This window comes from Desmodus rotundus, chromosome 7, assembly GCF_022682495.2.
Source record: "Desmodus rotundus isolate HL8 chromosome 7, HLdesRot8A.1, whole genome shotgun sequence".
Lineage (NCBI taxonomy): Eukaryota > Metazoa > Chordata > Mammalia > Chiroptera > Phyllostomidae > Desmodus > Desmodus rotundus.
In genome coordinates, this window is record NC_071393.1 from 1889732 (window position 1) to 2117875 (window position 228144).

At 57.0% G+C, this 228144-nt stretch overlaps 1 protein-coding gene and 1 long non-coding RNA gene across 3 annotated transcripts in view; one reads left to right on the top strand and one right to left on the bottom strand.

The window, feature by feature from the left end:
- LOC128781450 (uncharacterized) overlaps positions 1–4095 on the top strand; it is a 6060-nt gene extending 1965 nt beyond the window's left edge. For both annotated transcript variants that reach the window (XR_008427428.2, XR_008427427.2), the window contains exon 3: positions 204–4095. This is a non-coding gene — a long non-coding RNA (uncharacterized lncRNA). The remainder of the gene's footprint in view (positions 1–203) is intronic.
- A 29673-nt stretch (positions 4096–33768) lies between these two features.
- TMEM132B (transmembrane protein 132B) lies at positions 33769–211352 on the bottom strand. Its single transcript, XM_053928846.1, has 9 exons — positions 210953–211352; positions 117040–117931; positions 105435–105581; positions 61015–61201; positions 45121–45264; positions 38881–39086; positions 37278–37548; positions 35505–35696; positions 33769–35045 (listed from the first exon to the last, which is right to left on the bottom strand). The coding sequence occupies exons 1-9, from the start codon at positions 211017–211019 to the stop codon at positions 33897–33899; spliced, it is 3255 nt and encodes a 1084-aa protein (XP_053784821.1). The 5' UTR covers positions 211020–211352; the 3' UTR covers positions 33769–33896.
- Between the last annotated feature and the right edge of the window lie 16792 nt (positions 211353–228144).

Sequence of the window (228144 nt, forward strand, 5' to 3'; positions counted from 1 at the left end):
TTGCAATAATATACACATATTTCCATAAACATGGCGCTTGCAGTTTGCGGCGGCCCCGACGTCTGTGGCCTCCACTCCACCTCCCCCAGGGTGATGGGGTAAGTGGCGGGACTTTTGAGGGGTCACAAAGGCAGAGCCCTTGCGAATCGGATTGCTCTCTCTATAAGAGAGGCTCCAGAAAGATCTCTGGCCTTTTCCACCAGGTGAGGATGCAGCAGGAAGGCCCTGGCTGTGACCCGGAAGCTGCCCCCATGAGCACATGGCAGCATGGCACCCTGACCTTGGACTTCCAGCCTCCAGACGTCACCTGGATCCTGTTGTAGACACCACAGCCTAAATGCCACTGTTTCCAGCTGTTGATGAGTGACCGGTCGTGGACCTGGGAGAGCCAGATGGCATGATGGAGCAGGAGGGGGAGGGTCCAAGGACAGGCAGCGGCCCCAGGGCCTTGCTCCCCGGCCGACCCTGGCAAACTCAGAAGCTGCTTTAGAATCAGGGTGCAGATTTCACAGTGGGCTGGAAATAAGGTTAAGTAGCCGCTTACTTTTGCTCCCACAGCAGCAGGAGAAACCATGGATGACAAAGTGTGGTGCTCGGCGTCCTGTGTGACGACCGGCGTGGCTGCGTGCCGCTCGCAAACAGCAGCACCTCAGAGACTCGCGCTAGATCTGGGCCGACTTCCTCTCCCCTGCTGATCGCCCACGTGGCTTTTGCTCACGGAGCCCGTCTCTGTTCCCGGATTCCAGGGACCAGGCGTCAGGGTAGAGGTGCCACCAACAGTCGTCGGCTCTGGGGGGAGTCTTCGCCGAGTCCAGTCACAGGCCTGTCAGCCGAGACTTGAACTTGGACCTTCCCAGGGCTGGGCTGTCCCGTCTCCTCTTTGGTGTCCCGGGGTGTCTGGAGATGCTGCGGGAGGCAAAGAAAGGTCACTTCCCTCTGATCCCAAGTCAACCCAGAGACAAACAGTGAGCCAGACATTTGTCTTCCGCAAAGTGACAGCATCGTGGCAAGGCCATGTCGACCTGTCACGGTGTGTATTCTTTAATTAATCGCCGACCGTGTAAATGTCAGAATACCACACACAAACATGGCACCTCCTTCTTCCTTTCAAACAGGGAGCATGCATCAACCTGGGGCTGTATTCGGGCACGGAGACGTGTCCCTTTTGGCAGGTCACACGTCCGTCTGGTCACTCAGTCCCCCCGTGACTGCTCCCGTCACTTAATCTGCCTCTCCAGCTGATGTTAGAGTGAGGTGTGCGACTTTGGAAACCAGGTTATTGGCACAAATAGTGATTCAATCGCCTCTGTAGTTCACGCCACAAAGGGGAATGTAAGGAGGGTGTAGTTTGTAACAAGGACATCTTACCTGGGCTCAGGTGCAGCCCTGGAGGCTTCACCCAAGGCAGGTGGCAGGTGGCATGTTGGGGAGGGGCCACCGAGCCCCCCTGACGGAAGTCATTTCACGCTCCATTGAGAACGCCTCACTTTAATCTGGCAAACACGTCCGTCCTCGGGGCTGCTCTGCCGCAGGCACTCTGTGGCGGGTGCAGACAGGACCTTGTGTTACCGTGAGGATCTTAAAGCTGTTGAAAAATAGTCCCGTGGTGAAGAAGGACGTAAATCCTGATGTTTTTACTTAAAGCAGGAGGCTGAGCTGCCACGGCATTCAGGTGTTGAAATGCTACAAGGCACAGTCCCCACATCTGACACCGTCGCTTCCCTGATGTCCAACCAGCGACACTGTTTTTAAAGAGATTGACACCTATCCCGGGGGTGGGACTCACACCCATCACCCCACCCCCACGGCCTTAAGCTCCCAGGAATTCAACAATGGCTGACTGAGTGGGGACACACCTAACTCTCTCAAGCAGAGAAAGTGCCCACAGCTTCCAGAGGACGTGTCCCCAGGATGGGGTCCCACACGCAAGGACGGACCTGCCTCTCCTTTCATTCTGTCTCCACCCAGCGAGTCCCGGGACATCTGTGCACCAGCCTCATCTTCAATCGCTGTCCCACCCATACCAGGGGACGGGAGCCTTCTGCGAGGGGAGCCTTCTCCCCGAAACCCCCACGAGGAAAAGCAACGCCCCCCCCCCCGTCTTCCCAAAGCCACATGTGATCGGACACGTCACACGGTGGGTCGCCCAGCTTCCCGCGGGGGCCACGCACTTTGCTGCATTATCTCCTTGTCCTTGTCCCAGAAAGAGCGGCAGCGCCCTGGACCAGGTGTCTGTCGTCCGTGGCGCTGTGTGGGCCCGCAGACCCGGATGCCACGCTGGTCCTGGGGGTGGGTTTCTCCGAGCGCTTCGCTGGGAGAAGCCAGTCTTCCCGGGTCTCTAGGTGGAGGTCTCTGTGGAAATTGGGGCTGGCTGTGGTGCGGAAGTCGCTGCAGACCCTTCTCACATGGCCACCCAGGTGGCAGCTGAGCTGAACACGCCCATCCTCCCAGATGTGAGCAGGTGGGGCCCCATAGTCCGCTCCCCCACCGCAGGGGGACAGGCATACTGGGCATCGAGTCCTGGGGGCCGAGCGCCCCACGTCCTGGAGACCAGCCTGAGAGAAGCAGGCAGCGCAAGCCCAGCAGGACGCCTGCCTGAGGCCCCCACAGCTTGTCCTCAACCACCCAGGCTGCTGCTGCGCCTGCCGGGACTGACACTGGTCTGGCAGCGTGGGGAGCGGCCTGCACAACCTCAGCGGGAGAACAGGAGACCAGGGCTCTGCTGTCGGGAAGCACCGTCGTCTCCTCTCGGATCCGGAGGCCAGAGGCTTTCACGCCCGATGCACAGAATGTCCCCATGCGGCAGGCGGAGCTGTGCGGGCCTGACTCCATCGCGAGCGAGCGGCCAGGTTGTCACCAGCTGGGGCCTCACCCAGGCCCAGCTCCCGCCCAGGGCAGATGCTAGTACACTAATTAGTACACTGATTAGTACACTGATTAACACACACGTTAATGAACGTGGTGGCCCTGGGTGAGCTGACTGCGCCCAGGAGGGAGCACAGCGCCTTCTTCCAAACCAAGCTCCCGGGGGCCTGGAGCCATGGGTTCCGGGCCTCCCCATGGCGTGCCGGTGTCCTCTGTCGTCGGCCAGGGCCTCTGCCTTGGCGCCGCGGCCTTGAGGCCTCACCGTGGGTCGCCCAGGAGCTGGTTCAGTCAGACGTGTCTCCAGCCGTGGCCGGAAGACCCTGTCCCCAGAGCATTTCGCCCGAGTTCACTGTCCAGTGTGGCCGAGGGAGCCACGGGGGTGTTGCTGAAGCGGCCGGAGATGGAAGGGGCGTGTGCACACGTGTGCACGTGTGTGCGCGCACATGAGTGTGTGCACTCAAGTGTGCACCCATGTGCCTCCTACAGAATTCCTCTTCGGGGGGTTACCAGCAGCAACAGGTCTTCACCTGCATCCCGGGAGTCGGGACACCCCTCTTTCTCCCGAAAAGGAGGGAGGGTTTGCTGCTTCTCCCAAAGCTGCCATCTGGGCCAGTGTCCCCAGGACTGGAATGCGGGCATCCTCTCCACCCGCACCGCGGCGCTGCTGATTTGTGGGAGGAAAAACTCCGGGAAGCAGAGGGGCCGTGCGCAGCCCTCAGGCACCCCCTGAGCGCCTCAGCCGGTGGTCCGGGAAAGGAGGCCGCCATGCATGTGTGCTTCTGGCCCGGGGCCCCAGCAGCTCCAAACCAACCTGCCCACTCGCTTGGGGTCCTTTAGAAGGCGTCCACGTTTCAGCTCTCCTCTTGCCCACCGTCCGTTTCCCTGAACCCCTGCAAAGGTGGGAGGCACTGGCCAGAGCGGACTGTGTCTGTGGACTCGGCTGGCTCGGCAGCTCTGAACCTCAGCCCTCCTGTGGGCCCAAGGAACGGAGCACCTGGAGGCTGACCTGGCTTTTCCCGTTGCTAGCACAGGGCTCGGGGCCTTCCCTTCTTTCCAAACCCTGAGCGGCCCCGAGAGCTCAGCGTTTCCCTGGTTCTTTGCTTCGACTCGGGCGTCCACTCATGCCTGCGTTCTCTGCCCATTGCAGTGATCCCCCATGACCTTGCCCCAGTGCCAGGCCCGTGCCGGTGCCTGAGGGGGTCTGACCGTGGGTGGGTGGCCCAGTCCTCACCCAGGGCGCGGGAGGCTGCGTGCGTCACGTCTCACGTCCCGGGGCATTTCAGCGAGGACAAAACCACTCTGAGACCTGCTGTGCCCAAGCGGTTAACTGTTGATTTATGTGCCAAGATAAAGCCGGGCACAGCTCTAACATGGCAGAACTTCAAGTGCTAATTTTCTAATGACAAGAGTTCACAATATCAAAAAGGAAAGCGAAAGAACGTAAAGAGATGATTCTTTGGGAAATAAAAATGATCAGTGAGCAGACGAAAGGCATCCAGCTTCACCGATGCCAGAGATTTACCAACCACGTGGTGCCCACCACCCAGATCTCGTGTAAAACGTGTAGAAGACGACCTCGGCCAGACCTGAAATGGGGACTGAGAGACACTCACTTGTGTTGATGCTGACAAAGTTTTGCAGACTTTGGGGGGGAGGGGGGGGAGCGGGTGTCACATCCGCAAAAATGCATCCGGAACCTCCATGAAATACATAAACATCGATGCGTCTTCTCACGTCTCGCTGTTTGTTTACCCTGCGCAGCCGACCGCAGATGGCTAGCAACGCGTCAGTTCAAATCTGCTCGCTCGCACGGAGTTTGTCATCACGGCAAGTCGGGGACAATCTGTGTCTGGCAGCGCAGGATCGGTCGTGGCGTGATGCGCAGGCTGGAACCCAGGAGGGAAGCACGGGAGCTGACGGTGTCCGAGGGGCCCCGCATGCTCACGCGCGGTAACAGTGGGATCAGCTGCCAATATTTATTAGGATGATTGATCTCCCACATAAAGTTCTGGAATGCTGGTTTCTCCTCAAAGGGAAGAGGAGGTCTGGAATGCTGTGTCCCAGCATGAAATGACCAAAAAAAGGGGGGGCAGGAGACCCCTGGGCTGTGTCTCTGCAGGAAGAGCCCCTATAGATGGGTCACGCCCCTTCCAGGCCTGTGGTCACCCCGCACCCCTTGCAGAGCCTCGCGGTGAACCCCAGTCCTGTCGGAATCCTGGAAGTACTCGCGTCGATCACACCAGAATTCAGTCACCCACTGTGATCAGAGCCTCCGTGGAAGGGGCGACGGGTCCTCCATCACACCACGCGACGGAAGTGTTCCAAGTCACCGTGCCAAGGATCCCTTTTGTTTGTGTCCCCGTGGTAGAGGTGTGTGCTGTGTGACAAGTTATCACAAGCAGCGTGGACGGAAACGACGCGCTGATTACCTCTCCAAGGGCCGGGAGTCCGGTGCAGGACCGGGAGTCCGGGCTCAGGACCCTACAAGGCCAAGGTCAGCGTCAGCACTGGGAGGGCGAGGGGCTATGCAGCCCACTTGGTGGTCGAGTTGCAGACGAGGGACTAACCACCCAGGTTTGGAAGACACGGCCTCAGTGGGCACACGGCTGGCACTCACCCAGAACAGAATAAAAACCGCTCTTTTCTCCGATTCCCTCTCATTTTGATCATACTCTGGGATGACAAATTGGAGCAGACTTTTAATAAACGCTCCCCGTGGGTGCCTCTGCTAATTACCTGTCACGCTTGGGACGGTGGAGAAGCAAATCGGTTTTTTATGATCTACAAAGGCACGTATTCGCCGTGGTGCCACATCTTTATCATGAGATGCATTTTCATATTAATTGGGGAAAAACGAGCTCTGAGAACGCATGAGCTCAGGTGGGCGCAGTGCGGGCCGGTGGTCAGTGACTCACCGTTAAACTCAGGGACCACAGCGGTGAGGCAGCCAGACCCTTCTCTAAAGGAACTGAGAGTGAAGAGTTACAGAAACGAGTCCCCCTGGTCCTCGGCCTTCTCTGGGATGGGGCGAGAGGGGCGCCTCGTGCAGAGAGGGTCACGGGGAGGGACCGATGGGCGAGGGGAATTCGGGCCGTGCTCCAGAACCAGCCCGGCGCCTGCGCAGCTGACTGTTGGGGCCAGATCCTGCCACGCGCACCCCCGAGCTGCACCTTCACCATGCAGCAATAGCTTCTCAGACAAAGGGGACGATAAACTAATAACACGCCTAGGGCACACCTGCCTGTCCGGCGCTGTGCAGGGGACTTTCTTTTTGCATTATCGCAGCCTGTCCCCACCACGGGAGTACGCCGTGGGCTGTCAGTCAGCGGCACGCTGGAGGTTAGAAATGACTGGCAGGCAGGGGACGCACAATAAGGAGACCACGCACAGCGGTGGTGGGGGTGTTGAAGGAGCAGCCGGGGCGGGCGGGAGGACAGGAAGCAGCCCCTGGCAGGTGTCAGGAAGAGTCTGGAGAGCTTTCAGGTCGAACAGGTGGGGATTTGGGGACAGGGACGCCCAGTGAGGACACAGAAGCTCCACGTCGCCCCCCACCCCGACCTTGTCCTCTGCATCTCTTCCCCCCACTGCTCCTGAGTTGTACGCTTTTCACGCTAAACTGGTGATCTAGCCAATTAGTCCAAGAGGGCTGGTGGGAACCTCAGCTCTGTGCCAGCTGGTCAGAAGCCCAGGTGACCACCTGGACTTGCCCTCGGCATCGGAAGGGGAGGCCAGCCTTGCAGGGCGGAGCCTTCCCCAGGGGGACAGCGTCGGGACTGGGCTGAGGGGTGGGGCGGCCCGCTGGAGTCGGACAGCTGCCCGGTGGCATTGGAAACACATGCACACGTTGGAACCAGGACCTCACCTTCGGTTGGCAGCAGAGTCGGAGGAAGGCGACCACCACCCCTCATGGAGCAAAGGTGTTCAATTCACTCCTAGTACCAAAATAAAATATAAAAACCACACACCGCTTAGCCACGCCTTGAAACCCCCAGCGTCTTGCAGTCCTGATCAGCGACTTCGAGAATGTTGACTAGGACCTACTGTGTGCCGCGAAGAATTGGGCGAAGCTCCTCGGGAGGCAGAGGTGAGAGATTAGCTCTTCCTCCAGCAGCTCAGGGTCCAGACGCAGCCCAGGGAGCTCACCCGGTACCGGGCAGAGGGGTGCGCAGCAGAGTCCAAAGGGTAAGTACGTGTGAGAAAGGAGACAGCGGAAACAGGGCTGACTTGTAACCGCCACGGCTGAGTCTCCACTCGCTGCTTCTGCAGCGTCTCCTGGACCTCACTCAGAAAACGAAGCAGGACACCTGCATAGCAGCCTGGTATACGGCCCTGGCCGGGGCCTTTGAACTTGGGGGCGTGTCTAAGGGACGACACCGGCTGGCGTTGCTCCTAAGTCTGTAATTGACCTCAGCCCCACGCGGAGCGAGGCTTCCCTCGGTTATGGGAACACGGCCCCCTTCGGCCCGTGGAAACACCTTGAGGCGCAGGAGATGGTCGGAATGGCCCTGAACAAAAACACTCATGTAGCTTCCTGACCAAAACACACGAGAGGTTCTTCTAAAAAGAATGCACAGGGACACAAATGATTTCATTGTGGGATCGGGACCAACACCTTTAATAATTTCACCCATGGGCAGTATTTGGGGCACAGATTCAGCCTGGAGTAATTATACCTTTAAGTACCAGCGTCCCCGCCAAAAACTCACATCCCGTGGCCCAGGGGTCAGTGGTCACAACCGTGTTGCTGAACCCCGTGAGCCACTTCTTCCCTCCCTGTGTCCTCACAGGCAGTGAGCCTGCGCATTTCTTTGTCTACTTGAAAGTGGGTTTGGGAAGCTGGTCTGGATGCAAGGTTCTCCCCTCATAACCAGTCATGGTCTCCCACCACTTTTCAGAAACAGGGAAAGTAGCGCTGTCAATCATATCACCGGTTTCAGGAGACGCCCACTGTCACAGCTCGAATGTGGGCACGTCTCGGGCCGCAGATGCGTCGTTTGTACTGGGATGTTTTCAACGGAGCTGCGATGATTCACTGTTGAATGGCGCAGAGAAGTTTCATTGTTACCAAATGTCGAAGCTCAATGAGGTTATTCAAATGACGACAGTATCAGTTGCCATAGCAACAAACACCTCAATCCCTACAGTCTGATTTATCATCCTTCAGGTGCTGACATCTTTTACAGCTCTTCCAAGCTCGGGCACTATGCCTGGGCAGCATTTAGCTGCGAGACACTGGAGACCAGGCAGCCGCCAGCTCGGTCTGGTGTCGGTCTGGTGTCGAACCTCCTGGAGTGAACAGCATACACTGTTTCTTTTAGACCACCCAGGAGTGAAAAGGCCGGGGCGTGTGCGCCCTCACAGCCCCGTGCAGGGCGTGCCTGGAAAACCGCCCCTTGGCCAGCTCCCCTCCCTCCCACCCCACTGTGAGCTCCGGACACGTGAGGAGCCTGTTAGCGGCTCCTGGGGGGTCATTTTTGCCAAATAGATGTCATTTCAAAATCGCCAGTTGCTACCACAACCTAAGAGCGAATAAGCCATGGTTACATCACACCTGTAACATCTTCACTCAGCACGTGAAAGCCCAGAGCGGGGGATTCCCCGTCGGCCCCTGAGCGGCCGAATCCAAGGCCCAGGCCTGGTGTTCCGCCCTTCACAGGTGGGGCACGCGAAGTAATCATCGTGGTATCACTTTCCATCACACCTGTCAACCTGCTACCCCAGCTGACACGCCACCTTCAGAAGCACCCTGCCGTCCATTAACACTGAATTATTCATACTAACAGCTGCCGCCCCCGAGTGCCCCAGGTGCTGCTTCCTGGAGAGAGTGTGGAGACAGGTCCTCCAGCCTCAGCTCGGGACTTAGGTGCCTTAGAAGGCGCGCTCCGAGCAGGCAGGGGTTTTACACACGGCCGTGATCCCGCGGCCCCCAAACGCCGGCACGCGTCAGAATCTCCTGGGAACTGTCGTAGCAGAGGCTGCCGGTCCCGCTCCAGAGTTTCCCGTGCCCCGGGACTGGGGTGGTGCCTGGGATCTGCATTTCTAGCACGTCACCTGGAGGTGACGTTGACGCTGGGAGCCCCACTCCAAGGAACACTGCTCAGAAAATTATTGGCACATAGTAGGTGCTCCGCAAGTATTTGTGGATCAAACATGCGTGCCAGCCGCACGGTGTCTCTTGCTTGTCGATGCTCCCAGGACACCCTGACGGCCTTACAGCCCCCGAACCTGGCAGGTGTTAGAAGCGGACCCCCATGGATCCCCGTGGAGCCCCCAGGGACCCCTCAGCTACGCCTGCCCAAGCACGGCTTCCTGGGTGTAGACGGGCCGAGTCCCCTGCTGGGTGTGTCTAAGTCCTCAGCCCTCAGTGTCCTTCCCAGCCAAACTGCACTGCCTCTTCCAGCTTGGTTTTCTTGCTCTGCCCAGAAGTCCTCTTTCAAAATACCCCCAGGCCCACTGATGGCTCTGTCGGAGCAGGTCCCCAACCTCTGCGCCGCTGGGAGCCACCATCGCAGGAGAGCAGAGAAGAGTTTCTCCTCGCCCCCGAAGCCGCTGCCTGGGCCGCTTGCCTCTGCCTGTGAGGTTGCTGTTCTGTGACCCTGGGCCCCTCGGAAGGCAGCGCAGCAATCCAGCTGTGCAATGATGGAGCGAGAAGGCCCGCTTGCAGACCACGCCTGGGGACTAACGCACCAGCTCCCGCACAGCTGAACAACGGGTCTTAATGTCCCCATTAGCAGACACGCAGCCTATCGGAAACACTCATCTGGAAGGGAATTGGCTGTTCTGCTCTGTGTCCTTATTTCTGACATATGTCTTTGCCAGATAAGCCATCCAGGTACCTCGTCACAAATGTTTCCACATTCAGTAATGTATTACCGGTCTAAATGCCGCTTTATCGTCTTTAAAATTAAAACATTTTCCCAACTGCAGACAGAAAACTATTAATAATTTAGCATACAAATCAGGTAGTGCAGGGATGGTAACAATAAAAATTATTACTGCCCTGGCTGGTGTGGCTCAGTGGATTGAGCGCCGGCCTGAGATTCAAAGGGTCGCCGGTTCGATTCCCAGTCAGGGCACATGCCTGGGTTGCAGGCCAGGTCCCCAGGAAGGGGCGCCCGAGAGGCAACCACACATGGATGTTTCTCTGCCTCCATTCCCCTCTCTCTAAAAATTATATTTTTTAAGTACTATGTATCATCTACGAAAATGGACGCATTTCCTGAACACACATTTTTTCACAAAGTAGTTTCTCTGATCATTTAAGATGGAGTGGAGGAGAGTCACGCGGAGGCTGGACTCAGAACGCCCTTCGCTGCTCCTTCTGTCTGTTACGCATCGTCCCTCACACTTTCTCCTGTCTTGTAATTTTGCTGTTTAGAAAAAGAAAAAGCTCAGTAATTGGGCTCAGTAACACAAAGCTTTTTCCCTCAATCCCACCACTTTTACACCCTGGAACCCGCAGCATAGCCAGAGCTATGGGCGGGAAGACGATCGAGTAGGAAATTCCCCAGGCCCAAGGGGCACTTTTTAGCGTGCCCTCCCGCACTCATTGCTCACCGAACGAACGCACAAAGGTTCCCGGGACCCGGACAGACAGACAGCGGAGCTGTGTTTCCGCAGCAGAGGTGTGAACGAACACCGTCGCCAGCAGACGTTCCGGACTTAAGTCTCAGGGTGAGCAGGCAGCAATCTTCGAATCGTGGGTCAGACTCCTGCGCAGGCCTCTGGGAGCCAAGCTCTCCTGCTCGCTCGCAAAGCTCCGGCCCGGAGATGAGGTCCCCCTCGGTGCAGAGGAAAGCCTCGAACCCCACTGTTGGCCAGCAAACAGCGCCCTTGGCGTTGAGCGCCTCCGCCTTCCACGCAGCAGCAGCAGCAGCAGGGCATCCTTCTTGCCTTAGAGACATTGGGGTGTGGAGTGGGGGGCGGCCCTTGTCCAAGGCCCAGGGGACCACGGTGAATGGGGGGAGCCCCTATTCCCGCTTTGCCCCGCCCCTCCTACCTGGCCGACACCTTTATTCCTACCTGAGAGGCCCGGGCCCCACGGGGGCGGCTTTCTGGGTCCATGTGGACACACGCCTGGAGTCCTGGGTTCTCACAGGAGAGAAAAGCAAGTTCTTGTTCCAGGCAACCCCGTTGCGAGCCACCTCGCCCTCCCCTGTCTTGACAGCGGAGCTGAGCAGAAGGTGCTTTCAGAGCATGCACACGAGGGACGTGTCTGGACCTCCCCAGGTTCAGGGCCCAGGGTTGTCCGGTGGGTGAGCGATGAGACAAAACCCCACCTGTATGAACCTTGACACCTCCTGATGCTCGTTGACGCTGGTTAGGACGTGGATTTCGGGGAAGGAAATGGGTAACAACAGCAGCAAATTGGGGTGGCTGTGAGGGTTTGTTTCTTCACACTGACAGGGGTCCCTCCTGAAAATCCCCATTTAAGGGGCCAGTTAGAGCAAGGGTGGGAGGCGGTCCCATACAATGACGCCGGGACCTTGGTGGTCATGTCAGCTCGCCCTTCACAAAATGAACCGGACCCCTCTCTCCCGTCCAGAAATGAATGTCTCTCTACCGAGTCAGGAATGGCCTAAAATAACAAATAAAATGGAGAACATCCAGAACACCATTCGCTGGGGGCGGGGAGGGGGACGCACCATAGAGTGTTCAATCTTGGACCCTCCGCCTCAAAGAAAAGTAGGAATAATTACTCAGCAAACTGTTTTTAGCACTGAAAGGAAAACGCCCACTTGGACAGCAACACATCCATGCTTCGCGTAAACAAAGCTGTTCGTGGTTTGTGTCTGAGTGGAAGTCCATGCAAGGGTCCATGTCAGTCAGCAAAGCCTCGCATCTGTGACATAGACGCGGGGATTCCAGCTGACTTCAGTGTGGCACCTGGGGGCCCCTTCTGTGAATAGCCTGAGAGCTGTTCTGCTAATTCGGGTGCAGGAGGGAGTGCTCCTTGTCATGGAACTCACAGACACATCCGAAATTTAAAGTGGGAGTGTACGTGAGGGGGAAGTTATATGCTGTTGCCCAGAATGCCGTCTGCATTTTACAGCATTTGGGGCTCATAAATTCTTTATAACCAGCAGTGCTGAGAAATGTTAGAGGCTTTTAAAATATTATTGGTCAATGTCGGAGCTGTCATAAATCCGCCTGGACTTTGGAGACAAGCCCAGCAGCTAATTTTGCCCCGCTCCCTGCAGATGACCCGTAATGCATGGTTATCGCCGCACTGGACTACAACAAGGTATTAAATCCTGTGAAGTGCACGTTGGCTTGAATAAAAAATGATTTCCCTTTAATTGTAAGTGTTGCTTAAGCTAATTTCACCGAGCCATTCAGCAGATTGCCTCTGCATCTGCAGCAACACTCGTAACACGGAGAAGACTGAACGTCGCACCGCGGGACAAAGAGCAGAGTTAGAGAAGTCACCAGACTGCGAGCCAGAAACACGGAGAGCTGGGAGGGGGGCTGATGTTGCGTGTTCCAGCAAAATGTATGTGTGTGTGTGTGTGTACACTATGTTATTATATGTTATATAGTATATAATTATTCTATGTTAATATATAAGTGTATGGTTATTAGATCATGTTATTATAGAATTGATATATGATGTGTAATTATTATATATTGCATATTATTACATATTATTATTATTGTAACACATACAATTGTATATATTGTAAATATAATTATATGATTATATATGTGATTATATAACTCATTAGCGCCCTGGCTGAGTGGCTCCGTGGGTTGGAGCATTGTCCCACCCACCAGAAGGTTTCAAGTCCAATTTCCGGTCCGATTCCCAATGCCTGGGTTGCAGGTTCAATCCCCGGTCAGGGCGCTTATGGGAGGCAACGGATCAATGTTTCCCTCTCTCTCCCCCCCACTTCCTTTCTTTCTCAAATCAATAAACACATAACTGCAGGTGAGGTTTAAAGAAAAAAAAACCTGTTCGTGAAGACTTTAAGCTGGGTCTCCAGACGGGTGTATTGGAAGCTCTGGGTGTGACTTGGGGGGAAATGGGGCACGAGGGTTCCTCTGCCCTCCTTGGCTGTGCTCTCCCTGCCAGGTGCAGAGCGGGCTGCCGCACAGACACAGCAGTGCCGGCGGAGGCCACACACGCGGCGCCACCAGGGGGCGCTGCACTTGAAGGTCAAGGGCTACAATTTGAGTGTTTTCCTGTCATTTCTGCAATGGAAGCCGCAGAGAACGGAAGAAGGGTTGGACAGCAAGACCAGCGTCCCCTTTAGGAGGAGGGTCATCTCGTTTGCGGGGGTACATTTTGTTCCCTGACTGAGATCTACCCATCTAGTCCCAAACAGAAAATGTTTTGTTTCAAAAACACCTGAAGCCACAGTGCTAAGTTTTTGTCGCATTTTCCATGTTTGGAAGCTATCGACCAATTTAGACAAGTCACTCTTCAGAATCAGGGGATAAAATCCTTCAAACAGTGTAAAAGTCACACCACCATTCCCAGGCAAATTTCCAACAGGCTCCTCTTCAGCCCGGCTGAATCTGTACTCTTGAAACGCGTTCTAGAAAATATTTTATTTATTTTAGAAATGGTCATCATTGCTGTGTTTGCCTGATTATCGACCCAGAATCACAATCGGACGAATGAACGTTGACCTTGACCCTACCCATCCCGCTCCGAGACCCTTCCCGCTCGCTGACGCCCTTCGTGTGCCTACAGCAACTCAGTCACACCCGCAGCAGCTCATCTACAAGGTCGGGGCCCATCCGAAGGCCGCCCCCCCAAAAAAAAGCCCAGTTAATTTCTTTTGGCTTTTTTTTTTTAAGAGAAATGCCAACGCAAGTTGGCAGAAACTGGAGTCTTGATTGTAAATGTTGACATTTTTCTAAATAAACATTGTCAACACATGCAAAGACACTAGGAGTAACGGGACTAGTCACGAGACAGCCGCGGCACTTACAAAAAGGTTAATTTACAGCAGGCGCAGGGTTATGGTGGGGTCACGGGAGGCGTCAGCTTCCACTCCCTTAATGGCCTGCTGTCATCTTCCCGTCCTTCAGCCGAACTCTCCCGTGGTGTCATGGCTTCCTCGCCTACGATGCTGACCTTCACCATGAAAGTAATTTTCCCAGCAACAATGGAGAGCAAAGAATTACCCCTGCATTACGCGCACTAGGGCAAATCCAGGCCAGTCCAGGGCACAGAGCAGAGCAACCTTCTCTGGAGCAGAAAGGGGAAGTTGGGCGGAGCTGTTGTGAACGAGCCATTGGAGGAAGCTGGGCATTCACGGCCTAGTGCCTTTTCATTGGCTGGGCTGTGCCGGCCTCTCATTGGCCGGGCTGTTGCCAGGGGAGGGGAAAATCTTCCTCCCTTCTGCTGGGTGAATGGAAGGGCACTCCAGCCTGGGTTGAGGGCTCCTTTATCACTAATATTCACAAAAATGCTGAAAGTCTTCCCCTGCGGCCCCTGTGGGGTGAGAGCAGAGGCCAGATGGTCCTGAGGCCCCACAGGCCCTCATCCTGTGGAAAGCCCACCTGGATCGATGAGGCGTTGGGGTGACCAGCCTGGCTCTGGAGTCAGGGGCCTGAGGTTCGCTCTGACTCTGACCCTCGACTGCACCAGGTAAAAGTCATCTGTAGGGAATTCCGGCTTCCTCGGGAACCACGTGGAGGAGATGACAGCCCAGCCCCGGGGCCCCCGGATTGCGGGGGAACAGGTGACTGCGGGGTGTCACTAGCACCACAGCCGTCTCCTAAGTGGACCTGCAGTGAGCAGCCGCTCGCGTTACTATAAACGGTGGTGTGAGAAGTTTTCACACAGTGAGAGTTACTACGAGAGACAGCTTTTACCTGCGCGTCGGAGTTTCTGCAGGTGAAGGGCTGCTTTTGTCCCCCGCAGCCCCCCACCCCCCACCTCGGCCTGGCACTGCGCTGCTCAGGGCGGCCGGGCTAGCAGCCCTGGAAACTGGGATCGGAAAGCAAAATATCCCAGCACACCCTCCGGCGTTTCATCTCTAAAAATAGTTACACGGCAAAATATCTTATAATCATCTAATCCAAACATGTACGAAAATGTAAGTATCTTCCCACCCCAAACTGAATTCATGCAGTAGTTACGACTGACTGCAGAATTGGAAAATTATTACTTTGTTATCGAATGTAATGCTTCTGTCTTCTCCTCCTTGCTCTCTCTCACGCTCAGGTCTTGCCACACACCTGTCACAGCCGTGGGCTGGGACAGGATTCCCGGGGTCACTGAGAGACGCCAGGAGCCGCCAACGTGGGGTTTCCAGGCACTAATAGTAAGGACCCCCAAATGCACTCATTCCCAGAGGCCACGTGACTTCAGCCGCCACAGGGGTGTTGGGGAGCAGCCTGGGGTGCGCGAGAACTGGGCAGCTGAAGGGGAATGTATCGTATCGCAGAATCTCAGATGTGCAAAAGAACCATTCCCGGGGCTTCTAGCAATGACGCCCCACCTCCGGGGGAGTCACTGCTCAGTGGCGGATGGCGCACATTGTCTAGACCTGGGTCTCTGCAGCCCATGGGGGGCAGGGGGGAGGGTTAGTTTGCTGCTTGTGCAAGATGAATGGGGGTGGGTAAGGACCATGGAGAGGTCACTGGGGTGCCACCGTGGTAGCCCAGTTCCAGGTGAATCTTCTGGTATCAGAGAAGCACCAGGTGCCAGAGAGAGTCGGGAGCTGAGTTCAAAGAGAGTGTCTGGGACCAGGGAAGCCAGTGACAGACCAGATGGCTGTGACTCGGTGGTGTTTCCAGACTCAGGGAGGCTATAGGGGACACACTGTGATGCCCAGGATGAAGGAAACTGCCCGCCCGGGATAGGGACGCATCTGAGAGATGCAGGTCGCACCGGCCCCCTGCACGTGAAGTGGGTGCAGGAGAAACAGGAGAGGAAGCCCTTGAAGACAACCGGGTAGCCGCCCGTGTGCCGGGAGGGCAGTTGGCAGATACTTTTTCAAACGTGAGCCCATTACTTTGTAGCCGCTGTTGTTTGAAGTCCGGGCAGGGTGCCCAGGGGATTGCTTCCGGAATGGGGAGGAACAGTGGTCATAGCCTGGCCCTTTTGTTCATCAGAAAGCCTCCCTAATGAGCAGCACCCGCACTCAGCTAACGAGCGGAAGAAACTCGAGGGCTGCACGGCTGGCTGAGCCCAGCAGCCGTCCCTCTGCGCCTAGGTCCTCGCTTGTCACAGAGAACACCCCAGCTGCCAACACCGGAAGGTTGGAAAGTAAAAGCTAAACTGGGGTGTTCGATGGAAAAGAAGTCTCCGGCTCCCGCTCACAGTTGGCACAGGCACACCAGCTTCCAGCGCACCCCGCGGTGAGCGGCACTTAATTAGATGTCAATCATTCTCACAGGGGAGCTAATCGGGCTGCAGGGGCGTGTTCTCCTGCAGCCGAGTGCCGCCAGCGTGATAACCAACCAGCAGAGAAGAGGTGAAATTCCTCAGGTGTGTGCAAGACCGGTGGTTGGTCGCCTTCCCGTCATGGAAACAAGGCTCACTGCCGGGAGAGGACAGTGCGAATTGCAAAGTGGGCTACGGAACAGGCAGGCAGTCCTGGGGGGCCCGTCCGCGCCTCCCCGTCTCTCTTCCTGACCGCCGCCCTGTGGGGGTCGGTAGAGTTCCTCTGTGTTCATTGGACAGCCTTGGAGTGAACCCTGAAATGAGGCCCAATGGCATGTGCTGCCTGCACATCGGGGGGGAAGCCCGGAGGGCCTCCGGGAGACGGGCTGCGAGGCCGCTCTGCCCCTGACGTTGCTGCTGCCGTCAGCACAGCAAGACACACACATGCACGCACATGCACACACCGGTGCATATGCATCTACACACAGCACACGTGTGTGCATACATGTGCACACATATATGTGTGCGCGCACATGGAAACACAACACTTGCGTGCTTACACGTGCTTGCACGCCACAGGCATTCTGTAGTCCTTGTGCCTGGCAGGACTGACCATGCGTGTGCTGGTATTCACCCACTCCCAAACACGCTTCTGTTTGGGTCTCATGCACTGCTGGGCGCTGGGGGCGACACCGTGCACAGGACAGACCAGGCGCAGGTCCTCGGGAACACGCAGCCCAGAAGATACAAGCTCCTCTCCTCCCTGATGGACTTGGAGCACAGGCATCGATCGGGCCAGCCCTCCCGGTACAACACGGCTGGACCGCAGGCAGGGCGGGGGCTGCCGGCTCCGTTGCCGCGTGTGGCACCGAGGCCCAGCGAGCCGGGGCAGCATGGGGCTGAGCTTCACGAAGTCCCGAGTCTGGATGAGTCTGGAGTTCCAGGCCCGACCACCCGCAGGGCAGACCAGGCAGACACGGCCGTTTGGACACATGGCCTCAGGGTCGCCCAGGCCAGCCCCAGAAAGACAGAGTCAGGCAGCAATAGAAACACGTCACCGCCCTGTGGAGGCAGCTGTACCGTTCTCCGCCACCGCCCCCCCCCGCCCGAGGGTTTCCAGTGACCCCTTCCCTCCCTCCCGCAAAGCTGGTCTGGGCTCCAGAAGTGTCTGGCCAGTCCCTACAGGCGACAAATATGTTGGGTCATTCTCTTCTGTGCCTGCATCTCCTCACTGTCCCCCCTTCAGAAGGGGGTCACAGGCCGACATGTAAGACAGCCAACTAAACTTGGATTTCACATAAATGATACCTTGTTAAGAAAAGTACGTCTCAAATATTGCTTTGGTTACACTTTTATGAAAATTATTGATTATTTACACGAGATTTACAATTATTGATTCTTTATCTGACATTTACGTTTCGCACGCAGCCCTGCGTTTGAGGAGGTTGGGAAACCTACCAGCCTCCTCGCCAGCCCCCCTCCCCCTCCTTCTACGAGGGGAGTGTGCGGCACCCGCACACTCATTTCCCTTTTACACACTGACGAAATAATGACGTGCAGGGGGAGATTTTCAGTAATTTCTTACCACATTCATTACTTGCACCTCCAGTCCCAAAGGGGGTAAAAAGGAAACAGTACAGTTAATGCTTACTCCAAATGCCCAGTGCAAAATCATACTCATTTCCTTTAATAAATGCCGCTCTCGAAACCTGGAATTTATGAGGCGGTAATATATTTTTCAAAAGCCCTGATATCCCTATGCAGGGTTTGACATTTCCCGTCTCCAGGAACGAAATTTGGATGGAAGAAGACAAAAGGCAGGCGCCTTTTGTGAGAGGGGAGTGGGAGGCGTTTAGTAGACGTGCTTACAAGGCCTGCCCTGCATTTTCAAAAGGACAAGATTTGGGGGGAACGAGGGGACATTTGGGGGATTTCAGTGCCTTCAGTACCTTAACAGTTTTAAAAGATTTCTAAAGTTGCAAGATTACATTGAACCAAAGAAATAATCAGATTCCTAGCAGGCAAAACTGTTGTGAGACGGCCTTCCCCTTGGGGGTGGCAATACAGCCCGGCGTGAGGAACCAGGCTCATTTCCATCATAACAGCAAGAGCATGAAAGCAAATTATTTTCCTGCTAAAATGAGTAAAATTACAAATTCTTCCTCCCGACTTTCCCCCTACAACGTGGAAGGAAAAAAGCAGCGTCCTGGGTGGATGGAGGGCACGCCAGCCCTTGTACCGGCTCCTTCTCCTAACTCCACCCCGGTCCCGTCTGCAGCGGCCAATCACCAGGGAGAGGCCACCAGCCCTGCTGAGGGGTGGTGCTTAAGGGGCTGTGAGCAGCACGTCACAGCCGCAAAGGACTTCGGGGCAGGGGAAGGCAGCCAGCAAAGACAAGAGCGAGCTAGAGGAAGAGAGCTCGCGGCCCTCTTTTGTGGAAGGCTTTGGCCCCCTCGTCTGGCCACATGGCAAACCCTGAGGAAGTGCCCAAGCTGACTGCAACATGGGTTCCGGTGGGAAGTGTCTTCCGGTTAGGGGGCGAGCAGCCTGCACGACCCTCTGAGCCAGCTCTGGCAGGAGACACCCCCGAGTACACCATCCCTTCCTCTCATCAGCCCCCTCTTAGGTGGCTTCTCTGGGCTTCATGCAAGTTCAAGTTCACCATGAGATAAAAACATGTGACCCAATGATCTGCACCCACTTTGACAAACCCAATCACAAAATGTTTCAAATGCTGCAACGTCGGTGTCCCAGTGACTGAAAAGGAACCTCACGGGAACTGGAGAGCTAGTGGTGCTTCTCGGAGAAGCCAACCATCATCTGGACGGAACGGCGCTCCGTTGCACAGGCGGCGTTTGGGACACGGCGTCCCGAAACACCAGAACTTTAGAGATGATGATGATGACTGGGAATTGTTCAAGTGGAAGGCCGAGCCCCCTGCTCCTTCCCACACTGTAGGGCCCCATGGAGACATAAAAACAGCCACACAGCAGTTTGGCTTCCAGCTTTTCACGGCTTGTTTAGAGTCATACGTGGAAGCGTTGTCTCAGAGGAGACCGAGAGCACGTAACGGAGGGAAAGCTCCACCCGCTGGCTGCACGAGAGCCGATCTGAGTGACAGGAAGTCAGGGGCAAGGGAGGGCGACTGTACGGGGAACACAGGTCAAGCCAGGAGGACGGCAGAGTAAGGCCCTCAAGAACCACCTTCAGACAGGACACAAGTCGGGCTTCTTTTATGTCAGGGGAGAGGGGAAGCCGGGGGTGACTAGTGACCGCGGACCTCGGGACCCAGCCAGCGCCCAGGAGGGCGGTTGGTCCCAAAGCAAATCTCCTTCACTGCCGATGGACAAACTCCCGTCGCTGTGGCCCCAGCCGCGAGGCTCCTAGGAATCTGTCCATAAACGACGGATTTTTGTGCGAGGCTTCCCCCTCTCCTTGGGGACGGGGTTCTGAGCAGAGAGGTGGTTCCAGTAAACCCCGGGCGACAGGTCCGGGTCGGTCAGTGATCAGCGCGACCACACGGAGGACAGAGCAGAAGTCATGGGGCCTGGACAGATCCGGCAAGAGGCGGTCGGAACAACTGACGATATTGTTGTTACAAAAAAGTGTGCGCAGGGGCCCTCTTTACAATGGTCTGACGTCAGCCACTACATGGATGATGTTAAAGAAAGCCAGCCATAGCCCTGGCCGGTGTGGCTCAGTGGACTGAGTGCCCGCCTGCAAACCAAAGGGTCGCTGGTTCGATTCCCAGTCAGCGCGCATGCCTGGGTTGTAGGCCAGGTCCCCAGTAGGGGGCGTGAGAGAGGCAACTAGTAGAATGTTCCTCTCCCTCTTTTTCTCCACACCTTCCCCTTTCTAAAAATAAGTAAATATATTTAAGAAAGAAGGTCAGCCAGCAGAGCCAGGCTTAGCCAGATGGGACGGTGGAGAGGAGGGACAGAAAGGCACGAGGGACAACAGCGAGCGTGGGTCTCAGACAACAGGAGGAGCCCCCACCATGCCCGGCCCTCCCGCTCCAGGAGGGAATCACGAGACCCCCCAGGAGCCATAAGCATCACAGTGCGGAAGGCAGAGAACGAGGTTGAGAGAAACTGCTCCAATGAACCCAGATTCCTCTGGACCAGCAGCCTGTCTGCCCCGGACACTCGAGCTGCGGAAAATGTAACTGTCCCATTATTTGCTAAAGCCAATTTGAAGGGATTTTCTGTTACTTGCAAATGTAAGAGGCCAAACGGATACATTTCATAAACTCAGGAGCACGCATTGCTAATCAGATGGTATTATTTATAAAATAAAATGCTCCGTTAGGCTTAGCTCTTTCTCCCGGGGTGTTTTGTAACTAAATAACCATCTTTGAAATGTTGGGGGAAAAGGAAATTAAGTAATTTTAGCTGGAGAGTGAATTACACAGACCAGTGGACTTTGATAAACAAGTCTGTGTTCTAAACCGATATTCTAGCAACCACATTTCTAAAACAGTGTGGATTGGATTGCTCGGGCCTCGTTTGGGACCCAGCGATAAAATGGCCCCAAACAGCTGGACCCCGGGAGGCAAGGACCTAGCTCCCACCTCCCTCCGAAAATGGGGCTTTACGAGGGTTCGGGGATCCATAAGAGCCGCATTCGAGAAGCTTCCAGAGCTCCCCTCTCCTGGGAAAGGGTTAGGGTTGGGAGATGCTCACGTGCCATTGGCCAGAACACAGTCTGGAGACGCTGAAAATGTCACTGAGCTCAGTGTCCGGGGGGCAAAGGCACCGTCCGGTACCCAGACAGCCCGCCACTCCCACGGCCCAGCACCAATCCCTGGGCCCCTGAAGGAGAAGATGCAGTCAGTGCTCAGCCCGGCCTGGCTCGTGGTTTCCTGAGTGTTAGCTGTTTTTCTACCAGGTGTGCGCATTTGAACCTGAACGTATTTGCAAGCTCTCGGCACAAGGTCAGATGCACAATAAGCATTTGTTGTTTGTTGGGTTTTTTTTTTCATTATTTCGGAAAATGTGTACAGGAGCCCCTTTCTGCAAAGCCAGGGAGCCTGGAGCGGCATGAAAACCTTCCGCCTGGACAGGAAAATGCCTGTAAAATTGCTTCATGTCATTTTTCTGCAGACAAATGGGTAAGAAAATGCACCGCATGCAAAGGCGGCCGTCCTTGGCGCGGCGTCTTCTGCACGCACAAAGGAACTCGGAGACCAGGCCTCCTTTCTCCAACAAAGCCCTCAGCCTTCCCGTGGGATTAGGCTGAATGTGCCCCAGTTTGTGGAGGAAAAAGAGAAGAATTCAATCCAAGTGCTAAGGGTGGGGGGCGGGGGGGCCAGAACACCCCTTCCTCCAGCTCGCAGAGAGGAGAAAGCTTCGAAACCGGCTGGGACTGCCCAGAGCGACCGGCAGGAACAGATTTTTAAAAAAACACACATTTTGATTCACCGGCTTTGATCCCACGCCTTTATCACAGCAAACGGTGACCATTAGATCAGGCTGCCTCGCGCACCTTCGGGAAAAGGAGCTACAGCGCTTTCAACCCACTCGGGCTGGCTGCGCTTGCACGGATTAAAAGCCTTTTAATAACACCTGCTGAGCAGCGTCCCTCCCCCCACGCAGAGCAGGAACAAACCATCGCAGGACCGTTACTCACAGCCTGGACCAGAAAGAGAACCGCCGGCTGCAGGGACATGAAGTCAGAAGGGGCCACAGGGGACAGACTCCCTGAGGGGCAGGCGGGGCCCTTGGGTTCCGACGGCACCAGAAGTGCAGGTGTTTATTGGGGTCTCAGGACCAGCAGAGGCATGTTTGTGTGCCAGCTCATGCAGGGACAGGTCGCTTTCCCCCTGGTGCTGAGGAGCACCGGCAGGTGGCTCAGCGGGAGGAAGCCAGGGATGGAGAGAGGAATGAAGGTTCCCTCGGCGGTGCGCACACAGGTGGCAGCAGAGACCCTGCCTACAAGTGAAACAGGGTCCCTCCCGCCACAGTGCCCTCAAGCCTCCCTGTCTCAGGGACGCCCCAGGACACCTGAGTGGATGTTGCCCTGTGGCCCTGGGTCCGTCTGCTGCCCGGTCTCTGACCCAGCGCTGGGAGCCCGCTGGGAGCACAGCCCTTCCCCAGCAGAATTAATCTCATCATCTTTCAGCGATTCTGCCTTTAAAATAACTTAATGAAACTCCCCACAGGGACAGGGACATGGAGCCAGGGCACGGGGGGACAGCTGGTGAGAGCTGGAAGCACGGAGAAGACACAGGGAAGGCCAGAGTGCAGCCCAAAGCAGAGAGCGGGGTTGCCCGGGCCTCTGACCCTGTCGGAGTTACCCAGGGTTACCCCAAAGCCAGTGGCCAGAGGGGCAGGATTGGCAGCCAGTAGGGACCAGCCCGTGGTGGAAAGCTAGAGTGGGACAGGCGGCCATGGGTCTGAGACCAAGGGGCCAGTGAGCGGGCCAATAGGACGAAATGGGAAGGGTCATCCTTTGTCACCTCCATAGGCTGCTGACAGTGGACCCCTGAGACCCGCTTCCTTCCCCTCCAACCAGCACCCCCGCCCCGCAGGGCGACCGGTCCCCCCGCTGGGGTCTGTGTGTGGACAGGCACCAGGAGGCTACATCACCACCAAATGCCACGGTGGCACTTGCCATCGATCACTGTCACCATTCCAGTCATTCCTGAAGACAAGCTGAAGTATGCAAGGTCGTGAATCAGCATGCATGGATCTGTGTCCCGAAATCTAGAATTATAATGACAGAGGAGCCACGAGCTGATATATTTACGTCAGTGATATGTGATTTGTCTTCAAATGATGTGTTTAGAGTTCAAGAAAAACGCTGACTTGCACAAATCAGTGTGAGCTGGTGTGCAGGGGGGGTGGGTTTCCAACGGGATGACCCTGGAATCAGTGGCACCTGGGGAGGGCGGAGCACCAAGGCAGGGCAGGGAGCTGGGCGGGGCCAAGGCCTGCGGAGCAGAGTCTGGGCCTAGGAGGGCCGTGTGGCCGACGTACTAACCCCACCTCTCCCGGCTCCACAGAACCCCACGGATGCCCCCAGGCGCAGGCAGGACCTCTTTGGTCTCAGAAGGCCCCCCGCCCCCCCGACAGTGTGTTGGCAAGAAAGCGCCTTTTCTGTAGCCAGAGGGGCACGGCTCAGGCCCACCTCTCCGTCCAGACAACCTCTCCTGAGGTGTTTTTAGATCTAAGACCCGAGTTTTCCAGCAGAAGGGGAAGGACGGACCCCAGGAAAGTACCACGCGACGAGCGCCCACTTGTGCAAGCAAGTCCCAACTTCCTGTTTTACGAATATTCATTCATTTTCTCCTTTTCAAAGGAAACTGTTGAGAGCCCGGAAGAGAAAAACATCAAACCTCTTCAATCCTAACACAGAGTCTATGTTCATTAAAAAGTTTAAAGGATGAGAAGTGTGAAAGAGAAATACAATGTTATTGCTGTCGAATCTGCATGGAGGATAATTTAAATCAACACCGCTCGCTAGCTCGACCCATTTACATAAATAGTAACGAATTGTACAGGTCCGACCCCTGTAAATGTGGGCCTGAGGGTTTATCACTGTTTTGTTTGGTTTTTGTTTTGAGTTTGCGACGACCCTGTTCATCACTTGTATTTATAGTGTTAACTTGGGCACTTCTTCTTTCTCACCAGTTACTTTCTATTAAATTTCCAGCTGGCCTCGTTCCCACGACCACGCCTTAGAAGGTGAGCGCCCAGGAATGTGGGACTCGTGGGATCCTCACAGGCAGGCCAGCCACACTGACAGAAAACCACAGAGAGGGTTTTTTACGTGGCGTGTCAAGAAAAATGGAACCAGCTCTCAGGCTTTGTGGTAGCAGAGCCAATAGCCCGTCTTGTTCTCATGGGGCGCTGACCCAAGGTCACTTTAGCATCACAAAGAAACGGAGGTGCTAGCTGTGAAGTTCCAAGCCCCACGCTCAGTGTCTGAACGGTGTTTTCTGGGGCTGGGGTGTCCCTCCCCAAAGCTCTCACCACACACAACGCACAGCCCTGTGTAGGTCTCTCAAGGCTGGTACTCACCGGAGCACACCGCCTCGTCTGTTCCAGGGGAGTCCCGATGCTGTTCCCTGCCTCTGCGAGCCGGTGCCGGTGCCAGCGCCAGTGCCGAGGTGGGTCCTCACGGCGTTGCTGGTGGAAATGGTGTCCTCACAGTATCACGAGCGGCATGTGAGGAGCCACCCACGGGAGGCTGCGGGGCGGTGCTGAGATCTCCTGAACCTGGGACAAACAGGAAGGGCTGCCCCCGGTTCCGCTGCGGGGCCTCCTGTCTGTCTGCCCCACTGGGGGACAAGCCCAGGGTCGAGGACTCCGTGCCATTGGCTCAGTCCCTGTCACAGCTCAGTCCCGCCCGGCCTGTTCCCCATCCGGCCGGCAATGTCTCTGTTCCCGGCTGGGCCCAGGCTCATGCTTGGAGCCTGTGCTGGGAGCCCACGTGGCTTCTGGGCCCGCGTGGCTGCCACAGGGAGAGAACGCGCGCGCACCCGTGCACGTACACGTGTCAGAGAGCATGCGCACTTGCCTTTGCTGGCTCTGATTATTGCGTCTCAGGCTTGGGAAGCACCAGGAGCTCTTTCAAACGAACCAACCAATTCCCCAATCCTCCACCGGCTTGCACCGGCCCCTCCCCCTAACCAGTCCATTTCCTAGACCTTCGGGGTTCCGTGTCCCTCGTCCAGTCCAATCCTTTCCCAGGCACATGTGCTGGCCCCCCAAGACTCCCCACCTACGGATCTGTCCCTCTCCCAGTGGTCTGGGGTGGGGGGAGCGGACCAATGGGGGCGGGAGCAGCTGTACATCCTGGTGAAGCAGACTCGCGCCCCCTAGTGGACGGTTCGCACCCTTGGCTCCCCCCCGCGCCCGCGCCCTGCAGAGAACTTCCCCTTGTTTGTACTCCTTCCTTGGCGATCCTGGGGTAGGCGAGTGACAGACACTTCCTGCCCCTCCAGGAACTGGGTCCCTGGGCCGGAGGATGTGGAAGGCCCTGGGAGCACGTGAAGCTCCCGACCTAATTAAGCTCAGCCAGTTGTGCCCCCTTCTCTTTTATGAGTATCGAGCCACCTGCACTAACAACGACCCACTCGTGAGAGTGGACAGACACCTCTCACACTTTTACCCACAGCTCCGAGCTCTGACCTGGATTTCTGGGGTGCACAGCCTCCATGGAAAAGACAGCCAGCCCCGCACGTGGGATTTAGCTGCAGGGTGCCGCAGTCCAGCCAGCTTTGTCCTTGCTGTGTGAGAAGTGCGGCCGCCCTCACACCCGCCTCGGTCAGGTGTTTGCAAGGAAGCTGCCCCTTGTCAGCCCAGTCGCTGGCCCCGCAAAGAGCTCCCAGCCCCGGTCGCCAGCTGGGAATTCACACAATCGCTCGTCAGCTCAGAAACACCCACCCTTCCTCAGACCCAGGCCGGCATCCAGCCGCAGACACTGTCCGAGTGGACCCCCAGCCCCAGCCGAGTCTGCCCTGGCCAACACCCTGTCGGGGTGCCGTCCATCTGGGCCCCACCCCCCACCCCATTCCAGCAGACTGTGCGAGCCCATCGCTCCAGCTGAGAGGAGTTAGGGAGGTTCAGTGGGCCTGGTCTCAGGCACCTACAGCGGACATGTCAAAATGGATGGAAAATGATGTCGGGCCAACCCCACCGGGCCGTTTCTCAGCTGAACATCCAAGATCACCACCCTCACCCCCAGGGACGGTCCAGATGCGCTTCCCCCAGCAACAGGGAGTTAAAAATGGCCCCTCCTCCTCCCAGTGGCCATCGGCAGGCTCAGGCCACCAGGCATCTGGAGGAGGGGCCGCGCGGCTCATCCCGGAGAAGCTCCGCAGTCAGATAAATAGTAAGTGCACATCATTCACATGACGTTGTAATTCATTCACAACGTGCCCCCCGCTTCCCGAGACAACGACCTGGGTGGGCGTTTCCTCCCCCGGAGGGCGATGTCACGCTGAGTGGGCCATGTAAACGCCCAGGGGCAGGGAGATTGATGAGGGCCAGACGGGGGGTTGACTCTGTGGTTTCAGCACCAGACACAACATTGAAACCCCCTTTCACCCCAGAGCCTCCCCGGGCCCCTGTTGGGGAGCAAGGGGTGGTTTGCATAAGCTTCCAGCTGCTCGGGGAGGCGCTGGGCTCCCGGAGTCGAGTGGGAGGTTTTCCTTCGTTAGCTTGGAAACGACCCCGGGCCAGCCTCCAGCTGGCGCATTCCAGGTGTGGCACAGGGGTGATGCTGAATTGTCCGCTGCTCTTGGCCCTGCCTGGCAGGGGTCATCTCCTGGGCCTCGGGCCCCAGGGGTCAGAGGGTGGAGCTCTGCCCCGGAACTCTGGCCATGCTCCATGCTGGGACAGCAGCTTGGCCTGTGACATAAGGTGACGATGCCGTCCTGCTGCCCAAGCGCAAGGGCATGAGGCGGGTGCAGGAGCGTGGGCGAGCCGCTGAGAGCAAAAGCAGCACGTCCAGAACGAGGAACAAGGACGCAGCAGCGACTTCCTTCCGTAGAAAGTGAGTCACCCGCAGGCAGACAAATCTGTGTCTCCGATACAATGTAAACATCACGTCACCAACAACTGATGCGGGTGGCACTCCATGCTGCGCGAGGCGGTACCTGTCACTCCGTGAGCCACTGCACTCCGAGGCCAGGTGCGCCGTGTGCCGAGCCGGGGCGCCTGCGCACCCCACCTCTGCCTGCGTCCTGACACCCTGGGGGAATGGCTGTGGTTTCTGTTTTGAGAATTAGTGGGTGACGCATTGCGAACTTCCTGCTTTTTTCCCAGAGGAGAATAGACTTGAGCATTTGTTAAAGCTAATAGTGTTTTGGCTTGTTTGTTTGTTTGTTTGTTTCTTCCCTTACTGTTTCTGGCCTATTTGGTGTCTCGAGTTTGGATGAGTGTCTCACCGCAAGGATGAGTGACTGACGGCGGCCGGCTGGCTGAAGGAGGCGTCCGAAACCCGGCTGCTCGGACAGCAGCCTCGGGCGTCCTCCGCAAACTGCCTGCCCGTTTCCACATAGGAGCCTCGCCGGGCGAGGCCTGCACCATAGAGATAATACATAAACACAGGTGGGCCCGTTGCTCTTAAGATGTTCATTTTCCCTGCCCTCAACCCCAACATCGAATAAAAAAGAAAAGGCACAAAATAAGTCTACAAATTACTTTCATTCAAGATGCTATTTCCCCACTGACTGGGGGCAGCGGAGAGAGAAAGTAAAGAGAGTCATTTACTCACCGCCGCTCCTTCGGGCTGTGCTGGGAACAGCAGGCGCAGAAACCTTTTGGTGGAGGCTCGGGTTTAAAAGCCACTGCAGCCGATTCCTGGGTGCCGTGCACACCTGTTCCCCCAAGTCCCCGGGCCTCCCCTCAGGGCCAGTTCCCGGGGCGTCCGGTGGTTGGAGAGAGAGCTCCTGTGGCGATTCTTCTACTGCTGGCGGGCCCCACGGATCTCCATTCCACGCGCTTTAGGGAAGGTCTCAGTCCCCCGGGAGTGCATCTTCCTTGTGGGGTTTTCTGTGGAGTCTTCTCCCACGTTGAACCTTAATTTTTGACCGCAGCACAAAATGTTCGCTTTCAGACTGCGTCTCCGACGGCAGAGACGCCAGCTCGGTTTGGGGAGTTGAACTGGATGCTGAGAGCTTTGTCCATTTGGTTTTCTTCCAGTGGCTTCTGTGTTTCCTAACTTCTCCCCGCCCTTGACTGAGCGGCATCGGGCAGTTCCTGCAAAGCAGCGTGGACGTGATGGGTCAGGGGTCTCCTGTTTCTCACTCCCTCCATGTATGGACAATACCCAGTTGCCACTCGCCATGTGACTTCTTGGACAGTGGCGCATCCTCCCTGCCCCGCAGGTCTCCCTGGGAGACTCTTAGGGCCCGTTCTGTACACTGTTTTCTGTTCGACCACAACCTTCTCTTATCCGCCCCCCCGGCTCCCTGGGAACCCAGGCACCTTCCTGATGGCCAGCACTTTACCCAAACCATCCCCTGGTGACATGGGAAGCGGTCATCTCTCATTTAAGAGGGTCTGTAGTTCTTTGGGGGGCTTCGCTCACCTGAGACTGAGGGCGTCTATGTGTGAGGGTGTCCGCTCTCCTGGCACGGGAGCCACAGAGAGTCACAACGAGCGGTCCAGCGGGCTGTGTCCGTCCTCTGGGGAGGACCGCCCCACCCTCAGCAGGACGGACTGTTCAGTGAGTGTCTCCAACGCACTCAAAGCCACAGCTTCCACCGAAGGGAACCTCAGATGCCCCCGAGCTGTGCCATCAAGCTGTGCTTGCCGTGGATGTTACATTTTAACATGCACAAAACCCTCTGGGTTCCCATTCTCCCCTCCTGAACATAATTTGCGTGTTTGGTCTGAAAGCGATCAGCAGCCTGGCCCCCGGCTCCCCAGGAGACCGGACCCGTGCTGGGTTCAAATCCTCAGACAGCTCTGCCCAGGGCCACGTTCAGACCCCAATCCCGGTGATGGTGCGTTGACTCCAGGCCACCAAGTGGTGGGCTTTAAACGAGTGACTTGTGCGGTGTGTGGGTTACATCTCAGTGCAGCCGTTACACGCAAACACCCAACCATGAGGAGCAGCCCTGACCGGTGCAGCTCAGTGGGTGGGGCGCTGTGCCACCAGGCTGCTGGTTCCCAGCTCCCAGTTCCCGGGCAGGGCACGCAACTGGCTTGCAGGTTTGGCTCCTGGGCAGGGCACGAACAAGAGGCGACTGGTTGATGTTTCTCTCTCACATCTACATTTCTCTCCCTTTCTCCTTCACTTCCCCTCTCTAAAAATAACAAAATCTTTTCAAAAGATGAGGAACGGCAGCTGCTGTCCGGTTTCCCGTGAGAAGGTCGCCTTAGTGTCGGGGCCACAGGAGGCAGGACGGCCCTTTACAAAGCACCTACCTCGTCACCTCGCTAGGTTTCCCGGGCCGAGCGGCCCCCACCGCTTGCCTCCTACTGCTCCTCTAGTTCGGCTGGTTCGGATCCCAGAGCACTGCCACCCGGCACCTGTGTTCACCCACAGCAGGGGGTGGGGTGGGGGGCGTGCGGGGAAGCGGCTGCTCTGAGATGGCACAGCATCCCTGTCCCCAGCTGCCCCGCCTCGCTCCCTGTATTTCCCTGAAACACCGACGGGGCTTCCCAAAGAGGACGTGCACTTCTGATGGCACTGAGAGAAGGCTCCGCACCAGCAGCCTCCAAGGGCGCGACGCCATCCACCAGGGTTTTAATCCGCTTTTGACAAACGTAAGCAAATAGTAAATTAATGAAGGATCCATTGATTAAAATGGGAAAAACAAACAAAATTAAAGATGTGACAGCCCTCCCCCAGACGGGGCCTACACGGCTAGGGGAGGGTGCCCGGGCCCCTCGGGGGCTGCTCCCCCGATGTTCAATGTCTCTGCCGAGCCCGCGTCCCCACCCGCTCCCTCCAGTGACATGACAGGGCCTGGTGAGAGGCCAGGCTGCAGTGGGACACATGGTGACGTGGCAAGTGTTGCCCTTTTCATCCTAAAAGCAAGGGTGGCATTTGCCCGGAGGCCCACAGCATCCGAGGTGCCCCGCCACCCAGAGGGCCGGCGGCGTCCAGGCCTGACCCTCCTCAGCTCCTGGCCCGACACAGACACACGGGTGGGCCGCCGCCGAGGAAGGACCAGCAGGGAGACAGAGTCGGGGCCCACCGCGCCCCTCAAGCCAGAGCTGGGCCAGGCCCGGCCTGACCCTGGGTGGGGAGGTGGCCTCACCGGCCTTCTCCTGAGCCATCAGGGGGCAGTACCCCAGCGCTGGGGGGCCCCACGCCACTCACGGTCAAGTCCCCCAGATGCCCAAGGGAACATGCAGGTGAAACAATGAAACAAGCGAAGGTTTAAATGTTTATTTCCAGGTTAAAAAGGACACGCTACCCTGTGGTTAGAATATACTTTTATGCTGGAAAATGAAGTCACTTTATTTCTGAAATATTTCCAGGAAAAACAAAAAGAAAAGAAAAAGGGGGGAAAAATCCAAAAGTAATGACGAGTGAGAATAAAATGTTCTGGCAGGCTCCACGTACAGTCCCGGGGCGAGCCACGCCCTGCCAGCCCGCCCGCCCCGCCCAGGTCAGCAAGCCTCGCGGCACCGTCCCGGTTCTCCCACCACCATCGTTCCGGACGCAGAATGGAGGGTCTGTACACTGAACAGCTACGGGTTTCATGCTTTTATTTTAAAAAGTGTGTTTGTCCTGACGCACCGCTCAGTGTCCTGGTGTATTGCCTACATCACATACAAAAATAGCTGCTATCCGAGTGTTGGCATAACTTTGCCAACACGGTCCCTCTGCATGATGGGCGGCACAGTTATGTCACGCGTGTGAGTTTCCGACGGGGGGGGGGGGACAGCTGCCAGGGCTTGACCCATATGATGTCGAAGACGCAGACGGTGATGGGGAATGGGGACCACTTCTGAGATGAATCAAGCCGGAAGCCCAGCCAGTGGGGCCCAGGACACAGGGGAGCAGAGGAGCCCACTCGCTGTGGCCGCTGACGACGGACAGAGGCTGGACCGTGGCCCCGCCCACTGACATGAAGATGCCACACTGGAACAGTGGACGAGACTGCTGATCGAAACACACGAGACACTGTCTACAGATGTGGCCGCGGGGACGGACGTTGGCCCACTTTCCCTGCGTCCCTGTGGACGGCAGAAACTCCGCCCCGAGTGCGAGGGCCATTACCGCCTGGGAACGCAGGCTGGCCAGGGCGTGAGTCACGACAGCCATGGGCTTCCCAATTTGGGGCGCATGCAGATTTCTGAGGTTTGCTAAGGGACATTCTTTCAAGGGAAGGTTCCAGAAGAAACTTCCGGTGTCTCTTCTTCTTGCTTTCTCTCCCACACCACAGTCCTGTGCTGTCCCAGGGCTGATGGAGCACCTGCCCCCCCCAACCATGACTCAGCATTGGCAGCCTGGTGGCCCCCCCGACAGTGTGCTGGAGTCTGCCCTGGGGGGGGCCGCAGCATCTCATGGGCATGGAAGGGACTCTGCCAACGGTGTTTTTCCTTCACGTCATCAACTCTGATCATGTGGGTTCCTCAGGTGTGAAAACCTGTGAATTCCAGGTAAACGGATGGCCCCAGGACACTGTATTTCATGTCGCTCCCCCATCTTTGCTTAAGTATTTTGGGGTACCATTTTCCTATTCGTTTCAAATTGAGCAGCTGGAAAACAAGCAGATGTGACCCATGGTTCCCGGTCAAGGGCTAGAGCAGAAAGAACTTCAGCGAAACTCTGTGGAGGTGAACGGCGCCCACGCCTGCTGACAGTCACTGCTGTCACCCTCTCCAAACGCCGTGTTCTGTGGCTCCTCACTGTCCACGCGCCCACACGTGGGTGCACGTATGTCTGTGGACAGATATGTCTGTGAGCGTCCTGTGGTGACGGCACACATCCTCTGAGATCTTGCACTTGACCTTTAGTTTGTACTGTCTGAGTTTCAACACAAACCGAGAAGGAGACTGTACAGAGCCTGTGTCACCCCAGGTGGCTCTCATGGACCCACAGAGGACACCTCCCGGTGACTGTCTGCTCCCAGCTCTGCTGCAGAACCACTAGCAGCTCCGACCTCCCCAGCTTGCCCCCTGGGCCACGGCCGGCCCTCTGAGCTACAGAGGGCTCCACTCCCGACACCCCAGCCCTGGACACGAAGCCCCCACTGCTCCTGGAGTGTTGAACGTGCCCCGGAGAGAAAACTGAAACTGCCCCCCGTTGAGCGGCACTCTGGAGGTTTCCACGGGTGTGGGGCCTTCCCTCCGGCCCCGCCCACCCAGCCCCGAGGAGCAGCTCCTCCAGCACTGTGTCAGCCGTCCCTTCACAAACAGCCAGAGCTTGGGTCCCCAGCTTCAGCTCCTCACCCCATTTAACACGAGATCACCGGCCCCAGGAATGCAGGCGTCACCGGCCACGTCTGCACCTGGTGGGTTCCATGGGCCAGACACAGGCAGGACCTGGGGGCTGCCACGTCACGGCTGCACGAGGCTGGGCGGTCACCTTCCCGTGCACGAGTCTCCGAGGGAGCAATCCATCGCCTCTCCGCTGACGGGCCAGTCACCAGCCGGCTAGGGTCTGGGACCTGCTCCGGTGACCTCCTGCAGGTGGGTGCTCACCACCGAGGGCCTCTCCAATGCCATTTCTCTGGGAAGCAAATGGCCGGGGGAAGCTTGGAATGAGGCTTCCAGGTCCAGCGCCCAGGCACCACCCCCACCGCCATAAATAAAGTTGTTGTCATGGTCTCCCAAGTTCAAAGTCTCGGTCTGCTTCACACAATTCACACTGCTCTTTGAAAACCATTTGTATTTTAGAATTCGGCAGGAACAATGCCTCTCTCTCTCTCTCTCTCTCTCTCTCTCTCTCTCTCTCTCTCTCTCTCTCTCGTCCCTTTGATTTTCCAATAGCTCTGCATTTTCATCAGGCTGCTCTGGGGCTGAGACAGCCGCCTATTTTTATGGATTTCGGGCTGAAAATCCCTCGCTTTTCTCCATCAGGCCACACCCCGCGTGGGTGTCATCGCTGCCAGAGTCGTGGCGGGGAGATTTGGGGTTTCTTTTTTTTGGGGGGGGGTGATTGTAGGGGTGGATCTGTACATATTGCTAAGTTAAAAACATCACTATTTTAAAAAATCGGCTACTGCTCTGGCAAGACGGGAACCTAGTCGGAAGCTATTTCCTGTGCAGTCTCCTCTCGGGGCATATCCCTTTTACATTTACTTCAGTTTGGATAATAAGCTGAGGTGACCAAAAAGCACGAGTATAAATACAGCTGTTTGGAGACCTTTTGCCCCAGAAACGCATTCCAGGTGCCCCCACCAATCTCCCACACGCGGAAGATGAAACAACTGGAGAAATGGCCCCCTCGCGGCCTATCCAGTTCCAGCAAAACCCCATGTCCCCGACGGACACAAGAGAGTCCGACCACAGAAAGGAGGGAAGACGAGTGAGGGGAAGCTTCTGGAATGTCGCCCCCGAAGGGCGAAGCGTGTGAACTGGAGAGAACCGGACTTCCTGCGTGGACACCCGGGAAAGGACGTGGCGGATCTCGTGTCCGCCCCACGGGGAAGAACATGGCGTGACTAATGCATGGACATCAAACAGCTCAGAGAGAAGAAGGACACGGCTTGTCCTCCTGTTTCCAAAAGGGCTGCAGAGGCGGAAGGAAGCGGGGCAAGCGTATAAAAAACCAATGAGCAGCATCGTCCCGAAGGGCGGCTACATTCAGCATTTTCGTGTATGTCCGGTCTCAGGCCAAGGGCGGGAAGTGCCCGCTGTGCTTCAGAAGGTCGAGGAATAGAAAAATCAACACCGAGTCTTTCCCCACTCCGCACGGCCGTGCATCTCGAGACCACTGAGAGCGTCCGTGGGGTCGGTCAGTCCCGCTGGGACGGAGCTGGGACCGGGCCGCAGACCGCACGGGTGTTAGCGTGCGCCCAGGGCCCACGCAGGGCTGCTGTGGAGACGTTCCCGGCTTAGCCAGCCAGCCAGCCAGCACGCCGGCTCTCCGGGCCCCTGAGCCAGCCAAGGACAGGGCTCCCCACCACCACCACCACCACCACCACCACCACCACCCCCCGCCGGCCTCCACGACCTCAGTGCTGTTACGTCACCACCTATTGCTAAGCAACCTCCCCACCCCACCGCTGCGAAAACAGAAGGCATAAAGGTGAATACGAGCGTGAGACAGCCGCTCACAGCTGGTCCTGCAGCCGCCCCATGTAGTCTCGGAAGTCCTGGGAGCCGCCCAGCCCCACGTCCTGGCACACCCACTTGATGCTGTCGTCGCTGTCGAACAGGATGGAGTTGGTGTAGGGGCCGCCGTCCTCCGGCAGGATGGTGGTGTAGGAAGTGAACTTGACCCTCTTCCTCTTGGGGCCCGAGGGCGTGCCGGGTTCGTTCTGCATTTCCTTCTCGAAGACGTAGTCCGCGGGTCCGAGCAGGTGGCTGTGGAAAGTCTTCTGGGAACCGCCACTGAGGAGGAAGTTCCGCTCCTCGAACGGCAGCCCCCGGTCGATCACGGTCGTGCACTCCTCCGAGGGCAGCGTGACGTCCACGGGGTTCTCCAGGAGCTCCACCTCGTTCCCCAGCCAGACCCAGTCGTGGGAGTGGGGGATGGGCCCGTGCTCGCTCACAGCGAGCCGTTTGTGCCTGTACTTCCAGGCGAAGGCCACGCAGTTGGACAGGAAGACCAGGATGGCCAGGCAGAAGACGCCCAGCAGCGCGTACATGCCGATCTCCAGGTCGCTCAGCCCCCGGGAGGCCACGGTCAGGTCCCTGGAGTGCTTGGGCTCCCGGGACTTCCCTCGGGTGGGGAAGCTCGTGAAGGCGTCCGGACCGCCACTCCTGAGGAGCCCCTTGTCCTTCCTTTCCACGAGGGACGGTGAGGCTGCGCTGCTATTGGTTCTTTCCTCCGGGCCAACAGCGGCCCCGCGTGGCAGCCATTCCTGCGCCGCCCTCTCCTGGTGGCCCTCACGCTCTATGGCGTTGCTGAGGGGGTCCGTGTAGTCCCGACTTACGCCCTCAATGTCATTGGTGCCTGCTTGGTGTCGGCCGATGTGTGGGTCAAACCTGACCCTGACATGTCCTTTACCCGTGGCAAGAACGCTCTTCCTCTTGGTCTTCTGACAAGGCTCACTGATCATCATTTCCAGCTTGATCAAGGGCCCCTGCCCCTCACCCTCCGCGGCCACCACCGGCCACTTGGGCTGAAGGTTCGCCTGGACAGACACCACCATTTCGTCCAGCGAGGAGACCGACAGGGAAAAGTCCTCGGGGTCGTAAATGTCTAAGGGCGTCACCGAGCCGTCGCTGAACAGAATCCAAGAGCTGACGATGGCTTCCTAAGAGAAATGAAACCAAAGTGGTGCGTTACAATCAGGTTCTTCACACTTGCCGACACACCTATGATTTCCTGCCTAAAATCCCTCAAACACACGCGGGAAGACAAACTTCTACGTCTTACCACTTTGAACGGCCCCCCGCCTGCCCGGAACCGACCCACTGACGTGAGAGATAAAGACTTCACTTCAATGAATGCGCAGAAGTGCGTGTTAACCTACTGCGCGCCACACAGCAGAGTCTGACTTCGACCTTCTGAAAACCGGGCAATTGAAAGACGAGGCAATTTATCTGAATCAACTCCAGGGGCAACTACCAGCCCTTGGCCGCACACGGCGTCGCTGTGAGCCTCCTTTCCTGGGACGCCCACACTGAGGGAGCAAGAGACACGCGCCAGCCAGAAGGGCCCGGGGAAGAGGCCTCGCGATGCTCACAAATGACGTGTGACCGTCTCAAGGTACCTGCTGCGGGGCTTGGAGGACATCCTGGGCAGTCACCGTGGAGACGATGGCTCTCCTGTCCGCCCTGTGAGGCTGCAGGGAGAGAGACAAGCCGGCCACGAGCTGCACACCCAGGTCAGCGATGGTGACACGGTCCTCCAGCACGGTCACCGTCTTCTCAGCCAGGATGGAGTCCGAGAGAGGCGACAGGACCTTCAAAGGAAGCAAGAAAGCTGCAGGCTCTGCCCCACACACCACTTTAAACGCCGAAGGACCCTCCCGGTCCTCTGCTCCCTGAGGGGGCTTAGCGCCCCATCTGCGTCCGCTTTCCTCCCTGTGACTCACACCACGATAACAGCAGCGTGTTTTCCAAGAAGAGCTGGACGGAATGTGCAGGCAATACCTACACGCTGCCCACCTGGTGCCACCCACCCAAGAGGGGCATTGTCCTGACCGCTAACACTGGGGTTGGGGGGTGGGGGAATGGCAGAATTGAAGTGAAATGGTGAAGGACGCAGGGCTCGGCCATCTCCTGTACATCTTGCTTCTCCTGGTGCTTGGCTGCTCCCTGCGGGGAACGACGGCGGTGTGGGAGAGGGAATCTTAACGTGGGGGAAGGCCTCCCTCCTCCTTCCCCACCTCGTCTGGAACCGGGGTGACGAACCGACCGGGCAAACTGCCCAGCAGGCAGAGCTCAGGCACCGTTGCCCGCAGCGGTGGGTGGCCCGCCTCATCCCTCACGCCTGGGATGAGGAATTGCTCTCGGGGTCACATTATATTTGCACGGCACAGGCGGCCTGCACACCAGAGCACTGCCCCGGGGTCTCCAGGCGGGTCCGGTGCAGGCACAGGAGCCCGGGAATGCAGAGGGCTCCCCCCCGGCTGCAGGCAGACGCCGGAGATGCTCACAGTGTCGGGAGGACTTGGTGGGGCGTAGCTGGCGGAGCAGGGGCCAGGTGAGGAGGGCACAGGTGACCCCGAGGAGCGGAGAGACACTCTGGGCTGACAGGCAAGCAGGAAGCAGGCCCCTGAACCCTACACCAGAGGAGGGCCCTCTGCCTGCAACCAGAGCTGGGGAGGGACCCTTCCCTGAAGCCCCCACTGGTTGGGCCAGCCCCATGGGTGGGGCCTCGTGGCCCCGAGCTCAGAGCCCAGGATCCCTGTCACCAGCGGTGTTTGAAGCTGCTGACCTCCTGGTGACTTGTTTACACAGCAATCAAAAAGTGATACAAAATGTAACATGTATAATTCAGCTTGTCGAAAGTTACCTTGGGTGACACCTAAAATGACTTAGCTATGACCGGTAACGTTTTAAATTGTTATCGAAACTATGTGGCACCATCTCTGCCTAATTACCCTATCAACGCTGGCTAAAAGATAGTTTTACAATTGCTGTAGTAAAGTAGACAGCACTTAGCTGTAGCTGTTTAAAATATTTTTAATGCAAGTACACGCTTTTTAAAAATGTTTTTGCCTACTAGTCAAGGTGCAACGTGGCTAGACGGCTGAGCCCGGGGTTAGAACAGAAGTGGCTCTCAGGGCCACGCCCTCCTCCAGCCACACTGAGAAAGTGGGTTAGCTTGGGGAAGAGGCCACTCATGCTGTGCGTGTGATTTAGCTTGGGTCAAAGAGCTTCGGTATTTTCCCTAAATCTCTCTAAAATGAAAAAATGGATTTGGGTTTTGGTGATTAACAGCAGGGTCTCAGCAGATGCAGCCTGCGACTCCCAGAGCCCCGGCCCACACTGGCCCCGAGCACCCACACTGAAAGCGGAGGGGCCCCAGCAAGCGGTACCTGGACGGCAGTGATGCCCGGCTCCCGGCCCACCAGGGTCCTGCCGGCCTCTAGCTGAGCGACTCTCGGCTCCTCCACCGTCACGAACTCCGCCACGAGGTCGGTGATGTCCAGCTGCCAGTCCGGGCCCAGCAGGTAGCTGGGCGGGCCTGCGCCGGGCGCCTCGGCCACGAACTGCGCCAGCACACGCACCGCGGCGCGCTGGTACTGCAGGGCGCACCCGCGGCCCCGCCGCTCCTCATCCTCCTCGTCCTCGCTCTCCCGTGTGGGCCTGGGCACAGACAAACCACAGGTGCGTCACCTTCCCCTCGGGGAGGCGGGCCGCACACCTGGAACCTCGGGTCCCTGACGGCAGGGGACCAGATTGCGCTTCCTCCCGCCAGGGCCACGCAGGCACCGTCCACATTCATCTGTCTGTGCCCGCGCTCGTCCTGCGTGCTCCACATGGAAGCTGGGGAGGAGCGGCGTCCCTGCTCCCCCCCACATAGAGGGGAAGGCTTCTCTCTGCCCCGTGTTCTGAAAACCTGTAATAATCAAAACTGCCCCCAGTCAGGAATGACGCAGGCCTTTGGTCAGCGCGGGGCACTGGAGTCCTGGGTGGGAAGTTCAGGGACCTGTTTCCACTCTTCCCCGTTGGCCGTGGGCTTCACCCCAGACAGGCCCAGTCTCCTCACCTGCAAGTGGAAAAAAGGCCGGCTGCCCCTTCCCTCCCGAAGGTGTGCCTGAGACTCAGGTAAGTCAAGGTAGGAAGACTTCCCTCACCCTTCCTCTCTGGCTCTGCGATTCCAGAACCTTCCCCTCAAGACACCGGTCCCTTGTCCTTGTGTGAGAGGACCTTGCTGGGTGGCTGCTGGCCAGCCTGGGGCCACCTGTGGGTGGGGGTTTGTGCCCGGAGAGGAAGGGGCAGCCGCTCACAGGCTCGGAGTTAGTTAGACCTACTGTGCGCTGCCCTGGCTGCACGTGCCCAGATGGCGATGAGAGGTGACCCAGGGCAGCACACACGATGGACCAGCCACACATTAATTAGATTTTTTCAGTCCCCACAGAAGCCCGAGGAGTGAGGGCGCTTTGTTATCCTGGCCTCTGCGTGGGGAGACCGAGGCAGAGAGGAGAGGCAACTCGGTCACACAGCTGGTCACTGGGAGGCCCAGGCCCCTGTCCCGGGTTCAGAGCTGACTCCTCTGAGAGTCACAGCGGCTCAGAAACGGGTCCCTGCTCCCAATGGGGAAGCCAGGGCACCAGGTGGCTCACCCGCGGCCCGGCCAGCTGGTAGTAAGCAGACCTGGAGCAAGCCCTGCCGGGGTTAAGAGAATGTCTGAGAACCATGGCAGAAGCCACCAGAAAACACGTCCGCGGTGCCGTGACACAGCGATTTGCGTCCCCCAATGTGAGGGTGACTGTCCTCACAGCGTGATTTTGGGGACGGAGAGACATAGCATTAAAAACACTGAATGACCACTGAAAAATGGCCCCCATTTTATTTTCCAACCCTCCGACTCTGCCGCCGGGAACAGCTCTGGGGGGCCCATGTGTCTCCCACCAACGTCGGCCCAGGACCCCAGGCCCAGATCCTCACTGGCAGCCACCCTCCCCAGTGCCTCACCTTCTGTTGGGGGCCACGGGGACCCGCCAGCCTTTGACCTGGCTCAGCTCCGTGTCTGACACCTCGATCTGCAGGGGCAGCCGGGGCGCCCACACAGTGACCTCCAGCTGGGCGGTGAAGTGCTGGTGGGTGAAGCTCACGGTCGTGCCCACCCTGCCCTTCATCTCCTTGCCGTTCACGAACACGGAGTCGCAGCGGTTGGAAACCTTGGGGGAGGGGCGGGAACCGAGAGAGACGCATCAGCAGGAACTGCGGTGGGCAGCGGAGGTCTGGGTGCGAGCCCGGGAGCCCAGCCGGCCCCCAGCGACCGAGGAGCCGCCCAGACACCCGCAAGGGTGGGATCGGAGCAAAAGGTAATTTGTGGGCCCCAGTCAGTGACAAACACGGATGAGGGCGCCCCGGAAAGACCACTTCGGGTTACGAAATACTGACAAGTAAGACCGTGAACGTAATTTAATGGCATTACATAAGCTCCGTTGCCTCTTTTTGTGTTTTTTTCATTACCTGATACTTTTTTATGTACCCAAACCGCCACTAATCAAACCCCAGGTGCGACATATTTCACTCAGCACCGTATTTGAAGCAGCATAAAGGAACCATATATTACTAAAACACTCACCCACTCTCTTTATTCAAGCCATAAAAAGGATCTTATTTGGAAAAACCAAGAGAGTTTTGCATTAGATTAAAATCCTGGTAGGAAAACACTCACAAAACGCACTAAGACGTGGACATAATTACTTTTGCCCTGTTACACTCTAATGTTGCAGAATAAAAGTGAGGAGGTTGCGTTTTGTGCCTGCCTCCAGCTCAGCACGTGGGCCGGGGGAGTTTGGGGGGACAGGGAGGGGGCACCCTTTTAATGCGCACGCATCAGCCAGTCACTTGTTAGGCAATCCCCTCCTCCATTCGCTTCACATCTTCCAAACAGGCGACTCCAATATGGACGACTTTCTCTCCGGCACTGTCAGGAAAATGTCCCGTGTGTATCTCGCGTGAGGGGGCTGCAGGGGGTGAGGGGGGGACCAAGGGTCACTTAACGTGAGGGAGAGTCCAAGTCAGCAGTCAGTTCCCTGGAGAACCAAACTGCAAGGGGTGCGCACACTCGCCCCACAGGTGACGAACCCAAGGCCAGGGGGGCAGACACACCACACTGGGAGCCCCGCTGGGCTGCTGGCCAGACTCCCCCAGCCCTCAGAGCACCGCCAGATCGTAAGTATTAAATGAGGTGGTCCGCAAAAATCATTCCTCATAATGCCCTGAGACAACGCGTTTCATCCCGGCAGCACAGCTGACCAGCACGACCACGGCGAACAGACCCGCCCGGCCCCGGACCTCACCCACCAGAACCGGCCCTGGCGGGCAGAGTGGCCCGAGCGAGTGCTAAGCCTACGCAGGTTTTCCCAGAGTTCTCAGCTTGAACTGAACAACCCGTCAGCCCCACGCCAATGCCTGCCACTCGGCTACTGGGGTCCCAGAGGAAATTAGTTGGCTGTCCTCCGGGGCCTTAAGACTCAAAGCAACCAAACAAAATCAAACTTCCTGAGTGACCGATGTCAGTCGCCGAAATAACACCCCGTTCTGATACCACACGCCGCCCCGGACCGAACGCCCGGTGTGTCTCCGGAAGGCAGAAGAGGCGGAAACAGGCCTGGGCTAGAGACAACGCCACCGCGACGGCAACAGAAAAACTGAACACGGGCAGGCCGTGCGGATGGACTTAGCGCAGGCGGCGGCGGTCGGAGCGAAGCCTTTTTCAGAAGGAAAAAGGAAACGGGGCGAAGATTCCCAGGCCCAGAGCTGGAGATGAGTGCAGAGTCCACTTCCCTGCAGGGTGGGCAGAGCAGGTGGACAGGTGTGAGCACGCAAACCAGTGGGTCCCGATGCTGTTATTAACGTTCATTAGTTACGGCGCTATTTTCCATACGAACAGCTGCGAACCTACGGTTGCCTCGCCCTGCCGCCCTGCACTTGTGGCCTCTCTCCCCCGACTGCAGGAGGGCGCGGGGAGGGAGGAAGTGTCACACACACCGCAGGTCACAGTTTACAAAGCATCACTGGATCCGACATCCCAGCTGCACCCAGCCTGCTGGGCCCTGGCTTTGCCCTTCCACCAGCAGGAGCTGTCAGCCCCGACCACGCTCAGCAAGCTGGCTTTCCACCAGCACAGATGAGCGCCCCCAAACCCCGCCCCCGACGGGCCTGCCCCAGCTCGGGAGGCCCAGACCAGGACCCCCTGTAATGCTGCAGTGTGCAGCATTCGCGTGTGAATGAGGCCTTCGGCCCCTCCCTCCACGTGGGGGGTTTGGGAGCACCGCCAGCAGTTGTCAGCTTCCAGCAGTTGTCAGCTTCCGGAACGCTCGGGGCTCTTGGGGTTCATCGCCATGCCCCAGATGGGAGCGGGGTCGTTCACCTGGTGAGAGCCCCCCGACGTCCGGCCACCTACTCCAGCTCTGACACGGCCCCGAGCCCCTGTGTTCTGTGGGAGACTGTGATCCGAGCCACCCAGCCTCTGAGAGACCGTCTCCCACAGTTTCTCTGTCTCAGCTTTCGGCTGAAGCAGAGTTTGTATCTCCACCCACTGCCAAGGTCGGCGTGACCTTCTCAAAGTCAGCATCGGCCCCTGACAGGCAAAGTGCTGGTGAGCTGCTCAGGCTCCATCCCCTCCCTCCCCTCCCCTGGGAGACGCCTCTCCCCCTGCCCACCAGGGCCTCGCACGGGTGCCCCTCTCTGGACACCTAAAACGTACAGCGTGCGGTCGTCACTGGAGGGCGAGCACCTTCATCTCCGGATGGTCCTAAAATAAGTCAGTTTGCAGGCAGTCACAGCGTGACGGGGGAAAGCAACGTCACATTTCCTTCCCCTTTGGAGTGGAGAAACACGCAGCGTGAACGCACACACCTAAATTTCCACATAAAAACAAAAACCGGAGGAGGCCAGAATGCTGTTATCTCCCAACCTATCAAACGTGGAGAGTTTCAAGATGTTTCAAACCTTTTTCTTCCAGGAGAAAGAGCCAGGTAGCAACAGGCAACAACAGTCAGCGGAAGAGAGGGCAAAAGCACAGGACGACCCCGACAGACGCACAGAGAACCCGACCCCCTCACGCTCAACCCTCTGCAGCCCGGGAACAGGAGGGAAATTCCTCCACGTGACCAAAGGCAAGTCCAGAAGGAAGGAAAAACACCGCCGACTTGAGACTTCACGGAGAACAGTGAAAGCCGTCTCCCAGGATCAGAGACAGACGGAGAGGCCCGTTCTCACTAATTCTACCCACCAAGGCCTGCCGAGGCAGCAAGGCAAGAGGGTGAAATCAGACACGTGGAGACTGAAAAAGGGGCGGTAAGCAAAGACGCTTTGGGGGTGACTGATCTTGTACGTAGCAAGTCCTAGGGAATCCACTAAGAACTTAATACAGTAACCCCGACCGTGGACCTGAGGGGGCCTGGACAGACCCTGCCGTCATGGACACGCATGTCGACACACACAGGACACAGAATGCTGGGTCCCTGATACACGTGTCTACACGGGCGCTTGAAACACAGGGGTGAGGGCCCCTGGGGTGCAGACGGCAGGGGGCAGAGGGGGGGACATCTGAGCAGAGTCCAGAGATTGGCTGGGATTTCTCGGGGTGCAGGAGTGGGGAGGTGGGAAAGGCCGAGAAAGGAGGAAGGCGATGTTGGAGAAGGGAAGAAGCCAAGCCCAGGGGACCCTCTGGGCCCGCTTCACCTGAAGTCCTCAGGTACGAGTGCATACACCCCTGTCTCGTGGTAAGACAGTTGGATTTGCGTTTCTACTACTCTCAGCCAAAAGAAAAAACTCACCAATCCAGGATTTCGCCGCAGGCCTGCCGGGTGCTGCCGCCACCGCCCTGCCCCCCCCCCCCCCCCCAGGAAGAATGACGTCCAAGGACAGGATGGACCCACCTCCCACGTCACCTTCTCTAGAAATCCCCCCCTGCAGAGCAGTGGGTGTCGCAGTGTTTTACGGGTGCCGTGCAGTCACCCAGGCAAGGCGGCCCCGTCGAAGCCGCCGGTGGCCGGCGCAGCAGATGTCAGGCCCTGTTCAGACTACGGCTCAGAAAGGAGCAGGAAACTGGTTTTTCCTGACATCACATCCACTGCCCTCTCTTCTCCCTCACAGGCCAGGCTGGGAAACAAGGTCCTTCCCGGGGCCACAGCAGATGTGCACGCGTCAGCGCCCTTTTCGGAGGCCGCTAGCAGCTCCTCATTGCAAGTCCAGCTGGTTCCGGGAGCCTGGAAACTCAATTAGTGCAGCCAAGAGTCGGAGGGCGCCTTTGTCAAGATCGGCTCGAGCTCCTGCTTACTCCTCTCCGAGCACAAACGTGTCCCTCCCCTGCTGACGACGGGTGATCGGCTTCCGAGGCTCTGCAGACCGCGACTCATTAGCAAGCAGCGGAGTTACAGACATGTGACTCCAGGCCCGTCCCTCAGCCAGAAAGAGAGACATTCAGGGTTTGAATCCTAATTACAACATCGAAACTGCATTTCTCTCTCTTATGCTGAAGGCCTTGAAAGAAACTCAGCAAAGAAAAAAAAATACGTAGACTGGACAGCATCCAGCCCCCCAAAAGATGCCCACGTGCTAGTGCCCAGCGCCTCCAACAGTTTCCCTTCTGCGGGGTAGTGGGTTGAATTGCGGCCCCAAGATGAGACGCCCGGCCTCTGGCCCCGGTGCCTGGGAACGCGACCTCGTCTGGAGGCAGAGTCTCTCGAGTGTGCGGAAGGTAAGGGATTTGAGATGAGGTCACTCTGACTGAGGGTGGCCCTACATCCAGTGACAGTATCCTTGTAAGATAAGGAGGACACGCAGAGACACACGGATGAGACCGTGTGGAGATGCGGCAAAGATCAGAGGGGCGTGGCCACCAGCCGAGGACCACCTGGAGCCACCAGAAGCTGGAGGCGGCAGGAAGGGTCCCCCCTCGAGCTTCAGAGGGGGTGTGGCATGTGCCAGCACCCCGATGGCAGGCGTCTGGCCTCCAGACTGGGGGCGAATGAATGAATGTTGTTTTAAGCCACTGAGCACGCGGTAACTTATGGCTGAGGCGCCTCAAGGGAACCATCACCTGCACAGATGTCATGGGGATGAGGGTCTGGGGACAAAGGGGTTGCCCTGAGTTAGCTGCCCAATGGCCTCCCACAGCTACAAGGTCCTCACTGGAAGAAGGCAGAGGGGTCCGTGTCTCCAAGACGCCTGTGATGACGGACCAGGATGAGAGGGTGGGGGGAGGGAGACGCTGGCAGCAAGGTTGGAGGAGGGGCCCCTGGAATGTGGGAGTGTCCCCACAGAGTGTCCCCGGGGCCTCCAGAGGGTGCATGGCCCGGCCACCCACGCCAGATTCCTGCCACCAGGTCTGCCTGGCGATGGCTGTGCTCCTTCAGGCCAAGCCTGTGGCGACGGCGACAGCAGCCAGAGGAAGCACATGCCTTCCAGGCGACGGGCAGAAAGAAAACCTTCCGGGAACTCAGACAAAGTCTGTGAGCAACAGGTTCCCTGACGGGAAAGCCGCAGCTACTTTGCTCCCAGCTCCTAAGATGCCCCACCCCGTGCCCTATGCGACCTCAGGCAATGACAGTCTGGGACTCACAGAGGGGCCACCAGAGGCTCCGGAGCCAGCCTGCCACAGGGCAGGGTTTCGGGGGGACCCTGTGCCCCACCCTCTCTGCCGGAGTGAGCTCTTTCCTTCTGTGGAAACTTAGGACACCATCACCTGTCTTCAAGGCTTGTTGTGAAGACAGAGTCAGTGTCTCTAGCGTCCTCATTAGGGCAGTGCCTGTCACTTAAGAAGTTTCCAATACATGTTAACTCTCATCAGCTGCGCTGCGAGCCCCTGAGGACCGAGCTTGCATGGAGACCACCCTGGTGGCAGCCACGGCTCCTCCCACGGCACCCTGCACACGTGGCTGATGACCTCATGTACTGACTACCTCCTATTGTTCCACAACGCTGGTGAGGACAGTGTGTGGGAGGCTAAAATGAGGGGAACGCTGTCCTGTGAGCAAAGGGAGGGAACGAAAGTCATTTCCGCTACAGACTAAGGCGGTGGGGAGCGGGCACCCCCGGGGCTGTGCGCTCAGTCACCCACTCCTAACTGAGGTCGCCCCAGCTCCAGCCCCTCGGGGCCTGGGAGGCTGCTCAGTCAGCACCAGAGCCAGGGACAGAAGAAGGGTCCCCAGGTGGACCGAACACTCGGGGGCCGGGATAAAGCTGCTGTACCTTAACGACATCTTCATCCGCCGATGTGCACTCCACGGGCTCCAAGACGTCCACCACGGAGCCGTCCTCCTGGACGGCCACCACCTTGACAGGGACTGAGACCGCCTTCCCGGTGAGCACAGCTGTGTTCAGGATCTCTGTGTCCTGCACAGGAGAGAAGGGGCGTGGGTCAGCGACGGGCATGTGAGCGGCGGTAGGGGGTGCCTGACCGGCATCTCACTCTGCCACACATGGGCCCGTCTCCCACACAGCACGAGAGCTCTGTCACACCATGGCCCGCGGTCACCAGGCCGGTGGTGGCCTGTTTTCGGGGCTTATTAATAACACAGCGCACAGGGTCTTCGTGCCTGCTCTCAGCGAAGCAAGGTAAGAGCACGGGCCTCGGAGAACGGGCCACAGCACCCCTGCCCCGTGAGCTGACTGCCAGCACCCTCTGCCCTCCAAACCTCCAAGGACCCCCGAGATGCCCTCACCAGCCCGGGGGTTGTGAGACGATGACATCAGGGCAGTCCATCTCTTCCCTCGATTGCCCCTCAGCGTTCTGCAGGTGATGTCTCCATAATTATCTCCAACCTGCCCATTGTCGCCACCACCTGCTCACCGAGGGAAGAGTCCTCTGACTTAGACCACTGAAGCTGCCCAGGTCCGAAACAGGCTGGGACTCTGATTCAGGAGCAGCGTGTGGATCTGCAGCCACGGGAAACCCGAGGCCAGTGAGGTAACCCAACGAAGGTGTGTGGGCTTCTCGTATAACCAGGAGCCTGAAGGAGTCCAGTCCAGGCACTTAGTGAGGTCAGGGCTGTGTCTCTGCAGCCCTCAGGGTTGCAAAATGGCACCCATCACACCAGCCATCTCTCCCACTGTCCAAGCAGTGGGGAGGCTGAGGGGGCGGGAGCACAGCCGCTGCACCTGCTTCTTTTCACCGACTGTCCAAAGCTCATGTGATGGCCGCGCCTCCTGCAAAGCAGGCTGAGAACATGGCTCCTGTAATAGAGCTGGCCGTGGAGTAGGGGGGTGTAAATACTTTTTCTAGTCCATTACCAGCATCCAGCACAAGTCACTTCTCCCTGCGCCAGGGTCCCTGGTCTAGACTAGGGGTTCCTGTGAGTACTTGCTGTGTGTGGACCCCATGAGTGTAACAGATCCACCCGCGTGCAAAGTGTAGAGCAGAATCAGGACGCAGGGAAGGACAAGAGTGGGTGAGCACAGCCATTATGGTGGAGGTTCCACACACTGGCTGGGGAGTGAGTTAAAGAACTGCCACGTGGTGCCGTGGTGCCCTCGGAGGAGAAGCCGTGCCTGTGCCTGGCTGAAGAGGGAGAGTCACCTACAGAAGCTGGCAGACAACTGGGCAGCCCGGCTCAACAGTGAGCGCCACCAAACACTCCACGTTGGCCCCCCCGGAACTGACCAAGATAACAATAATTTCAAGTGACCCTTTCACAGTTCAGTCCCTCGTCCCAGCTCAAGTGCTGAGCGAGCACGGCCTTCAGCTTTGTAATCAGCCCTCACTCTCCACCCCAGGCCTGAGAAAGGGTGAGACATAGAGTCAACTAATAATAATGATAACAAGAATAATGAGAAAGAGCCCTGGCTGGTGTGGCTCAGTGGATTGAGTGCAGGCCTGCAAACCGTAAGGGTCGCTGGTTCGATTCCCAGTCAGGGCACTTGCCTGGGTTGCAGGCCAGGTCCCCAGTAGGGGGCGCAAGAGGCAACCACACATTGACGTTTCTCTCCCTCTTTCTCCTTCCCTTCCCCTCTCTCTAAAAATAAATAAATAAAATCTTTTAAAAAATAATGAGAAGGAGAGGAGGGAGAGGAAGAGTTCTAAGTACTTTATTTGTATTAATAATTAATTGCTCATTCACTTTTATCTAAAACTCTCCCAAGGTAGCTACTAGTATTATTCCCAGTTTATAGATTATTTGTTTCCCATTGATATTAAACTTGAAAATAATAGATATTATCAATAGAAAACATCAGCTTTATAATGTATCTTTGAAAACAATGCCAACCCAATATAAAAAGATTTTTTAAACTTTTTTTAAAAATATGTCCTTTCCTCAGGGAGATGAACCCCAAAGAACAGAACGACAGTGCACGTCGTGAGCACCCCATTCTTGCCGGGGGTGAAACATGCACGCCTGTGCGCCAGAGGTGAGGGGAGGGGGCAGAAAGCACTGTGGAGGCTGGGGCGCGGGCTCCCCCGACAACGGCGGGTGTGGAAACGATCAGAGTACGCGCAGCCAACAGGCGTCGCCTCATGATCCCAGGCCAACTCGCCAAGTTCAGCTTGTACGCAGGTGCAAAACCCCTGTGTGAGCGCTTTCTGACCATTGGCGGGCAGGCGTTAAATCCACCGGTGAGCTCCTGGGGACGTAGAACGCCATCCTTCTTGCCTCTTTTTAATGACATCATTTTCCCTTGGCTGCCGTCCCACTCTGCTACCAGCAAATGGTGCTGAGCCCAGGCCACCAAACCAGGCTTTACAGCTGGTGCCCAAAGGTGCCCAACAAGGTATCCCAGCCCCATGTCCACAGTGACCAACTCAAGCAAAGCCCAGACAGAGGGAACTGGAGACAGGAACAGGAGAAAGACAGATTCCTGCGGAAGTTTTCTGGGTTCCTAAATCCAGCTACATCTGCGTCTGTCATCTTTGGAAACATGGGTATATAAAATACACGGTTTTACTTAAGCCAGTTTCAATTTGGTTTTTTCGTCACTTGCCACCGGAAGTCTTAACTAATATGCATGAGATCAGGCAAACTGCTAGACTCCAGGGAAAGAGAAAAGCCCAAAGTAAACATCAATCTCTACCCTGTGGAAGTTCACAGCCTTCAAAGAAGATACTACGAGAACTTTACCAAATCGAGTTTCAAGACAGGTGACTTCACTTTCCATAAGAACAAATCACAAGTGATCCAAACTTGTGCTTCTATTTCAAATACCTTTTTAACCATCCCTCCACGTGCGGCTTGCAACAGGGGTGTTTGCAACTGTTTCCACGTGTGGCTGGGATGTTTGCAACTATGTTTCCACGTGTGGCTGGGATGTTTGCAACTATGTTTCCATGTGTGGCTGGGTATTTGCAACCATATTTTCTAGTGTCCATCCACAGCCTCTCAAAATCCCCAAAGGCAATTTCTACCTGCCTCTGGCACAGCAAAAAAGCAATTTATCACATTAAATATTAAATATTGCATGTGAACCATCCCCTGGTACCAGAGACCTGCTAAAAATTCACCGCCTGTCAACACACAGGCCTGGTCATTCTGCCCCCGTCTGTGCCAGCTCTGGGTTTTGTCTTGAAGGCGTATTTACATTTCTCTGTGGCGATGAGATGAGTCCCCCCGATGTGGGGCACAGAGTGGCATCGTGGACACCGGCAGGGTGAGGACATCCAAAATCCTCTTCCCCATAAAAGCGTGGACAAAACTGGCACAAAAAAAGTCAACAGAGACTTTTGCAGAATTCTGGAAATCAAACAAAGGCTTGTGTAAGCAAGAGAGCCTTTACTCAAGAAAAATGGCTCAATCTTTGCAAAGACAGAGAACTCTGTGGCGGTTCAACGTGCCTTACTCCTAGCCCGACTGCCCAGCTCCGCTGTAGCTTTGAAAAATGACAGCCCACATGCACAGGACAAACCAGCAGCCCGGCGGCCCTCGGAGAGGGCACATCAGGTCTGGAGGTCTTTCAAAAACGCGTCCCCAAAGGACTGCCATTACGTGACTTGTCTGGCAGTTCCTCAAAGACCCCAGGCTCAAGGTTGCTAGTACGGACCCTATTCTGAGCTCACCCCATGTGGAAAGTTGTTTCCCTGGAGGTATTTGTTAACATTACTTATCCCATGACCCACAATTCCACTGTGTGTAGGTGTCTTCCAGAGAAGGGACAGCACACGTCCACACGACCACTTCTATGGCATCGTTATTCGTAACAGCCGAGGTGGAAAAGCCCAAAAGTCCATCAGCTGATGGATGAATAAATGAAATGTGGGTGTGGCCCTACAACGAAATATTCTTCAACCACCAGAAGTAATGACATCCTGACACCTGTCACAACGTGAAGGAACCTCAAAAACCCGATGCTGAGTCGAAGACGCCAGTCACAAAAGGGTGCATATTGTATGATTCCATTTCTAGGCAACGTCCAGAGCGGGCAAGCCCACAGAGACCGGAAGCAGACCAGGGGTTGGGAGGGGCTGGAGGGGAGGGGAAGGCAGAGAGAGACTGGTACGCTCACAGTACAAAACACTGTGCAACAGCTAACACTATAAATTGGACGTACATAATGGTTCACAGGCAAGAGCTCCTTACCTGTAAAAGCAGGAAGTTTTTCAAAGAATTTATTTTATTGTTTTAAAGAGTTTGTTTATTTATCTTTAGAGAGAGGGGAAGGGAAGGAGAGAGAGGGAGAGAAACATCAGTGTGTGGTTGCCTCTTGCGCACCCCCTGCTGGGGACCTGGCCTGCAACCCCGGCATGTGCCTTGACTGGGAATCGAACCAGCAACCCTTTGGTTCACAGGTCAGCACTCAATCACACCAGCCAGGACTCAAAGAATTATAAGGATGACGCCAGACAAATAAGAGAGGTCCTCTTTGGGGACACCTCATTTGGTTGCATTTCACTGTCCCCTCGAACTTGGGTGTGGCCATGTGACGTGATTTGGCCAATGAAATGTGAGCGCAACGATGTGCTCGCCTCCAACCAGAAGCTCTAAGATCACAAGACCCCAGACTCTCCCTTGCGCTGCCCCAGTGACCGAGGCTGCTGCGTGGGTCCCACGCGTCATCCCGGGCCCCGGAGGCAGGCTACAGCAGGCACAAAGCCCCCCGCCCGCCTGCGTCGGAGATGCAGGGCGAGCACGAAGAAGCCTCCGTGGTTTTAAACTATTAAAAGCTACTTAAGCCGTTAAAAGGAGTTGCGTGTAACTTTTCCACATATTATTTTGATTGTGTGTCTCAGGCTAAAGATAAAAATATCTGGAAACATACTGAATTCTAGTTACATTTGCCTTCCATGGCAGTATGGGGTTAGCAAGCCCAAAAATACTCTGGTTAATTCTAGGTTTGGGCAAATAATGCATGCTGAGTGAGAGCGCCAGGCTCCTGACTGCCAGAGCGGCGAGGCTCCACGCGGAGAGGGCTGCAGGCTCCAGGGTCTGACTCGGAACTGCAGACACCACCATGCACACGGGGGAGGGGTGGGCACGTGTTTACCTGTGTGTGCCGGTGGCCGTGGCTGTGGGTATGTGTGGTGCCGTCCCTAGTTCCAGTCGCTCAGAGGGCAAGACACAAACAAGGATGCCGCAAGCACTCGGCGCAGCTACAGCCAGGTGTGAGTCTAAACCCCAGCCCCCCGGGCAAGGGCACAGCTCCTGGGGGAGACGGCACAGGCCAGGACAAGGAGCCCACAATGTACCGTGAGCCAGAAGGCGACATGCTCGGGAAAATGTCACAAGGCCCCAGGAGCCAGGTTGAAGCAGCCGCCACTAGCCAACCTGGGCCAACTGAACGGCTCTGTAAGCAGTTGGTGCAGCTGCTGTAACAATGTATCACGTACAGACAGTGCTACTTTGTACACGGCTTGTGTATTACTCATGATACCCGTTCGGCATATTATATATGTAATAAGCTTCTGAGTCCACACTTATAGAAGCAAACAGGGGAGACAGCAAACTTCATCCTCAGAGAGAACCCAAGGAATAAAAGTAAACAGAACGATGAAGTTAAGTGCGGGCATGGATTCCTGCGATTGTTTCCGTTCTCACTGCTGATGTTTCACGTGATAACGTACTGAGAGGAAAACACTGGTTTTGTGAGCTTCTCACTTCCCTATACAGTTGCAATCTACAGTAAGAGTTTTAATGTTCCCGCATGACTTTCTGAAGTTCACAAAGCAAACCAATTTTCCCCGTCAATTGCTGACATAGCCTTGGTTTCCACGTGCACGGGTGGAATGGTCCCACGCCACCATGCAAAGCGAGGGCGACCTGCAGTTAAAACAAAGCAACGTGACTAAGTTGCATTTTGATACTGTTGCTGCCCAAAGCTTTGGCAAAAGGCCCAGGTTCTCTGTTCAAAAATGAAGAGCAGTGAATACATATTATAGAGATGTTCACAACACAGCAGACCCAGTTGAGACTCTGTTCCTGACGTAACCAGAAAGACTGAGAGGATTCCAAGGAAATCATTCTCTCTCCCTAATGCAGTTTATTTCACACGCTGTCCCGCCCTCCTACGCAAACTCACCATTCCACTGGCGCGTGTCTCCTCCACCCAGGGGACCCTCGGGATCCGTGGGTTCCTCCTACAGGCCACCTGTCCCATCCCATCATCCCACCTCCCCCGCCCTCTGGTCCTCGTCACCCTCCGAGCCTCCCGCAGGCCCCCACGGACCTGCTCACGCCCCCATCAGAGGCTCTCCTGGCACCCGGCACCCCAGACTGGCCCGTCTGGGGACTTGCCACACCTGTGACAGCCTGCTCCAGCATGCCCTAGGTTGTTCCACGTCTGACGCCCCTGTTGGAATGTAGGGACGAGGCTCCTTGTCCCTTGCCCCTGCCATCGCACCCCACGGGCGGGACCCTGTGGCAGGGAACCATAGGCAGTCATTACACATTTGTTAATGTCGTCGAATGAATTTACTTCTCTGGAATACTGCGGGAAATAACGCATCCCCCCAAAACAATCAGTGCGGAAAAGCTTCTGTGAGTCCAAATTAGAAAACGGGGCCTCTCCCACCGCTGAGAAGACCGTCAATACTTCGGTTTTGTGCGGACGAGGCACTTGCCGGCCATCTGCTATACCGACCGTCCTGCTGAGCTCTCAGTCTGCAGTGTCTGGGTATGAACCTCGTTGCAGGGGGTGGCACAGGCTGACGACCTTACTCACAGTCCCCAGGGGCTCAGCCGGGGGTGGGGCACATGCGGGGAGCACAGCCGGGCGCCCTGCTGCAGCCGCCTGGCTGGTCGCACGCCCCTCCCCTGACCTCCACCGCAGGGTGAGCTGCCATACCCCAAGCACGTGACATCCCGAGGGGCATGGTCTGCTGACGCCCAGAGACTCTCGCACCACTGGAAGGGATTCCAGGTGGCATCTTAAGATACAACAAAGTTAGTAAGATAATTAAATAAAATAAGGCAATGAGGCCACTGTCCAGAAGTTTATTCGCACCATAAAGTTAAAACACTGTCCACAAAGCAGGCACAGGGACTCTCAGAGAAAAAGAAGAGTGACCTTCTAAGAATGGCCCAGAAGGGCCTGGGCATTAAGGAGGTGGGGGTGACACGTGGCATCAGGTTTTCCGTCAGTGGGATGACATCACACCAGAGCTCCCCGGGGCCAGGTGACACTGCCCTGCCTGAATTGCAGCTCTGAGGCATGGAGTGGTCAAAAATGGGGCAAGGCCAAGGACAACCTCAGCCCTGAGGCCCCTGCTTCCATCTCTGCTGCGAAAACTTCCAGCCACCCAGTCACCCACGGGACAGCGACGGGCTTGCGGGGACCCGGTCGCCTGTCTCTGGCAGGATTCTCCCCCGTTTCCGTTTCTGCGAGGAGTGGACGTTCAAGATCTTCATTAGGAGCCTACAGTCGCATCTCGTGTTGTAATCTAATAATGTCACTGTCCTTTCCCCGCAGTCGTCTGCGGACTGAATTACGCAGGTTATTTCACCGGATGGAGCTTCCGGTGAGTCTGAGCGCTCACGAATAATGCGCAGTGACAGGAGCTATTACCAAGAGGACCGGTGGGGGGGATTGAGGGCCGACTCCTCCTTTGCATGCAGGAGGCTGCAGGGGGGAGGGAGGGAGACAGCAAAGGAAACGTGTGTCTTCTCGTGCAAGTAGAAGGAAGGAAGAGTGTTGCTGTTCCCAGCCACGGCCTCAGACACGCCCGCATCTCTGCTTGTCTCCTTGTCTTTCCAGAATCTGCCAGGCTGGACTCCTGGGCCCAGGAGAAGGAAGAGAGCCAGGTGGCCCCCAGGCTCGAAGCCGGCCACCCAGAGGGACCGCTGGACCAGCTGCCCAGCCTCCACACCCGTGATCACAAAGGACATTGGTGCTTCGGTGGCCAAGCAACTCAACCATGAAATGAAAGGGCGAGAGGTTAAGAGGGCAAATGGGACCGTCATGCGGTTACAGACGATGGGGAGGAGGGAAGCCGCAGGTGGAGGTGCCAGAGCGGGTCTCTAGGTGGGAAGGAAAGACAGCTCTTGTCTTCTTCTTCTTCATTGACGACTGTTTAGGCAACACGCTGGCCAGAGAGCAGACACCTGGGACGACGCGACCGCTTGCCGGGGTCCCCCTCCCCGTCACTGCTGTCGCAGAGCAGACGCCCCCCCCCCCCCCCCGGTGCCAGGGAAGCCACGGCGCCTCGTGGGAAGGACATGGGTCTGGCATCACGAGCGCTGGGCTGCGTGTCTGCTCCCACCCAGCCTGTGCCCGCCCACGGACACCTCTGGGCCGCAGAGCAGTGAGGCGGGGGCAGGGTGCCCAGAAAGGCCATTTCGTGATTAGTGAAACCCCAGGATCTCAGCATTTGGCTGTGAGGCCCGAGAATCCACATTTTCAACTAGCCCCCTGGTGATTCTGAAGCTAAGGGGTGAGGGTCTCCAGTCCAAGTCACCACAAAAGCGGGGGGGATATTACTTTCAGGTACATGTTAATACTTGCCGGAAAGTATCCTAGAAAACTTACTTAGACACGGTCACTACGTGAGGAAGCGCAGAGCCCCCCACTCCTCGGTCTCCTCTGAGCACCCCAATCCTTCCCCCAGAAGAGAACCACAGCGTCTCCAGCTGAGTCTGAGTTCTCGTCTCACCCAAGGATGCCAGTGCTGAGCTTGGTCTTCAGTCGCGAGGCGAGTCCCTCCTCCTGCATTAAAGAAATCTCGACTTCCAGTCAAGATGCCAGCGTGGGCGGACACGCCGCCTCCTCCCACAACCACATCGAGACTGCGACTGAAATGCAGAACAGCCGTCACTCAGAACCGTCAGAAACCGAGCTGAATGGAAGTCTGACAGCTACGGAGTTACGGAAACCAGGTCTGCATCCAGACTGGCAGGAAGGGCGCAGACACGGAACGGGCTTGTCCCACATCCACAGGTAATGAGTAAAAACTGATTAAAATTCACTGTAATTTAAACAGACCTGTGTAGTTAGTGGCTGCCACACCCGACAGCTCAGATGCTGATTCATGTCAGACACCTGCGCCCCGTGGCCGCTGAGGCAGCAGCCACGGGATAGAACCACGCCAACGCATCGGCACGTGGACTGACTAAGCAAACGCGGTTTGGGAGGCGAGCACGCTGCCAGGTGCGCCTGAAGGACACGGGGCCACGTGAAGGCGGCCAGACACCGGGAGGCTAGTGCTGCTCGGACTCGTTCGTGTAGTCGAGAAGGGTCCAACTCTCAGAGGCCAAGGGCAGATGGTGGTGGCCGGGCAGGGGAGTGGCCGAGAAGGGCACAGAGTCTCTGTTTTGCAGGGTGCATCGGTCCTGGGGGTGGCAAGGTGGCCACAGACGCCGCCGCCGTACTGCACGCTTGACATGTGTGGACGGGGTGGAGCCAGCGTTCGCGCACCCACCCCACACGCAAAAATGGCAACTGCATGATGTGACGGACACACTAACTTGCTCAATCGCGGTCATCACTGCACAATGTACGTGTCCGTAAAAACATCACATCACTCCCCCTAAATGTACACCATTCCACTTGTCAGTCATACGCCCAGAAAGCTGAAAAATAGTTTTGAATAAATAAAAACTTAATTTTTTTTCAAAAAAGAGGGTCTACGATGTAACATAAACATATGAACATAACAAGGAACTTAGACTGGACGCAGCGGCTGCGGCCGTGAGGTGACGTCAGTTATGACAAAAACGAAAGCCCGGCCCCAAACCTTGACTCATGACCACCATAAAACCCCCGGTCGTGGCGAGGTGGCTTGGCGCCGGGCAGCTCTTGCCGTGCCTTCTGTTTCTTGAAGTTCGGAGATTTCATGCCAGAACTTTGTCTTCTCTTAGCGAGAGTGACAAGGGGGACTGAACGCCTGAAAAGCAGCTGGCAGCGTGGGGCCTCGTCGTCATGGAGCCCGAGGCCCGTCTGCTCACTGCCTGTCCAGCCGGCCTTCCCACACCCGTGGGCTGAGAATTGTCGCCTTGAGTGATGGTTCCAGAACGTCACAGAGACCCGCCTGGGGGTGCAGGGTTTTGACTTTTAGGCTGTTTACATGTTGTGATGGGCACATATCCTTTGAAACAGAAACGATAAAGCCTTTCAAGGAAAAAGGAGCCACGACAGGCGTCCATCCAGCCGCAGGGTGGGCAACAGAGAGGTGTGGGCTGAGGGGGCAACCCCTCTCCAAGCCGCCAGGGGCTGCGCTGGGCAGGGCTGCAGGAGGGAGCCTCCACTTCTCACACTTGGGGACATCGGGGACCCCGGGTGAATAAAGGGCAGTTTGAGGAGTGGTCCCTTAACTGGGGCGAGGGCAGGCCAGGGGCAGGTGTCCAGGGAGCTCGTGGGGGAGGGGAGCCGCAAGCTGGTGTGTGCACGCCATCTAGTGGGCACCCCGGGGACTGTCGCCCGTGAGTCCCTGTTCAGGAAAAAGGACGTTCAGGCCCATCAGGAGCTCCGTCTCCACCTTCAGTGAAGACTACAGCTGGTCAGAGAACGCTGTGCTGGGCCCCGCACTGCACTCCGCAGAGGCAGGTGCATCGCGCCACTCCCTGCAGGTCTCTCAGTGGGGCTGGTGCACAGCTGGTGTGACGGAATAGGGGACAGCTGTGACGGACAGGCCCTGTCAGTCCCGACTGCTTGGGGACCACCCCTGACCTCAGCAGTCTCCCTTCGAAGCTCACTGGCCGCTGACAAGGAGCTGCTGACGTGGATCACTCACGTTCCGTGTGACCAGCGGCATGCACGCGGCATCCTCCACCCTCCCGGGACCTCGACGGGGCCGTTCCTGTGGAACTGGGCTGTCGCTTTCACAGACGGATGGCCGTGGGGGGAGCTCAGAGCCGGGGGGGGGGGGGAGGGCAGAGCTGGTGTGAGAGGCAGGCTGACAGGAGCCGGGCGGCTCGGCCCCTCTTAGGCACACCTGCCCCCCCTTTCCTGGCCAGGACACAGGTGACGGCATCATCGCACTGGCGAGGACGCCGACTGTCACTTGCAGACAGGCATCCCCATGGGAGGAGGAGCCTGGGGGTCTCAGGCTCACAGACAATGTAACCTGCTCGCCCATAACCAGTGCACCCGGCGCGAGAAAGGCTTCTGTGTCGAAAAAAACCAATCGTCTCGGCACGCAGGCTGCCGCCGGGTTTGCCGTCACACCGGCGTCTCTCGGGAGCCCGCTTACAGGGCCTGTCTGTGCCGTTCACTGTCAGAAGTCAGGCGTCGGCAGTGGTCCTGCAGAGCAGACCCAGGGCAGCGGGGCCAAACACCTCGTGGGTTTTCTCTCTCCCTTTTCCACTTAGCTGGCTTGGGCTCCGTCCCCAAGGGCGATCCTTTCCACGGCGTAAGGTCTCAAGGGTAAGTGGGGACACGACCCGACATCCAAGTCCACGCCCAGGGCTACGGTGGTGCCGAGTTTGGTGAGTGTCCTCGCGGGCGCCAGGTGCGGGGCGAGCGCTGGGCGCTGGGTGGCCACCCACCTCCTGCACGCTGGAACCGTTCCTCCGCCCAGCAGCACTCGCAAAGTGCACGGCTTTAATCTCAATCGACAAAGACGGTTCTTTCTGGTCACTTGTGAAGCGTAGCGGCTGCACACCACTCTTGACAGCTTCAAATTGCTCCTTTCAGCGGAGAGCGGCGGATCAATCAGGTGAAGCCGTGCGCACGTAACCACGGAGACAGCGGTGCAAGGCACATCGGGTTCCTTCTCGGACGGACGGGAGAGAACCTGGGATGTGGAGCGGCGTCAGGGGTACTTGGGACGCCTGCTGCCAGGGGCTGCGTGAGGTCCCCGACAGCGGGCTGTGCCAGCACACGCGTTTGGATGGAAGGAGAGGCCCACGGCCCCCCTGGACAGACTTGTGAAGTCAGATTTCCACTGAAAACCCTTCCAGAGACCCCGGAACCTCTTCTAGTCCCAGCAGAGTCCCACCAACGCTGCACACAGGTCTTCCGTAGCTGAGTCAACTGAAGACCTAACAACCCCATCGAGTCGTTAGCCACGGTGTTGGTCTCCCTGGAGATGATCCAAACCCCGTCCGGGTCAAAGGTGACAAGGGCATGTCCCCTGTGTAGCCGACTCCTGCTTCCTGCACCCAAAGTGGACTGAACAGTGCGACCCCACCCACACCCATGTCCACCCAGACCTCTGCGTCTCCGCACACAGAACTAGTTAACACGCGGTCACTCTGGATGAGGGTGGGTTCTGAGTCCCATGACTGGCATCCTCGTAAAGAAAGGACACAGAGACGGACAGACACACCCCTGTGAGGACAGAGGTACAGATCGGAGGGATCGGGCCACAAATGAAGGGACGCCAGGAGCCCCCAGGGGCTGGAGGGGGCAGGAAGGATGTGGAACCCCAAAGCCTCCAGAGGGAGCACAGCCCTGCCAACACCTTGATGTCAGCCTTCTGGCCTCCAGAGCTGGGAGAGGGTACATTCCTGTTGCTTTCATCCTCCTGGTTGGGGCTCATCGGTGTGGCAGCCCCAGTAAATTAAACCAGCGCCCACAACAGGCCGCTGGATGATGGCGGTCCCCACTGCTGCTGCGCACGGCAGTGCTCCCCAAATGACTCGTTCCCAAGCCTTCCATCTTTCTGAAGAGCCCTCCAACTTAATGGGACAGACGCCAGGGGGCCCACAGGACATCTGCTGGGCCTTCCCTCCTTTGTCCTGGTCAGAACAGGGGGCTCCCAGGACAAAGGCGGCCACCGCCAGGCCCAGCCACACTCAAAGCAAGTGAGCAAAGGACAGGCGCCCCCGAGGGAGGACACTGGAGCTCCACAAGGTCAAGTCGCCTGTTGGTTCGGGGCGTGAGGCACGATCATCCCAGGAAATAAGGGCCCCCAGCGCACATGGAAGCTTCACCATGAAAACAGAAGTGACTCACAGCTGACACGGGACCCACAGACTGGACACTTCGAGCAAGCTAGGGCACCGGTATCACAGCACCAACACAGGGAATAGCGTCACCCTCTCAGCTTCCTCGGCGCGCAGGAAGGAAGAGGGAGAGCCTTTCGGAGGTGTGGCGCCCAGGCCTCGCTGTCACGCTTCAGGTCACGGCGGCCACAAAGGGCTCTCGCCATCTCCTGCTTTCTCCCAAGAGCAGCCCATGCACCCTGTCGCCAAGAAACTCGCTAAGTGGGCTCATTTGCTGACTCCTCCCTTGTGGGAAGACAATGTGTTTTTAATCTGCAGGGGCTTGGGGTTTGAAGAACTGTGTTGAGCAATCAGCGGCAGCCCTAAACTCCAAGCCACCACAGAAGTCGATCCCTAAGCTCAAAGCTCAGTCATTAAGCAGAAAACCCAAGGGGAGTGGCAGGGAGGAAAGGGATGCGGGGTGCAGGACAGAAGGGACATTGTGCTTTCGCAGAAGAAATGAGAGAGAAGAGAAGAGAAAGGAAACAATAGTTAGCATTTCCCAGCCATGGAGGGGCAGCACAAAGGGCACTGGTAAATTTTAGATGTTGATCCTCACCTGAGGATATGCGTGTGGATGAGAGAGAGAGAGAGAGAGAGAGAGAGAGAGAGAGAGAGCGAGCGAGCAGGGGAGGAAGAAGAACATCAGTATAAGAGAGAAACAGCAACCAGCTGCCTCCCGAACAGATGCCCCACCAGGCACCAGGCCCGTGACCGTTTGGTGTACAGGACGCTCCACCCAACCAAGCCATCGGGCCAGAGTCAGACTGCAGATTTCAGAGATGATGCAGGACACAGTACTGTCGCCCTGGGATGTGACACCTCTCTTGCTCAGCTGCCCTTTGTGAGGTGGCGTTTTTGAAGTTTTCACCATCTGTGCTGCCCTGCTAGAAATGGAAATATTAGACACACGTGGCTTCCAAGGCCTGGCGATGTCAACCTCCAAATCTCCACCAGTTCCACTTCCTCCCTTCCCATTCACCAGAACGTAATGAATCCAGCAGTGTGTGCCGGATAAATGTCTGCCGTATAGCGACGGGCCAGATGGGTGGGTGGGTGGGTGGAGGGAAGAATGGATGGACAGACGGGGACATGCCCATGGCCCTCCTGCCTGGTCCACTGCATCAGCTCCCGTCAGCTGCCTGGGGTCTTTCCGCAGTGCACCCCCCAATGTGAAGCTGCATATTGACCTTCACAAAGTAGAGGTTGGTTTGCTACCCAAGAGGTATCAGCAGCATTCGAACCAGGCCAGGGTCACACAACTTGGCAGCCAAGTTTAAATCATAGGCCTGGGGTGAATCCCCAGGATAACAGGACCCACTTTTTTGGAGGGGGTGCATCTGTGGGCAAGGATACTAGCACCCTCACCTCATGCAGATGTTGTCTGGGGTTCATGACCACTGAGAGACAGGAAGTTCAAAAGGGGCACTTCTGCTGTAAGCACAGGACACAGTTCCCCCTAAAGGCCACCCTTCAGCGGTTACAGGCTTGAAAAGAAGCTATAACAGCTGATTACATAAAGATAAACTACCTACTTTGGTTCCACTGCAAACTCTAACAGCTCAGGTCCCTGGGAGTCATTTCAGAGCCTCTCTTCCCCATGCTCCAAGAGTTACATTGTAACACATGACCCTCTTCAACCAATGTGAGTTACATTGTAACACATGAGCCCCATCAACCAATTTAAGAGTTACATTGTGATACACAACCCCACTCAACAGAGCCAAGAATTACACTGTAATACATGATCCCACTCAGCCAATCCAATAGTTACATTGTAACACATAACCCCCCACTCAACCACCCAGCTGGCACTTTCCAGCCAATGGGAATGAAAGCTAAATTAAAGCCCCCAGTGGAGATCAGCTTGCTGCAGAGACACTGACAGAGGTGTGAAGCAGGACGCTCAGTCGGCCATGGGGCACAGGGCTTCGTCTGCAACCATCTTAACCCTGACCTCCACCTGAGTGTGCCTGACAAAAGCACCCACAGAGTGTCTGGGGATATCTGGGTGGGTCAAAACAGTGCAGAATAGACAATGTATTTGAATATTTCCAGTGTGAAAAGGGGTACCAGGAACATGCCACTCCCAAGGGCCTGACACCCCGTTGACCCACCAGCACCCTCCTTTCTAAGTCCCAGAATGCCGTCCTGCTCTCAGATGTGGCCCCTGAGCCTGGTCATGAGTGGGGCTTCGGCCCCAAGCTCCGACAAGATGTCTGGTTCCCTCCAGGCCAGGGAAACAAAGACGCAAGAGGGTTTGATGGATGCTGGGGCCCTACCCAGGTCCCGCTGCGCAGTTCCCAACAAGACTCTGGGTCCACCTGCATTTTAAAGTGTGCCAATCCCAAGCTACCTGGGAACCCTCAGGGAAGAGCTGGCTGACCAGGGGGTGGTCACTCAGCATAGGGAGTCACTGTCCCCACCAAGCATACCCACCCCCCAATGCCTTTCGATGAAACCATCTTTGCTCAGCGCCGTACGGACACGCACACAGATCTGACAGTAAGAAGAGGTCTGACACGCACACAGATTGAGACAGCAAGAACAGGACCTCCCTGGGAACCAGTTCAGCGATACCCACAAAGAAAAGGGGGTTTATACCGTAGACTCTAAGTAGTTTCCAGGGAGGTGCACGGAAAGTAGCTAATCCAATGCAATTCAAATGTGTTTTCCCTGGTTAAGCACCCAGCATCGGCTGCGCAGGAAGCAATAGGTGGTAAAAAGCTGCGTGCCTGTGGGGCCTACGAGCACTCAGAGAAAGCCGCTCTGCAACCCTTTGCCTGCAGCCCGGACTCCTCACCATTGCAAGAGGGACGATGCCCACGAAGCTGGTCTGGCTGACGAAGATCTCGGAGACGGCCAGCTCGCTCATGGACTCCTCCGCCGGGTACTCCACTTGCCACGTGATCGCCTGGGCCCCGGCCAGGTCGCTGCTGTTGTCCACTCCGAAGTCCACTTGCAAGATCTCAGAGAAGGAGCCGTTCACTCTGGAAAACAAATACACGTCCAAGTATAACTTCACACCCGAGACTCAGCGGACGGTCAAGAGCACCATGCATTGCCACACTCCTCTCGGCCAACCAGAGGAAGGATCTCCAAGCTCCACGAGTCCCGTGGCAGCACCGAGAGGGCCCAGCTCCCAGGCTGCCCATCACCGGCCCGCGCTCAGAGTGGCAACGAGCCGCCATCAGGACCTCCTCGAACAGCTAGGTCAGGCGGCACCTCCCCTCTGCACACCCCCTGTGCACGGAGCTGTCCCCAGCCCCACGTGTGCACGCACCACCATCCAAGCAACACTCCCAGAACTGTCCCCAAGCCTTCATCCACTTGCTCCATTACTCCAGCTGTGAGGCCAGCCTGGGTCCTAGTTCTTCCTGCTTCCACTGGGGCTGCCAGCCGATGGACACATGGGCCACACTCTCTGAGTTTTAGGGCCTGGAGACAGCAGCGCTGACCTCGTGGGCACCATGAGACCAAGGACACCCAGGACTTCATAAACTACGAGTGACAGGATGCCGTGTAGCAGTAGGTTCTTCATCTCATTGGCCTGAAGCACAGCGGTCAGAAGCCCGCCCGCCTACAGCGACAACTTCGCAGGTGCGTTTGGAGGGGAACAAGGGGGACAAGGCACACACAGGTGAAAAAGACAGGGGTTACCCTCAGTGTCTGTGCACAAAGGAGCCCCTGTCACTGACACAGACATGGAGGCTGAGGCTATGCCCACACAGGGGACGTCACAAACAGCCACCCAGCGGGGGACCTGCAATGACCGTGTGCAGTTAGCCTGGTCCCATCACCCTGAACCCCGCTTTATCCAGGTCCGAGGACTGTGACAGCAGACTGACCAAGTCAGTCACAGCTCCCCAGGCCCGAGTCACGCCAGCCAACCTGTGTCCTCACCGCCAGTGGGCCTGCCGGGTCCAAAACGGGCTAGGAAGCCCCTGCCCTGCCTTTTGGGGTCTGGGTAGGGTCTGTAGTTCTGAGCCCCAGTTCTCAGCCAGCGGGGAAAGAGCTTTGGGAAAGAACCTTCTGCCTGCCAGATAGCAGTGCCCTACCCTGGACGGTGCCCCTTCCGCAGGGTCATAGAGCAGGCGGATGCCCAGGACCGGGAACCGGCCTCGCCTACGCCAGAGGTGCCCAAGGCCATGTCCACACACAGCAGCAGTGCTGGCAGAATTGGCCGCCCCGGAACAGAATTCTGTCCACACTAGGCCCGCACTGGGCTCCACAAAGCATCGGCCAGGTCCGACCTTTGCCCGCTTAGTGGAGCTTTTAAGACACTCAGGTGCCACCCGGTCCAATGCAACAGCCCCAAGCCACACGTGGCTATGTGCACTCAAATGAAATCTCCTAAAAAATAAATTAAAACTTCAGTCCCTCCCTGACACCAGCCTCATTCCAAGTGCTCGAGTGCCACATGTGACCGTGGCTGCCACTCGGACACTGCAGACGGGACTGCCGGCTCGCTCTCACCCCATGCGAGTCATTCCCGCCTCGGTCTCCTCACCTGGAAAATGGGAGGATGATCACCTGCCCACTTTCAGGACAGTCACGAGGGTAAAGCGAGGGACTGGATGTGAACTTGCTTCGTGCACTGTGGAGAACTGTGGCCCAGACTGGGATGGCGCCCAGACCATCAAAGACACAGTTCTGGAACAGTCTACGGACTCCCACGGGCTAACCCAGCCAGGGCTTGCCGGCGGAGCCTCCCCTGAGTGTGGGGACGTGGCAGCCTCCAGTCCTCATGGACCCATCTGTGCGGCACGTGGAGAGCGTGTGTGTCGGATCCTGGCCTCGGGAGAGGGCACGTGGGCACAGGTGGGACCCCTACCGGGGACCCTGTGTGCCTGGGCATCTTCAGTGAAAACGCAAACAAGGGATTAAGGGCTGAATTTTGAATTTGGGGAGGCACTCCAGGATCATTTTGGGAAGTTGGACATTTGGTTCTCAGCTTCCGTCACCCTCATTTCCCATCTGTCACCCTCTAAAGTCCCCTGTGTGGCCTCAGGAATCCCTCACACATCCATCTGCTGAGTCTCCTCTAAAAGGCGCTCTTTCCTCTCAGATCAGATCTTGGATTCCCCGTTGGGTGAGGACAGAGAAAGGACGGCACTCTCTCCGGTCTCAGTGGTTTGACTCTGCTGAGTCCACGCTCTGGTCTTGGGCACGAGATCTTTGGGCAAAGGGGGCGGGCCCCGTGTGAGGCTCCTCCTCTCCGACCTGCCAGGCCAAGAGCCCGGCCACCTCAGCGACTTGCCCGAGTGTGGCGGCGAGCGGCATAACCATCAAGCTGGAGTCACTTTCATGAGTAAGTTTCTATTTCCAGTGATTTCTCTCAAACTGGGGGTGGGAGGGGTGCCTTTTACATGTAGGCAGCTGGCATGCTGGCTAATGAGTCCATTTCTATGGAAATGGGTTTATAACCGTTAATTTTACTTGTTCCTGATCTATTCCTGATACGCCTTTCAGTCTTAGAAAAGCTCTCCACTCTCTCAATTTAACAGAGACTGAGTGAGGGTCACTGCTTGGCCATGAGATACACGTGGTCACCAGACATTTCCGCCCAAGGTGGAGAGATGCACGTGCACACGTGTCTACATGTGTGTGTGTCTGCTTCTTCCCTCAAGCTAGAGCACGCACACAGCCTCCTCCCCAAGGGCCGGCTTCCCAGCCTCCCTGCCCCTTAGTACAAGCTGAGCCTCCTCCCTGGGTCGCAGGGCCCCAGGGCCTTTGATGTGGGGCTGAAACAGCTCACATGTTTCACATTGGGAGGGGGCCCAACAACTCCTTCCCCAGGAGCCCCATGTGGCCGTTTCTCAACTGGTCATGGCCACAGTCGTTGTTCCTGGGGCTGGGGGAGGAGCATGAGCTGGAGGGGGAGGGGGAATAAGGAAAAAAGGAGCAGAGAGAGTTCCAAAGCTTGAGCTGGTCTCCGGGAGGCTGTGCCATGTCTGTAGATTATTGCATCCCCCCCCGCCAACTTCCAGAAGCTCCCCCTACAACACACACGAGGGTTTTTCTGGAAACGGATAGAGTGAGAGAGGCCGTCTCTGGTCTCGGGGCCTCTCTTTTATTTCTCAGGAGCCTACTTCTGGGCATTACTTTTAAGGTAAATACCGGACGACGGTGACAGTGAGCAAACGCCCAGGAGGGATGGCCGGTGGCCGCAGCGAACCCGTGAGGTCGAGCTGCCACATGCCCCCTGCGCTGCTCCCCCGGGAGGCTGGCGCTACGCCTGCGTGGTTCCAGCTCCGCAGCGAGCAGCCGGCACAGAGCCTGGAGGGATGCCAGAGTGCGGTGTGCGTTTGCTGAACTCACGGAGCCCACCACAGAGGGCCAGCAGGGCACCCTGTAAGATTCGGGGGGGCACCGCCTGCATTCCGGGAGACAAGGAGCCACCCGCCCGCCAGCTGAGTTCCGAGCCCCATTTTTCTGCCTGGCTGCTAAGCACACGTACTGACCCCTTGCTTTGCGAAGACGACACCCGCCTCCACTGCCAGAGGGACCGCCTTTCTTTATTGCAAAGGCTTCACTCTTTTAGGGCAGTTTTAGGTTTGCAGCAGAACTGAGCGGAAGGTACAGAGGTGTCCCGTGTCCTCCCGGCCCCCGACGCGCACAGACCCCCACTGTCAGCGTCCCCACCAGGCGGTACATGTGGCACAACCGAGGATCCCACACACACTTGTCACTGTCACACAGAGCCCACAGCGGGCACGGGGCTCACTCCTGGACTGCGCACCCTGTGGCCTGGACAGACAGACAGGCAGGTGCCCATCACGACGGTCTCAGCCAGAGGATGCTCACCGCCCCAAACCTCCTCCCTGCTCCGCCAGTCCCTCCCTCCTCACCCCTTCCCAGCCCCTGCCACCCCCTGATCTTTTCACCGACTCCTTAGGTCGCCTTTTCCAGAAGGTCACATGGCTGGGATCCTACAGCAACGCAGCCTTTTCAGGTTGGTTCTTTCACCGAGTGATGTGCATTTACCGTTCCTCCGCGCCCCTCGGGGCCCGGTGGCTCATTGCCTTCTAGCACTGAGTATAACTGTTCCGCAGCCTGAAGGGACTGCGGCGTATTTATCCACCACCCACAGAAGGACGCCTTGGTTTGTGGAAATAAGTTTTCAGTTCCTTCAGGCAAATACCAAGGAGCACCGTTGGTAAATATGTGAACCCAAGTTCTTCAAAGGCCAAGAGTTGTTGAATGCCGCGGTTGCTGTGGTGCCTGGAGCGTTCAGTTATCCGGTGGCATTTACCGGGAGCTCGCTATGTGCTGAGCACGGAGAATTCGTGAGCAGACGCAAGAGAGGAGACGCCTCTCCGACCAGTCAATTAGATGACTGAGGCAGGTCCTGGCCAAACTTCCCTACAAGTAAGAGAGCGGAATCCCATTTCTCTTTAAAAAGCTAAATAAACGTTTTCAAGTTTTAAAAAGTAAAAAATATATGTCAAATTTCAAATTGTCATTTCTGGTGTAAAATAGGACACAAGTTACCACGAAGACGAGGAAAGGGGGTTCACGGCAGGCCGCTGCAGCAAGCTGATGTCCGGGCCGACCCCTGAAGGAGCAGCGGCCCGGCCGGCCCTCAGCCACCGTCTGGTGACGGAACGAGTCCACCGACCTGAAGCTTAAAAAGAACCACGGGAGAAGTGCATCCCAGGCCATCAGCACAGCAGGCGCCCCATCAGAAAGAACACCCCCAAGCCTTCGCCCCAACAGCACCTGCTCACCAGAGCGTCCTCGGCCCTGCCTGCTGAGAAGTGCCCCCCGACCCCAGACGCCAGTCTGACCCCACGATCCCGCTGCAGGTTTCCAAAGCCTTCTCCCTCTAAGGTGCCGAGTGAGTGATGATAGTGATCCTCCTTCTCTCTCTCTCTCTCCCCCTCTCTCCACGAAGGAAGGAAAGAGCCGCACCTGCTTTGCTCACGAGTGCACGCCCAGCACTCACAACGCTGTCTAGGACACAGCTGTGCTCATTGAATTTCTGTCGCACGAGCCCCTGAACACCCAGCAACAATGTGAGCACATGCTTAGGGAAGCCGGGGCGGCTGCGGCACAGGTGCGAAGGAAGAGAAGGGAGAGCCGGGAATTAAGCCCTTACATTGGTGATTGATTGGTTTTCAACGAGGATGCCCAGGCCATTCAATGGAGGAAAAACAGTCTTATCGACAAATGGCAGTAGAACAACTAGAAGCCACGGGAAAAGAATGACTTTGGAGCCCCACCTCACGTCCTCCACGCAAACTTTCCCTAACTGGGTTGAAGGCCTCAGGGTATGAGCTGGAACTGTCGGAGTCGTCCGAAAAACATCGCAGCGTTCTTCGCGGCCTTCGGCCAGGCCATGGTCCCTCAGACGCAGCGCCACAAGCACAAACAAAATAAGAGCCTGGGCTCCAGCAAAAGTAAAAATGTCAGTGCCTCGAAGGAAAGTACCAACAATGTAAAAAAGACAAACCACAGAATGGAAGAAAATATTTGCAAGTTGTATGTCCAATAAAAGATGAGTATCCGGCCCTGGCTGGTGTGGCTCAATGGATTGAGTGCTGGCCTGTGAAGCAAGAGGTCACTGGTTCAATTCCCAGCCAGGGCACGTGCCTGGGTTGCAGGCCAGGTCCCCAGTAGGGGGCATGCAAGAGGCAACCACACATTGATGTTTGTCTCCCTCTCTTTCTCTCTCTCCCTTCCCCTCTCTAAAAAGTAAATAAATAAAGTCTTTTTAAAAAATGAGCATCCAGAATATGTAAAGAACGTTTACAATTCAACAATTAAAACTGGGCGAAGTATCTGAACAGACATTAAGGAAATGCACACCTAGACCACACTTAGATGCCCCCTGAAGACATTAGGAGGGCTACAGTCTAGAAAAGGAAAGGAAAGTGTTGTCAGGGAACAAGCTGTAACCCTCGGGCACTGCTGGTGAGAACGGAAACCGGCGCAGCTGGCCTGGAGAACCGCTGGGTGAAACGCTCAACAGTGTTGCCGTGCGACCCAGAAATGTCGCTCAGGGGACATGGAAGCATGTGTCCGCGTAGAAAGCTGTGCCCACGACAGCGCGAGTCATAGTAGCCGAAAAGTGGAAACAGCCCAGGTGTCCATCGGCGGACGGACTGATACACAAAGCGCGGGGTTTCTGTGTACCGGGACCTTGTCTGCCGTAAGATAAATGGAGCGCTGGTCACACGGCCGAGCCTTGGAGACGCGATGCTGAGTGAGAGAGGCCAGGCACACAGGGCCGGGTCACACACGGTTCCGTTTACAGGAGGAGGCCAGAGCAGGCCAACCCACAGAGACGGAAGGCAGGCCCATGGGTGGTGCCCAGGCCAGCGGTGGGAGCTGCTGGCCGTGGGCCCGGAGTTGCTGAAATTAGAGAGTGGGGATGATTCCACGACTTTACGAATATACGAAAAACACTTCAACAGGATGAATTTTATGGTATGGTAATTCTGTCTCAGTTTTTTAATACAAAAAAAGGATATGCATGATGTGATCCTTTTTATAAAAATGGTACGTACAGGTGCAATCGCTCTTTGCACAATTAATATAAAATTATAAACACGGGGGTGGGGACGATATCGCTGACCTCGGAGGGGCCACAGAGAACGAAACCGGCACGGGGTGCGTGAGGGCTCCGGTGCTACCTGGAGTCTTTTCTTAATCTGACGAAAAGAAAGCCAGACATGAGGAGCTCAAGTTGAGGGTGAATGAATGAATGTGTGTCAGATTTTTTTCATATTTCATACCTTTTTCTAATCAGGAAACATTTTTCCTTAAAAATAGAAAGCTACCATTGCCAACCCTCTCCTGCGTGGTTTCTCCTCCTTCCGTCTAAATCTGAAACGCATTTTTCTGCAACAAAGTCTCCAGGAAGCTCTCGTCTGCGCCTGAACTGGCTCAGCCGACCCACTGCCCCACTTCCCAGCCACAGGAAAAGGATGTGATCATCTTCTTTTTCTGTTTTTAAATCTTTCAGGTACCTTGCAGACGGGTATGAGTGACCCTATTTTCGCTCACCAGCGCTTTCCCAGAGCCGAAAACAATAAGCCTCAGAATCGATCGAGCGCATCGGGCGCCACCACTCGCTGGGCGGCCGCACCCACCACTGCATCTTACCAGAGCGGCTGGCCCTCCCGTCCAGGTTAACCTCGAATCCATCCGTGTCAAAGGGGCAAGCCCGGCGACAACTGCCACGGTTACCTGCTTTGCCCGTCTGCCTCTGTCTTTCCGGCAACATCCCAAAGGACCTTCCGGGAAATGGACTCATGCCCACCCCCTCAATGTCATCCTCAGGGTGCCCTCTCTCTGTTCCCTCCCCGCTGCCAACTGTGAGAACTCTTGTTCTGTAAAAGGACCTCAGGCTCCACCGCTGCTGGGTGTCCTCAAAGCTGACAGATAGGAGATAGGACATGAGGAATGAAGTCACCACAGGGTGCGGACTGGGATCTTGTTGCTGTCCACGGGGCTCACGGGCCGACATCTGGGGGACACCTGAGACAGAGGCCGGCGAACAGAGCACAGGGGAACCCAGGCCATGGCTGGCCAGCAGCGGTGGAGGGGCCTCCGGGAGCCCCCATGTCTGACCCCAGAGCTGATGCTGGAGACCCAGTCAAACTCACTCCCTCGTGGAGAGAAGGCTGTGTCCCCAGCTCCGTGCACGCAGGGCCCAGGGACACATCCAATGGGGACGTGGGGGGCAGAGTCACACACAGCGAACTCACCCTACTTTCCAAAGAGCCTGCTTCCCACGGAGACCCCTCTCCCGCCCTGTGGCGCGGGGCTGCTCCACCCCTGCGTGGGCCAGGCCTCATCAAACGGGGTCCTGCCACAGCCTCACAGGCGGCTGGGCCCCCCCGGTGAGAGCAGCCACTAATGACGCCAGGGTCCCGGGGTCACGGCCTATGTGTGCTGGTCAGTGGGGCTCCTCCAGGTGGCCACAGCTGCTTGCAGGCCACGCAGGTCACCAGAGGCCAGCCGACACCTGCCATCAGCACCAATTTATTCCCCATCCCAGTGTTTCCCTGCTGAGGAGCGAAACCCTCGCCCAGGAGGGCCGGGGCTGCCCGTCAGGGGGCTGAGATGCTGAGGGGGCAGGGCTGAGTCCGTGGGCGACCCAGAGCACAGGTCACAGGCACGCCCACGTCCACCCGGAGCGGAATGGAAAGACCGCAGCCCTCTGTGTGCCGGTTCTCGGGAGCTCGCTGCCCTCAAAGGGGGCTGCTTAGAAGGTGCAAGAATTATGAGTTTTCTCCCAAATTCCAGACTTACCCAACTGCTATTCAACAGCCCCAGTTAGGTGCCCCTCTCAATGTCCCTCTCAAATGGGACACTGCACTTCTGCTCCCCACCCCCCCACCCCTGAGACCACTGCCCACCACTCCCACTGCCCTCCCCTCACCACAGAGGCCCTCTCTCTGTCCTTATTTGGGTCACAGCCTCGGGTCCTGAGCTCTCATCTTGCCTTCGTGGCCCACGTCCGGCCCGTCCAGAAAGCCCGCCGGTCCCAGCTGGGAGACATGTATTTTTTAAATGGTTTCACCCCCTCCCCCCGCACGTCTACTACATCCCCTCTCGCCCGGATTACTGCAGTCCCCTCCTGAGTGACCGCTTGCTGCCACCCACCCTGCCCCCTGCTCTGCTTTCCCTGTGCAGCAGCCGAGTACTCCTGGTAGACGGGAAGTCAGGTACTCCTGCTCCGCTGTTCGAAGCCCTGGAGGGCTCGTTGTCTCATTCTCGGAAAAGCCGAAGTCCCCACGGAGATCCCACAGCCCTGCGGGAGCAGCCCTCTGGCGCAATGCCTGCCACTCCCTCAACACCTCCACTACCATTGTCCCCGGTCACTCTGCTCCAGCCACACGGGCCCCCAGGACCGGCCCTCAGGTCCTCACCCTGGCTGTCCCTTCCGCCTGGACCGCCTGCCCCATGATACCTGCACCTCTGACCCCTCACCTCCAGGACCCGCCTGTGACGCTGCCTCCTGAGCGAGGGCTTCTCGAAGCCCTCACGGACAGGCCCATCCCTGGCACCGTCCGTCCCTGTCCCCCTCCCGGCCTGGTCTCGACGGTTCTGAACTCCTTCAAACACCCCGTGTTTTGTCTGTTTGCCTTTTCCACGGGCCGTTCCATCTACTAGACCGTAAACACATGGGGACAGGTTTCTCTTCACGTTTCCTGTGACACCTTCAACACCTAGAGAAGTGCCCAGCCCACAGGAGGCGCCCTGGGAGCACCACAGACACACGAGCCGGGAGCCCGGGGCGCCCACTTCCACAGCACAGCTCCGAGCACGCCACCCTGACCCAGGCGTGAGGTCGCCGCTGTCCGTCCCGGGCGGGGCCTATCCACACCACGCCCACCCCACCTGTCTCCTAATGTGGATGTCTGTCCGCGGCACCCCCACGACCCCCACCTCCCCTGGGAGGACTGCGTTCTCTGGGTTCAGCTTCCCTGCCTGGGCCGCCCGCATCGCCAACCGGGAAATGCACACGCCGCTGCCCCGCTCCCAGGGCCTCGGGCTCTGGTCCCCGCGGCAGCCCTTGGGCCGCTGTTTCTGCACTTTCTGCGGCGTTTATAGCTGACAGCTGGGGGCGTGCCCGTGTGACAGCGGCTCCTCGGGCGCCCCTAGGCTGGCAATCGCCAGTGCTAACGTTTCAACTGCGGTGTGAACGTTTAACACGAGATGTGCCCTCTTAACAAACTGGAAATGTGTTAACAGTGTGTTGGCCACGGGCACGATGCTCTACGGCAAACTTCTGGCACTCGTGTGGCTGACATTCAATGTGGCTGTGTTGCAGGCAGGCCCTGTGGCCGTGAGCCCAACGAGGCCGCTCTTCCAAGGCCTGTCGCAAGTCACACTGGCCATCGCTTTCTCTAAGAAGGTACATGCCAACCTTGACGTGACCGCTCCCAAGCACCTCCAATTCCCCGGGAATTATTTCAACACCACGGGAGCAAAGGGCGAAAATTAAAGACGAGAGACGGACAGACGCCCCGGGTTATTCGAAGGCAAACCCAGCTAGAATCTCTGACCTCGTTAGCCTTGGAATTGAGTGGAACTAAGACAGGCCGACAAACAGAAAGAAGCTCAGAACACCCCTTGTGTCAACGGCCAGCTTTGGATTCTCGTCCCCTCCCATTTCCCTGGAGGCTTTCCAAGGAGCGTCGCTGGACAGAAACTCGAAGGGCCTGACTGGCAGGTGCCCATGATCCCCAATGGGTGACTCTCCCTGCACCAGCCACTCTCCTTCCGAAAGCGGGGACCCTCCGAGTCTCGTGATGAGCTGAAACCCAGCGGCCCCTGCACCCCCTCCGGGGCCCGCCGCACTCGTTACAATGGCCCTCGAGTCTGTCTCCGAGGGCAGCTACTCGACAGTGATTGGGTTTAAGTCGGCCCCAGTCAGAAAGGGTCGTGTGCCCGCGCCCCCGCTCCCGGCTTCTCCTCCGCTGATGGAATCAAGTTCTTTCCACGCACTTGAGCCGCACTGGAATCAAGGGAGACTAATTTGGTCGAGAGGAGCAACTCCGAACCAGAATTGTGCTTAAAATAGGAACAGAGGTAGAAAACTGGATTTTTTTTTTTTTGGTCTCACAAGGCTGCTCCCATACCCACTGACAAGATGCAAAAATCACACGGCCCTGGACCCGTGTGCGGGTTCCAGGGACACGTACCGGCACCTCGAACGTGCCCAGTGCTCACCGCACCTCAGTCTCGGGGTCACCAGCAGGCCCGCCCATGCGTGTTCTCGGGCAGGAAAATGTCTCCGGGTAACGATGCGGCCGATGGGAGTCTGCACCAGGTCAGACCCTCGGAGGGAGAAGATCACCAACTGGCCCAGGGCGCCAGAATGAAAAGCGGCTTCTGCTCTGGCGGCCCAGCCGGCTGCAGTAACGCGGGGCGCGGTGGCCGTGGGCCGGCCGCTCGGCAAGCTGACCTCTGGCATCGTGAGCGTGGCCCCACACACCCCCGCACACCCCCACACTGGGAAACTGCACGGCCTGGGGTGGGGCGGGGGCCCGTTTGGCTCCGGCCTGGCTCAGGAAGAGAAGCCGCTTCCGGGTCAGAGCCTGCGAAGCCGGTGTGACGGCCACGACTTTGTTCTCTCTGAGGTCGGCTGGCTGACTCCGCCCCAGGAGAGATGCTGGGGGTCCGGGAACCACACTTTCTGGACTCCGAAGGAGACACGTTGGTGAAGATGCGAGAGCTTCCGAGGGGAACCAGACATGAAAGAGGTCAGGAGTGTCGGCTCCGAGGAGGCCAGCGGAAGAAGCGGGGTCCGCACCAGTCCCTAACTCTGCCCAGTTTCCCAATCGCGTGCTCACTGGCTGCTTCTCGAGGTTCAGAGTTACAGCTCGTTCAGTCGTGCGCCCAGCCCTGTTCTCAGCACTGGGGGTCGGGGTGGCCGAGGCAGCTCTGCTGACGCTCATGCCCTACCGACGTTAAAGACGAAGAATAAATAGGCCACTTGGGAGTTGTGAAGGACCCTCCCTAAATACTTCCAGCCCGTGATCTGGGCACAGGGGACGACGGCATTTCTGGCCTGCGTGAGCTTGGCTGTAGCCAAGTGACCACTTCTGAGCAACACGCTGGCAGCCCCCTTTCGTACACGGGCATGAGCTGCCCGTGCAAGTCTGTATTTCCTGCGGCCACAGGGACCAGCGACTTTCCACCCCGGCGCTATCTGGCCACCTGAGAGGCTAGAGTGGTCAAAGCCACCCCCCAGCTGAGCCCCAGTGGGCTCAGAGTGTGCGCGAGGAGTCCACCTGTGTTGTCTTCAGCCACTGAGACCCGGGGGTGGTTTGTTATCACAGCACAACTAGCCCACCTGACAGGTGCGGAGAGGAAGGCCAAGCGCCGTGAAGTGACGGGAGAGGGACCACTGGGGCACTGTGGAGAAGCCTCGCTGAGAAGGGATACTCGTCAGCTGAGATACTTCAGTGACGGAGGACAAGGGTCAGTGTGGGAGGACAAGGGTCAGTGTGCCGGACGAGCGGAACAGCTGGGGAAAGGCCCTGAGGTGGTAAGTTCACACACGCCCTACACACCCGCACCCACACCCACAGAGACCCAACTCCGGCCGTCTCTCTCTCAGCATAAACCATTTCAACAATTGCAAACAATTTTGGGATTATAGTGGCTGAGGTGCCCAGTGAAGTGAGAGGTGCCGTGGCTCCACAGTTGGGCGGACGCTGTCCCCAGCCAACGGGTTCCTGGCACATGCAGAGCACGGGGCCCAGGCCGCTCTCACACAGGTCTCACCACGGCCCTCTGAGACAGGCTCTGTCACGGCCCAGTGGCACAAGCCGGGACAGTCCCCGAAATGCTGAGGGACTTGCCCATGGTGTCACCATTCAGGAGTCACAGCACCAGGACACAAACCAACGCCGGACTCTGAAGTCACCACCAGAGACACTTGCTAAAGGCTGAGACCTCGTCAGCTGCACCGGGCCGGTGGCTCCAGAAAGTCTCAGCAGCACCGAGAGCAGCGGGGCACCTGAGCACGGCCCCTCCGTCGAGGGGACTCTGAGCGGTAGAATCGCACCCGCCTGAGAAGGAAGGTGGAGGAAACTCGGAGGAGGCCATGGGGCACAGGGCGGGGGCCAGGGAGGGAACACATGTGGCAGGTCCCGGATCCAGCCAGGAACCAGCTTCAGCCCCAACGGCCCCACTGCCGTAAGCCAAGGCCTCTCTCCCATATTCAGTTAAGCAATGTAAAAAAAAGAAAAGAAAAAAAAATGGAGCCCCGGCTGGTGTGGCTCCACTGGTTGGCGCGTCGTCTTGTAAACCGCAAGCTCGCGGGTCCCGTCCCGGGTCAGGTGCACGTGAGAGGCAACTGGCCAATGTTTGTTTCTCTCCCTCCGCCTCCCTCCCGCCCCCTCTCTAAAATCAACGCACATGTCCTCCGGCAAGGATTTTTTTTTTTTAAGTATAACATGACAGTGTTAAAGTCCAGGATGACCTGGGGAGGCAGCATTTTACGAGGCACTCGTGGCCCTGCTCCGCCTTTTCCTCCACGGCGGTGCCTTTCCCTGGGGTCTCGCCACACCTCACCTGACAGGTGCGGTGAGCCAGAGGGAGCAGCAAACCAGGACTGAGAGCCGGCAAAACACCTCACTTCTTAAAGCCTCGCACTTCCTTCCGTGGGCAGCCTGATCTTTCCAGAAGATGGACCCCAAACACCTCCTGAATGGCTTGAATTACAAACATTCACGATGACAAACCTCCCAGCCACCTTCCCGAAGCTCATCTTGCCACCCGGGGAGACTGTTTCCCCTTCTCCTCTGCTTCAAAGTCAGAGTTAAGTGATATTTGAGTCCCCTCATGGTTCAAACAAGGGAAGAGCCCCCGGAGTTGAAGGAAGCGCGATTTCCGGGGAACACGACTCAACTGAAACGGATCAGAGGGGATGAGCTGCCTTGAGGAGCCTCTGAGCCCTCTTTCCCTTTAAACGCTCCGAGAAATCTCTAAAGCGACCGCAGTCAAGTGTTAAATGTTTTTGAAAGGACTTTCTGTTAAAAGAACAAGACACGGCCATGAACCGCCACCAAAGGCAGGCCGGACGTCCTTCCAGCCCCGCGTTAGGGGGAACGTGCTAACCCTGGTGCAGCTGTGACACCGCAGGGGATGGTGTAATTTCACGGTTCCTGGGGTAGGACGTTGGGGAGCAGCTGAGCTGAGCAGTGAGACCGCGCGAGGCTGACGGCCGGGCTGCGGCCACCCGGGGGCTTGGCTGGGGCTGGAGGGGCCCCTTCCAAGGCGGCTCACTCACCTGGCTGTCAGCAGGACCGCGGCACCTCGCCGGCGTCTCCCACGAAGCAGCCCTGGCTTTTCCCAGGAGGCAGGGCCCAGGACAGCGGGGAGGAAGGAGCGATGCCCCTGCGACCCGGCCCCTGGAGTCATGCCCCTCACTCCCCCAAACTGAATTCTTCAGCAAGTCGCTACATCCCACCCACATGCAAGGGGGGGAAGGTAACCCCCCCTCTCCAAGTGGCAGTGTCCTGAGGCCGTGCATGCCTACTGCACAGCTTTGCAGGCCCGCTGAGCAAACGTCTGCGGGGGCTGAACTCCAGACCTGACCGGGTGGCTCGGTGGGCTGGGCGTCGGCCCTCAAAGCAGAAGGTCTCCGGTTCTTCCCTGGCTGGGACACCTTCAGCCTTCCACTCCTTCCTGGTGACCGAGGACGGCGAGGACCATGGTGCCTGGTTGCCGAGAGCATCTAGCTGGACGGGGCATGGCCAGTGGTCAGCACAGTGCCGGGCGCTCAGGGAGAACTGACTCACCAGGGTCAGGAGCTTCTGACTGTTCAGAGCAAAGGGGGCCGTTCGCAGTCTCTGCACAGTAACCCCCGGTGCAACCCTGCCCCGCTACAACTAAGACACGCATGTATACAGCCGAGTAACGGATGACTTTTTAATTTATTGAAAATCTAAGTTTTAAAGAAATAAAAGTGTGGCGCCAGGTCATTGAGGTCCCCCAGATGTCTCCGGTTCTGTGTTGAGCTGTGACACAGCCAGTGTCCCAATTCTGTAAAAGTTCACGGCAGATTCTGCCTTCAAAGCACAGAGGGCCAGACGTCAGCCCCTCCCCTACAGGCCCACCCACCCCCAGCTGCCTCTCTTGTGTGGGGGTGTCAGGAAAGCGTGGACACGACATTACAGGGGCCCCGACTCGGGCGTCCACACGCCCAGCGTCTGAGATGATGCTGACACTCACATGAGTGGCACAGACATTTGCCACGTGCCAGCTGCGCGGCCATGGACAGAGACACCCTCTCTGAGCGCTCGCTGTCCCGGTCGGCAGAGAAGCTCCTGAACCCGATTCCTCAGGTTCTGTCCAACTCCAACCACCTCTGACTTCTCGGGGGAGATCCGTGGGTGATTTCTGGGGCTGGATGACAGGGAAGCCCAGGCAGACACACCCAGAGAACGAACAGGATGGTGGCAGATGGGAGTGGTGACAGCGAATGTGTCGTTTTAGGGACAAGTCTCTCGGGACCAATGCCTGGCAAAGAAAAACAAAGGCCGATCGGTGGATTTAAATACACGCTGGCGTGTGATAAAGCCAGTGTCTTCAACTCAGACTTGTTCCTAATGCCAAGCCCTCTTAGCAGACTAGAATACCACCTACAAACCCCGCACGAGTCCCCCTCACCCGGCGGTGTCAGCGAGGGCTCTCCCCGCAATGAAGCATCCCCAGCTGAGCGGCTAAGACAACAAGCTCCTCAGCCGGGGTCGCGGCCCAAGCGAAGTCCAGGCTGAGACACAGAAGACACTTAAATAAGGAGACAGGACAGCACGCGGGCCGGCGAGGAACACGAGAGGGGCGAGCTCAAGCTCCACAAAAGTTGGGAGGAGTAGGTGAGCGTGGCCTTGTCAAAAAAAAAAAAGTGGGAAAGGAGCATTTTGATGAGGGCGGAGCCAGAAGACACAGCGCGAGGGTAGAAACGGGCTCCGCAAGCGCGTCCGAGCAGCGCCTTGCCCCCTCCTCGTGTGTCTTCCTCCCGGGCACGCAGGAAGGCTCCGCTTGCTGACGTCCCCAAGGCCACATCTTTGCACACTGACCAACGAACGTACGCAGCAGCCAGGTAAGCCGGGTCCCGGCTTGGCTCTGAAAACACCCTGGATGCTCTCCCAGGGTTTCCATGGCAACCTCAAGGCTGGCGGGGCCACAAGCAAAGCGTCCAGATGGCAGGCGAGCGGGGCAGAGCCGCCAGGGCCCCGGCCCACTGCCTGGACCTGGCCGCAGCTCAGAGACTCCCTCCAGGCCCATCGGAGGGCGTTCAGCTGTAAGAGGTAAGGTTATTTGTTACAGCAGCTAACTTTAATTATCCTAATTAACACAAAGAGCTAGACGGGGTACGGCCCAAAGAATCCAACAACTGGAGTGGTGCCGTGGCTCCCTCCGGGCCAGGCCCACAGGCCTGCAATCCCAGTTCTGACTTCCCATCTGCAGAGACAGCCTCCGCCCTGGAGTGCAGGAAGGAGCAGACTCTCAGCACTTCCTGTGAAGAGCGCCGCACCTGTCGTAACCAACCCACCTGGACTAAGGTGGGTGAATAAACGGGGCCACAAAAGACATGCTGAGTAGCATTTCAGAGCCAAGAGTAAGGGCAGGCTGAGGCTTTCCATTCCTGGGCCGAACGGAGAGCCGGCAGCCTGGGTAACAGAATTCAGGCTTCCCGAGTCTCGACACAAGTTTTAAAATAGCCAGAACCAGGCAGTGAGGGGGACATAGAAGAAAGCTAATCAGGGCCATACACCTTCTGGGGCATCTGTAGCTTGTCTGGCTCCCACTCGATACTGTTAACTTCAGCCAGGAGAACAGCAGAGAGAAGACCCCGAGACACTGGCCCTCTCACAAGGAAAGCTGGCCACCAACCCCCACGAAGACATGAAGTCCATTGAAAAACAAAAAGACGAGGACCGCCAGCAGCTAGGCACATCCCTCCTGCCACCAGGAAGCAAGGCGCTAACAGCGCCCACACCGTCGGAGGCCGGCACAGCCCCAAGGCCTCTGCTGCAGCAGACAGCACCGCCCCGCAGCACGGCGATGCTCTGGCGGGAGCAGGGTGTGAAGAGTGACCACCACAGCCCGCCCGGCCTCCAACCTCCGTCCTCCGGGCCTTCCAGCGTAAACCCCAAATGCACTCGGAGCCACGAGCCTTCGGGCCCAGGGTCTTCCTCAGCTGCAGCAGACGGGTGACGGGCTAACTACCCAGCTCTGACCAATCCTCAAAAACAGGTTTCTTGGTCCAACCATCCTGCCTCACCCAAAGTCACACAGCCAGCAAATGGCTGGCTGGTCAAGTTCGATCAGAAGCAGTTTAACACCAGTCACTCCCTCTGTAACAAACAACACACTACATAACACTAGGCATATGATACAACGTAACAACATGCCTGCCCTTACAGCCACGCCCTCTCCCCTGAGCCGTCGCTCCAGGGGTCTCTTCACCGGCTTCCTCTTGCTCACATGGACATTTCTGTAACTCGCCAGGTCTCACAACGTGGAGGAATGGAGCATAAGCCAGCCATAAATGATATTTTTTCTGGTGGTAATTTTATGATTCCCCGGACCACCACCACTCTTCCCATAAACGCGTGCGTGCGCAAACTCGGCTTTCCTAGTGCCAGGCCATTCTAATGTTCTCGCCAATACATGCCAAATTGAATGACAAGTAGATTCTTCAATTGAAAACCAACAGAGAAAAAAACAGGACAGCAAGGCTAAGCCTGGCCGGTCATTGGTTCTCGAATCGAAGCTGGGAGAACAGAGGCTCCGAGGACTTCCACTTGTGGGGAGTGGGCTGCGTCAGGAGGCCACGGGGAGCCCTGAGGAGCCCTTACTTCCGGCCCAGCTCCCCTAACCTCCCCATGTTTACTGCTTAGAACTGAGATTCCAGAACACTCCCGGAGAGAGGCCGGGGCTCTTACCTCACTTGGTGGACGGAACTCTGGTAACTTCAAAGGACTCTGAGGTGGGACCTCGGGTACACTTTTCGGTAAAAGGATCGGAACACAATTCGAGCGGATAAAGATCTACTGAGCACCCCCGAATGCCAAGGGCAGGGCTCGGCACAGCAGGGAATGAGGGGGGTCCTTCCAGGTTCTGGCACTCACGGGGTCACCGGGACGAGGGGCTGTCCCCGCGGCATGTTCCACAGTGCGCTGATTGCTCGCCGTGGAAGTGACGGGCGGGTCGCACAGAAAACTCTGCCTTTCCTGCTGCAGGCGGGGCGTCTCGAGAGCGAAATGGCAGCGGAGGACAAGCAGCACCTTGTCAAGAGGGAATAAGGGGGAAGGCAGCTCATTCGCGTTGCCACGCAGACACGAGCGTGGTCGGAAGAGAAGGAGTTTTACAGAAACTTCATTCATCAGAGCGCTCACGCTGGAGGGGGCCGTGCGGAGTTCAGCGGGTTTCCGTCCTTTATGAGTGACTTCCGGACACGGCCAAGACCGCTGCCCGCCTGCCGGCCGCCGGAGGGTCGGTCAGTGACCTTCGCTGGCCAACCTTTCCTCTCGGACAGCGGCCCCGCCACGCTCAGAGCCGTCACCCCACCTCGCAGCAGCCACACGGGCAGGGGCCTGGGTCGTGGGCAGCAGGCAGGGACACTGACTCCGAATGACCTCAGCAGGACGTGCTGGACGTGTCGCAGGACACCGGTCGCTCACGGGGTTCGGAGGAAGGCTGAGAGACGGGGCGACTGGGTGCTGTGACGAGGTGGCAGCCCCATCAGAGGGCAGACGAAATGGACATGCCCTCCCCTGTGTCCAACGCTGTAGCGGTCAACTCGAGACCCAACATCCCACCAGAGAGCACCTGGTTGACGGCCACAGCCACCCCCCACCCCATGATCAGTGTGGGTAGCACCCCTGCATTCCCAGCCCCACCACGGGGCTCCTCAGAAGACAAGGGAACCCCTGCAGGGAATCGAGGAGCCGCTACAATAAGCAGATGGGGAGGTGGGTGGCCCAAACCCACCTATGTCCTTGGCAGGCATGTGGCACGCAAGAAGGCAGGCAGGCTAGGTTCTATCGCTGTCACCCACAGGAGGGCGGGGTGTGGGAGCACACACTTGGGGGTGTCCACTCAGCTCAGCTCAGCTCATAGACCACTTCCCCGAGACTCCTTCCAGGTGTGGACTCCAGAGGCTCCGCTGGTGCAAGGTGACCCTCCCCTGCCCACGCCTGGCCACACCTGCTGGGCCCAGAGCCACAGCTGAGCCGTGGAGAGCGGGCCCCCAAGCTGGCCAAGAGAGGACCTCATCTTCTCCCTGCAAACTGAGTTTAAGGACCAGGAGAGCAGAGGACCTGAGTTTAAGACTGACCGGCAGGACCATACTGAAGGCAGCACCCTGCAGTGATTTCTGGGCACCCTTCCTCGAAGGGCTTCGGAAATGTGTTCGGGCTTCCTGAGGCTCCACTGCTCCGTGGGCCTCTGAATTCATGAGCTGACCCGGCCTCTTGCCAACCAACGCCCTCTTCTGCCCACGCCAGGGTCTGCAGTCTTCCCAAAGCAACAGTCCCCACGTAGGCGGAGAGAGGGGCTCACCCAGACCTCACCACGCGAACACAGGCCCCAGGCGCCTACTATTTCTCCTGGGGGGGAGCGCACAAAAACCCCTCAACCAGTAACAAGACCAAAGTGCTTTTATCTACACTTTAAAAGGAAGCAAATTAAAAACCAAAATCATCCAGCTAAAAAATGTTAGGACTTTACTCCCTGTGACCTCAATAGTTGGTCAATTCTTAATTGAAGTTGAAAGAATAGAAGAGTCTCAACACCAAAAATACAACTTTGCCTCAGAGTGAGAAGAGAAAACATTTAGGTTCTTGGTTAAAGAGAGAGAGAGAGAGAGAGAGAGAAAGAGATTTCCCATTGCCCTGGGGAAGAACAATCAGGTGAAGGAAGAGCAAACCGGCATGTCCTGCTGTCACCGCCACGAGAGTCCGAGAATTAAAGCCGCCGCCCCAGACACTGCTGTGCCCAGGGTCTCCGACTACTTACCTTTTGTTCGCACCCAGAGCTTGCGGAGGAATAAGACAAACGTTGGTGGAGCCACGAACGTTGGTGGAGCCCTTGACCCTCACTCTGACCCTCTCGGGTAGGGTCATTCATGCACTCAACAAAATTTAAAGAACAACTATTATGGACCAGCCTGTCTTCCAGGGGCTGGGGATACGATGGCAGTGAAAGAGCCAATGAGATCCCTGCCCCCTGGAGCTGATGTTCCAGAACAGCGAGTGAGACCAATGAAAAATAAACACATGGACGCCCTGGCTGGTGTGGCTCAGTGCCTTGAGCGTGGGCCTGCAAACCAAAGGGTCGCCAGTTCGATTCCCGGTCAGGGCATGAGCCTGGGTTGGGGGCCAGGTCCCCAGGAGGGGGCATGCGAGGGCAAACACATCAATGTTCCCTTCCCTCTCTTTCTCCCTCCCTGGCCCTCTCCTTTCCCCTCTCTCTAAAAATAAATTTAAAAACACGTGGAAATATAATTTCCGAATATAACTGCCAGAAAGGAATGAACAGGGTGGCCTCACAGCGACTGGCGAGGCGGGCACTGTTGAGCTGTGGTCGGGAAGGTCTCTCTCTGGAGGTGACATCTGAGCAGAGACCTGGGGAACCGCCAGGGGCCAGCCGTGCCGAGACCCGAATGCAGCGTCTGGAAAGCACTCTGTCACTGTTTGAGTGTGCGCTACTCAAACCCACACCGTCGAGCTGCGTTTCTGATGGAGAAACCAAAGCCCGTTCCTGGGCGCTCGGAATGGAGGGACGCAAATATAAACGAAGGAAGAAAGAAACACATGAAGAAACTGAGTTGCCAGAAGACTAGCAAGTGGGAGCCACGTGTTTCTGTATACGGGTCCTCCAGGTGGTTTTTAAAGACCAGACGAGCCTTGGCCTGAACAAGCCAGCAAATTAAAGCAACACTGTAGCCTTATAGTGCAACGTGTTCGTGCAGCCCAGGCCTTCAGGAGGGAGGAGCCCTTCGGGTGGCACTGAAGCCTGAACCTAGCGCCAAGATCGGGGCTTTAATATCTCAGAGGACTCCAAGAAAACTCAATAACCAGGATAAGGCATTGTGTGGAAGATGGGTTGACCAGGTGGCCCAATTCGTGGGTTAACCAGATGCCCCCCTGGGATGGTACATTCATTCGATGAAGCGCTGAGCAACTAGTCTGAGAAAACTGCAATCATATATAAAGGGTTAGTGGTCAGGGGAAATGGGGCTAAGGGCCACCAGAGTCTGTCCATCCAGGCGGGACTCCTGGGCCAGTGGGCCTCACAGTGGTGGGACGCCAGGCCCAGGCCGACCTGGAATGACGTGAGCCGAACTCTAAGACTCTTTCCTGTGTGTTGAGCTGCACAGGAAACTGTTACTGATCAGTTCATTTCTTGGTACCAGGTAGACTTACAAAGGCAGAATGTAGCCACTAGAAGAGTTAGTGCCTCGCCGGCTGCAGACATTCATTATGTAGCCACCGCCTTGTCTCCTAACCGACTTCATCACTCAGAATAGCGCGAACACTAGTTAGGAGGGCCAGCGTGTTCTGGCGGGAGGCCTTGCTCAAACGTAGGTGGCTGGCAATCTTACACTGCGCGTTATTTTCAGGCAATCTCGGCCATTGGGAGAGGAGTAAGAAACAGGAACCTACAAGAGGGTTCTGCAGAAGAATGTTCTCGCCCTGGCTGGTGTGGCTCAGTGGACTGAGTGCTGGACTGCGAAGCAAAGGGTCGCTGGTTCAATTCCCAGTCAGCACACGTACCTGGGTTACAGGCCCAGTCACCAGTAGGAGGCCACGCATTGATGTTTCTCTCCCTCTCTTTCTCTCTCTCCTTTCCCCTCTCTCTAAATATTAATTCATTAAAAAAGATCAGTTATATCCCTGTCTGGCTGGGAACAGCAGGAAGTCCTCAGGGTTGAGCGGTTCCCAGATTGAATTTCACTGGGTATTTTACTGGTTGGGGATACAGCCCCTGAAGGTGAGGGGGGAGGGGCGAGGAAGGGGCGTTAACACTTAACAGAGAGTAAGGTGGTCGGCAAAACCCCTTGAGGACAACGTCTGAGCCGGCTTGTGTCTCTGATATTTAGCAAAAGAAATAAGGACCCTGGGCCCAGGAGTCCAACACTCGGCAGTCTGGTCTGAAGTCCATCCAGAACTCACACTTTAGGACAACGGAGTCACTGGCCCATGGCGATGACAGTAACCACCAAAGTTGCTGGGCACACCCGAGGCCATACAGCGCAAGTGATGGCTGATGCACATATGGACCAGCTTTAGTTACGAAGAGCGGACAGGAGAGCTCGCCACGGACGAGCAAACAAACAGAAAAGCAACACCCACCAGAGAAAAGCGTCACCATGCAAACCTGACGGCCACGGGTCCTGACTGTGGGCCGGCCACGTTTTCTTCCAGAGAGACGACAGCCACGCCGTGGTGATGGTGAGCGTCCGCAGGACCTTGGCAGACACGTTCGGTGGGGAAGGACTTACAGAGAGCCAGCCCATGCTGCCGCCTACGACGGCAGACGAACATCTGAACATCTACGCGGTCCCGTGAGTGCCCGGCCAGAAAAGCCAAAAACATCGACCACCAGGCCCTTTAGAGAAAAAGTGTGTGGACGCCTGGCCCAGCACCTATTATCTCTGCAGGACCAATCACCTGGAGAAGAGTTCCGGAAAGTTCCATGGAAGGAAGTACATGCTCTGACATGAAGCGACACACAAATTACACATGACTTCACAGGGTTCCACGCGACCACAAAGAGGCCGGTGGCACCCTCACGTTATTGGTGAGCTACATGACGGCCCACCTTCGGATTCCTCCGGGTTCTTTTTTTTTTTTTTCAAGAATCCCACAAACCCTTGAAAATAGCCCACCCCAGGGAACTACTTGTGGAAGTGATCTGGTCCAGCAGCCTCTTTAGGAAGCTCAGAAAATAGCCAAGAAAGAATAAGGACACCCCTCCAAAAAAAACCTCACACACACAGACTTCCTTTCTTCGGTCGGCTTTTTCTTACTGCCACCTCCGGCTCCAACACTTCCCTGCAATGTCTCCCGGCCCCTGCAGGAGAGCTCTCCACGCCTTCCTGGGCCGGGCAGCACTTCAAATCTGATGCATTTTCGTGGCTAAGGGTGCGATGCGATTTCCACAAACGCCCCTCGGTGACAGGCCTGCTCCCCGTCAGCGCTCTGTGCTTGGCTCCGAGCTGAGCCCTCGGTTCCCCAGGCAGCATCTACTGCTAGTGTTTTCTGGTTCCCAGCACGCTTCCCCTCCCCGTTCTCTCCCCCTCAGCACCCTTCCGCCCCTTCAATTTCCTTTGACCTCCCCTCCCCCCTCCCATTCCTGCACCGCTGCGCCTCGGCCCCTCCATCCCCCACCCCCCAATTCAGAGTCACTCCAGGCCCCTGCCCCCATCGACGGCTGTTTGTTGCATTCTGTTGGACACGAACGGCGTATTCCTGCTTTACCTCTGGCCGAACGGCTGGGGGGCCCTGCCTGGAGAGGCGTGTTCTAAGTTTTTAAGGAGTCCGACTCGGCGTGGACTCGTGTCACGCTCTACTTTGCAAGTTCTCCTGTTTGCTTCACAGACCGGGGAAAGAGTGTCAGCACAGAGAGCATTTAAAACCTCACTTCTCAACCCACAGACCGTTCGCAGTTTCTGCCGGGCTGGAAGTAAGCATCAAAGGAGACAACGCGTCCGCTCGTTAGAGAGAAAAGTGGCAAAGGACACGGGAAGGGTGACAAGATCGCCCGGGACGCATGGGCTCCGCCTCCCGAAAACTCTGTCCGTGAGTGTGCTCCTGAGAGGCAAGGCAGCAGAGGGTTTGGGATGTCCTCCAAATTCTGGGCCTGTGCTGGAGGACCGGACGTTTTCTTTCTCAGGCCGGAGGCACGGCGTTTGCTGCCACGGCTGTCTCTGCAGATGCCTGCCCGAGAGACCAGCCCTTGCCAACGGGCCAAGCTCGCTGCTGGCACTTGGCTTCCAAACAGGCAGACGTGTGTCACGGTCACCTTCACATCCCAGGGCTGCTGGGAATGACCGAGAGCATCACACGCACACGCACATGCACAGACACACAGGAGTGCATGCATGTGCACACGCAAAGACACATGTGCAGACACGCAGACACACGCACGGCTTCTCCTGCCCTTCTGCACCGTGCTGCGCAAACAGACTCCCGGTGGGACACTGAGCTGGGAGAGGGAGGCCACGAACTCCACGTCGGGACCCTGCCCCTACCTAGGATCGTACTTTAGACGCCAGGTCACGGTTGGGCGGTGGTGCTTTCTAACTGGAGGGTCATCATCAACACTCGGCTGCTTGTCTCTGAAAACGGAAATCTGGCACTGGGGGACGGGCCGTGCCGGCAGAGGCGGGCCGCCGCCACAGCCCCCACGTCCTGTGTCCAAGGAGCCCCACTTGGAAAGCGCCATTCAGCTCTGCACAGCCGTGTGCAGCCGCCGAACAACGGCAAATTGAGCGAGGACAAGCGACGGCTTCTGTCGGGCCTGGCCCCGTTCCTAGGGCAGGGGACGAGGACAAGCTGCCCCAGCAGTCATTAACACGGCAGGGACAACGCAAAAGGGCCGAGTGGTTGGCCGTGGCACAGCGACAAGAGGGGCTGGCCGCATCCTCTGGGGCTGGGGGGCCGTCACCCGCCCCCACGGACCAGCAGAGTTTAAGGGGCCGCTGTGCACTTGGGGTCTCGGAGAGCAGGCGGAGTGGAGGGTGCAGTGCAAAGGGGCTCCCAAACGCACCTGGCCACCTAGGCTTCAGGCTGTTCCACGGGAAGTCTATAAACAGACCGACACTCCGTACACGGCCAGTGGGGAATAGCTCTATGCTAGAGAGCTTTTCAGTACCTTTTTTTTTTGCCCCCGGTGTCTGATGTATAATTTACTTGCAGGCCAAAGGTCTTCAGCAACACTGACATGAACCTTTTAAAAGATTAAATTTCATCAAGGTAGTATTATAAAAATATGAGAGCTGGAAAAACCTCATAGAGCTTGCAAATAAAGGCTCTCGTTTTGAGGCTGGAGGTTGCAGCCGGAGGAGGGATGTGTCTGTTCGCAGACACACAGCAAGGGGGGGGTGGCGACCAGGGTGCCCCCCCGCTGCCCCTGGGCACCGGACCTGGGGCTCTGTCACCATTTCATGCTGAGGCTTCTTCCTGTCGTCATTAGGGGAAAACTAGGAAGACGGAGAAGAGATGTGACAAGAAAAGCAACTCTTTCTGCCATCTACAAAAAGGTCACGGAATACACTTACTTAAAATGCATACCACAGAATTTGAAAGTAAAATGCAAGCTGCAAGTGCCCACGAAATGTGAGTGAACTAAAAAAAAAAAATCTCACGTTAGATTGTCTGTCTATGCAAGTGGCTGAGATGCAAAAAAAATAAATAAACACGGTTATTAGGAAAATTACAGGAGATGCAGTTTAAGAAAGACTTTGGTGTGAGAGAGAACGCTCAGACTCGGGGAACGGCAGACTGGCCACTGGACTTGCGTGCAGGTTCAGACACACGTCACACCAAAGGCTCCACGCAGAAGGAAGGAAAGGGACCGACTAAAGAAAATCTGATACGGAAATAAAATATTCATGTCCAAAGCACATAAGGACATCTCTAAAGCAATAAGGAAACACCAATCCGTAGCCAGACGGTATGAAAAGGTTTCTGCAGAAGAGAAAATACAAGTGGCCGATAAACATGTGAACAGACATTCGAAGGTGCTGACAGTCGCTGAAGGGAGAATCGGAAGTATCACCGCCACTCAGCAAACCGGCCCATGCTCGCTGCGGTGTTATTTACAGTAGCGGGGACACGGGAGCCACCAGAGTGCCCGTCACCAGGAGGGCGGGTGAGAGCAGGGCGGGCCGTCTGTGCGGCGGGGTGTGCCGTGGCCACGAGGAAGAAGGAAGTCCTGCCACCTGCGGTATCGTGCGGAGTGAGGTAAGCCGGGCAGAGAGAGGAAGCACCGCTGAGCTCACTGGCGTGAGGGACCTAAGGGACAAAGGAGCAAGCCGAAGTCACAGACACGAGGGCAGATGGGTGGGTGCTGGCTGCGGGGTTAGAGGGTGGGCAAAGTGGGTGCAGGGGGCGAACTCCCAGCTACAAAAAATAAGTCGCAGGGATGTGAAGTGCGGCACGTGGCTGCAGTGAACGGTGGGTTACGTGTCTGCAAGTTGCTAGGAGAGCAGACCTCAAAAGTCCTCGTCGCGAGAATGAACTCCTCTGTGACTATGGGCGGTGGCCGATGTTAGCTAGACTTAGTGTGGCGGTCGTTTCACAGGAGAGAAAGAGCAAATCGCGACACTGTGCACCTGAAACCAACGTGGCGTTCTGTGTCGGCTGCGTCTTCATTTTGTTTAAATGGGGTCGGGAGACCCTTGCTTTTTGTAACGGTGTCCTGGATAATCCCAACCAGGTCGCAAGAAGAGCTGGCCAAAACATAAAGATGATTTACTGAAGGCATCAGAAAAACAGAGAAAGAGGTGAAGAATCGCTGAGCCAGACGCCAGGGGACAACAGAAGCCTGGGAAAAGGAGCCTAGAGAATCGACAACCATGTGCACACTTGTGCGCACTCGGGTTTGGGGACCCCCAGGGCCACCTCATGGGAATAAGGGTAAACCAGACACGGGCTACCGCTCTGATTTCTGCAAGTCAAGTCAGTCCCTGAGAGTGTTCACGAAGGTGACCTGAGTTCACTCTGGTGTCCTAGACTTCCAGTGCCGTGGGGGCCCCTGCAGAGCACACCTAAGTCCTCCAGAGGGAAGGGGACATCATTTGAGGACTCGATTCCACCGGCATTTCTGAAAACACGGGCCCGGCATGCAACAAACGCTAACCAGACCCCCGGGGAGACGAGGCCGTGGGGGCTGTGGAAGCTGGACACTCCCAACGGCACACCGCAGACCCTCAGGGGGCGCGACGCAGCGTTCTCAGGCAGAGACTCAGGTCACTTTTTAATGTTTTAGCACTTTATTGGGAAAAAAGTCAAATTTACAGAAAAACTATGAGAACAAGAATATTATGAAGAATACCCAGATTCACGTTCACTTGCTTTTATTATTTTTGCTCTTTCCCCAGATCCCCCCGTTTCCACTTGACTCTATTCGTTCTATTATTTGCATTGTTGCTCCCTTGCTCTCAAGTGTGTGTGCGCTCGCTCTCTCTCTCCGACTTAACATTTGAAAACCAATTAGTGTACTTCACCAAAGTAAACAATTTCTAAAGAAAGAGGCATGATGATTTCAATGAACGAAGCAAGACAGTTTAACACAATACAATGTGATAAGTCCTCACAGCAAAGTAGAATAGAAGAAAACCACCTCAATCTTGTAAAATACATCCACGAAAAATAAACACTTGCAGCTAACATTACAGTAAGTGGGGAAAGACGGAATGCTTTCTGCTGAGATCAAGTTCCCCACAACAACACACGAGAAAGAAAGCACAGCTCTCCCAACTGGAAAAGTGAACTGTCTCCATTACCAGGGGACACAGCCGATGGGCACCCACACAGACAGTTCTAGGACATCCACCAAAAAAAACGTTCTTACAGCTACTGAGTGAGATTAGTAAAGTCATGGAATAGAACATCAATGTAAAAAGCCGATTATATTTCTAAATTAATAGTCGGGTATTAAAATTGTAAGTAAACAAGAATACCATTTGCAAAAGCATCAAAAAGCCGGAAATACTTAGGGATAGATTCAACAAAGTATTTGCAATATCCCTACACTAGAAACTATAAAATGTTGCTCGGCAAAGTTTGAAAAGACCTAAATAAATTGATAGCTATCACCTATTCATGGATCAGAACGCTCACTATTGTTAAAAATGCCTATGAATTCTCCCAAGTTGATCTCTGGATGCAGTGGAATCTCAATCAAAATCCCAGAAGGCTTATTTTTTTTCTAGAAATTGATAAACCGAATCCAAAACTTATTTTGAAATTCAAAAGACTTAGAATAGCAAAACAGCTTGGAAACAGAAGATACAATTTGAAGAAGTTACAACACCTGGCCTCAAAAGAACTACGATGACGTGGCCCGACAGACATATCCCTGCCTGGAACAGAACAGGGAGTCCAGAGACAGGTGTGCAAACATTCACGTAGCCACCAGATTTTCAACAAGGGCATCGGTACTTCAGTGGGGAATTTGTTCCCAACAACTATGCTGGGAACCTGGCGGGGAGGGGGGGGAGCTGTAGGAAAGAAGGGAGAAAGGCACAGGGAGGAGGGAAGGGTGAGATGAAGGAGGGAGAGAGACAGAACCAAAAAAAGGAAAAAGAAGAGCAGAGAGCTGGATCCTTACCTCACGCCACCCACACACACAAAGGGGGGGGGGGGGGGAATTACAGACCTAAGCAAAAGATCTAAAACCATGAAACTCTTACAAGGAAATACAGTCCAAAATCTCTATGACTCTGGGTAGGGTAAAAAATAGGACTCAAAGATCACGAACCATAAAAGGAAAAATTGATAAACTTACTAAGTTTAAATTAAATTTTGATGCGGTAGACTAGCACATCAAAGTTTAAAACTTTTGTTCCTCAAAAGGCAGAAAATAAAAGAGGAAATAAAAGGGGAAGCCAGACTAGAAGAAAATGTTTCCGAATATTTATCTAGTAAGAGTCTAGTGCCCAGAACATAACAACAACTCTTCCACTTTAATAATCAGAACACAGTCAATCGGACTGTTTTAAGTGGACAAAAGATTCGAACAGGCATATCCACAAAGAAGATACGTGAATGGCAAATAAGCACAGGAAGAGACGCTCAAAACATTTAGTCGTTAGGGAAATGTAAACAAACCACAGTGTAATGGGTCGATATACTCGCTAGAATGGCTGAAATTAAAGACAGACACTGTCAAACGTCAACAAGGGCGAGGAGCAACCGAAACTCCCCCCCCACACACGGTATACAATGATGCGATCTCTTTGAAACACAGTTTGTAAGTTTCTTACACAGTGAAACACGCACTCCCCTGCGACCCAGGGACCCGCTGCTGGGTCCTTAACCCCAGGAAACGTTAACGTACCTCCGCACAAGCACATGGACGTTTGTGGCAACCTCACTCACAATGGCATGAAACTGGAAACAGTCGAAATGTCCACGAACAGACAGACAGGTAACAAATTGTAGCCACACAGCAGAATGCCACTGCGGAGGGGGGAGGGACGAAGGGCTGACACACACAACGTCGTGGAGACGTCCCGAAGCGGCACGCTGCGTGAGAGCTGCCGGACACCTTCCCAGCTCTGCTAAACTCCAGAATGAGCCCATCTGCTCCACAGAGACGGAAAGTAGGTCAGCGGTTGCCTGGGAACAAGGGTGGGGAGGTTGACTGGGATCCGGTACTTGAACACCTCCGGTTGTCATGGCAACAGTATGCCTCTTGCTGGCGGTGTTGATTAGTCAGGTGCACACCTTTGTCAAAACACATCAGATGAGCATCGAAAGTGGATGTGTTTTATTGTATCCAAATGATACCTCGAGAACTTCTGGTTTTTTAAAAAGCCGCCATAGGAAAAAGAGACGACCTTGGGAGAAAAAATAGTTAGACTGTCGGCAACTGCCTGACACAAACCACACGAGCCAGAAGACGGTATAATGATCTATTCAAAGCGCTGAGGAAATGAGTGCCAGCCTCAGTGTCTACTACCGGGTGACGTATCCTTCCAGAACAGAAACGAAGCAGAGGCGGTTTCAGCAACTACTGACAACATTTACCTCCAGCAAACACCACCCCATAAAATACTGATGACGGCAGAACACAAGCAGCCCCAAGTGGAAGAAGAGAGGTGCAGAAAGGAATAAAAGAGTAAAGAAAAAGGCAAATGCGTGGGGAACATAGCGAGTATTGACCGAGTAAAACAACACTGATGGGGTATCGATCTACACCGCAGCAATGGCGTAGCATTAGGGGAAGTGATCGATGCAGGAAAGTATGGTCAGGAACTGCCTGGAAACACAGCATAGTGACCAACTCACGCTGGACTCCAATAAATAAAAGTGACATGCGGAATTCTCCGGAGCACCCCCAACACAATGCGTGTGCAACTTCGCAGCTGGGAATGCATTTTACCATCATCCTTCCCCTAATCGACCTGAAAGAAACCAAGGGAGGGATAGAGAGCAGGAGCAATAGTGGGAAATCACACAGTAAGACCACAGGTCAAAACACATGCAACATCAGTACCGGTAACATCTCCTGAGGGCTCACCCGGCCCGGGCCGGCCATGTCAGCCGTCTCGGGAAACCCCCACCCTTCCGTGAGGGCAGGCGTCTGAACAAGCAAAGTTCGATACAAAGAACGGTTCGCTACAATGGGCGAAAGGCATCAAAGTAAAATGAGAGCTCAAAGAGCGTGTACAGAGACGGCCCCAAAGTGGGGGCCCTTGGCCAGGCCCGCACAGGCTCAGGCCCCGACTGCATCTGTGCCCGAGAGGCCGAAGCCCCCGGAGGCAGACTTCCCTGGGTGGCCCAGCTCATGGCCAGGCCGGCAGCCACACCCAGAGGCCCGTGGGCACGCAGAGCAGATCAGCCAGTCTGGAGCCCACGCACCAGCAGCTGTGGGGTGCGGGATGTCTGCACCTGGGGCCACAGGAGCCAAGCGTCCCGGGTAGGGGAGGACCAGGGAGGGCAGGTGGGCACACAGAGGGCACCACCAGATGACCCCCACGAGCATGAGCTGGAACTTTCGGAGAAGCAGTTTTCTGAAGCGTGCAACAGCCTTTAAAAGCATCCACAACCAGCACCATCGCTTCTGGAAATGCACCTAAGAAAATCCTCCAAAAGACGAAAACGTAAGTACCACTTGGAACAGCAAAATATTTAGAAATCACCTAACTGGCCTCCACAGGGAAATTAAGTAAACGATGTAACATTCACCTGAAGAAATAAGGAGGAGCCCTCCCGAAAGGCTTACAGAGAGTTTGCAAACACCTCCGTAAATGCCTGCGACAGAAAATGAAAGGAGAGAACGTGCTAATGTCGGGGAGCAGGACAGTAACTGCACCGGGAAACAGCGTAAACAGGGTTCTCTACTCCCTGTTTGCCCTTTTCCAACGATGGCCTCGCATTCCTGTCTAAGTGCGCAGCGCAATAAAGAAAACATGTTCTGTGCGAACAATTAGGAGGGCCGTGTCCCGTCACAGACCCCACGCCTTTTGTGAGCAAAGAAGGGAAGAGACCTATGCTCATCCTTAAGACAAAGGAAAGGATGGATAGTGGAGAAATCACACTTCCCTCCACCCAGCAGACGCCCCGAACAGGTCTGACGTTTCCCGACCCGGGGGGAGCCCACGTTCATAAGTTGCCACTGGAAAAAATACAGTTCCCCTGGCTCTGTCCTGCCCAACTCAGCTCAGTTTCATGGCACACGACTCTCGTCTAAATTTCTGTCACTCGGGCGCCAGAGACAACACATAGAAGCAAGACTATCGTTGTTAACAGATGTTTTAAGAAAACAAACAACAACAAAAAAAAGCAGACATTTTTCTTACCGTTGCAATGGTTGTTTAGCGTCAGCGGCACTGGCTTTGGGGGAAAATGCTTAATTATACCGCTTCCCTTTCGATTTCAGGTAAACTCACTTTCTCTCCTAAGGAAGAACCATTAGCAAGAAGCAGAGTGGGGAAACATCCCCAGTAGTGACTGCCACCCGCTGCCTGGGACACGCTCACAGCAGGTACCTGGTGCGTTCTTCCCAGCAGGGCTCCCAGAGCAGCCCCTCAGGAGTCTCTGGGGGACCTGCAGTATGACAGAGGAGACCAAGCAGCCCACACCGCCCTGCCTTCGGCAGGTTCACAGAGGGGACCGTCACCTGCCATCCCTCCCCACAGGAGACAACGAGCACTTCCAGCCTGAGCCCCAAGACACACCCCTTTGTGGGGCCCCTGGGCCTCCGGCCACGGGCAGGGAAAAGCAAAAGCCACAGAAGCCCACTCTCCGCCTTGGAGAGGAGACATTCCAGAAGTGCCTCCAACACAGCTCCCTGAGATGCAGCGGCTGAGACCCCGGGTTCTCAGCGTGACCTCTCGGCAGGGAGGGTGACGACGTGTGGACGTGAGGATGCACCCCCGGACCCGGAGCGCCCGGACGGCCGCCGCCTCCACGTGGTCTACTTCCTCGCAGCTCCCAGGGACCGGCCGGCTGGCATCTGGGAGTGGGCAGGTGGAGGCCAGGGGCCACTCTGACCCCCAGACCATCCTCGCTTGGCACCTCAATTGAAATTAGCATCAGGAGACGCCTCCCGAAGACCGGCATTTCTACACGTCTGAAACTCAACTCGACTTACAGGAGAGATTAGGACTGAACGCCTGACGGCCGAAGGGCCACAGAGAGACCCCCGCCCAGGCCCCGGCTCTGGTGCCCCAGAAGGGACCCCACGTGGAGACTGGGGGAGAGTGGCGCCCCAGTGAGGACATAGAGAAGCCCTGCGCCCCTCCCCACACCTCACCCCATGCACCTCTCCCCCCGCCAGCTGGCCCTGAGTTCTACCCTTTCATAATAAACCTGGGGTCCAGGAAGTCAGCTGCTTTCCAAGCTAACCAACCCGAGCAGGGGCTTGTGGGAACCTCAGCTCCGCCGCGGCTGGTCGGAAACCCAGGTGACAACCTGCACTTGTACTTGGCATTGGCAGAGGAGGCTGGCCTTGCAGAACGGAGCCTTCGCTGGGGGATCTGAAGCATCCCCAGGGAGACGACAGCACCAGGACTGAGCTGAACTGTCCTGAACTGTCCGACACCCCGCTGGTGGCAGAGCATGGCGTGTGAGCTGTGGGAACACCACACAGGAACACACTAGAATCGGGGTCAGCATTTTCACCCAGTTTGGGGGGGCAGTAGGGAGCAGAGGGGACTGTGGCAAGCAAGAGCGGGTCCACTTCTAACTTAAACACCCACCATCAGCCCCAGTCCACGTTCTCCAGAGATGCCTGACCCGTGTGTTTTCAAGTCACATCTCCTGATGTGCTCATTACTGGCCCAAATTACAGGGAAAAACACACTCTACGAGTCACACGAAGCAGGCTTGTGGGCTACCAATTGGCCACGTGGACACAGGGGCTGCCTCTGCCTCAGGGACGGGTGGCAATCGCCCCTGGGATGGCACAGCCGAGCAGTCCCATCTCCGGAGGTGGGAGGGGCCGGGCCCCTCCTCCCTGGGAATCTGAGTGTGCCCCCCATGAATCACTCGGTGTCAGAATGCCTCCAATTCATCATCGCTGCTTTTATTTTTTTTGAACGATTAAATATCATTTTCTTTCCCTTTCTAGCAAGATCCAAGTGACAGCCGATCCATCAGCTTGTCTGCTGCTGTTTAACTACAGTGCTTTGCATTCATTATTTCCTACTTACGTCGTTCTTCTAAAAGCAGGGATAACTTCATTCTGCCTCCTGATAGCAAGGAAATTAAAAGGTGGTGTTGAAGGCGCAGGCTCTTCCGACTCGACGCCAACAGACAGCCCACAGCATCGGGGCAGAAGAACATCGCCCCACAGCGAGGCGCGCCGGGGCTCGCGTCCGGAACCTCACACCCGGCTGCCCACTGGGACAGGCATCTCCCAGGGTGACTTGGCAACAGTAACAAAGCTGCAGATACAGTTGGCCCAAGAGTGCGGCGACCCACTGTGACGACAGACCCGGAGCCTGGGCTTCTCCGTGGGTCACGCCAGCCCCTGGCACAAAGTAGGTTTGGCGTGGCAACTCAGAAAAACCACGCACATAAGGCACACTGAAGTGTCACGGACCGGTTTTCCTGACTATGTGCTGGGGGCTCTGGTCTTATCTAGTCCCCGGTAATCTGCCCGCTCACCCTGTTTTTATGCGAGGGCTGACTCATGAGTGGTTTGCACCTTCCCCGGAAAGAGCGCAGCCCCAGGGCACCAGTACACACGGGTAGGACTGTACATACGCACATGGGCGCTGCGGACCACAAGAGCGAAAACTTTAAATGCTGTTGATCCGCCGACACGAGAATGAGTAAATTAATGATGAGCTTTCTGTCATGTGGGATGCTATTCACCGGGGGGAATAAAATCTAGAACCGCATGTAGGGACAGGGCTTAATTCAGGAACTACCGCACGGAGTCAGAAAGCGGGTTCCGGAACGAGTCTTTGAGCGCGGCGCCAGTGGTTTCAGAACAAGCCGGCGCAGCGTCTGTGGGGAGCGCCTTAGTCAGGGCTGTTGGAACAGACTCCACAGACGTGGGCGCGGAGGGGCTTAGAAACAACAGACGTCTCTCGCAGTCTGGAGGCTGGACGTCCAAGGTCAAGGTGCAGGCAGATTCAGCGTCCAGTGAGACCCTCTTCCTGGTTCACAGGGGCTGCCTTCCCTGGGTCCTCAATGGTGGGAGAGAGCAAACTCCCTGGGGTCCCTATGATCAGTGGACCCACCTCCCAAAGCCCCCACTGCCAACACCATCACCTTGGGGTTAGGGTCTCAGCATGCGAGTTGGGGGACTGCGGAGGGGGCACGAACATTCAGACCACAGCAGCACCTGTGCGGTAGAACCCAATCAATGCTCCTAAGACGGTAAACACACAACCCAGGGCGGTGGGCGCTCTCGCGGGGAGGCGGTGAAGGCACTGGGGAGGGGGCTGTTCGTTGCTGCTTTTGCTTTAAACTCAGAAGCAAGTTTGGGGAAATGCCCCCCGGGACAGAGCCAGGTGGCAGACAGATGGGTGTCTGTGACAACGGTCTCTGAGTTTTAAAGTGCGCTGAAATAGTTCACAGGCTAGTCGCTCAGAGAGGTGGTCAAGATCAAGGTCAAGGTCGACAAAGACAAACCACGTTGACAGAGGTACTGTTGACAGGTTGGATGAAAATGGCACTTTGCCTCCCGAAATCTATAACCCCATCTAGTCAAGGGGGGGAATCAGGCAAGTCACAGTAGGGGGATAGGCCACAAGCCCTGACCAGAGCCCCTCAAAATGGCCCAGCTCGTCGGAAAGGAAAGGCTGAGAAATGGGCACAGCCAGAGAGGAACCGGAAGAGATGTGATGCCCACACGTAACACTGTGTCCCGGACGGGACCCTGGGGCGGAGGAAAAGGATGTTCGGTGAAAACTGTAGAAATCTGAACGCAGAATGACGGAGCTTAGTATCAACACCGAGCTGTTAACTGTGACAAACGCACTAGACTGATGTAAGGCGCTCCTGCCGGGTGGGAGTGAGCAGCCTGTGGGGGGCGGTTTCCATGGGAATCTCTGCACTACCTGCTCGATTTTCCTGTGACCCTAAAACTACCCTGAATGTTGAAGTCCACCGGTGTTTTTGAAAGGTGACGTCTGGTGAGACAGGGGAGTGCTGCTGGCGGCGGGGGGCCCGCACCCCTCCTGCTAATGGCGTCCAGCTGCCGAAAGCACCAGCCCGGGTACAGGCTGCAGACAGCTTGCGGTCCCGGACGGTGCAGCCACGTTGAGCTGGCGCCTACAGAAAGCAGGACAGGACGCTGGCCGTGGAACTGGACAAAACCAAATAAAATGTCCTTTCAGGAGACAGAGGTTTCTTCTCAGGCAGAAAGGGAAAGCGAGCCGGCTCGGTGCCTTTCATGTCGGCTTCGCTGCAGGCAGGCAGGCAGGGGAAACGCAGGCTTTGAGACCACAGAGAACGTCCTCCGGGGAGCTGTGAGCCCCGAGGGCAGGGACACGGGGCAGGCACCCAAGCAAAGGGGCATCCGACCACTTCTGCCGGAGGCTGCGCCGGACCAGAGAAAGGCTTCGTGGTTTCAGTGGCCGATTTGGTCAATGGCAACAATGCCATGATAATAAATGATACGCCCCCAAAAGGTAAATAAATATGTCAAAATAATGGCATGAAAATAAAATGATTTAGGAGGGGCCGGGGTTCCTAATAAACAAACACCAACTTTAAAGACCAAATTAAGAGGCTTCCCATTGGTGCCAGCTTTGCAAGTTACCCCCCATCGGTGTCATTAACTCCCCACACCCCCGTCAGAAATTTGCCACAAAGGCTCCGGTTTCAAACCCCCTGCTGGCAGGTCTTGGAGAGAAAGCCTCCACTCTCCTCTGACCCGCCCTCTGCTTGTTCAGGGGCTGCGAACGCCGGACCCCACGGGAGACCTGAAGCCCGCAGTCCACAAGAACGGGCACGTCGGAGCCTAGCAGCGCTGGGAGTTTCGGAGAGAAACTCCACTCTATTAATATTTCCATTTCACAAACCCGGCAATGCCTGGAACCAGCAAAGCGGTGATTCTGGCTCAGCTTCCCAGAGCCGTGAACAACCGTGATACAGCTTCGACTGGGGGCTTGGGAAGGCCTCCAAAATCCTGCCGAGGTGTTGTTGGCCTTGGGCAGAGTTTTGCTTCGGCGCCCTTCTCTCCTCTGTCTGCAGTAGCGCCGGTGCTGAGAAAGGAGGCTTGGGCTGAGAACTATCTGCCATCTATTTGCAGAGTGCCTACTACGTGCCCGGCACTGGTCTAGAATCTTAGTCTGCGCTCCCATCCCAGGCCCCCCGTCACAGCTCCGTGAGCCTCACTGTCCCCCTGTACGTGGGGCTGTCCTCGTCACAGGACATTCTGACGGCACAGGAGGATAATGTGTAGCGTAGGACCCGGCCCACAGTAGGTGCTCAGTCAGTGTTGCAGTTAGTAGGCTCTGTCCCCAGTGAGACACCCGTCCCCAAAGGCACGTCCCCCAGACTCCAAGTGGCCCCATCCAGGGCCACCGCCCCGCCCCAAAAGCTGCTTTATGTGCTAGGACTCCGGCCACGCCCCAGTTTCTGCCTCAGAGAGCACTCTGGAAGACTGATGCCACACTGATGCCATTCAGTGTCGATATTATACAAAGAATGGCTACGCAGGCCATCTTCCCAGAAATGTTTATTTTAAACACCTTTAAACTCCTGCCCACCCTTTAAGGACCAGGTCAAACATCACTGCCTCTGAGATGCCTTTCTGGATACGTCCCTACAGAACCCACTGGGCCCCCTTCCTTGCTGCTTGTTCCTTGGTTTCTTGTTCTAGAACCATGCAGAGCACCCCCTGCTGGCTGAGCTTCTCCATCTCAGCATCTGTCTCTTGGACCAGCATTCTGAGCATCTTAGGAGAGAGTGTGAGCCCTGCTTCTAAAAAGGGCTGTAAAAGTCCAGCCGATTGCTCGGACCTGCTGAGAGGTGCAACAGGGAGCCACCAGGTCCTAATGAAAGCAGCCTTTTAAGACCAGCCTGGCCACTGGTAGCAGGAGGGATTCGAGGGGAAGGACCACAGCCCGAGGCCAGGAGATGGCCTCAGGGACGTTCCAGGAATGATCTGCATGTCACCAGGCCACAGAGCTCAGCCCCTGAGGCTTACATGGTTGGCGTGCTCAGGGGCATAAGGCGAGACACCTTTGTTTCGTTTTTTACCAACACCAGAACACCCAAAATAGATTTATTTTTCCCCAAACTATCCATCTTGAGAATTAGGAAAACTTCTTAGCCATCTACATGAAGCCACTTTGAAACCTAACAGTTTATTCCAGACAGGGTAGCACTACTCGAAAAGGTATGTCTGACTAAGTGGGGGAAAGACAAGCCACAGACTGGGAGAAGGCGTCTGCAAATCACATAACCGACCCTACACTGGTGTCTAAAATATACAAAGAGCTCTTAGCAGGACAGTAAGAAAACAGCCCAAATAAGAAACGGGCAAAGGTCTGAACAGACGCCTCACCAAAGAGGATATACAGATGGAAACTAACCACATAGAAGGTGCTCCAAAGAGTATGTCATTAGGGAGTCCTGGCTGGTGTGGCTCAGTGGACTGAGCACCAGCCTGCAAATCAAAGGGTCGCTGGTTCGATTCCCAGTCAGGGCACATGCCTGGGTTGCAGGCCAGGTCCCCAGCTGGGGGCATATGAGAAGCAACCACACATTGACATTTCTCTCCCTCTCTTTCTCTAAAAATAATAAATAAAATATTTTTAAAATCATGTCATTAGGGAATTGCAAATTAAAACAATGAGGTGCCACTACACACCCATTAGAATGGCTCAAATCCCAAACACTAACAGCCAAATCCTGAGGTGACAGGAAGGCTCACTCACAGCTGGTGGGAGCGCAAAGTGGTACAGCAACTGTGTGCGACAGGGCGGCGGCTTCTTTTAACTCAACATACTCTGACCCTACGATCCAGCAATCACACTTCTCGGTATTCACCCAAAGGAGCGGGAAACTTCTGCCCACAAAAAAAAAGAAAAAATGCACATGGCTGTTTACAGCAGCTTCATTCATCATGACCAGACCTTGGGAGCACCCGGGATGTCCTTCAGCAGAGGGTGGGTAAACAAGCTGTGGTCCATCCAGACAGGGGGAAATTATTCAGCGCTGAAAAAAGTGAGCGATCACGTCGTGCAAAGACGTGGAGGAACCTAAATGCACACTCGGTGGAAGGATCCCATCAGAAGAGAGCACTGGACACACTGTAGGTTTCAGCTACGTGACACGCACAAAGGCAAAACTAGACAGACAGTAAAAAGAGCTGTGGGTTGTTTTGAGAACTGGTATCTCACGCAGAGCTGGCAGAGTAAACTGGCAGGAAAAGGTCACAAAAGCATCAAAAACTTAAAGTTCCATCACATCTTTTGGCCTATTCACTGCTAGCATTCTCTCCTAAAGATTATCTACAGGAATATTGAACAGATACTTGATGTTTAAAAAAAAAAAAGAAAAAAGGAATGTTTAAAAGGGAGAAAATTGAAACATCGTAACAATAGCCAGCAGCAATGTTTCAAAGAAGACACAGATGAAACTTGGTGAATGAACAAACGATACAGCTATAGTATCAATAGGATGTTACACCACTATTAAATGTTACATTTAAAGTGTAGGTTCCTTGAAAGGCCCCATGAGTCCTGAAACGTTGGAAAGAATTACTTATGTGTGCATGTGCGTATTTTAAGAGGAAGAAGCCCACCACTGTGGTATCAGTTTTTTCAAAGGGGTTGGGATTTATTGTTATAGTCAAATAGTGTCATGTATTTATTCTACCTGATTACAGAAAACAGTTTTCAAAGCTAAACCAATTCTAGTATTGACAAATATAACATGTGAGTGTATGTATACAGACATGTGAACACACAAGTATATACATCAACATATTAACCACGCCTACCTCTGAATCACACACAGGTTCAGGGATGACTTTAATCCTTCATTTTACTCAGCTGCGTTTTCTAAACTTCCCGCAGCTGACCGGCTGTTACTTTTGAAGTAAGAAGCCTTTTTATAGAGGCCAGCAGCGTACATTCACAGAGGGTTTCCTGCTGGGTAGAAAAAGAGGTGGAGTGTTTTAGAAATATTTCTTTTTTTCTTTCCTTTGGCTGGCCTGAGCCTGCTTTGGGGGTGGGGAGTCCTCCATTTCCCGCAGGTGGACTCGGTCTCCACGTTCCAGCGGAAGTCACAGTTCGGAGCACGCTGTATCTGCCTCGGACCCCAGTTCCGCACGCTGCGTCCACGGCCCTCAGAGGTCTCCAGGAGTCCAACGGCCGAGGCTCCTGCACATCCAGGAATTGTATGTGTCTAAGTCCATTACTTTCAAATCCTAAAACTGTTCAAAACGAAACGCCTCTGTCTCCTCGTGGTGTTCAAATTCATCAGTACTTCATTCGCTCCTGTACCGTGATTCTCAGCTCTGGCTGCCAGCTCGGATCCCCCAGGGAGTTTTCTCTAAATTGCCGAGGATGGCACACTTCGTAAGCCGCCCTGCCGTGCTGACGTGCACCCACCCCTTCGAGGCTTTAACTCACTCGGTCAGCAAGTAGTCCCCGCACCCCTGGATCAGCCACCTAGGATTGCGGTAACAAGGACACAAACTCGACGGCTTGAAACAAGACAGGCTGATTCTTTGCAGCTCTGGAAGCCAGAGTCCCGCGCTCCCTCCTGAGGCTCGAGGCGAGAGGTGCCTCCACTGCCCTTGGAGCTCTCGGCAGGTGGCTCCTGCGCCCACTGGCTTGAGCAGCACCCCTCCCTCCCATCTCTGCCTCTGGCTCTGCGGCGCCTTCTCCTCTGTGCGTCTATCCCACAAGGCCACCTCACTGGATGGAGGGGCCACCAGACCAACCAGGATGACCTCAACTCAAGACTCTTAATTACAGCCCTGGTCAGGTGGCTCAGTTAGTTAGAGGGCCGTCCTGTACACCAAAGGCTTCTGGGTTCAATTCCCAATCAGGGCCTCGTACCTCCGTTGAGAGTTCGATCCCCAGCCCCAGAATGTATGGGAAGTGATTGATCAGTTTCTCTCTCTTTCTCCCTCTTCCCCTCTCTCTCTCATCAATAAACATCTCCTCGCGGCATCTCCTGGCACCTGGTGTCCGGTCTAGGGGAGTGGCTTAGCGTGGGCTCTGAGAGCAGGTTGCTTTGGCTCCTTCTTGTCCAGAGCTGTGGGGAGGTCGTGGGAACTGTGCCTCAGTGTGCACATCTGTTAAATGGGAATGACAACGGCTACCTGCCTGACAGGGTTCTCATACTTCTGGTTTTTAAAGGTTCACATTCCTAAAAGGTTTGTCATAGTGTCTGGCATGTAATGGGCGTTACCTGGTTTTTCATTTTCTGAAAGAAAATAAGGGATAAACAAGAGAATCACACAAAATCATCCCCAAAGTCGTACGAGAACATTCCACACATTCTTTCACCTCTCGATAGAAGCTTTTACAAAAGGAAAGAACCCAACAGAAACTGGGTCTGGTAGAAAAGCATGACTTTCCCCGGGAACAGAGGCAGCTGATACAAACAAACTCTTGTCTTCGTTCCTTCTTTTTTCCCCCTGTTTTCCGAATCACGAGAAGTCCCTATTTTATGTATTTTTTGTGTCCTCCCACTTTTTGCGCCCCTCCCCCGCCCCTCCCCTCTGACGGCCACCGGCCGCTGTCTGTCTATGGGCTTCAGCTCTGTCTCGCCTACTTTTGGGGTTTTTCTTTTTAGATTCCACACACGTGAAAACGTGTGGTATCTGGCCTCCTCTGTCACACTGACCTCACTGAGCACGAGGCCCTCTAGTCCAGCCGTGTTGTCACGAATGGCAAAATTTCACTCTTTCTTATTGTCAAATAGTATTTCTTTGCATGGATACGTGTCTGCAGATAGGTAACGTCTTCCAGTCTCTCTTCTAACTCGAATGAGAACCCTTCAGTGCAGCGAGAGACGTAGCCTGGCTCACGGCTCACAAACCCGCACGGTGACGCGATGACTTCCTTCTGTTCACAGTTTGTTACTCAGTGTCTGCTTCACAGCGAGGGCGATGAGTCAGCCAAGTCAGCGACAACTGACTCCTCCGCTCGGTGGGTCCTATCTTCTGGGTTCTGCACTAGGCTCCAGATTGCCAAATATGGTCAACATTTGACTTAGACCTTGACTTCACCTTGAGTGGGGCTACAATGAAGCAGGCTGCTCTGTGTCATAGAGAAACCTATTTAAGGGTTCCACGAGCCTTTCTGTCAATGGGGAAGCAGAAGCTCCTTCCACGGGCACTGCCCCCACTTCCACTCCAATTTTCGGATGCGCACCAGCTCCGAATTGTGGACGCCAACAACACCTACAGTTGCAGCCTCTCTGAGGTTCAGGTCCACCGGCCGGGAAGAAACCCTTCAGGTCTGCCCTTGTCTCGAGCCCTCCAGCCTGGCGAGGTTTCCAACGAACCGCCTATCACCGCGCTTTCGTTCCCTTTGGTCCCGTGCTATCTGCGCTGAGCACTTTCAAATCTGCCGATTTGTCTAATCTCTTTTCTCCTCCGCTGGCAGCACCAGCCTTTATCTGCTGGTTTCCATCTTCACTCCTCACAGGGAGGGCTCATTAAAACATTTCAAATTAAGACCTCCGCAGCCTCGCCGGCTGAAGCGCACCGGCTCTGCCCCTATAACGCACTTTCAACGCTTATCACCGACTTTCAGGCAGTTTGTACATTGTATTCTATCAAAAACTCTGTTCCACCCAAGGCTGTCACAGCCCAGAGACTACAGCTTTCCGTGGAGGGTTTGGTTAGTGATACGTTCGCATGTTCCCTTTGTCAGCGGCAAACACACCCATTAGCCGAGGTGTGAGGCATTTCACACCTCATTTGATACCGCAGTCCCACAAAGAAGCACAAACAGCAGCAATTACTTATTGTGACTAGGGAGCAGGTTGTCTCAGGACAGGTGGTGAGCTGTGTGCACTCTTTCCAGGCCGAGAGGTCGGACACGGAGGGGACAGAGAAGGCGCTGGAAGGCGAGCCCTCGAGAGGTGATGTGGCCACTTACGTAAGGACGTTTCTTCTCCTGTAACCTTCCGTCGCTCCTAAAGAGTACACGAAGCCGATGCTCACAAAACCAGAAGTGATTTCCACAGCCTGTGCTTCTCCTTGAACTTAAAACACCGCCACCAGGTCGGTCCAATGTTTCCGCATGGCTCCTGCGCTGGGCACGGCCCGCGGAACCGCCAGCGTGCCCGGCACGAGGTGTCTGAGGACGTGAGTCCCAGCGACCCGTGTGGACGCCCCCAGCACAACAGGAGGCTGGGGCGACTGGCTGGCCACCCCTGTGCTTCCCCCCCAGCACCCAGACCCTGCACGACCCTCTGCCACACTCGAAGCCCATGTCATCAGGTGGGTCCATCGGCCCCCGCTTCCAGGGATGGCTGCAGAGATGGGTTCTGGGGGTCCGCGAGCCACATTACCCCAAACAGAGAGACACAGTGACCAATGGGGAGAAGCAGCTTTCTCCCGAGGCAAGTGAGGGTCCCTGGGGGCAGGGGGCCCACCTGCCACCAAGAGGAAGGGCCTGCCAGAGGGGGCGCGAACCCAGAGGAAAGACAAAAGACAGGTAGCTGAGGTGCTGCGTGAGCACCTGGGCCCAGATGCCCCAGACTTCCCCACACACCCGAGGAACCCGGGTCCCCCCACTGCTTGGACTTCACGAGTACAGACCTAACGGCATCCCCTGGACGAAGCTGGCCTGATGGGCACCCCGGCCGCCAGGAGGACGTCTCCCCGTGGGGACAGCATCCCACGTGTCCCAGCACAGAGTGGAGATCAAGCCTCGACCTACACAGACCACCTCTGAAGAGCGTGGCAAACACTGCTACTGAGCGCCCCCACTACGAAACCCAGAAACAATGCCAGATGGTCACTTTCCCGGCCGACCCTGCTTTGATGGGCAATGGCACGGAACCCCGTGTTTACTGGTGAAATCCCAAAAAAGACTTCCAGGGGCATAGCTGGAGAGGTCTACCCTGATAAAAAGAAATATGTGAGGAGAAGCGGCCCTCCCTTCCAGTCTTTGTCTAAAACTGGGTGAGTCTGTGATGGCTGCACCTGCTGCAGCCATCTTGCCACCACGAGGAAAGAAGCGGGCCGATGACAGCCAGTGAACTGGGTACCACAGAGTGGACAGGCAGAACCCGCCTGGTGACACATCAACGACACAAACCCCCCTCTAAATTTCCTGCCAGTTGAGACGATAAAACCCTATTGTTGTAGCCACTCTCAGTGGGCGTTCCCCTCCCAGCAGCGGAGAGCATGTGTAAATGTCCGAGGCTCTCTGCATCTGTGACAGCTCAGGGTGTGGGAGGGCGTGGGAGGGAGTGCTCGGCCGGCAGATGCAGATTTCCAGGGAAACCACGGGTCACGCAGGGATGCAGACCGAAACCTCTGTCAACAGGCGTACAGGACGCCGACCGGAACGCTGACTTTGCAGTGAGAGACACCGACCTCGCTGATCAATATTCCCAATAGAAGGTTCTTGGCTGCTCAGCCTGAGTCCCTTCTCTTGCTTGGAAAGAACTGTCCTACACCAGGCAGATGGACTTCTGGCTGAGGCTGGGGCCCTCCGCTAGCGACAGCACCCAGCGCGGACCACGCTGGGAAAGGCAAGCTGTACCAGTCTCTCCCCTTCTCATGCTCCCACCCACCCTGCCTCTCCCTCAGTCATCCGTTCATTCACTCCTTCATTCATCCATTCCTTCATTCCTCGCTGTGGCTAAGACTGTGGACCTCAAAGGGTGTGAATACCAGAAAAGAGAGAAGAGACAACTTGCTGTGACGATCAGTAAAAGCAGCAAAGACACCGCGGGGTGAGACATCGCTCTGCCCATTGGGCGCCTGGCACACGGCGATTAGCACCACCCTCCCTCCGCCCCCAGGCCAGCTCAGCCCATCAAGCTCAAGGCTGGTGTCTGAGCCCAAGCAGACAAGTGCCGGCCATCAACGCCACGTTCCCCCGACTTAACATTCCAAGGCCACGGGCCGACACTTGGGTGTAGCCCCAGCAGGATGGCCACACGGGGGCACTAGGAGGCAGTCACTCAGCAGCCACAGCCGCCGTCAGCATGCTCATCAACAGGGACATCTCCCCTCGCCTCCTACCCCGTTTCCAGTCTGCCCACTTCATTCTCCAACTCTCCACTGCAAATGACAGTAATAACGATGACAGAAAATTCTTGAGGCAGGCCTGTCAGACCCAACACCGCGACAAAGGTGAGCGCAGGTCGTGCTGGAGGTGGCCGAGCCAATCGGGCCACTGAAGCACAGAGAGTGTAAGGAATGAGGGACCCTGGGGCAGCCACCCCGGCGTGGAGCCACCCACAGCTGGGGGCCAGGCCGAGCCAGCGAGCTCGAGAGCGCACGTCAGCCAGAGGGGGGGGCTTCGCTGTACTTACACGCATGTTCATCTGCTGTCAGTGTCTGCAGCCCCCCCCACGCCCACTGCCGAGGCCCCGGCAGGCCCTCGGCACCTACCTGCTCTGAGGGTCCAGGCGCTGGCCCACGCAGGTGAGGGCGGCCGTGGTCTGAACGCCATCGTTGTCGATTTCTTCCTGGATGGCCCAGTGGTCTTCGCTGCTGACCCTCACCGCCACGATTCTCACGCCTGCCGCCGCCTTGACCCTGTGGGGTGGGGAGACACGCAGGACCACTTTAGTGCAAAACAGGCAGCAAGAACAAGTCTCCAGGACAGAGGTGCCCTCACCTCCCGGAGACGCCAGGGGCGCTGGCTATAAGTGGCTTTCCTCCGAAAGCTGAGGGTCCTGTAGTTTCCCCAAGTGCCTGGAGCAGGAGGCCAGACCTGCCACGTGCGGCCGTTTCCTGTCCACAGCACGCAGGGAAGCAGGCGCACTCTGCTTCAGGGGCCCCGTGATGGGAGGGGAAGATGTGTCAGCGGGAGTGGAGAGTATTGGTGGGGCCTGCGCTTCCCCTGGAGACAGGGACCGGGCCCCCAGAGGTGGGAAGAGGCATGGGGGGCATGAGGGCTGTGGGAGCCCAGGAGGCTTCCCGGCCAGGAGACTGAGGAGGAAGCCGGCTGCAGTGACCACACCGTGAGAAGGAACAGTGGGAACACTCTGTCCTCAGGGGAAATGAGCTCCGCGTTCAGGCAGGAAGACGTGGCCCGGTACTGCCTGGCATGGTGCATGTGGAGCTCAGCCCCCCAGGGAAGGAGGTGAGGACCCTCGTACACAGCTGGTGGGAAGACAACGTGGGGCAGCCACTGTGGTCGACAGGCTGGCAGGCGCTCAGACGTGAAAACCGGAATTACCACCGGACTCAGAAAAGCCACCCCTCCAGGTGGGCCGCAGAGCACTGACCACAGGTCCCCAAACATCTGCACAGGTGTGCTCAGGGCAGCAGTGTTTACTGCGGCCAGAAGGCGGGGCCCACCCTCGTGCCCGTCATTTGACGCATGGGGAAAGAGGACGTGGTCCGTCCATCCCGTGGCCCATGACTCGGCCACGCAAAGGAACGAAGCACCGGCCACAGTGTGGACGAACCCTGAGAACGTGGCACTGCTGGAGGGACGCCAGACACAGAGGGACAAACACGGTGAGACTCCACTGGTGGGAAACGCCCAGAAAGTGAAGGCGCAGAGGTGGGCGGCACAGGGGTGGCTGCCAGGAAGGGTGGAGGGGAAGAGAGGGAACCTTGGAACAGGTGTGGGGTTTCCCTCTGGGGGGAATGTTCTCAACACCACTGAATGATTCGTTTGGAAATGGCTAAATTTGTCTTACATGGATTTTTCCTCAAAAAGAAAGAGAGAGAGAGAGAAGGGGAAGAAAAAACAGGTGAATGGCCCTTCCCGGGAGTGGCTGAACCTTAAAAAAGGATTTATCAAAGTCAAAATGTCTTTGAGATGCAAAGAAGGGACCCTGCGAGCAGACAAAGCCCCAGCCCCAGGAGCAAGAGCGCAGACTCCAGGGCGGCCCCGGCCCCGCTGGGGTGGGATCTGGGAACCCAGACGCTTGCTGTCTTCTTAGATACAAACAGAATCCCCACTGCCTTGCTGCCCTTCCTGCAGGTCTGCCCAACCACGGGAAGCCACGCCCCCACAGCATCTCCCTCCGGAGACTCTCAGGCCTTTCTTTGCCCTGACTCGCTCTCCCCTCCTGCGAAGTTCTGCTGATGACATCTGCTTCTCCTCGAAGCCGACCCGCCAGCAGGACGCCCCAGGAACTCATGTACACAAACCACGACGACAGGCACCCTCTCTGCCCCGCTTGTGGCCTCCCAACGTGCCGCCCAACAGGGCCATTGGGGCGAAGCTCCAGAGCCCGCATCTCGATGAGCAGAGTCCTCCCACCCCGTGGACCGCACGGCCTCGCTGCGCTCCGCACCTGCTGTTTGAACAGCTTGTCACATCCTTTCCCATCCACGCAACTGCTCACAGAGAGCTTTCATCAGGGGCCCGAGGGCAGGGCTGTGACTGTGGTCCTCAACATCCAGATGCACCAACAGTGACCCTCCCACCCCGTGGGCCAGTGGCCAGCTGGAGGTCCCGGAACTGATTCTTGAGGATCCGGGATCAGGAGCCAAACCCGTGCCCTTCCCTCCCCACGCAGAGCCTCCTCGCGAGCCTCGCTTGCGTCACTCACTGCCTGGCGAACGGCGCAGGGGTTACATCTCGTGACCAAGGTCTCGCGCGCGCGTAGCTCCCTAACTGCGCCCTCATTACCAGCCCTCCCTCCCCTTCAGTGCCGACACGACGCGCCCCAAAGCCAGGCGCGGGCCCCTCGTCCTCAGGGACTTCGTCATGCAGCCTCTCCGCCCCGATTCGTGAGGCAATGCACACGGTCTCCCCACCGTTCCCCTTGCCGTGCACTTTGTCTTCCCAGCAGATGCACCGCAGCAGGTGAGCTCGCCCTGGAGTTTCAGAACCAGGTGTCCAGCCGGGAGTGACAGCCAAGTGCCAAACAGCAGGGACAGGGCCTGAGCAGGCCAGGAGGTCACCCAAGTGCTCGCTGCTGCCCTTGTACTCGCTGATCTGAGAGAGACCCGGGGTCCCAGGGAGGGCGGGAGACAGACTCAGGTCAGTGACCAGCAGAGGTCAACATTCTCCAGTATGGCAGCCTCCGGCGAGGTCACAGGAACAGAGGTGGGGACAGACCAAAGCGGGATTATGGACCCAGGACACCACGAACGCTCGTCCACTTGCTGCTAAACCATTAGAGCCCAGACGGCCCCCCTCCGGGTCGGACTAGGTGACGTTCCAGCTGCCGCAGATGGGCGAGCGACGAGAAAGAGCTCTAGACTCCGGCCGGCTCCCGGCAGCTGGGGACAAGAGACCAGGCAGTGACCCCCAGCTGCTCCACCTCGTTCCCCTCTGTCTTCCCAGACCCATGCAGCCACCGCCTCGCTGGGCACGAGAAAGGGGGCCAGGCGAGTGCACCTGAGTCTTTGCGTCTTCTACTCCTTCCCATCCGTCCTGGAACCAAGTTTCTCCTTTCCGCGGGGTTTTGGATTGTTCAGCTGCTGGCACGTTGGGTGTGCAGAAAAGGGTTCGTCTTGTACAAAGAGAACTTTGGTCTCCACCCTCAGCTCTTGGGAGCTGACCTCTGAGGGCCCAGAGCAAGCTGGTTGATGGGAGAGTCTGTTTACCCAGGCGCCTCGGGCCGCACGGTCCCAGCCTGGCCTCTGCAGGGCCTGGACACTGAGGTCAGCCAAGGGAGCGGTCGGCTTTGCCCACGTGACCAAGCCTAATCAGTCTATTCCTGAACTCCAGCTCTTTGGCCAAATCCTTCCCAATTTTAGACCACATTTGCTAGAACAATTTAAGCCCAGAAAAATCCATGCCTTGAATATTCATTGTGTGTTTTAGAGAAGTATTTTTAGGCTTGGTGATATTCTCGACGCTTGTTATTTAGAAGCCCCGGCGTGTAGAACTGTGTGCGGATGGCCCCAGCCCTGGGAGGCGCTTGAAGGACCTGGGGGCTGGTCGAGGAAAGAGACGTGACCACAAGGTGGCAGTGGCCCACAACCAGCTGGGTCTAGGCAACGATTGGACAGTTCCGCGCGTTGGGTTAGTCCAACCCAGCGTAAGACCCCCACATGGAAGGGCAAGGGGTCCACCACCCAGAAGGTGGAGGGGAAGGGAGCCCTGGGGAAGAGGAGGACTGGGGGGCCTTCGGTGTCTAGAAGCTGTCACTCAGCAGCACAGCGGGCGGTGTCGGGGTCAGAGGGCTCCGGAGTTCAGCTGTGCGTGGGGTCTTGGAGCCTGCATGTGCCTTACCACAGCTACCAGAACTGGGCGCGGCTGTGCCGGGCATGCAAAGAGGGCGAGCCGAAGAATCAGGAAAGACACTTGTCTGGGGTGTGATTAGAACAATTAGATGTGTGACGAGTTAAGTTTGGTGCTGGCAGGCCTTTGAGCTAACAGGCACCAGCCACAGTGAAGGACAAAGGGGCCATATACACACACCACCTTTGGTTCATTTATGTAACAAGCACTTCCTGATATTCACACACACACACACACAGAACTTACACTTACCGCCCCGTGGAGTCTTTATTATACTAGTATTTGTCACCTGAAGTCTTGGGGTTTGGGGGTACAGAGAGCAGGGCCTCTCGGCAGATAGTGGGATGAATAAGAAATATTCCTTGGTGAACGGACCATTTGGAAATGACTCCCCACACACACCTGGCCTTGGATGACGGCCGGGCGGACCCCACACTCGCAGCCAGCGTCTCTGCCATTGGGGTCGGCAGGCTGTGCCGACTGTGGGCCGGAGGCACAGTGCAGACACAGTGCAAGTCTGTTACAAAGGGACAGCGCCAACCTTGTCACCCGGGAGGGCTGACGAATGCCAGTTAGACGGCCGAGAAAGGGGACTCGGCCAGCATTCACCTCGGCCCCGGCCCTCGGGAGGGGTTTGTTGACAGTGAAGGGCAACTTGCAGACAGGGGTGTGGAGAGCAAGGTCTAGGGGGCCCGTGGGGAACTGGGGAGGCCCTCAAATATTTCTGCTAAATTGGCCCTTCTGGGGCTCCCACTGGCAACGCCAAGTGAGAAATCAAAACCGTGACATTCGACAGGGACACAGACATGGAGGGAAGAGCGAGGTGCCAACAGGCAGCGCGTTCTCTGCTCCGAGCGGCACAGAGTGGGACTCGCCGAGCCCACCTCTGGCTTCACGTAAGACAAGCAAACCTGTCATCCTCGTCTCCCTTCCACCTCCCCCGGCAGAGAGCGAATCCCCAAGTGCTGGTTAGCTCGCCGCAGTCCGGGAGGTTTTACATCCCCGTTTCCTGTCGGTTCCCTTCTGTCGGCCAAACTTCCACAGGCCGAAGCACAACTCCCCAGGACGCTCATGCAGGCTGGGGTGGCGACATTCATAACAACGCCTACTTCACGCGTGTGGAAACGTGCTGAATCCTGTATTCGCGGGGAACCAGCATCCTCGCAGTTCTGAAAACAGCACGTCACTTCCTCCTGCCTCCACCCCTTGGACCGCGCTGCTCCCTCTGCCTGGAAGGCAGGCCCAGACACGCTCCACAACCTCCTCCACACCCGGCAGGCGGCCCCGCTGCGGGGAGCCCTGCCTGGGCCGCCTGGTCTGAAATAGAGCCCGGACACCGCACGCGGGGCTTCCCTCATTCACTTAACGTCTCCCCCTCTGGGCCTAAGCGCCAGGAAACGGGTTTCTACATGTTTTGTTTGGTGGTGACGACATACAGGGGGCATTTCATGAATGCTGGTGCCTACAGTGTCACCTGTCCCTGGTGCTCCCCAAACATCCGATGTGGAGGGTGGAGGAGGCCCAGTAAGAGACACGTGTCAGATGACCACATTCTGTCCAGGAGAGCAAGGCCAGGCGACGCTGCTGTTGGACGCACTTTCCGAGATGAGCCGGCGCTGGGCACGCGGGCACGTCCAGGTGCGGCCGGGAAAACCAGAGATGCTCTAGCGTGGGTTCTCCCAGCTGACCGCTGGCTCCGTGGTAAGTTAACCGGGGAGACGTGCGTGCGTCTCCCACGGCACCCTGCAGGCAGGCAACATCCAGCTCTGCTGAGAGGAGCTTCGGACCAGGACTGAAACGGGCAGAGATCGCAGGGTAGGGAAGGGTCAGAGAGGAGCCTGCGCACTGGACCTGCGTGCTAGAGGACCACAGTGGGGTCCCCTGCTGCCCAGGTGGATGAACAGCTGGGCACTAGGGACACACAGTTTGGTCTCTGAATCCCAGAGAGAGCAGGAGGCACGAGAACAGGCAGCCCGTGCCGGAGTTTCGGCTCCAAGGACAGGGGCGTGCAGAGGAGTTTCTCTATGAAGGGAGAACTTTCCGGAAGCAACGTGTGCTGAGTCTTGTGCGCTATCGCCCCTCTCTCGTCTCACCTCACATCTAAGGAAGTCAGTTACTGAGCAGACTGTACGGGTCGCTTTGACAAATCGGAAATTCAACGTGTTCACAAACAAGAGAATCGTTTTGATTACTCCCATGCTTCCGGCACAGCAGGAGCCTGATGTGGTTTGAGTGTTTGTTTTGACGCCCTGGGAGACAGCCAGTTGCCGGCAGAGTGATTTGCAAAGCCAGGGGGTCCCTTGAGGCCCGAGGAAACCACAGATAAGAATGAGCAGTGAGAGGCTATTTCTACTCCAACTCTACAAATTTCCTGTCCACTCGGGCCAGCGCAGCTCTGAGTGTGGACCTGCCAGCGGGTTCCCCTCTGTGGGAAGCCCTGTTCAGCCCATGAAGCTGGTCTGGTCCCCCACCTGCTGTCCCCACATCTCCTCAAGACTGTCACTATGTTGCCCCCCCACCAAATGACAGCTTCCCCACATAACCACTCCCCCCAACTCCAGACACACTTGAGGGCGGTCCACGGTGACCCCAGACTCCCCTTGAGTGTGGGTAGGACCTGTGACATGCGCGGAACCCGCAGAACATGGTAACAGTGGCAGACTGTCCCTCCACGGCTGCAGTGCCTTTGGTAAGTAAGACTCCACCTGGCGAGCAGACTCCCTCTAGACACCGTCTCTCCCTGGCGTCTCTGATGGCGTGAACAGTGAGGCCACGTGGGCAGTGGGGGGCGCTGCAGATGGTCTCTGGGAGCTCAGGGCACCTCCAGCCAGCAGCCAGCAACAACCCCGGGCCCTGAGTCCTGTGACGGCAAGCGAGAGTCTGGAAGCAGATCCATCCCCAGTCAGGTCTCGGGTGGGAACAGATCCCCACTGGTCCCATGAGGGGAGCCGGTGGGACCCCGAGCAGAGGACCCAGCCATGCCATTCCAGAGCTCCTGACCCACAGAAACCTCGAGAAAATGCAGGGGTGTCGTTGCCAGCCTCCGAGCAAGTGCCAGTGTTACAGGTCGCCGTCACACCATGTTTTAAAACCTCTGATCTGGTGGCCACACCAAAGCATCTCAGGTGCGTCCCGAAATCAGTGTTCACCCGCACTGGTCGCTCCCGAAGAGCAAGGCGCAGACCGCGGCTGGGTGGAGTCTAAGATAAACTTAAAGGCAAAAGTGACCCGGCCCCAACTCGCTGGGACACAGAAGGTGACCACCTGTATGTGCAGGGCTCACTGAAGCGAAGCGGGTCTCCCTCGCTGTCTGGACCCCATCCCATCACCATGGGAACATGGCACGGAGTGGGGGCAAGTCACACCTTCTAACCAGGCGTCCCAGAATGCACTGCACGCCCCTTACAGACGGCCAGTCAGCCACTCGCTCGCCCACCCCAGGACGCGCAGGTTGCTACGTCCACACTCCCGAGTCCCCATTTAATTCCTCTGTGTCAGCTGAGTTTCTTTCGGGATCAAAAGCAAAGAGGTGTTCCTCTCGTCCCTGACTAGCTATAATTAACTCCAAAAATATTTGTCCTTTAGCCAAGAAACGGTCTCTTTATAGTCACCCAAGGAGTTATGAAAGGACAGACTGGCAGCGGATTCGGGAGCTAATAATAAGGCAAGGCGTGGGCACGTCTTTCCTGGGACAGCTCAGCCCCGCCTCTTGTCTTTGAGTGACTGCTGCATATTTAAATATGTAAATGAGCCCATCCACTGTGACCACAGGTTAGATTCCGAGACCAAGTTTCCTCCAGAACGCCCCAATGAGCTGGCTTATTTATGCGCTCGGACACCCACAGCGGTGCCCTTTTCCTTCGATATCTCGGCCCGAATGTTACAGTGCAGGGTGCGTTCTCCAGTCGCTGCAGCCCACTACCTGACACAATTTCCATAATGGCAAAATTTACATACAGATGGAAGATAAATAAAAGCGCACTGCCACTTGGTCGGTGGCGCCGATGGTCAGCAAATCCTATCAGGGGCTTTATTAACCTGCTCCGTGACGGAAACGTTCTGTCTGGTCCTGCGGCCCCGCGGCAGAATGAAGGTTAGCTCTCGACGTTTTTTCACCACACGAACCTACCGAAACTGAGACTCTTTCTGTGTGCAGCGCTGGAAACATCCATTCCTTCTGGCATCTCATTCACACCACAGTGGCCTCCCTTTTCTCTCCGGTTTTTCTAACAGCGCGTAATTGCCATCAGCTGGCAAGCGCCAACAAGTTCACGGGCGCAGGCGATGGCCGCACTGGAGACCTGGCTCCCGGGCCAGTGAGGAAGAAGGGGGAATCTGGGCAGTGAGGGGCTCAGGGGTGTCTGCGATGGACGGTGCGTTAGGGAGACTTGGCTGAAGCCCCAGAGACACCCCAAAGGAGCTCTTCTACCCACCTGCATGTGTCAAGTTCAACCCTGGCAAGAAATGCCTGGAACTCCAGGGGTTCACTGATGACTGGTTAAAGCCTGCCACCTCCTAATCTCAACAAGAAAAGACTGGTGTTAGTGAGCGAGCGAGTGAGTCGGCACCGCTGTGCAAACTTTCACGAGAACCCGGCAGAGGGCTGTGCAATCGCCTGGGCCCCAGGAGACAGGAAGCAGAAAAGTGACCTCAGATCCGGGAAGGAGGAGCCTCCGGGCGAGGGCTTCAGGGAGCAAGGTCACGGCGATACCTCTCCTTCCACGTGAGCACTGTTCTCTGCACCCAAGTCCTGAGCAGGAGCTTCATGGACCATCCACGTGCCGAGCGGTGGCCCCAATTAGCCAATCTGTTCCAAACACCAGAACCTGGGAGTCTCGAACTGAATCGAGAGGGAGGATGGGAGTCCTGAAGGAGAGGACAGGGTTGGGGACGGTAAGAAACAACGGAATTGCCAGCCACGGGCTTTGAAAGCGATTGGAGTCCCTCCCTCGGTACAGCCCTGGCCTTGCTCGCCAGGGCTGCCAGGAGCAAGGGCCACAGGCCGGGGCCTAGGCAACAGCACGGGCTTCTCACGGGGCTGGAGGCTGACGTCCGAGATCAAGGACCGGCAGGCTTGGTTTCTGCTGAGACCTCTCGGCTTATCGGCGGCCACCATGGCACTGTGGGCTCACGTGCTGTCCTCCTCCAGATGTGTTGGTGTCCTCACCTCCTCTTCTTGTAAAGCCACCGATCACAGTGGACGAGAGTCCACGCTGCTGTTCCACCTCTTTTAAAGACCCCATGTGTCAGTCAGTACGGCCACACTCTGAAGTGTCGGGGGCGGGGGAGGCTTCGACACAGGGTTTGCAGGACACCAGCCAGCCCGTAACAAGCGTCAGCCCACAAGCCAAGAGCTGTGTCCAGGTGTATGGCGGTGTTCGCTCCCTGCTCACTGAGGTCCAGCGGCACGCCGGGCAAGGCACAAAAGGGCAGTGTGGGGGACATGAGGTGGGAGCCAGGCCTGGTGTCACCGTGTCGTGCCCTCGCCCCTGGGTCACTATCGGGGTCACAGCAAATGTGCAACAGCAAAGCGACCTTCTTCCTTCCAGCTGCCTTTCCACCTTTGACCCAGTCTGAATTCCAAATGCTGTGGCTACGGTGTGTCCGCAACTGCGATCCCAGCCCATCGTCAATGCACCCCAGTCCCTCTGGAAAAACACCTCTGAAGGTTGATGCAGGGGTCCCACCCCACGGACAGGCGGGCAGCCATCCTGGGAAAGGTGTCGATGGCCCGCAGAGAGCGGAAGGGCCCGTGGATTCATTAAGTAGCAGGTGCAACATTGTTGCCGTAACTGAAGAAAAGTCCCTGCTTGGGCGCCGGCGGTAAGTGGCAAGTTTTCTACTCTGACTTTCAGATTTAATTCCACGCCGGAGAGACTCCATGAGCTCCAACAAGCTGCCAGTCCTAGCTGCGGACGCAGACGCTGCCAAATCAGCAGTCCTCGTGGGCAGGGGCTCAGGATCAATCAAAGACACTGGTACCCACTCAGGTCCTTGTCTGCCTGTCTTGTTCCCAGGCAAACGCTGGGAGCAACAGCGCGAGGCACTGTCCTCCCTGTATCCATCGAGTCACGGGTGGCAGACAAGGTACATCCTCCATTTCTTCCCCATCGAGGACGCCCGGATTTGGAGTGAGCAGACTGGCACTGTGCCCAGTGGAACACCCGGGTTCCCCTGCTCACTCACTCTGGATGGACTTGATCACAACAAAGCTCCAACCATTGAACATGCGTCAGAAGACGTTGGCTGGCGCCCTGGGAAGGCTCCTTAAAGAGGGGTAGTTGCAGGTGCCTGTGACATTCTGCCTCTCTCTGTCCTTCCTTCTGAGTGAAACACAGATGTGATGACTGCCACTCAGCAGCCCCCTTGTATCAATGAGGGAAAAGCCAACGGCATCACACAACCCTGATGCTGTGACATCCTCGATCTACCAGCCCAGTTTCTACCTGCGGACATTCTTGCCTTTCCCTGAGTCTGCCCCTGTCTTGGTGAGGCCAGCGTTCTTGGGGTTTCTGCTACATGCAGCTGAACTTAATTCCCTAACGAGTATACCTTACAGATCACTCACCCCCAAACCCCTTCAACATGGCTTTTACCCCCAGAAACCCATTAAACATCTTACAGAAGTCACGAGTGGCTTCCATACGTGAAACGTGAAGGGTTAATCTTCACCCCCTTGCCTGGCCTCTCAGCAGATTCCACTCTCTGACTCTCCCTCCTTTCCGCCTCTTCTCTCAGCTGGCGTGACAGTGTTCTCCTGGGTCCTCCCCCGTCAGACGACCCTTCTGAAGTCTCACCTTCGCCCTTTACTGGCAGTTAAATGCCACGGTCCTCCCCGGCTCCTCACAAGCCCTCTTTCTTTTGCGTGACCTTTACTGAGAAAAACCATCCTTCCCAAGGCTCCGATTGTTGCATCAGACTGCCGGAGACACCTAACCTGGACCTCCAGGTTTCAGGCCCATGTCTCTAACTGCCCGGCCCCCTCTCCATTCGACGCCCACAGGTGCCACAAACTCAGCACGTCCAAGGCTGGGATGAGGTCTGTAGCCTGTGCCCACGGGGCCAGCCGGGGAAACAGAAGCAACTCTTTAGGCCCCAACAGAGGGAACGTGATGCGGAGAAGTGGTTATGCAGGACAGGGGTCCCCAAGCTCCGGGCCACACGCTGGTACCGGTACCAGTCCAGGCCTGTCAGGAGGTGAACTCCAATGTAATGCACTTGAATCATCCCGAAACCATCGCCCTGCCCTGGTCTGTGGCAAAACTGTCTTCCACGAAACTGGTCCCTGGTGCCAAAATGTTGGGGACCCCTGATGTAGGGCACAAAAGTGAGGGCCTCCACAGGGGATGGCAATGCTACCAGACTTTAGTGACATCAAGAAGCGACCCCCTCCCCCAGGGTGGAGGGGCTGGGAGGAGGGGTGGCAGCGAACTCCCAGCACTGGGCCGCCTGGGGGGCTGAGACCCTGGCAAGGCCAACTCAAGGGGACATGCGTCCACAGGAGGAAGTGCGGCCTCCGCCAGCAACATGTCAGGAAGCAGAACAGGAGAAGGGGGCCGCCCCTGGTTTCTCGAACCCTTCCCGACCCACAGTGGTTCACTACCGCCCCCCACTGGGCAAACCCATTCAATACCCGCAAGTCGTAACTCCGGGTAGATGTAAAGAAGCCCCTCTGTGGATGCAGAAAGCACAGACGTCCACCCCTGAACACGCTGCTCGGCCATGTCTGGCCAGCTGTCTCGCGTGGTCTCCAGTCCACATCTGTACAACCAGCACCCACTTGGTGGCACGGGCAGCCAGCGGCGGTCTGCCTCCTGTCCCGCCCACGGAGCCTCTCACCTGAGAGTGAAATGCTCTGCCGCGGAGCCGCTGGTCAGAGACACCAGGAAGGTAGCCACGTCCCCTTCACGGACGAGGTTCAGGGGCACAGAGATGACGACGTTCTCGTCCAGGCTCAGCAGGGACCACCTGAGGTCGTCCTGGGTCGGGTAGACCACCACACTGCCGATCCGCTCCCGGGCCGGCGGCACCGGCGGCGGCCCCTCTGGGCCCGCGTGGATGTTGTTGGCCCACTTGCCGTCCTCCTCCAAGGGACAGTGGCCAGCGGCGTCCGCCGGGAAGAGGCTGAAGAACAGCTCCATGGCCGTGCCCCCCAGCAAAGCGGGGATCTCCTCCTCCGGCTCCAGGTCCAGCCCCGAGCTGAACCACTCGGGCAGCAGCTCCAGCTCGGCCACGCACAGCCCCGGGGCCCCTTGCAGGCGGCAGCTGGCCGCCACCTCCCGGGCCTCCGGGAAGGCGAACATCTTGACACAGGGCAGACTCCCCTCGAGGTCGCTGTCGTCCCAGGCCATGCCGGCCACGTAGAACAGCGTCTGCACCTTGGGCCTGTTGGAGTAGATGGCGCTGTCCAGCACGTGGGACTTCAGCTTCCAGTTGAAGGGGAACTTGTCCACACTGGCGAAGGCGGCGGCGGTCAGCAGCAGCTCCTCGGGGACGGCCTTCTCGGCGGAGAAGGGGCCGTAGCTGGCGTTCACCACCGGGGCCGCCCTGGCCCGGCGCACGAAGAAGGGCTCCACGCGGGCCTGCAGGCTGGCGTTCCTGGTGACGTCCTGGTCGGCTTCTTTAAGGAAGAAGGACTCGTCCGCCTCTGAGATGTGCAGGCTGGCGGGGAGGAAGGCGGGCAGCGAGGAGAACCTCTGCAGGCTGTCAGCGACTCCGCGGCTCTCGACCACTGCAGGACAAGGGACAGCAAAGGAAGGATGAAAGCCTCGTCCTGAGAGGGGAGGGGTAGGGGTACGCACGAGGCCACCAACCCCCCCACCCCACCCCCGTCACGAGCCCCCCACCAGGTCTCAGCACAGCGCACACCCTGGGAGGACGGAAAGGGCAGCGGGGAGGAGCCCCACTCACCACCGATGCAAAGGTCCTGAGGCTGGACAGCCGTCCCCCTAGAGGGGACAAGCCACCACCTCCCGTTCTCGCAAGGCCCCGAGCCCATGGACCAGGCCCCCCGCAGGGCTCTGCTGTGAGCACTCCGCCCCACCCCCACACACCGTGCTGTCCCACGGTACACAACGCGCCCCGACGTCACCACTGACGTGTGCCTCTTCCTGTCCCTCCTCTGTGTCCCATCTGCTGGGACACTGGGGCCTCTCCACAATTCTCCCTGCAATGGGGGGCAGCGGGGGGAAGCTGAGGCTCACATCCCCGCTTCTAGAAATTTCAGCTGCCAAAAGACGAGTGAGAATGCATAAGCCGCATCGCATCGACGAGCACGCTCACTGCAGGGTCCCGAACTGCAGACCAGCTCGCAAGCAGACCGCCGCACACCAAGGAGGTAAAAACTGGTGACAAAGGCAGAAGCCGGAGGGACGAGTAAACGCGGCAGTGACTTCAGAATGTCTTCGCACTTAGGTGACCGTCAGCTTGAAACAGTCGGCCCTGCCGCAGCTTGGGTGACGAGGCACAGGTCACCGCAGACCGACAACCTCGGAGAGAGACACAGGAACAAGGAGGAAGGAGCCCGGACACAGCACTGCAGAAAGTCACCCACAAACAATAGGCGGTGAATGTGTTAACTGGCTTGGCTGTGGCGGTCACTTCACTGTGCATTTGTACGCCAACGTCCACTGCACCCCTGACAGGCGCACACGTGCTGTGTGGCGACGAGTTCTCGATAGAGCAGGAGAAAAAAAGGAAAGAAAAGAAGGCAAGTTCTCCTGAGGCCGCCCTGCAGCCAGGCCTGTGGGTCGCATTACTGAATGGAGGAGGAGGGTAATCACTTACTCCCCTTCCGATGAGCTAGCCAACTACACCGACCGCCCACCGCTCCTGTAGGCAGCGTGTGGCAGGTGCGGTGTCACAGGGACAAGGCAGGTGCGGGTTCCGCCCCGCACGGAGCAGGTGATGCAGGAAGACGGACCGCCGACGCCACCCAGCCATTGTGAAGCGGAACGCCGAGACCCTGAAAGATGCCCAGGGAGGCTCGGGGTGGGGTTCCGCACTAAGGAAATAACCCAGACACCAGGGAGGAGTTTAACAACTGAGGATGCATGTCACAAGCACGATCTATGACAGCCCCGCGCTGACGGTGAGCCGCAGCCCCATCGAGAGGGAGATGATGACAGAAGTGACCGACACTGTCCTGTGTGAGGGAGCCCACATGGCCGCCCGCACCCTCACTTAAACAAACAGGCCGCGTGGGGAGAGGCCCCTCACCACACGCCAAGTGAAAGGCAGACACGGACCTTCGACGATGCCCAATCTGTGTAAGATATACATGTGCACACATACATGTTATATGTATACAAACATACAAACAACATGCTCGCTTTCCTATCAGGGAGCTGGTTCCTTCCAAATGGACCCCGTGGCCGGGGCAGGGTTTACTTCCAAGCAGAGGAGGAAATGACTTTGAGGGATTAGCCGCATCCAAGAAAAGGTTCAGCTGTCACGCTGCCACCAAGGAGCAGTTTGACAAAGTCGAGCCACGCAGAAGCCCTGTTCCCGAGCAGACCTGAATTAGCTTTCCGTGGGGCTGGTTCCCCTTCTCCACACCAGGCCATTCAGACCCAGGTGAGTCGGCCCAGGAATTACATGGCGGTGGGGGGAGCAGCTCCTGGGGCAGAGCCGGCCGGGCTGGGAGTGACAAGTTCAAATTCTGGCCTAGCAAGCCCTAGGCCAGGATTAAATTCTGACTTATTTACAGATGTGGAAGAGGAAATTAAAATAAATACAAAGTGTAATGTGCTGTTTTCATTACGAATTGTTTTTTTTTTTAATCATCGGCATTTTTATTTTACACCACTCGAAAATTCATTTACGGGAGATTTAAAGCTGTGCCTCCTCTCTCCTTCAGTGTGGCCACAGCCTCACGGAGAGGCTCACAAGCCGTCCCTCCGTAACTCAAGCGAGGAGCAATACAGATTCTGCCTGAAAGCTTATATGGGAAGCCGTACATCTTGGCTGCCAGGGCCTCATTTTGTCCTCAAACCCGATTGCAGCAAAATAAGACATCCAAACCGAGGCGCATTTTATGAATCCATGAGGCTGCATCCTGAGAACTGTATCCATGGCCTGGGAAGCTCACCGCCCCCCTTTGTCCCCAAATCTCACAAAGTGGCTCCATTCTCCCCCGACCAGCCCCCTCTGGCAGGTAGACCAGCTGGCCAGAGTTGTGGATGTGAAATGAGACTCTATTCAGTCTGCTGATTTCCTAAAGGGCTTTCCACCCCCAGACTGAAGAGAAGGGTCCTAAGACAGAAAATGAGGGGTCCCAGTGAGGCTCAGCTGGGTGGGACTTCTCATCCCTGCCGCCCTCCCTATCAGCCAGGGCGACAATCGAGGTCGGGTTCGCTGAGAGCACCCACAACACCAGGCAGATGCTCTGTGGCTGAAAAATGGCTGCCAGGGAGCCCCAATGAGAGCTTCGGTGGGGATGGACCCCCTCCCGGAAGGAAACCACTCACTGGGCACTAGGCGTGCTGGCGGGGACCCTGGGACCCGAGTGCACAGATGCACATCCCTGCTGTACTTGGCACAGAAAACACACTCCTGGGCAGGTGTGTGGGTCTGGACTCGTGGCCCCTGCAGCCCCGAGCCCCAAGGAGGGTCACCGAGAAGAGATTACTGCAACCCACCGAGTCGGCAACCTCTTCGGTGACATCGCAGCCGAGTCCTGTTTTCTAACCCATGGGAGACGCCGCAGGCGTGCACAGCCGAGTATGGAAGGCTCCTTCCCACTGAGCCGGGTGGCCAGGTCTTTGAAAGCCACCAGCAAGAGAAATTCCTGGCTGATTCTGTCTGAGTGTGACCCTCACGAATAGCTGATAATTCACCACCACCTGGGTCTGCCTCCTGAGGTCACGGTCACGGTGGCCAGGAGCTAGAAGGAGCCCTTGGCCAGCTCTCAGATCTGTTCCGGACTATGCAGTGGGGGTGTTTCTGGGGCGGAGGAATGGACTGGGGGGTGCGGGTTTCATGCTCTCTGCCACCAAGTTTTCCCATCTGTCTCCACGGCATCACTCGGCTCCATCCTGGTGTCTTTGTCCTTGCCCTGTGCACTTCCTGGGGCGCAGAGCAGACACCCCCTCATCAGGACTCCTCAGCTCAGGGAAGGCATCCTGGACTGGCACTCTGGCCCTGCCCCCACCGGCTGCATCACAGAGAAGTGCCTTCCCCATGCTCCCTGCCTGCTGGACAGGGGGGCTCTGGTGGAAGCCTGAGGGCGGGAAAGGGGCAAAACCGGGGTAGAGGCCCCGTCTCTTCTGGGATCCCCCACCATGGACACAGCTCCCTGTCGGCAGCGGTTCTGGCATCTGGGTCCTCACAGTCATCTCCCTCCTCTGTCCCTCCAGCCCAAGAGGTGGCAACCGCACCCTGCTTATTAATTTCTGGAATACTTTACTGTTCCCGATGGTCCTTGACCACGCCCAGTCTGGTGGCTCGGGTCTCCCAACCTGCACCCCTCTGTTCAACTCCCTCTGTTGAACTAGCTGAAGCGACTTCTGTCTTACTGACCAGAACATAATCCATCCAGTCGCTACTCACTTCACCCCTGTGACATGTCCTCAAAGCCACTGTCACCGGCCGAAAGGAGCCTTTGTGTTTTCGCTTATTTGCTTACTCACTACCCATTTTCTCCACCAACGCGCAGGGCCTGAGAGAGCAGAGACTCCGTGTCCAGTTTAGTGCTGAAGCCCCGGGCCCAGCAGAAGGCACCAAATAAACATTAGCTGCCTGAATGCCTGTCCATTCACACTGCCTCAGTTTCATGCTGCAGAGAATAAATCTCTCCGTGTTCCTTTTCCATCTTTCTCTGGCTTCTTCCCAGGGTTGTTAATAGATACCATTAATATTAACAAATCATCTGCCCATCACATTACCACTCTGTTCATTTCCTCCTCAAATATCACATCGCTGCGGTCACTGGCTGGCGGCTGGCTTGGCCAAGGCGAGAGCCACACTTCCAGCTTGGGGGTTGGGGGAAAGACCCCTTCGGGGAGAAGCGCCCCGCCCAGGGCCACCTGCCAGGCGTCATGCACCTGGGCCTGCAACCCGGCTGCATCAGCTGCTTATTACAGCAGCTGTGAGAGGGGCCGTTCTCGCCCCTTTTGGAAACAATGTGGCGGAGGCGCAGAGAAGCTAAGTGATGTGAACACGGCCCCAGGGAGGACTCAGACCAGCTCTGTGCGGGTCCACAGCCTCTGCGCTCCTCTGTGCGCCTGAGGCCAGCTGGCCAGGCGGCTCTGCAAGGGGGCCAAGGAGCCAGCTGACGGCTCACACGGCCAGGTCTACAGACGCAGCCCCGGGCAGCCAGGCAGGGTTTCCACCGTGCTGCGGTCACGGGCGACCACGTCTCCCGGTGCAGCCTGCATTCCCACGTGGACCCAGAAATCAGGTAGGGTGACCCGGGGCATCTCAACCCAGCTTCTGCCAAAACAGCCAGCGACCCAAACTTTACAGTCGTGATAAATATGGAAAGAACAGGATCACCACCACCACCATCACCATCATCATCGTCACACTTCACATAACCCCATCGAACGCCAAGCACTGTTGTAAGCATTTCATAGGTATTAGCTCTTTTATCTTCACAATGTTCTTGATTATGAGGATTTGGGTATTATCACCACTCACAGATGGGTGAACTGAGGCCCCGGGAGGCTCAGTGTTGGCCTCGGACCCCATGGCTCATAGGAGGCAAGGGTGGAACTCCAGCCAAGCAGTCCAGCCCCTGGCCACTGCCGCCCCCGCCGAGGAAAACTCAGCCAGCAAAGCCTCTATTGTCAGGGCTCCGCCAATAACCGAAGGGAACAGCGAACGTGCCTCGGAATCACCCGGCTCTCCAGGCACAGGGTGAGGTCACTAGCTGGACGCCGTCCATGAGACGAAAGCAAGATGCAGAAGCTTTTCCTGGCTCTGACAGAGGGCCCTCTGGTGGGCGCTCCTGCAGGGCCCTGGGGGGCACTGTGGCCTGCTTCCTGGGCACCGGCCCCGCAAGGCGGGACGCACAACAACAAGTAACCGGAGAGCGCCACCCTGCCAAGGACAAAGGAGTGGGCCCAGGCGGCTGGCAGCCCTTGGAAGGTCTGGCCTGGTAGAGAAATACAACACCGCCCCCCACGCCCCCCCCCCACGAACACAGCGCACTTCCCCCCAGAACCAGCCAAGGCCCCAGCGAGAGCTGAGGGCCCTGGAGATGGTGCCCCCAGCAGGACCGGGCTCCCAGCGCTCTCCACAGACGTCCGAGGCCAAGGCCCCAGATTTAAAACGTGGCAAATATCGTCACCCTCCCGTCTCCTGATGCCCGGCACTGCCTTTACGCCGAGAAAGTCCTCCGCCAACACCCCGAGGTCAAGTACACTAACGCCTTTTTTATTTCGGTATCTAGACAATTAACAGTCGTACGGATTGATACGCGTATACACGGTGGAACAGTCTCGCCATCCAATTAGCTCCACGTGAATTAACTTGATCTTTTTTCCATAGTGAGAATACTATACCAGACCCTCTCAGCAAATTTCAAGTATCACACTGAATTCTTAAACCCGTCTGAGGCCTCTTTGGTGTGTGACGTGGCAGCCTGCGTCAGCCAGGGAACGCGTTTATTCGACTTCACGGTCTAGGGGGCTTTTTATTGAGAACAAAAGAAGTGGCTGTATGGGGGGACAGTCTTTAAAGACATGGTTAACCAAACGGAGGATGCCAGACGAGTCTAATCCAACACGGCTGCCGTCCTTGTAAGAAGAGAGTAGGACACAGACACACACCGAGGGACAGCCGTGTGACAGACGACCCAGAGGGGGGACGGCCACTAACAAGCCAAGGAGACAGACCTCGGAGGACGCCGACCAGATGGCCCCGTGTTCTTGGACGTCCAGCCTCCGGAACCGTGAGCCAGCAAGTCCCTGCGGCTGAGGCCAGCCCGTCCGCGGAACTCCGTGACCCTCGGGAGCTAACACAGGAGGGCCGTCGCTCCGGGTCAGAACTCTGCCAGCGCCGTCCCACCTTGCTTGTCTTCAGGCTGACCTCACAGTCATCGTGTCGGGGGGCCCGCGGCCCCGAACCCCACTGCACTCTTCGCTGGAGACGCAGGTTCCGGGAGCCTTTCCACTGTCTGCTTTCGTTTTCTACGTGTTTCCAACTCTTCTTTATTCCAGAATAAACATGTCTGGCTTACTCGGTCTAAGAGAAATCCTGACATGTTTCCCTTAGGACGAAAGATACGGAATTTGATTTTCAGGGGCACACGCTGTTCCTCGCCAAACCCCGTGGAAATAAAAGCATGAGGCACAGGAAGGAGTAGGGCTGTTATCCAGAGAAATGGAGGCGAGCCGTCGGAGGATAAACTGTCTCTACACGTTCACGGAAGAAAGCAGGGGGATGAAAGTGTGTTGGGGGTAAGACGCAGAGGAAACCTTGGGCGAGAACATTCTGTGTGTGCCAGAGAGAGGGGGTCCGGGGCTGCTCTGACCACGGGGACCCCAGAGGGGCGCGACTCCGTGTTGGCACATCCAGGGAGGACAGGGGTGAAGAGGAGGGCTGAAAGCTACAGGGTGGCTAAACTCTGTGGGTGGGACACCTCCTCCAGGCAGGCCTCCTCCCTGTGTCTCCACGCTGAGTAAAAGGCACAGGGCTTGCTATTTGTGCCCCATCAAAACTCAACTCTCCTCTGAGGAGCTTGACTTAACCCTCGAGAGAAACGCCAGGGGTCCAAGCGTGGGTGTCAGTGCTCACATCCCAAGAGACGATGGACGTGGGATAGCCACCGTGTAACCACGGCGACCCAAGTCACACACTGAGAAAGGGATGCAGGGAGTCCGAAGGAGTTATCCATGATGGGACTAAAGAATAAATAAAACAAAAGGAGCTCCCACTGGCCTCAGCCCCTGAGCCCAGGCGTCGCCCTCTGTGGCTTGCCGCCAGGCGCGATGGCAACCCACACGGACAGAGAGTCGGAAGGTGTATAAATTAACTCGATCCTCACCTTCCCGACAGAAAGCACTGCTGTCTGAAGGTGTTAACTCAAAAAGTGGAGACGGGGATTGTAGAAAGAGTTCTAGAAATAAGCCCCAGGAGAACTGAACACAGGCACAGCTGGGCGGGGCTAACGCCGGGGCGGAAGGTGCCCACCTTTCTGTGACAGTCCCCTATCACATCCTCTGTCATTTTCTCTGCACGCACATATGATGGTGGGGGTGAGTTTGGGTGAGCCCAAACTCAAAACTAGCCAAGCCAGGAGGGTGGCCCTGAACAGGTGTCAGGAAACCGCGTGTAAGGTGGGGGCAGCAGCGGGGTCCAGACAAGAAGGCGCTGGGTCGGTGGGACACGTGGCTGCCTATTGGAAAACAACACAGACCTTTCCTCCCAGAGGGCTGCACCTGGCTGCTCGGCCAGGGACTGCCCCACCTCACCTGCTCCGGAAGTGGCTGTGTGACAAGGTCTGGCCGGTGGACCATGGGCATAAGCGTGGCCTGTCACTTGGAAGCAAACCCTGCTATCTTTACGTCCCACCGGCAAGGAACAGGGGACTCCAAGGCAGAGTCCTACGCAGGAAGGAACCTGCACCCCCGAGTCTCCACCTGGAGGAGAGGTGCCTGCGAACACAAGCATGCATGTGGACCAGGGCGGGAAACCTTCTCATAGTGCAGGAGTCACTGCTCAGCTTGCCCACGGCGGCGGCGGGAGACACCAGCAAAGGCGAGGGTGCGCAGGCTGACCCCTCAGACAGCGGGGACCCTCTCCCCACCCAACAGTCGAAACAGATGGCACAGCTCTCCTGCGTGGGGGCTGAGTTCGTGGGAGCAGGGGGAGGTGAGTCACTGGGGATCACAGGAGTGAGGGCGCTTGGCGACGGAGCGGTTGCCGCGGGCCCCCGGCGCAGACAGCGTGCGTGTTGAACAGATCATACAGATCGTCGTGACAGAAACCCTGACCTCCCATAGGCAGCGGCAGCTGCTCCACAGCAGGAGACGTTGATGACCTTGTTCTAATTTCCACTTATATTTATTCTAAATCGGACACCTCAGAGACTGTTTACATAGAGAGGGAAACTCACTAAGCAACCCTGACAACTTGACTGGGAGCCGGCCGCCACGGCAACAAGATGCTCAGGACCCCTGGGCGGTGGTCCGGGGTCGGCCGTCAGCTCAGTTTACGGACGGAGACAGTGGCCACATCCGCCCGAGAGTCCACTGCCACCGGTGTCAAACAGGGTCACCCCTGAGGGAATCCAATGACAGCAGGGTCACAGGTAGAGAGCGTTTCCTTGGGCACCCCACTGAGTCAGACTGGCCTTCCCTTCCTGTGGCATTGTTGAGACCAGAGAGCATCCTTCAGGTTCTCGGGAAACCCACATCTGAGCCAAACTGGGCTGTAACAGCCGTCAGGGCTGCGGAGTGGCCAGGGGGTCCACCTTTGGGTGTCTCTGGGCCACACTGGAAGAAGAGGAGTTGTCTTAGGCCACACATTAAGTACATTGTGAAACGTCATCACAAAAACATCTCATAATGTTTTAGGTAAATTGAAGATTTTGTGTTGGGCCACATCCACAGCCATCCTGGGCCCCGTGAGGCGTGCGGGCCGCGGGTTGGACACCCCGGTTCTAGTTGTAGGCGGGCTGGTTCAGGTCTGGCCGGGTTCAGCACATACCCGGTGTCCGCTACGCACGCCATCGCCGATGGCCTTCGCCTGGTGGCCAGACAAGCACTCAGTGGCCCGTCCGTAAACGGAGCACTGTACAGCCACGTGGACAAACCTCAGCCACGTCGTGCTGGTTGAGCGAAGGCAAACCCGGAGGGACAGGGAGCAGAAGGGCACTGCCGGGGACTAGGGGCAGCAGAGGGTTTGGCCACAAATATTCGAACCAAAGGTCCCCGGGGGGCGGTGGAGCCCCCAACTGTTGCACTCGCTGGCCACATGACCCTAGTCACCAGCATTCAAAGAGCCACATGCCAGAAAGAGTGCACTACAGTGACAGTAAGTTCTGTGAGTTTTCGTCAAGACGCATTTTCGCCCTGTGCTCAGCTAGCTCTCCTCAGCGGCGCTGGCCTCCCTCCCATCTCCACACCATGGCGATGCTCCTGTCACCGAGATTCACACTTCCTTCCTTCCCAACCAACGGGTACCCGAGGGTCCCTTCCCCAAAGTTGCAGGGAGAAGGCTCTGCATGCATCTTTGCAGTCTCTCATAGGTCACATGCCCACCCCTGAACCAATCACCGTGGCCAGGGGAACAGCCTGTGCTGATTGGCTCAGCCACAGTAGTGCCTGCCACCGTTCCAGCTGCTTCACACGGCACCGAGAGAGAGAGGGTTTATCCTCACATGGTTGTAGCACCAACATTATTACATAATTCCACAATCATACAGGCAATGTTATTATATCCACTTGATAGCTTAAAAATCGAAGGCACAGAGATGTCAAGACACGCGCCTAAGGTCACACAGCCTGGTGTCAGGGGTGGAACCAGGACTGAGTTCCAGAGTCCAGCCTCCGACCACCACTCTCCGCAGGCTCCTGACCTGTAACGCTTCTGTCCATTGTCCTATGTGTGGCCACGTGGCAGGTGCCGTCACCTCCTTCACCCAGAGCGAAGGAGGGCTCCGGGGTGGCTCCCAGCTGATACTCCGACCAGCAGCTGCGGAACACAGCCCGTCGAGGACACAAGGAGGGAAGTGCGGCCCAGGGCCATGCCGGGAATCCCGCCACGGGCAGCTGAGGGGACACCTGTCCCTTCTGTCCTAGTCTCATGCAGAGCTGCTTGGGGGATGCAGAGTGAGCCGAGGACAAAGGGACGCAGAGGGCAGGCAGCATTCTGGGAGGTGGACACAGATTCCCAGTGGCTCTGCAGTGTGAGCGCCTGACCCAGCCTGGGACACGTGGTCCAGGCACTGAGCTCACCCCCAGCTGCCCCCTGACCCCAGTCCCCTCCAGGTAGCCTCTGCAGGAACAGGGACCTCGGGCACAGCAGCACTGCCACCTAGTGGCTGAGATCATCATCGCTGCGTGAGAAGCAGGTGGTTTGTTGGGGGGTGGGGGGCACAATTTAGGGAGATCTGGGGACTTTAACTCAAACCCACTGCTGCTTTCGACAGGGAACCATTGGGCCGAGCATGACTTCACGTGGCCTGATTCTTTATGGCAAGGAACGGACACCCCACCCGGGGCCGGCGTCACCTCCCACAGCCCGGGCAGTGGAGGGTGGCGGGGGAAGCTCCCACCACAGCCAAGTCCCCTGCGCTCTGGAGGGACGTGACAGCGTGCCCATAAGGGAGGACACGCCCTAGCCCCACCCCCGGGACCTGGAGGAACACCCTGAGCTCCCAAAGCCCCCAGTCCTGAGCAGAGAGGCCCAGCCTGCCCACCCACAGCCCCCCAAGGCTGCAGAGCCTCGTCCCCGCCCCCCCAGCCCAGGCCACCCTGAGAAAACTCCAAACGGGGGAGAGGTGGGTTTTGCCGGAACCGCTCACTCCTTCCAGGCAAGTTCTGGAGGTTCTGTGAACGGGCTTCTCTTCCCTGTCCTCGCTGCGTTCTCCCGGAACTCCCCCCGTGTCCATGGAAAACTGCCCCATCCTTCCCTCTCAGAGACCACCGGGTGCAGAGGAGCAGACTGGGAAAAGCCAGGCATAACAGGGACAAATCGGCCTGTGTGGCAACACAGAGAGACGTGGGGACAGAGCCACCCAGCTCTGCAATGTCTCTTAGGAACTGTCCCCATGGAAGTAACCAGCCGTCACCTGCTCTCCAACTAGCCAGGGTCCCTGGGGCCCGTCCAGGCACCCTGCTTCCTCGAAGCCCCCAGTCCCAAGGGTGGGGGCAGCCTGGGTTGGAGGATCAGCTGCCTCTGGGCCAGTGGGTCACCAGGGCGAGGGCCTGAGCCCTGAGGGACGTGGGGCTTCCCGGAGGGAGACCAGACAGTGCTCCGCCTCCCTGCGTTCTGCAGGTGTTGGGGAGGGGCAGACAGACCTGCTCGTCTTAGCCACAGAGGCCGAGGTGACAAAACACCACAGACAGAGTGGTTCTGACACCCGAAATGTGTTTCCTCGTAGTTCTGGGAGCTAAGGAGTCCAAGATCAAGGTGCAGCCGACTGAGTGCCCCGTGAGAGCCCTCTTCCTCGCTTGTAGGTGGCCGGCTTCTCCCTGTGTCCTCATGTGGCAGAGAGAGGGGGCCAGGGCCCAGGAGGAGCAGTGTGGCTGCAGCGGGTGTGTGGGGAGGGGGAGACAGAGGACCAGGCAGCTGGAGAGGAGGCAGACCTAGGGCACGAAGGGCTAGGTGGTAGCCACTTGGTGGTGTCTGGCCTCCACCCTGGGGGAGCAGGAAGCCCCTGAAGTGGCTCATGTCACAGGAATGCGGCGCTATCGGTGCATTTTGGTAAACCATTGCCCAGGGATGATGGAGAACAGCCTAGAGGCAGAAATGACCGGGACAGAGACTGGTCCGCACCGTACAGGCTGGTGCCCTGGTTATGCGCCCGGGCCAGACAGCCCCTGCCCACGGGCCCTGTGCTGCTCGTTCTGCAGAGCAGGCCAGGACCACGAGCTCAAGGGCCACTGGTGCCAAACTCAAGTTTTCGCCCATCCAGCCACTTCACAGGCAGCCCAAACAAGCACATTTGCAGCCACAGACAGCCTGCGGCTTCGCAGACCTCGCCAACCAGCAGCTGACCTCTGCTACTGTGGATCAGAAGCACCCTGGGCTACTGAAGCCCCCACAGCGGCTGCTGCCCCTCGGAGCTCCCCAACTCACAGACTCCCCGCATGCTGCGGGGGGACGCTACCTGGGCCGTGAGGCCCCGTCTCCGTCCCATCTCCCCTGGGACTTTTCTCCTCTCTTCCCACCCGGGTGGGGGCCCCTGCTCCTGGAAGGTCACCTACTACGAGGGGCTTCCCACCCACCCACAGCGAAGTGCTGCCCAAATGAAGCTCGCGGTCCCTGCCACCTCAGGCTGATGCCTTTGTCTGATCGCCATCCTCAAACTCTCCACGGCCTGCGTGCGGAAGGGGTCCCCAGGATGGAGGGGCGACGCGGAACAGGAGGAGAGGACTCGGAGATCATACTGGAAGGACGGCAGGGAAAGGGTGTAGAGAGAAAGGAATTGGGAGTTGTGTTGGGTTTGGGCTTGCACAAAGGTGGGCGGTCGCTGAGGAGACGGGGGAGGGCGGCACTGGGGGGGAGACGCTGGGGTCTGCTTGGGCGTGTCGGGTGTGAGGCCCAGGTGGACCCCCGAGGACACACGCCCAGGTGCTCACGCATAGGATGCTGAAGCCCCGGAGAGAACGTGAAGTGAGAAAGAGAGAGGTTTGGGCCTCATCAGATGGGAGGCAGTGACTGAGTCATTGGAATAAGTGGCCCAGAGAGAAGCCTGCGGAGTGGAAAGAGAGGTCCTAATGTGTAGGAGGCTGGAGGTGATAGGGAGCCTGCAGAGAAGGGTAGAGGGCCACCCAGCCTCAGGGGAGAAGGCAGTGGAGAGCTGGGGGGACTTCTGAGAGGGAGGGGCCGAGCCTGAGCTGCAGCAGCGCCCTCTGTGGGCAGAGTTACGCAGTGGCGACCACGAGAGGTACATCCATGGCGGTGAGGAGCGGGCAGCACGCAAGGAAGGGAAGCAGGGAGCACAGACAACCTTTCGGGAAGTGTGGCTGCAAAGGGAGGGTCCAAATAGGAGGTAGAGGACCCGCCCCCTCGGTCTGCTCCCAAACCCTCTCCCCGTGGCTCCAACCCACCCCCTTCTAACATCCCCAGTTGGGCACAGAGCTGGTGACCCTTGCAGGCCCTCCACTGAGTGTTCCCTGAAGAACTGAGCTGAGACCAGGACACCAAATCTTCAGCTTTACTCAGATCCCCCAGTCCCCCACCCCTGCCACCCCCTTCAAACAGCACTGAGCTGATGTTTACCACCTGGGTTGCTATGACGACGGAATGTCAGCGAGTGCTCCATTTTGAGCTCATACTGTCTTCACTGAAAGCAGGTCAAGGAGGAGGGCGGGTAGCTTTTTCAGCAGAATGTGAAATGCCGAAATAGAGTCTGTTGAGCTCCAGACCTGCCAGGAAAGGAGCGAGGACTTCTCCCCAAAGGTGATGAGCAGATCACAGACGGAGTCCTCCCCAGTTCAAAGGCACAGGGCTGGGCCAAGCTGCGGGACGGTTAGGAGTCTGTTTCTCGTTATCGGGTCCTTGTTAGGCGCCTCCCTTGTGCCTGCTCCTCTCCTCTCCCTTCAGGGAAGACTCGGTGATTTGGTCACAAACCAGCACTGAGGACGTAAGGGAGACAGAAAACCTCCGGACATGCTCAGAGGCTCCTCGGAGAGACGGTGCCGCGTCCCAGGAACAGGATGCTGTGAGGATGAGGGCCTGGGGGGGCCAGCGGGGGTGTCCTTGCACCACCTGCCTGCAGGGAGCTCGGGGCTGCAGCGGCCAGCGCCATGGACAGCCCCCCGGAAATCCCCAGGCCCTCGGAGATGCGGTCTGAGCCGCGGGGTCGCCCACAGTCCCTGTGTGTGCACGACCCACTCCACCAGGCGCAAACAGATGGACCCACGGCCCCTGTGAGGCTCCCTGACTTCGTATAAAAGAGAAACTCCCACCAGAAGACAGGAGCCAGAAAGTTCCATCTCAAAAACATGGAAACAAACACCAGACAAGTCCTTAACAAAACAAACAGCAACCGAAACGGACAAGGGAAAGACTAAAAGGAGTCAATGCCTTTTCTGCATCACCTGCGTGAGCCGCTTCCGATCAGACAGTGGAGGCCCCCGCCCCCCATGTCGGGGATTCTTTGCAAAAATGTCAACCCTCTGATCAATGACTTCTCAAATGCCCCAGTCCCAGCATTCAAACAGCAATGCCTTGAACTCTTGATGAACAGCTGTACTGACAAACAGATCACGACGTTCTAATCATCTCCCCCCACGTCCCGCTTCTCCCCACCGGGCGGGTCCAAGACCAGCCGCTCTCGGCTGGAAACCCGCTCCAGTTCCCACAGAGCAGGCGCTTTTAACCTCATCCCCCTCCGGCCCAGTTTGGAACCATGTCTCACGCAGCCGCGCTCCACGGCACATCAAAACACTCCGGTTCTGATGAGAATTCAAAGGGCTTCTTGTCGTCGGGCCCTTCTCGGGGTTTCACGTTTGTGTCTTTACCGTCTCCATATGTTTCTGGGACACAGACATGTACGCCCCTGGCGGCTGCGTCCTGAGAAGGCTTCGCGGGACGTGCTCCATTTGCAAAAACTGAACTGACAGGGCTGGTGCCTCAGGCTCTGGTGTCTTCCCTCGTCACCAGCTGTCTCAGCGGAAAGGACCCAGATTTGCTCACCGCATTGCATTTCCGGCAGGTACCGGGTCCGTGGCAACAAGCCCAGGGCAGGAACGAGGCCCCAAGAGTTCTGTGTGTACTCCATGAAAGTTAGGGAATGGGTGGGAGGGATTCCCCAACACTGGGAGACTCCACATCCCACCTCTTTGTTTGACAAACACCGGAAGACCGGGCTTTTCCACAGTCTGACGCGGTTTGGTGACCCTGCGGGGACTCAATCACATTCGTCACTCCGTGGAGTAACCCTGGTGACCGGTGGAGTGACCCGCGCTCTGGAAGGCCTGCAACAAGCAGAACACCTGAGACTGTCGAACGGGAACAGGCTGCAGTCAGCAAAGATCAGAGAACAGTGGGAGGTCCCAGCGTACCAACTTTGAAGAGGACAGAGGCGTCATTGTCCCTTGTGCAATGCCTCTTGTATCTTCGTCAGTCAATGTCTCTCTTTTTCACGGTGCGCAACTGGACACTTTCTGGACACACCAGTGTTCACGCACCCGCTAGCGGAGGGACAGCTGGACTGTCCCCAATTTGGGGCAACGATGAATAAAGCCGTTAGGAACCTTTATAGCCATGTCCTTCCTTTCTTCCAGGGAGACTCCTAACAGTGCAATGGCTGAGTCACAGGGGAGGTTGTCTGCCTCTTTAAGAAACTGCCAAACTGCCTCCCAGACCCCGGCACTGCTCTACGGCCCCACCAGCTCTGCCAGCGGCAGCTGGCTTCCCCACGCCCTCGCCGCCCTGGACGTCACCCCTCCCTGTCCGTTCCCCGCCCCACGGTCGGGCAGCGGTTTCTCACTGAGACCTTACTGTGCGTTTCCTGATAACGAATGATGTTTTGGGGATCTCTTCCATCTTCAAAAAATTAAACGTGCAAGTTTGAATCCATAACTAACCTACAGGAACTGAGAAATCTCACCTAAAAATCAGGACCTCTAGTTTCTCTCCCTAAAATCAGAAAAGTCTGCTTTTCCAGAACTCTTGTTTTCTCCTTTTTTCTGACTCAGGCGGGCAGTGCAACGCGAACAGCGTGACCATCGGTCACAGCTTCCGTGGGGGCCGGCCCCGCACCGTTTAATCAAATGCATCACCGGCCCCCACGTTGTCGCTGGGGACACCCACCCTGGGCAGGAAAAAGCAACACATGAATCTGGGCGAGGGTCTGCCACCGAACAAGCCTGCGGAGGGTTTGCCCACAGCAGTTTCAGGGTTCGGAACGAAGGAGGTAGGTGCTTTCCAAGCCCCCAGGGTCCCCAGACCGACGGCCAGCCCAACCCGGAAGCCACGTCCGTTGTCTCACCGTGGAACACGGGGCACGAGCGGGCTCAGGGTCCATTTCAACGGATTTGCTTCCACAAAAAGACACAGAGCTCAGCCCCTCACTCTCGGAGCCTCCCCTGTAGTTACAGACGGGAAGGAAAGCACGCCCGAACTCACCACAGAACAAACACACCTGTCCCTTTGCCTGGCCCAGCTCACTCAGCAGTCCCACGGGGACCCCTCAGCCCCCTCCCACGCAACAGGCGGGCTCCGTGAACTAATAAAAGCTGACTCTGTCAAAGCCTCCTGGCAAATCTTATTAAAGCAGCCCCCTCCCTGGACCCAGGTTATTGCCACCACCTTTATGGTAGAATAAAAATTAATTTTCTCAGCTATAATAAGAACGATAAGAGTGAATCACTTGGGAGCAAATAAAGATTACAATTAACTCCAACAGAATAAATCTAAATTTCACGCCGGCCAGCAATTTCTCTGCTCCGATGGCCCCCTCTCCCTTGCCCATGTGAATGAGGCCCCAGGCAGACCCCGTCGCTAGCTGGGCCACGGCTGTTGTGGCTCTGGTGAGGGGTCCTGGGAGGAGGGCCAGCAGCCAAGCCGAGGCTCCAAGGTCTGGAGACTGAGTTCAGGGCTCAGAGACAGTACAAAGCAGGGCCTGGTCCTTATGGGAAACCGTGACTCCTGCGCCGGTTCCGCCACTGGGCAGCCCCGCCTCCTGGTTAATGCACTTGAGTTTTCCTTCGGGAGCCGCCTCCTCCCTCTGTCCCTGGCTCAGGCAGACCCCGCTCTCACATCCAGGCATGCGTACTTGGCCCAGGCCCAGCCACTCAGAGACCCGGTGCAGGCCTGCGATATGAGGCACAGGGTTCCTTTTTGAAGTATTTGGTGAAGATTTCCTCCCTCTGGGCTTGACTGAGAGGCCATTGCATCCCCAGGTGGATGCACAGAATTAAACCAATCCTCAGGGGAAATCCCAGACAAGAAGAGATACTGGGTCCTGCCCTGCTGGTGTGGCTCAGTGCATTGTGCATCTTCCTGCAAACTGAAAGGCTGCAGGTTCAATTCCCAGTCAGGGCACATGCCTGGGTTGTGGACCAGATCCCTGGCTGGGGGCAGGCGAGAGGTAACAGATCAATGTTTCTCTCCCTTTATTTCTCCCTCCCCCTCTCTCTAAAAATAAATAAATAAAATCGTCTTTAAAAAAGAGGTAGATAGATCTTGGATCCTGGCGACACTATTTGAACTGCTGGATCAAGCCACACCTGAAGCTGTAGGTATCCCTCTGCTTTTTAATTATGTGAGCCAATACATTCCAGTTTTTTCTGTTTAATATTTTCTGTCTCTTGAAACCAAAAATGAGCCCTGGCTGGTGAGGCTCAATGGATTGAGTTCTGGCTAGTGAAGCAAGGGGTTGCTGGGTTGATTCCCAGTCAGGGCACATGCCTGGGTTGCGGGCCAGGTCCCCCGTAGGAGGCACACAAGAGGCAACCACACACATTGATGTTTCTCTCTTTCTCTTTCTCCTTCCCTTCCCCTCTAAAAATAAATAAAATCTTTAGAAAGAAAAAAAGAAAAAGAAACCAAAAATGCCCTTGCTGATGCGGTCATGTCTCAGCGTTTCAGAGAAAAGTGGGCCCATCGGCACACTGGGCCCTCTGTAGCAGCAAAGGGGCGTCTGCTCCCTCAGGGGCTGGAGGAACCAGGGTTTCACCTACGTGAGCACAGTGCCCCAGGATCTAGGTCTGACTGTGTGCCCCGACGCACACTGTTTCATTCAGGGAATGTGAGCATCCTCGGACTTGGGCATTTGGGGGGGTCCTGGGACCAATCCCTCAAGATACCAAGAGAAAACTGAGTTTTGGGGAGTCAAAAGTTATATGTGGATTTTCACCCACATTCGGGGTTGGTCCCCCTGACCCCATGGGGTCATTCAAGGGTCAAGTTTACTCCCAGGGACTACATTCTCCCCAGTCTACAGCTGAGGAGACTGACACCCAGACAGGACCTGGCTCTTAGCCAAGGTCACGGGGACCAACCAGCCGCCTCAGCCGGGTTCTCTAACCACTGCACCGCCCTACCTGCCTGGGAGACCCAGGTCACACTGACGGCCTCGGGGACACTCGGGATCCTATAGGGTCTGTGCTGGGAGGACACCCGGTCCAGAACACTTCAGACTGGTTTTCTGAGCTCTACAAACTTTTTTAAATGCATCTTGTGATACTTAAGATTTAAAGAAGCTGTTTGACCCAATGAACGCAGACGTACCACCTGCCCCAGCTGAAGAAATGAGTCATGGTGAATACAGCAGAGGGCCCCCCTCCCGGGCTCCCTCCCCGCCCACCATCCCCTCCTGAACTTGGGGTTCCTGAACTTGGGGTTCGTCATGGTTGCATCCATTGGGACTGTGACCACAGCACATGGTGCCGACCTCTGCTACGCGATCTGGTATCCTTTCTAGAGTCGTAGACTTCCTGCGGACAGTGTGACATGACACCCCCTCGCTCTGCCACTCGTATCTTCCCCGCAGCATCCTGCTTGGGGAGCCCGAGTGCACCGCACAGCTCCATGGTGCCAGTGCCGGAGCGGCGCATTGTATGGGAATACCATATGGACCCTCTCCTGCCGGAGCGCTGGGCAGGGTCCAAGCTTCTGCCGCGTTTCAGGAAACACTTCTGGTGTGTGGGCACTTCCGCTTACCTAGGAGTGGGTTTCTGAGTCGCGTCAGGGATGCCCAGACGGGGAACACCAGGAAGAGACCCGCTGGGAGCCCCCAGGCAGCAGGGAGGCCCACCCACGCCCCCTGGCGGCCGCAGGGGGGATCGGCCAGCGGCCACACAGCAGGCAAACAGCAGGACCAGGTCTGAAACCCAGCGCTTGCTCCCAGCCCAGGATGAGGCGAGGACAGGAGGCTGGAAGAGAATGTCGCCCAGGTCTCGGGTCTGCCCTGCTGACAACCCCGGGACACGCTGCCCGGGGCATTTACGCATCAACTCCCTGTGTTAGACGAAGGCAGGGCACCTCCTCCTAGGCAGACGCCCTGAGGCGATGGAAAGCCTTGCTTGAATCTAAGCGGCGGGATTTGGTATTCAACCAGCGTTCACTCTGTGCCCTTCCAGCCCTGCCGTGTATTAGCCCATCGCCATCCTCCCTACAAGGCGGGTCCCCGAGTCAGCACCACGGGGTGGGGCCACGGAGGCCCAGGGGTGCCGTCAATTGCTCCAGGCCCCAGGACCTGTGGGGGTGGAGCCCTAACTTGAGCCTGCGGGTTGTCTGCTCCTAGCCTTTGAGAGAGGTGGCTGGTCTGGAAGGGGCTGTGGGACTCACCGCTGAAAAGAACTCCCCAGGTGACTGGAAGGCAGGAACCGGAAACCCCAGGCCAAGCTGGACGGGTAGCGCAGAGCACAGAGAGCAGGCAGGGCGCAGGGAGGGGCCTGGCAGGCAGCCTGCTACTCAAGCTCAGTGCCAGCCACGCACCGTCCCCCGCACAGCGTCCCTGCTGCAGCACATGACCGAGCTGCTCCTCCGTGGTCCTAATCTCATCCTCTGTGTGCATGCCCACCTGGGCTCCACGGCCAGGCAGCCCCAGGAGGACACCTTCCTCAAAGAGAAAGCAGAGCCCAGAGCCAGGCGCCAAGTAACCCGACCCACGGAACAGCCCCAACCCCGTCCAGTGCCCACCACGTCCCCGCGGGCCAGGTCTCATCCCCCAGTCCAGCCGGCGGCACAGGCCTCCCAAGCCTCCCAAGCAGCCACGAGGCCAAGGGCAGCCGCTCTGCACACAGAAGGTGTCGGCTCTAATCTGTGACAGAATGGCCAGGCGGCCCAGTCATTAGCACCAAAGAAAAAGAAGTTGGACCCAACTCCTAACCCCTGGGTCTGAGCTGAGAAGTGACAACAGCCTCTGGCAATGTCACTAATTTGGGCAGGAAGAAAAGATCTTTGTGCCTCTCTGTGCCTCTCTCGCCAGGGTTCATGACCTCGCACTGTTCACAGCTTAAAGGATTTGCAGGTTCAGGGCCTCGCTGGCCCAGCCTCACTGGCAGAAGTGGCTGGGTCCCCCCCACCCCTGCTCCGTCCCTCCCGACTCCCTGGGTGCAGGGGCACCTACTGAGAGCAAGACGCCCCAGGAAGTGCGGGCAGCCCTGCCCACCTCTGGGCGGCAGCGTCAGGTTGTCTGGTGTCACCTGCCCCATGGTCCCCCCCACCACGGCAGAGGATAGGGACTGCCTCCCCTTCCCCCCTCCCGCACCCCCCACCCCCATCTAGAGCTGATTCCAAACTTCAGCAAAACCAAAGACTCCAGAGGAGCCACTGCTCCTCCTCCGAGTCGAAATGTCCACGTCCCAGAAAAGCGCGGCCTTGTTCATAGGCTGGGACAGCCACCAGCATGTCCAGGCTGGTTCCCAAAAGACTGGAGGCTGGGACGGCCACTGGACCCCCAGATCAGAACGAGATTCTCTGAGACACAGAGCAAGGATGAATCCCGACCCCTACCCCCACATGCCCGGCCAGAGTTCCCTGCACATGCTCACACGTGCTCACACCAGCTGCCCAGGCTGGGGCTGGGCGCTGAGGGCAGATGCACAGGCCCGGGCACTTTGCAGGCCTGGTGCAAAACGAGAACACAGGAGCTGTTGCTCAAAAATCATTAAGAATTTCAAGACAACTCCAGCCACAGCCGCTCACGCCCTGACAATGCCCACCTGCACCAACCCCGTCTCCGCCCCAACTCGGGCGGCTGCTCCTCTCAGCTGCCTAGCTGGCGCTGCACGCGGTTGGTGCCAAAAGGGACAGAGCTGCTGACAGATGACGGCCTCGGCAGCTTGGCAGCCCCGAGTCCCCGGACCTACTTATTTCCAGCCGCAGCTTGCAAACCACCGCCATTTCACGGGACATTGACACAGCAGCCAAGTTCACTGGGGCTGCGGCTGCCACAGCGGGGGCGGCGGGCTGTGGGGCTGGAACTGGGACCGGGTTTGAGAGCCTCACCCTTGGCAGTGCAGGAACCCCGCTCTGATGCGGCAGCTCTCCTCCTGCGCCTTTCGGGCCTTTGCCGCCAGGGGCGGGGGGCTCTTCAAGCCTGACAGGGCCCCTTCCCACCCTCTGCCCCACGTGGAGGAGGTGCCACCACCTGCCATAGCTCTTTCTCCCATGTCTGCTCTGCCCTGCATGCTCCTTTTCCTACGCCTCCCCATGCAGCTGGGGAAAGTAGCAGGCTCAGGCTTTGACAGAGAAAAGACAAATAAATGCTGTATTAATAAATATGTATTAATACTGTGGACACGCGGTTCACACCACAGGACGAAGGGAGGGAGGAAGGGGAAGTCAAGAAAAAGAGAAAAAGCAAATAGAAGGGGCAGGGCAGGAAGCAGAAAACAGACAGCTGTCCTGTGCAGCTAACCACCCACGCCGTTTGCGCCTGCCCGGACAGAGGCGAGGTCCGCCCAATCGGAAATGTAAGTGCTGTTGGACGGAGCCTGGGGGGGGGGGGGGGGGGGCTTCGGCCACGCCCTGGCGGGTCTGCGTGTACTAACTCAACCACTCATGACGACCCTCTGAAGCGGCCGTTTCTACTGCCTCCACTTTAGGGTGGGGAAACAGAGGCATAAGGAGGGCGAGGCACTTGCCCCTGGTTCCCACCTGGTCCAGGGCCGAGCCAGGGATCGAGCCATCTGACCCCCAGCTCACACCGCAGGTGTGAAGGGAGATCAGACAGCATGCGTGTCCTGGGTGTGGGCGGTCCTATAAAGGACCACGGGCGGCACCCAGTGGCTGCGTGGCAGGGGCTTGGGCGGCAGCTGCCAGTGGAGGCTTGAAGGAAGCCTCGCTGTCAGTTACTGTCGTTGCATTGGGGACAACCCATCCCAGACACCGCCCCCCTGTCCTGGGTCCACCCCATGGCTCTGGGGGGCCGGACAAGACCACGGGGCTGTGCAGCTGGGATGTCCCTCTGAATCCACACCTGAGTCTGGACACCTTGCCCGTCAAGGCAGCCCTCTCAGAAAGCGCGTTTCAGACGCTTCTGGGTGACAGCCCCCACAAAAGGCGACCGCCCCCATCCATTGCGGTGCCCTTCATAAGCCCAGTGGCCCCGAGAGCTGAGGCCAAGCCCCCTGCGGCCAGGGGCACTCCGCCCGGCGCCCTCCCAATGGTGCCCACGCATCCCCCAGAGGTCCCCTGCGGCCACCCCAGGAACAGACCGGGCTGGGGCGGCACCCTCCTCCTGAACGGGGGCTTCAGTGCCAACCTGCAAACACAGAGCTCAAAGCCCAGGCTCCTTGGAGCGATGGTTCGCTCCACGTCTGGAGCAGGAAACGGAGCAGATGAACCTGCAGTCTCGGATGCCAGGAAAGAGGAACGCGCTCCAAAGATGACAGGGACGCGCCAGAGGACACACGAGACAGCTCAAAGGAGGGCTTGAGCGCTTGAGTGATTCAGAGCATCCCTGTGAATGACTCAGGAACAGGGAGAAACAGGACCAGGGAGAGTCGCCAGGCTAGACTTCTGGCTTCTCTTTAAAAAAAAAAAAAAAGACAGGGAGATTGGGCAGGATCACTCATCCTCCTGGGACAGCGGGCTGGGGCTGGGCAGGCCTTACAGGCAGAGCACAGTGTCGCCACACTTTGCCACACTCCCCACCACGCCCTATTACTGACCAGGGAGAGGGTGCCTCACTTCTTCCCACCAGGGGCCTGTCCCTTGGGTTGGAAAGGCCCTTCTCCCCTGGCACGCCCCTCATCTAGCCATCCCAGGAAGTCCCATCTGGCCTGACCAGCAAAAGGAGACACCTCTCCAACTTCTCCGGGCTGCTTCTCCAGCAGCCCCCAGCCAGGCAGGACTTATCCGGTGCCTCGTGTCCTCCCCCGGCGCCCCACCCTCTGACCTGCCACCCTCTGTCTGGGGTTTTGCGCAGAGGGGCCACGGTACAGCTCACGTGTTCCAAGGCCCGCTCTGGCCCTTGGCAGAGTGGACTGTGAAGAGAGTGGCAGGCATGACAGGGTCGTCGCGGCTTCTGGGACTGGGTGGAGGTGAGACGCGGTCAGACCCCGGCCATGTGAAGCCGGAGCCGACATGACGCACACAACCTGAGTACACGGGAGGAACAGAGCTGCCTTCTCGGTGCGCTCTGCAAACGCAGCACGGCCACGTCCATCTCAATGTGTGTACGCCCCAGTTAACCTTGATTTAAACCACCCTTCCTGGGCGGCAGCTGCCACCCCTCGTAACTCAGGATCACAAAGGTCCCCTGTGACTAATAAACAGAGACGCCCCCTGGGGCTGAGTGCCGAGCAGGGAACATCCCCACACGGGAATTCCCCTCGGGCTACAGGATTCCTCCGCACACACCAACACTCACGCACGCACCTCTTGTCGAGTTCGATTACGCCTGAAAACAGGCGAACAGGGTCTCACTCGGTCTTCCCCAAATCGCCCAGCAGGCAGCAGGAGAACTTCCACCCAGAAGGTCTTTTACGGTAGAGTCAGGACGCTCTAGACACAGGCGTGGGTAACTCACCAGTCTCAGGCCCCCTGGCATGACACCCTAGTCCGTCTTTGTGACATCAGGCTCTGCCCTGAGTCACAGACACGTCTGGAGACCATTTCTCAAACCAGCAAGCCCATCGGCAGACAGGGCCCGGTGCCTCTCGCTGTTCAATGAGAGCCAGCACCCCTAAGTGGGGGTTGCGGGAGGCCAAAGGTCAAAGTGTTTCTCTGCATGTCTGGCCATTGTTTCCATGGAAACCAGACCAAGAGGCCACCGAGAGGCAGCCAGCAGCCCCACGGACTCCCCATGTCTGGGCGCTTTCAGAGTGCAGAGAAGCCGTCCCTCCCCAGCGGGGCAGGTCCATTAGCCTGAGGGAGGAGGTCGGACCTCCAAGCCTGGGTTCCAGCCCAAGCGCTGATGGACCACGGACTCCAGCACTCCCCCACAAGGACCCCCGTTGGTTCATCTATAAACTGGGAGGGACAAAGGACGTGGCAGGGAGTTGCAGAGACAGCCTTCCGATGCACCGAGCTGCCCGCACAGCTCCACGACGCTCCACGGGCCCATCTCCACCCAGGGCTCCCCCAGCCGTGCCCGCTGGCCCCTTGGGCTACACGTGTGCATGGGGCTCAGGTGGGTGGCATTTTCCAAAGAAGGTCACAGCAGGATATTCACCCCAGTTCCCTTCTTATCATGGACATAGACACAACACCTGGACGGGGTCAGGGGTCAGCACCCCACCTTGAGTCTGTGCGGGCCTCTGACTACAGTGGAAGGGACTCCGAGACCTGCCCAGTCCTCTCGGGGTGCTCAGCTGTGCACACGGAAGTCAGGCAGCCTGGCCCGACCCCACAGGGGTCCCACCGACAGCCAGCTCTGAGCACCAGGCTCGGGATGGAGCAAGCCTTTGAGGACTCCCTCCTGTTGTCCCAGATGAGGATCCAGGATGCAGCTGTCCCTGCCACACCCCGATCCCATCGTAGACTAGTGAGCAAAATGAATGCCACCATTGTTTCACACCACTTGTCTCGTGGTGGTTTGTTAGGCAGCCATATACAATCAGAACGCAACCCTCGGAAACTTTAATTTTGAGCCCCGCCCAAACTGCTCACTGTAAGTCTCCGGGAGGGCTGGTCTGGGGGCAGCCCGTGCCCAGAAGGCACAGCCAGCAGCCCCTCAGTGAGGGCTCTGGAAGGGAAGATGGCCTGACTGGGCCTGTGTACCCTCCACGTCCCCAGAACAGAACTCGGTGATGACCAGGACCACGGCTGGGTCTCCCCTGCTTGGACAGAGCCCAGCACACGGTCAGCACTTGGCTACCGTCGGGTGAGTGGGTGAGAACATCCACACAAAACAGCGCAAACAGTCAGGGCCCCAGACTACGGGGACCTCCCGCCTTCAGGGGCACGGGCAACGGCAGTGACCAACCCAGTAAACGTGAACCACCGATATCCCCGTAAGAGACAGACAGGCCTTTCGACCCTTACGAGAATGACCACCCAGCAGGCGGGGAAGGGCAGATAAAACGATGTTGTTCTCTCCTCGGCTGTGTCTGCGTCTAGGAAAAGACGCAAACATCTTAATCTAAAGTATAGAGAACAAACGCTGTCAAAATACACGGTGAAGAATCTGAACGCTTGCTGGCGAGGATGCTCGTCTCGGGACAGGCTGGAAGAGCGGGTCGCTGCAGTCAGCCTCAGTGCCCGTCACAGGGAGACGAGCTAAGTAAACCACGGGCCGGCGGAACAGTACACGGCAGGCAAAGCGGACAGGGCGGGTCTCAACGCGCCAACGTGGACATGCCGACAAAATACGTGGTTGGCTGGAAAAAGCAAGGTGCCAGAAACAATACTTAGAGAACAGGTTTAAACGCACAAAAGCAATATGTTGCTCGTGTAAGTAAAAATAGAAAAATAGTTTGCAAGGTTGCACGTTAAACTCCTAGTTCCAATTGCCTCTGGAAAGGGGGACGGAATTGTGCCCAAAAGGATGTGAAGTTGTTGCGTGACGCTCGGTTTTCCTTTAACGAAAGAATAAAGGACTTGTGGCGGTGTGACAAATGTTAGCAGCTGACACATCTAGGTGCTGTGTACGCTGACGTTTGTTAGTTACTCTCTGTACTTTTCATATGTTTTCATTTCTCGAAATAAAAGTTATAATTAAAAAAAGGATAGGCTTTCCAAGCCCCGCGGTGAGCCCGAGAGGGGGGCGCTGCTGCTGAGAGCGGGACGCGGTTAAAACAGCAGCTGCGTCCGCGTCCAGGCAGCGATCACGCCCCGGCCCTGCCCCAGGAGAAAGGTGCCCGTCTGTAGTTGCAGAAACTGGGAGGTGGCTGGCCCATTCCACGCCCCCCCACCCTCCCCCCGGTGGTGTCGGGCCATGGACACCGGGGCAGCCACACTCCGGCACAGGGCACAGCAGCGGCAAGAACTGCAGCCGCCACCTACGAGCTGGTGCAGAACCGTCTTCGTGCTGTACTCGCTGAGGGAAAACAAAAGCAAGTGGCAAAATAAGTTTTGGGAAGGGTAGCAGTTACTTTTCCCAGTACCACCTTTTTTTACAAGTACAGATATTTATACTGAACTGCGTGGAAGAGGTCTGGTATCAAGAAAACACCTAATAACTGCGGCTGCCTCTGCGGAGACGGCGGGGGGGGGGGGGGGGGGGGGGTGGCGGGGAAGGCGCCGGTGCTGGCCGGCGCGTTTTCACTGCGCGTGGGTAAACAATCGGGCGGCAATAACAACGCTGCAGGTGTGTATACGGCGCGTCCTCTTTGCGGGACACGTTCCGAGTGCTTTTCACACGCTGATCAGTGTAACCCGACCGCAGCCCCACCTTCCGGGGAGGACCCCACGGCACAGAGAGGCCTGGAGGCTCCCCTAAATCAAAAAGAGTAACCACTGTAATAGAAGGAACCACCTTAACGACACATAAACCCACGGGTCTGTAATAATAATGCACGAAGCCTTCCTGAACCTACACCGCCCATTCGCACATTGGAAATGAGCCCTCTCCAGGCGCCGGGAAGAAGTCCCCAGCCTCGTGGAGCTGGAAGACGGTCCTCGGAATAGACGAAGAGCACGCACAGCATGTCAGACGGCATCAAGTGCCACAAAGCAAAACAGAGATGGGACGGGGCATGGAGGACGCTGGCGGGAACAGCATGGGGCAGTCACGGTGCCACACGGGATGGCCAGGGACCTTCTCCGGGCAGGAGCCACCGACACAAATGCCGAGGAGGTGAGGGTGGGAGAAGGAAGAGGAACCAGCAGGTGCAAATGTCCTGAGGCAGAGGCATGGTGAAGACGGCCCAGCGGCCGGCTGAACAGCTCTCCTCAGCTGCTTCTGCTCTGATCCCTGGCTTCACCCAAGGAGCCTGGGGAGCCTTGAGCCCTGCAAAGAGCCCGGTCCTGATTCTGTGGCTCTTGGCTCAGTGCCAAAGGATCTGTCTGCAAAGACACCTGCATGCAGCACACCTGTGTACTTGTCCATTCAGCAAGCCACGACGAGCGCCTGCTAATGGTCAGCCTCTGTGTTAGGTTCTCAGGCAGGTGGCCAAGAACAAGACCCACAGGGTCCCTGGCCACACAGGGCGGACGTCCCCGTCGGAGGAGACAGATAACAAACCATGAGCTCAGCAAGTAGGTCATGGAGTTTGTTAGACGGGGCGTGAGTCATGGAAACACAGGGCAGGGGCAGGAAGGATCGGCACGCGGGGGTCAGACTATGCATCAGTGTGAAGACGGAGGTTGCCAAAGGCCACGGGTCGGGGGGGGAGGGCAGGGGGGGGAGGATCTGGAGGGAGGTGAGGGTGTTGCCAAACAGATATCCAGATATCCTGGAAGGGCTAGCGCAGAGCTCGGAGCTGGGAAGGGCTTTGGAGAAAAGCAAGGAAGAGGCCCAGGGCCACAGGCAAGGCCTGGAGGCTGCTGCAAGGGCTTGGGCTCCTGCCTGAGCGGGGTGAGGAGTCCTGTGGGTTATGGGCAGAAGAAGGAAATCTGACTCAGGCTATAAAAGGCTGGCTCGGACTGGGAGTACTTGCTACAAAGTATACTGCAAACGGAAAAGCAACCACCAAATAGAGTGTAGAAGAAGTATAATTGATACTCTACAAGAGGAGAAACACTAAAATCAGGTAACATGGTTAACTGAGACGGGAGAAGCAAGAGGAGAGCGCAAGGCCAAAACAAACGAGCGAGGAACAAAAGCAGCAAAGAGAAAACAGTAAGAAAGTGGGCAGAGGGCGCGGAGACGGAGAGGCGCCCGAGACGGCCTTCAACGGGTGAACGGATGGGTTGCAGTGGGCCCGTACGATGGAGTATTATTCACCCACGAGAAGGAGTTGGGCCACGAAAGGACGCCTGTCGCCAGGAGAAAGGAGCCAGTCCAAGAGGGCCACGGCCTGCGTGAGAGCCTGAAACACACAAGACTGTGGACGGAGCCAGTAGGGAGACCTGTGGTGGCCAGCAGCGTGGGGGCACAGAGGAATGGACAGGCAGGGCCCGGGGCACCTCCGGGGCAGCGACGCGGCTCCGAGAGGCACCGTGATGGTGGATGCGTGCCGCTGTGCGTTTGCCAACACCCACAGAAAGCACAGCACAGAGAGGGAACTCTAATGTGGCAACTGGGGCTTTTGTTAGTGATAATGCGTCACCATTGGCTCATCGACTGTGACAAATGTTCCACACGCTGTTAATAACAGGCGAGAAGGGGGGGACACAGGGGAGCTCTGGGCTTTCCGCTCACTTTTCCGTAAACTTAAAACTGCTCTAAAAAATAAAGTCTGTTCATTTATTTTTTTTGCAAACACGTGTTCCTCTGGCTACGGTGCTGAGACGAGACGGGCGAGAAGAGAGGAAACGGCGAAAGCAGCCAGCGGGGGTGGGAGGGAGGAATTGGCTGAGCCCGGGCATGTCCTGAAGGCTCAGCCGAGAGGACGCAGGGTGAAAGGTCCGGAGAAGCCAGGCAGCTCTGGGGTTTTGGCAGGACAGTACCGGCACAGCGGAGATGAGAAGGTCCAAAAACGGTGTGAGCCAGGGAGCCTGTGCCGTCCCAGACCATCCTGTGGGCTCTGACACAGACCCCGACACGCGGCCTCAACTCCAAAGGCCCGAATTTCTGCTGCAAAAGCCACCTCCACGTTGGAGCATCCGTTTGCTCTTGGATCCACCTTCAGATCCAGACAAGGGCCCCAGGATTCCCCAACTCAGGTGCTGCCCGGGCCAGGCAGGCGAGCCAAACGAGAGAGAAGCCACAGGGAGTGGTGGGGACTGGGGGGAGGGAGCCGCTCAGCTTGCCCCATCTCAAGAGCGGGCAGCTCGTCAGCTCCAACCCGCTGCTGCCAGGTGCAGAGGTCAGCCCAGGGCGGCTCAAACACCACGCTTTTTCGAGAGAGGCTAGAAATCTGGATTTTTATTTGAAACCCCTCTATTTTTAAAGTTTGGCAACCCACTCCACTCTTTTTTTCAGTTCTCTGTGGGCCAAACAGTAAGCAAGCCAAACAAAGCAGATCCACAGGCAGGATTAGACACAACCCCACCCGCCGCAGCTCCGCTTCCTGAGGGTCCCAGCGATGTCTGTGGTTCTGAAGGGCTCCCCGTCTGAATAAGCAACATGATTGGGCTGCAAACAATGGCTTTGGGTAACATGTAGTACAAAAAAATTAAGCAATCAGCCCTGGCTGGTGTGGCTCAGTGGATCGAGCATCAGCCTGTGAACCAAAGGGTCACCGGTTCGATTCCCATTCCAGGCACATGCCCGGGTTGCAGGCCAGGTCCCCAGTAGGGGGCACACGAGAGGGGCGACCACAGATTGATGTTTCTCTCCCTTCTTTCTCTCTCCTTTCCCCTCTCTAAAAGTAAGTAAATACAATCTTTAAAACAAACAAAATAAAGCCATCACGTACACAAAGTTTTCCAGGTAACAGGTACTGGTATGCAGACTCACTGAAATCGCCCACGGCCAACGAGGCCCAGCGGCAAACGAAGACAATGAGGGCACAAGATGCCTTCCCGGGGCCACACGGCCCGCAAGCCGCAGAGCCGGGGTCCGAACATGCAGGCTGGGTCTGCGCTCTGACCACTGGGCTCCACGGCCTCTCGGCCGAGGCTGCTGTTTGCCGAGCGATTCGCCTTGGCTCGTGTTGGTCCTCACAAGCTACGTCAGAGGTACAAGTCCCCCCGACACATTCTGCGAAGTACTGGGGCAGTGTGGCAACTGGGCCCCTCACAACTGCGCCCGCCCACGGCTGTAGCTTCACTCCCAGACCTCCAAGAAGTATCATTACTGGTACTGCCCCTCTCATGGATACGCTCAGAGAGGTCAAGTAACGCACCCACAGTCACACAGCTGGGACGCGGCACACACCGGAACCCAGGCGGACGGGTTTGGGAGAGACCCCAGGGATCACCTCCGACCCTGCGCCACCCGGTGTGGTCACCGCTCGTCACTCGTGGCCACTGAGACCTGGAATGTGGCTGCCATGAGGAAGGAACTGAAGTTTGGGTTTTTTGTTTTTTTTTTTTAATAACAAGCCACCTCGGCGCTCTGGGCCCTGTCGTTGTTTAAGGAGCCGTGGCTATTGCTAACTTCTGTTCCCTCCCTTCCGTCCTTTCACCTTCTGCAGCATTTGCTCAGGAAGACATGGTGCTGGCACAGAGAAGCTCTGGGTGGCTCAGGCGCGAGCACTTCTACCGCCCACCGTCGAGGCTCCGCCCTCTTCTCGCCTTTTTCTCTGCGGGGCATTCACCTGTCGATACCTGGATGGATGTACCGCTCTCCTTCCGCGTTGGTTCCTCCCACTTAACCCGGCACTGACACTTCCGCCTACAGAAAGAGCTCCTCATACACATCACCTGTAAAGACGACCGGCCGCACCACAGGAGCGCCACAGCATTCTGCCACAGGTGTCCTACATCATTCTCCTGCCCTGAATCCGCAGCGTGTGTACTTTGAGCTGCCTGGCTCTGGGCTCAGCAGGCTGGCTGCTCTCAGGCTCGGGCAAGTGACGAGCTGTCTCAGCCACACTGCCCGTGTTGGTAGAGTGGGGAACCGGGGTCGTAGCTCCTACCTCGAGGGCTGCTGGCAGCCCTGAAGATGGTACGGGGCCGCTGCCCCCAGTGCCCGGCACGGTCCAGCCCTCAAAGGCAGCCACAGTTATTTCATGAGGGAATCACATCTCCATCGTCGGAAAACCAGATTGTTCAAGTTTCTTACTATCTGAAACGGCACTGTGATGAATGTCTGTGCGTAACGTTTGGTCCATATTTCACATTTGAGGTTATTTTGTTTTGTAGATTTCTAGTAGTGGAATTACAAGGTCCAGCAGTACAAGGAAACCACTGAAGTCTCCACCATTTCTGGCCTCCTCTGTCCGACAGCTACCGCCAGCAATGCACGCGAGCCCGTCCCAGGCTTCGCTGTGGAGGAAACCGCCCCTCCGCCCTGTGGTGTGTACCAACGCCATGTCATTACAGCTCAGGGGTTCTGCGGGTCAGGAATTCAGACCAGGCACAGACGGGGGGCTCAGCTGGGGAGACTGGAAGGGCCAGGCTGACTCTAAGAGTCGGGATTTGATTCACCTGGAGGCTCTTTCTCTCACAGGTCCAGCGCCTGGGCGTGGATGGCTGGAAGGCTCCTCTGTCACCCCGAGTGCCTACAGCGTGGCCTCTCCACGTGGCTTGGCGACTGGGCTCTGAGTATCTCCAGGGAGGGAACATTCCAAGAAAAACAAGAAGCACAGCCTTGAAGGACCAAGACTTAGAAGTCACACAGTGTCGCTTCCACCGTGTGCAGAGGTCGAGCGTCACAAGTCCGCCCAGACTCCAGGGGAGGGAGCACAGACGCTGCAGGTTTCCCGGGCAGGGCGTCACTAACCGGCGCCACGTTTCACACCGTCACCGCATCGTCTCTGCGGAGCTGACTCCGTAAAGGGACACCGGGGAAACACAGCCTCTCGCCTACCACGGGCAGGCCGAGGGAGCAGGGTCTGGCAGGGCTTGCCAGCCGGGATGGGGAAACGGGACCGAGGCTGTGACCGCTGTTCACTCCACATCCCCATCCCTGGGCCGTGCGCGGGCCCAGCCAGGGTTCCGGCCACACAGCACAGAGCTCCCCAGGCTGCAAGAGAACCAAGCCCACACCCTTGGCTACACACTCCTGGCTGAATTAAATACCCCTTGCCTTTGTACCGGAAACCATTCCCCAGACATTCACGGACAACACTTTGATCTTCCTTAGGTTCAGTTGGGCACGTGACCCACACCCGGCCAGTCAGCACTGTCCAAACTTGTGGCCACAGTAATGAGTGCACAGGCAGGTGCATAACCCTGAACAATCCAGTGGGAATCCATCTTGTCACTTCTGCTGAAATGACCGGGAAAGAGAAGCTCTCTATCACCCATGGAAAGGATGACATAAACATGGAATGCCACAGACTATGCCTTGAAGAGGAAGCCTCAGAAAGAGGGAAAAGAGAGCCAAGGGATGGGGAGGCACCAAGTCCTGTTGGCATCATGGGAGCCCCTGGATCCAGCCATGCCTGAAGCTGTTGCTCCCTGATATTACAGTTTTGTGAGCCAATCTTTCCTTAAGCCAGTTTTGAGTTGAGCTTCTGTCACTTGGAAACAGGAGATTCCTAGCTGCTTCTCCGAGTGTCTCATCACAGTCATTTCCTTCATCTTGATCTTTATAGGCAACAGCAATCAATAAAGTAAAAATAAGTAATTTTTTAAAGTCCTCACCAAGGACATACTTATTGATTTTAGAAAGAGTGGAAGGGAAAGAGAGGAGGAAACATCAGTGTGACAGAGAATCATCAATCGGTTGCCTCCTGTTCAAGCCCCAACCGGGGACCGAACCAGCAACCTTTTGGTGTGCAGGACAATGCTCCAGCCAACTGAGCCACCCAGCCAGGCCAAACAAATTAAAAAATTTTTAAACGAAACAAATCTTCCCTTGCGGCAGGCCACTGGTTCCAACACAAGAGAGAGAAAAACACTTCATATTTGTTCCGGCTCACAAAACCTTTCAAGCTAACACCTACCTCTCCCTCCCGTTCATTCTATCACAGCCATTGAAAGGTAAAACAGGGGGGGAAGTGTTTCTAAGCAACAAACTATACACGTAACAGGGGAGGGGAAGGAGAATTAGGAAGTTTAATCTGGTTGGAGACTATTTCCCTTCCCTCCTGGAGTTGCTGCCTGTGTGAGGGCCCCACAGGAGAACAGCACAAAGGGTGAGTCCCCACCCTCCCGGGACCCGCGGGTGACAAGTGGGGCCCAAGCCAATGAGCAGGGCTGCTCCGGTGAAGCCACTTCTGTGGAAGACGGCCGGCTCTAGGCACTGTGTTCCCTGATTATCACGGTTTCCCAGTAGTCACGGCCGTGGACACTGGAAGCAATGCTCGTTTTAACTCATTTTCACGGGGACAGCGTGTCCATTGGGAAGATGAAAAGGTGCTGGAGATGGGCAGGTGGGTGTAGGACCGAGGTCCCCAGTTCCTTGGTGGCTGTCAGCTCTTTGTGGCCAGCTGCGCTCCTTACCACAATCCCCCTCCACCTTGAAAGCCAGCAAGGGCGCCCCCCGCCTTGTGGAAAATCCCTCTAACACGTGGCATCTCCCCGACTTCTCGGTCTCCGACCCACAGCATTTGATCAAAAGGGTTCATCACTCCGATCGGGCCCCCCTGACGACCAGGGCGCCGTTAAACAGAACCCACCTCAGGAGGGACGTCCCTAGGCCCCGGGCTCCCACGTCAGAGAGGGGCATCGAGGGCCATCCTCACCACTGCCGCCCACACACACCCTGACACCCGGCAACCGCAGCCTCCCGTCGGAGCCCCGGAGGAACTCTTGCCCTGGGACACCTGAGCAGGCACACCGGGCACTCGCCAGTGCCAGGCGGCAAGACCCTGGATGGACAGGCTGTGACACAGTCACCAGGCGGAATACTACGCAGCAGGGAACACGGACTGCGGCCCACGTGTCAGCACGGGTGACGTCACACTCACAGACTCACAGCAAGACAGACTCACAGCGGAAGGACGTACGCAGTGAGATGCTGGTTTTGTTGTTGCTGAACACGCAGAACATGTTACGTGATTTACAATTACATGCATGGATAGCGGACTTTTTAAAAAATGCTCCGTTCAGGCAGCCCGTCTCTCTGGGGGAGGAGAGAAGCGGCAAGGTCCGGGAGCAGGAGGCAGACAGGGCATCGGTGGCGGCTGCCACCTTTCGTTTCCTCGGCTGGGTGGTGGGTGCGTGGCGCACGCAGAAATATTCTCTAGATCTCCCGGTCTGCCTGCGGTGTTTCCTCCTGCTCGAGGTACTGGCTCAGTAAACAGAAAGTTGAAACAGAAACCGCAGGACTGCGTGGTGCTCAGAACTTGGGCAAGGGGCTCATTCTGACCTGCGATGAGCTACTTGTGTGACTCAGGCGCGCACGGCCTGTACTGGGTTCCAGGGTGGGATTCTGACATACGCCGACTCTGCGGATGCTGAGGAAGAAGTAATCACCAGCTAGAGAAACACACAGTGCCTCTCCAGGCTGCCTCGTGCTGACAGGGCCTCTCTCTGGTTTAAGGGGTACGGAAAGCCTGGCGGATTGCAATGGGGGGCCCAGGGGTGCCAAGATACGTCAACAGCACGGCTTGGAGACACATCTCCACGAGCGCCGGGCGCCAACCCAAAGTGACAATGGCCGGGGCTGCTGTGGCTTTAGAAATCTCACTCTCACCTGTCCAGTGTGGCCTGGGGGTTGCACCCAGGTCACACGGAGCCACTTTGGTTCTGGTCCACGCTTGGCCACTCCTGAGCTGTGTGGCCTCAGTCGAGTTACTTGGTCTCTCTGTGCCTTGAATTCTGGCTGCAGAGTGTGGGTGAAGAAAGCACCTCCCTTACAGCCCCCCGCCCCCGTGGTGATCTATTCTATCTTCACTTCGGGAAGAGGAAAAGCACTCTCCAAGGGCCAGGGCATTATGTGTGTGTTCGGGGCTGTTTGTTCTGTAAATACAATACAAATGCTTCAGGCTCAGAGCAGAGAGTAGGGGACTCAGCCAAGCCAGGACAGGGAGAGATCGAGGAACCGGGACTGTGGGGCCCACAGAACATTCCAGTTCAAGCCAGACGAGGTTTGGACAAGTTCTCCAGGAGCAGGCAATGTGCCTATCGCTGCTTAAACCCCGGTAACAAGGCTTGAGACGATCGACATCGCCCACCTGCCAACTCCCGGCTGCCGGCCTTTTTCCCGCCGGCCTGCTGACTGTGACGCCCTTCGAGCTAAGTTGGGGCCACTGGGCCCCCTGCCGTCAGCTGCTCGGGGCAGGTTCATAAAGCAAACCCCACAACCCTGAGAATAGCATGGTTCCCTAAGTGACTGATGTCCCCCCAGTGACAGTGGCAACATCGAGAGACAGACTCGGTTGTCCCGGTTTGGGGGAGGGACGACTGTCATCGAGTGGGCAGACTCTGGGGTCACTGCTAAGTGTCCCACAATGCCCAGTGTCCAGCAGCCAAGGGTGCGGACGATACCGCCACAGACATTGGCTTGGATGCAACATTCGAGGGGACCCGCCCAGCGCTGTCTGTGATGACATCAAGCGGGGAACCACACTACCAACGAGAGGGGCTGGCTACAAAAACAAAGGAAGGAAGGACATTCCATCCCCACAGTGAAATGCAGGGAGGGCTTTACAAGTGCTGGGGCCCGAACACCCCCAAGGGGGCGAAGAGCGTGGAAGGAGCAGGGTGCACGGGGTGGGGGGGGTGCAGGGCATGACCACTACCCTGTGAGTGAGTGTTGGGAGGGAGGGTACAAACAGATGCACTCACTCTGGTTTATGCTCTCGCGGTTCTCTGCCAGGAAGCGGAGAACCTTTGGGGACAGCGCGGAGGGCGGGGGCGGGGGCTGGAGGAACCGTGTTGACTTTTCAGCGATGCCCCGCTGTCCTTGGCATTCTTTATCTCTTCACCAATAGTGCCTGTGTTTCCCGTTTAAATGTCAAAAGCAGACACATCGTCCCTCGGGGTTACTCAGGCCGGGAGTCGAAGGCCCTACTTCGATTTCTTCCACTACATTTAAAAGTCGGTACACAGGTGGCGGATAGTGAAATAATTTGAATTATCTCACATGCAGTGCGGCAGACAGCAACCCCCCCCCCTCCCCCGCCCAGAACTCGTCCTCGTCCTAATCCCCAGCACCCAGAGAATATGCGGCCTTATGGGGCAAAGGGGACTTTGCAGATGTGAGTCAAGTGCATGGGAATTCTTCTTCTCAGAGGAATCATCCCGAATTGCGTCCCGAACCACCCCGTGGGTGCAGCGGATGAAAGCACCCTTGTAAGAAAGAGGCAGGGGGGGGTGAGGGCGGGAGATCTGACTTCCGGCATATTTCTTTTGGATTTTAAACATGCACATCTGTCCAAAAAAAAAAAAACCTAAATAAATAGGACAAAATGCCATCTATGCGTAGAAGGAGAAATCTCTCCTCTCTCCCTAGACATCAGCATCCCTCAGGAAAGAGGGTTGTTGACCAGGCTTGGTCTCTGGTCTGCAACCTTCGGCCCCGGCGGGGGACGGGGGAAGGACCGCTCGTGGTGCAAACTGACTCTCCTGGCGGCTTCGGGAATCCCAGCCCCTCCCTCGGGCCTCAGTTTCCCCATCCGTACAGAGGGAGGGCTAGATGGTGATCTCAGGTTCTTCCCTAAAAACCTTGCATGTCTCCAGGAAGGTGGGGCAGGCAGAGGGCCCCCAGTCACTCCCAGGCTCCCGCACTGGAGCAGCAGCGCGTCCCCAAGCGGTGGCCGGGCCCTACCCAGGGGTTAGGTCACGGTTCCTGGGACTTGACCCGCCCCTCCCTGGGGAATTCACGCTCTGGCTTTGGCCCCCAGATGCCTCATTACAGAGACTGACACTCGAGGCGATTACCCATTTCCTCCACCAGATTACTCATTCCCAGCGTCTGCCTGGCTCTCGCCTCTCCCGTCCGTTACCAAGGACAGCCGAGCACCTGCCGGCGGGCGCAGAGCAGGAACAGAAGACCAGCCCTGGTAACTCTGGTTTTCTCACTTAATTCTCATGAGTTGGAAATATCTTTCCGGAACATGATACATATTCAATGCGTTGAAATAAATACCAGTTTTGACTGCCGAAGCTCAAAAACTTGGCTGGAATACGAGAAGGAGGTTTCGCCGCTAAAATAATACCTGCTCTAAGGAAACCTAACATCCATGAATCCAAAACTCACCCAGTGGAACAATCTGGGGGCCGCATGTCACCGGAGGATTTGTCAAACCGGGACAACCGTGGGGGCGCGCCCTGAGACAGGGGTTCTTTCCCCCAAGTAGACAGACACCCTCTCTCTTCTGCACCCCGCCCTCCACAGCCAGCCTCCCAGCCCCGGGAGGCCTGATGAACACCTAGAAGGCCCACTGGGGGAAGGGCGGAAAGGTCACACTGAACAGCCATGCGAGAGCCAGGCCCAGAAGGACAGATGAGGCCAGAGCGAGGAAGAGCCCTCTGCAGCGGCTACCCGGTGACAAGAGCTCCATGTGCTCGGGCCTGTCACCGCACCGGGCGCTCCCAGCGACTCCCGGAACGTGAGCAGACGGGGAACCGGGGGCTCAAGAGAGGTTAAGGGGCTCATCTAAGGTCACACAGCCCTGGCGTGGCAGCGCTGGGACTCCCAGCCAGAAGCTCTGGCTGCCACACTCAGGCCCCTAAGCAGCACATTCCACACTCTGCCCACAAAAGCACCCACATCGCAGCTGCCTGGGGAAGGAGACGTGCAGGCGGGACTCAGCCGGTAGCGGGGAACAGAGGTGTGGCCCTCGGGGAGCTCACAGGCCAGCGAGGCCAGCGACATGCACAAGGAAAGGGACACCGCCACCCTGACACTGCAGGGATGTTGGGGTGGTGTGTCGGGAATGTGGAAGAGGCGGGGAGCGCTGTGGGAATTCAGAAAACAGGCATCTTTTGGTCCTGGAGTGGCCAGGGCAAGGGAGTGAGTGGAGGGGCTTCCCTGAGGAGGGGATTGGACGGGTCTTTGAAGGACAGGACCAAATCCAATGAGCTGGGCAGCGAGGGGCGTGCTCCTGCCCAGGGAAGGCAGGCGGCACCCCCACATCCGCGACAGATGTTGACAGCAACTGTAGTGTGGTCACTGAGCTTCAGAATCCTGCCTAACACAGGCTCCGTGAGCCATTCCTGGAGGTTCAGAGTGTGCCTGCACCCCGAATCAGAGAGAGGGACGTGGGGCACGTGACAGGGAGGGCCTCCTGGGCACCAGAGCTTCGGCCGCACCGCCGTTGCCCTCACCCTGCCGGCAGGCACAGCCCTAGCTCAGAAAATGAGGGCGCAGGAGCTGAAGTGCAAGCACAGAGGCCGAGGGTGAAAACCAAGCCACGCGTGTGTGATTTCAGCGCCTGGCGCCTTTCCACCGCGCCCTGCGGCCTCATTCTCTTTTCCCCAAATCTGAATTTCGGTCCTGTGGGGAGACATTTCAACGCCTCTTCTCCAACCCTCCCAGCCAACCTGTGTTCCCAAGCCACACACACCCCCAAAGCAAAGCGCAGGCCCCTCCTCAGTCGCCCACCTTCCTCTGCCTTCCTCACGGGGCTCGCCCACTCCCTCCCGCCCCTGCGCTTGCTCAGGTTGGCACAAGCCCCTCCCTCCTCCCTCTGGGCCCACTGGCCTCCCAACCAAGGGGGCGTGTCTGCACCCCCAAACCGCTGGGGTGCCCCTGGGTGGCTCTCAGTCCCCTCTCCATCCCCCCAGCCAATCGCTGCCGCCTGGGCCTGGGGTTCATTGTGGCAGAATTCCTCAGTGTTCCCTCACGCGGGAGAACTTCCCGCCGCTCTCTAATTGAATTGTTGTCATGGAAATCACTTCATTCTGAAAGGACTCGACTGCCTGGCCCCCTGTTCCCTCACTCCTGCCTTCCACAATAACAAGCCCCTCAACCCCTCTGCTCTCCCTTCCATGAGCAATCTCCACCCGAGCCTGGAGTCGAGGAAAATAAGCCTTTTCCCCCCTAACCTTCTCTGGAGTATTCCAAACGCCGCTCACTGCATAGTGTCACTCTCCGCCTTCTGGGTCCACGGCAGGACTCACTTCCTGGCTCCCTGGGGGGCGGGGTCATGGGGCGCCTCTGGCCAATGGGAGGCCAGTGGTCTGGCTGGGCTGGAGGGTCCAGGCTCTGATGCCAGACCCTCCCCCTGCGGGGGCACCTGGGGACTGACAAACACACTGAGCAGGAAATAAACATTGTTATTTTAAGCCATTGAAATTTTGAGATGGCTTATCCCAGCTAGACCTCTCGAATACACGCTCCATCAGGAAGGACAAGATGACAGGGAGCCTCTCGGGGCCACAGCCAGTGACCAGGAAGGCGTAGGCCCTGGTCCCTACACCACGAAGCGTCCAGTGACTCAGGAGGAGCCACTCACAGCCTGGGGGCTCCAGGCTCGGCTCTGCCACCACTGAGCTAGGCGGTGACGCGCAGGCCATCCAGCCACCAGTTCTGTAAGACAACCCTGCGTTTGCTGACTCACTAAAGGGCTCCAGAGCTCAGCACGTGGCTGTGCTTACGACTCATCACAGGGCCAAGCCAGCAAGGGGCCACGTTCTCCGGTCCCGGGGGTGAGGACTTGGACACCGCTCAACCCACGACACCCACCAATCCAGCTCCAGGTCCTCGTATTTGCGACCTCAACATCAAAATCTGCGCGGTGAGCCAGCCTGACAAAGTGCCACTTCAGGGGACTCCAGCATTGCACCCAGGCTGGGCCGTGGGGACAACCTGCCTCTCTCCAGTCCCATCCCTCAGTGGGTCCTCTTTCCACGTTAAAACGTCGCACATGCTTTGGGGAGGCACGCCGACTCCCAGCCCTCTGACAGCCTCACCACACCAGCTATCAAGGGGTCACCAGCACCTCTGTCTACTTGACTGACAGCACCACTGAGGGTCAGGTCAAGGCCAAGGACGAAGCAAGCACTGCTTAACAGACAGGCAGCCTCCAGGGCGTAAGGGACTCACACCCACACAAATTTTCCCCGCTGAGGAAAAACATCTCACTCCCCACTCCCGCCCAGCCGTTCAGCCTGCACTAATGTCCCCAAACAGCCCTGAGGTGCCAGGAAGCAAGCTCGGCCCAGGGCCGGCGCATCGGACATCCCGCCTGATCACCGCTGGAGCAGCCCAGGACGGACAGTCCATCTCGACCGATGGCTTCGTTTAATTAGCCAAATGCCCAAAATGAGGCGGCCGTTCCAGCCACTGCGAGCAGACCAGCATCTGATCCAACAGCTGAGAAAGACTCGGAGAACACAGCGCAGCGGTGACAGCTGGGGCCACCAGCTGGAGTCGTCTGACCCCGGCAAGGTCAGAACAGGAGCCAGGGCGGTCAGTCCTAAGCAGGCAGCGCACTCGGTTTTCCTCCATCTTTCATTCAACCAGCCGACAGAGGCGAACGATGCATTCAAATAAAAGGAGGGCCGCATGCAGCCAACTCGTCCCAGCCCCACCGGCACCGCTTCTCGCCCACTTCCACGGCTTTCACTTTCCAGTGTTCATGAATATTTACCTTTAGGAGAATTTTCTAGTCACAGGTTACAAAGGACACAAAATAACAGAACTGCAATACTCCCCAAACCTCGGAAGGCAGGACATACTTTACTTACCAATGCAGATCCCTGAAGCTTATCTGGCCAACTCCTACTCACTCTTCAAAACCCATTTCAGAGTTCCCTTTCAGCCGGGAAACATGACCCAATTCTCCAGGCAAAGGAAGCCACCTTCGTCACCTGGATCCCCCTCCTCTCCGATGCACCCCACATCGCTCTGGTTCATGTCTCCCACTTGTCCTGCAAAGCACAGTTGTCCCGACAAAGGCAGCAACTGGGCTCCCTTATCTTTGCGGTCATCACGCACGGCCACCGGCCCCTACGCTCAGACCTGGCACAGACTGGGCTCCGCCAAACGTGTCCTGGAAGAGTGAGCCTGGACCGAACGTCGCGCTGGCCCCTGGGGGCCGTGTGAAGACGAGGAAACCGCAAGAGCGAAGTGAAGGAAGCAGGCCGTGCACCCCACAGAGTGCTCGCAGAATGGGGCAAAGAGGGACAGCTGAGCCCGCAACAAACCCAGTGAACTCAGAGGACGGAGGGAGCACAGCCAGCGAGTGAGTTTATGTCAGTCCCTCATAAAACCACACAGTGAGGCCTGGTTGCCAAGGGAACCAATGCTGGGATGGATGGGGCTGGAAATTCCAGCACCCCACACCTGACCCCCGGGGAGGGGGGAGGGGCTGAGGTGGAAGCAGTCACCCACGGGCCGTGACCCGATCAGCAGTCGATGCTGTGAGGGCTCCGCGACAACCCCAGATGATAGCGTTCCAGGAGCTTCCAAGCTGGTGGGCACAGGGAGGGCTGGGGGAGGGTGCCCTGAGCCAGCCACAGGGGCTCCGTGCCCTCCCACACGCCTCGCCCCATGAGTCTCTCCCCTCTGGCTATTCCCAAGTTCTGTCCTTTCCTGATAAACCCGTGACCTGGGAAGCCAACCCTCTTCCTGAGTCTGAGGGCTGTTCCAGCAAATTAACCCACCCCAGGAGGGGTCACAGGACCCTCCCACTTACAGATGTAGGTCAGGAGGTGACAACCTGGGCTTGCAATTGGCGTCTGACATGGGAGCAGCCCAGGGACAGAGCCCTTGACCTGTGGGGTCACTCGGGGGCTCCAGGTGGGTGGATCGTGTGAGAACTGAGTTCCATAGCAGGTGTGACACCCAGCTGGTGCCTCAGGGCGGCTCGGGGGGAGGAAGCCCCCCAGGGGTGTCAGGGGCGATGTGGAATGAGACCTTGAAAGTCCAGAGGAAAGACAGGGTTCCCTTCCCATCACCCTTAGGAGAGTGGCAGCAATGAAAGTGGACCAAGAAGCCCGGCCGGCCAGGCGGCTCCGTGGGCTAGAGTGTCGTCCCGAACACCAGTGCGCCAAAGCGCTGCAGGTTCGATCCCGGGTCGGGGCGCATAGGGGGGGCCGGCCCACCGATGTTTCTCCTTCTGTCCCTCTCCCTTCCTCCCCGCCCCTTCCTCTCTCTCTAAAACCAATAAACATATCCTCAGGTGAGGACTAAAATGAACTTTTTAAATAATAATAAAATAAAACAGACAAAGAAGTAAGGCTGACGTACATCCCAACACTGGCTTGATTACTGTCAAGGAAACCGCGCTGGCACGCCGGCCCAGGCTCCGACCTATAGGGGCCGACGACCTCACCCTGGACCCCAGCGTCAGGCAGGCCTGCTGCAGTCCCAGGCAGCACCACAATCAGAGGCACAGTGAGATGCCACGGGTGCCCACCAGACCGGTGAAAACTACAGTCCACCACAAGCATCAGCACAGACACAGAGCCACCAGGGCATCTCCACACTGCTGGTGGGTGCACACGCCTGTCCCACCGCTTAGAAAGCACACTGGCATCGCCCGGTGGAGTCGAAGATGCAGGGAACATGTGACCCGACAGCTGCTGACGCAGAGCCCAGGGCATGCACACATGTGTGCGTTGGGACACACACACAAAATGCACGGAGCAGCCTGCTGGTTCCAGCAAACCGCAGAAGCCCCCTGAACGTCCGCCAGCAGCAAAATGGACCAGCGGCAACACGTGCGTTCCTCCCATGGAATGGCACACAGTGGCGCAGAGGGACAGATGCCACTACCCAGAGCCACGGGGATGGAGTCCCCACGTGGTGCTCAGCATCAAGGCCACTCAGAAGGCGGCTTCTCTCACAGCCAGGCCACGGCCGCAGGCCAAGGTCAGGTGCCATTCAGGGCGGCTGAGGTGGCGGGGGAGAGGCTCCTTCCAGGGGCGGGGACCCAGAGGGGCCTCAGAGCAAAGCAGACACATGGTTTACCATCCAAACCCAAACAAGCTATTGAGAGGGACAAGGGATATTATTGGGGGTGTTGCTAGGGTAACAAGAATCGGGGACTGTCCAGGGAAATCGAGACATGGTGTCATCCTGTGTGTGTCACCCTTTCACCCTGTGTGGTCGGTATACATGTGGGTGTTCACTGCACCGTTGTATTTCTTAACATATAACTCATACAGGTGATTTTGTATGTATCCAAGTCCGTTAAAAGCAATTATGTACATGATTTTGTACGTATCCAATTCTGTTTCTTAACAGACACATACGGATCTGTTTAAGATGCGTATGTACACGCGTCTCCATGTGCGTGATACACATACAAACTGACCTTAACTAGTGTCCTCCTGGGTGCTCGGTGGCACCTCCCCAGGAGGTCGCTGGCGGCCCCCCTGACCGGCAGCACCTGGCTGCCTCTGAGCAGGGCATGACACTCACACACACGCACGCACTCTGATGGGCCACTCTGTGTTCAGAACGCCCTGGAAATGGAAGTACCAACGCCTGTGGCAGGGGACGCAGAGTGACCCGCCAGGCAAGGGCACAATGTTAAATTGATCCTTAATGTGTTTGAGAGCTTTTTCCTTTCGTCGGGTCACTTAATAATGCCACCACGCACTTCTTCCTTCCGCCTTCAGCTCCCCCATCGCCATGGAGACGGCTGTGAATCAGCGATCATAAATAAAAATAATCCGGCTGCACGCGCACGCACCACATGCCGCCTGGGTGGGGTGCCAGCTCGACTGGGTTCTGTTTGTGCCCACAAACGGCACAGGACGCCTGCCGGGGAACGGATGTCGCTGCACCTGTGGAAAGGCGGCGCGGGTCCGTCAGGCCACCAACCCCGGGCCGGAGGGGGGGGCCTTTGCCCAAACGGAAATTTCCCACTGGGGGACAAGGAGCTCTGTTCATGAATGCATGCTGCTGTGGAGACAAACTGTGCCCCCAAGCCTCCCCCAACCCCCCAATCGTGACCAGAAGCGTCCCTGCCCATGCACCGGTCTCTTCCGGCCGGACAGTAAGCACCCTCCCAGAGCTGCCCTCGCCCGCCCACGCCCAGGCCCCTCTGCCAGCAGGGAGGGCCGAAGACCAAAGGTTTTCGGGAAGGTCAATGGGAAAGCCACGGGCTGCTTCTTGCTCCAGCAGCCCTTCTCCTGGCGGGGAAGCCTCTGTCCGTGCTCACGGCCTTGACACTTGGCAGATCGCCCGCGAACCAAGGGGCAGTGACGGTATCGAGCTGGGGCTTCAGACCCTTGCTTCGTTCCCACTGTCCTCGTTTTGAAGGTTCCTGTCTGTGGATGGCACGCGGTATTGGCTTTCTGTTTGTGACAGTGATAGAGACGCTTTTAAAGTAAACATATTTAAGTAAAATCAAAGAGCCAATTTTAAAATTACATATGAACTCCACAATGGCACAAAAACGCCCCAGAGGGGGCACATAAAACACCGTGAAGGCACTAAAACAGAGATCTGAGTGGAGGAGACACAGCCTGCTGCTCTGGTCCATCTTTCCAGATGCTAGCTGTGCACATAGTAGGTCTGCAGTTCGAGACCCCTGGGAATATAAAGGAAGGCGAGCTGGAGACAGCAGAAAGGAGGGGTAGCTCCAGGTAAACTGAGCCTTACCACTTCTCTCTGACCAATTTTTTAAATTTCTTTCACTCCACATGGGTTCGGGGGTAGCCGCCTCGCCACACGAACCCCCCCCCCTCTGCCCGGCCACACCCACGGCGGAGGTTGCCAACCAATCGCGGAACTCTCCCCCACGACCCTAGTCACGTGACAGGATGCAACTGTCTCACCACGTGAAAGTGCTTTAATGAAAGGTGAAACGAAAACAGCTGTTTCTACCCCTCTGCTGCATGTCTGTGTTTTGCCGTGGGCGCCTGCACATCCTGTCTCGGAAACAGGCGCCACGGAAACACTTTCCTGAGGAAAGAAAGCTGCCTCGTCTGCACGGAAACCAGAATTGCGTAACAACCCGCCCAGTCCTGGAAGTTTGGAGAGTAATTTGGAGACTATCAAACTGACATTTTTAAATGATAATCATCACAATTGCTGGAGGTACAAACAAGAAAAAGAACGCACATATTGTTGGTGGAGATGCCAACAGATAATCTTCCTAAAAATTAATTGGCAACATGGGTTGAAAGATTGGAAAATAAACATGTCCTTAACCCAGGGGTTGTATTCCTAAGAATCATAACAAATAGTCAGTAAGTTATGTGATCATAAGGCTTAGGATAATTAAAAACAAAATCACAGATCAAAAAGAAAATAATCAGAGATACAAGAAAATTCACTTCAATACGTCCATGGCAGTAAAAAAATCACACAGAAATATAAGAGATTGGTTAAATTTTATTCTTTTTAAAGACTTTTATTTTTTAGAGAGGGGGAAGGGAGGGAGAAAGAGAGGGAGAGAAACACCGATCAGTTGCCTCTCTCCCACCCCCAAGGGGGGACGTGGCCTGCAACCCGAGCACCCACCCTGACTGGGCATCGAACCGGTGACCTGTCCATTCACAGGTCGGCACTCAATCCACTGAGCCACACCAGCCAGGGCAAGGGATTGGTTAAATTTTAAAAGGTATGCCCTTGCATAGAAGTACTATGCAGTCTTCAAAAATCATTCTTTTTTAAAAAAAATTATATTTATTAAAATTTTCATTGTTTATGCTATTGCAGTTGTCCCAATTTCCCCCTTTTGCCCCCAAATAATCATTCCTGAAGAATGCCTAAAGACATGGGAGCATGCTCAAAATATCTCATACAGAAAGAAACAAGGCACAAAGCTTTACATTTAGGACCGCCGTCCCGGGGCGGGGGGTGTGTACGTGTGGTCACACGCACTACACGGAGGCTGAGCGAAAGTAAAGTCCCAGTGACGCCGCCTGGGTGGCTTTTATTTTTTATATTTGTCTGCATCCTCCAAGTTTTCGACATGAGTTTTAACGTCAGGGTGAGGGGGGAAATGCTTTCTTAGGGTTTACAGGAGGACCAGTCATTTAGCTTTCCACATTCATTAAGCTTGTTCTATATTTGGGGAAAACAGCGTGAGTTTGTGAACATTTTCAATTGAAAGTAAGAACTGGAAAAAGTGCCTGGGCCTCCAATACACCCAATGTCCAGCAGGAGGCAGTGTGCCGACTGCTTCATCCACAGAGCTCCCCCTCCTGTGGCTCTCAGTATTCAGCTCTGGGTGGCAGAGCAGGTGTAGAGTAAAGCTGCACTGCTGGTCGTCCAGCCTCCCAGCAACAAAGTGGGAGCTCGAACAGCACCCAGCAGGGGGAGGGCGGGGGGCCTTGTCATGGACTCTGCAGCCTCAGGCACCTGGGATGCAAGGCCACTCCCTGGGAAGCAGCGGCCTGGAATCAGAGCCACGCTGCACTTCTCCCCATCCCTGCCGTCCACAGAGACTATCTGGCATCTACGGCATGCCAGGGCCTGGAAACACAGCACCAAACAGACGGGCGCCGCTCCGTCCCTGCCTTCGCAGAGCACGCCACGCGCTGGAGTGGAAAGGCCACTGAGCAGGAAGTAATGATGAAGCATGTGCCATCGGAGCCTGCGGGGGAGGGAGGGAGCTGCTCTAACACGCAGCAGGAAACCGAAGGATGACCAGGAGGGGCCAGGCTGGACGCGAGGGGCGGGGGGAGAAGGTGTGATGGGCAGAGGGTACCAGAGGAGCTGAAACTCAGTGAGCTGGAAGAACTGGAACCTCAAGGGTTTGCTTATTTATGCCTTTTTTATGAATGAGAAATATACTCCTGTTTTGCTTAAGCCACTGTTTTGTTTTGTTTTTTTTAATTACCTTATTGTTGTAACCACTGTTATTTAAAGCCCCACTTACCTCTGGCCAAAGCCACATTGTATCTACTGTAAGCTACTGATCATGCCCCCAGCTGAACCCCGCCCGCCCACAAGGCGAAGGTGAGGCTCACGGTGTCAGCACAATCCCACACACCTGGACTCCTCGTTCCGTTCAAACACAAAGAGCGGGCAAGTCCACCTCGGGTCGCAGCACCGAATGTCCTCTCCCAAGCTCCCTCGACAGGCGACTTTGCTGAGAATCCCCAGGACACGGGGAAAGAGCTAATTACCAGGCTCCAGCCCCCACGCAGCACCCAACGTCTCTCTCGTCTTCAAGAAAAAAATGTCATTTAAACAGCGTCTCTGCCAGGAACCAGGGAGGCTTCCTGCCTCACTCCACCACGGCTCCGCATCTGTCACCCCACTTTCTGCAGCCAGGAAATCGCTGTTTCTCCTGGCACCACTGGAGAAAGGTGGAGAGGCAAGGAGCCCCTCCAACTTCCTGGAATTCCAACAACACTCGGCAGCACCTGGCCCCCCCAGCAGCTGCCAAGGTGACATATACTCAGGTGCCGGGACAGGGACACGGGCCCAGGTGCGCACAGTGAGCTGCAAAGTGACAGGAGACAGAACCAGAGGGGCCCTTGCTGCCGAAGCCGGCAGGAGAGCTCTTGCCTCGGGGCTGTTACTACCGGGGCAGAGGAAAGAGCAGCTCCTACAAAGAACCAAATTAATTCCATCAGCTGGTAAAATACATTCCCGCTTGCTAGCTGGTGTCGTAGCGGTTCTGCTGAACAGTCTCTGGAGGCAAAACCCAGCAGCATGGGAGGGTGACCAGGGACAGGAAACACAGCGTGGGGAGAGGAGCGGAGGGGTCCCCCTGGATCGACAGGGTCGTCACCGGGGTCATCACAGCAGGCGGGCCGGTGGGACTCTGAGAGGTGAGGAGGGAAGCAGTGCTTGGAGGGAGGCACTGTGAAGAGGGAGGGCGGGAGGGAGGAGCCAAGGAACCTGCAGGGGCACCAGGGGCTGGAAAGGCGGGGCCAGACTCTGCCCTGGGGCCTCCAGGAGGCACACAGCCCTGCCCACACCTGAATGGCGCCCCAAAGCCCATCCACACTCCTGAGCTCCAGGCTGCAGGGTAACAAGTGTGGGTACGTTTGTGGGCAATTGTTACCGCGGCCGAGGAGACACACACCAGCGCCCCGAACTGCCCCAACCTACTGACACCTGGCACCAACATCGGGAGCACATCTCCTCCAGCACTCCCTGTGGTGGCTGTGGCTTCCTGCGTCTGGTCCCACTTCCCTGGCCACCATCAACACACCCACAAATACCTGTGTTTCACACCCATGTCACATGTCCCAGGCCACCTGCTGCACTTGGGAGGGCCCCCTGACTCCTAGGTCGCACCATGGACTTGACCTTGGCTCAGGGCATGTGTCTTTGTCCTTGTATCTCTGATGCAGGGCGGCTTCAGAGACCCTCCCCAAACCGCTCCTTCTGGCAGTAGCTGTTTTTGCTGACTCCAATCTACCGGTGGAGAGCTGTCCAAGGTGCTGAAGGTACACCGGCAGGGTGCCTAACATGCCACACCTGTTCCCTGCCACACCCGTTCCCTGCGGGTCACAGCAACCCACCTGGACAGGGCTGTGATCTGTAAGCCTGTTGTACGAACGAGGAAACTAAGGCCCGGAAACGTCCGGAGGCTCACACAGCGTCACCAACACTCTGCTTTTATCCACCTCTCCGCCCCGTCCGGCAGGAAGGGACGCACGCACGTCCAGTCCTCAACCCACTCCACGTGGCCGTCCACATGAGGCGGAGGGCACACAGACATGATATAATGAAAACTGGCCTCAAACCGGGTGGGGGGGTGGTGGTCAGTGTCCCCGCAAACGTAACACCGCCACCCCCGACGCCACGGGATGACACACAAGAGCAAACCCTGCGGCTGAGCCGAGGAGAGCGGGAAAGAGTAGCTCTGAGTGGGACACCGCTGGGTAAAAGCTTCCCCCGCTGCGAGCCATTCAATCCATTCGTTAAGGATGAAACAGACTCCAATCCGCTCCGTCTCCAAGGGGCCGGCAGGCCTGTTTACTGCATCTGGGGGCACCAGACTCTACGAAGGGCTTCCCACTAGACTGTCTGCCTTTCCGGGCCCCTCCCTGACCCCTTAGCTGGATCCCGGGGTCAGAAAGTCAAATGCCTGCAGGGACCAGACAGCGGTGTTAAATGAACAGAGGTGGCTGGCGCACTGGCTTGCATATTAAGTAGGTGGGAATGATCTTTATTTCTACAAGGGTGTTCCCTCCCATTGTCCTGGAAGCAGACGGCCCTCTGGAATCGCCTCTCGTTCCTGCCAGAGTCTGACGGACAGAGAAGCACCTGTCTGCCGTAAGAACTCCCGTTCACGGAGGGTGAGTGAGAAAGCATAACTGGCAGCCTCAGTGGCAAAGTAGACAGGAGGGCATGGTGGTGACTGCGGCAAAGTGTGAGCCTATGCCCTGTCTAAAGCGGGCGTGAGCCCAGTCTACTCTGAGCCAGGAGTCTGTTCCCCAGGCCGAATGTGGGGCCTATGTCTCCAGAGCTTCCTCTCTTCCAAGACAAACCAAAAGTCCAGATTATGTTCGGGGGTTTTTTTTATGTTGGCCCCCATCTTTTTTCAGACATTCCTTAAGCAAAACAAAATGTATCTGTGAGCCAGATCCAGCCCAAGGGGCATCATTTTCTTCAGAGAAGTAAGGGCCATGGGTTACAGAAGCAAAGTCCAGTGTCCAGGAACACGCACAGTGCCCTCCCTGGCCTCCCTCTGGTCTGAGAAAGCTTCCCCTCAGGCTCCACGCATTCCGGATGTTCCGAAACTGTCACACCGTCATGTCATGTCATTCTTTCCGTACAATTCCCTGGCCAAGCGCACAGCTAACGACAGCTCGGTGCTCCTGCACTGGTCGGTCGTGCATCCTGACGGGGGTCCACGGAACACGGTCACAGTGTGTGCGAGCTCGCCTCTCCCCAAACGTCACCGGGGAGCGGCAGCTCTCTCTGTCTTCCAGCTCCCCACGAAAGTCCATCCCCCGGGGACCTTTCAATCAGACGGTGACGCGGGAGCCACCGAGGCCGCCCGGTGCCCGGTCTCGTTCCAGGCACTGGGACAGAAGAGCTTGTAGCAGTGCCCTCCGGTCCATGCAACGCAACCTGCCACTCTGGGGAGACTCTCTCCGAATTTTCTGGAAGCCAGTCAACAGTGTTCTGAAAGTCTTTTTCACATATGCCCCTTACATCCATTTTCAGGAAAAGAAAGGGAAAAATGGACAATGAAACAGCCACAGAACTGAAGACAGAATCTCTCAGTGCCCGAAAGCACCTGGGTCAGAAGCCGGTCACTGGAGAGACAAATCAGCCAGGGTCCCCCCAAAACAGAACCACCAGGAGACGCAGAGAGAAAGAGACTTGCGGTGAGGGATGGGCGCACGCATGGATGGAGCCTGAGAGCCGCCACCCCACCCCCCCGGGTCTGCCGTCTGCAAGCTGGAGCCCGGGAAGGTGATGATGTGGCTTGAGTCCAAGTTGGAAGACCTGACACCCAGGGACGTCCAGGCCGGAGGGCAGAGGAGCGCATGTCCCAGCTCAAGCAGACAGCAAATTCACCCTTCCTCCACCTCCCATAGTGTCCAGGCCCCCCCGTGGACTGGGCGAGCTCCCCCCGCCCCCCTGGGGAGAGTGATCTTCACCCACTGAACCAGCTCTTCCAGAGACAGCCTCACAGACCCACCCAGAAACACTATGTCGCCGGCTCTCTAGGCGTCCCCTAGTCCCAGGAGAGTTGACACGGGAAACTAACCATCACAAGAGACGATGGGCAGAAGTTACAAACTTCCCAGAGTTGCCAAAATAAGTACGACTTTCAGCCAAAGCAAACATTTGTTTCTCTGAGCGCAGCACACAGTCTGAGGTGGTAGGCGAGGCTGGGGCTTCGGAGAAAGGGCTTATTTACACGTGCATTAATTTTCACGTGGGCTACAAATAAACGTGACTGGCACAATGAAGCAGGGTGAACAGGCCAGGGAGATTATAACAGGCAAAGCTAGACCTGGCACTTCCTTCCACAGCGAGGGTCCAGAGGACAACTACCACCCCAGTAGAGTCGGGACCTGGTGGCAAGTGGTGCGGAGGGAACAGCGGCCTGGGAACCACCGGGATGAGTCCCAGGAACGATGCACCTGCGACCCTCCCTGCACACACCCCAGCGCTGTGGTGTGCACACAGCAGGACCTCGACAAAACGGGCCAGACGTGGAAATGCACGGTGGCGAAAGGACCACATGAGGCGCGCCCCTGAAGCCCCCTTCCTCTCTGATCTACCAGAGCTCCGCCCTGGTTTGCCCGGGTCTTTTCTGCAGAACGACAGCTTCTAGCAGGTCGGCCTGCATCCACGGCTCATTCAAACACAAGACGCCATTTCTGTGGTTACGAGAAGCCCTTCCTGAGGGCAGTGGGTGACACACATGAACCGTGAAGATGCAGCAGGGACAGACAGACACACCCACCACCCTCTCTGGTAACCTCTGATTCTGACCTCTGCTCCTTCCCAGGGTCTGAGTTCTCACAGACTGAAACGAACCCAAGTGACAGTGACGAAGGCCTGTGTGCTGCACCCCACCCCCCGCCCCACCGTCAACAAGTGGGATTTGTGCCTTCCCAGGGCCCTGGTCCAGCCACACTTGTGTGCAAAAGTAACAGGCACACTGTCGCCGCCACCGAAGGTCCCGGGGGGCTTCATTACAGAAACCGTTTACACGGGCTCCTGAGGCTCGGTTCCCTCCCCGTTCTCAGAGGATTTTTCAATCCAGGGACAGAGAATTTCATTTGAAAGACCAGTGGCCCATATGAGTAGCATCATTCCCAGGCTTCAACTTGACCTGGTGACAAATCCCCAGTGTCCCCAAGGTGGATGCCACTCTTCGGTTTTTCTCTAATGACATACTTAGTCCTGGGACAATTACCGCGGCTGCCCACGTCCAAGTCCAGGGGGGCCTCCACGCCGGAGAGCCCCAGGGCTAGGCGGCAGACCCTCACCGAAACGCCTCCGTCACCCAGCAGATGGCTAGCAGACCCGTGGTGCACGCTGGGCACCCCGATACACAGAGAACACGGGCTTCTGGGACAGGCGCGGACCCGCTCCCCCCTGGAGCTTCATCCAGTGGGAGAGACAGAGCAGCAACAGATGGACAAGGGAGCGACTTTCCGGAAGTGAATGAATGCTGGGAAGTCAATAAAGCAGATGGCAGGGGCCATCGGAGAGGCGAGTGGGGAAGCTAAGCTCATTCCCACCCCAGGGACTTTCCCCCTGGCCTTCCCCCTGCCTGGGACGTCACCGGCAGGCACAGTCCAGGTCACTCCACACAGTCTGCACGCACCCGGGGCCACAGTGTTCTTCCCCGTGGGCCGGCGTCACCCCGCACGGGGCTAAGCATACAAATGTCTCCCCTCCCCCTCGGATCCTGCTGAGGCTGGCTCCTTCTCCCCATTCGGAATTCAGGTTCAGGGTCACCTTTGAGAGAGGCCTTTGCTGGCCCCACAACCCAGAGTAGCCCTCCCATCCCAGTCGCTCGCATTCCCTTATGTTTTACCACCTTCGTGGCGTGTCCCAAACGTGGCCGCAATACCTCGGCCATCCACCCACGTGGTAAAAACCCCGTGATCTCGCCATTCCCTCCCCTGAGACGTGGGATCCGGGTCCTTCCTGGGTGGGATCTGTCTGCTGGGACCAGGGGAAGGCAGCACCAGAGACACTGTGTGACCTCAGAGGCAGGGTCCTCAAAGGTCACGCAGCCTGGAGCTAGAGACGGCCACGCTGTAGGGAAGTACAGCCACACGTAGGGGCTAAATGAAGATACTGCAACTGGCAGTCTTGGCCTACAAGTCGCTCCAGCCCAGACATGAGAGTGTGTGGGGGTGGTCTTCAGTGATTCCTGCCCCCAGCCATTGAGTCCCCCCACAGCCTTGAGCCTTCCCAGCCAAGACCCCCGGCGTTTCAGGGCAGAAAGAGGCACCCCCACTGGGGCCTATCAAATCTCCCACCTGCAGAGCCTGCGAACATCATTATTCAGCCAGCCTCATCATACAAGAACGCAGCTCCTGCCCCCGGCAATGCCACAGGTCCCCAGAGTGCCCCCCGTGCCCCCCGCTTCCCCCACAGAGCCCCAGCTGCCAGCCCAGCAACACAGAATCCCTGTGTATTTGGAGAAGCAGGGGCAGAGATTAAATGGAGCAAAGAAAGGGCAGCCTGGTTGTTTATTCTCCCTCCACTGACCTTTGGCAAAACGGGGAGCCTGCAGGTACAAAAAGCACGACAAGAAGGATGAACCACGTGGAACTGCTTCTACTTGACCAATTTTTTACCGGCACAACCCGCGGCGGCTACTCTGTCCCAGGCCTGATGATGACAAAGATCTCCAACTTCTGCCCCCAAAGCCATCTTGTCAGAACTGCTGCCGAGAAGCATAAATCCCTGCAAAAAAGGCCCCGTCTTCTCACCTGCTCCCCTTCAGTGAGAGAAGACCTGCCACCAAGGCAAATGAGCAGCAGCCACGAACGGACAGCAGGACCCGGTGGCCTCGCTCTTCATCCCCACATCTGTGAAGGGAGTATCGTCCCCACCACAGGGTGGGCACACACAGCTTTCGAGTCTCGCGCGACACATCTATTCAACTCTGCCTCGGGAGCTCCAACAGCAGCTGCAGACCATGTGTAAGTGAAGGAACGTGGCTGTGTCCCAATAAAGCTTTATTTACAAAAACGGGCTGGGGGCCAGATTTGGCTCATGGGTCTTAGTTTGCCAACCTCAGCTCCGAGTCAAGGTTTTGGGCTTCCAACCTAAATGACCATAAAACCTAAAAGCCCGTGGGGGCTTTGCAGCGCACCTCGCACACCCAACCTTCCCTAAAGCGTAGCTTATGCGTTTCCCTGTCCTTCGGTGAGGCGGTATTAAAAGTATATGCATCCTGGGGATGGACGGGCGCCTCTTTTAGAGATTCCATTGTGGTTTCCAAACGACCTCCCCGTTTCCTCGCCCGACCGCCAGAGGAAACAGCAGCAGACTCCCGACGCCGGCCTCCGCCTCCCTGCGGCGGGAGGTAATCATTTTTCAGCTTTGGCGGGACCTCCCAGCTTTGATGACAGGTGCCAGGCCGGGAAGGAACCGACTGACCCAGAATCGCGTCTGTGGAAGCCGAGAGATGAGGGATTCTGACGCAGTTTTCATAACACACGCACGTGTTCACACACACACACACACACACATACACAGAACTGAAAACTCAGTGATCAGGGGCCTGAAACGGGACCTCAGAGACTCCCCTGATTGTCCCCCGCTCGAGAGATGCTGGCTTCCTCGAGGCCACCATCAGTCGCCGTGACAACTCCTACCAGAGGAGGGTCTTCCAGAGCCACACCCTCCACCCTGACTTGCTGGAAGATGTTATCTTTCCCTCAGACATCCCTGCTCTCAGGAAGGCCTCATCTCACCTGCACGCAACTGCCCCGTGGGGCAAAAACAAATCACGGGAATAAACCAAATAAAACGGAAAGGGGGCGAAAGAAGGAGGCAGAGCCCCCTCTCACAGGCCCGGGCCCTGCCTGTCAGCCTCCCACCGCTGGACCCCCACAGACACATGATGTGGCCTGTTTTGACTTAATTGTCTCACCAGAAAAGACCCTTTAAAATCGTAAAACAAAACCTCAGGGAGCAATTATTAGGAGACAAAAAGAAAAGGCATCTGTATTCAGGAGGGTAAATCTTCGCACTTCTCCACCTCATTAGGGGACTCTTCTGTGGGGCTTTGACAGTCACCTTGAACAGAATTAGAGAGAGAGCTGGTAATGGCCTAGAGCATACAGCTCAGCCATGCCACCCCCGTGGGCAACCAGGGCTCACAGCCCACGTGTGTGCATGCACGCTCGCATTGGCTCTGCCGGCTGCTACCCGTCTGTCTTCCCCCAGCCCTCACCTTGCCCTCACCTTGCGTCTCAGCTACAAAGGGTCACAGAGGTCAGGTGTTGGATTCTGCAAGCCCCCCCAACCCCCCCACCCCTGTCCCACATTCCTGCAAGTCCTGGCCAATCACGGACTCCGAGGCCCACGTCAGCCTCAAGGCACAGCCCCGCCCCTGGAAGCTGGAAGAGGCCTGCAGGTGCAGCCCCAGGCCCCAGGAGAGCAGGAAACGCCTAAACCAAAGTGCACTTTGCCCCAGATCCCAGTGCCCCTGCGGGGGGCAGGGGACAATCTCCGAGGTCCTGGGTGGGTGGTAGGGAAGGAAGCCACTCCCCACCCCCCACCTCCACCAGAGGAACTGTCAGTGCGCGGGGATGGCAAACAAAACTCACTCACGCAGCTGAAGCTTCTCCTGGGGGCGCACCAGGACAGAGGAAGACTCTGGGGCTTCGCTATCTGGGGAGCAGCAGCAAGAACTGTGACTGCAGCCAGAAGCTACAAATTCGCGAGGGCGGGGCCTCGGGGGAGGGCAGGCATACCTCTGGGTGCTCCTCTGGGTGGGAGGCAGGCCCAAGGTCACCCAGAAACAGAGGGCGGCTCCGTGGAGTCACGAGAACACCTTCTGGGGCTTCTGGCCATCCTGCAAAGCAGTTGCACGAGCCTTCAAACCACCATGACATTCTGGGAGTCACGAGAAGAGTGCCACCCCTGCACTTGGCAGGTGTAGGCAGGAGCCATCTTTGTTCTGTGTGACCTTGGCCCTGGCCATGGCAGATTGGAGCAGGGCTGGCACCTAACTCCAGCGAGCCAGTCAGGTTCTCTCTCCTGCACCTGTGAAATTGAGACCCAGACACAGAGAGTGTTGGTCTGGTGGGGGGGGGGGGCGTGTGGAGGGAGGCGGGGGTTGGAACAGAAGTGTCTAAAGGAGGAAGTGGTGAGGCCCCCATATCCTGCTGTGGGGACAGGAGAGAGAGGAGGAGAGCCGGTGCACAGCAGGGCGCAGAGGCAGGACGCTGGGGACGCCCCGTTTCCTGACTCCAGTCCCTTCCCGAGGCCCCGCTGGCTGCATTCTGCCCTGAGGTTTCACAAGACTCGCTTCTTGGCTTGCCTCGGTTTCTGTTCTTCCCACCCAAGAGAATTTCCTGTAACTCTGGCAAGAGGGGGGATTCCATCTCCTGAGGTAGTGAGCGCACCAGCAGTGGGCGTGTGCGAGAGGAAGACCGCCTCTCTGTAAGAAGGCCTCGCGTACAAACCTCCTAATTAGGTAGGAGGTTGAATGGAGCATGCTCCAGAAATCCTTGAGCCCCAAATTCCAGAAAAACAGATGGGGTGCATAGAAGAGTTCTCATTTGCTGTTGCGGACCTTTTGCTCTGTTAGGCCCACCCACTATTTTTTAAAAATTGCAACTGTTAATAATATAAAACTGGGAGGTTTCCTATGAAAAGTTGAACGTATGGCCCTTCTGCAAAAATGAGCGCAGGCAACACTGGGACCGTATTCCCAACTGGAACCAATCAGCTAGAGCTCTGCTGTCAGAGGGCTCGTTTGCCACAGGCCCCTCTGTTCCCTGTTGCCCACCAACCCAGAGTCTGGGGATCACTGCTTGGGCGAGCTTGCAATGTGGTTTTTCCTCTAGCAGAGAAATGTTTATCTATACCCAAGACGCTCTCGAAAGAAGAATCCAAAGATAAGCAGAGAGCAGTGACCCTCGGTCCCTCACCCGCCCGAGCCCCGCAGGTCTTGGGGCTTGCGATCCCTGGTTCAAAGGCTCACAGAACGGCCTCTGGTGGGAAACCTCGGTAGGACCAGCTAGATCTTAAGGCCCATCCTGAAAAATCTCAAGTCACAGAATACATTTCCCACTAGTTCTTTTTTTCCTAGCATGCTTTTTCATAGTCGTTAACACTGAATTTAAAAACTAGTCTGCTCTAGTCCCGGTAAAGACAGTTTTTGATATTTTCAAAACTAGTCTCCCTTTTGAGCCAAACACACCACCTATGAAGCCCCAAGTCCCTGCCCCGTGCCACTCGAGCCTCCAACCCCCGGGCCAGCCCTGAAAGACCCTGTGCCCGCGGGAAAGCCGCTGAGACCGACTCGGAAGTGAAATCACACAAGGCCCCACACACGCCTGAACGCCGCGTGCATGGTGTCAGCTCTTCTTGGTAGACAGAGCGCATTCGACGCTCCTGCAGAACCAAATGAGGAGATGGGGGCACCCAAGCCGGACATGCTGCAAGCTCGCCTTGAGAGCTGTCACAAGTCTGTGTCATGCTGGGCTTCTGGAGGGAGCAGAGAGAGAGACCCAGACTTGCAGGAGGTGACGGGTGGGGACAGCCGTGGCAGGGCCCCACGGGAGCCTGAGCCTGGCCGTGCCCCCTGTGCCTCCTGAGACCCTGCATTTGTCTGCTTGGCATCCGTTCGATACAGGCCCATTCCAGTAGCTGTGTGTCCTGTACTTCTAATGCTCTGGCATTTGGGGGCCTCGCAGCCCTGGGCAGAGGCTGCCCCTGGAAGGGCCAGCTGGCTCCTGAAGCTAATCACAGCCTACCCACCAGCGAGTGCGCCTTCCCTGCACAAATCAGCCAATCCCAGACCCAGATCCTCCACCCCGCCTCCAACTCCCACATACCCGCCCACACCGCCCCCACCCTAAGTCATCCAGGGCCAGCGGCCAGGCCCCTGGAGACCACCCCCAGGCCCAGAGCCCACTGGGATTCTCCAAATGGCCCTTCAAGCTGTTTGTTTACTGTGCCCTGTCCTGCCTTTGTCATGGGAAGCCCAGTGAAGGCTCTGGCCTAGGCGTTCTCCCAGGTCCCATCTGCCTCCCGACCACCCAGCGCTCCCCCCATCACCCTACATGTGCTGACCCCTCAGCAGGTCTACGGTGTCAGCGCCTCCCTCCCCAGCCTCCTCCTCATCCCCCTCGGACTCTGCCACCCTGCAGGGACACCCCCACTCTCGGGCAGGATGGGGAGTGTTTCCAAAATGCAAATCGCTGAGCTCACAGGGCCCAGTGAGCCCTCTCCTCCTCTCAGCCCCACCCTCTCCATCCAGTCCTCTGGGCCTTCAGCGCTCAGCGCCTGGGGGAAGGTGGGGCGAGGACAGGAAAGAGGACAGAACAGGTGACCCGCTGTGAGTTTCAGAAGCCGGCACCCTGGGGGAGCATGAAGCCCTCCTGTGTTTAGATGAAAGGTTGGATAGAATAGGTAGAGGGCGAGAGAGAAGCCTCCCTCCCGCAGAACGCCCAGGTTCCCAGACTGTGGGGGAAGGGCGGGGGGCAGGGGGCAGGAGGACAGTGTGAAACCAGCAGGGCCCACAACCGGGGCATCAGAGGACCTACAGAAGGTCGATAAGGACAAGATAAAACTCTGCGCAAAGCAAAGTGACTTGACATTTTCTCTCTGCCGTGAGGATTTAGTGCGTGTACATGGACCGCTTTCCCTGCAGGCTCCTGAAATAGCAAGGCTACCTTGTCGCTGACCTCCCTGTAGCTCTCACGCCCCTCCTGTGGTGGGCACAGGGTGTGCCACCCAGACCCCCTACCCCAGGAGCCTTGTTGCCCCAGCTGCTGTGAGGGTGGGCTGCACACAGTCTCCGGCCACAGAGCCCAAGGTCACACCCATTCCCAGGGTGGCCTAAGCCAGTGGAGACCAGGGGTGTGACACCCTGCCCTGACCTCAGCCTCAGTCTCCTCCCTGGGAACCCAACCCGCAACACCGCCTGCTCGGAACCAAACGTTTGCCTGCCCCCACGATTCACAGGCTAAAACCCCACCTCCCCCTCCCCGTGTGATGAGAGGGGGAAACGGGGCCTTTGGGAGGTGACTGGGTCCTGGGTCACAAGGGGGAGCCCTCAGGATGGGATTCGTGCCCTTAGAGGAAGAGAGGAGTTTGCTTGCTCCCTCTGCTCCCCAGCAGAGGGGCCACAAGGAGGGGGCCGCATGCCTGCCGGGAAGCAGGAAGCGAGCCCTCACGGAGAACAGACTGTGCAAGCGCCCTGGGCTCCACCCCTGTGTGACCTGAAGGAACGCCTGCCACTTCAGCCACTAGGCCAGTGGGCTTCTGCCAGCACAGCCCCAGCTGACCTGGACACCTCCCCCTTATTACCACCTGCCCGGCCCACAGACTGGCCACCCCAGGTCCAGGGCACAGGTGAGGCCACCAAGTCCTTTGTGCCTCATTCAATCACTCGCCAGGCACTTGATGACAGTTGTGAAATTGCTTTGAAATGTCAGGGACAGTCACATTTGCAAAAGCCAATCTGGACAACGGCTAGTAATTATTCTATCACCTTCACCTTCATCATCATCTCCTGGTGGAGTTCACAGACCATGGCCTCTGGGTGATGGTTATGGGGGAGAGGATTCGGCGCCCCACCCCAGCGTAGTCACGTTCAGAAGGTGAACATTCTAGCCCATTCCTCAGCAACGCGGCTCTAAGAAAGGCCTGCAGCGGCTCGGCTGCCCTGGTGTGGGCGGGCATTGAACCCGACGGTTCTCTGAGGACGGGCATTGAACCCGACGGTTCTCTGAGGACGGCACAGGCCTCAAAGCAGCAGCAGCAGCAGCAGCAACAGCACTGGGAACTTGCTAGAAAGGAATATTCTCAGCCCCGGACGGACCCACTGAACCGGAAGCTCTGGGCCAGGGCCCCGCGGCGTGTTCAGCACGCCCTCCAGGTGGCAACAATGCAGCTCAAGTGTGAGAATCCCTGGCGAGCTTGAGCCTGGCCTGTCTCTAAGACCCTGTCTCTAAGACCCCTCCAGGTCGGGGGTCCGAGGATGGGAAAGGGTGGGGCAGGTAGTAGTGAGCCCCTAGAAAAGCAAGCCCAGAGAGGTTCTCGAACTCCCTCCCTCAGCCCACCCCAGTCACACAGTTCGTAAGGGACTCGGTGACACCCAGACCTCACCTTTGCCCTAAACCACTGGTCACCAGTCTGGGGCCCAACAGGGGGTTGGCAGGAGGGAGATGCCACAGGTCGGGGTCCCCAGGAAGAAGACTGGGACGGAGGCGAGCGTGCAGGATGCCAATGTGCGCGGATCCTCGGGCAGCAACCGTGGAAGGGGCAGAGAAGCAGGAGTGGGCGAGGGAGAAGCGGGATGGGGCTGCCAGTCTAGACTACAGACCCTCTGGGCTGGCGCCCCCTCCTCTGGCACCATCCCCCACCATGGGGCTCCTTCCCACAGAAACTCCAGCCTGCAGCGTATGACACGTTAAAAAAGCAGCCAGAATCACCTGGCTGCTTACCTGTAAGTGCAACAAACAGATAAGACTGCCTTAGAACTGATTAGCTCTCCATGGGGCACACTCGGATGCAAAGCGGTGAGTACAAATGGTTTGTTTGGGTTTTTTACGCATTTAAACCACCATACAAACTATCAAACACTAAATAAATCCAGATCAAGGTAATAAAGTTAGAGTAGCAGGGTACCAATAGCAACGGAATGATCAATGCCCCCTGGTGACCTGCCTAAAATGTTACATAACTCGAGTCTCCACACGGAGCTGTCATTCTCTCTCTCTCCTGAGATACACCTGTTTGGACCTTTAAGAGACTTCACTGGGGTGAGACTGTGTCTCCTTTACACTCAAAAAAGATGCTTCTTTGGGTGGTTCTGAGGTTCTGTTCTCTTGGCTGTGTCTCCATCAGCTCCTAACTGTCCCCTGAAGGAAGACAGGATCGGGGGACCCCAGCTTTGTGCTTAAACTTGGGAGTCGCCGCACCTGCAGGTGGTAGCAACGTCCTCTCTTTCAGACGTTCCTGGCCACCGGCTCCAAGGTTTGCTTCCGGGAATACAAATCATGCTGGCCGGGACTTGATTTAAAGCCCTGGGAGTGTCCTCGCCGCACAGCATCTGCGTGCAGACCCAAAGCCACGCTCAAGGGCGTGCCCTGCAGCAGCACCGAGTGTCTCAGGGCATTTCCCAGCCGCAAATATCAGAAAAGCAGCCTGCCACGGAAAAGGGACCTTGTGGTCTAAAGGAACAGAGAAGGGATGGGGGGGGTGGCCCTGCATCATGCCCTCTGGAGGTGGGGGACCACATTCCCACACTGTCCCAGCAAAAATTCTGAGATTAGGACCAGTACATCAGGCCTATTCCAGAGCCAGTGACGGCAGATGGGGACATGCTCTGCTCTGATTGGCCAGGATGTTATCTCTGATTAGCCAGCAAAAGCTGTGCAATGATTGGCCAGGAGGGGGCTATGTTCTGATTGGCCAGGATGTTATCTCTAATTGGTCACATGTCTCCCTGAGGCTAAAGGTATGTCAGCAGCCCCTGAACCAAAAATAATAATTGGGGACAGGGAATGGAGAGCAGACTGGGAACCAGTCACATGCTAAAATATTTAAGAAATGTCTCTAAAAAAGTGCCGACAGGAAGGGGTTGTCTGGGACAAAGAAGACCAGCTGATATCCCATCTTCTATGAACAGGAAGAATCTTAGGGGACACCGCCCCCCAAGAATCCCCTGGAACCTATCTTGTGGGAGGTTCTGGACTAGAAGAGCCTTCTGTATGAACCTGTCCCAAACAAATTATCATCAAACCAAAACCAGAAAGAACAGGGAATGGTTAGCCTGAAAATGGGATGTGGTATTTGTTTGTCAAATAGGTGAGCAGGGTTAGACCTGTTCTGAAGAACTCCGGAAGCTCAAAGGCATGGGGGGTTATGGACATAAAGAAAGGAGAAAAAAACCCTGTAGCAATCAGATCTGAGCTTTGATGGCATGAGTTACCTTTGTAGGTAGTGAGTGCCTCATCACTGGGAGCAATCAAGCAGTGTGTGGAAGATGTATACCTGCACAGGGGGAGGGTACCTCTCAGGTTCCTCTCACTTGATTTATTGTCTCCTAAAAATACCCATCCCAAGCCCAGGATAGTAATAACTTGAAATAAGTGGAAAATCCTGTCCCATTTTTCCTGCCTTCCACCTGGGCTCTCTCGGTGGGAGATGTGACAAAATGCTAAAACATCAAACAGTGTCACGTCACTGGAGACACTGGAGATGCCTAACAAGCAGATGGAGTCGAAATGACAAATTCCTCCAGACTGCAGAATCCATCACTTCTCTCCACGGGAACAAGGGCGAGATGAACCGCGCCTGTAAGCCTGCTCGGTGTAGGGATCAAAGCGTTTCCACATCCCACAGAAGAGCCTGAAATGGGAAAACCAGTATCTGTTTGCACGTCGAGGCCAAGGCCGGGATGTGGGGCTCCTTAAACGGCACACGGTGTGTGCGGGAGACACGGAGTGTTGTCCCAAAGCCTCACATACTGCGTGCCTTCACGCCAGAGCAAACGGGAATCCCTCAATAAGGGCTTCCGAACGCAGCGCGCAAATAACAATAGCCACCCCAGTCGTAGTGCGGGCACACGGTTTCAACACACGGCATCGAGCTGCGGTGGCAGGTCAACACACAGCTCGAGCTGCAGCCGGTGAAGCTGACTTCCTGGAGGATATAACGGATGCATTCTCTGCATTGTTCACTCAGGTCAACTCGCTCTCGGACCCCAAACCCGCCCCCGGTTCCCTGTGGCAGGGCAGGCGGGAGGGGGAGGGGCACCGTCCAAGCTCACACCCATGGAATGGTCCACACAGTGCAGAGAGAGCCCCAGTCCAGACTGAGCTATCACTGAGCAGAAAGCCGATCAGGTGGACCAGAGATAAGACTGGAGAGTTGCCAGCGGTCATTGCCAGGGCCGGGGTCCCCAGCCCTGACCACTTGCTTATGCTCAGTCCATGCCTGCCCCGCCTCCTGTGAGGAGCACGCTGTGTTGCATTATCTGACCACTGTGGTTATAGCCACCCCGGCTGTGTCAGGCCACAGAGACGGCCAGGCGTGTCCCCTCGGGCACCCCAAGTCGGGCCTTGCCCAGGAGCTGTGACCCCACTTCAGAGCCTGGACCTTGAGGAGCAGCCGGGGATCAGGGAGGTGTGGTAGGACGGGGGCATGGCAAGGTCATGGCGTGGAACAAGCAGCCCCACTGGCCCCACGCCCCCCATACCCCGCCTGGAATGTCTGCGGCACGTGGCGGGAGAACCACGCCGGCAGTTCTCACCACAGCCTCCGTGACCAGGCTCAACTGGCCCGAGGGTGGTGGGGGGAGGGGAGTCTGGAGGGAGTCTTGCTCTGTGCGGGGGTCTTTCCCCAGCAGGCATGGAGGGGGGCATGGAGGGGAGCAGGCATGGAAGGGGCAAGAGTAGCAAGCCCTCTGCCCCCAGTGGGGGGCTCCCAGAACGAGGAGGGAGGGGCCTTGGATTTCAACACTGCTTTTTTATTTTTATTATTTATTTTTAGAGAGAGGATAAGGGAGGGAGAAAGAGGGAGAGAAACATCCATGTGTGGTTGCCTTTCTCTCACCCCCTAGGGACTTGGCCCACAACCCAGGCATGTGCCCTGACTGGGAATCGAACTGGCAACCCTTTGAATCGCAGGCCAGTGCCCAATCCACTGAGCCAATAGGGTTCTGAAGAGATACCAGGAACACCAGAGGAAAAATGGAAACAATGAAACAGAAGGGAGTCACGAAAGCACTTGGGTGGTCGCCTGCACGTCAGTACAAGGGATACTGGATTTCCATGAGCTCCCGGTCGCTGTCGTCAGTAAACACATTTAAGTGAAAAACTCGCAGGGACAGCTGGTGCCGACTGATCTTCGGGAGGCACGCCACCGGGAGAATCACCGGTAATTTCAGATCGTGTTCCCGGGCTGCAGACCCCAAGGCGCCGCTCACGCTCCTCCTGCCTTCGGGAGTCATTACACCCACGACTGCGGCCCATCACTGAACGTGTGGAAGAAGCAAATTGCCACATCCCAAATGTCTTTTTCTTCGTCATGTGGGAGCCGGATTTCAGTAAGACTGGTTTCCTTTGTGCCCCTATGAATTTTATAGCGTGCGTTTAAAGACATTTTCTGAGACAGCTTTGCCGAACTACCGAAGGGGCCCAAGGCACAAAATGGGTTGGCAATCCCTGCTCTCGAGGAAGCCCCCCAGGCCCAGCGCTGGGGCCCAGCAGGCCTTCACACCAGCCATGTGCCTGCTCAGCAGAGTGGGCGGCGAGCACGCTGTCAAGCCTGTATCAAGGCCCTGTGGTTCGCAGCTTCCAGCCCGGGTGTGGCGGACAGTTACCAAGTCCTCGCGCCAGGCAACCCGTGTCACAAGCTACAATCAGCACAGAGGGGTCCAGGGAGGTCGCCACATGAGAACCAACCCAGTCTACCCGGGCAGGCGTAGCGCTGGGCCGTCCAGAAGTGGGTTTAAAGTGAAGACACCTGCATTCAGTTTCATAGGAACACACCTCTGTAAAAACCCAGGGGCACATTCTTCACAAACGGTCTCCCCAACCCAGGCCAGTGCCAGGGCACCCAGGGCTCGCGCCTGCCCTCCAGCTCCAGGCCACCCGAGGCCAGCAGTGCCGTTGACATAGGGGCTCCAACCATCCACGGAGGAGGCCTTCTGTGCCAGGGAGATCAGCAGTGTCAGCAGGGTGCACGGGGAGCCCCAGGAAGACCTCGGCTCGGATGCCAGGCCCTGCCGGAGGGAGCCGGCAGCTGGCACAGGTACCGATAACCAGTATGGCACTTCCAGGAGGCTGCTCTGTCACTGACAGGAAATGGCAGGGACTTATTCCAGAACCAATTCGGACTTTGCCCCAATCTCCAGTGTGACTTGCACCGCCTGGAGACACTAGTGGTGCTGGCCCCAGTCTCGTTGAAACGGAGGGGTCGTCCTATAGGGATGCAAAGGGCTCATGGATCACCGGGCTGGGGTCAGTGGGGGGAGATGGGTTCTGTGGTTCATGCCCCAGACAGGACCCCGCAAGCCACACGGAGATCCAAGGCACACAGGACCTGTGTGTTGTCTCCTGTGTGATCGGGAAGCCATCAGCCAAACTGGGAAGGTGTCCCCACAGCTGCTACCTCCAGAGTCATGGCACCACCTGGGAGCCAGCACAGCAAAGAAGCCACTACTATCCAGAAAAAGTCACAATCCACAGGCCGCCACGGTGGCACCTTGCCTGCTACAGTCCCCCTGTAGAAGCAGGCACACCGCAGCCCGCCTCCCTGCCCCCTCACCGCCATGCCTGCCCCAGAAAAGCCAGGCACCTCTGCTGCAGGGCTCGCCTGGAGAAACAGCAAAGGGGGGCTTAGCTTCACTGTTCCCACTCTCGAGGACGTTCACCTGGGCCGGCTCACACTCAGTTCCAGGCTTTGGCACCATCGAGGAAGAGGCGTGCCGGTCTGAGGGCCTGTGTGAGGGTAAAACCACCGACAGCCATCCCACCACTGTGGGAAAGCCCTCTGGTTGAGAAAGGAAGCAAGGCAGAGAGAAGCAGGGCCAAGCAACAAAAACAGAGACTGAGCGCCAAAGGAACACCCTGCATTCCTGGATCCAGCCATGCCTGAAGCTGATCCCCTGAACTTTTCCTTTATATACACTCAAAGGAAGGGAGATTTTTTTTTTCCCCTTTGGGCAGTCTGACTTGAGTTTCTGGTTCTTACAACCATAAGAAATCATGACCATGACAATAGACCAACTCCCACAGCCAGAGAGCCTTTAGTCTATCCTTGGGGACAAAGGCCAGAGAAAATGAGAGATGGCAGAACCCCCTGACCCAATTACAGCATCAACACTTGTAAATCTCACTCTCCCCCACCTTACAGTTTTAAGCCTGAGATTTCACATCCTCTTCCTCGATCTCTCCTCCAAAACTGAATTGTCCATTTATTACCTCCTCCAGGAAGCCCTCCCTGACCATCTACCTCAATTCTGCCCTCCTATGTTCTCTCTGGGCATGTTGCTGCCATAATGCCACACTGGCATTTAGAAGGCAGAAGTTCAGTCTCCCTCTAAAGAATCTGAGTCTCTTGAGGACAAGGGACCATGCCTTCCATCTTCTGTTCCCAGAGCCAAATCAGAGACCGGGACTGTGTGGGCCTACCAGCATCTTCTTAACAAAGAAATGAATGCATCTCCTTGAAGTCAACCATCTGCTTTACCTCCCCTTTCTCTTATCAATTCAATTTCCTTCTTTCCAGCTACTCTCAACACTTTCAAATGCAAATGGCCAGAGTTTCAGGAGGAGGAATCGAATCCATACTGGTCTGTGAAACTGTGAAGTGCACCACCCCCCCTCTCAGCCATCTTGTCTCACCTGTTTCCTCCTTCCATTTCTCTGGCTTCCAGAGCTTTCCCTACAAACACTTTCTCAAAAATCTAGCCTGGCAAATAAAAACACCAGACTTACAAAAATAGCTGTTTGAATGCACTGCAATAAACGAACAAACACAAAATCAACAGCCAACACTCCCGGGAATTAACTTCAGCAAAAGAGCCGGGAGCTTGAAGCAGAAGGAACACGGAGAAAAACCAAATTGCACGAAGCCAAGAAAGCCAAGTTGACTCGGAGACTATTTTGACAAACAGAGCCAACCACGTGACAGAAAATAGGTAATAACCTCCCAGAAATTCCCCAACGTCTTTACTCTTAGAAGCCAGTCCCTTTAGGGGGAAATAAAGGAAGAAGCAACACAAAACCCAAACACAATCAAGTCTGGCTTTGAAAAATAAATACGAGCAGTCATCCCGTGCCCCTGCAAGGCTTGGGCTTTTGGGGCGTTCCGGGTGGAATGTGTACAACATCGGGTCCCTGGAGCGTGAACGCCTGCTCCTGGGGCCGTGGCTCCTCTGGGGGACTCGGCGTGGAGACCAGCTCGCGGCTGGAGCGCTGGTTCAGTCACCCGACGGTACATATTGAGCATGCACTCTGCACAGGACGGTCACCGTGCCAAGGGACACCCCCACCAGCCAATGCCGGGTACTGCCCCCGAGAAGTTCGCCATCCCAGAGGTGAACTCAACTCTAAGCGTTTCTGCCAACTCATGCTTAACCAGGGGAGAGGATGTCTATGAAGGAGATGCACAGGGTCCCAGGAGAGACATTCCGGCGGTCACAGAAAGCCTGTCTGAAGTAGGGGCATAGAAGCAAAGCCACAGCCTCCTGGGCACCCCTGGAGGTCCCCTGCAGCATTGGCGGGCAGCTCCAGGAGGTAGATAACTTCCTGCCTGGAACACGCCCCCTCCCTCTACCTGAAGCCCTCTCCTGCCACTGGAGCATTCTCGGCCTGCTGACGTGGGCAGTGCTGGAAGTCCCTGCCACGCCAGAAGGGTCGAGAGTGGATGGATACTCTTCCCTCCTGGGCAGGTCAGCTTGGAGACAGAAGCTGGACCAAGGGTCGCATGTTTGTGTGATTCCGTTTCCATGAAATGTCCACAGTGAGAAAAACCACAGAGACAGGAAGCAGACTAGCGAGTCCCAGGGGCTGGAGCCCCAAGGAATGGGGGCAACTGCCCACAGGTGCAGGGTGTCCTTTGGGGAGGTGAAAATGTTCTGGAACGAGATAGAAGCGGTGGTCACACAACATTGTGAAGAGACCAAATGCCGCTGAATTGTTCAGTTTGCAATTGTTGAGTTTACCTTATGTGAATTTCATTTGTTAAAAAGAGAGCAGGGGTTGGGGGGCAACTCTGCCGGCTCATTGGTGGAGAATGAAGGCAGAGAGGCGGGGAAACAGGAGTGGACTTGGGAGGTTACAGCGACCCTCCCGCGGAGAGACAGCCGAGGCTGGGACGAGGGTGGCATCAGCAGAAACAGAGAAGAGGACCACTCAAGACACTGTAGACGCCCCTGCACCAGCATTTGGCGCTGCCGGGCAGCCTCAGACTGGGGCAGAAGGGCAGGTGACAGGTGGCAGACTCTGCCTGCCGCCTGACCGGAGTGAAACCCCACTAACCCTCAGTGTGCAGCTGGGAAACGCCATGGCCCACGCAGGGGCACTGCTCCCCGCTGCCTGCCGACCTCCATCCGGAGCTTGGGGGGCCTGAGTGAGAATGCGTCCGTCCCCGGAAGAGCCCAGCCCCCACGATAAAGCACCATGAATGTGAACACAGAGCAGACAAGCCCCTCCCTCGGTCTCAACTTGCTGGTGCATCAGCGACACGCAGAGCCCGCTCCTGAACCCCACAGAGGTGTGTAGGGCCCCCGTCCTGGGGCCATCACTCAGGTAGGTGGAGAGATGGTGTTACACCCAAGAGCTTGCGGCACACGGGCCCTCCACACTGTCTAGCTCCAGCAGGCGCGGCAAGACCGACACCCCACACACGTGGGTACTCGACGTGCAGAAGGTGAACCTAAGCCCACCTCGAAGCCCAACGGAAAGAAACGTCACCATCTGACCACAGATGTGACAGGGGCTTCTCACCCTGGGGACAGGGATGGGTGCCTGCAGGCCACGCCCAGCTCCCACCAATGTCCTACCTGGCCTATTTCCACACACCCGCCCTCAGGCTCCCAGGGTGCAGGCTGGACCCAGACACCACCCAGGGTGCTTTCAGCTCCCCCCGCCCCCCACCACAGCTCTCAGACCTGAGCGAGCTCCAGAACCACCTGGAGGGCTGGTCAGAGCCCAGACCGCTGGGTCCTCCCCACCACACCTCCTGATCCAACAGGTGGAGCCCAAGAATATGCATTTCTAATAGGCTCCTCCCCGGAACCCCACACTGTCTCCATTCACATGACAGTTTGTCGGGAGGGGAGCGAGCACCGTGGAAAACAGAGCGTTGGGCCATTTGTGGGGAAGGCACAGGACGATGGGACATTTCAGCCAGGACTACAAGCACCGTGCCTTCTGAAAAGGCCAAGGGTTAGAGATGGGGAGAGGCGGAGATCCAACAGGAGGGTGTGAGACAGACTCCGCCCCCCTCACACGTGGCCCAGCTTGGTCCCTGGTTGCAATCCCTTGCCCCAAACAGAATCTGATGCCGTGAAATTTACAAATTTTATGGGCCAGGAACTGTGCTAAGGGGCTCCCAGGGGAGTGTCCACATTCCTGACTGAAAAGACCCTTTGACTCCAGTGGGAGAGACAGATACTTACATACTCCTATAATAATGTCGGCGAGAGAAATCCCTATCCACTGTAAAATTAGCAGAAAACTCAATGGTCAGACTCCGTGCTTACTCAATGGCTGCTCCTGTGGGAAACGGGTTCCCGACCCCAGAGGCACCAGCTCATGTCTCCATGAGGGGGTCCTGGGCACACAACTGTATCAGGTCAAGTGGGACTTCTGAGAAAACAAAGCAAAGATCGCTGAAACAGCTGGCAGGCACACCTGCATCCTCAGCTGCTGCCTGGAATGTGGAGGTGAGGGCTGGAGCTCTGGGCGCCACCTTAGACCATGAGGTGCCCAGGAGCCTAGAAGTCGCAAGGCGAGGATGGCAAGGCCGAAAGTAGACGGAGCTGGTGATTTTTTTGATACGTGGAGTTACCACACCAGTAGTGAGAGATGAAAATTCACTTCCATCGTGTTCGAGCCTTAATTGTTTTGGCTGCCTCTGCTATCTACAGCCAACAATAGCCCTATGGGACGGCTGAGGCCCTAGGAACCACGCTCTATCAGACACGTGGGTTAGTGAGGAATCCTCTTCCTGGCCTGGGTAAGCCTCCTTCCCCGGGAGTAACACACTGACCCACCTCAAGCAAAACACACAAAAGCCAGGGTTCGCACACGCACGTGCACAAGCCAGCGTGGCCTCAGAGAGCCACGGGACACCTGCCAGAAAGCTCTTCCAGACTCTGTGGTCCCACCAACCCCTGTGACAAACAAGGATGTTGAGACTCTCGGAAAAGAGAGAGAGGGAGAGAGAAAGAGAGGGAGAGAGGGAGGAAGATTTTTCCCAACTTCTCCAGGCTAGGACTTTTTATACTGAAGTAGCTTTCATCAGAAATATCTGCTCATTAGCTAGAGGAATCCATAATACTACTTTTGCCAGATCTAAAAACAGAAAAGAACAAGACAATCTCACTGAACACCTCAATTAATTAATTGCCCAAAGAAGTGGAGCCTGAGCCTTAGGAACAACACAAGAGCTATTTATATATTCATGAGAGGGAAAAATGCAGGCTGTGGTTTTGCATATTTAACCCTGCCCCAATATTTACAGCGCGCTCCTGTCTTGGCAAGCAGGTGTCATGTCTATATTTGTGCCTAAAACTTTCTCCTAAAGCCAATTTACAATTCAACTAATCAGATGTTTATTGGCTGGGAACTCGTTAGGAAAATTCCATGATCTCGGATGGTCTATGGCGGCCATTTGTCTACAAAAAATAGTAGGTTAAAACTTAGAAAAGGAAATAGTTGGCTTTTTGAGAAGAAGGAGGGGGAGGAAGAGGAAATTTAAAAATTCAGGTGCGTGTCATGCAGGGCTACCACCTCACTTTGCAACCCCCATCTTCTTCGAACGGATGCCCCGAAGAGACCGAGGCAGGACCCAGCAGAGGCACCGTGACAGGGTGAGAGCGCACGAGAAAGGCGGAGAGGTCCACACCAGCATCGTTTAGGGAACACTGGAAACAACGTAACTACCCGTCACTGGGAAGGCAACACTGAATAAACGGTAAGAGCTGCAGACAGTGGGCTACCACGTCGCTACTGCAGGGGAGAGCGCTACAGTGAGAACTCCATGAAAAATATCACAGTGCAAGAGTGCGCGCTATGCCTCCCTTCACACAGAGGAGAACGCACGCGCAGGCGCTGGTATGTGCGCAAAATATTCTTCTGGAATGATAGATCAGTGGTATTAAAAGACTAAGTTTTGGTGGGGAAACAAAAGAAGTTTCGCTTTGTAACTTTATTCACTATTAGAACCACTGAGAGTTATAAACCATTTTTCTTTTTTTTTTTTTTTTAGAAAAAAATGTATAAGCAATTGCTTTCGAACTCGGTGCACTGGATTTTAAACCCTAAAATTTTAAAAGTGTGTCTGAGCCGGGAGCAGACAGGGCTCCCAGACCGGCTCCCGCTGGAGCCGCCGTGCCTTACGGCCCCCGCACCTGCCTGCAAAGCGTTTCTTGCAGGAATGACAGCTCCACCACTAAAAATGCATTTTAAACCCTGGGACAAGGGCGGTGTAAATATAAACGGTCATGTACATTGTTTTTCTTGGGAGAAATGTGCCCAAGTTTTCCTGAACTGCCTCAAAGTAAGACTCTGCTTATTCAACTGTCGTGGACTGACGTGGCCCAAAAACCCACCTTTCCGGAACCACGGAGGCCGACCCGTGCAACAAGCTGACTGTGTCCCCCGCGAAGTTCATGTCCGCCTGGAAGCTCAGAATGGGACCTTATTTGGAAATAGGGTCTTTGCAGATATAACTAGTTAAGGTGAGGTTACACTGGATTAGGGTGGGCCCTGAACCCAATGCCTGGTGTCCCTACAAGACGACAAGAGGACACAGAGACGCACAGGGAGAGAAGGCCATGAGCCAACAGGCGCTGAGACTGGAGTGATGTGGCCCCAAGCCACGGACTGCTGGCCACCACCCGACGCTGTGGGGGGCAGGGCAGAACTCGCCCCTAGAGCCTTTGGAGAAAGGAGTGCGGTCCTACCGACACCTTGCTTCGGACTCCTGGCCCCCCGAACTGTGGTTCTGAAGGCCCCCGGTGTGCGGCAGCTTGTTGCAGCAGCCCTGGGACACGGACACCACTCACAAAAGGAGCAGAGGGAGACCAGCAGTGTGGGCAGGCCACGAACCAACACCCTAAGCGAAAGGTTTCCGCCTTTCTGTGCTCTGTTGCCACAGGCCTCCCTGCCTCGTGCTCAAGTGCACCTGGAAGGCTGGTTAGAATGGAGGTTCCCGGGCACCCCCTGCAGGGTTTCTGGCTGCCTGCCTGCGTCTGGAGCAGGGGCCCGAGAACCTGCATTTCTAACAGCGGAAGCTGCGGGTCTAAGAAGCGCTGGTCTGCTGGTTCCCACAAATGGGGACCACTGCACCACTCTCCGACACTACCACCGGCAAAACGACACTTCCTTCTCTCTCCTTTCCCTGCAGGCCTCACAGGTAAGGCTGCTTTTTAACAAAAGGTCCTACAACTAGCGAGTATAAAAAGGAGCCGGAGGAAATCGGCAGCGTCTCCTCTCCTCCCAAAATACCTTAGGCTGCAGGAGACATCTGTTGTTTTTGCCAGCCCAGGCTCCAGCCCTCCTCCTGCTCCCCTCCCAGCTTTCCTCAGGGGAGCCACCCGTCCCCACTCCCAGCCCATGGGGTCCAGGGAGATGGATGCCACCCAGCACGTGACCCAGGCCAACTGGCGCTTCCTATGCCCTGAGCACTGGCTAGATTTCAGGGTGGGCCCCAGCTGGGCCCCTTGGGTGTAATTCTAAGAGAAATGGTGAAATTACTACGACAGTTCGGTTTTCATTCCACTGGGATTGCAAAACTAGGAGGATGGGAGCGTACTGCACTCCCATAGTGCAGTAGGGAGGGAAATCTGGGCGCAGCAGCTGTTATTCTGATTCCGCACAAGGAAAACCTGCCCAGGAACACAGCCAACGGAGGCCAGCAAAGCCAGGTGCTGGAGAGGAAACTCCCAAGGATACTGCCTGAGCCCCTGGAGGCAGCTATACCTGAAGCTGCCCCAGATAATCTATGCCTGGATTTTTCCATTGCAGAGCCAATAAATTCTTCCAAAAGATAGAAAGGTGATAGATAGATAAATAGATAGATAGCCAGACAGACAGACAGGCAATTTGTTTCGCCAGTTTAAGCTGGCTTTGCCTTCATGGAAACCACAAAATTCCTGACTGACACAGATCTTAATACTGTCTTCTAGGAGGCAGGCACCGGCGGCAGAATGACCAAGTCTCACTACGGACCCTTTTCGGCCAGGATTCGGTGCACGCACACATCAGAGGAGCAAAATGTAAATCAGTTCTAATGTAGTACAGCGCAGTGTTCAAAAGCAAATCCTGATTCAAGTGTTGAAATATTCGAGAATTCCACAGAAAGACGTCTCATAAGGGGTGCCCTTATCCAGCAGGATGCACTTGGCTGCAGTGACAGAAAACCCAACTAAAAGTGGCTCAAACCATACGGACATGTGTGATTTACTTAGCGAGAACCTGGGGGTGGGCGGCGGCAGAGCTGCTTCCGAGGCTGGGTGGCGTCCTTAGGCAGCTGGGCGTCCTGCCAGCGCTTTGCTCCGTTTCCCTCGCAGGCCGCCACAGCACCATGGCTACAGGACTGTGCCCGGAGCAGGAAAGCCCGGGCAGCAGCGCTTCCTCTTCCTGCACTCTAGCCAGAGAGACTTTCCGAAGCAGTTCCTAGTACCCCTGCTCTCTTATCTCATTGGCTAGACCCTGGTCACGTGGCCACGCCTGACCCAATCACTAGCCAGGAGGGAGCTGACGGACGCACCGACTGAGACCAATCAGAACTCGCCTCTGTAGCTGGTCCCACCGCCTCCGAAGCACGTGCTTTTCCAGCCGAGGACTGTGGGTGCCGGCCGGGAACTACCGCTCCTCCCTGTGGGCACCACGTACCCGCCGCAGGTTTCCAACTGCAGAAGGGAGTCTTCCAGCCAAAAGCACGCGCCTGCCTTTCTCCCCGACTTCCCGTCCATCCTGGTGGACACGGTAGCGGGTAGCTAGGTCCGGAGGTCATCAAGGCCCAAACTGTTCCCCGTTTCCCCCAACTCTTTTCAGGGTCAGCAGGCGAGAGGGGAGCTGCTGCCTTCCCACCCCAGAGGCGCCGACCGCCACAACTCTCCGCTCATCAAGATCCAGGAGACAAATCCCAGCTCACACGCGGCCATCTGCAGTAATTAACACGCAGGCGTTCAGGTCCCTGGAGCGCCCGAGGCGCTAACAGGGGCAGCAGGCCGGGGAACGAGGGGCTGTGCCAACGCCGGCCTGTCCGGACTCCGCGAAGCTTCGCGGTCCACATCATGAAGCTCAGACTCCACGGGCAGCAGAAAGGAGGGGTTCCCCAGCCCCCAGCTCCGGAGGAGGTGGCCGACCCCAGCTGTACTTGCTGTCTGTGGGAACCCCAGTAGCAGCGCTGAGGCAAGAATCGGGGTGCAGGTGGTTGATCTGGGAGGTGACCCCAGAAAACACTGGGCAGGGAGTGGAGAAGGGAAGTGGATTGAAGATGTATAATCAAAGCGGAACGCTGCGGCAGCGCAGAATACTGTGGGCAACGTGGCTCCATACTGCGGGGCAGCCCTGGGAGACTGCAGAAAAAACTGGGAATTATCCCACCCAAGGAGCAGCACGCCAGAAATTCATTAACTCCTGGCACAGTTTTTCAGCCCGGTACCCAAGCGGAGGGGCTCTGGTGGCCAGAGGAAACTCGCCTGGATGGACCACCACAGGCATGGCAAGAGGCAAGGGCAGGGACGGGCAGGGCCCAGAGTGTTTTCTACACTTGCCAAATCTGCCCTGGTCTCTGAGCTGCTGATTCTGCATGATCCTGCTAGAGGGGTGGCCCTGGGCTCCAGAGGAGACCACCTCATGGGTCCCTATGGCACCGGCCACACCACCCCTCCTGCCTGGGAGGCATCTGCCTGTGCTCCCGGCAGGCACCCCTGGCCCCACCCCAGGGCCGCAGCCCGGTCGCAGGAGCCCCACAGAGCCAAGTGGTTAAAAATCTCAGGTTCTGGAGCCAGACCGCCTGGGTCTGAATCCCAGTTCTGCCCCTCAGGAGTTGTGTGGCTGTGAGCGAGTCACTCAAGCCCTCTGTGCCTCAGTTTCTTCATCTGTACGCTGGGGAGATAGTCCCTGCCTCGTGGGGCTTCCGTGAGGAGGAGACGAGTGTATGTAAAGTACTTCCGTACATGACACAAAGCCAGCCGGTGACACGTGTAGCTCACGCCGAGTCCCAAGTCTCCTGGGTCTCCCCACTGCTGCGCGCAAACACCCTCTAAGAGACAAGAGAGTCTCATTTCCACCTCACTCGGGGACTGCGCTTCGCAGTTCATGAGGCATGTGATTGTCTATGATAATTACCAGTCCCGAAGGGCCTCCGAAGCACTGGGCACAGTCAGGCATTAAACTCGCATTCCCTCGAATCCTAGAGAACCTTCTCTCAAGACCAGAGGCTCCAAGACAGCCGGGATCTCGTTGGAACAATTCTCCGGTGCTGGCATGGTGCTGGCTGAGCAAATACACGGAGGAAGGACTGATCCAATAAACCCTGGTAGGTACATCTTCTTCCCATTTCACAGATGAGAAGACAGTCTCAGCCCCTTCCCCCCGGGCCCATGCAGCATTCTCACAGGACCCTCCCAATCACGGCTACTAACTACCTAATCTTAGGCAATTGGCTGACCTGACCTTCTCTGTGCCTCGGTTTCCTCACTTGCAAAATGGGGCAGACAGCAGTACCTTCCTCAGAAGGTTGTTATGAAAATTAAATGTTTCAAAGGAAACAAAATTAAATGTTTCGATATGTGTACAGAGCTGAGAACAGTGCACAGCACATAGCAAGCCCTCAAGAAATGTCAGTTGATATTATCAGCGACCCCATTAAACGCGAAGTGGTTAAGCCTCGGGCCGAGGCAGAGCTGGGTCTGGGAGCCACAGCGCCGTTTCGCAGGCGTGGGCCCCTTTATTTGGTCTAGCACGACTCTCTGGAATGATGTCATGGGCATCAACACCCTCAGCTGGGAGCAAGCTACTAAATGCACGGGGAGAGCTGCTTCTGCTGCGTCAGAATAAAAGCAAACAGGCAGATTTGAACTTGCACGCAAAGGTGTACACACAAGGACGCTCGCTGCTGCTTTTTTTTTTTTTTAAAGAAGACCAGTGTCCATCACAAGGTAAAATGGGATTTGGGGACTGATAGCCAGCTAAGAGCAGAAATATTATACTGGAAACCTAGACTGCGTGTTTATTTTCCTCTCTGGGATGGCGATTTGGCCATCCTGACTTTGAGTTTGGTTTAAAACCAGGAGAGCCCAGGATTTGTAAGCATTCCCTGAGGGAAAGCACATTTTGCAATGGATAAGCTAGCTGTTTCCCAATCCATCTGCCGTTGGTCCTGGTCCCACATCTGGACTACATTTCCCAGCCTCCCTTGCAGCTAGGAGTAGCCATGTGACTGAGTTCCAGCCAATGGAATGTGAGTAGAAGACAGGTGCCCTAATCCCAGGCCTGGCCCATAAAAACTCCCTCGTGATCCTCCCTGACGTGCCCTCTCTCCTGGTGCAGAGTCAGCAGAGGACTGGAGGCCCCGGGGCACAAATGAGCAACCTCGGGGAGAATCCTGGTCCCTGGATCACCTGGGCCCGCTTCACACCCTGACTGGGCTGTTTCATGGGCAAGGAAGAACCCTCTGTTGGGCGAAGCCGCGGAGAGGTGGGGGCTGTTTGTCACAGTGGTCAGCCCACCCGACGAGAATGAATTCTTCCAGAAATGTGATGGAGACCCAAAAAAGGCAGAGCCCTGGGGGTTGGGCGAGGGGTCAGGGATGGAGGAAAAGCCTGCTTTTTGGCAAATACCTCTTTTGTACTGTTAGCACATTTATTTATAGCAGGGGCCTGCTTTCCACTGAAGAAGACAAACTTTTTGAAGCAGCCAGAAGAAGCAAGGAAAAATGTGGGGGCCTTTCCCAAAGAAATCGCATCGGGTACTCAGTCTTTTTTTGCCCTGGCCCTCCCCAGACCATCCCTGGGAAAGGGGTGCCCCTCTGCGCTGCCCCGACACAGGCAGTGAGGGGGGTCTGCCTGGGGGCCTTCAGTCCCTCAGGAAGCACGAGGGGCCCTGCCTCTGACAGGACAGTCACCCACCCAAGCACAAGGGGACCGGTGCTTCAATAGGACTCAGTGGTCGGGGACAGGCACGTCTCCCCGGCAACTGTCACTGAGAGGTCTTCAGTGTCAGAAGAGCTGGCCCCCTGGAAAGTCCACTGAGAGAGGACCCACTTAACACAGACACTGAAATTTCACAGTTAAAAAAAGAGCATGACTTACAATTACCATAGGCTGCCGATACTGTCATTAACATAGAATTAACATAAAACATAATTAACATAGAATTACCATACGACCCAGCAATTCCACTCCCGGGTGTGCGCCCGAGAGAAATGGAGACAGATGTTCAAACGGAACCTTGTACATGAGTGTTCGTAGCAGCACTAATCACAATGGCCCAGGAGTACAACCACCTAAATGGCATCGGCAGGCACGGGGATAAACAAACTGTCACGTAGTCCTGCGACGGAGTACTATTCAGCCCTAAAGAGGGACGGAGCTCTGATTCACGCTGCGACGTGGAGGAACCTTGAAGACATCGTACTGAGCGAAAGACTAATGTCACATGGCTCTGTACAGGAAAGTCCAGACGAGGCAAAGCCATAGAGACAGAAAGGACGTCAGTGGTTGGGGGGGTGGAGGGGATTGGGGGAGGAGCCGGAGTAACTGGTAAGGGGTTCGGTTTTATTCTGAGGTGATAGCAATGTTCCCAAAGCACATCGTGCTGACTGACGGCTGCACGCTGTCGTAAATGTGCTACCCGCCTCTGAGCTGGACGCTAAAATGGTTTCGATGGTGTGTTTTATGTCGTGCGAATTTCACCACCAGGAAAAAAAAAAGGCGTGACTAGGACTTTAGCTTGAAAATGAAATAAAAACTTTGCAAATAAGACCGCTTTCCTATGGTTTGCAAAATGTGAATTATAACCGCAACGGTAGGTCAGACGAAAGCATGAACGGGATGCGCCAGCGACCACCTAGTTCACTTGACAAACTCGTCAAGAGCAAGATCAAGGTCCTCCCCTCGTCTGACTTCTGTAACCTGGTCATGCAGACGTGCGTTTCTGCTGGAACACCTCAGGGCCCCAAGGTCATGTCTTCACCCTTGGATATTCAAATCATTCTATTTGGAAGCGCCCCTTAAATTAGCCGTTCGGTGACTTTTCTTTTCCTTCAAGTGCTAACTGCCCGGACTCGATGGTCTTGCTGTGTCTGGGGCAGTTCACCAACATCCCCGTCACTGACTTCCCGAAACACGACATCTCTTGCAAGACCTGCAGTTTCGCTCTGCGATCTGTCCTGAATCTACACTCAGTGTCACGGCTGAACCCACAATTCCCGGTTCTCCAAAGACACTGGTGCAATGGGCGAGTGGGGTGGGTGTGTCTCCACAGGGGATGGTTCTGCCCCCAGCAGGGGACATTGGTCAGTGTCCAGAGACATTTTCCGTTGTCCCAAAAGAAGGGGCATGTCTTCTCTCTGTGTCTTCGTGTGCCAAGTACACACAGAATAAGTGCTCATTCAACAGTCATTCAACTAGTATTTAATGAGCACCTCCTATGTGCCGGGCGCTGGCCTGGGTCCTGGGGATCCGTCCACGAACAACTAGGCAAAGGTCCCAGCTCTCATGAGGCTGACATTCTAGGGCAAAACTCAAATAAGCGGACACTTGTGCGCTACCTCAGGACGCCGCGAATGCGGGGAGGGAAAGCAAAGCTGAACGAGGCACGCCATCGTCACCCAGCGGGCTCGCCCACACTCCAGCGCTGTCCCCCATCCCCACCACATGTCCCCGGGGTGCCTCGGGAAGCCTCGCCGTCAGGCCACGTATTTTTTTAAGTCCCATTGATCGCAACGGTCCAGATATTGATCACGTGAGCCATGAGTCACTCAGAGAGGCAGGACCTCTCACTACAGATGGCTCTGATGTTTCTAATGGAGATAAAATTCATTTGCATAAAAATTAACCGTTTTAAAAGTGAACAATTCGGTGGCATTTCTTACATTCAGGGTGTTGTGTAATCACCACCTCTATCTAGCTCCAGAACATGCTCATCACCCCAAAAGGAGACCCCAGACCGATCAGCAGTCACCCCTCACTCCCCCCACCCCCAGCCCCCGGCCGCTACGGGTCTGCGGTCTGCTCTCTGTCTCCGTGGACACGCCTGTTCTGGACACTTCCCATCAATGAAATCACACAGTACGTGGCCTTCAGTGTCTGGCGCCTCTCACTTGAGAAACGTTTTCAAGGTTCTCCCGTGTTCTGGCAGGTGTTAGGCCTTCCTTCCTGGTCACGGCTGAATCGCGTGCCATTGCATGAACAGCCCATGCTCTGTCTACCCTCTGTGTCCTGAGGGACACTCAGGCTGTCCCCACCTCTGCCCATCAGATGCTGCAAAGAACACTCAGGGCCAGGTTTGTCGGACCACCTGTTTTCAGTTCTTTGGGATGTAAACCTAGTAGTGGAATGGCTGAGAATGCTAATTTTAAAAAATAAAAATGCTTCACCAAGAATTCCACGTTTCCCTTGTCTCCTGGCCAACCTCAGCGTCTCTCTCTCCAACACCAGGGAGCAGCAGGTGGGGCCGTCAGCTCCGCTGCGGGGCCCTGGGCGGCCCAGCGGGCGGGCCGGCGGCCACACAGAGGCTGCTTCTCTCCCGCCCTCGAACGCCGTGGCGTGGGTGTGTGAGACTTTCAGATTTCACTTCTGTGCTAAAAATTCAGAAGCCAGATATAAAATGTTACGATTCCACAAGCAAAGAAAAATCACTCCACCAGCTTCTCTGCAGCGAGGAGCGAACGGGGGACCGCGGGCAAAGGGCTAGACTGAGCCCCTTCCTCTCGCTTTTGGGGAGGAGGCGGGTCAAGCAGTGACCTTGCTCATTTTTCTTTTAAACTATTTCTTAATTACGTCATTTAAACAAATGGACGTGGCACACAAGTGACGGCACCGCTACGTGCACAGTAACACACACTGGCAACATACACACGTGTGCTTTCCTTTGTCCACACGGACCCGCCCTCCCCGCTCCCCGGTCCCCACCACGCCTCAGCCGCACACAGCACGCGTCACCCTCTGTGGACCTGCCTCGTTTTTGTAACAGCTGCAAAACTGTTTCTTGCTTGGATAGATCATAATTTACTTAACCGATGTCGGCTCTTCCCCAGTCCCTCCTATGGTGACCGTGACCGCAGGCCGTTAGGACACGTGGTCACGTGTGGGCGTGACACATATGTTAGCAGGGATCGCTGAGTCAAAGGCATGGTCGGCTTTGATTCTGAGAGGTCGCGGCCACTGGCGTATTTTAGATTAAAGAGAAGGAGGGGCAGAGTCTGTGGGGGTCAGAGATGATCTCTATGCAAAATGCAAGCAGGCTCTGAACCAAAGAGCCAGCACCCCCATTGTCAACGGGCGGGGCGGTGGGGGGGGCTGAGACATCAACGAGTGACCCTGCCGGGTCCCGACCCCCAGCCAGGCTGCATCTGCCTCTGGCACTCTGCGGTCCAGCCCGAGAACGCCAAGTGCCCTAACCTGTTTGTGGGTTTACCGCCCGGCTCTGAGACCGTGTTAACCGCCAGAACTTTCGATGGCGCTCAGACGGGCGTCCCGTGTTACTAAGTACACACAACGCGATGGCCCGCTCTCCCAGGTGAATGCGAGCACCCAGCGTGGTCCGAGCGGCAAGCCGCGTCCTAACCACAAACCAGGCCGGCTGGGCGCTACCTGCTGGGCAGTGCCGGGCACAGGGCCTGCGAGGGTGCAAGGAGGTGGGCGATGCCTCCCGCAAGTTCACAGTGGGCGGGGGGGGGGGGGGGGGGGGGGGGAGGGCGACCGGGCCACGCCCTCTGTCCAGCTCCAGCTGCACCCCTATTCTGGCCCAGAAGAGGGACCACTGACTGTTTTTCTAGGTCAGTGTCTTTTCCTGGATCACCCTTTAACACCCTGGGGACGTGCCCAGGCCGCCAGCCAGCGTGGAAACAATCGGGCCAGGATAATAGAGTCATCGGAGGGTGACAAGCCACCAGAAGGAAATCTCAGCTCTTGTTCTCCCCACGGAGACACACAGAGGGCCTTCAGGGCTGGGGGTTGCAGAAGGACACTGGGGGGTGGGGAGAGGTGTCAGGCTGAACGGTGGTGAACGGTGGTGAATGGTGGTGGCCCACGGGGCTGATGACAACGTCCTGGAACCTGATACAGGTGCTGGCTGCCGAGCATGGTGACTGCATTCCATGCCGCTGACTTGTCACTTCAAAGTGATTGATTTGTACACAGATTTCACCTTAATACATTACGCTTTCGTTCCAAGTTCTTGCCCTTACTCCACAAGGCCCTGCCCAGCCCGAGCCCTGTCCGCCTCTCCAGCCACATCCAACGTCCTCCCTGCCCACCCAGCACCTCACGGGACTGTCACCTCGGATAGCCCAGCTGAGCCTTCAAGGTGACCCGAGTCGTGCAAGGTGGCCTGCAGAAGCCATGTGCCTCAGTTTCCCCAACGGTAAACGGAGGAACTGGATGAAGAGGAAGATGCAGATCCAAGTGTCCAGAGCCACGCTGTCCAATGTCCAGAGCCACGCGGTCAAATACTTCGGCCACGAGCCACAGCAGTTTAAAAACTCGGTTAAAGTGACTATGACATAAAACGCGATGGAACCACACGTTTACTTCCTCGGCCGCACTGACCGCATTTCAAGGGCTGAAGAGCAACACGGGGCCAGTGGCCACCGTCCTGGACAGCACAGACAAGAGAACATTCCCGTCATCATAGCAACATCCACCAAGCAGCGCTGGCCTGGAGGGCTCAGGCCAGCCACGTGCCACGAGCGACGTGCTCCCCGTGGCCTGCAGGCCCCTTAGCGGCTGGGCCTGCGTCCCCACCGCCTACTGCGGGGCCCAGCACCCACGAGACGCTCAGACAAAGCCTGCGGATGTGTCGGAGAGCGTGTGGGAAAGCAGCAGTCCCCTCCCCCAGCTACTCTCTGGAAATGTGGGCCCCGGGCTCCCTTCCCGCTGCTCTTCGAAGAAGTAAAAAATCCACATTTTATCACTAAATCGTCCAGCTCTTGGACATTGGCTCAAATCTGTCAAAGCCCTGGGCTGGCCAGACAGGCCCCTGGGCTGCCGGTGGCCAAGACATGCTGGTTTACAGCCACTGCGTCAGGAGGTGACAAAGGTCCCTTCCACGTGTGCTTTAGAGACAGGGGCTGGCGGGACCCCACGCGGAGGAACAGGCAGGTCTGGAGCCGTGGAAACCTCCTGCTCACGCCCCCAGGAGCCCAGGGAAAAGCCGGAGGGGAAGGAGCCAATTACAAACTCCGGGTTTCAGATCTGTGCCCAGCGGAGAAACAATGTGTCCGAGCCCCAGGTGACATTAACATTCCAGTTCCAGCCCCTCCCAGGATGAAGGTGCCGGCTATCCCCTGGAATGCTAACAGCTCAGATGAATCCCTTTTAAAGGAGCAAAGAAGAGGAGAAAACGCGGGGAAGGTGGCCCTGCAGGGAGGATCTGGGAGCCTGAGGCCACCAGCAGGCTACCGCTCGAGGGCTGGTGGCCCTGAGGGGAGGAGCGACAGCAAGCCTGCTGTCTGGGAGGCAGGGCAGAGACTGAGGCGCGCAGTTTAGATCATGGCCCCCCTGGGGGAAGGCATGGGGTGCCTAAGACCAGGGGGGCATTATTACAGCAGAAAGAGCTAAGAGGAAGGTGGACCAGGTCCATGGGACCACTGCCTCCCAGCGGGGGAGGTCCACCCTCCACCCCACAGCCTCCGGATAAGGAGAAGCCCCTCCCGCCCCTCCCGCCCCACCCCCATCACTAGTCCCCTGGTCAGACTGCCAGGGCCAGGGAACCGCTGGGGATTCATAACCCTTGCGGAGGCCCCGCCTGCTGCAATCTCTCCACAACGTACCTGGGAAGGCTTTAAACTATTTCTGCAAGTCCCCTGGCTAACTGGCAACTGTGCGGAAGTGGCACATCCCCCTCACTTGATGAGGGGCTCCCCTGTGATGAGTCACACGCAGGGGAGTGACTCTGAGTGACCCTGAGCCCGGTGGGTCACAACGAGGGCTGAATGCACGAATGAAAAGCATTTTAAAGTGACGCCGCGGGCAAAACATACATTGTTATCCGTTGGCTTCAAGAGGAGCTCCTGCGTTCGGCTCATTGGATACAATTCTCACCCTAGTAAAATCAGAAAATCCTATCCCACTAAAGAGATACACAGGTATCAGTTAATGTCGGCTGTGACAGGGTTGTCCTAGGAGTAATCGACTAGAATCTGCAATGTTAAGGGAATGAGCCAAGCGCTACCTCGGGTCAGCTCTGACGTTTGTGACCTGTCGCTTCCGTGAGGATGGCCCACCCCAGGCTGTGAGGTTCGCACTCCGGGATTCGTGCGCGCAGCTGCGCGCCGCCTCTGGGGGGCGCCATCAGCCATGCTTTCATCTTGGGCATGGTTTGAGGAGGGGGGCGGGGTGCCAACCACATGCACCAGGGGCGGGAGACAAGATCCTTTCTGAGACATTTTTGGTTGGCAGACGACGGTGCCTGAGGACTCTAGGCCCACGGGATGAAGCAGAGAAGGGGATAAAAGATACGCCCACGACTCTGCCCTCCGTGAGCCCGGCCGCGGTGGGAGGCGAGGCAGGGGCCGTTTTCTACTTTCGGTCGAGATCGCCGACGGCTTTGCCATCCGTGGTCGCTACCAGGTGAGGGGCTCTGCGGGGCCTTCACGGGACGCCATCAGGGCTCTTCCAGCTGCAAGCGAACGAGACCCAACCCGAAGTTGCTTAGGAAAAAAAAGATGCGTTTAACCTCTTGGTGCCTCAAAGTCCCCCTTTGTGCCTCAACCTCCCCCTTTAAAATGGGCATAATCGGGATAAAACCCACACCCCCAGGCTTGCCGAAAGCACTAGCTGAGCCGATACAGGCCAAGTGCTTAGATGCGCCAGCGGCATATGCAAAGCTCTACATAAACGCGAGCTGGTTGACGTGCACAGGGCTTTGGTTGGTGGCTGTTACTAACATGGCACGCACCACACAAGTGACCCTGCTACTCACTTGACCCTAAGCCACAGTCCTCCCTCCAGGACAAGGGACCCAGGTCCCACCTGCTCTTTTTAACAGCGGCATGGTTCTCGCCACCGAAATGCCACCGCCCCGTCCGGGTGACGGACACTCAGGCTGTTCCTCTTCCTGCCACGACCGACAATGCCGAGACAGATGTCCTGGAGCACACACCACCTGTCCTGGCCGTGCCTCTCTTTCCAGAAAGTAGAGACTTCCCAGAGGTGGGCTTGCTGGGTCAAAGATCAGGTTCTCTTTTCATAGATGTTTGCGGGCCACATTCCAAATAGTCTACGTTTTCAAGCAAAGCAACCAAAAAATGTGAGAAATCCCTGATCTGAGGTGTCCGAGGTCACACGCCCAAGAAAGAAGCCCCGGGAGCTCGGCTGCAGCTAGAGAGCACCTTCAGGGCAGGAGGGGTGAGTGTCGGCTCACGGGGTGGGGGGGAACAGGGGAGGCTACCCCCACACGGGGGCTGCCCCCTGGGGGACCCCCACCTCCATCGGAAGGCTGTCCCGAGGCCTTTGCTTCTGGGAGAAGCAGTGGATTCCCCTTTGGGAAATCCTCCCGCCTCTGCAGAGCTGAGCCTCAGCCTTAAGCGTGGCTGATCAGCGGATACAGGGGTCCATCCCCACAGCCACAGGCCCTGCTTAGGGGGTCAGCACACACCCAAGTTAGTCCAGTCAAGGCCAGGCCTGCGATTCTTGCTGGGACAACCAGGAAAGAGACATCCGATTTCTGCCGGTCAGAGAGGAAAGGCTGGAGCAGAGTGTGGCCAACTTTGCCATCGGGTGCAGAAAGGCTGTCTGACAGTGAGGTGCACACAGGGGCCAAGAGAATGAAGACACGACATGAAAGAGCAGAAGTTCTCATTAGGAGAGCGTTAAGCCCCTGGATCCAGCCATGCCTGAAGCTGTTCCCTCTTTGACCTTCCCACCTCCAAGGACCAGTAAGTAAATTTCCAATTGTGTCCCTTGCAACTGTGAGAGTCCAAATTAATAAAGTGGCACGCCCTTACATGTGGCACATCATCTCCGTGAGCACACCCAAAATCGTAGTGTTGAAAACAGACCCAGCCATCCCACATGAAACAGAGAGGGCTGCATTCATCGTCAGAACAACCCCATCAGAAAAAACCCGGCTCCTAAAAAAGGCCCATTGACAAGGGGCATGCTGAGGCTGAAACAACTAACCAGTGGGTCCCTTTAATACCAGTCCCCTCCATCAGCAACCCTACACAAGGTCTTCTGAGCTGGGAGCCATCATCAAGCTTTGCCTGCAGAGCAAAAAATATCTCACACACACATGTGCTACTATTTTTAAAATGTTACATAAACGCTACTGTAATTACCAAAACCCACTCGTTCAAAAGCATTACAGAATTGATGGCAACTTTCGATCAATATGTTTTTCTTTTCCAGCCAAGACAGACCAGCCCCACAATTCTTGTTCAGACAACAAGCTGGGTAACTTTTCTGACATTAAAAGGGGGCCCCCGATCTTGGCCGCCAAGTGCTGCAAACACAAAGTTACAGAGCATTCCCAGCTTGGCCGTTTACGGCAAACTTCGTCTTGGCAAAGGCCAGAGAGCAGGTCATTTATTTACGCTTTGCAGACCATGGGATCTCTGTCACAGCTGCTCACCTCTGTCACTATGGAGACAAAGCAGCCATTGACAGGAGGTAAGCAAATACGGGTGGCTGTGTTGCAATAAAACTTTATTTACACAAACAAGTGGAGGGCCGGATTTGGCCCGCGGGCCATGGTCTGGTGCTGCCCGGTTTTGGGGGTGCAGAAAATAACAAGACACAGGTCAGGGCCCAGGCCAGCATAGGGTCAGGTGGGATTTACATGTCTCTGAAGTACTGCAGAAGGAGACGGAGAAAACTGGATTTGAATGACATAACTTTTCACCCGCACGTCTAACTAAAGAGAGCAAGGACATCTGTACCGGCAAATGAACACGACGCTGTGCCAAAACAACCCCACCGTGAACGCAGGAGGGAATTTTTTTCTTTGAATATCAGTGAGTGGTCCCAGCAGGAACCGCCAGTGGCTGAGTTCCAGGTGCACATAGCGTCACGGAGCTGTGGTCCCCTCCGCTGCCCCAACATTGCTTCAATATTCACCAGCATTCACTGAGCACCTACTGTGTGCTGGGCATTGTACATCAACCGTCTCGTTGCATCCTCTGACCCTCACTCCCGTTACCGACGCGTCCCTACATCCGACCCACAGGGGCCGAAACCGGCTCCTGCACCCACCTCCTCCCCGAGGCTGCGGGCAGGTCCCAGAAAGGGCAAAGCCCAAGTCACCGATGTGAGTTCTGTTTGTGCATTTCGTCACCACCAAAGGGTGCTCCGCCCCAGCTCCAAGTACAGTGACAAGCGTAGAGTGGGCACCCGGAAAGTATCCACTGAACGAACCTACCAATCGGCAAATCCTGTGGCTCAACTTTCAAACTACACCCGAACCTCACCGCTTGTCGCCGTCTCTCCAGCTGCCTCTCCGGCCACCTCTGTGCCCCGAGCGCCGGCATCACTCCCCGGGCGATCGCTATAGATAGAATCCACCCCTCGTGGGTCTCCCTGCCTCCGCTCCTGTGAGTCAAAGCCACCGTCCTTGCTAGGCGCTGGTCCCGTCACCTCCTCTACGGTGCAGCCCTCACTCAGCCCGGCCTCACTGGCCTCCTTTCTGTCCCTGAACCTCCCAGCACATCCCACCGCAGGGCCTTTGCCCGTGCTGTGCCGCCTTTGGGAGCCAAGGCTGTTCCCTGACGCTTCCCCGAGACGGTGGCTTGGCTCCCTCCCCCACCTCCTCCGGTCACCTTCATAATCTTCCTCCTTAAAATAGCACATCCCACCCCACAGCTCCCCCTCTGTCTGCCCCCCACAGTTCACCGCAGCACCTGCTACACTTAGTGAGCTTTCTAGCTTTTGATTTAGCTCAGTGCCCGTCCACCACGAGGACAGGGCCCACACCTGCCTGGTCCCTGCCGTGTCACCGCCTCCATGACACCGTCACCGTGTCAAGGCCAGCGCCTGTCATAGCGTCACAGATGCGCGAGAACCTGTCGGGATGAACAGAGGTAGGCGGGGCATTCTGAGGGGGCCGGCGTGAGGGTCCCAGGAAGATCAGCAGGGCCCATTTTACAGGGGGGGAAACTGAGTCCCAGAGAGGCCAAGGGGCTAGGCCAGCACTCGCAGATCTCCCAATGTCTTGAAGGAAGCCCGAAACCTGGATACAGCCATCTTTACTCTTTATACGTGGGCGGCGCTAACAAGAGCGTCTGCTGGTCGGATAGGGCCCAAGGGCAGCCAGCCGCCCTCCCCCCGCTGGAAAGTTTCGATTCCCTGCCACTCTGGGAGCAATTTTTTTGACAAAATGACGTCTGCTGTGTCCCCCACCTCATTCCTCCTGCCTAGTCTTGCCTCGGGAAGCACAGGGTCCCTCCGACAGGCCACCCCCTCTCACCTGAGCTCTCTGCCCAGGTGCCCCCCCACAACTAACCTGGCCCTCCAGCTCGCCCAGGACAGCCCACAGCTGCAGGTAACACAACCACAGAAGGACAAATACCAGGGCAAGAACATAGCACAGCACTCAGCACGGAGAGACCTGGGCAGGCGAAGGCACAGCCCACTGCCCCTCCCGAGCTCCGGAAGCATGGCCAGGACCCCTCGGGCCCCCGCGGGCAGCCCCGAGCACTGGCTGCAGCCACCGCTGGCCATAGTGTCCCGCGTCGGTGTGCCCCGTGCACGGAGAGCCCAGCGGGAAGCATTCCGAGCACGAAGCAGATGTTAGGGGCGTGTTATTGATGGAGTCGCCCTTCCTGGGCCGGAAGCGTGGGGCTCCCAAGCACACTGTGATGAGGTAGGACCCCAAAGGGTTCATTTAGATTAATATCCGCAAAACAGCCGGCTCAGGAGCACCAGGGGACTCCAGACACTCCATCGCCCTCCGTAATAAAATATAGCCATCAAATTGGACTCCATTGATTTCTTATGTAACAATTCTGGGGCCGAAGCGTAAGGCGAGGGTATTGACCCGTTAAGGAGGCAGGTGTCGGGGAAGAGCAGGGAGCAGCAGACTTCGGGGAAAGAGGGGTGGGCGAGAGAGCCCCCGCCAAAGGACCCGTCTTCTTCCTCTCCTGCCCCAGCAGAGGGTGGGCATCAGGGGTCCGTCCTGTGCTGAGCGAAAGGATGCACACCAAGTACCTGGATGGAGAGTAAAGGTTAACAACAAGGGACCCTGCTTTATTGGTCCCTGAGGCACCTCCCCCCACCTGACATTAAATTACGTTTATGTGTTTGTCCACTGTTTCATTGCTGTCTCACTCTGTGGGAATGAATGACAGCTCCCCAGAATGGGGCCTGAGCCTCCTGTGCTCCCTGCCACGTCCCCGGTGCTTAGTGCGGATTAATATGTCTGGGAATGGATGGATGGATGGATGGATGGATGGATGGATGGATGGATGATGGATGGATGGATGCTGGATGGATGGATGGTTGGACGGATGATGGATGGATGGATGGATGGATGGATGATGGATGGATGATGGATGCTGGATGGATGGATGGTGGGTGGGTGGATGGATGGACGGATGATGGATGGATGGATGGATGGATGGATGGATGATGGATGGATGCTGGATGGATGGATGGTGGGTGGATGGATGGATGGATGGATGGATGATGGATGGATGGATGGATGGATGGATGGATGAGTTGGCATCTCTTGAGCACTTGCTATGTGCCAGGCACTGTGCAAAAAACTTTGCAAGGATGTGCATTCCCCCTGCCTGGAACACCCTTCTCTGGCTTGGAGCTTTCCAAACATTTAGGTCTCAGACCTAAATGCCGCCTTCTCCAAGAAGTCCTCCTGGCTCACCCAGTCCCTCCCCATTGTACCACCCTGTGTTGAATATGAGGAGCATAAATTACTGCCTGGGACTTTCCTGTGTGTGTGTCAGCTTCTTGTCTCTCTCCGTCACACTGAGGCTTCCCTAGAATGAAGGCCCCTGGGGTCGCAGGCGCCCAAGCCTGAGTGTGGGGAAACGGAGGCAAAACTCCAGGACAAGGAGGCACCACAGGGGCAGGAGAGACCAGAGTCAGGGGCTTCGGGCAGGAGACCCCTCCCTGCCCCTCATGGCTCCACTCACGGCTCCATGGCCTTCAGCACATCCCGGCCTCACTCTGAGCCTCGGCGACCCCATCTGGGGACACGGCCGAACCCCTCCCCTGGGCAGTGGTCCAGGAGCCCAGGGAAATGCCAAAGCGAGAAACCGTTTGGCAGGCCCGCGGGGCCCTGTCCTCTTCGCAGCTGTCACTATCACGGAAGGGGCCCACCAGCCCCTCCCTTCTTGCCTCTCCTCCTCCTGGGGACCCACAGGCCGGACACTCAGCCCCTCACCCACTGTTGGGGTCCCCAACCCTGTGGCAAGACCACAGGGTAGGTCAGGAGCTGCTGTCGGCTGCATGTGTGCTACCCCCCACATCCCATATGCTGAAACCTTCCCCCCAAGGTGATGGAGGCAGGAGGTGACGCCTTTGGGAGGTGGTGAGGTCTTCGGCAGGGGGGTGGGGCCGTGGATGGGGTTAGTGCCCTTATGGACCCCAGAGAGCTCCCTCGCCCCTCCCACCATGAGAGGACACAGAGATCTGGGTTCCCACACAATGCGGCCGTGCTGGCCCCTTGACCTTGGACTTCCCAGACTCTAGAACTGTGAGAAATAAATGTCCGTGGTTTGTCAGACATCCCATCTGTGGCAGGTAGTGACAGCAGCCTGGTGGCTGAAGGCTGGGCTCACTCTACAGACGGGCAAACCGAGCCCCCAGGGGCCCAGGGGCCGGGCCAGACCGCCCACTGTCGGGGGCGACGCCAAACACTGCGTCGCGGTGCAGACATCTCCCACTTTGTAATGTTGGCCCCTAACGAGACACGTCCGCGGGCCGCGGTGGCCGGCCCTGGCCTTCCTCACCGGCTCAGTTTCCCAAAACGCCAAGCCCCTCCCTGCTGGCATGCCCCAGAGCTACTGACAAAGCCCTGTGACATTAGAGGGACCAAAGTTCCCCAACGCAGGTTTCTCAAAAAAGACCCAAGTCCCCCCTCAACTGAGACACATCCGTGAGCCTCCCCGGGCCCCGTCAGTCTCAAAGCTCAGTAAGCTGCCCACAAACCTCAGTGCCAGGATCACGGAGAAGGGGGGATAGGGGCACCAACTCAGACGACACACCGTGGGGTGCACACCCATCCCTTTGTGGCCGTGTGACCTTGCCCAGGTCACAGCATCTCACTGGGCCTCAGTTTCCTCATCTGCAAAATGGGGCAAATGCAGGTCCTTACCCCACCGGGACTGCCGAACACTCAGTGGGGTAAAATGTGGGTGCGAAGGGTGTAGACCCCACAGCCAGGTCCTGATTGGGGCTGGTTGTCTCTGATCCTGGGGTACCCTGGTGCGGGGCAAGCAGGCAGGAAACCAAAGGGAACAAGAGGACGTCTGTCTGCCCACGTTTTGCCCTTTGAGGGGACCACAGAATGCAAAGACCTCCTAGCTGCCTACAGAGCTGACTCCCACGTATGTCAATGGCTCTCACCCTTAGTCTGCGTTCGTAGATGGACTTGTTGCCCAGAGGGAGACAGAGAGAGCAAGAGAAGAAAGGAAGTGACAAGCCCCAGCGAAGGCCATCCCATGGAAGGGACTCCACTGCCCACCACCCAGGAATGTACATCCGGCTTGCTCAGCAGCCCCTGCTCCCCCTTATGTGCAGAGAACGGCGCCGGGGCTGGACCTCTGGCCCTGTGTGAGGGCAGGCAGGTTATGCAGCGTCCTCGCTGGTGGCCTGTGAGCTGTGAGAGCGGCCACCGGCCCCAGGGGCAAGTGCCCTAGGGGTGGGGCCTGCAGCCCCGGGAGCCCCTGCAGAAGCACCAACTTCCATCGTCACCCCCTCATCATCATCCTCGTTGTGACGGTTTGCTGCCTGTCCTTCTGAGTGGACATTAGTATTTCAGCCACACCAAGCAGCTGTCATTCTCACGAACTTCAGCTCCTTGATTGGAGTCTCGGTCCGCTAAAGGGCCATCTGGTGGAACTCCTCTACCAGAAAGGGGCCTTTGCTGGAAAGGGCGCCCTGCGTGGGGTGAGCAAGTGCTGGGGAAGGAGTTTTAAAGGAAGAGAAAGTGTGTGAGCCAGGAGCCCCGGGCTGACACCCACCCACTGTGAAGCCCTGAGCAGCTCCCGCCCCTCACCCGAGTCTCCTCGTCCCACCTGCAAAGGGGCTGGCGGTGGGCATGCTCGAAGTCACGCTCGTGTTCCAGAAGTGCGCTCGCTCACTCTGGGGAAGGGTTGGTGGCACGGCCATCACCCCGTGACGCTGCCTGGGGGGCCAAGGTGTCTCCCCACAGGGGCGGGGCGATGCACCTACCGAATCCCATAGCGGCAAAGGGAAATGGACCCTCGCCACCCCCATTCCGTTTCTGACCCCACACAGAAGAAAGGAGCCGCCCAGCCACACACGACGAGGGGCGGGGCCTGTCAGGAAGAGGCCTCTGGAAGGGCTCTGCTGGCCCGGGGACCGCCCGCCCAGACTTCGAGCCAACAAGCGTGGGGTTTCTTTTGCTGCACTGCATCGAGGCACTGCCACACTCATTGTTGGCTCCCAGGACCAAGTGCAGGCAGAAGTCCCCCACCCCCAAGTTCCCTGCATGAGAGGGGGGGTACGGCAGGGGGATGAAATGATTTACTCTGGGAACTTCCACTGTCCCACCATTAAATCACTCAGGGGAGGGAACAGTATTTGCATACCACTGCCTGCCACCTCCCGGGGCCCCTCTCCGAAGAGCAGCACCACACACAGCCCCCCCATCACCATTGCAATGAGGATGGAATATGCCCCATGCCAAGGTGCCAGGCAGAACCAAGAGCAGTCTGCTGTGAAGCCCCCTCCCCCGCCCCGCAGCAGGCTGGGCCCCTCACAAGGCCCCTCTGTCAGGGGCTCTCCACCCACCCTGATTTTACAGGCCCGAGCATAATGGGTCGGCGGCGCCCGGCTCCAAGGCAGGGACTGCAACAGCACCGCTGGTTTGCAGAGCTGGAGCAGGCACTAAAGCGCTCGAATAATGGGGGGCCCCCTGGTCGCTAAGCTGTGGGATTTGTGCTGACTCTTACCAAGCACAGTTCCATATGTTTAAGCACTTTGCGAGGCTGAAAGAAGTACACCCACCGCGCTCTTCACCATGGCTGCTACCCACGCAGGAGGGGGGGGCAGGCGCAGGCAGACAAGCCCTGCCTGTGCAGGCACAGCGCGCCTCCTCCCTTGCCTCTGAGCTCGTCCAGCGTCCCTGCCAGGGCCTCGGCCAAACGTGGTCGGCAAACCTTGCCAAAATTATCCCCCAAATCCCACCGGCTGGTGAGGAAGCTCTGGTTAATTTCCTGCAAACCTTTCAACCAACGGTAGGCTGCTAAGTATCTTTCAGGAATTTCAGCCTTGTTTTCTTTCCAGCTCTCCTAACTGGTGCTAAATATAGAGTTATCAAACTGTCTCTCTGTGTCCCTGGTGGGGACGGGGGTGCTGGGGGGACAGACAAGTGCTTCCAAAGACCCAGCAATGGCACGTGGCCCAAGCTGCCCAGCAGGGCCAGGAGCAGACCTCGCGGGTGGCACGGCGCCCCCGCAGGACCCAGGCCTCCCAGAGCCAGCCTCGAGCTAGCTCTCCCAAGGCCAGGAGAAGAGGCGGAAGAGCGGAGGGGGGGTTGGGGTTTGGATTGCACCACGTTCTCTTACAAAGCATGAGGCAGGCTGCTTCTCTAAGAGATTTCCAACACTGGCTTAGGAGAACAGACAACGCTGACCCCCGCGAAGAAACAAAATAGAGACAAAACTGCAATCTTCAAGTCCCCAAGGACTGTGCCCTTTGAACGCAGGTCCCAGGGCTCCCGCTCCAGGGAAACCGCCTGGACCCCCAGGAACAGCCCCTCTGACGCACCGGAGCAGGCTGGAGCTGCCGCCCCACGTTCAGCGGGACCGGGACGGCTCTCCAGAAGGAGCCGAGGCTGAATGCTGATGGACACCTCTGGCTGCAGGGCTCCTCCCGGCCGAGGCCGAGGTTTCATTGCGCGTTCTGGGTCATCGGAGGGCATGTCAAAGGAAAGCAATATTTACTTTTTCCATGCAAATGCACATGGAGTTGGCGGCCGTGGTCTGCTGCTAATGCAACCTTCCCCCACAGTGCGAGCTGGAAAGTTACACTTGCCTTTCTCTACCGCACTCCGGGGTCTGTGCGGCTCGTTTGTTAAGAAAATGAGAACGTTTTCCAAAGCCAGAGCCGCCTGCTCGCCGATCAATCACAGGTCCTGATTTTAAAACGGCCGGACGACAGGGCTCTCCAAAAGCACAGGAACCTCGCTGCCCCCGGCTCCGAGGGACCCTTCAGGGCTTTCCTCTGCTGCTGGCCGTGGGGGGAGGGGCGGAACTGGCATTTTAGGAGAAGCTTCCTCTAGAACCAACATGTAGCCACACCACGGCGGGGGAAAGCTTTCCGAACTCCAGCGGAGACAGAAAATACCTGACTATTTTTGCCTTTCCCACTCACTAGATTTCGGCGACAGCTGTGCGGGAGCCGGCAGAAAGCCTGGCTCCGCGGTACCCAGGCCATGGCTCTGAACAGCACCCCGTTCCAGGAGGCCCCGCACGCCCCGGGCTGCCTGGCCGCCTGGCCGCCCTGGGGTCAGGGCGCTGGGGCAGCCGGGTTTTGAAACAGGAGGCGAGAAGCAAACTGCACCTAGCCAGGGCGAGGCCACCTGGGGAGGGGGCCCTTGGGGGGATGTAAAAGGAGAGTGCCGCGGGGCGTGGGGAGGAGCCGGGGACGTGCCAGACTGCGCCGACAGAGGCGACCTGACGTCTGGAGCCCGCAGGTGTCCTGGGAACTCACGGCCCTGCGTCCACCGGGCTCAGGAAACCAAGAGAGGGGGTTCACCGACGCCCTGCCACAGCAAAACCCCGCGAGAACCGAAACCTGGGGGATGGCGCCCCGAGGCGGGGCAGGCAGGGGGGCTAGATTCCAGGAGGCGCGCCCCCACTCGCCTCCAGAGGTTCGGCTCTCTGAAAGGATCCGCAGGGAAACTAGGGGCTGGGGGGAGGAAGGTGGTACGTGCTGGAGACCCCTGGATTCCCAGTGTCCCCCCAGATCGCTCCAAGTCCGGGAGAAGCGAGCTGCCGGGGACTTGAGGAGGTGGCCGCTCCGTACAGAAGCCAACTTTGCGCGCGGCGGCCGGGGTCGGGGATGGGGTCCCGGGGACGCGTTACCTGGGCACCGGAGCGCAGTCAGCGCCAGCAGGAGCCCGAGCGGCGGCGCCCGGCCCGGGGTCGGCATGGTCCTTGGCGCGCGGTGGGTGCGGCGCGGAGCTGCTCCTGTCGCGCGCCCGGCCCGGCCCGCGGCTCCCGGGAGCGGCCCGGGAGGCTACGCTCGGGCTGCGGGCATGGCTAGCTCGCCGGGCGCCGCTCTTCCCCGGACGCAGGCGGGCGGCACGGGCGGCGCTTCCTAAGCTGCGCCGGGGCGCGCTCTCCCGGGCTCGGCCGGGCGCGGAGGGGAGCGGGGGCCCGGCTCAGCACCCCGCGCCCTCGCCAGCGGCCCTGCACTTGGCCCGAGTTGCGTGGCCCCCGCTGCCGCCGCCGCCGCGGCTCCTGCGCCCCAGAGCCCGTCCCATCCCTGTCTCGCCGCCGCCGCCGCCGCCGCCGCCGCTTCTGCCCGCGCCAGCTGCCGGCCGCCCCTCGAGCCAGCGCGAGTGAGCGAGGGAGCGAGCGAGCGAGCGCCGGGAGGAGGGAGGGGCGGCGAGGCCGGGGGAGGGGCCGCCGCCGGAGACCGGGCAGCGAGCGGCCGCCCGGCGATAGGCGGCGGGACGTGCCACTCCCTGGCGTCCCCGGGGGAGGGCGCCTGGAGGCAGAGGCCCGGGGAGACGAGCGGGGGTGGTCGCGGGCCGTGTGGGGACAGGTACGGGCGGCGGGGAGACTTGCCAGGCAAAGTGCAGGGAGACCTGGGCGAGCCGGGGCGCCCCGGCCGGAGTTCCCGGGGTCGGGGGCGGAGGGGGACGGCGGAGGGTCCTCGGAGTGGGGCAGCGACATCTTCAGGGGAGGTGTCTGCAGGGACTCGGGACGGCGAGGCTCAGCGCTGACAAGAGACAGATGTGGCTCGGCTTGGGGGTGCCTCGGGGGAGGGGAAGGCAGCGTGGCCTCCGGGAGTCGGGGGCACCTGAGGAGCGTCCACAGGGCAGGGGGGAGGGGCACGTCAGGGGTCCTGAAGCAGGTCGAAGGTGTGTTGAGGCCGTCCACCCAGGTGAGAAGAGGGGGCTCTCGGAGGCCCTGATGTCCTGGAACTACAGGACGCGCCTTCCCACTTCCCGCAGGATGGGAGAGGGCGCGGGGGCGCAGTGAGGGTTGGGGGGCGAAGGTCAGAGCGGGGCAGGGACCGCGGGGGTGCAGCAGAGGCAGAGAGGAGGACTGGACGGTCAGCTTCTTCCAGCCAGGAGCAGGGCCTCCGTGGGCTCACAGTACCTACTATCGAGAAGTCCTCTGTCTTCATGGGCTCCAGCGCACCCCTCAACCAGGGCAAGGCAGCGGGGGCGTGGCCGAACGGACGGGCGGCGCTGGGCACACCTGGGAGCAGGCCTGGGCACGCCTGCAGCCCTCAGCTGCCTCCAAAGCTGCCCCGCCCAGCTGGAAAACCAGGCGCTTGCCGGGAGCAGGCACCGGGGCTTGGAGCCCTTGCGCTGCCCCAGGAGCCCTCGTCCGGGTCACTGGCTCCAGTGTCTCCATTTCCCCTGAAAAAGTGTGTCAAACTCTTCGGACACGGGCAGCGCAGGGGGATGCACAGACAGTTTGGGGAGGATTTCCGTGGCTCAGAGCCTTGGCTGAGAACCCAGCCCGCCACTCTCTAAGTGTGCCGCCTGGAGCATGCTCCAGCCTCTCCAGCCTCAGTTTCCCTGTCTGAGAAGTAGAAGCCACTGGGGCGCCCAGGTGGCGCCCCGGAGAACGCCTCCGAAACCCTGACCCGTGAGATGCGAGCTCATGTAGAGGGATCCACTCTGGACATTAGTATTCTCATCATTGTGGTCATTATTATTATGTATCTGATTTCCCTCTGCAGGCCCAGAGCTCACATCAGAGACGTCCTCCGCCCCTCCCAGCTGGCGAGGGGGATGGCGGGGGACAGGGCACCTGCTTCATTAGTACAGACAAGCTCATTAGCAGAAGCAGCACTCAGCGCTTCTCACATAAAAGAGGGAAGAAAGAGCTAGGGGCAGGTGGTGAGGCCGCAGCCCAGGTTAATTTCGAAACGCTTCCTTTTCAAGGACCCCAGCCCTGGCCGAGCCCTCCACCCCCGCCCCATGAGGCGCCTGGGCAAGGCCTGGGCTGCCAGAGAGCCACATAACAGGCTGCACAATGGGCAGTCTCCTTGGGTCTGGAGTGGCCTGGCAGAGGGCCCATCCGCCCCCTCTCTGTGACGGGCTCCCCAGCTGGGAAGATGAGCCCCCAGAAGCTTCCAGGCCTCTCTCGGGACCCTCCGTGCACGGCCGCCTCTTCTTTTTCCTGCTCTCATTCCTGAGTACTTGCTGAGCTGAGCACCTACTAGGCACCAGGCCGCAGGCCCGTGTGGGGTGCCAAGGAGAAGGAAAACATGTGGAGGGCAGGCGCCTGTCCCCTGGGAGCGTCCTGTCTCAGGAGGGGCCGTGCACACACAGCCAGTCGGGAGGAAGCGGAGGGGAGCACGGGGCCGGCCAGTGGCCTGGGGTGTCCTTGCCAAGGTGCAGCAGCTATGGGGTCGGCCAGGCAGCGGCTCAGGGGGAACTGGGCATCTGTGACCAAAGATAAGAGGTCATTTTCTGGCGGGGGTGCATGGGGACGGGGTGAGCCACTCCAGGGAGTCCCCAAGAGCAAAGGTCACACAATGTCAAGTGTGGTGACAGTGATTGCCCTCCCCCTACCCCCTACCCCTGTCAAGACCACCGCATCACACCCCAAGAGTCACTTTCTCCAGGGCACAGCGGTGGCTGGGAGCCTAGGCCCACCCACCTGCCTACCTCTGCAAGCTCCCCCAGCCCCACCCGGCCGGCCCTGCAGCCACCTGGCCTCCTGGGCCATCCGCGCACCATGTCCCCACCTCTGCACCTTTGCCCTGGCAGTGTCCTCTTCCCGGCACAACCTGGGTGGGTCTTCCCAAGACCAGCTCCGTCTCCCTTCAGACCTCAGCGCAAATGCCACCTCCTCCGGGAGGCCTTCCCAGACCACACAGTCTAAAATAGAACCTCCCACTCCCTCTCTAGCCCTGCCCCCATCTCGTTCTGAGTACCGCTATGACAGAGCCGGGGGAGACAGACAGGCTTCCCGCCTGCCCAGACGGGAAGGAGGATATGTAGCAGGGAACGTAGTGTTAGGGTGCTGAGAGTGTCTGAGCCAGAGGCTCAGGAGAGGGGGTGCGGCTCTGAGGGTGGCTTTCCCACCTCCCCACTGTGTGACTTCAGACAGCCCCCTACCCTCTCTGAGATCAAATGTGATGATTTCAGCTCTGCCTCAGCCTGTCCTGTGATTAGATGAAGATTTCTGCCCATTAACCAGGCCCCTGAGTCTGCATCTAATGGGGGTATTTCTGGCGTTAATCTGAGCAGGAAAAGGCCTTCCCTAGTCTTGAAGGGCTTGGGGGGTCGGCGGGGGGATATGGGCGAACAGAGGTACGGCACCAATGACCTAGGAGACCCCAGAACTGGGCAGGGTCATCCCCTCACTCCCACCCGACGCCCTCCCCCATCCGGCAAACCCAGAATCCCACCCCCAGCCTGGAGCAGGATCATGAGAATTACCCAGAGCCCAAACTGTCCCCTTGTGTACAGATAGGGAAACTGAGGCCAGGAATGGCCCTGCCCCAGGTTCTATAAGTGTGGAGAGCAGACACAAGTAGGAACCAGCCTTAACCCGCGGCCCAAGGCCCTCGGCTCGGCGCTAGGCTCCACCCACCAGCAGCTGCCCCAATGCGGCCCTCCCCGCCCCGCGTGCCGCAGCTCGGCCCTCGCGCTGGGCTACGAGCGTAGGGCGACGCTGCCATCTCGTGGCTGTGTCCGGTACTGCGGGCCGGACCTGCGCTTCAGAAGGCGGACCGCAGGCCAGGCGCGGGGGAGGGGCGGCCGAGCGGACTAGGCAAATAGATTTCCCACCTGCCCCACCTCGCAGGAGCTTTAGGATACCCCTTCATCCTTTGCACCGCCAGCATTTCCAACATGCAGGCGACGACCCCCCGACGTGACCCACCAGTCGAGACGCTCGTTGCAAAGGCGGACTGTGTTCCTTTTCCACCGCAAACACTCGTGGTTAGCTGAGCCGGCCGCTGGCATTTCCACCACGGGCCAGAATCGACTCCGGGCACCTTTCTACCGCCCCGGGAACGGTGCTGGGAAGGGGGCCCTCTCAATACAGCAGCGGAGCTCACCTATCTAGCAAATCAAGAAGGGTACCGTTCCGGGCACACCTGGCCACCTGGACCGTTGACCACGTGGAGCGGGCTCTTTAGGGCAACCATTCTGGGCATCCCCGGCCTCAGGTATCCTCTCTCTCTCTGTGTCCTTTTTCCCCACCTTATAAAGTTCCTGCAGAGCAGCTGTGACTACCTGCCTTCAAATCCACAGGGAGAGAAACCTCATTGCTCATTGCTGCCTGGTGCCTCAGCCCCCGCCCCCAGCCTGTGTCTCCTTCACCTCGCGGCTGCAGGGCCCAAGGACAGCGCGCAGCAGGCAGTGGCTGGCTGAGTGAATGGATGGGTGGCACTCAGGTTGGCGAAGAGCCCCGGAGGGGTCGGGTTTTGGAGTTTAAAATGCACTAGACTGGACTCTGGGTGGTGAGCATCCCTGCATCGACCAGACAATGCACCACAGGACTGTACACTGAAAACCTATGTAATCCTATTAACCAATGTCACCCCAACAAACTTAATTTTTTTAAGGTTTTATTCATTTATATTTAGAGAGGGGAAGGAGGGAGTGAGAAAGAGGGAGAGAAACATCAATGTGTGGTTGCCTCTCGCACGCCCCCTACTGGGGACCTGGCCCACAACCCAGGCATGTGCCCTGACTGGGAATTGAACCAGCGACCCTTTGGTTCACAGGCTGGTGCTCAATCCACTGAGCCACACCAGCACGGCCCAATAAACCAGATTTTAAAAAGAAAAAAAAAACTGCTAGCGTAACACAAAGACCAGAAATGAGTAGCGACATGACATCTGACACACGCCCAGCTGTTTCCCACTGGGGTAAAAAGCACAGGACATGAAATGTGCCACTTTACCCTTTTCAGAGTGTACAGTTCTGTGGCCTCTGGTCCATGCACAGTACTGGGCCACCCTCATGCTATCCGGTTCCAGAACATTTCCATGCCCCCCCAACAGAAACCCTGTACCCAGCTCCTCCCCAACCCCAACACATTCCTCCCTCCCCAACCCCCAAACTACTTCCTGGCTCCATGGATTTGCCTGGTCGGGACAATTCATTGCAAATGGGACTATAAAATAAATGTCTTTTTGTCCGGCGTCTGGCACGGAATGTCTCCAAGGTGCATCCACACTCTAGTATGAATCAGCACTTCATTCCTGTTTAAAGCAGAATGAGACCCCATTGTATGGGTGTGAGACATTGGTTGATCCATTCGCCTGTTACGCGGTATTTGGGCCGTTTCCACCTCTCAGCTATTATGAACAGTGCCGCCTAGACACTTGTGTACCAGTTGTGTTGGAGCAGCTGGTTTCATTCTTCGGGGCTCACATGTTTCCATTGATTTCCTCCTCTCAGCCATCTGCTAGTTTTACGACAGAGGAAACTGAGGCACAGAGAGATGAAGCGACTTCCCCTTGGCCACGCGGCCGGCCAGCAAGCAGCAGAATCGGATCTGACCCCAGGCAGTCTGACTCCAGGGCGTGCTAGCCCCCAAAGGGAGTGGGTCATGCCTCCCCCACCCACCATTGCCTCTGCACAGCCCAAGACCCCCAGAAACTCAACACAGTCCTAGCTTCCTTCCCGACAGGCTTCCATTGGTCCAACTGGCCATAAGCCCCACCCTGGGGGCTGAATCCTGATAGGCCTCTGCCAATCACATTCCTTGTGCCAGGGACAGTCTGGAGGAGGCATGTGACCCAGTTCCGACCCATGAGATGCAACGGGGACTTTCAGAAAGATTGCTCTCATTGATCGGATGATGGAGACGAAGGGCCCTTTGCCCCCTGCACCCCTTCCCTTCTTGGCATCTTGTGGAATGAAGGTGTGATGGGAGGACTCTGGCAGCCTCTTTTGACCTGGAGGCACCATGTCCTGGAGCCACAGTGCTGTCAGTAGCCTTCCCGATGATGAACTGCATTGTTGAGCAGGGTTATTTGGCCAGCCGTTCCTTGCAGCCAAAAGCTGCCTAATTGATAAAGGCAGGTACAGGAAAAGCCCAAGTGGACTATGATGCATATTTGCCACTCAATAAAACAAATCAAGTGGTGGAAAAAATACAGAAAAGTATCTTCCCTTTATAGTGACTTTGTGAGGGTTAAGTTATTTTTCAAATTACATGTTTCTGGCAGAAACTGGAAGATGCAAATATTGAAAAACATCACCCCCACCGTCCAGAAATCCCCACTTCTAATCCATATTGTGTCCTCTCCAGCCTCTTTTCTGTGCATATTCTATATATAATTTATTAAAAATGAGCTCACATCATGGGTATTGTTTTAACTTGTTCTTTGCACTTAATTATACATTATGATCATCTTTCCGTGCCATTTAAATCTTTTTCTCTAGGACAATTTTAATGAGAACAATCTGATCGTTGGAAATGTCATAATGGTTGGAAATGTTTAACCAATTTTCATGTTGCTGAACATTTCAGGTCGTGCACAGTTTCCTCACTGTTAAAAAGCAACAGGCACGTCCCTGCCCACTTCTACGTGCACACGACTCGTCCTTCGGCGTCTGTCCCTAAAATCAGGTCATCGGGCAAAAGCGTGTGTGGTGCTGGGGTCCTCACATCCAGGGTCTCTCGGGACAGTGGTACCAATTCAAACTCCTCTGGGTGCCTGGGAGGTGCCCACTTGCTCAAATCTTGAGTTGAGGTCTACGAACTTAACCGTGCTTGTTTTATTTATTATTTTTTAATATACGCTCTCTGCTCTATGCAATTAATAAAAGCTTTCCCCTTCAGGTTAAGGAGATAACCTTAACCTCAAGGAGATAGCAATGACATTTAGAAACTTAGAGAAACCATTCTGGGTGTGACTTTACCCTCACTTATTATCATCACAGTTAGTCCACCTCCCTTTGGTGAGCTCTGGGTGGGGCAGGGTATTGTGCTGTGTGTCAAGAAAGTGGGTGGGCTTATTCCCCTCTGCTTAGCTCCTTCTCTTGACCACGTATGCCTTTGCACACTTTTAAGTGTTTTGTATCTCTCTTGCAAGTTCTACTTTTTTTTACTCTCTGCTTAGGAGCGGAGGGATTCACTGGCTCACCTCATCCAATGTTTATGGCTTCAGGCTTGGCTGGTTCCAGGAGCCCAATGTCCTTGGGAATTCTATGGCAGGAAAGGAATATCATTGGCCACAGGGAGGTCACATGCTTATCCCTGGACCAATCATTGTGTCCGAGGGGATGACCATGCAAATTGGCCAGGCCTGAGTCATATAGAGCTGGAAAAGGATCAGCTCTGCCCAGACCTCAGAGCCTGAAAGCATTGGGACCCCCAAGAGAATGAGGGCGCTGCTTTCAGAAAACGGGTACACAGAGGGTCAGAACAATGGGCGTCCACTGTAAGGGGACTCAGTGTGAAAGACAGACCAGGACAGAACGCTGCTCTGTGGGCCAGGGAGGCTCCTCCTCGCCACTGCGTTCCCTCCCACCGCACGCCCTTTGGTTCTGCTTGCTGGTGACAGAGGTGACAGTGATGCTTATCCTTTAAGGATGTAATAATAATAATAATAATAATAATGTAAAACATGGCTGCATTTCCTCCAGCATTGAACAACTCCTTTGACACTAGAGCTGGGTTACCCCAATTTTTCACAGCCCATACCTCTGAGTAAGGCGGGGTCTCGGTTAAACATACAAGCAAGAGTCGCGGACAGAAGCCCGAAGCAGAGCGGTGTGGTTCGTGAACACCACGCGCGGGTCCCGCGTCCGGCTTCCTGCCTGAGAGGAGGAAGCGGGCTGTTGTCAGCGGAGGCGCCTGCGACCCATCAAACTGTGTCGGCCCTGCCTCACTGTTCAGTAAGACCTTCCCACGTGACAGGCCGTTCAACCCTCCCGGTAAAGCGAGAGGGGGTGTTTTGCCCCCATTTTACAGGTGAGGAAACTGGGGCTGGGGGTTTCGTTCAAAGGGCAGAGCTGGAGTTTGAACGGAGCCCTAGCTGTCCCCAAAGCCCTCCAGGAGCCTCCACTGCGCTTCCCCCAACGCCTCGGAAAGCCCATCCCAATGTCGAGGTGCAGAGCTGCCTGCCACCGGGATAACATGCTGTATCCGGGGCACCCGCCCTAGGGAGTGGCTCTCCGACAGCTTCCTGGCCACTGCTCTCCCCCCACAACCCCGTGCTGAACTTGAACTTCCTGTGCCCTCAGGACGGTGATGGAAGCTCTGCTGCAGAAGCCGACCAGCTAGGAGAGCGGGGCCCCACCATGAACATTCACGTGTGTTAATGACACCGATGTGCTGGGCTCTGCAGCAGCCCCCAGGCCGCCCAGCCCCTGTTCTGGGTGGGAGGGGCCCTGAGTTTATTAAATGCCCCGGTGAAAGCCCCCGGCTGTAGCGCCCTGGGAGCCCCACCACCCACAGTGCACTGCAATCATCTCCTTGACATTTACAGACTCGTCACAAGCGACGAGCTCACCTGAAGTGGAAGGAAGGAGCTCTTTTATTAATTGCATAAAGCGGGGAGCGTGCGTGAGAAGCGAATAAACAAAACAAAGGAGGGTGAGTTTGTGGACCTCGAATGAACTGGCTGTGGACGGCACCCTCGCCCTGTGACTCCTTGGGGTTTGAGGACACAGCAGGCGGTCAGGGTGACCCTCAGAGAGGCTGGTGCCTTTCCTTTGCCCCTAGGCTGGGTGGGCACCCCGGGGCGGGGGCAACAGCCCGGCCAGGCCTGTGGACGCTGCTTGGCTCCCACAGGTTGAGAGCCGGCCGTGAGCATCCGAGTGGGTGACGCTGTGTTGCCTGCATCCCGAGACTCTGGGCCATTCCGGGACACGCCGCTCCTCCCGTCTGCTTTACAGCCCAAACCCCGCCTTCCACCCTCAGAGGTGCACATCCAGGCGTGACCCTGGCTGTGGGCAGACCCCGCAGTCAGTGCCCACCCTCCCCCGCCCTCAGGGACCCCCTGGACTGGGCCTGGGCTCCCTCTCTTCCTGCCCGAGGCCCTCCGAGAGAGCACGAGCAGCTGGAAGGAGAGGCTGCAAACACCCAGGAGCACTGCTCACAGCGTGCGTGCAGAGGCCCTGATTGCAGAAGGACGCTGCCTGGGGAAGGGAGACTGTGCCTGGCGGGGGGTTTTCCCCGACAAAAAAAGGGACGGGGGGGGGGGGGGGGGGGGGGGGGGAGGAAGGAAGGAAGGAAAGAGAGCTGAGCTGAAAACTGCCCTCCCCGAACCTGACTCGCTCCTCCTTCAGGTGCTGGCCGGTCCCTCCTCTGTGCTGGGGTGTCACAGAGAATCAAACCAGACTCCCTGCTCTTGGGGGGCTGACAAGCCGGGGCGGGAGAGAGGCTGTAAACCACATAAAGAGGCACAATGTATGGTTGGTCAGAGGGAGGGAAGTACAAGGAGGGTGTAAAACAAGTACCAAGCGTCTTTAAAGGGGAAGGGCGGGGAGTCAAGAGAGGCTTCACCGGACAGGCGGGCAGACACACCGAAGCCCAGGGCAGAGACTCCCCGGCAGTGGGACATGCAAGGGCCCTGGGGCAGGACCCGCAAGGAGACCTGCAGTCCAGTTCCCGGCTTGGCGGAGTCTGTGGCCAGAAGCAGCCACTGCCCAGCAGCCAGAAAGCAAAAGCTGAGCTCCGCCACCACCACGCAGGCTGGGGGACGGATCCTGCATCCCTCACCACGACACAGCCCACTGACACCCTCATTTCACACCCTGAGCCTGGGCGAGACCCCGGGCCTCGGCCCCTACCTACGGACCGTGAGCTAACGAGCAGGTGCTGTTTTAAGTTGCTACGTTTTTAAGTCGCTGATTACGCAACAGCAACAACAGAAACCTCGGCACCGCGGTCCGGTAGTTTTCAGCATCTGCTGTGTGCCTCTCCCGGCTTGGGGCTGGAGACACAGCCGTGGGCCAGAGAGATAAGGGTCGTGTTCCGATGGGGTCGGTATTCAAACACAGGAGTCGGCGGTGGGCAAGGAAACAAACGAGGTCACACCACTGGGGTAACGTGGACCCTGAAAGCTGAGGCCCAGGGGGCCGGGCCCCAGGCCAGGGGTTGACGGCCCATGTCTAGCCAAGGAGGCCCATCTGGCAAGCCCACTCCCAACAGGCAGACCTTGAGCCAAAGTGCTTCTCCAAAGCCCTGCGTGCCTCAGCCTGCCCCAGCCCCACCGGGTCTCCGGCGGCTCCCTTCCTCTCTCTTCCTCACCTTCCAAGCTCGTTCCCACCCCGGGGCCTCAGCAGGTGCTATCATTCCCTCTGCCGGGAATATCTCTGCCCCAGACCACAGCATGGCTGGCCTCTTCCGATCTTCCAAGTTTCTCCTTCAACAGCCTCTCTTCGGAGACTCTTGCGGACCACCCCGCCTAAAAAACCCTCCTCACCCCCAAATCCATTCATCCACCATGTTTTATTCCCTTCCGACCACGGGTCATTCTCATACGTTGTGACGTCGATGTATTTGTTGCTTCTCTGCTCCTCCGGGGCATGAGCCCCCAGACCACACAGGGCACATCTCTGTCCCCTATGTCCCGGGACAGAGCCTGAGGCAGCTCCCCGCACCTGGAAGACGCTCAGTAAACATCCGTTAACTGAATGACTGGAAAATTCCTCTGATCAGGAAGTGCTTGTTTTATGCCTGCCAAGAGGGGGGAAACAGTGAGAAAGGAATAATTCACAGAAAAATGAAAACCCTGAGCTATAGCGAGACAGCCATTTGCATAACGGCAAGCATGGAAAAATAATTCCACCTCCAAATTTAAATGCGAGCGATTCCAATGCAGCCCCAAGAGCAGCCCACCAGGGTGGAAACCGAATCCTCCCATGGTCGCTTCCCCTCCATGGCAGAGCAGTTCCGGTTGCTGCCATGTGGCACCTCTAGCTATTCCAGACACCGTTAGCTCTCTAACGCAACACCCGCCCCTGCTCCTCTCTCCCAGGCCTCCTTGCTCTGTAGAGGTAGGAAAGCTACGTGTTCATCGTCCCAGACTCTCCTGCGGACCTGCTTCTGTCCACTGGAAGCAGGAACAGCGGTGGCTGACCAGGCCCTTGCCTGTCTTCCTGCTTTAAATGTAGCCGTGATGTCTGGAGCTGCAGCAGTCATCTTGTGGCCATGAGGAAAAGGCCAAAGCCTCACAGAGAGGTTTGGCCCTCTGATCCCTGAGCAACTTAAGCATCACCCAGAGATAACCACCTCGAGAACTCTGGATATACGAGACAAGTAAATCCTAATTAAGCCACAAGAGTGAGGTTTCCTGGTACCTGTGAGCAAAGGTCATTTCTTATCAGTACAGCAGCTGTGCACGTCTAGGCAGCTCCACACTCGTGACCAAAGCTGTTCACTTTCCTATCTAGGACCACTTCCCACCATCCCCACAGCCCTGAGGGTTTGGATGAGCTCCTTAGTGTCCCCATTTGTCAGACAAAAGTCTGAGACTCAGAGAGGTGAAGTGACTTGCCGAGAGTCCCCAGCCAGTGGGCCGCTTCCAGAGAACAAGAGCAGATGCCTACACAGGCCTGCTGCCGCCCCGCCTTCCGACGCGGGTCTCCGCTCCGGCCGACTTGACTACGTGTTCCCGCGGCCGCCGTGCCCCCTCAGAGACGGCAGCCCTGGGGACGAGGGTGGGCGCCGTCTGGGCCTGCAGCCCCTTCACTGCCCTCTGTCAGCTGCCCTGGGCCCCCAGAGCCCCTCTCAGCCCTGTAGGAAGCTAACCAGCTCCTGCAAGCTGGGGATTCTTGACGCTGCGGTCCCTGCTCACGTTCCCTGTCTCCTGGGGCGAAGTCTTCTTCACTGACCGTAGCCACGGGGCAAAGGCCACCACCGAAAACGTGATTTGACTGTGTGGTTCTCGAATCGCAACATCAGCCGGACTCACAGCCTCGACAGGTTTCTCCTGCAGGGGTCGGACACCCAATGGGAAAGAACGGGATGCTGAAACCCAGAACAGGGACCTTGGGTGGGGCCCAGAGGAAGCAGAGAGCCCCCAACCTCCCAGTAACTCGAAACCTCCCGGGCCAAAGGGGGTTGCCATTCTCTTCTAAGGAGACGAGCCGTCCTGTCCCAGAAACCGTGTGTGTGGTAAACTCACCAGGGTCAGGTGCCTTGTAGGGAGACCCTTGCCCCCCTAAGATCCGCCACCGCTAGAGTCTAGGACTGCTCCTTGGCTCAAGTGGCCCAGGATGACATATCTTGTCACCAAAGAATTGCAAGGTTTTGTCCATAAATATTGATGGAAACCGAAGGAGTGCATGAAGGCGTAACACCAAGGTGGAGAGAACTGGACCCCCGATCAGGCGGGAGTCATTGATCCGGGGGCCCTAATGAGGGATTTTGGATGTGACGTGTCAGCCTGTCACCGGAGGGGGCTCTAAAGCTTATTCAGTGGGTGACAGCAACGAGGACTGGGTGGCGGCCTCTGTGCAACGAGCTGAGATAGCAGAGCTGCCCAGTACCAGGTGGAGGAGGGGACCGAAAACTCAGGGCGTCACCAGGTTGGCAGGGTTACCGTGGCAACCCACACACCCACGACTCTGCCTCCAGAGAGAGCCCAGAAGACGCTTCCTTGCTCGGGTGTCAAGGAACATCCTGGTGAGTGGCATCTCTACTGATGTCAGCGACCGGGACAAACCCAGAGGGTAGCAGAGGGTGGCAGCTGCCCTGTGTCTGCCCCACAGACGAACTCTGTGTCCTGCACTAGGGCCTCGTGAGAGGCCCTACATCCGTCCATATGTGCCTGGGTAGCATTTGTTTAACACTTTAACCCCCGGCCCCCCCAGCAGATGACAGATCCTGTCATCTCATTACCTCAGGGGGGATGTGACTTCCATGAAGAACCCTTTAAGGGTTCATTTTCTTTATCTTCCAAAACCCCCCGCTCTCTGGCTCTGGGGTCCTAAACTCGGAGGTTCACGAGGCCCAGGCTGAGTAAGGTAACTGAGTGACCCAGGGCAGTCCTTTAGGGTCCACAACTGAGAACGAGCCCCAGGGACCTTGTGTGAGGTGCTGGACCCAGCCATGCCTGAAATCCATCCTCAGACTTTCCAGTCGCATTAATAAAGGCTCTCTTGTTTCCTCAGCCACATGCATTAGGTTTCTGTCGCAGAGTCAAGCCGGCCTCTGTAACTTCAGCAGGTTTTAGGTAATGGGATCCTGTCCAAACAGGTTCACAGATCAAAGTGTCTGAGCGGGCTGTCACCTGTTGGGTCGGCCTATCTGTCCCCCCCAGCTGGGTGGGAGTGGGGAGTGGTCAAGAACAGCCCGTGACTTGTTTGTTTTTAGAGAGAGGGGAAGGGAGGGAGAGAGGGAGAGAAACATCAATGTGTGGTTGCCTCTTGCGTGCCCCCTACTGTGGACCTGGCCGGAGACCCAGGCCCTGACTGGTAATCAAATCAGCGACCCCTCAGTTCACAGGCTGGCACTGAATCCGCTGAGCCACGCCAGCCAGGGCAAACTCAGAAAGTTGCATTCACACTCCTACCTCTGAAATAGATTCTGGTATGAACAATGAAGTGGCCAAAATGCAGTGTTATCTTTTCTCTCGCTGATGGTCTCCTGCTGGATGAAGTGGGCCATTGCATGTTTCAAAACGCACGTTTCTCTGAGACTCAGTAATCAATACCCAATGGAGAGCGGCGGTCAAGGGCATGGGCCAGGGCCCAGCTCCAGCACCTCCAGGCTGCGTGACCTTGGGCACGTCGCCCGGACCCTGTGCCTCAATGTCTTCATCTGGAAAGCAGGGGAAGTGACAGCCCTCACATCGGGGGCTGACAGGATGTTCAGTAAGTTACAGCAGGAAAACCGGCCGAGACCAGGGCTGTCACACATCATACAACATATGATCGTTGTCATCTAAACATGCCAGCCCCGTCCTCACACACGTCGGCGTTTCTGACCAGGGTCTCTACGCAGAAGAAAAGGCCGTCCCACCGCCCGTGGCTCTGGGGGGGCCGGCGAGCAGACGGGGAGCCAGCCGCCACCTCCCGCTGGCGCCCTGCGAGGGGAAAATACGCAGCCCGATCTGAGTGTCTCATTACAATTACATAATGCTAATTGCCGGCTTTGTGTTCCATTTGGCAACTTGTTAAAGTAATTGAACAAAATATAACTAATGAACAATTATAACGAAGTTCATAATTAGGTCCTTGAAACACTTGAAAGGGAAAATATTTCAGGTGCTTTTTTAAAAACTCATTTTTCATTTTTCAATTACAGCTGACGTACAACACTGAGTTAGCGTGAGGCGTCCACCCCGATGACCGGACATTATGTTGCTCACTAAGTGGCCGTCCCGATCATGCCTCTCGGCCGTGGGGAACAGTGCGGCCGTGAATGTGGGTGTTCAAGCACCTGCCTGAGTCCGTGCCTTCGGTTCTCTGGGGTCCCCCCCTCGGGGTCGGATGGCCAAGTCATGTGGGACATTCCCCTTTCTGGGGAGCCATGAAACTTCCCACAGCTGCGGCCCCATTCCGTGCCCCTCACCCCAGGACACAAAAGGGCTCTGAACCCTCCACATGCTCACCGCAGCTCCGCTTTCTGCACGTTGTACCTAAGTTCCAGGAGCCACCGCATAGGTCAAGACAGAGAACATGTACCGCGCCTCAGACGGCACCCCTGTGGGCCCGGGAATTGTTGACAAGCCGCCCGGGCCGCCAGGGTCGAGAGCCAGGGCCCGAAGCTCTTCGAGGCTCTCTCTCTCTGGGAAGGCTGGCCGACTCCCAACCTAAAAATAAACCTCCACTCTGAAGAGCGAACATTAAAAATGACCTTGTCACCTTGACGGAGCGGCTAATGACGCCACGTGGGCAGAAGCCCATCCATCAAGGGCTGTGCCTTCCGTCTGGGGAGCCGAGGGAGAGTGCGGGCCTCGGGGTGGCGGGGGTCAGAGTGGCTGTCTGCGCCCAGGCCCCTCCCCAGGTGGCGAACACGAAATCTAGCAGCCAGGCAGAAGGGCTGACCTCCCTGGATTCAATTTGCAGGGTCAACCATGCAAGAACCCAGGCCTGATAGAATTGTCACATCTGCGTCGCAGCCATCCACAAGAGCATGCCGGGCGTGAGCGTGAAAGCAATTATGTGATGGCAAGACCCTGACGGTCCCATCGGTGGAGGGAGATCGCTGCTGAGTCGGGTTATTTCAAAAAAAAAAAAGAAAGAAAGAAAGAAAGGAGAGAAAAGAAGGAAAGCCACAGAAACACATCCATTCTGAGACGGCAGAAAACCTCCGCCACCCTCGACGCCCGCCCCCCCATGAAGACTGCGCACAGCGGAACCCTTTCGAAAGCACCCTCGTCTTCAGGTAGACGTGGCATCCTTTTTAAAACCCGCAATTCCAATCACGCGGGACAGTGGGGTGTGCCGTTCCCAGAACGCTGTCTTTTAAAGTTTCGTGACGCACGAATTGACACTCCTCCAAATATCATCAGGGCAAAGCGTGTGACAGGGTCAGGGACCGCGTCAGAGTGACCTGGAAACCATACGTGGCAGGTGATGTGTTCCACTGAGGTGTGATTTTTTTTTAAATCTAGACATTCAGGAACTACACCCGCCCAATAAAAGACCACAAAATGAGGTTCATCAAAAAAAGGATCCTTTCCATTCTTTCGGGAGCTCTTCCCGGGAAGAAGGTCGGTTCCAGCAAGGTGAGTGTCGTGAGCCAGCTCCCACGCGGACAAGACCACCCCCGACAGCACCACGAGCAGACGGAAGAAGCCTGGGCCCTCAGGTGACCTTGCAAAGCAAAGCCACCCATCCACCCTGGCCCACCCACTGTCCTCGGGGCTGTTTCAGGAGAAAAACTCTCCGACCGAGCCAGATTTGGGGGTGCTCGTGATGGCAGCCTAGCCTGCACCCTAGGGACTATACCCATGAATTTGTGTGCCACAGTCCCTCTGCAGGCTGGGCCCAGGGTCGGGGAGCTTGTTCCCCATGAGACCCTCGCCCAGGGCACTTGAAGCCCCAGGCCACGAGGGAAGGGTCCTCTTTGTCCCTGTACAGTCCCGGGTTTGTTAGGAGGCCAAGGAGACACCTTTGCCAAAACGTGGTGGGTTTGGGCCCTCTGCCAGGGGCTCAGGGTCCAGATGAATGAGCAAATCTGGGGGCCTCCAGGGTACAGAAGGCAGGGAGCAGACCAGCTGACAAGTGCCCGTAGGGACAGTGGAGGAACTGAAACCAGCTTGGAGGAACAGGGCATGAAAGGGGCGGGGACCAGGCTCAGTCACCCCATCCGGGTCTCCAGGGCTCCTCAGGAGAGTCTGCCCAGCCAGAAGGTGGCGCTGGGCCTGGTGCAGCTGGGAAGGAGACCTAAGGCCTGGAGAACATTCCTGGAGGTGGGAAGGCAGGCGCTGAGGAGGAACAGCACGCAGGGCCGGCAGGGCAGGGGGGATGAGGGGACCACAGAGTTGGGGCGCCCCTGCCAGGCTGCACTGCAGGCCCACAGCTTCCTGAACCTGCTGGGGTCGGGCGTGGAGGGGCCACCGCAGAGAGGAAAAGGTAGCTGGCCAGCAGGTGGCAGGTCTTCTAAGTGTGATACGGGGGCCAAGACATTCGGGAGGCTGTGGTTCCCAACCATCTGTCTCTCATTAATGAAGCTGCCAGCACGGCCGATTAATAAGGATGTGTGGGCGTGGCCGGCCTGGACATCTTGCCGGAACTAAAGGGCACAGTGAGTAAGCCTTAACTCCTCAATCGATGTGAGTGGGCCCCAGGCCTGGCCTGAACCCCAGGAGGAGGGCTGGCAGGCCAGTTGGTCACATGGGGAGGATGAGCCCAGCCTGGGGGACAGTCAACAACCAGGGTTCTTCCTGCTCAAGGCTCATACCTCCCTGACGGCCACTCTGGCACCCCCAGGATGTCCACATCCCAACATCCAGAACCTGTGAAAATGTTCGGTCGTGTGGCCGGGGGGTGGGGGGGTTCCAGCTGCAGATGAAACCAAACTCGAGGGTCTGCAGATGGTGAAACTGGGAGACTGACCCACATTCTTCGAGTGGGTCCTAGTATGTGGTCAGGGAGGGAGGGTCAGACACCGTGGGATGGAGGACGGGGCCAGCAGCCAGGACGCAGGCAGCTGGAAAA

Excerpts from the sequence above, each read along its gene's own strand:
- TMEM132B (XM_053928846.1), bottom strand. The coding sequence starts at position 211,019 with ATGCCGACCCCGGGCCGGGCGCCGCCGCTCGGGCTCCTGCTGGCGCTG. Across the intron at positions 37,549-38,880 it reads CCCGTGGCCCCCAACAGAAG|GCCCACACGGGAGAGCGAGG; the intron begins GTGAGGCACTGG and ends GTCTGTGCCCAG. Across the intron at positions 35,046-35,504 it reads TCCTCCAAGCCCCGCAGCAG|GAAGCCATCGTCAGCTCTTG; the intron begins GTACCTTGAGAC and ends CATTTCTCTTAG.